We start from the raw sequence: 288,358 nt of genomic DNA, 5'->3' as shown, positions 1-288,358 counted from the left end.
TTAACAGAAGACCATAGGGGAGGGAAAGGGGGAAATAAAAGTTAGAGAGGGAAGGAGGCAAACCATAAGAGACTCTTAAAAACTGAGAATAAACTGAGGGTTGATGAGGGGTGGGGAGGAGGGGAAAGTGGGTGATGGGCATTGAGGAGGGCACCTATTGGGATGAGCACTGGATATTGTATGGAAACCAATTTGACAATAAATTTCATATTAAGAAAAAATACGTTCCTCTGTCACATTAGTTACATTTCAAGTGCTCAGTAGCCATGCACGGCTACCATACTGTCCATATTGCACACATCAGGTAAAACACTGCCATCATACAGAAAGCTCCATTGGAGAGTGTGTCCCTAGATAATGCCAAGTTTTAGAAAATGCCCAAGAGTGTGAGCCTCTGAAGAAAATGAAGACAAAAGGCATTGAGAGAGAAGCAGTAAAGGAACCAGAAAGGCAGGATATTGGATGGGCTTTCCATAAAGGTGTTGAATTCAGCCTTTGTCAGGAGTTCCAATGGAGAAGATATGAGCCAAACACTAAAGTCCTCAGTGAATGCAGAGTGTTAGCAGGTAGATGAACACAAAACCTTTGTATGGAGTTGCAATGTGCTTCCTAATGACAGTATATTCTAAAACCCTTTAGGCCTAGTGTAGTGTCCTTTATTTGTGAAACACACTTGACTGACTCAATCTAGACCCTATCCCAGAGTGATATTCCAGATCCTACTTAAACCTCTCCTGAACGATCCTCCTCGTTCAAAAATCACCTCTTCTGAAACTCCATCAACTTGCTTTGGCCAACTCAACACTGTGGGGTGGAAAAGAAACCTGTTAACCCTATATAGTCAGGTTAACTAGGTAGTTGAAAATAATGTGCCTATAGGCAGAGCTCTAGTTTCATATAAAACATTTAACAGAGATTAGCTATAGAATATAGACAAAAGCAATCCTTCTTAATTGAAGAGCACAGGTAGTTTGTGTATGTCTATTCTGCTTATTAAACACATTTGTTATAATTTAGGACTTACACTGAGGTTTTTTACAATTGAGTCAAGAGGCATATCTATCTCTCTTGGGATAATGTATAGAAATGCATGGGGCGCCTGGGTGGCTCAGCCGACTTCGGCTCAGGTCTTGATCTCGCGGTCCGTGAGTTTGAGCCCCGCGTCGGGCTCTGTGCTGACAGCTCAGAGCCTGGAGCCTGTTCCAGATTCTGTGTCTCCCTCTCTCTGACCCTCTCCCGTTCATGCTCTGTCTCTCTCTGTCTCAAAAATAAATAAATGTTAAAAAAAAAATTAAGAAATGTGGTACAGCTAGTTGGCTATTCATGGCTATATCATACCGAACGATTTCCAGTAGCATCAGAGGTAAATGCCACCACCATGTTCTCTTTCTTCTTACAAGTTGGCAGTTATGGGGGTGCCTGGGTGGCTCAGTCAGTTGGGCATCTGACTCTTGATTTAGGTTCAGATCGTGATCTCACAGTTTGTGGGATCAAGCTCCACATTGGGTTCTGCACTGTGGGGAGGCTGCTTGGCTCTCTCGCCTCTCACTCTGCCTCTCCCCTGCTTGCATGTGTGTTCTCGCTCTCTCTTAAAATAAGTAAACTTAAAAAAAGAAAAAAAGTTGGCAGTTATGAGCTATAAGTCCACAGTAATCCATGCCTACTCACACCAGTTCATGAGTCAGCACTGGTTCCTTAGTCTTCTCATTTCTCTATCCCTCACCCCCATGATTAATGTAACAGTGGGAGAAAAATACTTACTGTTTTGGAAAGGCTATTACACCTTGTTTGGATTAGTAACTATTAGTCTTTCTCTAACTTAATAATTGTAAGTTGAAATAAGTTCAGTCCCCCTTTTCTATCACCAACATTAATCTCTCTTACTTCGTCCATTCATGTTAACACCTGCAATTTTACTCCTACTTGTTTTTAAGAACTAGAAAGAAGCTGGGTCCTGCTTATTTTTCACTAGGCTATACGTTTTTAGTCTCTGTTGATTCTCCTAGGTTGTACAGTTATTTGTGTGTAATAGGCTCTTCCATAGCAATATGCAGCAGAAAATTCCTTTTGACAAGCCATAGCAAGCTTAATTGAGTCATGACGTATGCCATCAAATAGCTTCCAGGGAGGCAAAAAGCCCTTTTTCTAAGGTAGCATATGACTTCACCGAGTTTCAACATGACTATATGATCTCACATAACTAAGGAAATTACTTTTTTTCATTTGTGAAGTTACAGGAATGTATGGAGTTAACATTTGATTGAGCTAATTAAATTTTAAAGAGCTCTCTGGTCTACCAGGCTTTCTTCCTCCTTAGACTTAGAGAAACCTATTTTTAAAAAATCTTAGCATTAAATTACAGGTCAATTTTTTAAAGTTGGTTTGGTTTTTTGTTTTTACTCTATTGTTTAATCATCCCCTAATGAGAATCTCAAATCAATTCTTGTTAAATTTTCATCTTATTTTAAATGTCACACAGTAAGTAATATTAATAGAAACTATTCTGTTAAGATAGCGTTTCTGATTCTCTCCCATTGACTTTGCAGCCTGAAGCCAATCCAAATTCTGACATTACTTGTAATGTTTTCAGGACAGATGCTGTTAGGGCTTTCAGCACAACTGGTAGGATAGCAGCAGACATTAGTTAACTTGTGAACCTTCATCTGAATATCCTTCAGATACCCATGGGATCTGGGTGATATTATAGCTCCAATGTCAGCCTGAAAAGTAACATCAGTAATGGGTACCATCCTTACTTCCTCCCCACTGCAGCAATAAGGCAAGGAAGGGAGATTGTAAACCACTGGTTTGAACCATATAAATGGGTTGTGCTATCTGTTATATTTGTCCCCAAAGCCAAATTTACCTAGCACATAATATAAGTAGTCCCATTCAATTGCATCAAAGGACTTCTTTGCATCTAATAAAACTGTTGCTATTGGTTCCAATTTTCTCTTTGTATTCCAGGACAGTTGCATTAGCCTATGCAGATCATCTGATGCTTATCTTCTAGGTATAAAGCCTTCTTGAATAGGGCCTATTAGATTTGTGATTACTTTATTTAGTCTTGTAGCAAGTGTTCTGGTACCTATTATGTTACACCTACTCACATTGTAGGAAAGGATATTTTTTACAATACTGCTAAGGGGGTAACATGCAATCTTGAATATGAGGCTATATGGATACATATAATAGGATAAAGGACTGTATGCCGCCTTGATTCCAAACCATAGATAATATCCAATGCTTTAAAAATTCAGTATAAACCATTTAAATGCATTACATTTATTCACAGTCTATTTCTGAAACTAGTGGCTATTCAGTGTGCTGAAGGCAGAGAGAAGTTAATGTGTTGGTAAGCAACCTAAATTTTTATAAAGCTATTTTGAAAGTAACTCAATGCCACAGAAAGTAATATCAATTACTCCTTGCTTTTCAATTGACATTGCAGGGCTGCTCCAAATTTCTATTCTTCAGTTCAGCATCTGCAAAGAAAAGGAAGGCACAGAGCACCTCCACGGGAGATTTCTGGGTATGACAATCAGAAGTATTTTAGAACACACCCAGAAAGACTCTAGTTTTCTTCAAAGTACTGATGAACCTTTGATGCTCTGTGACTAAAGAATTGCATACAAGTGAAAAACTAAGTGATGGAGAGTAAGGGAGGGCCAGCTGATAAATTTGGGGGTTCCTATAACCTATGTCTTGTGAGACAGCATAGTGTAGGGAGAAGGGCCTGGGCCTTTGGATCTAGTTTTCACCTTGGCTCCATTCTTTACTTACCAGAATAGTACAAACGGCACTGAGCTAGGGTTTTCTCATTCACATAAGGCAGTTACAATACTCACTCCTCAAGTTGTTTTGAAGATCAAAAAAGATAACATGTATATAGAGAACTTAATAATATTTGATGCTCCACAAATGCCAGCTGCTTCATTATAATTAATGTTAATAATAACATAAGTTATACACACACACACACACACACACACACACACACACACACACCTACCTCTATTTGCATTTTTCAGTAATCACAGGAAGGTCAAATCCAATGGCACACTGAGTATTCAGATTAGGCTTCATGGCAGCATAATAGAAAAATAATGACATTCAACAAAATGCACTGTGAAAATTTACTTTGTGATTAACCTACACAGAATAAATGCACTTTTAAATCTATAATAACTGAAGACAGGGTTTCAAACTGAAAAAAAAACAAAACAAGCACAAACTTAAATAAATAAATAAGTTTTCCATTATCATTAATTTTCTGTATTAATCCAGTATATTTCATTGAGTCCAAGAGATCTGGTTTTTCATTCCCAGCTATAGGAAACTTGTTATATATGCTTGCAAATTAAAAAAAAACAAAAACAAAAACAAAGAAACATACAAAAAAAAAAACCAGTTAGTGAGCAGTCTGTAGTTTAAATGCATAGAATATAGTAAACAAATTCAAAAAGATTCAGCTTCAGCAGAATTTTCTATTTCTATAGTCAGTTTATTTTTTAAGTTAATTTCCAAATAGATATTCTCTTTTGAAGTATGCTGCAGAATTTTTCTTAATAGTTGGAAAAGTACATTTGGACTCTAAGTGAAGTAATTTCTAGAGAAAACACATGATCCAAACCTGAAGCTAAAACCCTAAGTTCATATACAGAAATGTATACAAGATTCCCAGATATATGTAAACAGAAAGAGTCACTCAGTAAATGGCATTGGGCTCTGGTAATAGTATAATCCACTCTCATTAGGCATCTCCCTCTTGTGCATTAATATGTGACATCATACTCTCATATAACATTTCATAGCAGAGTGAAATAAAAAGCCCCTCCAGATTGCAACCGTAAGATAATCAGATTCTGTAGTGCTCATTATGACTGCAATTATGTAACAAAACTCTCCAAATATAGTTCAGTTATTGTAGTTATTAATCATTCTGGTTTTGTTTCAAGTACTTGCTTTATAGCCTGCTGGATAGACTCCATTATTCTACAACCTGAATGTCGAAAGTCAAACTTGCGCATGTGAATCTGCTGTTCTAACAGCCTTTCAACATAATTTACCCTTTCAATTTGTATTTGTGAATACAAAAAAAAGTGGAGAAATAAAGCTGGTGTCAATAGAGTCACTGACCTTTGCAGTAAACAGAAGATAGTCCTTAGCAGAAAACAACGTGGCAAATAAGAAACCTATTTTCTAGAACTAGAAATAGTGCTGCTTAAGAAGTTAGTCTCAGAATTCTAATCAGTTCTTACAGAAAAAGGATAGGGGGTGGGACTTCTAAAGAATGTGTATATTTGATAAGGAGAAAAATTATGAAAGGGCCAGGAATGTGCATTTTTAAAGGTTCAAAGCACCAACATCATGGATAGAATGTATTCCTAAACACATTATGCATAAAACCATGTATTCTGACTAATTTAACTACAAAATGCCAACTAAAAGACAGGAGATGTATTATACAGAACAAACACCATCTGCAACACCTTAAACCAGTGCTATAGATGTATTTTCAGGAAAAAAATACACCTGGAAAATTCTCAAGCCTAAATTCTGAGATGCCAAGTATTAACTAAATAGGATTCCAAACAGACCCAGGGAAAATGACTCCATAATTATTTAAATGTTAAAACAGAAAGAGCTCAGGAAAACAAATAAAATAACACATTGACATGGTTTACAAAATGCAAGTCACCAATTTCACGTAGTCCATGATTTTTTCAATTTGGCCACATACATTGGGCCCCAGGCTTTGCCCTTATCTGGTATCACCAAGAGTCCACATTCCTGGCCAGTGGGAGCAAATGTGAAGTCTTGGGAGCAAGTCCTTGCCATTTCCTTAATGTCCATGGGCATGATGTTACTGTAGGAGTTTAAAATTTCACTGATGACATCTTGATTTTCTGCCTTGGAAAGTGTGCATGTAGAGTACACAAGTAACCCTCCAGGGCGTAAGGCCTTAATTGCAGACCTGTGTGTCATCAGGAAAATGGAGAAGTTTGGTTAGATTCATTAAAAGAAACAGATGAAGTCACAGGTCAAGGAAGCTTATATACTTGAAACTACCCTTACTCTGATTCAGGCTGCAAGAACTTTGGATATTTTCTAGCCTTACAACTATTTCTTTCTAATGTATCCCTGGATGACTTGAGAAAAATGATAATCAGGTTAATCAACATGGGAAAAAACAGCCAGTGTGTTTGACAGGTTCCTTGCTTTGTTTTTTCTTTTTCTTTTTTTTTTTTTAAGAATAGGAAGATGGGTGGGGCACCTGGGTGGCTCAGTGGGTTAAGCATCTGACTTCAGCTCAGGTCATGATCTCATGGTTTGTAAGTTTGAACCCCATATCGGGCTCTGTGAAGACAGCTCAGAGCTGTTAATGTAATGGGTTTGTCTTTGAATATACTGAGTGGTACTAATAGGTAGGTGGGAAGAAAACATCTGAACTTCAGGAAAGGAGTTAAGGTTCAGTGATAGCTGAAGTCATAGTAGTAAATAGGATTTCCCAGGAAAAGAGAAGAAAATAAGTGGCCTGGGGTGCCTAAGTAGCTCAGTTAAGCATCTGACTCTTGATGTTGGCTCAGGCCATGATCTCACGGTTCAGGAGTTCGAGCCCCATATCAGGCTCTACACTGATGGTGTGGAGCCTGCTTGGGATTTTCTCTCTCTCCCTATCTGCCCCTCCCTGGCTTTCTCTCTCTCTCTCTCTCTCTCTCTCTCTCTCTCTCTCTCTCTCACAAAATAAACAGACTTAAAAAAAAAAGAAAGAAAATAAGTAAACTAAAGACAGACACTAAGAGAATACCTACATTTAAAGGGAGGCAAAACTTAGAAAGGAAATAAAGGCAGCTTCACCAAATGAATATGTAGCTTTGAGAAAAGATGGAAAGGAAGGTGGTTTTTGTTTGTTTTTTATTTCTTTTAGGGGAAGACTTAAACATAATTGTAAATGCAGATCCAGGAGAACAGTCCCAGGACTTCACACTGCAAATGAAAAAGTTATTAGCTTCAGAAAAGAGGGGTTACAGCTCTTCATCTGAAACAATGTGGGAGCATGAACAGGGAACTAGGATGTTGGAAGGTAAACAAAAGTTCATGACACAAAGCCTTGATAATAAGAGGGGAGTGGGAGGTAAGGTAATCTCCTGAGAGAAAACTAGAAAGTCTTAGTTCTGCTGCTGTGGTGATAACCTCTGAGCAATTACTACTCAAGATTTTTTTTTTTTTTTTTAAGAAATCCATGTTCTAGAATCTGTACCAGATTTAAGTGTACAGACAGCCCCATGTCTCACATCTGTATTTAAAAAACTAGAGCACAGGCCAATAAATGAGGTTACCCACATGATCAAAACTAGTTCAAATTCTATTCCCTATTTTCAATTATTAGAGGATTGAAGAATTCTAATTCAAAACAAAGAAACTGATGACAAGGTTTTCTTTCCTCAAACCTCCTAGACACACTTAAACAGTAAGGTAAAAATATATATACATATGTATATTTTTAAGTACAGACTCAAAACAATAAAATAAATAGGACAGAATTACTAACAAAAGATTTCAACACATTTCTGAAAGATGATATGCAGACAGGGGAGTGGCAGCAGTTCACCAGAGTGGAGAGAGCCTCTCATGGTGAGGACAGCAGCCACAGAGGGCATAATTTGACCTGTTGAACTACAGAAGAGTTTGGGACCAGGAAATACCAGAGGTAATGTGATGGGAGTAAAAAGTGAAAACAAAGATACTGATTCAAAGCATATGTAAGAAACCATGGAGGGACACGTGGGTGGCTCAGTTGGTTAAACATCTGACACTTGATCTTTGCTTGGGTCATGATTCTCTCTCTCTGTCTCTGCTCCGCGCCAGCGCACGTGCACTCTCTCTCCCTCTCTCAAAATGAATAAGTAAACTTAAAAAATTACATCACCATTAAAAAGAAAAAAAGAGAAAGAAACCATACTCCCATACTTAGCAAGTCTGGAAGCCAAGAAAAAGTTGCAAAGTTTTTGTCTAAGGAAGTTGAATAAATTGTTTCGGGAGACCTAAGACAGTCACTGTAAGTGTTTGTCCCCGAAACCAAAGACCTCTACATTCTACCTTGAGGAGAACCTCCAGGGTAACTGCCAGCTTCTCATAAAGTGACATCACGAGGCAAAAAATTCCACCCCTATAATAAACTTCCTAGTACTTTATTGTCCCATTAAATAAAAAAGTACAACCTGCCAGATAATTTCAGTTGAAAAATGCTTAAGCAATGTGTAAGAGCAAGAACAAAATAAACAAACGAACAACAACAACAAAATGGCCTAGGAAAAAACAGAAAATTCAGAAAACGAGACATAATAAGACCTAATAAATGCAGAAAGATCAGTAAAGATACAGTACCCACAGAACAGTAACACAATGCCATGGAACAGGACCAAGGCAAAGGCTCACAGGTATTAAATATATGTTCATCATGATAAAGAATATTTTGTAGAAGTGTTTGGAAGTTAAGGTTGAAGAAATCTTCTAAAAAAGTAGAACAGATTGACTGAAAATGAGACAAGTAAGGTCAAGCAGATCCAAATTGCAATTAACAGGAATACCAGAAAGGTAATACAGAGAACTGGTAGTGAGGGACATTAAATCAATGAAATAATAAGAGTAATTTCCAGAGATAAAAGGAGTGTTCATCAGTAGGCTAGAAAGAACTCATCAGTAGGCTAGAATTATTATTTATTGAGCGTCTATTATGTTGTGCTTTGTTCTAGAAGTTAGGTATATATTAAAATAGAACAACAACAACTGCAACAACAATACCCTTTGCTTTCATGAAGCTGACATTCTAGCTGGGGGAGATAGAATATTAAAAAAATAATATCAATAGTAAGTCTGTCATGAGCTAAACTGTGTCCCCCCCAAAATTCATTTGAAGTCCTAACCCCCAGTACCTCAGAATCTTACTATATTTGGAGATTGGGTCTTTGAAGAGGTAATTAATTTAAAATGAGATCTTTAGGGTGGGCCCTACTCCAATATAACTGGTGTCCTTATAAGAAGAGGAAATTTGGACACAGAGTTACAGAGAGAAGACCACGTGAAGACGCAAGGAAAAGACAGATAATCTACGAGCCAACCAGAAAGGATTCAGAAGAAACCAACCCTGGGGACCCTGATCTCAGACTTCTATCCTCCAGAACCATGAGAAAATAAACTTCTGTTGTTTAAGCCACACAGTCTGTGGTACTTTATAGTAGTCCTAGAAAACTAATACAAAGTATATACTCACCAAAAAACAACTTGTGAGTGTGTGTGTAAACAAATACATATATACACACACACATACATATAAACCATAAACCTAAACCATATATATGTATGTATATGTGTATATGTATATATATACACACACACATTTTCTCTCTATATGTATGTGTATGTACATATATATGTATATATTTATATACACACACAACATATACAGTAAAACCTTGATTGCAAGTAACTTGTTCTGCGAGTTTTCCATGAGACAAGCAAACATTTCTAATAAATTTTAACTTGATAAATGAGCAATGTTTTGCAATACAAGTAGTACAGGATGCTGAATGTCACATGATCACAACTGAGCCAACGGTTCTCGAAATTCGCTTTGACATACAAGTGTTTTGGATTACAAGCATGTTTCCAGAAAGAATTATGCCTATAAACCAAGGTTTTACTGTATATGGGTGTATGTGTGTTTGTGAATTTTTTCCTCACCAGACAATCCTCTAAGTCTCTCAAAACAGTGACTGCATGTCTAACAACTTAACTCAGTTCTGACACTATTCACCTGGAGTTAGCATCAGATCCCACAGGTTAAGGGCTAAGCCCTACAAGGGTGTCCTTCAGATGACAACCGGAAATCCAGGCCACTTCTGCCTAACCTGCCATATGTTAAATGTTCCCACAACCCCTGTCCAACAATTTGGTGGAATGGCTCACAGAACTCAGGAAAGGAGTTTACTTACTAGATTACTGTTTTATTATAAAAAGATACAATTCAGGAACAGCCAGATGACAGAGTTGCAGAGATGGAAGAGTATGAGTTTTAAAAGGGGTGCAGATTTACTGTGGGCTTTCCAGGCATGCCACCCTCCCAGCACCTCTTCCTCACCAACCTGGAAGCCCTCCAAATCCCTTCAGTGTTTTTTATGGAGACTTCATTAAGGAGGTGTAATTGATTGAAACATTAGCCACTGGTGATTTTACCCAATCTCTCTGGCAGGGGAGGCAGATGGGAGGGAAGCTGAAAGTTCCAACCCTCTAAACACAAGGGTGGTTCCCAGAAAGTCATTAGAAACTTTCCAAAAGCCACCTCATTAACATAAACCAAGGTGTGGTTGACAAAAGTTTATCAATAACAAAAGTTCCTTTCATCTTTACAAAATGCAAACATTGTAACAATAGATGTTCCTATCCCTCTACCATTGAGGAACTTTCAAAAGTTTTAGGAGCTCTGGCCAGGATCCAGGAACAAAGACCAAATATATTTTCACAATATCACAGTTTGCCTATTTTTTTTTTAATTTTTTTTTTTCAATGTTTATTTATTTTTGGGACAGAGAGAGACAGAGCATGAATGGGGGAGGGGCAGAGAGAGAGGGAGACACAGAATCGGAAACAGGCTCCAGGCTCTGAGCCATCAGCCCAGAGCCTGACGCGGGGCTCGAACTCACGGGCCGCGAGATCGTGACCTGGCTGAAGTCGGACGCTTAACCGACTGCGCCACCCAGGCGCCCCTGCCTATTTTTTTTTAACGTTTATTTTTGAAGGGGAGAGAGACAGAGCATGAGTGGGGGAGGGGCAGAGAGAGAGGGAGACACAGAATCCGAAGCGGGCTCCAGGCTCCAGGCTGTCAGCACAGAGTCTGATGCGGGCCTCAAACTCACCAACTGTGAAATCATGACCTGAGCCGAAGTCAGACGCTCAACCGACTGAGCCACCCAGGAGCCCCTATTTTTTTTTTTTTTTAATCTAGCAATAGGTTCTATATAGAAAATTCAAACAGGATAAGAGGGGTAGAAGAGTTTGGATGGAGGAGATGATTGCAATTTTAAATGGGGTAGTTGGAACAGGATGACATTCAGGAAGTGACATTTGAACAAAGATCTGAGGAGGTAAGGAAGTGGCCATGCAAATATCTGAGGGAAGAGCATTCCACACAAAAGGAATAGCCAGTGCAAAGACCCTATAGCATACTTGAGGAACGAGGAAAGAGGGGCTAGAGTGGCTAAAGCAAGGTGGGCAAGGGGGTGGCAGGACGAGATGAGATCAGAAAGCCAAGAGGGGAGGGGTGCAGAAGGTCTTATATTACTGTAAAAGCTTCAGTCTTATAATGAACAAAAAAAAAAATCCATACTTAGATGCATTAATGTTAAACTTTAGAATTTCAAGAACAAAAGATGCTAAATGCCTCCAGAAAGAAAAATGGGTCACCAATAAGGGTTCATGAAACTGACTGGCATCAATGGTGTCACTCACCCCAAATCCTGGAAAAAAGGCAATTTAAAGTGGATGCTACTTACTGCCAAACTGTCAAATAAATATAGAGGAGAAATACAGAAACTTTTCAGATATCTGATGACTCAAAAATTTTACCTCTAGCAAAATGAGGAGCTCAATCAAGAAAGGGGAGAAATGGGGCGCCTGGGTGGCTCAGTCGGTTGAGCGTCCGACTTCAGCCAGGTCACGATCTCACGGTCTGTGAGTTCGAGCCCCGCGTCAGGCTCTGGGCTGATGGCTCAGAGCCTGGAGCCTGTTTCTGATTCTGTGTCTCCCTCTCTCTCTGCCCCTCCCCCGTTCATGCTCTGTCTCTCTGTCCCAAAAATAAAATAAACGTTGAAAAAAAAAAATTAAAAAAAAGAAAGGGGAGAAATGGGCGCCCCTGGGTGGCTCAGTCGGTTGAGCGTCCGACTTCGGCTCAGGTCATGATCTCACGGTTCGTGAGTTCGAGCCCCATGTCAGGCTCTGTGCTGACAGCCTGGAGCCTGGAGCCCACCTCATATACTGTGTCTCCCTCTCTCTCTGTCCCTCTCCTACTCTCACTCTGTCTCTCTCTCAAAATAAACAAACATTAAAAAAAATATTTTAAAAAAAAAAGGGGGAGAATGTACTGAAAATAGTAAATGTAACACAGAAAAGCAGTGAGGGGAGTGAAGCCCAGAATGATGACTACTCAGGAGCCCTAGAGGTAACTACTCCAGGCTAGAATGACAGGGAGATCATTAGAGGGAAGTGAGAAGGGATGAAGAGATGAAATGACTGAAAACTAAGAAAACCATGAAGATCTGGTATATGCAACTAGACTGGGGCTGGGGGGAGGGAGGAAAAGAAGAGAGAGAGAGATTTTCCCATCAAACTGGACTGTAGGAAAATTTTCCTTTCAGTGGCACTTGATCATTACACTGAAGCAATAGAAAAGAAAATTTAATTCCAAAGTATCTGTCCATTCTGCAATGAACAATATTTACAGAATTAACATACACTGATTATGGGTCTTCAATGTTCAGAATCATTGCATAGACTGATCTTAGTAATGCTTCAGAACAGATTTTTACGTCCCTGAAAGAATACTGTCCAACCCAAACATAAAGCTACAGACATTGGGAAGAAGGGAGGGAGAAATGGAAGGCAGAATGGGAGTACAAATATTCTTGTAACACAAAGAGAGAAACCAGGAGATAGTGGCCTGATTATTGCAAAAAAGAATAAAGCTTGAAGTATGCCAGAGACACATTCCAATACTAACAGAACAAGAAGTATAAGTATAAGCATGCAGTATACTAAGTTTCTGGGCTGAACGAAGAAGAAATGAGAACAGGGTAAGAACTCAGGGTGTAGAGTGTGGTGTGAAGAGGTAAGGGTGGCGTAAGTGAGACAAACCTGAGCAAGAAGTCAGTAGTCAACGTCCAAGGCTGTTAGGTTAAGAAATGACAGCTAAACGTACGAGTCAGAGGTTTGGGAGTTATGTACAGAATAAGAACAGAAATAATTAGAAGTGTTGCCTATGAGGAATAAGACTAGGGAAAGAGGGAGGAGGGGTAGGAGTAAATTTCCTTTAAGTAAAAGCTCATCTTTATTTTCAATTTTTACCCATATGTGTATTTCTATGATAATACAAATTAAAGGAGCTATGACAGTAGGATAAATGTCAAAAATGTTCCTACAGATGTCAGTTATTTTTTTTTTTCTTTTTTTACTCTTAAGGAATTAACTCTCTAGAAAACTTATTCCCTGAGGTTCTAGATGACTAAAATTTTATGGTATTCAGAATTTCTAGGCTCTTCATGCATTCGTTTACGGATTAAAAAATATTTCGGGAATTTCTTACCACTGAAAGCCTATTTAACCTTCAGTGTTTGTTGGCAGTGTCTAAAAAATTTCTTATATTTACCTTTTAACTGTTCACTGTGCCCTAAATATCCGCCCCCCCCCCCGCCCACCACACACACAAAAGGCTCCTATCTAGACACCAGACATGTGAACCATTGTGTTCACATTTGTGTAGAGCCTGTAGTAGGAAGAATAATGGCCACATGGCAAAGTTGTCCATATCCTAATCCTCAGAACCTTTAAACATCTCACGTTAAGTGGCAAAAGGGTATTTGCGGATGTGATTAAATGAAGGAACTAGAGATGGGAAGATTATTTTGGATTATCTGAGTATGCCCAATGTAATCCCCCAAATCCTTAGAAATCAAAAAGAAGGCAGGAGAGTCAGAGGAAGAGTTGATAACCATAGCTAAGGCAGGAGTGACAGGATTGCTGGCCAAAGACCATAAACCAAGGAATGTGAGCTGCTTCTGGAAACTGTAAAGGTAAGGAAGCAATCCTCCACCTTAGTCTGTTTAGGCTACTGTAACAAAAATAACAGACTGGGTGGCTTAAACAATAAACATTTATTCCTCACAGTTCTGACGGTAGGAAGTCCAAGATCAAGGTACCAGCAGGTTCGGTGTCTGGTGAGGACCTGCTTTCTGGTTCACTGATGGCCCTTGTGTCCTCACATGGCAGAAGGGCTGAGGGAACTCTCTGGGGTCTCTTTTATAAGGACACAAAACCCATTCATGAGGGCTCCACCCATATAACCTAATCACCTCCCAAAGCCCCACCACCTAAAACCATCACCTTTAGGATTAGGATTTTAACATCAATTTTGGGAGGACACAAATGTTCAGTCTATAGTACTCACCTAGAGCACCCAGAAGGAATTGCAGCTTTGCCAGCACCTTCATTGTGAACTTAGAACCCTCAGAAGTGTAAGATAATAAACTTGTGTTACTTTAAGCCACTAACTTTGTTGTAATTTGTTATAGCAATAAAAAATTAATACACACCTAGTGACAGGTTTTTTTTTTTTTTAATTTTTCTTTTACAGTAACCTACTAAGGTATTAGCAGACTTTTCTAAAACTGCATAAATTACAACTACACTCATTTTGGATCATTTTCTGATTATAGCAATGGGTATAAGATTTTCTTTAAAAAACTGAGTTTACTGTGTAAGGGATATATACACAGTTTGAATGGAGATCTTTTAAACCCCCACTAAAAGGACTTTGTTCCTAGTTCCACAATTAGCAAAGCCAATGCCTAATCAAGTAAGTATGATTCTTTCTTATTACAATTATACAAAAGTACACAGAAGCCTCATCATCTACAAACAATATGTTCCTGGCCTAATGGAAATTTAATTAATTTCTACAATGTTGGCAATGTTGGCTAATTCTTCTGTTTTTTTTTTCCCAACATTCATAACTTATGTTTCTAAAATTAGGTTGGTATAAGTTAACTGGTCACATTAATTTCTACAGAAGGAAATTGTATGTGGCAACACAAAGGCCTTTTTACAAATTGGGTTAATCTCAACACCACAGGGCAAACTGTCAGGGATTTCTGTAAAATGGTTGTTGCTATTTTGCTGCTGCTGATGGTTGTTTGTATACCATTTTTGTCCTTTTGCTTGTAGTAGTTATAGATTTCAAGAATACCATGATTTTGTATTAAAAGATCAAGGAAGGGGTGCCTGGGTGGCTCAATTGGTTAATCATCTGACTTTGGCTCAGGTCACGATCTCATGACTGGTGAGTCCGCACCCCGTGCCGGTCTCTGTGCTGACAGCTCAGAGCCTGGAGCCTGCTTCGGATTCTGTGTCTCCTTCTCTCTCTGACCCACCCTTGCTCATGCTCTGTCTCTCTCTCTTTCAAAAATAAATAAACATTAAAAAAAAAAAAATCAAGGAAAATAGATAATGTGAAAAAACTCACTCCCAAGGTTCAGACAGCTGGGAATTACTGTAAAGTATAAAGATATCTTTATAATGAGCATTTATCAAAACATATAATAGTTTCTTCAGTTTGACACATAAATGGCAACAGGTACTTAATTTTAGTTAAGGCTACAGTATATAACAAATGCATAATCAGATTAGTTCAATGGTTTAAAAACCAATACTTCTAGCATTGGCATCTTGATAAATTAATTTAGTATGTGTTTCACAACATACTAAGTGAAAATTAACACACTTCTAAAATATAAGTACTTAAATATGCACTACTTTGTCTACTATAGTTGTGTCTAGGATAAACCATCTGCTTCTATAATAATTCACACTTTGAAACAGTCCATAAGAACCAAGTAATTATTACTTCATCCCAATCATAAAAAGACTATATATTATTTTTTAGACAGTATGGTGGGAGAAGGGTGTGATGCTTCAAGACAGAAATGATTACAATCAGAATGGAAGAAAGATACTGCTTAGTAGATCTTAACAAGCCCAGTAAGAAATTTAAAATTCCAGAGAGAGGGAAAACACATTTAGAAGTCAGAGAGACTTGAATAATACAAGTAAAGTGGCAAAGCTGTGGTCATGACCATATAAATACGTAAGTCAGGACTAGAGAAGAAAAATAAGACATGTTGGTTCTGGGGTCTGGTAGAAGGCAAAAAGGTTCTCTATGATTGTGTAAATTTCTGTCCATGAAAAGTTCTTTTTCTTTTTTTGGTTTTTAATAATAGGAAAGAAAACTAAGTTAACTAGGCAACATCCATTTTGGCATAATGGTATCCTCTGCTAACCTTTTCCAGATGAGCTGTGGCCCTGTGGTTTCTCAATGACTGTAAATTTCACAGCTTAACAAGAACCTGAGCAATGGGATATTTTTCATCTATGACAGAACACTAACTCTACTGCATCGAATTACTACAAACCAAGTTGTGTTAAGACTGCCATTATTTACCACTGAATTATAACAGATGCTAGAGAGATGGTCAGCAGAGCTAATTATACTTGCCAGCAGAAGGCAGAAAAAGATGTCATGACTGACTATAATAGATGGAGCAGAAGTATTATTTTGATCAGATTATGTAGAAGGCTAACCTAATACCTTAAGGTGAAATAGAAACTAGTAGACATTATCTTGGGTTAGCTATATTACTGAATACACAATGCAGAACTGGGGGAAGTACTTCTAAAGGAAGCAGATATGCCACATAATATAATCCCTCTATCATATCCCTGAAACATATATATTGTCTTCAGAAACCTCCAATCTAAGTGGTTATCACGCTTAATCCTACTTGAAATAAGAAATTAAGATTCTACCTCACAACACTGCTGTAGGAAATAAAGCTGGTATTAATACTATAGCACAGAATAAAGTGGGAAATGCTTTTACCTCAAGCACTCCTAATAGAAAAAGAATGATGGCTTTCTTGCCACAGAACCTATGCTAGATAGCCTGTTGCTTTATGGCAGCTATTGGCTATACTACTGTTTCCAAATCTTTGGTTGTCTTTCAGTATATTATGAAATAAGCTGAAAAGCATTTTGTGCTTGAACCACCTAGTTAATGAAGCAACTAAAAACAAAATAAAAAATATTCTTAAAAAAGCCATGAAATTAAGAATAAAATGTTAAACTAAATTCTCCCATTTACAAACAGAAAACCTTAGCTGATTTTTGGCACTTCACAGAGCATACCCGAACGATACTTCAGGTCTACTATCTCTTACATGCCTTTGTGAAATCCAAACGCTCTGCAACCTACAGTTGTTCTAAGTTTGTGGCAGACTCATTTGGCTTCAAAATCTGACCTAAATTGATGTGAGGCTATTTACGGTCAAGACTTAGCCCATGTGACATAACTATTCCTAGGTTTTGTTGACAACATATTAATGTTTGATGACAGGGTGTGGCCTCAGACCCTACTGGGGGCAGTGGGTGACATACCAAATATCTACTACATTACCTTTTTAAAATCCAAAAAAAATCAGAATTCTGAAACATATCTGGCCTCAATGATTTTACCTAAGGTTTTAGACTTGTATTTTAGATTCAAATGAGTTACAGTGCAAAGTTACATAAATATCTTCTGTACTATATCTACATGATAAATTAGCCACATCATTAACTGATGAAAGCTTAATTTAATTACTTTTAAAAGTAAACCATTAAAATCTTAACTTTAAAAAGCATCAGATAAGTACGTCTGCAGTCTGTATACAAGAGTCCATCAGTGTTTTCCTATTCTAACATCAAGTAAGAAAAAAAATTGGTTTTGTGTTCTCTCAATACACCAAAGATTCCCCCTTCTCCCCAAAAGTGTTTTGATTTGTACATGTGTATTTTTTATTTTATTTTTTGTATTTCTTTTTGTATTTTTTGTATTTTTAAAGAACACTGTGTACAATCAATAATAAAGCCTTTTTATCAGGAGTTTATTTTGTCATTTTGTTCACTGCTTTTCACTGAATCTCTTTATCCTTGAAAGATCTGCTTAAAGAGAAACAGAGAATTAAGCCCCAAGAGCCATGTAAGGTACTGGCTTAGACATAAGATGAGAATGGGGCACCTAGGTGGCTCAGTCAGTTAAGCATCTGACTTCAGTTCAGGTCATGATCTCACAGTTCATGAGTTCAGGCCCCGTGTCAGGCTGTGCTGACAGCTCAGAGCCTGGATCCTGCTTCAGATTCTGTCTCTCTGTCTCTGTCTCTGTCTCTCTCTCTTTCTCTCTCTCTCTGCCCCACCCCTGCTTGTGCTCTGTCTCTCAAAAATAAATAAACATTAAAATATTTTTAAATAAAATAACATTAAAAAAAAAGAAATAAGATGAGAGGACATTGCATTCCCAGCACAAGAAGGGAGATCACCTTTATATTTACAGACTGGTCCACATAGTCTTCCAGCTACCAAGAAGTAAAGTATGTAATGGCTGAGTGGGGGAAAAAAAAATCGTTACCTGACTGTCATACCTTGAAAATAAAATGTATTATTTCCTTAATCAAAGCATAAGTTCAATGACCTTGAAAAACTAAACGCACACACACACACATACACACACATACACACACACACACCCCTAACTAGCATGTCTTGGAACCCTGGCAGCTATCAAAGTTCCAAACTGAAGGTATTTATTTAACTTAACCAAAATTGAAAACATGATGTAGGGTGTTCTGTTGTTCCTAAGGCAAATCTCTGAATCTCAGAGAATGTTATTTGAATACCTCCTAAAACAACCTAACACATTTTTAAAATACAAATTCCATTTTTCTGGTCTATTCTTTTGGTCCTTGATTAGAAATCTGGCATTCTGTTGGGAGGGTCAGTGTTAATTAGATCACTAAATTTAACTGTTTTCTGCATTTAAAAAGACTGAACCAAACTGCAGAAGAAAATAATCAGCGCGGCAATAGTGCCATCTTTTGACCAAAGCAGAAAGTGATTCTCTCCCCCTTTCATTAATTCCTCATGATTTACTATCAGGAGATAAACAACATCTTTGTATGTCTTCCTTGTAACGTGTCTGAAGTGACAGTCACTGACCCTCTTACAACAATTTCTGGTGTAGAAGTAAAGCAATCATCGATGTCTGTACTTTTGAAAAATTAAGAATACAGCTAAACATTACTGTGATTAATATATTTATTCTTCATCTTTCCTCTCTTCCCTTCTACCAACATTAAAGCATCAAGGCAATAGCTACCATCCCTTCAGATGTAAATACAGGGAAGCAATCAAGTGAAATGGACTTAAAGATTCCTTTATTGCCACAATATTCTCAAGCTTCTTCCCTTCCTCTTAGAAACTCTAGTATTAAACATTTTTTTTTTAAACCAGGTAAGACTGTAGTTAATTTTAAAAATTTTAAATGAGCATAGGAGCATCAATCCTGAAATTGGTCCCCTGTAACCATTTAATATTCAATTCATATTTCAGAGATTCTATTTAAGACTACTTTATAAGGTTACTATCAACTTGTACAGAAAAGAAAAACATTTGTATAATTAATACTGTGAGAAACGTATGAATACTACTGGCAGTCTTTGTATCTTACTACTCAAATGACAAACTAAATCCAAAACTGAAAAGGTTAAATGCTTCCAGAGGACACTGCACACACAGCACATGTTCCTCTGTGAAGAAATTTTTACTTTTTTTTTTTTTTTTTTTTAGAATAAAAGAGAATATTCCTGAATCAATGGAAATATGGATTTGGTCCAGGAATCAAATGAGATGTTGATTCCTATGTTAGCCAAGTGAAGGACAAGTGATCAGTCTAATTAGTAATGTTTCCTTATGTTTATTTGGTACTTAATTTAAAGAGCACCTCACACATGGAGTCTTAATAAAACCTTATGAGATGCACAGGGTAAACAGTCTGGCCCAATTTATCAAATGGAGGGTCACAAAGACTCAGTGACTTGCTCAAAGTTACACAGTTAATTAATGCAGCACAAAGACTGTTACCCTAATCTAATACCAGGAAAAGGACTGCAAGCCTTACCACTGCTATATACCCTGAAGCAAATGTTACCACTGCTAAAATAAATATGGAATCTAGGGCAATAAGACAGAGCATGCCACATGCATACATTTTGTCATCTCAACTGTCCCAAATGCTCACCTTCAGTGAGGAATAATCATATACTTCCAGGTACTTTTAACAAAAAGAAACTAAGAATTAATAGGTCTGGCACTATGACCTGCAACTCTTGGCTACCTGTTCCTTTTATAGAATATACAACCTTCACCTACTCAAGTGCTATAGCACAGAATTTATGATGAGGTAAATGAAAGCAATTACTTCATGTTGACACATAATTTGAACCTCTTCGCCACAGTCTGACATCTAAATCATAGTTGTAAAGAATTTTCACAAACTACACTCAACTGTTAGAACCTCTGAGTTAGTCACTCCATTAAATTGCCAAATGATTTGGAATAATTCGTAAGTACTCCAAATTCCAAAGAATCTGGAAATTAATTTAGCCAAATATTATTTACACAGCTTTAAATAAAAATATGTTTTCCTGGGGCACCTGGGTGGCTCAGTTGGTTCAGCATTCGACTCTTGATTTCCGCTTAAGTCATGGTCTAGAGGTTTGTGGGCTCAAGCCCCCCATCAAGCTCTGCATTGGTGGCACAGAGCCTGCTTGGGATTATCTCTCTTTCCCCCTCTGCTCCTCCCCCACTCGCACACATGCACTTTTGCCCCCTTCTCTCGCAAAAATAAACATTAAAAAATAATATTTTCCTCAGAAGTTTATTGATAAAATGATTACAAAACCAGACTAAAAGGTTCATTTTCAGCTTTGATCTTACCATACTATTTGATTCTGTCATTCATCCTCAACCTCAAGAAACATTCCCCAACTTTGGTTTCCTGGACACTTTCTTCACTCCTCCTTCTACAAAAGTCTAAAGTTCCCTTTCAGCCTCCTTATCCACCTTTCCTCTACTTCCTATCCATTAAATATAAGTCTTCCCTAAAATTTTATCCTTGGTTTATTTTTTTTAATTTAATTTAATTTAATTTAATTTAATTTAATTTAATTTAATTTAATTTAATGTTTATTTATTTATTTAAAGAGAGAGAAAGCAGGGGAGGGGCAGAGAGAGAGAGAGGGAAAATGAGAATCCCAAGCAGGCTCCAGGCTGTCAGTGCAGAGCTCAACGACATGGGGCTGGATCCATGTGAGATCATAATCTGAGCTGAAATCAAAAGCTGGATGCTTCACCGACTGAGCCACTCAGGTGTCCCTAAAGATTTTAAAGTAATCTCTCCACCCAACATGGAGCTTGAACCTACAGTCCTCAGATCAAGAGTCGCATGCTCTACCGACTGGGCCAGCCAGGCTCCCTTCTTCCTAAAGTTGGATGTGTTACATGTTATCTCATTCAATCTTCCAATTAAGTTTTGAGACATGAATTCTTATTCTCACTTTGCAGATGAGAAGACCAAGGCTAAGCAACTTGTACAAGGCCACTCAGTAAATACACAAACCAAGATTCAAATCCAGGCAATAGAGCTCTACAGTTCATGCTGTTAACCGAGGTGTTACCCTTGACACCTTCTTTTCCTTCCCACTCCAGAGCCAATCAATCACCAAGTTCTACTAATTTTCCATTGAAATTATCTTGCAAATCTAACCACACATCTCCCTACTATTCAGTTAGTTAAGGCCTTTGTCATCTAATTCTTGACTACTGTAAAATTCTTTCAAATTGGTTTTCTTGTTAAAGGGTATTCTTGTAAATCTTTGTAGCCTCCCAATGTTATTGTTATCTGATCAAGGGATTTCCAACTTGTGACAAACACTTTTAACTGTTCCCTAATACCAGTTCCCACTTTCTTCTGTCGTAATGCAATTTTTAATTAGATACAGTTAAGGCTAGTTTCCTAAATTGCCTTTCACTAAAGGTAGTCATAGGACTAAGTATGACCCAGGAGATGTGAGTAGAAGTAATGTGAGGTATGTTCTTTTGTTCCTTCCTACTAGTTGCAATGCAGATTAAACAGCAAGAGCTGGAATAGCCACCTTGGAGCATGAGACAGAAGAAAGATGAGGCCTGGATCTCTGATGATTATGGACTCTGGCAATCAACTGATTGCTGGAACAACCCTGAGAAGCCTACTCAGGCTTTTACTCACTTAAGTCGCTATTATTTTGAATCTTTCCCTCTGTCTATTTCTTTCTCCATCGGTTAGATTACAAGAAAAAATGATCTTATACCGAATTTGGCACCAAACGTGGACTTGCTTTAGCAGAATCTAAAATGTAGAACTGGCTTAGTAAGAAGGCAATACGGGGCATGTTCAAACAATACTACCGGCTGGAAAGCCAGTGACTATTAATTTTATATGTGAATTTGACTACGCCATTGTGCCTAGGTATCTGGTTAAACATTATTCTGGGTATTTGGGGGTAAAATCAACATTAAATTGGTGGTCTTTGAGTAAAGCAGAATGCACTCCATAATGAGGTCAGACCTCAACCAGTCACAGAAGGCCTGAACAAAAGACTGACACCTCTCTTGAGCAGGTAGGAATTCTACCAGGTGGTAGCATTCAAACTTGAACCACAACATCAACTTTTCTTTAGATCTCCAGTCTGCTGACTCATCCTGCAGAGTTTGAACTTGCCAGCCTCCATAATCATGTGAGCCAATTCCTTAAAAAAAACTCCTTCTCTCTGTATATATACACACATCCTATGTTTCTCTGGAGAACCCAGAATAATACAGCCAGTAACCCTTATTATGCCATAGAAAAACATTTAATAAAATCACTGTTTATCATATCTTGGAAGATAGACCATATGCTAAACAAAGCTTATAGAACTCTAGGGTGACTAGAACAAAATCTCAAAATGTTACTCTAGGTTAATGAAAGAAAGCTCTGAAAAGATCGCAGTAATTTGGAAGGAGTGCTGAAGGAATACAGCTCTCCTAAGGAAGGCTCTCTGCCCATGGGTTATAATCTAAATCAACAAAGAAATTCGATAATTTGGGCCTTGCTAGGGTTGAAAGAGTCGACAGATTCCATGCCCCAAAGTAAAGCAGTGATCAAAAGGTATTCCTGAAGACGCAGCTCTTGCAGAGATAAGACAGTGGCCCCAAGCCTCGCTCTAGCACTTCTGAGCAAATGTTCTTATTCGGACCGTGGGATTTAGTCCAAAAACAAAGATGTTTCTTTCACACCTCATCCAATAAAATGGAACATACTCTGATATACACAACATGAATAAATATCAAAAACATGCTGAGAGAAAAATTCCAGATAATAAAGAATACATGCTGTTTGATTACATTTTATATAGTTTGAGAACAGGCAAAGCTAATCTACAGTAAGAGATGTCAGAACAACATTTGCCTTTGGTGAGTGGAGCAAATGGATTCTGAAGAAGCACCAGGGATCTTTCTGGGCAATGGAAATATTCTATATCTTGATAAGGTTGTGGGTTACACATGCCTGTGTAACTGTCAAAATTCCTTGAACGCACATACAGCCTCGTGTATGCACATGTTAAAGATCCACTGGCTCAACTTGTAGGTGGGGTAGGGGTAGCTCCTCCAGCAATTATGGGTTCTTCCTTCAGCTTCCCTGATTTCTAGACCATGTTCCTGTGCAGTTCCATAATGAAATGCACGTGCTGGTCTGCAGATCACCCATATCATTATAAACAGATGCTTAGAGGTGATAAGAGACCTATGAAGTTTCTGGTGCTAGAAAAACATGGCTACTCTGTCCTTCTGGGTTCTAGTGTGTCTTTGTACTCTCCCCCCGCCCCGCCCCACTTTGTGTGCTGGTTACTAGCCCTGGTTAACTTCAGGTTCCACACCAGAAGTAGAGGCACAATTATACACAACTTCTACAGACTGTTTAACCAGCTTCTATGGATTCAGTAAGGTCTAATTCCTAAAAGATCCCTTACTTCACTTACAGAGATTCTTCTCTGACCAAACCCTAACTAACAGTCAGTCAGGAACACCTTGTTCCCTGTAGAATGAGACAATATTGTGTAAGTAACTATCAAGTCAGTAAAGGAGTTAAAATTCATTCTTTGCCTCATCTTTCTAGGTGTTTAGTAAATTCTAATGCTTACATAATTATTTTCCAGTTTCCTTTCGATCAAACTTTTATTCATCCTTCTAGACCTATTTCAAAGTTCACATAATCTCCGAAACTTCCACTGACTTCCCATGAAATTCCTTCCTCTTCTATTTTCCCCAAGCAAGAAGTTTTCAGCTCCTTGAAAACAGGGTTTATATGATATGCATTGTTGCCTTTTTCATGTATAGCACAACTGGAAAGTATGTCCTCAAAATATATTCATTAAATGAATGAATGAATGAATGAATGCCACCTCAATTAAGAGGTAGGTCAGGCAGAGAACTTTTCAGTGTAAAACAAAAGAAATACGCTTCATTGCAACTAACACTCAAAAATTCTGAATAGGGAACAAACAGCTCAAGCAAACTACAACTCTCATGTTGTAGAACAGATGGAAATGTTAGAGGCCAGAGGCTTTATTTAGAAAAAAAATAATAAAGCTTTTGCCAACAAGTAATTTATAAAAATGAGATATTTATAAAAATGGAAGGTTTTTTCCCTTGCTAACAGGGGTAGATAAACTCCTAAAAAAAGTAAAATAATCTATTAAGGAAGGTTGCTACATAACAATTGTGGTCTCAATTCTGATTGAATGGAATAGTTTGGTAAATTTTAGTAAATGAACTTGACTTTCCATAGGGAAAACCATGGCCACTACTTTAAAACTGAGATATGTGGTATTGTGATCTTGTGATATGTAATATATAATAAGATCTTGTGATCTTGGTCTTCATTCCTTTTTCTGACACAGAGCTCCTAAAACCTTGAAATTTCCTAAGAGTGATTGTAACAAAGGTTTCTTTTGTTACACTAATGAGATGACTTTGGACCTCAGCTAAAGAAGGCTACTGGTTTCCAGGGAAACCAGTCATATGACCAGGGGATTGGAACTTTCAGCCTCACCCTCAAATCCCTAGGGAAGGATGATGAGCTGAAGATTTAACAACTGCCAATGGCCAACAATTTAATCAACAACCATGCCTACATAATAAAGGCTCCATAAAAACCCAGCAGTTTAGGTCAGAGAGCTTCTGGGTTGGTGAACATGTAGAGAAGCTGGGAGAGAACAACATGCGCAGAGAGTGCATGGAAGCTCTTGCTCTTTCCCATATACCTTACATTCTGCATCTCTTCCATCTGGATGTCCATCTGTATCCTTTATCATTTTCTTTAATAGAATTGGTAATAAAATATTACCAGTATCTATCTTCTCTCTTTAGAAGATATCTCTAATATTACCAGTATCTACTAATTCTGTCTTTTTAATAGAATTGGTATTCTCTGAGTTCCATGAGCTACTCTAGCAAACGGAACCAACAAGAGGGTCATGGGAACCTGTGATTTATAGCCCATTGTTTAAAAGCAGGGTGACAAACCTGGACCTGTAAGTGCCATCTGAAATGTGGGTGGGGGCAGCCTTGTGGGACTGAACCTGTGGGATGTGACACCGCAGGTAGAGAGTGTCAGACTGAGTTAAACTGTAGGACACCTAGCTGATATCACAGAGAATTCCTTAGTGGTGTGGGCAAGAACGTTCCCCCCCCCCTGCCCCCGCCCCAACCACCACATTGGAATTAATACCAGAACCCTTTTAGACACCAAAAATACCATTAAGACATACTTAAAAATGAAGGCTATCCCTGATGCTGTCTTTCTGGACACATAAGGGAAATTTAACAGAGAAAGTTAGTGTGGGGGGCAGGCAATTGGATTTAAAAGGAAGAAAATAAATCTAGTCTTAAAAAAAAATTATTACCCTAATTTGATATACTAAATATTTTAATTACTACAAGGTAATTTAACAAATAATAAAACCACAACTTTAGCCAACTGTTAGGAGTTCACAAAGCTTTTATGTTTAAGTTGTTCCTTTTCTGCCCCCCCCCCCACAATCCTAAAAGTTTAATTCCTCTATTTTTTGTATCATTTTTTCCTCTGAATATTTCAGGATATTTCCATTTCATTTATTTTTCCTTATCATCCCATATTTTTTTCCCGTTACATTGTTGGCTTCTAGTACTCCTTTAGAATTTTTCTATTTTTGTTCCTTATTTCTTTCATTTTTCCATGGCCTGTTTCTCATCATTTCCACTCTGTTTGTATCAGTTTACTATTTCTGCTGGCAAATAGCAGTCTAAGAAAGCAAATACCACTATTATGTACTATGACCAAAGAAAACATTAAGGTGAAAAGTTGAAGCTCATGTACAATCTATCAAATAAATGCAGATTCAAAATTAAGTTTCAGGTACTTTAAGCATCTAAAACACAGATATTTCTGGGTTGATAGCTACCTAGTGCTATCATCAGTTTTAAAAGTATTATTTTACAAGCCTTGAGGGTACCCTTCACTATGCTCACAGTAAGTAATCAAATTTCTAGATATCAAACTGCTTATTATCAAAGAAGTTCTGCAAATTCAAGATAGAGAAACATGACCAAGCTTGCTATTTTCAGAGATGCCATACCCAGCAGCTATTCCTTTATCAACCTAAGAAACAAAAATAATGCTGATAATTATCTCCTCTCCACTGGCAGAACTTTTTACCTTGAAGAAGGAATATTTTTTATATAGTATTTTTATATGTGGTAGAGTGGTGTGATAAAAGATGCTAGATACTCCTGAAACAAATTATAAACAAGTTTTAATACATTTCTTATACATTTCTACTTGGAGATCTTTAGTATATTTTCTCAATTGTTAATTACCTCATTAAGATGAACACAGGAGGGTTGGTTAAGTTTGAAAAGCTCTCTGCTGAGACTGACTATAAAGGAAGCCAGTTTTGTGTTAAGTTAGGAAGAGTGACAACAGACCACATTAGGTCTGCCTAACTTTTATGTAGGGTCTTTAATCTACTATCAAATATTGTCTCTTCACTCATACAAAGAAAAAGAACTAATGAAAAGCTTTCAAGAAAACTACCAGAATTGACTAAATTTTGGCCCATGGCAAACATGCTTATAAATGAAGACAGACTGGGGCGCCTGGGTGGCGCAGTCGGTTAAGCGTCCGACTTCAGCCAGGTCACGATCTCGAGGTCCGGGAGTTCAAGCCCCGCGTCGGGCTCTGGGCTGATGGCTCAGAGCCTGGAGCCTGTTTCCGATTCTGTGTCTCCCTCTCTCTCTGCCCCTCCCCCGTTCATGCTCTGTCTCTCTCTGTCCCAAAAATAAATAAACGTTGAAAAAAAAAAAAAAAATGAAGACAGACTGCTTCTTACAGATTTAAGTGGTCTTTTAAAGTTTTTTCAAACTTTTTTTTTTCTTTAGTAAAAAGAAACTTTCTTCAAATGACAACCTACAAGTTTAACCAGATGAAGATATGCCTCTAGTTGGATCTAGTGTAGTATAAGTCATCCCTCTCCCTCCCCTCAAGATGGCTCCTACAACAGTGCTACAGAATCCCTATGTCTTTATAGAGCAAAGCTTAAAAGCCACTATTGTAAATAATTGTTTAGAGGAAAACAACAGGCTGATATAGCATATGTTCTCTGATCACAATAAAAATTAAAAAGTAATAAGATAACCAAAAAATACCCATATGTTTGGAAACTGGAAACAAACTCACAGTAAAAAAAGATCAACAGGGGTGCCTGGGTGGTTCAGTTGGTTGAGCGTCTGCCTTTGGCTCAGGTCATAATTTCACAGGTTCATGGGTTGAAGCCCCATGTCAGGTAGTCAGGCTGTGCACTGACAGCACGGAGCCTGCTTCAGATTCTCTGTCTCCCTCTCTCTGTGTCCCTCCCCACTCACCTGTGTGTTCTCTCTCTCACAAATATTAAAAAAAAAAAAAAAAAAGATGAACAAATTTAAATACTAGATCCTGAAAAGACATAAAACTTGACAAACCTCAGGCAAGACTGATTAACAAAAATAAAAGAGAACATCATTTTAAATCCTGAAGATACTAAGAAGATAATAAGGAGATACTGTATACAATTTTATGTCAATAAGTTTGTTGACTTGGATAAAATGGAAAATTACTAACAACAAACTCTCATAAAACTGATTAAAAAAGAGAGAGAGAAAACTTAAGAGTCCTGTAACCTTTAAAGAAACTAAATCAATGGTCAAAAATTTTCCCACAGAACTCCAGGCCCATCATGGCTTCCACGGCAATTTCTATCAAATATTCAGGGGAAAAAAATACTTGCAACTTGCCATAAACTGTTCCAGAGAATATAAATGAGAACCTACTCTTCAATTCATTTTATGAAGCTACTATAACCTTAATTCTAAACTCTAAGAATATTTCAAAAATGAAAACTTATAGGCCAGTTTCACTTATGAACACACATGGAAAAAATCCTAAGCAAAATATCACACAGAATCCAGAAAAAAAATCACCTATATATATTTCTACATATTACAGAATCATGAGGGTTTTTGTTGAAAATCCAAAAGAATCTATAAATTTTTAGACTTAATAAATTTCTCAATATCGTGAAATAGCAGGAAAATGTCAAAACTGTCTGAATTGGTAGACTTAATGTAATTCCAATCAAAATCCCTACAAGTTTTTCATGAAACTTGAAAAGCTGATTCTAAAATGTATATAAAGATGCAAAGAACTGAAAATGGTCAGGATACTCTTAAAACAGAATGAAATAAACAACAAGGGAATATCTGTGCCTACATATTATGATATTAATGCCATGGTAATTAAGTCAGTGTAGCATTAGCTGTTGGGTCTATAAGTAAAGCAATTGAATAGAACAGAAATCAGACTGATGTTAATGTGGACATTTGATTTACAAAAGAAGTAGCACTACAGACTCCTGGCAAATGGACAGACTTTTCAATAAATGCTGTTGGGACAATTAAGTATCCATGCACAAAGTTAAAAAAAATGAAGAATGGAGAAGGAAAAGACGGAAGAAAAGAAAATAAGATTCCTACCTCCCACTACTAAGCAAAAATCAGCTGAGGTGGATTATAGACCTAAGTGTAAAAGTTAAAAAATAAAGCTTCCAGAAAATAACACAAGGAATTATCTGAGGTATGGAAAAAACTTCTTAAAATAGGGCACACAAAAAAGCATTAATCCTAAAAGAAGACATAGATGTAATAAATTATATACAAAAAGCAATAAACTCTTCTTGTAAAACAAAAATAAAAGAACCAAAACACCAAGAAGAGTGAAGGGTGAGCCGCCATGCCACAATATGGGAGGAGATATTTGTGCCACAAAATTGTGAAGGGACTGATGTTCATCCTTCTTGCAAGTTACACAGGTAGCATGCCAGTTACAGGGATGTAGGTAGAAGACATGAAACTCCTAAATCAGAACTAATGGATGGTTAATTACCTACAAAATAATAGCAGCCAATTCAAACAAAATTTGAATCTGCCCTGTGGTACCACTGGTGCTCAGAACATAAAAGGAACTCAATAAACACTTCTAGAAAGAATATATGGTTAGGGGAGAACTGTCACCATCCTTGCCACATGTTTCTATGAAGAAAGAGGAGATTCTTCCTCCTCCACCTACAAGGCAGGGGTAGGCATTTTGTTGGAGTAAACAATGCAAGACTCTCCACCTACTTACTTGAGCCTCTGCAAACAAGGAGGAGAAGTAGCTAATGTAGTCAATGAATGGTATCCACTGTTATTATTTTTACTAGTGATGGAGCCAAAATGGAAAAATCACTATTCATGGAACATCACAAACTTTCTTGTTCTCTTGGACCTGACTAACCTCTGGCACAAGTCCTACCCTTTCATCTTTTTAATCATGTTTCAATGCACAGGATATAAAGGGGAAGGGGTTTTACTTTTTAAGTGTTTGCTGATTAGTTGAATGAATTCTAAGAGTTAGATGTGGGACTGGAATAAGAGGTTTCATCAGAGGCACCGGGTTGGGGTTTAGGGTGAGCTAATACAAAGGACTGGATTGTCAAATCATATTCTCATGAACCTACCTACTATCAAGATTTATTAATAATTTCAAGTACACAAGTAATCAAAGTGCACAAAAGAAGCAGGGACATCCAAAGTGGCTACCTCAGTCTTGCTTATAGCTCAGAATAGCTCAAACAGAGCTTCTAGCTCAGAATGTTTTCTAGCTCAGATAAGAGATGAGTTCTCTAAGCAAAGTTCACAGGTAAGTTCACACAATGGGGAGATGTCATATTTCTAATATATCTTAAGGAGTTGAAAAACTTGTATGACGTTCTCTAGAAAGCTGTGCCTCACAAATCTACAGATTCTAGGCTGTGTTTACCACAATCCTAATCAGGGATATTCTGCTCAAAAAATGACATAAGTAGGAGTTCTCCTGACAGCAAAATTCATTAGTCTATTCACCAAGGAGGTCAGTTATCAACATGTTTAACTGGGTCACCTGCCTTCTTTCTTTCCATGGGAGTGCCTCCATAGAAATCAAGAGAAATGGATCACAGCCCAGCTGCTAACTCCTTTCCCAGAGAGTTATCAAGCTCTTCCTGGATCACTGAAAAGGCTGATGTTTTAATCTCCACTAGGATTTCTTTTTTAATGTTTATTTGTTTTTGAGAGGGAGAGAGAGAGAGAGAGAGAGAGAGGGAGGGAGGGAGACAGACACAGAACTCAAAGTGGGCTGCAGGCTCTCTGCTGTCAGCACAGAGCCCTACATGGGGCTGAAACCCACGAACCACAGGATCACGACCTAAGCCGGACGCTTTACCAACTGAACCACCCAGGCGCCCCTCCACTAGTATGTTTTGTACCTATACCTATTTCTTGCATTTATGATATCCTATCATAAGAAAGTCTTTGATACTCCTAACTACCTGAATGAATGAATGAATGAATGAGGGATTTAATATGCAGTCATCTCAAAAGTATATTTTCAAAGACTATTTACTAATTAACATGTTCATGGGGCACTTGGGTGGCTCAGTCGGTTGAGCATCTGACTCCTGGTTTTGGCTCAGGTTATGATCGCACAGTTCATGAGATCCAGCCCGGCATCAGGTTCTGTGTTTATGGCATGGAGCCTGCTTGGGATTCTCTCTCTGTCTCTCTCTCTGCCCCTCCTGTGCACACACACATGCTCACTCTCTCAAATTTTTAAAAATAATAATTAACATGATCATAAATTAAATAGACAAAGATACTGAATTCTATTCTGATTTCTATTATAAATACTATATGCAGTCAAAGAAGTTAAGTTGGTGTAAGTTTCAATGGGTGGCTTATTTTCTGCTTTATATTTCTTTGTATTTTTCAAATGTTTTATGAGGCTAAACTACTTCCATGTTAGGAAAGGTTATTAGAATAAACCTCTTCAGTTTAAATATTAATCTGTTGCTTACTTTGTAAAATTTGCTTTGTTACACCCATACTCCATCCTTAACATGACCAAAGTTGGGTGTCCCTCCTCTTGTTCCCTCTGTACTCTATTCTACTACCACATTCTTGCCGCATTTTAAAATAATTGCCCTGAGGACCTTGAGAACAAGGAGCATTTCATATATATTTTAGTATCTGCAATGCCTAGCAAAGTTCTGATATAAAGTACTTAATAAATGTTGGATAAATTAATAAATGCTGATAAAATCTTATTTTCAAGATTGTATTTCTTTTTTTTTTTAATATGAAATTTATCATGTTCCATACAACACCAAGTGCTCATCCCAACAGGTGTCCTCCTCAATGCCCATCACCCACTTTCCCCTCCATCCTACCCCCTCCCCCCCCATCAACCCTCAGTTCATTCTCAGTTTTTAAGAGTCTCTTATGATTTGGCTCCCTCCCTCTCTAACTTGTTTTTTCCCTTCCCCTCCCCCATGGTCTTCTGTTAAGTTTCTCAGGATCCACATAAGAGTGAAAACATATGGTATCTGTCTTTCTCTGTATGACTTATTTCACTTAGCATAACACTCAAGATTGTATTTCATATTGTCAATCTATACTTGAGACATTTTTAGTGTTGAAAATACAATAGCTACAAACTTTGGATGTCTCTTCAACCTTTTACAATTGTATTTAATGTGGAATATTTTGATCTGTACAATCTTAATAAAAAGAAGTGTGTACTTTGTGCAAATTACAGACTTAAAAAAATTTTTTTTAATGTTTATTATTGAAAAAGGAAGAGACAGAGTGTGAGCAGGGGAGGGGCAGAGAGAGAGACACACACAGAATCCAAAGCAGACTCCAGGCTCTGAGCTATCAGCGCAGAACCCGACGCAGGGCGCTCAAACCCATGAACCGTGAGATCATGACCTGAGCCAAAGTCGGACGTTCAACTGACTGAGCCACCCAGGTGCCTCAAACAAATAACAGATTTTTAATCTGAGAATCTCTGACTCCTGCCATCTAACTTGAGAAAAAGAAGAAAAAGGAGGAGGTAGGGGAGTAAGAGAAGTATCAGCAGTAGCAATAGTAGCCGTAGGGGTATTAAGGGTTTGCTTGTGTTTTCTGGATTCCAAACATACGACTAAGCATATCATGATAGTATGCAAAGCTAACTGAATTAGTTGACCTTTAAAAAGAAAATATATACATAGCTGAAACACTGGTGGAAATCTTCCATTGTAATAGACCTGTATGTCCAAAGATTATTTTTCCAACATGAATATATCAACGTTTTAGTCACTGTGTTGATGAATGATGAGGACTCAGGCTTCACAGTCACCAGGTATCCCTTATCTCAGCTCAAGAGCATGACAGAGGAATTGTTGGTGATTTTTATTTTTTTAATGTTTCTTTTAAAACACAATTCTTGCTGTCAGAGTACCACTTTTTAAGGACAGTTATCTGGATGATTTATACAAATTTTCAAAATGTTACTGAATAATCTATGCTTCCTTTTTCAATGAGTTCACAAATTGGATTTTACTTGTCAAGTAGTGAGAAAAGAGAACCAGAAGGGGTCAGTATTTTAAATGTGATTGATTTTCTCTGGGTAAATAGATGACATGATACATTACTGCAATAACATACCAATATTTTTGTTATAAATCATACTCTTCAGTTCGTGCTTTCCCACCTAAAAATCATGTAAACTTCTCTTGCACAAACACCATGGCACTTTCTAGAGACAACATGTATATCATTTTCAGCATATTTTCTCACTCTGTTTATCCTAATACATTTAATAAAAATGAGGCAAGAGAACCTGATTATGTATGTACACAGTTTGTAACAGAAACGACTGCTCTCAGAAATTATTTTGAGAAATGATAATAAAGATATACTTTCAAACGGTATTCAATTAATAAAAATGTCTTATGTTCAATTATTCCTTATATCATTGTCCTACATTCTCATCTTCTGAAAATGGTTTGGGGACAGATATGTAAGAGAGTTGTATACAGTTTTATCTTCCTGTATTGTAAATTAAATAGAAGAGTCTAATTTTTCCATTTCTGTATGGATAAATCAAAGGGTCCTCAATAAGTGTACAATGAAGCCATATGCTTTGGTATCTATCTCCTGTCATCATTGTGCCCTCTAATAAGTTTTTCATGCTAAAAAGAAAAATCAGGATTGATCACTGTTTTCATGATTATATGCATACATTAATCTTTAAAAGAATTTTTAAAAAAAGACTTACATATCTACTAATATTAGTCTTTAAAAAAAGTGTAAATCAAGGAACTTCTATTAAAAAAAGTATCAATTTTAGGGGCACCTGCATTGCTCAGTCGGTTAAGCATCCGACTCTTGGTTTCAGCTCAGATCATGATCTCGTGGTGGTTCGTGAGTTCAAGCCCCGCTTCCCGCTCCACGCTGACAGCGCAGAGCCGTCTTGGGATCTCTCCCTCTTTCTCTGCCCCTCCCCTGCTCACTCTCTCTGTCTCTTTTGAAATAAATAAATAAACTTTAAAAAAGTACCAATTTTAATTTAGGTATCACATTCATAAAAACATGTAAGATTAGTATTTGGCTACAGAGTATTGTGTTTTCAAAAGCTACAACTGTAAACAGTGTGTAGATGGCCTATTTAATATAAATATGAATGATTTCTGATAACGTAAATGAATATACAGCCATAGAGAGCATAAAGTATCTTTGTGTACCATAACCTGTCAGCTGACAAATGCAAATACAAGTCTAGTCTTCAACAAAACAGTACAAAAAGTTTTCCTTATTTGCCTCTCAATTATCCTCTTGTTTTCTCCCTCCTGAGTGCCATCTTCTGCCCACAATATCAGGCCAGGCAATATTTGCTTGCTTGCCTTCTAACTGCTCTTTGCAAATGTAAATAAGGATCTACTATCAATCCTTTATACTTTTGACTAAAATTCACACATCAATATATTTACTCTCTTGCATATGTTTGCATTTGAAACCTTTTATTTCTTATTGTGGAATAAAAGGATTACCTTTTGTTAAAGGGAGGTAAGGCAATAACTAGGTGAAAAAGATTTCGAAAAAAGTAGGGAACTTCTTTATATGTGGTATGGTGATAGAGCTATGAGAAAATTACTATATATGTGTGTACACACCCACACACATATTTCATTTTCTGGAGTCAGGGGCAAGTGATACAAGAAAAATTGTGGCTAGAGTTATCATTTTTTCCTTTATCTTTTTAACTCCCAGACTTGTAGATGTCAGGGAACTAGAACTGCTTTCTGTGCCTAGAGCTTGGGTATCCCACGCCTTCCCCGGTATCATCATTATCATACAGCAAAGGGACCCAAAGTTTCAACTAGTCTAAGTGGCTCTGAAAACTCTCACACAGACCAAGCATCAGGGACAGGAAGTGCAGAGTAGCTGGTCAAGGAAAAGAATACGAGACAGCTGGTATGATGGTGCTCCCCATATGATTACATGAAAATCTACACCTGTAGTGATTGAGAGGTCAGTTTTGCACCTGTTCGATATGCTACTAAAATGATGTAGCGCTAAAGCCACTCCTTTTGGAGACTAAGACAATGGGGGAGGGGAGGGGCCACTAAGGAAGAGCCTTCGTTGTTAAGGCATAAGAAGGTGCCTATGTGAGGTTTATACAAATGCAGGACCTTCATGATGATGACTGTAATGCTATATGATGTTATATATAACATAATGATCTCGCATTAGACTGTGCTGACAGCTTGGAGCCTGGAGCCTGCTTCAGATTCTGTGTGTGTCTCTCTCTCTCTGCCCCTCCCCTGCTCACCCTCTGTCTCTCTCTCTCTCTCTCTCACTCTCAAAAATAAACATTTTTAAAAAGAAAAAAGAAAAAAAAAGGAATAATGTAAACATCCAAAATTAGAAGATTAAATAGCATAGGATAGACTGACGCTATTTAATATTTCACAAAAGTTGAAAAGAACAAAGTAAATCTACAAGAAAAAAAAAACTAAGAAAAATTAAGTACAAAAAAGCAAGTTTCAGATCAATATATACACAACGATAGCAGTTATTTTTTAATGTATTTATCTATGAACATGTAATTGTAAAATGAGCTATAGAACAAGTTTGGAAGAGTGTTCCCCAAACTTAAGCCCAACAGTTAACTCAGTGAAGAAAGCTGGTATTTGGCTGGGTCTACGTCCAAGGGGGCTTTTTGCTTCATTTTCATTATCTGAGTTTGTTTACAATGAAAATGTTTGCATTTAATAGTTGTACAATAAAATATATTTTTTAAATGCTATCAAGAGATCAAGTAAAATTAAAATTGAAAAATATCTATTTATCCATTTAATGGATCTTTAGTATTTTTAACAAGCATAGATTTGGAAGAATAAAGGGAACAGAAAATAGATTACCATGAATTGAGACAAAATGGGAGGAAAAGCAATTGACAGAATATAAAACACAAAAAGCTTAATAATGAACCGGAAGAAAAAGAAGTATAGGGAGGCTTTTTCATGAGAGAAAGAACAATGATATTCTCAGGAAGCCTGGTTGCTTAATCACACCTTAAAAAAAATTAGAGGTCACAATGGTAACAAGCCATCATAACACTTATTGTCTATTACAAGGCATAAGTTATAATAATAGCAAGGCCCAGAGTAGCTGGAATAATTAACCAAGAAGCCAGATCAACATGCCAAAGCTAATAACCCAAGAGGTAGAAGGGGAAAAGTGATATAAAATTCTCAAAATATCTTAGGGTTTAGTAGATGAAAGGCTGACACTGGAATCATATGAACAGTTTAAATGCCAGATGAGTAACATCTACAAGAACCCTCTAATGGGTACTAACCAGAATAGCCATAATGAGCTGATACTTAATCCGGTACAAGAACAAGACTACATATTAGTTGACTGTAATACTTAGATAATGGCATGTATTCATTGTTGTGTATCAATCAGAAGTTGGAAGCAAACCACATTGTCAGCAGTGCATAAAATGTGAATCATTCTTATTCCACATGTAAGAGATAATAGGTGATAATGCATCATTTAACCATATTTTAAATATTTCAGAGAATTTTTGTTCAGCATTAAACAACAGGAATTGCTTGAGAGTGGAGTATAAGTAGAAATCTCTTTTAAAACCAGCACAGTATGTCTCACAGTGTCTCTTTTTAGAGGAAAGCCAAGTATCTCTTGGTGGTCACATGCTTCTAGAAAACTCTTAAAGGGCAGATAAGTGCTAACAATAAACTACAACTTCCTAGGAGGCTGACTCATCCAGAACAATGTGTCCATTACCAACAAAATACAACCTGGTCCAAAGCTACTATTATGGGGGTGCTGTTCAGGTCCTGAAGAAAGAATAGGGTGCCGAACCCTAGATCTGAGACAGTCCAGATATGCAAACAATTTTAAATGACAATACACAGCAATACCAAATTTCATTGAGTGGATAGGAGTAGTGAGTCCTTAGAGCAGGAGAGCTGAAAGGAAAAAGGTTAAGAATTTTCTGGATACAGCCTTTGGAGGAATAATTACCAACACCTACACAGGAAACCCTCCATTTGGGGACTTCTCTGTGTCATGATTTGTCATGCCTATTTAAATTACATTAGAAGCCGGGATAAACTTTTGTATTAATAGCCCTCACCTCAAGAGTTCTATCTGCAGAACAGGCAAATTGCTCCTTTGGCTTATCCTCCAGGCTGCCTTCTGAGAATCAGAAGAGAACAACCAATTTCGATCATTTGAACACGGAGCATCAACTAACACCTAGAGAAAAAAAGGATATATGATGCAAATACGTAGTACATGGAGAAGCTATGTAAAATGTGATTTAAAAAATAGCTAATAAATAAAGTCATGTCTTTTAAAGCCAAAAATATATCATGCTAAATTCTTCATGACCTTTCTTCAGTAATACTTTACACTTCCAGTGTTTGTTTTTCTGGGGGGGGGGGGGGGGAGGGTAACAGGAGAACTAAAAGTCTACTAACGTATAATCACATTTCATACTCGACAACTACAGCAAAAATTTTTACAGAAGTTACTCATTTTAAACAGACATAACTATATTTCTGAATTCTCAGCATTTACTCTTAAGAACTAATATTTCAATTTTGGTTTATTGAAATGTTCTCTTTTTCTTCAACTGTCATACGCTGATATGAAATATTACCAAATTAAAGCAATACAGTGCACATGTTTGTACACTGACCCAAATAACATCTGATCTTTTCCTGAGTATCTTTGAGGCACTTGGAAATGAAAAACATTCAATAATCCCCAATCCCAATGTTACCGCTTCCTTTGAACCATGCTGACCATCAAATAAAAACTGCTTCCTTGTTCACTTTATCAAAATTTCCCAGAGTACTGAGAAATTGTATCAGGCTATGTCTGGAAGCAGATGGAAAACAACAACAACAAAGCAGCATAACAGCGGTATCATTGGGAGTCCATCAGTTTGTCACAATGTAATAACAGTACCTTGTCAAACATTTCAGGCTGGGCATCTCCCATTTCTCTGCCATCCAATTCAGACACTTTAATTACATTTACCAAAGGCTGTGGGATGAATGATTCTAACGTCTGCCTCAGCCACCTCAATCTCAGACTATCATGTTCATTACAGTGAAGATAACCTAAATATAAAGGATTAAAAAGTTTTAAACTGAATGCAATGGAACTGTTAAATTTCCACTTTTGACCAAATAAATTTCAGAAAGAAATTCATCATAATCATGCAGAAATAGGGCGCAGAGATAAATATTATGATTATGTTTAAAAAATAGCAATACACACACACACACAAATTTATAATAGTCATGCCTTACACAGCCCATCAGCTCTGACCACACACTCATTCAAATTTAATTATGGATTCCTAAAGATATGCTATGCAACCAATACCTCAAACACAGTTCTCCCCTAAAGCTCTAAAGAGCAAATGATATATTTGGTGTATGATCTTTCTTTTCCTTTTTTTTTTTTTTTTTGTTTACTTTTGAGAGAGAGAGAGAGACAGACAGAGGAGTGAGTGGGGGAGGAGCAGAGAGAGGGAGACACAGAATCTGAAGCAGGTTCCAGGCTCCGAGCCATCAGCACCAAGCCCAAGATGGGGCTCGAATCCATCAACTCTGAGATGATGACCTGAGCCAAAGTTGGACGCTTAACCAACCGAGCCACCCAGGCACCCCAGTTTTCCTTTCTTTCCTTCCTTCCTTCTCCCCTTTCCTTTCCTTCTTTTCCTTTCCTCCTTCTCTTCCCTTCCCTTCCCTTTCCACCTCTCCTCCCCTCCTGTCCCTTCCCCTTTTCTTTCTTCTTTCTCCTTCCAGGAAAGAACATATTAAGTAAAAGAAAGTATATGGTATATGGGAAAAGACACATAAAGTGCTGTTGGCTCTATGGGAAATCATGGGCTCAAGTTATGAGCTGTAAGACTCTGGGGAAGTTTCTTAGCTTTCTTTAAGAGTCTCAGTTCCCTTTTGTGTCAAATGGATATTATACCTAGTGAAGGGATTCAGAACATGCATCTCTAAAACATGCCACTTTGCCCTGTTGATTATTTTGAGTTAAAGGCACCTGAATAACAGCAGATGCACAAAGGGCATTTCTGTCTTCCTTTTTCTTCCTGAAAGCCGGAGATGAACTCTCACATGACAGACACTCTCCCTATACCAGAAGGAAAGAAATATTCTGATCATCAAGAGATGAGGAGTTAGGGCCCAGAGAAATCTGCACAAATAGACCTTGTTAAAAATTCTTCCTGTCTTCTCCCCCACATGGGTTACTTTTCCACAACTGGCACTTTATGTTCAACCTAGTAATATAAGCACTTAGACTTGGGCACTTTTTTGGATCTTTGTTTTCTTGTGGCAACTCCCATATACATGTAAAATTCTAGTAAACAAAATTTATATGCTTTACTTCTACTAACCTGTTTTATGTCAGTCTGAGCAAAATGTTATCTCCTCTACACTGGCTGCCTTAAAAACCTGTTCAGTTTAAAACGTGATACTTTAGGGGCGCCTGGGTGGCGCAGTCGGTTAAGCGTCCGACTCCAGCCAGGTCACGATCTCGCGGTCTGTGAGTTCGAGCCCCGCGTCGGGCTCTGGGCTGATGGCTCAGAGCCTGGAACCTGTTTCCGATTCTGTGTCTCCCTCTCTCTCTGCCCCTCCCCCGTTCATGCTCTGTCTCTCTCTGTCCCAAAAAATAAATAAATGTTGAAAAAAAAATTTAAAACGTGATACTTTAGTAATATTTCTAGCATAGGACTGCAAAAGTAGTAGTAACAAATGTTTATGATTATTAACAATTCTTGAGTCCTTATCATGTGCTAGGCCTTGCTCTAAAAACTTTACATGTCAGGGGGTGGGCCTGGGTGTCTCAGTTAGTCAAGCATCCAACTCTTGATTACAACTCAGGTCATCTCAAGGTTTGTGGGATCAAACCCCACGTCTGGCTTCACGCTGACAGCATGGAGCCTGCTTGGGATTCTCTCTCTCTCTCTCTCTCTCTCTCTCTCTCTGCTCTGCCCCGGCTCACATGCTCTTTCCCCCTAAATAAATAAACATTAAAAAAAAAAATCAAAAACAAAAACTTTACATGTAGGGTCACATTTAATCCTCACAAACCTGAGGTAGGTACTTTTTTTAAAACTAAAAAAAAAATGTTTTTTTTAATTTTATTTTTGAGGAGGAGGAGAGAGAGAGAGAAAGCAAGCATGAGCAGGGGAGGGACAGAGATAGAGACACAGAATCCGAAGCAGGCTCCAGGCTCTAAGCTGTCAGCACAAAGCCTGACACAGGACTTGAACTCATGAACCATGAGATCATGACCTGGGCCAAAGTCTGATGCCCAAGGACTGAGCCATCCAGGCTCCCCCTGGTACTTTTATTGTTATTTATATTTTACTAATGAGGAAACTTAGACCATGAGAGGTTAAGTAATTTGCCTAAGTTCAGAACCAGAAATCCACCAGACAGTTCCAGAGCCCTACCTATCGTTAAGCACCTCTTAAGCATCATGCTATATACTGCTTCTCACTATAGAAGGCACCTATAAATGGTTTATTCCCTAGTGAAATAGTGATTTGTCTTTCCTTTATTTAAATATATATGTACATATCTTTTTAATGTTTATTTATTTTTGAGAGAGAGAGCACATGCACACAAGTGGGGCAGAGGCAGGCAGAGAGAGAGGCACAGAGAGAGAGAGACAGAGAGAGACACAGAACCTGAAGGCCTCAGGCTCTGAGCTGTCAGCACAGAGTCCAACATGGGGCTCGAAGTCATGAACCATGAAACCATGACCTAAGCTAAGTTGGAGGCTTAACCAACTGAGCGACCCCAGGCACCCCTAAGTACACATTTTCTTAAAATTAATTTAATCATTTAAAAATTTTATTTATTTAAATTCAAGTTAGTTAACATAGAGTGTAGTATTAGTTTCAGGAGCATTATTTTCTTCTGCTGTGTCTGTTAAGTTCCCCATGAGCGAAATCATACATTTGTCTTTCTCTGACTTACTTCACTTAGCATAACACACTCTAGTTCCATGCATGTTATTGAAAATGGCAGTATCTCATTTTTTTTCAATCACTGAGTACTATTCCATTGTGTATATATACATCTTCTTTACCCATTCATCAGTTGATGGGACACTTGGGCTCTTTCTGTAATTTGGCTATTGTTGATAGCACTGCTATAAACACTGGGGTGCATGTGGCCCTTCAAATTATCCTCTGGATAAATACCAAGTAGTGCAATTGCTGGGTCGTAGGGTAGTTCTATTTTTAATTTTTTGAGAAACCTCCATGCTGTTTTCAAGTGGCTGTACCAGTTTGAATTCCCATCAACAGTACAAAAGGTTTCCCCTTTCTCCACATCTTCACCAAAAGCTATTTTACATGTTTGTATATATTTATATATATCATACAAGTTATATGATATATATAAATATATAATCTATAAATACAAGCATATGTTTTAAAGTTTATTTATTTACAACGAGCGAGAAATGTGTAAGTGCAGGGGAGGGGCAGAGAGAGAGGGGGAGAATCCTAAGCAGGCTCCACACCATCAGCACAGAGCCTGACGTGGGGCTCAAACTCATGAACCAAACCATGAGATCACGACCTGAGCTGAAATCAAGAGTCAGAGGCTAAACTGACTGAGCCACTTAGACACCCCTACAGGCATATTTTTAAATGCACAAAAGTACAAAGAACATCAAAAATTACCTCAAACCAATTGTCTTCAGGTAACCATTTAACATTTTGATAATCACACCACATTGCTTTATGTGTATACTCATATAAAACTTATATAAGTGTAATTATATATTATCCTCGAGTTGTTGCATCTCATTTTTCATCTACCCTCTCCACCAGCTGCCCATCAAAAGGAACTTAAATTATTAACCCAATATAAGCCTCGTTTTCCACATATACTATGCCAACACTTTAAAAGAAACACTACCGAGTCAACAGGTAGAAATGTAAGTAATTGTTAAAGGCTGCTAAATAGTACATGAGATGGAGACGCCAGCCTTTATTCATCCATTACCAATCACTGGGCATTCACATCGCTGTCACTAATAAAGCACAGTAAACATCTTTATACAGTTATCCTATTATAATATGATTTTATTATTATGACACAGTTTCAGAGAAATGGATAGGTTAGGGTAGGGGAATTTTTTACTTTTAGTAAATATTACCCGGTCCTTCCAGCAAACTCCCACAAGAAGTGTTATTATCAAAGTGGTGTTGTAGTATAACACGAGATGGGATGTTGTAGTATAATCCTTGATCTATAACACAATTATCTTTTCATTTTCCATTTGGTTTTGCTTTTCTGTCAATGATTATTCTTATTCTTTGTCCTTTTTTTTTTTTTTTTCCTGTTCCACTATTTGTATTTTTTTCTACTAGGTAAGAGATATTTTCATAGTATAGATACTAACTCTCTATCTGCCATGTGATCTGCAAATCTTTCCTAAATTGCATTCTGAATTTATTTGTAGTATCTTAATTCTAAGATAAGTTTCACAATTTTTTAATAGTCAATCATACCACTTTTATAATTCCTAGGTTTTTTGGTCTTATTCAAGGCAGTCTATTCAGACTAGATTTTCAGGTCTGACTCAGCTCAACATTCATGCAGGCCATGTCTGGCCTCACCCCACAGGAATCACAGCTTGCCAAGAGGGGAGGGTGAGACACTCCTCTTTCATGGAAGACCTTGGGCAATCCTCACAGTTGGTAATTTAGGTGCAAGATGATAAGAATCACACTGGGCAGGTGTAGGAGCTGTCCTGGCTTAAAAGCTTCATGTCCCATAGGAGACAAGATCTCCTCTAACAACTCTATAGGCACAGCTTCCAGGATCCCCATGAGGGACATACCAAGTTACAAGAATCCGTGTACTCAGGAAGGCCCAGTCAGGGCATCCCCATGAGATCTCTGGGGCTTATTCTTTCTCCAAGTGCACATGGATTTTACCCTTCAGGATCTTTTTTATCATGAGCAATGTTGCCTGGAAACATAGTGACAATATGTCCGGTTACCAGGGAAACAAAGCTGGAGTACTAAATGAAGGTGAAATTCTAATGTAGAGGGGAAATATTTTTGTAAACCCTTTGCTCAAATATATATCTGTATAAATATATATGCATTTACAAATCTATATATATCTACACCTATGTTATTGTTTTTTGATTGCCACTCCAGGATTAAAAACTTTTAATGATTTCCCATCATCCATTAAAGTTCAAACTAGTGATTTATTTCAAGGTCTGTGATAATAAGCTCTCACGACAACCTCTCAATTTTGCAACCTCCTGCTATTTTATCAACATACTCTGTGCTCCACCAAATTTGACTGACTTGTCCACTTCTCATACATACTTCAAACCTCTCTTACAGTACTTACCATAATTTGTCTTAGGATAGAGGTTTGTGTGTGTTTTGCTTACCTTTCCTACTACCAGTGTGCCGTGACTTCTATATGGAAAGTGCTCAGGAGATGGCATCAATTTTGTCAGGAGCAGAAAAGAGTAGAAAATTACCTTAAAGGGGTGCCTGGGTGGCTCGGTCAGTTAGGCATCTGACTTTGGCTCAGGTCATGATCTCACGATTTGTGAGTTCGAGACCCGCATCAGGCTATGTGCTGACAGCTCAGAGCCTGGAGCCTGCTTTGGATTCTGTGTCTCCCTCTCTCTCTGCCCTTCCCCCTCTCACTGTTCTCTCTTCCTGTCTTATAAAAATAATAAACATTAAAAAAAATTTTTTTTAAAGAAAGTCACCTTATTTGCATTTGCATGGGTAGTATACTCTTTTTTAATTTAGTTTATGTGTTTCAAATGAAAGAAGAGAGATCACAACCAACACAACAGAAATACCAACAATGATAAGAGAATATTATGAGCAATTATATGCCAACAAATTGGGAAATCTGGAAAAAATAGACAAATTCCTAGAAATATATAAACTACCAAAACTGAAACAGGAATAGAAAATTTGAACAGACCCATAACCAGTAAAGAAATTGAATCAGTAATCAAAAATCCCCCAACAAACAAGAGTCCAGGGCCAGGTGGCTTCCCATGGGAATTCTACCACTCATTTAACAGGTATTAAAGTTAATACCTATTCTTTTGAAGTTGTTCCCAAAAATAGAAATGGAAGGAAAACTTCCAAACTCATTCTATGAAGCCAGCATTACCTTGATTCCAAAACCAGACAGAGATCCCACTAAAAAGGAGAATTACAGGACAATTTCCCTGAAAAACATGGATGCAAAAATTCTCAACAAGATACTAGCAAACTGGATCCAACAATACGTTAAAAGAATTATTCACTATGGTCAGTAGGATTTATTCCTGGGATTCAGGACTGGTTCAATATCTGTAAATCAATCAATGTGATACATCACATTAATAAAAGAAAGGATAAGAACCACATAACACTCTCAATAGATTCTGAAAAAGCATTTGACAAAATACAGCATACTTTCTTGATAAAAAACCCTCAAAGTAGGGATAGAGGGATCATACCTCAAGATCATAAAGGCCATATATGAAAGACCCACCACTAATATCCTCAATGGGAAAAAACTGACAGCTTTCCTCCCAACATGACAAGGATGTCCACTCTCACCACTGTTATTCAACACAGTTTGGCAATCAGTCAACAGAAAGAAATAAAAGGCATCCAAATCACAAGGAGGAAGTCAAACTTTCACTCTTTGCAGATGACATGATACTTTGTGTGGAAAACCCAAAAGACTCCACCAAAAATGCTAGAACTGATACATGAATTGAACAAAGTTGCAGGATATAAAATCAATGTACAGAAATTGATTTTATTTCTATACACCAATAATGAAGCAGCAGAAAGAGAAATTAAGGAATCGATCCCATTTACAATTGCACCAAAAAACATAAAATACCTAGGAATAAACCTAACCAAAGAGGTGAAAAATCTATACACTGAAAACTATAGAGAGTTTATGAAAGAAACTGAAGACACAAAGAAGTGAAAAAAACATTCCATGCTCATGGATTGGAAGAACAGATATTGTTAAAATGTCAATATTACCCAAAACAATCTACACATTCAATGCAATCCCTATCAAAATAATACCAGCATTTTTCACAAAGCTAGAACAAACAATCCTAAAATTTGTATGGAATCAGAAAAGACCCCGAATAAGCTGGAACATCACAATCCCGGATTTCAAGCTGTATTACAAAGCTGTAATCAAGACAGTATGGTACTGGCATAAGAACAGACACATAGATCAATGGAACAGAACAGAGAACCCAGAAATGGATCCACAAACATATGGCCAACTAACCTGTGACAAAGAAGTAAAGAATAGGGGCGCCTGGGTGGCGCAGTCGGTTAAGCGTCCGACTTCAGCCAGGTCACGATCTCGCGGTCCGGGAGTTCGAGCCCCGCTAGGGCTCTGGGCTGATGGCTCAGAGCCTGGAGCCTGTTTCCGATTCTGTGTCTCCCTCTCTCTCTGCCCCTCCCCCATTCATGCTCTGTCTCTCTCTGTCCCAAAAATAAATAAACGTTGAAAAAAAAAATTAAAAAAAAAAAAAAGAAAGAAGTAAAGAATATTGAATGGAAAAACACAATCTCTTCAGCAAGTGGTGCTGGGAAAAATGGACAGCAACATGCAGAGGAATGAACCTGAACCACGTTCTTACATCATACACAAAAATAAACTCCAAACAGATGAAAGACCTAAACATATGACAGGAAGCCATCAAAATCCTAGAGGAGAAAACAGGCAACAACCTCTTTGACCTCAGCCACAGCAACTTCTTAGTAGACAAGTCTCCAGAGGCAAGGGAAACAAAAGCAAAAATGAACTACTGAGACCTCATTAAGATAAAAAGCCTCTGCACAGTGAAGGATACAATCAGCAAAACTAGAAGGCAACTGACCATAAGAGGCTCTTAAATACAGAGAACAAACTGAGGGTTGCTGGAAGGGTGTTGGGTGGGGAAAGGGCTAAAGGGGTAAAGCACATTAAGGAGAACACTTGTTGGCATGTGCACTAGATGTTGTATGTAAGTGATGAATCACTAAATTCTATTCTTGAAATTATTATATGTTAATGTAATATAATATAAAGGGCTAAAGGGGTAAGGCACATTAAGGAGAACACTTGTTGGGATGAGCACTAGATGCTATATGTAAGTGATGAATCACTAAATTCTATTCTTGAAATTATTATATGTTAACTAACATAGATTTAAATTTTTAAAAATTAGTTTACGTGTTTATTTTGGGAGGCATTAAAGGATTTGCTAAGGCAGCTTACGGACAGGCTAAAAGCTCTTGTCTAAAAGCTTGAAATCACTAGAAAACAACCTAAGACAAAAGTTTGTTACGGAGGGGATGCAATCCCAAGGAAGTCAGAGTGAGAGAAAAAAGGAAGTAAATCATGCAAAAGGAGAGCACAAATGTAAAAGGGTTTGTAATCAAGCTGGCTACAGCACTGGTCAGTCTCTCAGGATATGTCCACAGTCTGAAAATACTGAGCCTTGGAAGAAACTATGGGGTTTAACAATATAGGGAGGAAGAACAATGAATCTGCTGGCATCTTCCTGCTTCCTGCCTCTCATTGGTTAAAATCCCTCTCAATAGCTGCTAACTCCCACACACTTCAGGTCTGTGCTACCTGGCCCTAGCCAGAGAGTCCCAAGGCCAGTTACAGCAACCACTTAAGTGTGGTGATTTCTGCTGGTCAGCTGGCCGCTATCTGGAGGCTCCTCAGTTTGTGGCAGTAGTAACATCAGCAGCAGATACCCGCAGGAATAGCATGAATCTTTTCTAGGGTTTCTCCAGTCTGGAAACAATTCAGGTGTCTCCAGCCCTGACGTGAGGAATGACAGTAAAGGTGAAGCCAAACATATCTGTGGTGGAGCATAAAATGGGGCCAAGGCAGCTCCCCAAAGTCACACCTTGTCCCCATCAGATACTAAGAGACTCAAAGGAGAAAAACATGTCTCTAATTATTTTTCATTCCACTTCTCCCTTTTTCTGGTTTAAATGTTTTACATTCCATTTCCATTATTTTATTAGTAAACCTAAAGATTTTAACATGCATATGTAAAAAAAAAATCTACATTAAGTCAACCTTTACCATTTTTCCTAAAAGATATAAGAATCTTTTAATTCTCCTTCTCAAACTAGATGCTATTATTACTGTGTATTTGGGTTTTATTTGGGCTTACCTTTTTTAACAGCACAAATTATTATCATTGTCTTCTACAGTCAATGGCAGATTCTTCCCATATATTTCCCATCGTCTTTGTTCTTCATTTTTTCTTGTATGTTTTATCATTCATCTACAATGGCTTTCCTTCTTCCTGAAGCACATCCTTCAGAATCATCGGTAACAAACTTATACTGTCTCTCTCTTTGTCTAAAAACCATGTGCATTTCACTTTTGCTCTTCAAAGATATTTTGGTGAATGTATTTCTGGATTTACAGTCATCTTTTCTTAGGACATTGAAAATAGCATTCCTCTGAATGCTAGTTTCCATTGTTACTCTCAAAGGTCAATCCTCAGGTTGTTATCTTTTGAAGGTAAAATGTCCACTTGACTGCTATTAAGATCTTCTCTTTATTTTCAGTGTTCTACAACTTGACTATAATGGTCTACACTGGCTTAGTTGTGCTTACACAAATTCAGAGAGTTCTGCTCTCATCATCAAAGTTGAAGACAGATGGTTTTCCTTTCAGTCCCTTGGAGAGGACAATTTCTTCCTAGTTTACCTTACATGGAGGGTATACCATTTTGGAATCTCAGCTTTATGTAAGTTAACCTCCTAGCAGATGCTCTCTTGGGGAGGCTCAGTCTTCTATTCTTACATTTTCAGGAAGTAATGAAAAGCAACATGCAAATTTTTCAGGTTAAGCAAATGCTCTCAAGTGAAAAGCTAGCTTCAATGCTTAGCTGATCTCCTAGGTTCCCATTATCTCTTAGATTTTGGTCACTGAGTATTTAGAGATCATTGACTGTGTTTTTCTTTAATATTATATCTTACATTTCTTAGTTGTTTTCAGTGGGAGGCTTGGTTAGGAGATCTAGTTTGTCATTCTGCAAGAACCGAAGTCTTAGTTACTTCTATATCCTTCACATCTCCACACCTTCACATCCAATGCCTTTCACGTGTAGTATGTGCTCACTAAATGTAGCTAACTTGATTTGAAACATGACATTATAATAAAGAATGAATTGCTAAAACTGAAAATCAGGTCAGTTTTTCATTAAATTATAGCTTTTGTCAAGATTCTCAATATAGCATTTTAAAATACCTCTTAGTTCAAATATAGTTTTATGTTGTATTACTGTTTGGTGTAGATGTAGATTTTATTTTAAAAATCTTAGATTGGTTAAACTTTTTTAAAATATGTAATATATGACATCACAACCCAAGTCTCATGTATATATATATATACATATATATAATACTATATATTATATATATGTACATATGTGTATATATATGTATATGTATATAATGTGTGTGTATATATAATATATATATTATATATATAATACTAAGACTTCCTACATTGAAGCAGAATTAACTTCAAGCTTAAATTGTCAAAAATAAACCAACTCTTGGTAATTTTTCATCTAAGCAGGAAAGGAAGTGAATTTAACAAATACTTGCAAAAGTCATTGAAGTTTTACATCTATAGGTAGCCTTCGTCCATGGAAAGAAACTGAAGCTGATAGTTTCATTTATTAATTTATTTTGGTGCAACTGACTTGAAAAGAAAAAAAACAATTCTGCCTATTTTCATTTCTGTTCATTATTCCTTAGAGCCATAAGCCCTAATTATGATTGTCTGAGGAATTAGATTTTCCTCTCAACACAAATATTGAAATAATAATATTGTCCATGTATTACAAGTGCTATGAAAGCTAATGATAAGGTTCTCCCAGATATCTGAAAGCAATGTTACAAATTCACAAAAGAACAAAAGAACAAAATGGTAACAACATATTTGTTAAAATATGGTTGACGACAGATTAAAATACACTTGAGAATACACCCACATCAAGATCCTGGTTTACCAAGTACCTGTTACGGAATGGGCGTGGTGCTAGCAGCTGCACACACAAGTGAGAACTTGCACTATTGTCAAGAAGCTGTCTAATGGAGGATGCTGGTAACATCAGGAGACCTCAAAACAGAGTCAAGTGCACATTCGTGAAAACCTGAGTTCAGAGCACAGCTCTGCCACTTACCTACGACAATTTAGGTTAACTTCTCTTTGTCTTGGTTTCATCTTTAAAATGGGGATAATAGTGCCCAACTAATGTGGCTGCAGGGTTAAATTAAGATCATGCACACCAGAGATAGTCACACTGTGTTCCTCAGAGCCCTAGGATTTCATAAATGTATTTATACAGAAATTTTGATTTATGCAATGTGATTAACACAGTCCTTGGCACATACTAGGTATTCCAAAATGTTTTTATTACTAACAAAATAAATAAAAAGTGCACCTAATGCAGGGAGTTCTGGAAGGCTTTCTAAGAAAGTTGATTCCTGAGTGAAAATCTGATGAAAAAGCAAGCAGGGCAAGAGGTAGAGAAAAGTGATATCTGTAGGGTGTGTAAAAGGCCTGGAGGCCTAAAAGGAAGCAGGAAGCAGAATAAAAGCAATTCAGTAAAGAAAGGAGTCTTTCTCATCTTTTCTACCACCAAAGGCTAACTTAGATGGCAAAGGTATTACTGACAGCAAAGAGAATTCCATGGAAGGATAGAGCCCTCAGCCAGAAAGTTGATGAAGCCACTCTACCAAGCTAGGTCATTCTTAGTATGTTAATGCCTTCTTATTTAGAGTAGAATTCTTTGCTCTTTTTCTACCAAGACCAGGACATAACAAAGGCTGTATTGACAAAAACAAAAACAACAACAAAAAAAACAATGGCACAATCCATCACTGTGCTAACACGTGGGTGCAGCTGGACCAAAAGAGAAGTACACTAATTTCCTTAATCATCCTAAAATATGAGCTTTTTAATCATTCAAAGCTGTGAGCCTCTTGGCCCAGAGTAAAGGCCAGTGCTGATCTAAAGAAATTCATTGTATAAATGCACATTTAGTTGCAGCCATCATTATAGGTTTTGCTTTTAAAAGCTTATTTTAGCATTGCTTCTGCATTCCAAATTCAAGCACTGTAGCTAACCTAATTTGGGCTTTGAGCATCAGCATGAAGACATCTGTACTTCTTACTAAACCATTATCATTAGTCCTACTTAGATGAAAAGCTACTTTACTTGGAACACTGCCTGTAGTTCATTGCCCTTGATGTAAGAACAGGAAGATTCTTCTCCACTTCAAACTCCTAGAATATCAGTTTGTATTCAGATTCCTAATCAAATCACCTTCCCTATCATAAGTATGTAAAATATTTATAGCCTACCTACTAATAAGGATAATTTAGGATTAAAATGCTCTCTTCAAAACAGTACCCAAATTCAACATTTCTCTTCCATTTTTTTACAATACTAAAAATTCTATATTCAAAACTGATGTAACAGCCAAAATAAGAATACTGTCAAAAGAACACAAAAAGAGTGAAAATAAAAATATTCCTTATAACACATGATTCCATAAACCTTCAGGTCATTATTATATTTATTATAAAAATAATAAAATAACCTTACAAAATGATCTCTTTGGTTGTGATTTCTTACATTAAAAAATATAGCAAGCTTCAATAATGGAGGTTTAGCCACAATTCGAAAACACACAGCATGTTTTCTCCTAAATACATATTCGTACCAATGACTAATACAACTGGATTCACAATTCTCATAAAAGTTTTTGAAATCTATTTCAACAGGGAGTGCCCTCAAAGGAAGATATAAATTAAAAAAAAAAAAATAAGGAAGATATAAATTAGTCTTCAAACTGGGATATGTATGCCCTAGGGATATATAACAACTTTCTAAGGGATAAGGAAGCTTGGATAGTTTTAAAGGAAATCGATTTTCAGGGGCGCTTGGGAGGCTCGGTCTGTTAAGCAGTTAAGCGTCTGACTCTTGATTTCAACTCAGGTCATGATCTCACAATTGTGAGGTTGAACCCTGCCTCAGGCTCTGTGCTGACAGTGTGTGGAGCCCGCTTAACATTCTCTCTCCCTTTCTCTGCCCACCCACCCCCCAACTAGTGCACTCACTCTCTCTCTCAAAATAAAAAAATAAACATAGAAGAAGAAGAAGGAGGAGGAGGAGGAGGAGGAGGAGGAGGAGGAGGAGGAGAACAGGGAAGAGGGAAGAAGGAAAAAGGAAGAAGGAAGAAGAAGAAGAATCAATTTCAGATCATCAACTTCCTAAAGCAGAACACCAGGGCATCTCTTTTCACAACGACCCTTCACCAACCTCATAACTGAGGAGCATGCTTCCCACCCATCCAGAATCTTATTACTGCAAATTGTGCCAGGGTGTAAAAACTTCCAAAGCACCAAAGGCAGTTAAACACATGGGTACCCTGGCTGAGAAAGTAAATGAGTTAAACAACTAGGCGATGTAGCCTTTTGTAATTGAGATGGTTTGTAATCCTTTGCCTTCAACAATATCAAAAGCAGACCAAAGAGTGCTCGCCTAACAGATCATTAAAATAATGCTTGATTAAAAATATCTGTGTGATCTGGGGTCATAACTCAAGCATTTAAAGAGCTTAGTGAAATTACTGTAACACAATTTCCACCATTTCCATCATCTTATCTCTATGAACAAAGGCATTTACATTTATAAAAATAAAAACATCAAACAAAAACCAGACGTAACTGTTGCTAAACCCTGTCTTCTCAAGCTGTAAGTAATATTTATCCAGGGAAATCTGAAATAATTTTTTGAAACAGTCTCATCATCTAATTAAGAAAAGAATTTTTGATGAATGTTGACTCATTACTTTTAATATTTATAAAAATGTACATTTAAATACATTTCATCATTTTTGTACTCATAATAGTAATAAGTTACTTCCAAAGAACTTTTCAAAATCTTTTAGAACTGCATTGTCTAACACCATCCCCGTTTGCCACATGTGACTATAAGCCCTTAGAAGGTGGCAGCTAGTCCAAACTGAAATGTGCTTTAAAATATCCACTTTAGGGGCGTTTGGGTGGCTCAGTCGGTTAAGTAGCCGACTTCGGCTCAGGTCATGATCTCATGGTCCGTGAGTTCGAGCTCCACGTCGGGCTCTGTGCTGACAGCTCGGAGCCTGGAGCCTGTTTCCGATTCTGTGTCTCCCTCTCTCTCTGACCCTCCCCCATTCATGCTCTGTCTCTCTCTGTCTCAAAAATAAATAAACGTTAAAAAAATTTAAAAAAAATATCCACTTTAAAGACATTCTAAGAAAATTAGAATGCAAAATACTTCATTAATAACTTTTATTTTGATTACATGCTGAAATAATATTTTGGATGTACTGGGCTACAATGTACTACTAAAAGTAATCTCAACTGTGTTTTTCTACCTTTTTTACATGAGTACCTAAAAATATAAAATTTTATGTACACTTCATATTATATTTCTACTGGACAGAACTTATAACCAATGATACAAAAAAATGGTTTTAAATGTGTATATTTTTGTTGCTTAAAAGTATGACAAGGTATCAATACAAGATTCTTAAGTATGAAAGTAACAATAAAAAATGTTTGTTATTAGCTTATCAGGATTCATGTATCTGACAGATTTGTGTTTATAAAATGCTGCAGTTGTGTTCAAAATTATCTGCTACTATTTAGCTAGGAAAAAAAAATGCTATTACATTGATTTCCTCAGCTAAAACTTCCATTCTTCTACATACTGTCCTGATTTTCAGGCTTCCAAAGTCTGCAAACTCAATCTTACATTTCTCCCCATGTACTTTAAGTATTTTGTAATACATGGCTATTTCAGAGTTGTCAATTACTGAAAGAAAAGCACACTACCTGGATAAGCGCACTGCAGCAGAGCTATTGATTTGCCTCCAGGAGCTGCACACAGATCCAGAACCTTCTCCCCATCTCTTAACTCCAGAGCCAATACTGGGAGAAGAGAGGCGGCATTCAGGAGATAGTATTTTTTTAGATTTCCAATTTGGTGTCTTTCTGAAGGCATTCTGTCTGGAGTTTTACTAAGGTAACACTTCATTGATTTGGGATAGTAGGGTAAAGATCCTTGAAAGAGTGTGTGATAGCCCTTTAAACGTAAATCTTTTTCCAGTTCAAAAGAATAATTGAATCGGTTAAGAAGGACAGCATATTGCCAGCATGATGGTGTTATTAATATATCCCTAGAAATAGAAAAAGAAAAACAAATAAACATTAGTATTACACACACCAATATAATTTTGTAAGTAATTGAGTGAATGGGGTCTTAGTCTACACTTACCTGTGTTTTTTTTCAGAGTCAGGGTTATTACCATCGACTTTGCCCTTTTGCCTCCGACTATGATATGGCTCAGTCTACTGGTGTTATGACATCCTGCCTTTATTTAAAACTTTGGCATTTTATTCATCATAGGTTTTCTTTCTTTTGCATCAATTGTGCCCATTAAGGAATCATTTATTTTGATTATTGGGTTTTAGGGGCCCCTTAATATCTGCATCAGAAGGAATGCCTCCTATGCCTCAGCCTAATCCCTTCCTGCAGAACATCTTGCCAAAAACATGTCTGTTTTTACATACCTCTGAACACATCAAAATAGATGTCAGTCTATCACTCTGCACAAGGAAGGGTTTTTCATAAAGACAAAATTTAAAACCTGAGACTGCTAATATTGGAAGGAAAAATACTATCATTAAAGAGTGTTTAAAGGAGTGAGTGTTAAAGTCTTCCTCTCATGAAATCAAAGTATGGAAAACTAACTACAGTCAACTCTATCGTAACAGTTAATGAGGCGCTCAATGGCTCAGATGATACAAAACCAAGGATGATTTAAAAATCACTTACGGCTTGATAGTGCCACCCCCCCCCCCACACACACACCTCCACCAGCAGATTTTAGCTTCCTAATTTCTTATTCAGTCCAACATCTAGATCTCTTAACAGTCACAAGCTCACATCAACTGACAGATGATACAGCAGGAAATATTTAATTTATTTACAAACTGACCTTTCTAGCTGAGTTATTTGGGAGCCTCATTAACCATGGTCAATTAAATAAATTCCAGCTGCTACTCACCCTGGAGTTGCCTATGTGAGAAATGGCTGGATTGAAATGTAACACCTGCGACTGGAATTGTGCCATGTGAATTTCAACTGGGGACTAATATGTGAAACTGCTTTCTCCTTCACTGACTGCCTCTTACTATGATGGTGCATCATCATAGGACCCAGTACCTGTTTTAGGAATTCTGGAGGATGACAGCCTCTTTTTTTCTTTTTTTTTTTTTAACATTTTATTTTTTGAGAGAGAGAGTGTGTGTGTGAGTGGGGAGGTGCAACGAGAGGGAGACACAGAATCTGAAGCAGGCACCAGGCTCTGAGCTGTCAGCAGAGCCTGACGCGGGGCTCAAACCCACGAGCCGCGAGATCATGACCTGAGCTGAAGTCGGACACTTAACTGACTGAGCCACTCAGGCGCCCAGCCTCTTTTTTTAAGAACATGCTTTGCAAACTTTAGCATGCGTCCAGTGTCTATAAAAGACTGCTGAGCCCTACCCAAGGACTTTCTGATTCAGTGGGTCGGAGATGCGGCCTGAGAATTTGCATTTCTAGCAAGCTCTCAAGTAAGAATGATGTTGCTAATCTTCGGGGCCATACTTTGGGAACCAATGCATTAAAATGGACCCAAAAGGGAAATCTGTGAACGTCACTGCTGTAACTCTTACTTCAGTACATCCTAATCTTACCCTCCAAACTGGATGAAAATCTACTTACAATTTTGAATCACACAGTAACAGAGAAATAATGGTCAGAAACATAATTCATACAGATTGGAGTGGCTTGGCTGACATGTGTCCATCCCTTTAGCTAACAAAGGTAGGTCACTTTCAATTGGTTAATATCTGACAGAGCAAATCTCTATTCTCTTTTTTTTCTTGAGAATTTCCAAAGTGATTATAGAATGTTTATTCTTTCAGATGAACTTCAGAAATCAGTGTGTCAGTTAATAATTTATAAAATATCTGCAAACATAGATAGAAACTTTGACTGGGATTATATTAAATGTACTAAATTTGGGAAGAATTAACACCCTTATTGCAGTTAGTCTCCACATTGAACTATATGTTTATGCATTTATTCACATTTTCTTTTAGATCACTTAGTATAAAGGTTATTAATCTTGCATATTTCTTTTCAACCTTATTGTACATAAAAGGACAGTTAGTTTAGGAATGCTAGTTATTTTCATATATTACACAATATGTTAAATCTTGAAGGATAAGGAGGAATTAGTTACAGGACAAAATGAGAAAGAAGTTCAAGGGCAAAGGCTATAGCACATGCACAGGCACATTCCCATTTGGGGAATTAAAAGTAGTCTAGGGGCGCCTGGGTGTATCAGCTGGTTGAGTGTCCAACTTCAGCTCAGGTGGAGATCTCACAGTGTGTAAGTTCAAGGCCCGCATCAGGCTCACTGTTGTCAGCGCAGAATCCGCTTCGGATCCTCTGTCCCTCTCTTTCTCTGCTCCTTCCCCGCTCCCACTCTCTCAAAGATGAATAAACATTAAAAAAAAAAAAAGTCTAATGTGGTTTATGGAAGATTATATGGGTCAAGTATAAGATGATAAAGTTTTAAAATTTTATCCTGTATGTGATGGGAAGTTATTGAAGGACTTTGGGAAGACAGCCTCACAGGATTTAAAAACACACACTTACGGCAGGATGAGGCAGGAAATCTTCAGAAATTGTCCTCATTCTTTAACAACTAGATAAAACAAGAACTTGCTTAAACAAATTTTCTTGGGAATGCAAGCTGGTCAGCCACTCTGGAACAGTATGGAGGTTCCTTCTAAAAACAGAACTACCCTACGACCCAGCAATTGCACTACTAGGCATTTATCCAAGGGATACAGGTGTGCTGTTTCGAAGGGACACATGTACCCCAATGTTTATAGCATCACTATCAACAATAGCCAAATTATGGAAAGAGCCCAAACGTCCATTGATGGATGAATGGATAAAGAACACATGGTATATATATGTATCTATGTGTGTGTGTGTGTGTGTATATATACACACACACACACACATAGATACATACATACACATATACATGTGTATATGTATATATACATACATACATACATAGTAGAGTATTATTCAGCAGTCAAAAAGAATGAAATCTTGCCATTTGCAACTACATGGATGGAACTGAAGGGTATTATGCTAAGTGAAATTAGAGCAAGACAAAAATCATATGACTTTACTCATATGAGGACTTTAAGAGACAAAACAGATGAACATAATGGAAGGGAAACAAAAATAACATAAAAGCAGGGAGGGGGACAAAACAGAAGAGACTCATAAACATGGAGGACAAACTGAGGGTTACTGTAGGGGTTGTGGGAGGGGCTAAATGGGTAAGGGGCACTAAGGAATCTACTCCTGAAATCATGTATGCTGATTTGGATGCAAATTTTAAAAAAATAAAAAATAAAACAAGTTTAAAAATAAATAAATATTCTGATTCCTCCTAACATATACCCTGCCCTACTGAACTACTTGAAGTTCCTGGAACATGTTGTCTTTAGCCTTTACTGGTCTCAGTATAAACTGCTCCCTCTGCCTAGAATGACCCTTCCTCTGACCTACAATGACCCACCTGTAGCCTGGTTGACTCCCCTACTCTCTACTGAGGGGGGTGGTTTAGGATTTCTCTCCCCAGGGAAGCCTTTCTACCCACAACCCAACTAACCTGCTCCACCTCACCCTGATACTAATAACAAAAATACTGATTATATACTTACAATATGCATTTTGCATGCTTACCCCATGTAACTATCACTACCATGAAGAGGAGCTGATACCCATTTTTGAACTTACGTAACTAAAACTTTCAGAAATTCGGCAACTTACCCAAAGCTACATCACTACTAACCAGAAGTACCTGGTTCAAAAATCTGGCTGACATAGTGTGAGATCTGGTATTGTAGCATTAGTGGCATACCACAGGGAGAGACAGAGAATTTGCACCTAACCCTCACTTAGTGTCAGCGCCCTGGCCTGCCATCACTTCCAACACTGGGGAACAGCCTGACGCACACTGCCCTGAGGACCCGACATGTGACCACTCGATGAACGGGCTACTCAGGCTGGTGCTTCCTAGCCCTGAGAAAACAAAACTGCCTATTAATGTTGATCTCAGCTCCCCCTGCACTCAGCTACCAGTGGCGTTCCTCCCTCCAGCATGGGCATGTGCGTGTGCACACATACACATACGCGCGTGCACACACACACACACACACACACACACACACACACACAATTCTTCAGTGCTTCTGATGGCAGGATGATGCCCCTGAGGCTGGCATGCCAATGGCTACTCAAGTCCAAAGCTCTGACTGGATGGGCAAGTAACCTGTCAGACAGTGGAGATTATAGTGTACAGACAGTGTACATTAGAGGACTCAAAAAGACATTCTCCACTCTCAAGATTCATGAGGAGTCTGAAGCTGTTCCACTTACTGGTCTTCAATGACAGAAATTCAAGTACATCAGCAGCCAGATGAACTGGGACCCACAAGATGAGTGACCTGCAAATGTTTTGCTAGTACCTCCAACTGACACCATTTTGAAAAAAACTATGTACCCTCTGGCACATTTTAAGTTGACATCAAAATCTTCACCATATGTTTAAGAATGTAATTTCCAGCATACTATAAAAATTGACATTTTAAAATATAAATTATACCACTTTTTAAAATGTATCCAATGGAACCTAAATACCAAAGTGATTTTGAAACCCATCATTGTCCATTTAAAAATTCATGGAGTGACTCTTCTTAAACAGGTGAAAATTTTACAGCTCCTTTTTCTATTTACATTCTATTTCCCCATATCACTTTATCCTAATACATTTTCGTGCTTGAAATCTTTTATTGCCTTATTGTACTTCTCTGCTACACACACACACACACAAAGTGTATATATACTATATTTGTTTTCCTTGCGGCCTAAATCTCTGTTAAAATGATAACTTGTTAGAGCTGTCATTACAAAATTGATGAAAATAACCTATTACTGATTTGATAATAATTAAACATAAAAAGAAAAGGTGAGGGGTGCCTGGGTGGCTCAGTCGGTTAAGCATCCTACTCTGGATCTCGATTCAGATCATAGTCTCACGGTTTATGAGCCCTGCATAGGGCTCTGGCACTGACAGCATGGGGCCTGCTTGGAATTCTCTCTTCCTCTTTCTCTGACACTACCCCACTCATGCTCTCTCTAAATAAATAAACTTAAAAAAAAATTTTAAAGAAAGGAAAAGTGATAGGAAATGGATCTCAATGAAATGAGTTTCAACTGCCCCCATACATCCAGAAATGAATATTACCTAGTGCTATACTGAGTCAGGGTTCAAATCAATTTTATTCCTATTTTGTTTTCACAAAGGTTGATAAAAAAACTTCACTTACATAAATGGGTGGGAATTTAATGTTTTCCTATAGCAGTATCTCCCCTTTTGACTTGTATTTCTTCCTGAGTAATTTTCCCAAATTATTTAATGACCTATCTTCAAAAATACTTTAAATGATCTGTTAATTGACAACTCAATTGGAGCTCCTTACTTTTGTTAAAAGCAAACCTTGGAAACCACATGACCTGTCAAAGATTTGTTAGTCATTAGTCATTTACTTTCTAAACCCTTACAATGACATTCCAACAGCCTCTGGCATGTGGAGGTGTTGACACCCTGGAAAAATGCAATGTGCAAAAGTCAGGATGGTTAAAGTGTGTCTTTTTTTTGTAAAGTGGGAGAAAGACAGTAACAGAAAGGCAGGTTTTGAAAAGAGAGTAAATACTCTCTTAGGCACATAAGGAAACTGGTTTTCTGAAAGAGCATACATGAAAACTGAGAATGTACAAGTTGATTGCTGTAACTTGCCTGTGCCCAAATATCCCTTGAAAAATTATATAATGTATTATTTTATAATTATTTGATTTATACATTATTTGATATTATTTTCATTCAATTTTTTTTGTGAGTTCTTCTTACTGTTCTATTCTCCACTCTACCTTCCTACCTAATGATGAGGATGAAAAATCATTTTATCTAGGTATTGCTAAGCAAAATTAGTATAACCCTGTCAATTACAAAATCAATTAAATTTTTATGGTTAAAAAAATTAAAATCCCTTTTATGGGGAGGCTGGGTGGCTCAGTCAGTTAAGCACCAGATTCTTGATTTCAGCTCAGGCCATGATCTCACGGTTCCTAAGATGAGCCCCATTCAGGCTCTGACAGTGCAGAGCCTGCTTGGGATTCTCTCTCCTACTCTCTGCCCCTCAACCCCCCCCCCCCCCACATGCACGTATGCTCTCTCTCAAAATAAAGAAATATTTTTAAACATTAAAAAAAAACCCTTTTGTTTTATTACTATTGGTATCCACTAGAAGATGGTCAATCATTTTAAAAGTCTGGTTTAGAAATGAATGAATTCATGGATTCATTTAAGAGCACCTAAGTATGCTTGAGACTTTTATTTTTATTCTTCAGAGATTCTAATGATGAACTGACCACCTACTGTTTCTTGCCATTGTTTCCTTAGTATCTCTCATAGAAGGGTAATCTATGTCCATATTTGTTATCTACCTCAGATAGGAAGTCCTGAGTGAAGGTTTGTGTTTCTGGTAAAGACCAGCAAAAGGATGAAAATGCTGCATATCTACTCCCTTGTATCAGGAGACGTGTGCACATACTCCCAGGGCTGGGACTCCAGACCCTTCACAGCAGCACATGCGGTAGAGGAAAAGGCATGGATTTTAAAATCACAGGCCTGAATTGGCCATTAAAATTGGTACTTTCTAACTTCCGAATTTTAAAGGGGCTAAAAGTTATTACTTCACAGGAATTTGCACAAATTAAAGTTGGATATTTGTGTAAAGCCATAATAAGGAACAAAATAAGAAATACAGACACTAGTTCATTTCTGTTTTCCCCAACCATCCCACTCTATTCCCTTCACAGATTCTGGTAATGGAATCTGGTTATATAATATCTTTTCCCCCATATGTGAATTATGTGAACTCTGGATTAATGAGAAGAGTGTCTAAATAAAAAAACGTATATATTTTACAGACATGCCAGATTTAACTGAGGCTCTTTTGTTTTGCTTTCTACAAAGCACACACAAAATTTCCAAAGTTCATGCAAAGATTTCCAAGTAATCCTCTCCTCATATATATTTGAAGGCAGAATGAATATACATATATATTTCATTCATTCATCTGTATTATATATATATATATACACATATACACACACACACACACATATATATATATATATATATATATATATATATATATATATAAAATCCGTCTTTGCATCCCAATACTTAGCACAATGCCTGGTTTACTAAACACTAAATTGTGAGTAAGTAGATGAATTGCTCAAGTCTCAAGGTATTGGTTCTTCAAGACCCTCCCTTGTTGGGAGAAAACTTAATAAATTATGACAATACAATCTTGAAAGAATTATAATAGCTCTATCAACAAAATGCAATGCAAACACAAAGGCAGAACTAATTTTGTCAAGGGTATATGAGACAGCCTGATGGAGGACTGGGTAATAACAGTAATAGTAATAAAAATAATGCTATCACGTATTGAGGGTTTACAGTTTGTCAAACAATATTCTAAGCACTGTGTATGTATATGAAATCATTTTATCTTCCCAAATAATTATTCGAGATAGATCCTATTTTACACATTAGGATAGTGAGGCAGGGATGTTAAGTAACTTACCTAGGTCATATGCTACAAGATGCAGAGGTAGGATTGAAACTCATACTTTAACCACTGTACAGAGGGAAAAAGGAGAGTGTCATTCCTTGCAGAGGGCATAGCATATCCGATCCCAAAGGGATGAAGGAGCCTGTCTACCAGGAGAATGTATTTAGTACAAACAGAATGCTGCAGACAGCAGGGGAGCAGAGGAGGCGTGTACTCCAGGGGTGGCCCAATGGCACACGATGGCAATGAGAAGCAGCACCACACAGAGGGTAAAACTAACTCCCAAGGCTCTTTCAAACGTGAGCTGTGTAGTACTGGGCAAGTTAAGTAACCTCTATCTGTCTCGGCTTTCCTATCTGTAAAATGTCAATAGTAATAACTACCTCAGAAGGCTGTACAGAGGATTATGTTAGTATTTGAAAAGTGATTAAAATATTGCCTGGAGTATCATGCCATAAAGCAGCTGCTACAACAAGCCAACAGATAAATACTAAAGGTAGGAGACTATGGAAAGAAGCTAATGTAATATGCCAAGTAAGAAATGATGAAGGCCTAACTCAACAGTAATAGAGGGGATAAAAATGAAATCCAAATTAAGAAATTTCTCAGGAAGAAGCAAAAGCTGGGCATTTAAATTTTGATGGAGGCAGGGTAGTGGTGTATGGGAGTACATAGTTTGGGAGCCCCCAAGACCGATTAAAGTCAGTCCAGGTAAGAGACACGTGGTGTAGAGTGCAGGAAAGATCAACGCGTGAAGGTTTCGGTTGTCCTTTCCAGGGGAATCACGGACGAGGACAACTTTTCCCTGCAACAACATGTGTCAATATGTTGTACTGCCAAGTAGGAAGGCTCACCCGAGCCTTGGAGTCTAGATTTTACTGGGGTTCAGTCACACAAACATGATCAATTGGCTAATCGTTAGTCTCCAGCTCCTCTGGAGATCGCAGGTCAGAGGGCAAGCTGATACCATGGCCCACAGCCGCCACCATAAATCACAGTTAGACTTTCCAGTGTGGCCTAGTCCCCTGGGTAAGCAAAGACACTCTCAGGTGGGACATTCCATGGGCTTACAGATAACCTCCAAGGAGCTGAGGGCAAATGCCAAACTTATTTTTGATTCAGGTTCATTCTTTACCTTGAAGGTGTGGAGGAGAAGAAACATATTAATGGTGACACCTTCAGTTGAGATAAGATATGCAAGTAGCAAATGACAACACAGATTTAGAAGGGAAAAATAACACGCTTTTGAGATTGCCTAGTATGAAACTAAGTGAAGTCGCCAGAATATACTACGGAACAAAGTTTGTGGAGGACCCCAAAGCTTGAGATGGCAGCATACTGAGGGAAGTTTAAAGTCCTACCATGAATGGCCTTACCTGAAGGGTAACATGTAGGCAACAAACAGAGCAAAACTTGAACACACTGTAAACAACTTTAAAGGATTCTCAAAGGATGACTTGTTTAAAAAAAAAAAAAAAAGCTATTACAAAACAATAAAATTTAAATAAATATTAAATCTTCCCCACTATCTAAATCTGTTAGATAAGAAAGGAAACAAAAAATGTTGAGTAAATTTCTAGGCAGAGGACAAAAATGCACTCACCTTTCCCTGGAAGTAAACAGACTCTGCAAGCATGATACCATGTCTTCCGAATAAAAGTTAAAGAAACCAAAAATATTTGTTTTTATTTCCCCATGCCATCTTCCATGCTCAGACCATTTTCTAAACTCAGCCTTTATTTTGCCCATGGCAAATTTAGCACATTTATGCAAAACTTAAATTACCATGAAAACCCAATAAAAAGACAGATGAAGCAGAAGGCACAGCTAATTAGATGGATTTGAGGTTCGTTGCTCATTTTGTTTAGGGTCAAACAATAATTTATAAATCTGTCTGAGCACATTAAATAGAAAAATAACTCATTACAGGGTAGGAGTAGCCAGACTACTATAGTCTGAAAACAATATACCTTTCAAAATCTTTATTTTTTTTTAAATCATCCATATATGCCTAATTACACCCCAGGTGTGCAAATAGGGATTAGCAGTGGGAGTTCTTGAACCAGAAAGACTGGACACAAATCCCTGCTCTGGTTTTATCAGGTGGGAAATGGGAAACCTCAGAGCTTTGTTCTAAGGATCACACAGAGTCAATATCATCTGGTACATAATAAACATACAGTAGGTGTGTGGTTATTTGGATATAGTACGTTAAGTAACTTTGCACACCAAAAACATAATGAATTTATTGCACTTCACTCTCGTTCTTTCCTCTTTCTCTGTGCTAGAAGACACCCATTTAAAATCTACTTTTGAAATAAAAACCACAATTATCAACGACTTTTTCGTATTATAGCATTTACAAGTTTCTAAAACAGCGTAATCTGTCCTAAAATGGTCTCAGAACAGCCTCAGACTTTACCATCAGTCACTGTGTAATCTGTTTTAAAAAAACGCTTAAAGCTATCGTTTGTAAATGAGAAATTGTTATTGAGTTGATCCAACAAGAGATTAAGACAACAATGCAACCAAATTCCATTGTTTACAGCCACAGAACTTTTTCTTTTCCCTGAGCAAAACGTATTGGGCTTTTGCCCCTGGCTTCAGAACTAGCGGATCTTCTTTCAGGCTAAACTGCCTGGTTCTTTTTGCAGAGGTAACTCCTGTGAAGTCCCAAGGCCTGGCTTGTCCTCAGCCCTTTGCTGGCACCCTCAGGCTCTGTTAAATACGACAAGGTACTCCTGCCCATTTCTATCAGGATATTTACGGAATTAGTAATTTATAAACTATGAACACCAGACTGCAAGCAAATTAGACACAGGGACTGTCCTGAGCTTTGTACACCACAGAGCACGGGATATACTATATAAGAACTCAATGTAAAGAAGCCATGGAGTAACACTCTGACCAAAGGTAAAACTCACTAAACACACAAATCAAACTTCTATCCATGAAATGTTTGTTTTCCGTAATACATTTAAAGAATCTGTGTGTGTGTGTGTGTGTGTATGGGTGTGCACTTGTGTTCAAAACATAGCCAGACATGGACACAGGGAAGACATAGGATTATCAAATAAAGTCACTCTAGCTAAGACAGAGCAGTGCTAGCTGTAAATAGGGTTTTTCTTCTGAATTCAGAAACCAGACAAAAGTTTTCAGATTTTTCTGCTACAGTAGAATTAATTTTGTCAAACTGGTGGGCATTCCTGTTTCAAAGATCAAAACAGTTGCTCAAGCAAGGGCATAACAATTTTTTTCTTACTATCACTACAAAGTTTTCTTTCTCCCCTTTCCATTTTCCTATGATTCCATCTATCTCTTCCTAGTTCCTCCCTTCTCTAGCCCCTGTAGGAAAAGGGAAGCCAGGTTTAGATTCTTTCACCCCTTCTCCTCACAGCACCCCCCCCCCCACAAAAGGGTTTATTTGTGTTCTATCATAGGCATCATGAGATATATTACACTAACCTTATTGTATTCCAGGCATCTCCAAGTTCTTTGGAATACTGTTTTTCAAAATGATCCAATACAACTTTGCAAATTTGTTTTGCAAGCTTCCTCTCTGATTTTGTTTTCAGCTATAACAAGAAAACGTTGCTGACACAATCTAATATTACAAATTTATTCAACTTCAAATAAACAGTTATTTTCTTAAGAACATGTTTTAAAATAATTACTAGTTCTTGCAAGGGAGCAGTACCTCAAATGCAACAAAACTGCATTATGACATTCTATTTATGAAAAAAGAGGGTGTCTTCAAAAAATTATTGGTCAAATGGAAAACAAAGGTTAACGAATTAGTGGCATTAACAGAAGCTGTGTTAAAGGAACAAAATTAACTTAAATAAGCCAATCTAGGTGTTAACATTAGGGGAAATTGGGTGAAAAGCATATCGAAGTCTGTATTATCTTTGCAACTTTTGTAAAAGTGTTCTAAAATAAAAGAGCTTATTTCAGGGGGGAAAAAAAAAAGTCACTCGATTCCTGTGGAAACTTCCTTGCAATTGGATTTCACTTACTCATCCAAACTTAATCGAGGGCTTGATACGTAACATCGTTCTAAGCTCCCAGGACAGAACAGTGATAGTCTCAGTCCTTTGAGGAGCTTGCATTGTGTTCAAAGCTGAGGGGTGTAGGTCATAAAGTTTGAAGACTGGATTGCAGACAAGTTACTTGGGGTGCAGGGGAGTCTTGGGAGAAAACGACTGAGAACGCTCACGAGAAGGCATCAGAGCATTCAGCATCATTCTAGGGCTTTGGACAGTGAAGCCAGAGAAACCAACAGCTCGCGAAGTTCCCCCATCCCGACCCCCACCTTCGCCCAGGCGCCCAGCTGGGTCCCAGCCCTCACCCGGGTCAACATTATCCCGCTGGGAGATGCCAAACAAGAGGTCTAACCATCCAGCATCCAAAACCTCCAGGAAACCAAAAGCACAGCCTCACGCGCGAGCTTCAGCCACATTCGCTTCCAACCCTCACTTTTCCGGTTCAACTTCCCGCGAGATACTGCTTTGCCTGCGTTACAGAAATCTCGCCAAAAAGATCCCGCGAGAGGCACGCGCGAAGTTCCTTCCTCGGGAGGCAGGTAGAGGCCTTACTTACTCCCAGGGGCGTGACTAGATCCTGGGGCGGAGCCTTGAGAGGCAAGAGCTTCAAGTTGAACCTTTCACGTTAAACGGATTGCTGTGTGCTTGCCGCTCAGTTAAAAAAAAAAAAAAAAAGACGAAAGAAAGAAAAGGAAAAGGTGTCTTTGTTACTATTAGGATTTGTATAATGATCATTGTTGAAAAATGTCCTCAGGAGCTAAGCTAGTTACTGGATTCATCTACCAAGTTTGATGACCCTCTCACTTAGCTCAGATACTCAGAACTCCGGGTAAAAGGGATGGATATGATGAAGAAATTAAGGCACCTATTTCCTAGAGATGGTCAATTGGGATAATCTCTTTTAACAGGGAGGGTTAAATGATTAACTGAAATACGGTAAAGCATTTAGCACAAAGAGGAGGAAAAAGTAAATGCCCAAATGTTAGCTGCTGCTATGTATTCTCTTCACTCTCATGATCTTCGAGAGTATTATCATCACGTTCTGATACCAAAAGCCTCAAGACCAAGATGACCCTACACACTAGCCTCCCACCCACTTTTTACTAGGAGCAGTGCTACTGGTTCTGAGGTTTACACCCAGTTTATTTGCTCTTTTAGTGTTACTATTCAGTTGCTCCCTTGTAACAGCAATCAACAATTCATCAGGAAATCAGGGCTTCATATGGTCCCTGGTATCTAATGAGCATCATCATTTTGAGACCTTTGATGCTCAAAATGTCAGTATAGGCATATATCACAAGTATAAATCCTAGAACAGTGTAAAATGAAAATGTTCATCACCTCTAATGTAATTAGAAGCTTAATATATTTACTTATTTACACAAACCCCCTTTTTAAATCTAATAATGCATATGAATTCATATTCTAAAAATACATTTAGATTTGGTGCAAAAGAAAATTATAGTATTAAGGAGCCAAGTGACTAAATGCGGTTTGTTGTGTAGGGAAAAGTCATTAGTCTACCTTTCAGCCTCTATATTTGAGATTTTATATTTTTTCTGTGCTCATTACAGAATCCTGCATTTAATGAATTAATGTGGTAGTATATTTGCAAAATAGACATTGTCAAGACTTTTAAGGAGGTAGTAGAAATCATACTTTATTTCTATTAGGGAAAGGGGATGTGTAATGCTTAGAAAGAGGTCATATTGGTTCTATTATATTGTTTTTTACTTTTTTAGCATGCTTCTATTTTCTGATATTAAGTTAATGATTACTGAAGAAAATGTAAAAACAAAAGCCTATGAGAATGAAAAATGGGCATGATGCCACTAGAGATCATCACTATTGTTATATTGGTGTATTCCTCTAATTTTATGCATTAAAAAAATTTTTTTTAACGTTTTTTATTTTTGAGACAGAGAGAGACAGAGCATGAGCAGGGGAGGGGCAGAGAGAGAGGGAGACACAGAATCCAAAGCAGGCTCCAGGCTCTGAGCTGTCAGCAGAGCCCAACACGGGGCTGGAACTCACAAACCGCGAGATCATGACATGAGCCAAAGTCGGATGCTTAACCGACTGAGCCACCCAGGCGCCCCTGCATTTTCAAGGTTTATCAAACAATATGTATAATGTATCCTCTGTTTTTATAAGCATTTTCTTATGTTAAAATTCTTCATATACATCATTTCTAAAAGTTGCACAGTATTCCAAGGTATGGAGGTTACTACACTAGCTACCCCCTTACTACGGATCAACAGTTTTGTTCATGTTTCTTTGCATGTCTGATAGCCTTATAAATTTTTTTTATTATGTCCTTAATTTGAGGTTTTCAAATCTCATTAGTTATTATATTTCTTTTGTAAATATCACCTCATGTCCACTTACCTATAGATGCCTGAGTGTTATTTTTATTTATATTAGAGTGTTAACCATATCACATTTTCAAGTACTTTTCCATTTTTTCTTACAATCCTTTGACTTTAAATGTGGAAATACTTTAAAGTTTTATGCAATTGATTTTGTAATTGATTCCATTGCTTTTTGGCTTGGAAATTTCTTCTCACAGAGGCAAGCTATTATTTGTTTCTTCCTCTCTTTTTTTTCTTTCTTTGCAGTTTGACATTTAATATTTAACCCATTACTCTATCTAGAATCAACATTAATGTATCATGAGAATGTTAGTGGACTTCCCCTATCTCACACCAAATAGCTACTGAAGAATAAACAAAGCTCCACACTGAATTTTAAAAATAGAAACTGTTAGCAGACTTGTTTTAAATCACTGCAGATATAACAAATTGAGCTAACACAAATACCAGCAATTATATATTTTATTATTATTACTAAAGAATAAAGCAACTTAATAAGGACCTACACTGGGTAGGAAAGGAATTTTTACATATCTAAGCAATTTTATCACAAAGCCATTTGATATAAGAAGTGTTTCAGTGGGCATCTGGGTGGTCCAGTTGATTGAGCGGCTGATTTCGGCTCAGGTCATGATCTCACAGCTCCTGACTTTGAGCCCCACTCGAGCTCAGAGCCTGGAGCCTGCTTTGGATTATGTGTCTCACTCTCTCTGCCCTCCCTGCTCAGGCTCTGTCTCTCTCTCAAAAACAAATAAAGATTTTTAAAAAGTGTTTCAGAATAGGTATACTTTATAGGCTTCTGTATGTTTTACGAATTTTCATATTTACATAAAACATTTCTCAAAACCCTCATGTTTGTAGAGAGGTTTGTGTGTCAAAAAGGTAAAGACAGGGGTGCCTGGGTGGCGCAGTCGGTTAAGCGTCCGACTTCAGCCAGGTCACGATCTCGCGGTCCGTGAGTTCGAGCCCCGCGTCGGGCTCTGGGCTGATGGCTCAGAGCCTGGAGCCTGTTTCCGATTCTGTGTCTCCCTCTCTCTCTGCCCCTTCCCCGTTCATGCTCTGTCTCTCTCTGTCCCAAAAATAAATAAATGTTGAAAAAAAATTAAAAAAAAAAAAAAAAAGGTAAAGACAGGCTTTGCAGTAAAACAATCTAATACCAAAAGACCATTAGCTCCTTACAATGAATGGCAGAAAAACAAAACAGAGAAATTCACAATCAAAGCAAGAGAACAAAGCATAGTTAGAGGCAATCTTGAAATTTCACCTCAGGAGAGTAGCTAATTAGCAGAGACTCTCATTTTATTATTTTGGTCCCCAAAGTGGTATGTACAAACAATCCACTGGGACTGGGAAGTAAATATAACTTGTATTTTTATTTAACTTTATAAAAACTTAAAAAAAATTAGGGAGAGGTACATGTACAAAGTACAGCCAAACATGTATATAACTGTTAGGAGCTGAAACTTATCCCTTCAAAATTCATATGTTGAAGCCCTAAGCCCCAGTACCTCAGAATGTGACTATTTAGAAATACTGTTTCCAGAGGTGAGTAAGTTAAAAGAGGCCTTTAGGGTGGGTCCTAATATAATCTGACTGGTATCTTTATAAAAGAGGAAATTTAAACAGGCTGAGATGCTAAGAATAAACACACACAGTATAGAGACCATGTAAAGAAACAGGGAAAAGGAGGCCATCTATAAGCCAAGGAGTTAAGTTTCAGAAGAAACCAATCCTGCCAACAAGGTTCCAGACTGATCTTGGACTTTCAGACTTCAGAACTGTGAGAAAATTAATTTCTGTTGTTTGATCCACCAAGCCTTTGATACATGTTATGGCAGATCTACCAAATACAATAACTTAAATATTTACTGGAAAAGAGGTGTCATAAAAATATGGAGACCACTTACTCATTTACCTAGATCATAAATTGTTTCCTCATCAGCAAACAGAAAGAATTTACAACTCAGGCTCTAAACAAGCAAATAATTATATTCCTATTTTTCCTTCAGTTATAAACAGCTTTCCTTCATGAAAGGAAATTCATTTCTGGGCCACCTGGGTGGTTTACATGGTTGAGTGACCAACTCTTGATTTTGGATCGGGTCCTAATCTCACGGTGGTTCTGAGATCAAGTCTCTCATCCTCTAGCTCTGAGCTGACAGCAAGGAGCCTGCTTGGGATTCTCTCTCCCTCTCTCTGCCTCTCCCTCGTGTGCACATGCACTCTCTCTCTCAAAAATAAACATTTAAAAAATTAAGTAAAAATAAAGGCAATTCATTTCTGATTTCCTATCTCCCCTCTCCCTCTGCAAAAGGCTTCCATTAGTGCGTCCACAAAGCCAATGCATTATTGTTATTTTGATAATTTATAATCATACTTTAAAGTAAGTCTTGAAATATCTGAATCTGTTTTTTGGATCAGATGGAATATTTTCTTGATAAATAGTATTAGCAGAATCTCACTTGCAAAGTCTACTCCACATAGAGAAAACTTAAGTATTTAAAGCCAAGGATAATAAAGTTTATAAGTGACAGCTTTATTTATATAAGCAGTTTCATTTTTGATAAGCTTTTGACACCTAGAAGTATTAGATTAGTGCAGAACAGGAGAAATTGAATAATATGAAAGACACAGCACATAGAACTAAGTATCAAATAAAATAAAATATTGTCCTAGTAAAAGAATACTTAGTAAGAGATCAGCTGCAAATATAATGGCACATTCTATAATGTTTCTGGGCTATTCAAAATAAATTTTATATATTAAGTCTTTCATTTGACACTTAAAAGACCATTTAATTTTAAGCTTGCAGAAAACATGGCACTTAATTTTTACAAAATTGTAAGTTTGATTCTCCCATGATAAAAGTAAGCAAAATTTTAAAAATTAGTCTGAAAAATTGAGGAAAGCACACAACCAATAACTCTAAAAAAATTCATTATTAATGTTTTGGAACATTTTTTTCTAGTACTGCTATCATAGTGTCATAGTTAGAATCACTTATGATATTGGCTATATGTTATGTATGCCTTTTGCATAAAGAATTATGCAATAAGTAATTATTTTTGAAATAAGTAAAAATATTATCTTTGGATCAGTAGCAGCTTTAACAAAATACAGACATTGGATCATCTAGAATCATAAAGTGATATGATGTTATTTTTAACTGCCTTTAAAATGACAATATTCTTTTCTACAAACATAAAAACTTGTGTGCAGAAAAAAGGTTCCATATAAATATCATTATTTTAATTTATTGACTTAAAATTTCTTCCAAAAGTCATATTCGAAAAATCCTTTTCTATTTTATTACCAAAAAGAAATCATTTAAATTTATCAAATGAAAAGCAAAGCAGGATACTGATATAAATTATTTTTATTGTGTGAAAATGTCATAATTCATGATGATTATGAACAAAAATACAGCATATAACAAAATAGGCATTTACTTGTTAAAAGCAACCTGGATTTACAAAACTTCTTTTAAAATATTTTTAGAATGCTTTAAGAATACAAATTATTTTTTTGAGAGAGAGATATAAAACATTTATTTCACTTTATCATATATTTAATTTCAAAATCATTTTTATTCATTCCTAATAAATGAACTCAATAATTACTGTACACTACAGTAATCACTGGTAGGAAACAAAAAAATTTAACCTTTATTTATTCTCAAACTAGATGAAAATTTAAAAGATGGCAAAAGTAAAAGTTCAGTTTTTTTAAAAAAATGACTAAATGTAAATGTTACAAAAAGGAGCCAAAAAGATGTACAAACAAGTTTTTCTCTAAAATCCAATTCAAAATTTACATTCTGCCTTCTTGTGTTGCTTTTCCTTACATCTCAGCCATTTATCAAATTTAGGTTGTTATAAAATATGACTAAAATGTGATGCTCCAAAGTTAAACTTTTAAAGTAAATAACCATATTAAACTGCCTTAGACTTACTTAATCTTGTTATTGTTAGATACTAGTATATGTCTGTTGCCAGTACAAGTTACCCAACTTACCAATTTTAACAAGGTGATAAGGATTCATATTGTATTTTCATATTGCATTTTCACCTTGATATAAACGTACACTTTCAATTAAATGCAACATTATGAATCTATTACTCAAAATAGATTTCTATTTCTATTTCTATTTCTAAAAGTTTGTCTAAATGCCAGACAAGTAGAGAATTCTACAGATGCCATTCTTTACTGCAAGAAAAGTGCTATTATTTTAAATTGGGAAATTATTTTGGAATTATTTAGTAATTTTAAGCCAACATTTTTATTCCTATTGATTAGTTCCCAAGCATTTCCTGGTTATAAAACACAAGTCTCTGTGCTTACAGTGGCTTTTTCAGTCTTTCTGCCTTTATTTCCAAGGCACAAAACAATTAGAATAACCTAAAAGAGTCATTGAAGCTTCTGATAGAATGAGGGGGTGACAAGGAGCATCCTGATCTGAAAAGGTCTATCTTATAAAAGAGGTGTTCATTAGAAATTTTAATAATATCTCACATAACATTTTTATTCATTTAAAAAGCATATAGGTCAAAAAAGTATTTCAAGTCTCCTTGATTTATTGTGATCATCACCAAAAAAAAAAAAAAAAAAAAAAAGCAAATGACAAAAAAATTGAACTCTCCTTGGGTAGTGTTTTCAAATAATATAATTTGGTAGAGTAAAGATCTAAGAAGCTATTTTTAAAAGGCATTACTTTAAAATTAGGTAAAATTAGAATGTACACTTCAAGAACAATACTATTATGAAATATACCTTAAACCATATAAATATGTCCTGTTTGTGTAGTTCATGTTTGTCAAGTAAATCAACTCCATTTCCAGACACAATTTAAACAAAGCATCTATAGAAAAGTGCACAGGCGATATCATAATAATTAAAATTCTTGTAAGTTTTAGAAAAATATAAAAAGTTAAAAACTTAGGTTATAAATTCCCAAGAGTTCCCCTTCCATGCACATGTATCTTACAAAAAATGTTTAGGATACAATAATAAAGACTATTAAACATATGGTAAAGAAAGTGTGCAGAGTCCATTGGCTCTTTTTCTGAAGAGGTTTTCCTTCAGGAATATGCCCATGAGCAGGACTGTAAAAACCAGAGTCAACAGTAACTCCTGCTAACTTGATTCAAATGCTCATGCCATCTATTGGTCATTTTCCTTCCTTTTTTTTAAACCATGAATAACATGGATAATTGTCATATCAGCCAGGTCTTTGGCTATTTATCTCACTGAAATCACTATGGTTATCTTGCCCCAGTCATCAATGCTTAGGGTTTTTCTTCTTTGAGAAGGAAGGTCTTCTAGTTGATCTTGCAGATCTTTAAAAAGCTCATCACATGACTCGGTTATGAAACCACATCATGAGCATCACTGTTAGGCCTCTGTCGCGCAGACAGGGGAGGCAGTGGCTTCCCATAGAAATCTAAGAAAAGAAGGGATACCAAAAATATAAAACAAATGTGGTAAATCAAAATTTTTGATACAATTCATTATTTACCAACCAACACTTTAAAAGAGTAGAGCACTCTGACTTGGCAGGAGAAACAACAGGTGAGGAGAATAGAAAAAAAAAAAAAAGTCAAAATTCCAGAAAACTTGAATAGATTCAAAACACAACCAGTAGGATAAATTCCTAACTCTAGATCATAAATTAATTTCCACTTGATTTAATAAAAAGCTATACCTAATATATATATATACATATATATATATATATAATTGTTATTTCCAATCACACATTCATTTGCATTAGAACAAACAAATAAAAAATATTCAAAATCGATGGAAACTGTTGCCAAGGCCCTGGTAAGTCAGTATGTGTATAATCCATGTTCTCATCCAATGGCTATTACTTCTAGGTATTTTGGGAAAAGAGTTAATTATCTTAGTTTTCTGGTAAGTCATAATCTTTTACAATGATGATTTACTATTAGTGATTTAAGACATATCTGATACAAAGAAAGTCTCATTTTATATTTCTTAACAAGTTCCTGTCCCTTAATTATTATAAACTGGCTTAAATTTAAGAGAATATGTACACCTTCAGGAGCATCTGGGTGGCTCAGTTGGTTGAGCATCTGACTTCAGCTCAGGTCATGATCTCAGGGTTCATGAATTCAAGCCCTGAATCGGGCTCTGTGCTGACAGCTCAGAGCCTGGAGCCTGTTCTGGATTCTGTGTCTCCCTCTCTCTCTCTCTGCCCCTCCCCACTCACACTCTGTCTCTCTCTTTCCCTCTCTCTCAAAAATAAATAAAACATTTTTAAAAATTTAAGAATATGTAAACCTTCAGGAACTAATTCTTTCCTAGCCTATTACCTTAAAATTATTATAGAAGCAAAGATTTTTAGGATCATTTGAAATAAATATATTAAAAATGTATTACAGGTCTGTTTCCAGTTTCACATATGTGGAGAGTTTGGCTAACTAGCCCCTCATGCAAACAAGCACATGCCCTAGATAAGAGCCTGCAAGGTCACAAGTAAATGTAAGTGCCTGATATGACTTCCCCAATCCCTTTGTGACCAACAGTCTCCCTCACCTTCCAGGGCCTTCCATGAGGTAAGACTACTATGGTGGAGCTTCTACACTCTTTTGTTTTGAATTCACGAAACTGGCCTTAGCATGTGCCCCAGTTCCTACAGGTCTCTCTGCTTGTACCCTGCCTTGATCTCCCCCTGTGGAACCCTCAAGGTATGCCATATACTTCCTCCAGAACCTTTGAATAATAAATTTCTCCCACTTTGATTTCTCTTGTGGTCTTTTTGAACCAAGGTTTACCATCTAGCACCCAGGGGTCCTACTTAACAAATGTCAATTTAACAAAGTCATAACAGCATTTAAGGAGATTGGAAGTCACCACTGCATGCTACAAGAAGTAAAAAAAAGCTGAACAGACTAAAAAAAAAAAAACCAACAATTTGTCTCAGATCCTTAAGGGGGGGTAAGTCATAAGACAAACCACTGCCCCAATACCAAAGACAAACTGACAAATATAGGGAGTCTCAGTTTACCAGAGCAGACATTCATGAATAGAATCTGTGGAGGAAACCAGTGCCCGGTAAGAAAACCCAAACTGTAGTGCTGAATTGCTGGAGGCTTAGTACACAAAAGTCTGAGAATAAAAGACTCCAGGGGGACTAAGTCATAAGAGGATCCCCACAATACTGTGAGATTTATCTCTAGGAACTTGAACAAATTCCCACAATAAATACGGGAGAAAAGTCCCCTCCTGCTTCTGGCAAGAGAGAGGAAAAGAAACCATTTAGAAATACCCCATGGCACTCTGTTCTGGGGCACAAGACCTGCTGTCAGGAGAAACTAGTTAACCAGAACCTAACCTAGTGGGGTATTATCAAACCCTAACTGATCTCAGGAAGGAAATCACCAATTCCAGCTGGCTCTATCCATTCTGTGCATTCCTTTTCAGCAGAAAAAAAAAAACTGAGAAACTTTTGTGAAGTTCATAGTCCAGAGGCACAGGCTCACTAAAAGACTAAGATCTAATCATAGACATATAGAACACTTTTCCTTCCACCACACATCACCACCATATTAATAAATGCCGATTTGTAACAGTTCTTTTCACCTGGGACATCATGTCAGGCTATCAAAATAATAATAATAATAATAATAATAATAATAATAATAATAATAATAAAATAATACAAGGCATTCAAAAAGGCAAAACACCCAGAATTTGAAGAGCTAGATCAAACATCAGCAAAAGACACGGCAGGAATGTTGGAATTATCAGGCCAGGAATTTAAAACAACTATGATTAATAGACTAAGGGCTTTCATGGATAAGTAGCATGTGGGAACAGATGGCAATGTAAGCAGACAGATAGAAATCCTAAAAAAGAACCAAAAAAACCCCCCACTGTTACAGAAATGAAGGATGCTTGTGATAGGCTTATTAGGTAGACTGGATGCAACTGAGGCAAGAACCTCTGAGCTTGAGGATAAATCAGTAAAATCCTCAAAAACTGAAAAGCAAAGAGAAAAAAGACTAGAAAAACAAAACAAAACAAGAGAACATCCAAGAACTGTGGGACAAGTACAAAAGGCATACCTTATTTATAATGGGAATATCAGAAGAAGAAAGAAAAAAGAACAGAAGCAATATTTGAAGCAACAATGACTAAGCCTTTTCCCAAATTAATGTCAGACATCAGAGCACAGATCCAGGAATCCAGAGAACACTGAGCAGGATATATACCAAATGAACCACATATAAGCACATCATTTTCAAATTACAGAAAATAAAAGAAAATTAAAAATCCTGAAAGAAGCCAGAAAAAAAAAAAAAACAACACCTTTCCAACAAAGGATCCAAGATAAGAATTACATCCAACTTTTCCTAAAACACCGTGCAAGCAAGAAGAAAGTAAAGTGAAATATTTAAAATATTTAGAGGAAAAAAAAACACACCCACCTAGAATTCTGTACCCTGCAAAACTGCCCTTAAAAAGTAAAGGAAAAATAAAGACTTTCTCAAACAAAAATTGAGGGAATTTATTGCGAGTAGACTTGCCTTGCAAGAAATGCAAAAATTAGTTCCTTAGAAAGAAGGAAAATAACATAGGTCAGAAACTCAGATCTACATAAAGAAAAAGCATTGAAGAAATAAGTAAAAGTAAAATGAAAACACATTTCTCTTATTCTTAAATGATCTATAAAAGTTTGTTCAATGTATTTATGTATATAAACATATTTATCTTATGAATGTATGTATACATACATATATACACTTATGCATGCTTATATATATAAGTCAAATGAATGACATCAAGACACAAAGAACAGGAGAAAGGAATTAAGATTATTTGATTACTGTAGGTACTTCAAGTACCCATTAAATCATATAGTATTATTTGAAAGTGGACTTGGATTGGTTGTAAATGTAAATGCAAACTCTAGAGAAGCCAGTAAAAACAGTAAAAAAAAAAAAAAAAAAAAAAAAAAAAAAAAATTAGTATACCTGATGTGCTAAGAAAGGAGAGAAAATGGAATCACATAAAATGCTCAATTAAAACCAAAATATGCAGGGACGCCTGGGCAGCTCAGTCGGTTAAGCATCCTACTCTTGATTTTGGCTCAGATCATGATCTCATGGTTAATGAGACTGAGCCCTGTGTCAGGGCTATCAACGCAGTGTCTGCTTGGGATTCTCCCTTTCTCTCTGCCTGTCCCCACTTGTGCACATGGACTCTCTCTCTCAAAATAAACATTTCAAATAACTAAATAAATGAATAAAACCACAAAAGGCTGAAAAAGAGTGAAAGACAAAAATAGGAACAAAGAATGAGGGCAACACATAGAAAACAGTAATGGATATAATAGATACTAATCCAACTATACCAATAATCACTTTGAATGCTGGATGGTCCCAATTCACCAATTAAAAGGCAGACAGTCAGAGAGAATCAAAAAGTACGATCCAACTATAGGCTATCTACAAGAAAACCACTTTAAATATAAAAATGTGTCAGCAGAGGGGCGCCTGGGTGGCGCAGTCGGTTAAGCGTCCGACTTCAGCCAGGTCACGATCTCGCGGTCCGGGAGTTCGAGCCCCGCGTCAGGCTCTGGGCTGATGGCTCAGAGCCTGGAGCCTGCTTCCGATTCTGTGTCTCCCTCTCTCTCTGCCCCTCGCCCGTTCATGCTCTGTCTCTCTCTGTCCCAAAAATAAATAAACGTTGAAAAAAAAATTAAAAAAAAAATTAAAATGTTAAAAAAAAAATGTGTCAGCAGAAAATGGCTTTTCAAGCAACTACAAATTCAAAACAACTAGTAAGCTGCAAGGATACCCTAATAAATCTTAATGTAATAGTATAACATAATGAATTAAGAAAGGTATGGATTTGAAAGCTGGACACACCTAAGTTCAAATCCTAATATTGTTACTTGGTAGCTATGTGACATTGGGGTATAGGTTCCCTGTGCAAAAAATGGGGATATCACTGCCCATCTTACAAGGCTTTTAGGAGAATGAAAATGAGATAATGGTACCTGAAGTGCTTAGCAACATGCCAGGAACACAGAGCATACCATTAATATTATTGCTATATCATTGTTATTATTAAAATTAAAACAATTATTTTTTATAAATTTCAAGTATGACTTTTCTTATTTCTTATTTTCAAAATTAATGAGAATTTTAATATGTTAACAGAACTCACAATTAAACCAGAGTGAATATAGTTTCTAATATGGTATATTTAAGTTTATTAAACAACCAAAACTCCAGGGGTTCCTGGGTGGCTCAGTCTGTTGAACATCCGACTTCGGCTCCGGTCATGATCTTACAATTCATGAATTCGAGCTCCATATTGGGCTCACTGCTGTCAGCCTGTCAGTGCAGAGTTCACTTCAGCTCCTATGTCCCCCCTCTCTATCCCTCCCCCACTCATGCTCTCTCAAAAAATAAACATTAAAAAAAAAGTACCCTCCTACAAAGAAAAATCACATACACATGGCAAGAAATATCTTTTTCTCTCCCAAGAAATTATTTTATTTTTACAATTTATTTTGTATTATTTCTTTGCCAGGAAATAAAATCATTCATACAAAGTAGGTTTCTTATTGCCTTAAATGTAGGGACTATATGTTGATGTTAGTGCCCAACTGATAGGACCAACTTAATTGCTAACACACATTTTTATAAAGAGCTTCAAACTTTTTAAACATGAAATTGAAGAGTAGTAAAACTACATATAAAATTTTATCTTCATTCACATTTTAAGATATGAAATATTCTTTAGTGCATTTGGTATTTTTAGCTAACAGAATCCTTGATATATTTCCCATAATGTATGATACATGTTAATGAAGTATGGATTGAGAGTGTTTACATAGTAAATACACATTCTCTAAGTTTCTTTTCTCAATGCATGTCTTAACTATTACACTGAGCAAGCATTATAGACATTAGAAAAGTAAAATGAAATTGCTATCAAGGTAAATGTCTATTATCAAAGAACAAGTAAGAATTTGCCTTAAAAATTCCCAATATAACTATAAAAAATTGTTTTCCAACCGAGTAAGTTTTAAGTGCTAGGCCAATAGTAGTTACCTTTTAATTACTACTCTAGTTCATCATGTATCTGTTGTTTACTTGCCATTAACCAAGTGCAAAGAAATGTGTACCAAGCTAGAGAAAAGAAGAGAATGCAATTTTAAAATTTGCAGCTATCAGCATCTCAGATGAAGATCTTATGATAAACCTTAAAAAATTATTTTTATTACAATTTTTAATTATACCTGTTTTCTTCCCTATTAATGAAAGCAGTTGATTGTACTTTTTTTTTTTTTTTAACCCAGGTTATGTATACTTAGATTTAAAATTTATGGGAAAGGGGCACCTGGGTGGCTCAGTTGGTTGAGTGTCTGACTTCAGCTCAGGTCATGATCTCACAGTTCATGGATTAGAGCCAAAGCCCCGTGTCGGGCTCTGTGCTGACAGCTCAGAGCCTGGAGCCTGCTTCAGATTCTGAGTCTCCCTTTCTCTCTCTCTCTCTGCCCCTCCCCCGCTTATGCATGTGCGCTCACTCGCTCTCTCTGTCAAAAATAAATAAAGATTAAAAAAAATTTCTAACTTATGGGAAAAAAACAATAAAAATATTTTAAAACTTGTGAAGTTACAGTGTTTTCTTCTCTGCTCTGGGAAGCTACATTTATTGATACATACTGAAAATTAACTAAATTATTGGAATATGGTGGTCTTAAACTTAGCTGATTTATTACAATTCTTTCCCATGAGTTCTAATTTTAAAACAAACACAGGAAAGTGAGGATGAACAACACAAAATAACCTTCTCAACCCATTTTTGACCTTTTTCCACTTGCCCTTAACTAGCTTCCCCCTGCATGCTACCATTACTTCTTTTCTCCTCATTCTATAAAATTTCTCTCAGAAACAAGAAACTATCATTCCTTCCTGCATTCATTCAGTAAATGATTACAAAGCATCTATTACAGGCAAAGATTTCATACTGTGTGATAACAACTGAAAAAAAAAAAAATCCATCTGCAAACCCTCCACCCACCAGGGTCCCTTCTTTTCTCCTGAGTTCTTGAATCTTTCTGGTACTGATTGGCCAAAAGACATTTACAAATAAATAAGCCTACAGACACCTCCAAACCATATCTCCTTCCTCAGGTATTTTCAGTCTTAGAGACAGCACCAACCTTCCAGCCCCTTGAATAAATAATCCTCTATTCCTCTCTCCCTCGGCCCATACATCCACTCATCAAATATTAATTACTATAATTAAGATATTTCCAGGGTGCCTGTTGCTCAGTCAGTCAGGCATCAGAATTCGGCTTAGGTCATGATCTCACTGCTTGTGGATTTGAGCCCCGTGTTGGGCTCTGTGCTGACAGCTCACAGTTTGGAGCTTGCTTCAGATTCTTTCTCTGTCTCTCTGTTTCTCTCTCTCTCAAATAAATAATCATTAAAAAAAAAAAAGATTTTTTTCTGCGTACATTTTTTACTCTTCATTCCAATTTCTATACCTCACTTCTCACTGTGACTGTTACAACAGCCTCCTAGATGGGATCTTGACCTCAAGTGTGGCCACCATCAAGTCTGTACTTTCCATTGTGACAGAAAATTATTTTCCTAAACAATACACCTAGTAACACTACTTCCCTGTTCAAAAATGTATAGTGTCTCTTGGAAAATTATAGCAAGTCCAGACATCTTAACATATGTGTAAGGGACTTCACAATCTGACCCAAAGCCGTAATTCCAGTTACAAAACTCTTTGAATAAAAGTATTTTATGCAGTTTGATATAATTTCAAGTTACATGATAATGCTTTTCTAAACTTCTGATTTTTCTTTTCCGCTGGTAAATGGGTCTCCATAGTAAACCAAGTTCTAGATTAGGTAAACAGAGCTATCAAAAAGGGAACTGGGTATTTTTTTTATTTTTTTTTTTAATGTTTCTTTATTTTTGAGACGGAGAGAGACAGAGCATGAGCGGGAGAGGGGCAGAGAGAGAGGGAGACGCAGAATCCGAGGCAGGCTCCAGGCTCTGAGCCATCAGCACAGAGTCCGACGCGGGGTTCGAACTCGTCAACCTCGAGATGGTGACCCGAGCCGAAGTCAGATGCTCAACCGACTGAGCCACCCAGGTGCCCCGGGAACTGGATATTCTTGATGGAGAACTTTAATGAGCTACGTTATATATAATTACACTTTCGCATTCTAGAAACATTTTATTGAAACAGCCTGACCTGATGGTCTGAAATCAGAACTTCTGCCTGTTGTACAAAGTAGTTCTCTATACCCAGCTTCCCTTTCTCTTTCCAAATGTGGATTTCTAATGCCATATATTGGCTGAACTACACCTTATGTTAATTTCATCCAAAGAAAACTGTTTTCTAGAGTCAATAAGTCTTTCATAACTTTCTATTTAGCTGAACTTCATTTGGTTTACTGATTTAGTCTCTGATTTTACAAACTGTGTTGATTTTTACTTCATTCCAATATTCAGCGGCTGAGTCAACTTATTAGAAGCAGACAAAAAACAATTATGAAGCATTATCACTGAGTACACTGAGCATATACAGGACAATGCTGTTTTTAATACTAAGGATAATTGTAATTTCTCATATTTAACTTAAATTGCTTTAAAACTGTCCCCATTCCATAACAATTTACATAATTATGTAATGGATAAACATAAACTATGGTTATTTTTACCTCTGTATTCCAGAGTAAACAAATTATATAGAGCCAAAAGTCACTAAAGAATAAAAAAATTAAATAAAATAAAAAGAGTAAAGTATAATGAAAAAGGATGGTTGTGGATTTGAAAGCCTTCCAAAAATAAAAGTTTGTCAAGGTAAAGAAAAGTGGATTTAATATGTATATTTTAAAACTGATCCTTTTGCATTACCATTATGACGTGTTTCACCAAGAGGCTCAAGTTTTGGAAGTCTAGTGACTTTGGGGGTTCCCCAGCCAACTAAAGAAAAAGAAAAACATTTTAAAACACTGTTAAACAATGTCTCTTTAGGCCTGTTGAGAGGTTCCCTCCCTTGACAGGAATGTATATATTTGATGCCAGGTCATATATGTATGTTGAATGACACAGTACTGAATAACCACAAAGGCATTTGAAATAGTTTTTATGGAAAAATGTAATTATAGGCTGGTAACATCTCTTTTAAGTTTTTACTTTAGTTAAAAATATAAGCATCTTCACCACCATCAAAAATTACCTTAGGCTACTATTCTAGCTTCTAGCCAAGGCTAAAAGAAATTTCTTCTAATAAGTGAAATACTAGAAATGAGTCTTGAAATAATTCTCAAAGGAAAATATTACCACCTAAAGCCTTCTAACAGGGCTAAAAGGACACCACAAATATATACATTCAGATATTTATTGAGCACGTATAGTATGTGAGGTACTATGCCTAGTGCTGAAAAATTACAATTATTGTACAGTTAGTATGTCTTAGTGTTTTACATGCAATATTCCTTTTAATTCTCATAACAACTTAGAAGGTCAGTATGTAAGTCGGAAATATATTGGAAAAATTCACACATCTTGGTTTTAAATGTTAACTTTCAGGATGAAAGATTCAACTATTTAAAAACTTACATTAGCCATCCATTCATTAAACTTAAATTCCTTTCAGAAATCGGGACAATGATACTTCAAATAGGACCTGAATTCATTCTAGAAAGTGCTGGTGTAAAGTGTCCTTATTAATTTTACTTTTTTTTTTTTTTTTTTTTTTTACTTTTAGGAAACATTTTTTTCTGATTAAAAAAGCAATGATAAATTTTGAACAAAAGAGAGAAAAGAGCTTTTCATAAATTCACACAAAAATAAATATACTGAATAAAACTACAAAATTTCTTTATTTTTCTTTACCGTTTAAAGCAGTAAATCTAAATTCAGTACCAATATCAATTTACTCACCAGGAGGAGGAGGAGGCGGGGGTGGTGTTGGACTCTTAGGAGCAGAGTCATCTGTATTAACAGGTTCTACACGGTGACTCCTTTTTATTCTTAGTTTCTTAGTTTTCTTTTTGCTGTTATCTATAAGAATATAAACATTGAACTATATGTCTTTGAGAAAATGTAAACTTCTACAATAAAAAAGAATGGAACTAGACTACTGATATTATCATTACCATAAAAACAGATCTTCAAACTTTGGAAATTGTTACCAGTAATGAAATGTGAATCTGCTTTCACTAAGCATAAAATTTTAAATGATTCCTTATTGAATTAATACTTAATGAATATGACACAAATGGAAAAAAGCCTGTATTTTAAGTTTTATGAGAGATTATTCAGCATACAAAAAAAGTCCGCATTTCCAAAAGTAACTTGTATTTTTTCCAAATGTCATATCAAGTAAATATAATTGTCTAATTCCAGGCGTTCTCATGAAACTCAGAATGGCCCAGGGAAAGGGGAGAGATGTTGATTTGTCTCAATAGAATATATAGAATGATTCTAGGTATAAATAATCCAAAAGTAATCCTTGGAATGTGAAAAAATACCCTAATCAAACTTAAACACATTACTCATTAAAATAACCCCCAGACAAGGTATGCCCAATATAAATAAATATATGTAACCAAAATCACATTATTGGACATTGCAGAATCGGTGTTCTTTCTAAAAAATAACTATAGATTCTCACTTAAGCACATATAAACAATTTAAGGACATCTATGCCATTAACATGTAAATTTTAACAGTGTAAACTGTATGGCCATGTAGTTAAATAACCAAACATCAAAGTTACTAAAGTATTTTAAGTGACAATCCCAAACTGCTTAATTTATATGTATGTAATACATTTTATAAATTGGGAATTATCTATTATGTGAGAAATAGCCAACATTATGAAATCTACAAAGCAATGTGAAATATAAACATTTTTAGAAACACATACTTTTTCTAAATAGTGTCATTTGAGACATCTTACTCCACAGAGAAACAAAGACATCGTTTTACAATTAAATCGTAAGCTTTACAGATGAGAAAAAGGGAAGAGAAAGTCCAGAACCATATGGTATTTCAGGATGGGCAGTGGCTCAGGGTCATGAAACAGCACAGGATAATGGGCAGATGATCTGTCCCAGCTACAGACAAGACATATGATCTTAACAAGCTCCTCAACCTCTCCAAGTCCCTGATTTCCTATTCAAAATAATGGGAATAATATACCCTAAACTTATTTACATTAAATAATATAATCCTGCATTAAATAATCTAAGTATCTGAAGCCAGGTTCTAAAGCACAAAAATGTTACTTATTACTATTATAGTTATATGTTTGACTATCTTAGATCTTCTTCCTACACCGTACTTTCAAATAATCTGCCAAATATTTTTCTCTCTAACAATGTGTAACTGTTCAAAGTTCTTTCAACATATTGGGAGGCCACTTTAAATCTACTTTCTGTTTAACTCTGTTAACAGAGCTACAAGGGTATGAATATGGCTGCCCTAACTTCCCAACTTACAAAAGGTATAACCTTCAAGTCTAATTTTTTAAATCTGAACCTCAGGGATTGAGATCTTATTTTTATAATGTTTCTGATACCATACAAAAATTCTTCTTTAAGATTTATTTCCTTATTTATTTATTTAGAGGGAGGGAAGGAGAGAGAGAATCCCAAGCAGGCTCCATGCTGTTCGAACCATGAGATCATACCTGAGCTGAAATTACAGTCGGACACCTAACCCATTGAGCCACCGAGGCACCCCAAGTATGTACAAAAATTCTAATATACAATAGAACCATACTGCTAGCCAGAAATTGCAAGGATGTATGATTATTGGTTCATATGTCAGGCCCTGTGCTAGAAGAACTGTAGGGTTATTTTTGTTATAAGTACTAAAAGCCCTGTGGGAAAAATATGATGCTTATCCCCACCTTAGAGATGAGGAAACCAAGACTGAAGAACAATACACTGTAACACAACAAATATCTCGATTCTATCCCAAGATGTCTGATTCCAAACACAGGCTGTCTACGAAACCAAAGACATGAACTTCCCGTTAAATCACAAAACCACTTAGAGAAAACAAAGCAATTATGAACTGAAGATTTTGTATGATATTAAAATAATGGGAAAATGGCTACTGGCTTTAAATACGTTCATGGGGCATCTGGGTGGCTTAGTCAGTTAAATGTCCGATTCTTGATTTCGGCTCAGGTCATGGTCTCACGGTTTTGCCTTTTAGCCCTGCATCGGACTCTGCGCTGACCGCACAGAGCCTGTTTGGAATTCTCTCTTCCTCTCTCTCTATCCCTCCCCCCTTCACCCACTCATGCTTTTTCTCTATCAAAGTAAATAAAATAAAAACTTTGTTCAACTGAGTAGGTCTGCATTCTATGGAAATAACAAGTCAATAAAAGAAGTGACACTGATTGCAGTATTATGAAGCTTAAAATAAAACCCAAATAAAACTCCCTAAAAGAGCCTTAAAGGTTAAATATATTTCAAGGATTCCTGGGACTATGTGCTATATTCCAAATTTATGAAACAAAATTGAAAACAGAATTTTCTGCTGAAATTCATTTCAATTGCAAAGGATCACATTTTAAGGTATCATGAATAAAAATGTAAGTTAGCAAGTTAAGGAGAAACTAAAAACCATGAGAAAACCATGATAAATAATGCATTTGGAGACAAAAAATATTATAGTACATTTTTTATGAAAATAATCATGACAAATGATAGATGTATCATTAAATTCTGTGTATGTGTGTGTGTGTGTGTGTGTGTGTGTGTATACACATATATATATACATATTTTTTTAAATATATTTATCACCTAGATTTGTCACCTGATTCTGATGATCGCTGGTCTGTATCATCTTCATTCTCCAACTGCTGTGTTAATGCCTCTTTATAATTTTCAACTATTCCAAGCTCATTGTTTTTTTGGCTATTGTCACTGATCTGGCTCTGTGTCTCTATTTGCTCATTCTCCGTTTTATGTTTCAGGGGGCAGCCATCACTGTCTTTCTCCATACTGTGTCTCTTTTTGTCTTTTTCAAGTTTTCTTTCATTCTAACAAAAATGAAATATATCATTTTTAATATAAAAGTTGTGTATCTAAGACAGTTTTAAGGGAGAAATCAAATAATCCAAACGCATTCTGTAACTTCAGGGCACTGTGATATTTTTATTAAAAAAAGCATTCGTTGAATGTATCATTAAAGCATTCTAATTGGTAAACATGCAGAAAACGCATATAGTATAAAGAAAGAAAAAAAATAATATCTGTAATTCCACAATCAAGAGATGATCTCTACTTGGTGCATGATCACTAAGAGGTGTTTTCTTCTCCTACCCCACATATGTACAGGTACACCACCCACAAACATACATGTGATTGAATGTCTCTCTATATATGCATATTTATTTTATGCATTTGTTTTTTTTTTTTTAATTTTTTTTTTTTTTTAACGTTTATTTATTTTTGAGACACAGAGAGACAGAGCATGAACAGGGGAGAGGCAGAGAGAGAGGGAGACACAGAATCTGAAACAGGCTCCAGGCTCCGAGCCATCATCAGCCCAGAGCCTGACGCGGGGCTCAAACTCCCGGACCGCGAGATCGTGACCTGGCTGAAGTCGGACGCTTAACCGACTGCACCACCCAGGCGCCCCATGCATTTGTTTTTTAAACAAAAAATAATTTAAGTTTTTACTTAAGAATGTATATTTCTTTCCTTGTCAACAAATATATGAAGTGCTTAGACTAGTATCTGAGGCATAATAAAGTGTTAGTTATATGTGTTAGCTATTACTACTTTCATCAATTACATTATCATTTTCAAGGTTATAATGTAATTTACCAACTCCTAATCAGTAGACAAATTATTTTTCAATTTTTCATTATAACAAATACAGTTATGGAATTCGTTTTTTAGAATAAATTCCTAACAGTGGAACTATTGGATCAACAGGTAACTAAACACTTCCCTTCAGAAAAGCAACAGTGAATTTACACTCCAGGCGAAAGGTTAAGAGAGTGACATTTCCCCATATCTTTTTCAATCCCTGTATACCATTATCTATCTTTTACATGTCCACCAAACTAATAAATACATATTTTTACCTTAGTGTTAGTTTCATTTTTTTTTATTGCTAGTGAAAATGAACTATCAACTACACTTATTGTCATTTTTATTTTTACTTTTATCCATGGTAACCCAAAACCTTTTTTTTTTCCTCCTAGATTCTCATTATTTTCATAGGAATTGCTAAGGGTTGGTTTGTTTGTCTTACGTGTCTCAGATATTTTTCATTAGAGTTTGTTTAGAGTTTTTTGCTTTTAGCTTTGTAGAACAGATCTTTTAAAACAAATATAATAAGACCTATCTGTTTTTTACTTTATGATTTGTGGCTTAATTGTCCTGCTTTAAAAGTTTTCCTTCTCCAAGTATATGCAAATATTTAACTATATTATGTGCTAGTACTTCTTTTTTTTAAACATTTACTTATTTTTGAGACAGAGAGAGACAGAGCATGAACGGGGGAGGGTCAGAGAGAGAGGGAGACACAGAATCAGAACCAGGCTCCAGGCTCTGAGCTGTCAGCACAGAGCCCGACGCGGGGCTTGAACTCACGAACCGCGAGATCATGACCTGAGCCGAAGTCGGACGTTTAACCGACTGAGCCACACACGCGCCCCTGTGCTAGTACTTTTAAGGCTACTTTACACATTTTACACATTTAAGTCTTCTGGAGTTCAATCTGATATTTGCTATTCATTAATTTTACTTTTTTCCAAATGATTGTTCAGTTATTCCATCTCCCTTTTCTCTCAAATATAAAATGTCACCTTTACCTCACCCTAAATGCTCATGTATAATTAGGTTTGTTACTATTTGTACCATTGACAAGTCTCTTCTGGAACGAATACTTCACCATTTTTTTTTTTTTTTAATCTATAGTAAATTCAAAGGAATGCAAGGTGATTCTCTAAAATGCAAACATTTTAAAAGACAAGTTTAACGGAAGGAAAAAAATACTTGCTCAGTAAAAAGAAGACTTCAGGTCATTTGTTTTCATTTACTTCATTTCTTTACTGATTATTTTCTTAAAATTAGCACAGTTTAAAAGCATAGTAACTTTCCACATGCCACTAATTAGTTCAGGGACTTTCAATATAAGGTATGCTACGCTGCACACCGTATTGTTCACATCTTTATATTGTGAAAAATACACTGGTGATAGAAGCACTAAGGCCTTCTAAGTAATTTACAACCGTGGTGCTATAAAATAATTGGTCATTATCCACAAGGTGAACTTTATTACAAATATAGAGTAAATTAATGCTTCAAAGTGCAAAGTCAAACTTGGTTTCCTTGTCTACCAATATTTTTTTTTTTATTTTTTTTTTCAACGTTTATTTATTTTTGGGACAGAGAGAGACAGAGCATGAATGGGGAAGGGGCAGAGAGAGAGGGAGACACAGAATCGGAAACAGGCTCCAGGCTCTGAGCCATCAGCCCAGAGCCTGACGCGGGGCTCGAACTCCGGGACCGCGAGATCGTGACCTGGCTGAAGTCAGACGCTTAACCGACTGCGCCACCCAGGCGCCCCTGTCTACCAATATTTTTTAAAGAACATACAACAAAACTTGGAAAACATGGTATTTAATAGGATAGAGATAAATCAATACGTCAAGTTATTAAGACAGCTTTAATGTACTTAGAAAAGCATATACTGAAGGTAAATGTGGCGGGGTTAATAAAAAGATTAAATACAATTAACCTTCTACAAGCAACCCAAGACAAAATATCTCCTATTACCAATTATTCTGCAAAATAAAGCAATACCAAAACTATCCAATCATCTTCTTACCTGTGGAGCTGCCTCCCTCCTCAGCAGCAGCCCCAAGGAAGAAACAATCATCCACCTTTCCAGATGAGGACCTGTGTGGAAGGAGGCAGTGACAGGGGAAGAGGAATGGAGAACATACAGGTGGGACCAGCGAGCCAGCTGCCACATTAAGCTCTGAGTGAATGGAGAGCAGATTTAGAAAGCTCTGCCTCAAAGGAGGCAGGCTGTGGATGGTGACTGAAGCAGGGCCAGCGCAAACTCTGGACACCCAGTGGAGAAATGAAAACGAAGATAGAGACATACAGACACACATACACAGCTCCTTCTTCATGATTAAAATCTACAAGTTAATTTTGGTAAAATTTCTGACAATCAAAATTAAAATAAATGATACTCATATATAGGAGAACTTATAGTTTCCAACATTCTTAAGTATTCTGGGAAAGTAATTAAAAAATCATTCACATACTCTAAAATACATCACAGGCATCCAAATACTACTTTAAAGAGATAGTAACAGCAATACAGGGACAAAGTGTAAAAAAAGAGTAAATACAGCACTATCCTATGAAATAAACGACAAAAAAAAAAAAAGATTTAGCAGGACAGTAATTATGGCAGTTGCCACATTCAATCTTCGTTTTCATTCTCGGTTAATTCAGGAGTCATCTCTCCTTTTTTATATCAGATCAAAAAGTAAACTTTACGAGGAAAAAAAAGCAGTAAGCCTTTAATCCATCTCTCCCATTTAATTTCTTTTAGGAATAATCTCTGGTGAAACACTTCTCCCCACCTCCTTTCTCAACGTCTAACTTTATAACTTAAGATAGAAAAAATCACATTTGCCACCATCCGTACCTCAAGGATGACAGATGCGATTGGCTGGAAAGGATTAACAATAATTGGTTCGGAGTCCAACTCAGCCAGGCTGCTGGTTCCATTGAGTTCCGCCTGCTCTCGTTCTCTTTGTTCTCTATTGTTTGAGGGAAAAGTTTTGGAATTCCTTATGAGAAAACGCTGAACCATGTGTAAGAACATTTGTAATCGGCTTAACGCTATTAAATTTAGTAAGTTAAACATCTGGACATGGCTTTCAATTACTAGATTTTCAGAAATCCTTACTTCTGGTAATAGGCCCCTAGCCACGTGTAATAATTGGAACTTTTTATTTGAAGTATAGTTGACCCACAATATTACATTAGCTTCAGGTGTACAACATAGTGATGTGACAAGCCTATACATTATGCTATGCTCACAAGGGCAGCCACTGTCACCCTACAACACTATTATAATATTCTCTATGCTGTACCTTTCATCTCCATCAGTTATTCATTCCATAACTGGAAGCCTGTACCTCCCACTCCCCTTTACCCATTTTGCCTGTCCACCCCCCACCCCCCTCCTTCCCTTGGCAACCACCAGTTTGTTCTCTGTGCTTCTGGGTCTGTTTCACTTTGTTTTTCATTTGCTTTTTAGATTCCACATATAAATGAAAACATGGTATCTGTCTTTCACTTATTTCACTTAGCGGAATACCCTCTAGGTCCATCCATGTTGTTGCAAATGTAAGATCTTGTTCTTTTTTATGGCTGAGTAATATTCCACTGTTAATCATTTGAATTTAAAAAAAAAAAAAAGGAAATGCTGATAAAAATAACATTCCCTATGACTGACTCCTTAATGTCAGTGGTAGTTGACATTAGCTAATTAATTTTCTACGTGCCAAAGGTTTATATTCACAGATTTGTTAATTACTCTCCCAAACAAATGCTGTCCTCTATATTGATGTTAACAAATAAGTCCTCTTGTTAACAGCCTTCTTCAGGGCTGTGTCAAACTGTATATCACATATGGACTAGATAACAACTGTTGCTGCAAAGAAGTAAAGAAACTATAAAACTAAGTTGCTCTATATCACTCAGATTAAGTATTTCCACATGAGTTACTACTGAAACATACACTATCTCTGTGATTCATAGTTAATATTGCCCCATACATGAAGAATAATAAGTTACTTTTTAAAATGAGTAGCTGGATGTTCACCATAAGTGTGGTCACCATCTGTCAGCATACAACTCTATTATAATACCTTATATGTTCCCTTTGCTGTACCTTTCATCCCTGACACTTACTCATTCTGGTAGCTGGAAGCCTGTACTTCCCACTCTCCTTCACTCATTTTGCTCCACCCCCAACCCCCTCCTCTTTGGCAACCACCAAGCTCTGTTTTTAATTATAAATTAATATACTAGGGTCCCTCTGTAGAGGACTTCCTTGGCAGAAATTTGCCCCCCCCCCCGCCATTTTTTAATGAGTTGTCAAGACTAAAAATCCTGGCCAGTTATATAAGAACTGTGTTGTGTCTGTTTTACCAAGTTGATGCCAATCCCTGGGGCTTCTTGATGTCCAACTAGCTAGTTTTTCCCTGGTAACATAGATATGTCTTTCCAAGTCTCTATAAAACAACAAAGTCACTGAATATTTTAACAAATGTTTCCATACAATTCTGGCTCCTCTACTGTACTACTGCATGTATTACGAGCAGGGACCAGATCTGATTCATCTCTGTATTCTCAGTTTCTTATGCTGAATTCAAGACAGAGATATTACTCAATAAATTTGTTGGAGTGAAAAAAATAAACAAGTAGCTGAAGACAGAAGAATAAGTATTGTAGATCTACAACTACACTGTAAGTATGGTAATATGAATGCTCATCACTACGACATTTATTATTCTCTATTATGGAAATATATATCCTTTCATTCTAAACCTAGGAAGCCAAGAGTTAGAGATTTGCAATTTATTACCTATGTGACTTTGGACTTATATGTAGATCTTTAAGCCTCAGGTTTCCCATAAATGTTTATAAAAATATGTACTTCATAAGGTTGTGCAAAGTACTCTGTATGTGAAAGTACTCTGTAAATGAATATACCTAAAGGATGGTAATGTTATTCATTTATTAGTAAGCAATTTCAGGTTTCTGGCACTGACATACTATTTTCAGATATCAACAACAGCATGTTTTACTATTTTTCAAAAATATCTGAACCTTTAATTAAATAAAAAGTTTTTTTGTTTTTGTTTTTGTTTTTTTAATAACTCTCCTCTAAATGCCACTTTCAATTCCAAAGTCTCTCTGCTCAACAGGAGAGGCCTCAAACCAGTAGTGGCGTGGCTAGGAAAAAAGGAGGAAAGGAGAATGGGTTTCACAAAAGCCACAACATGTCCTAACATCATCTAGAATATCTTTATGGAAAAGGTAAAAACTTGAAAAAAGTGACTAACATTAGACAACTTCTTTCCAACTAAATTTTTTTCGTTGTTTGTTTTCTTAGTGGAAGAAAAACAAAAGAGTCTTCAGAAAACCGTGGTCATGTATTTTATTTTTATAAATACATAAAAGGTATACTTCCATGAATGATTGGTTGTACCAAGCTTTATATCACTAAAATATGATACACTAGGAGAAAAAACCCAAAGACTCTCACATTTACCAAAATAAAACCTCACACTGGTATCAAGAGAGACCTAGATGAATGATCTGCTCATATTCTTGAGTACTTGGAGATGGAGAGTATGTCTCTAGAAATATTTCTTTCCTTTAGGTCCTATCTCCGAATTAAATGACAGATACCAGTAATCAGAGGGTTTCTTCAACAGTGTAAGGAAGCATCTCACAAAGGCATCACCAAGACCACTTAGTGAGTTCTTGCCTATCAGACCACAGCTATGTTAAAGTACATGGAAAGCCAATATTATTTAGGTATATGGAAGATAACTTTATATATTACAGGAACTCACTGAAAAATCTTCATTTTCCCCGTCCTCTACCATATAACAATCCAGTGAAGAAAGAAAGAAGAATCATGGGATTAAGTACTAAACTCAACTTCTAATCAAATCTGAGTACTTTCTTCCAGCATTAAGATTATTATAAATGATTTCGTGGTAAAAGTTATATAATCACTTTTTTTTAATTCAGAGTTTGCTAAATTCCATTTAAGAGTTTGCTCTCAAGCAACGTATTTTAAAAATAATTTTAAAAACATCTTTTAAAATACCGAGACACTGCAACTTTTTTTTTAATTTACATCCAGTTAGTTAGCATATAATGCAACAATGATTTCAGAAGTAGATTCCTTAATCCCCCTTACCCATTTAGCCCAATCCCCTCCCACAACCCCTCCAGTAACCCTCTGTTTGTTTTCCATATGTAAGAGTCTCTGGTTTGTCCTCCTCCCTGTTTTTATATTATTTTTGCTTCCCGTCCCTTATGTTCATCTGTTTTGTATCTTAAAGTCCTCATATGAGTGAAGTCATATTTGTCTTTCTCTAATTTCGCTTAGCATAATACCCTCCAGTTCCATCCATGTAGTTGCAAATGGCAAGATTTCATTCTTTTTGATTGCTGAGTAATACTCCATCGTATATATATACACACACCACATCTTTTTTATCCATTCATCCATCAATGGACATTGGGGCTTCTTCCATACTTTGGCCATTGTCAATAGTGTTGCTATAAACATTGGGGTACATGTGCCCCTTCGAAACAGCACACCTGTATCCCTTGGATAAATGCCTACTAGTGCAATTGCTGGGTCGTAGGGTAGTTCTATTTTTAATTTTTGAGGAACCTCCATACTGTTTTCCAGAGTGGCTGCACCAGTTTGCATTCCCACCAGCAGCAAGACACTGCAATTTAATCTACTTTCTGACAAAACTAGTGATGAAGATCAGATTTTACTTTAGTTGATAGATCTACTGGCAGCTTACCTTCTATCTTTGCTTAGACTAAAGAAGGCTTGCTTGCTTGCTTGCTTTCTTCCTTTCTTTCTTTTTCATTTTTTTAATGTTTACTCATTTTTGAGAGAGAGAGAGAGAGAGAGAGAGAGAGAGAGACAGAGAGAGACAGAGCACGGGCAGGGGAGGTGCAGAGAGAAAGGGAGACACAGAATCTGATGCTGGCTCCAGGCTCCGAGCTGTCAGCACAGAGCCCGACATGGGGCTTGAACTCACAAACCAATAGATCATGACCTGAGCCAAAGTCAGACGCTTAACCGACTGAGCCACTCAGGTGCCCCAGGAAGGCTTTCTTAATCTATTGACATATTGAGCCCAATAATTCTTTGTTATCAGAGATGGTCCTGTGTATCACAAGATATTTAGCAGCATCCCTGGCCTCTACCCGTTAGATCCCAGTAGCAAGCACTCTACCTACTCCCAGCCGTGACAAGTAAAAATGTCTCCAGACATTGCTAAATGTCCTCTGAGAAACAAAATCACCCCAAGAATTGAGAACCGCTACACTAATGGTACCCATAAGAAATAAGAGAGAAAAATCTTCAAATTCTGGGAATTAATAAATACCTACGGAATAAATTTAATTACTATAACACCACTAAGAAAATTAGTACCCTCTCACTCAAACTTGTGTAGAGAAAGATCCACAGAAATAAAATATTTACCTAGTGTCTTCCTTCATATAGCAAGGGGAAACTGAATAGACAAAACTATAAAATTATTCATAAAACTGTGGGGTTCTGGACTTTTCAAATGCACCGTGGTACAAAATTAATCTACTTACCTTTCTTCTCGTAATTTTCGCACTCGTTCAGCCCTCTCTCGTTTCTCTTGTTCTTCAAGAGCACGCTGTTCTGTTGTGTCTCTTTGGATGCGTTCATTTAAAGCATCAAAGTCTCTTGCAATGATATGTAGGAGCCAGTAAAGGCCTTTTTTAATGGACTTGTCAATTTTCTTTCCGTAGCCCAAGACTGCTGAACAAGGTTCCTGAGAAACCGAAATTTATTTGACTTAAAGATTAAAACTAAGAGTTCTCCACAAAAATGTTTATAAACTATTAAGTGTAATTACTGGCAAATCAAAACTAATCCATTAATTAGTTATATGAAGCATCTGTTTATTTAACTTATAAAACACACCTTTGCAATGATTACTAAACATTAGTACATATAATCTGATCTATTTTGTGGATAATATCTGTAAGCTGTGAAAGACATTACAAGAAGTCGACAGTGCCAATTATAATTTTAAACAAACTCATTGCAAGACAAAACTGCACTGCCAGAAGAAAAATACCCCTACTTATTAAAAACAGCAGAAAGGTTTAATTCCTTATACCAGGGAATTTATAGCATTGAACATCTTTTAAGATTGACACCCTAATGGCCATCTTCTGAAGCCAGAAGGAGTGACTAAATCTTCTGTCCACCTTTCTTAAGATTGTAGGATAACTCTCCTGATAAAATCTTCCAAACTCATGATAACCTCTCCTACGCTTACATTTTGTATTTATAGTAGAGCATGCTACAATTTTTTGTTGTTGTTGTTGTTTTAACTTATTTTTGAGGTGGGGGGGAAGAGAGACTATGAGCAAGTGAGGGATGGGCAGAGAGAGGGGGACAGAGGATCTGAAATAGGCTCTGAGCTGATAGCAGAGCCCGATGTGGGCTCAAACTCAACAAACTGTGAGATCACAACCTGAGCTGAAGTCAGACACTTGACTGACTGAGCCACCCAGGCGCCCCTCTACAAAATTTATAGCATGACATGTTTGTGTAACTTAAAGTTCCTATCAGCAATATCTTAAACAAAAAGCAAATCTAAAGTCTTGGAGATCATGAAAGATAGTTTATGGAAGCAACAACCAAACAGAAAAACAAATGTTATAGTATTAAATAATATCAACAGAACAGGGAGAATGTGATTTCCTGGGTTAAAAAAAATTTTTTTAAACACTAATAAATTATTTTGTTAGCTGCCTACCACCTAATTGCCTATCACCTCTATAAAAACATATCTCATAGGGCAAAAAATCACCAAAAACTTACTATTTGACATAGGCACTTGTGCTCATTGACCAATTTTTCCAGAGATAGGCATTCAATCACATCAGCTTCTCCTAAAGCCCCTTCCTTGTCTTGTTTATTTGCCAACCTAGAGAGACATAAATGAAGTAGTTTTATAGCAAATATATAAGCATAAAGTCACTTAGAATTATTTTGATCATGTTCTTCTTAGTCTAAAGATTTAAGCCTACTGATTACAAAACATACTGGTTTTAGAGAGTATTGTAGTATATATGTTATCATTTTCACTTTATTTATTACTGCTAAAATAAGTTTGTAAGATTTGGCCTATATAAAAGGAAATCAAGTAAACAAAAGTGTCAAGAAAATAAGCAATAGGTCAATAGGCCAACAACAAAACAAGCTATAAAGAGAAAAAGAAGTGGACTGCTAGTTTCCACAGCCCTCAGCAATCAGTTCCAGCTTTCACATTAATTATGTCCTTATCTTTTTTTTTTATTTTTTTATTTTAACGTTTATTTATTTTTGAGACAGAGACAGAGTATGAACAGGGGAGGGTCAGAGAGAGAGGGAGACACAGAATCTGAAACAGGCTCCAGGCTCTGAGGTGTCAACACAGAGCCCGACGTGGGGCTCGAACTCACGGACCACGAGATCACGACCTGAGCCGAAGTTGGACGCTCAACCGCCTGAGCCACCCAGGCACCCCATGTCCTTATCTTCTTAAAATACAAACTGTATCATGTTTTCAAACACCCAGACGTTCATTCTGAGCCTGTACTATTGGAGTTCATCTATATTTTCAGTGTGTGAATATGTCCACATAAATGTGCAACCTATTGGAGAGGTGGGGCCACGTTTTAAAAATTTTTTTTTAATGTTTTATTTTTATTTTTGAGAGAGAGAGAGAGAGAGAGAGAGAGAGAGAGAGAGAGAGAGAGACAGCACGAGTGGGGGCGAGGCAGAGAGAATCCAAAGCAGGCTCCAGGCTCTGAGCTGTCAGCACAGAGCCCAGTGAGGGGCATGAATCCATGAACCACGAGATCATGACTTGAGCAGAAGTCGGATGCTCAACCGACTGAGCCACCCAGGCACCCCGGGGCCACTTTTAATTTATTTGGCATAGTATTGGGCATAAAAAACATGACACTCAATCAGGAACATATTGAGGAAAAACAAATGAAAAACTAAAATAAATTATTGAAAAATAGGAATTACTACAAAATAACACCGTTTGCCTATCAGATGGCAGAGGACAAAAGTTTAATAAAACACTGTCATGGTCAGGGTTTGACAGACATTTCAGAGCCAAATATGTTATTTAACAAATATATAGAATAATAAATCTAATGAACCCTTATCACCTATCTTTAAAAATTATCAACATTATGCCATTCTTGCTCATCTACTATCTTTTACTTGCCCTGCCCAGTCAAGTTACTTCACCCAGCAATTTAAAAATTAAAAAAACATTACCATAATACACTATCATGCCTAAAAAAAAATTAACATTCCTTGATATTTTTTATGTTATGTCCAAATTCAGATCCAAACAAGATACACATTACAATGTATTCGTTTAAATCTTTCTGAATCAATATCATCTGCAGTCCCAACACACCCACCCCTGCAACATTACCACCACCGCCTCTTTTCCTCCCATGACATCTATTTGTAAAACAAAACAAGCCCTATTTCTATAGAATTTCCTGTGTTTAGTACAATTCAGCTGATACCCTCCTCATGAAGTCATTTTAACGTGCATTTCCTGTATCTGTAATTAGATACACATCGGTAGATGCGACATCTGTAGTTAGATGTACTGGTTGAAATTATGACAAGCATATTGCATAGATAGTGCTAATATGATACTTAGAAGGAATATTACATCTAGTTATACAAGCTTTAGTGATATTATAATAGATCAGTGGATTCGTCTAGAGTCAGCTTGATTCGTCCAAAATAAAGTTCCCGACTAACCTTTCTTTCATCTAATGATTTTAACAGGCATAATGACCTTTGCTTAATTTCATTATTTTACAAGAGCTTATCAAATCATGATTTTTCTAGTTCTATATTCCTGCTGAATTTACTAGCTATGTTTTGTCTAAAGAATAAACTTTCATCAACTACTCGATAATGCTTAAATACAATTCAGATAAAAGTCAACATAAATGTTTGATCCTTTGCTTCATTTCCATTTCATTCACTCTTTCCTAAGAGTGAATTGGTGCCTTATCAACCTCCAAAGGTAATCAAGTTGCTTTCTTTGGTTTGTGGAGGGATAGATATCATTATGAACTCATGGATTTTAGAGGTGCCTGGCTGGCTCAGTCAGAAGAAGAGCATGTGACTCTTGATCTCAGGGTCCGGAGTTTGAGCCTACACATTGGCGGTAGAGATTACTTAAATATCCTCAAACGCACATGTATATGATAATGTGTTTTAGTTTATTTTAGTCAGTGTTCTTTTTTGAGGCTCAAAGTTACAGATTTTTGGTCACTGGGAGTCCTCTTTGAACTAGCTCCTGTGTTCTTTTGGCACAACTCCAGTAATCTTTGATAGCTTCTTTGCTTTCCCATAAGAAACTATATCCCAGGGGCACCTGGGTGGCTCAGTCAGTTAAGTGGCCAACTTCAGCTCAGGTCATGATCTGACAGTTCATGAGTTCAAGCCCCACGTCAGGCTCTGTGCTGACAGCTCAGAGCCTGGAGCCTGCTTCGGATTCTGTCTCCCTCTCTCTCTGCCCCTCTCCTGCTCATGCTCTCTCTCTCTCTCTCTCTCTCTCTCTCTCTCTCTCTCTCTCTCTCTCAAAAATGAATAAACTTAAAAAAGAAAGAAAGAAAGAAAGAAAGAAAGAAAGAAAGAAAGAAAGAAAGAAAAGAAAGAAAAGAAACAATGTCCCAGACCTGAAATCATCAGTTTCTCTAAGGTGCCCTGATTCCTTTCAGTAAGGAAGGAACTGGTATTTTAAAGACCACAATCTGGGGACTATGGGCATTTACTGCTATTGACTTGCCATTGCTTCTAGAACCTTTCAGTGGATAGAGCTAGGAAAAATTGGTTTAGAAAAAAATTAAATCATGAGCTCATAGTGATTTTTCCATTTTAAATCAAATATTAGTTTTTAGTTAGCTTCATTTGTGGTTCTTTTTTCTTTTTTTTTAAGGAAAGATGTTTTCTTTTTTTTTCAATTTTTTTAACGTTTATTTACTTTTGAGACAGAGAGACAGAGCATGAATGGGGGAGGGTCAGAGAGAGAGGGAGACACAGAATCTGAAACAGGCTCCAGGCTCTGAGCTGTCAGCACAGAGCCTGATGCGGGGCTCGAACTCACGGACCGCAAGATCATGACCTGAGCCCAAGTCAGACGCTTAGCCGACTGAGCCACCCAGGCGCCCCTGTAGTTCTTTTTTCTTATACTTAAAAACTTCAGTTTGTAATCACACCAACATTAACAATTTACCATACAGTATAAAGAGTTTCAACACAATACCAATATTATTACTAAAAATACTTCCAAATGCAGGTTAAGACCTCATTGTGGTTATTTTTGTCTCTAACATATATCCCACAAAAGATGCATGAGTCAAAATACTGGTTTTTAAAATTACTTGGAATAATGCTTCTCTGTGTGGCTATGCCAACATCTAGATATGTAGCCACGTTCATTTGTTTCAGGCTTCTTTTGCTTTTTACATACAGTTTTATTATTTTAAGATTTAATTTTTAAAACGTTTGTATGGTTCCAAATTCAAAACTGTAAAAACAAGGTACAATCAGAACTATTTTCCATCTCTGTCCCTGTCCCTCTCTCTATTCCTTCCATTCTCATCTAGGTAACTATTTTCATTAGTTTTTAGCTCATCCTCCCATTGCTTCTTTTTGAACATATAAACATATATATGGGGGAAATGGTATTTTCAAGTACACAATTTGGAGACTATGGAAATTCACCATTATTGATTCGTGGGGGGGAGGAGTATTTGTGTGTATATCCACCTTTCCTTTTTGCCTCAAAAACTACTACACTATATACACTTTTGTGCACTAGCATGCTTTTTTTAATTGTAAATTCTACAATTACCCTGTAGTATAAAGAAATCTTTTTTATAACTATATTCTTTATTAATGAATAAAACGGTCATTATACAGACGTTCCATTTATTCAGCCTACAGGGAAGGCTGAATACAGAAGTCATTATACAGATGTTCCATTCATTCAGGCCTACATGGAAGGGCTTTTGGGTTGTTTCCAGTGACTTGTTGTCACAAAGAGTGCTGTGAAGAGTAAGTGTGTGATGAGTTATTTCTTATTTTGGAAACATTCCAAGGATATAGCAATTTCCCTCCTCTTACCCTCAAATCATAACAACTCAGGCAGCAAAAAAGGGAGAGTAAGAAAATTCGGTAAGGTGAGAGAAATTTCATTTCTAATCCTTCCTGTAAGTATTTCACTCCAGTGAAAATTAATTTTGAATTGTTATACTGTATATTATAAACAGTATCACATATTGCTGCACACCTTTAGGTTTTCTATGCTGAAACTATTTTAAAGTGAAAATAGCAAGTATAAGTAAAAAGAAGAGTGACGTGGAAGGTTTAAATATGAGCTCTTTTCTGGCTGGTATGGTTCTGAAATTCAATGATTTCATGAGGTAAGCCCTTGGGATTTCCTAAAATAAAGCAGAATTCTATCATCTTAGAGTAAATGGAACAAAAAGTCTTCACCCCAAGCTTGTTTCCATTCCTATTTATTCCAAATTCTGTAATATTTAGCAAGTTTTAATACCTAAAGAAAGCAAAGTAACATCTATTTAAAGACAAACCACCTTTTTCATAATATCTTTTATGCATAATCCAAGATCAAAATTACAGAGCCTGTGCCAAATGCTCTATGTAGGCAGTTTAACAAGGACTTCCTGTTACCGGCTAGCTCCAATGAAAATGATCTTCCTTTAATCTAAAGAATAGGCAGCTAACAGGCAAAACCGGATCCTCCAGGTGTGAAGCAAGCAATTTGTTCTTCTCATTTGATACTAACAGCAAAAGGACAACTCTACGTCTAACTTATTTGACTTCATTATTTGGCTTTCAATTACATTAACTAGATGAAAACCATACAGAAATTAGCCTGTGAACTATAAGACACGGGCTTAAATAATTTGATTGAAACGTTACAGATAATTCAGCTGTTCTCTCAAGGGCAGGACTCCGACACTGCAGGTGGAAAAGCAACAAAAAGAACAAGACAAAGGTAAATAAAACTACTTTTTTGTATTTTTCAATGCAAGACATCCATAGACTGAAATGTGTGACATTTAAAAATAGCTCAACAGATACTTAAAGTTACTGGTTTGCTTAGATTTCGACCAGGTAACTGATCTGTTCATTTATACTGCTATATCTTGAACAAGGTTTGGGTTTAGAGCTTTTTGAAATAAACCACTATAATAAAAATCAACTTTTTCTTTTAATTCCTTTAAAAAATAACTTCTCATTTTGGAAACACTAGAAAATCAGATCCTCTAAAAACAAACTTAAAATGCTTTCTTTTGTAGACTATAAATTAGTCATACTGTGCTTACTTTCAGAATACTTTTACATTTAATTGTGAAAAGACACTTATGTCCACACACATATACACATTGACACACATGTATAATATTCTTAAAGTTAAGATAATTTCCTGTAAGATCTTAATTTCTTCATTGTTTCTGAAAATCTTTCAAATTGGAAGAAATTAGATAATAACTTTGTTGTAAAAGGACTACAGTAAAAATATCAAAGTGCTCAGATTTTCAATGTTTCAGTATATTCTATATTTTAATGTTTAAGTATGTCCTAAGTACTTAAATTATAAAACTTAATGTAAATATATTTGATTTGATGGTTTTAAAACTTAAGTCAGTACTATTTAAATGCAACACATATATAGGTAGTCTGATATGTTCAGAATTAAGTAATCTATAGAAGCTTAACCAAAACCTATTTCATTTTTTGATATTTCTTCAAAGTTATTTTATAATTCCTACCATGTTAGATCTTAATAAATAGCCCATTTTCAATCAAAATAATAATGACTTTTATTAAATGTTTTAAGGGTGGACTTGAAAGTTGGCTATGATATATTTAGAGCACATTATCTCCATGGCTATGTAGTTTTAAACTAAATATAAAAATCTTTTCATGTATGTACAGCTTAATAAGATAAGTGGGAGTTTAAAATTATACCAAAGTCTTAAATATTTAAACAAAAATGGTCTTATTGTTACATTACGCAAGGTAATTTAACAATTTATTTACAACAAATGAGTGGAATAAAAAAGTACTGAAAGACTGCATTATAAAAAATATGAGATAATTTAAACTCTGAGAAAATATATGCAATTTTCAATATTTCTTTTTAGTTTGCTTTCCATATTTAAGCAGCCCAAGAGGTGAATTTTCCATGAACAGATGCTTTCACTTTGAATTAGGAAAATGTTACAAGTTGTCTTCACACATAAAAGCAAAAGAATACTCTATTTCATGTTGGATAAAAACTGGTTACATTTATTAAAATAGTGTATTTAATACAGTAACTGTAGAAAGAAATTTCTTACTAAAAAAAAAATCTATAAATCTGTAAATATCTGTCTCAGGGTGTATGTTTCTTAAAGCATTAGGTAATTTTTATTCATATTTCTGTTTCTGAGAATGTTCCCTGTTTGTAATAGGGCGGAGAAAGTTTTACGTCATACAGTTTACTTTTCTATTTCCCAGAACAAATTGTCAAAGTTGATTACCATATTTATAAATTAGTCTTCTTTCTTTTTGCAAATATCCTGTTTAAGCTCAAGATAAGTCAGTTATTAACAGTACAATTAAAAATTGTATAGCAACACAGTAAGCTAAACATACTGACAGAGGATTCATATTTGGATAGAAATCTTCCAACATTAAGAAAAATACATTTAAGGTACAGAAAGATTATATACAATGGTAGTCTCATCAATTTCATGTAGCCTAAGCAATTACACATTTATGGCTTCATGAACCCTGTCTCTTCCAACTTTCAAATTCTAATATACTTACATGTCTCACTTTACTTAATATTCTAATTTATGAAGCTGTAAAATTAAGAGGTTAAATTGGAAGTAGTTATGTATGTACTTATGAGAAGGTAACTACTAGGAAATACAATTTATATGTAACATGTAAGTGCAACTGAGTATCTCCTACATTAAGTCAATTTTGGGGCAGATTAAGAAGAATTTAAGGAACATTCTGAACTATGTTAACTCTGTAAAGATAATCACCTATGACTTTCAGTCAAGATATACAGATATCTCACCCTCTTGCCACAAACATATGGAAGTACGGGGTGCCTGGGTGGCTCAGTTGATTAAGCTTTCGACTCACGGTTTCAACTCACATGATTTGTGAGATGGAGCCCTACATCAGGCTCACACTGACAGCGCGGAGCCTGCTTGGGACTTCTCTCTCCCTCTCTCAAAATAAAACACATTAAAAAAAACAAAACAAAACAAAACATGTAGACATGTTTGATGTAGTCTTAAGGGAAAAAGCACAAAATTTAAAATTGCATCATTACATTTGAAGTAAGAAAGGGAAATTTCCAGATGCTAGAATTGAAGAGGCAACACACAGCCAAAATGGAAAGCAGGAATTAAAGCTAACTCCATGCAAATACTTTACCTTAGAGGCTGCAGTTTAGAATTTGTGCATAATAGGGGACTAAAACTGAGCTTCCTAAAGTGGTAAACTAGAAAAAAATAGAATATAGTTCATATACAGTTACAGGAAAATCTCTATTGGATTTAATGTCAGGATTACAATGGGAGGTGAGGTATCCACTGAGGCTATAAAAATCAGTAAGAAAAAAATCCAGACCCATATGTATACACCTGGGCTATAGAAAAAGCACTAGAGAAAAATCAAGCCCATATTTATAGTACCTGGGCTAAGAAGACAAACTCCAGAGGGCCCTAGTCATGCCAAAAACAAACAAACAAACAAAAAATGGGTTAAGGATGTATCCATAATGCAGAGCACTCAGGACATCCTTGTATAATATAATCACCTACTACTGACAAAGGTCACAAAATACACCTGCCCACCGCCAGAAGAAACAGACTGTGGCCACAACAAAGGAATTTATTCCTAAGAAACCAGAAAGAATCTAATAATTTAAGGTATCTTTAACATAAATACACTTTAAATGTTCAAAAGAAATATGCTGTCTCTCAAAAAAAATAAAACATTTAAAAAAGGAAAAGAAAGAAAGGCATTGGATCTATAAATGAAGATCAACACAGTATAAACTGTATCGCTGATTTTATATAAACATTATTTACTATAATATGCATGCCATGATACATAGCACTGAAAGGAAGTCTGTTTTTCCTTTAATATCAGTAACATATCTACACCTACAGAATAAAAGATGTGGAATATTTACTTGATTTTTTCTGGAAAAATTATTAGTATTAATGAATAGAAAATACTATCAACATATTTTGAAGGATTCCTTGAAGCATGTTTTATTCAAATATTAAAATGTGAAAAAAAAACAAATATTAAAATGAGGTACACAAGGGAACTAATCTTTCAAGAACAGAAACCCAGGAAAAGACAACCTTAACAAGGGTGAGAGTCAAATGTGTTGGTTTCCAAAATCAGTGACAGTAAAATTTACTTTTCTAAAAGCACTTACAAAGGCATACTGTGTTACAATAGCAATCTGAAATATTCTATTCCTTAAAACATTTTTTCAAACTATGATGCTTGAGAAAAAGGCTTTTGATGGCACTGATCACTTATTGCTAATTAAAACAAACAAACAAACAAACAAAACCATATCTATCCAGCCATAAAAATGTTAGAGGGGGTTGTTTCAGGATTTGTTCTAAACCATGCAACCAAGGAGAAAGTTGGAGACATTGCGGTTCTTGAGAACTGTGAAATTTAAGCATTGCCAAAAACTACCTAGCCATAGATAAGCATTAAACAGGACTTAATTTTCATGAATATAAAAATCAGAATCTGTTTTGTTTTGGTCCCTACCACCCCCATCTCTCATCTGAGCCTCTAATACTCAGTCTTTTCTTTTTCCCATGTTATCAAGGATAAAAGTCAGTTTTTTCAAAAATAAAAGTGCAAAAAACAACATAACCATATAAAGCATAGTATATACATTGTAGCTGTAAGAATTCATAGTAACAGGTTAGAAGAAAACAGAAATCTGTGTACATATATAGAAATGAAGTATTACTTCTTATCTCTCTTATCTCAGCCTATGACTGTGAGCCTAAACAAAATATAACAATACCTATCTCTACCATGGTATCAAGGATAGGATTCAAAGATTCTTGGAGACTTTCTGTCACATAGGTATATGAGATAGAATTAAATCTTTTTCCTCTTCTAAACTGTAAAGTGCTTAATTTGGTCTAATTATACTACAGGTTATAATAAAGCTGCAAACAACATAATTATTTTAGCTCTGATATACTATATTACCTTCTGCAAGAACTTTATTTTAGTCTTTATAGTAATTACACTAATTTATTATAGTACTTATACTAAAAACACTATTTGATATAGATCAACTTCATTTAGAGCATATTTCACTAGGATAACCTATTTCTAGTCACTATAGAAATCAGAAAAAGAACAGATCTGCAATCAGGCAGTCTTGTATCTGAATGAGGTTCTGTCACTTTTTAGTTATGTGGCCTCCGGCAAGTCACTTTACCTTTCAGACACTAAGGAAGTTAGAGGAATAGCTAAGAAAGTTAACATCCAAATAAGGGGAATTTTAAGGAAAGTAATACAAAGAGAAAGGAAAAGATGAAGTTTTTGAAAAATTAGGAACCTCCTTCCCCCCCCCAAAAAAACCCTAAATACATCAATTTCCAGACTGAAAAATCATTCAACTTCCAGCAAATAAATGCAAAAAGATGTATCCCAAGTCATGTTATTGTGAAAATTCAGAACACTGAGATTAAAAAGAAAAGGCCAAGACTTTTATGAAAGGAAGGGGAAAAAAAACGATCCTATTTAAAATACCAGGAATTCTATGGCAGATTTCTTAAGGGCGACAAAGAATGTTAGATAAAAATGCAGCAAGGTTTTCAAAATTCAATGGAATATAATTTCCAAGTAAGAATTATATCTGCAGAAAATCTGTCATTCCAGTATTAAGGATAGAATAAAAATGTTTTCAGAAATATAAGTGATCACCACATTTATGTTTTAAAAGGAAACTATGGTATGCCCCCAAATCAAGGGAATAAACCAAGAATAGAGATGAGGAACTAGGAATCAGGAGGAGATAATACACAAGAAAAGAGAAAAACATCCAAACATAGAAGCTGTGTAGTAAATCAGGTCATACTAGAGGGTTTCGAGAAAGAAGCCTCAGAAGATGGAATAACAACATGAAATAAAAGAAAAATAACTACTATATTTGAATATATTAAGAGGGTATTTTCAGTTCAAGTCAAGAGTTTAGAGTGAAGTAGTAATGCACATGTACAAAATTAAGCAACTAAAAACCTGAGGTAATTAGTATTTTCAAGAGAAATTTAAAAGTTACATGGTTCTTGATCTGAGTAGTGGTGACATGGATGTGTTCACTTTGTGAAAAATCATCAAACTATACATTTTTATTTGGGACACTTTCTGTATATGTGCAAATACTTCAACAAAAAGCTTTCTTAAAGTGAAAATACACATTTCCTAGCCTTATCCACTGAAAAGGCCTAGAAACAATGAAAAAAATTATCTGAGAAAGAAAATATAGCCATACTACCTTTTGTGACTCTGGTATATGTAATATTTGGGTAGTGAGAATAATGTAAACACAGAATACTAACCAAAAATTGTGATATAACTATACTGAGAGGGAAAAATTGAGGGAAGACTGGGGGTATAATGTGGTTAAACCACATCTTTCATAGCAGAGATACAATAGAATATTTAAAACTGAAAAAGCAGAAACACCTATGGAAGCAAATTACCTAGAAACAGAGAGTTTAAAAGTAACATACAGCTCAGGGGCTGGAAACAACTGCCTTTGGGAATGGGAAAATGGAAATGAGGCATGGTGGGGCAGGCAACGGTCGGCTGTATATCTTTACAAGCTTTGAAGTGATTTGACTTCTTAAACTGTCTATGTGTGCTAATTTGAGGAGGAAAAAATCATATTTAAAAAGCCAATTTAAAAAAGACAAAGTTTTGGGGATGCAAGCTGGTGCAGCCACTCTAGAAAACAGTATGGAGGTTCCTCAAAAAACTAAAAACAGAAGTACCCTACAACCCAGCAATTGCGCTACTAGGCATTTATCCAAGGGATACAGATATGCTGTTTCGAAGGGGCACATGCACCCCAATGTTTATAGCAGCGCTATCGACAATAGCTAAACTATGGAAAGAGCCCAAACGTCCATCGATGGATGAATGGATAAAGAAGATGTGGTATATATATATATATATATATATACATATATATATATATATAAAATGTATATATACATCATATATATATATGAGGGCAAAGCATAAGAGACTCATATATATGGAGAACAGAGGGTTTCTGGAGGGTTGTGGGGGGGGGGTGGGCTAAATGGGTAAGGGGAACTAAGGAATCTACTCCTGAAATCATCGTTGCACTATATGCTAACTAATTTGGATGCAAATTAAAAAAAATAAAATTAAAAAATAAAAGAAGGAAATTCTACATTTGCAACAACATGGATGAAACTGGAGGACATTATGCTAAGTGAAATAAGCCAAACAGAGAAAGAGAAATGTTGTATTGTGTCACTTACATGTGGAATCTTAAAAAAAAAAAAAAAATTTGATTTCATTGAAACAGAATAGAAATAGAATGGTGGCTGGGGAAAGACTGAAATGAGCAGAGATAGGTCAGAGTACACACTTTCAATTTAAAGAAAAATAGGTTCTGAGGATATAAAGTACAGCATGGGGACTGTGGTTAATAATATGGTGTATATATTTGAAAGTTGCTCAGAGTACATCATAAGTATTCTAACCACACATGCAAAAAAAGGCTAATTATGTGAAGTGAAGGATGTATTCATTATGTTGAAACTGGTAATCATTCCACAATGTATATGAAGTCATCACACTGAACAGTTTAAAAATATACAATTATATTTTTCAATTATTCCTCAATAAAGTTGAGGGGGAGATTGGAAGAAAAGCAGTGTAAAATAAAGAAATTACCTCAGCCAAAAAAAAAATAAAAAAAGACAAAGTTTACAAGCAACCTGACATCCTAAGCACTAAGGGGAGGGGTTTATTGTCAGCATCAATAAGGTAATACCAGAGACAGCATATAGATAAGGAAGTAATAAATAATGCTAAACCAAACAAAGAACAGTAGGGAGCTATTCAAGACACATCATTAAGCTAACTGACTTTTTAGCATCAACCTCCCTCTACACCAGAAAGAGGGTGAGTCTTTACCAGAAGTATATAGTAAATTATGGGTGGTAATTCTGCTTTCACAAAGTTGCCACATGAGAAAAAGTTTCTACAATCACTTCCCAATGTTTTTGAGTGTTTTTAAATATCTTCACCAGCATGATCATCAGACATTTAATAAAATACTGAATACAAAAGAGCATATAGATGATCCCAGCTTTATGTAATATATATATAATGTATATTATATACATTATATATATACATATATATATACATTATATATATATTATAATGTATATTACATATATATATATATATTCTGGGAAATTTATATTATATATCTCACACTGGAAGAAGCACTAGTCTAGAAGCCAGGAAATCTTGCATTATTTAACCAGTACTACCATTAACAAGCTCTGGGTAAGACATTTAACTTTTCTGATTCTCAACTTTCCCATAAGAAAAATGTGGAAATTGATTAGCTAACTTATAAGGCTTCTTTCTGGAATCCCATTCATTGCCGTGGCACCCCATTTCCTACAGCCTGGGTACTATCCCATGGCTCTTCATCTTCTCAACAGTAGGTCTCATAGTTCAAATACCACCTTAGAGAAGATTTGCTTAATTGATCCATCAAGATCTAAAATTGTCTCATTTATTTGTTTAATTGTATATTGCCCATCTCCCCTCAGAGAGTAAATTATTCCAGAACAGGTACTATTAAATAAATACTACAGTATTTAAAACTTTGCATATAGTAAGCCTCAATAATTATTTGACAGAATGTCAGTCCTTTAAAACCAAAGGAATATTATTAGGACACTGGTTTAACTTTTCGTGCAATGCAGGCCTCATTTCCACATCATCAACTGGGTCATCAATCAAGAATCTTGAACATCTCCAGTGACAACAAGCCTATTAACTCATGAAGCAGTTCATTCTATCTTGGGACAACTCAACTCATTTGAAAAGTCTTCTTTACACTGAATCAAACCTCTCTCCATGTAATTTCCACTCATGTCTCTTGGATTAATGCCAAGTTAAGTCTGGTCCCTCTTATACATACAGACCTACACATTTCAGAAAACAGTTGTAGATACTCCCTACATCTCTGTTGCAGGAAAAGTATTTCCATTCTTTTCAGTGATTCTCCTTGTATTATGTCCCTGAGATTGTCTTCCAATCTCAACCTTCCCGTGATAGTATGGAAATTCCCAATTTTTGAATTCTTATCTCAAAACATCAGAACTTAACACAGTCCTTCTCTCATTTGCTTTGACTAACATAAAGTCAGTGGAACAAATATCTTTCTTAGTCAATCTAGACATGACAATATTATTCATGAAAGCATAATGATTATTCTGATACAAAGCTCATAATCAACTAAAACCTCCAGTTATTTTGATCAGCACTGCTATGAAGATAGGATCTTCCATTTTATAGATATAAAGATGCTTTCTAAACGATTAGTTGCAATATTTTATATCCGTCCTGGTTAAACATAATTTTGTTCCTTTTAGTAGAGTGTTCTATGATATTTTAATCTTTGAATCCCAACTCTGTACTTGAAGATCTCTCCAAATTATGTGTCATCAACATATTTGATAAGTATGCCTCTGTGACAACACCCAAATCACTGATAAAAATATTTGCATAAGCAATATCAAACACTTACATCCCATAGCATAACAGCATAACATTAGCAATACTGGCTGATTTTTCTCTGGCTTATACTGGTATTATGTGTGGTTCAACACACTATTTGTAACTCCCCAACAGCTTCTTATCTGCAAAAATATCATGAAAGGCATTATTAAATGCCCTTCTAAAGTCAAGATGTTCTATGAAAATATTTTATTAACATGGATTGTCTTTTTAAATATATTTTTGTTTTTATCTAAATTCCAGTGAGATAACATACACACACACACACACACACACACACACACACACACACACAACACGTCCATAATTTGGAAGTAAATAATACTGTTATAAACATAGGAGTACATGTATTCCTTTGGATTATTACTTTTGTATCCTTTGGGTAAATATCTAGTAATGCAATTGCTAGATCATAGGGTAGTTCTATTTCTAACTTTTTGAGGAAACTCCATACTGTTTTCCAGAGAATACATCAGTTTGCATTCCCCTTACTCATTTCATTTTATATATATGCATAACAGTGAGTGTATATATAGTACATATACATAAATCAATACATGTACATATAAATTATATATGTATATACATACATGTGTATAGACCTAAACACATATATATGTATATATAAATTATATACGTATATATGTGTGTGCATGTATATGTGTGTGTGTATATATAATGTACACCAAATTTAATCCTGTGGATAACTACCAACACAGGATGTGATGTCAACCCTATCAGCACCCCAAAATAGCATTTTATATATTGTCATTTCTGAAAAAATAGCACTTAATATGAATTGGTAGAAATTTTGTTCTAAGTCTGGATATCTTTGCAAAGGAATGCTAAGAATAAGGAATCAGCATAATCAAACCAAGCATATGTGGATATAATGGATATGTATATATATATACATATATATGTGTATATAATAGATAAAAAAACAATGCTATGTCAAATGTGTTAATCAATCTAGAAGCCTCAGAAATTTTAAAAAAAAATCCAATATTATCTATATTGCTTCCATCTTTCCTATGGAATCTGCCCTGTCACTAAAATGCATATTTAGCAAATGAGTTTAACATCACATAGACCAAATTAATTAGGAACAATATCTTTAGTAATAAGGGCATTTTCAAAGTGCCCTTTTACTCCTAAAAGTTGAAGATATGGTCAAATCTTCCATTTTAAGATATATCCTCTAGATGCACAAAAATCTATTAAATGGCAGAATCATGAGATGAGACTGAACTACTTATTTGGGGGCAACTGTATCTCTATCACTGCTTTCTCAGCTATTTCACCCAACCGAACAGGACTCATAGTAGGCCCACAGGGTATGCAGTAACTTATAAATTATTTTACATTACTTTTCCTATTCAGTTATCTTTATGAGGAAATACTTACTGATTTTTCTAATTTTTCAAACTCTTTTCAGAAAACTAGGAGGATTTTTCCTGGGAGACACACATTAGCTATGTGAAGCCAACCGTTACTGAGAGAAAATGCCAAACTTTTCTTTGTTCAACACAATCATTTTTGCTTCTTAAAAGGAAACGGAAGATGAAAGACCGACTTCAAGAACTAAAGCAACGAACAAAAGAAATCGAACTCTCCAGAGACAGGCATGTGTTGACTACAGAAGCAGAAGAACAAGGGGTGTTTTTGCAGCAAGCTGTTATTTATGAAAGAGAGCCGGTAGCTGAGAGACACTTACATGAGATCCAAAAACTACAGGAGAGTATTAACAATTTGACAGATGATGTTCAAAAATTTGGGCAGCAACAGAGAAGTCTGGTGGCTTCAATGAGAAGGTTTAGTCTACTTAAGAGAGAGTCTAGCATTACAAAGGAGATAAAAATACAAGCAGAACACATTAACAGAGGTTTGGATGATTTAGTAAAAGAAGTTATGAAGTCAGAGGCTGAAAATGGTCCATCAGCAGTGGTGACAAGGATACTTAAATCTCAGCATGCTGCGATGTTCCGCCAATTTCAGCAAACAATGTTTACATACAATGACACATTAGCAGCAAAGCAGGAGAAGTGCAAGACATTTATTTTCCGTCAGCTTGAAGTTGCTGGAAAAGAAGTGCCTGAAGAAGAAGTAAATGATATGCTTTATCAAGGCAAATGGGAAGTTTTTAATGAAAGCTTACTTACAGAAATCACTATCACTAAAGCACAACTCTCAGAGATAGAACAAAGACACAAGGAACTTGTTAATTTGGAGAACCAAATAAAAGATTTAAGGGACCTTTTCATTCAGATATCTCTTTTAGTAGAGGAGCAAGGAGAAAGCATCAACAATATCGAAATGATAGTGAATGGTACAAAAGAATATGTTAACACTACTAAAGAGAAATTTGGACTCGCTGTAAAATACAAAAAAAGAAATCCTTGTAAGGTATTGTGTTGTTGGTGTTGCCCGTGCTGTGGCTCAAAATAAAGAAGCTATTTTAGACATTTTTTCCAGTTGTAGAATGAAGGATGTCCTATATTTCAGCATCTTTCTTCATTTTACAGATCCATTCACATACCTTTCATCATTATTAAGTCATAATTTTCCTCTTCAGCCCTTATCTGCTAGACCAACAGAAACTTCTTCAGTCAGGGACAAAGCAAGTCATTTATTAAACCAAAAACAGTATAGCTAGTTAACTTTAAACTCACAAGTTAACTACTAAAAATGAGATCAATGATCTTATGTTTCCGTTCAGGTACCAAGCTCTATTATGTATTTTGTAACTTTTAATGCCTTAACAAGATGAATGTAAGTGACAACTGCTTAACCAATCCTTCTGGCTCATTTGAGAGCATTTCAGTGGTAAATTAAGTGCATGAAACAAGACCTCAAAAAGTGCTATATTAAAATCAAACCAGAAGCTGTGTCAATCTTTTATGCTCAGATGGGTAAGTTAACTCGGTGGTCAACAAATCATGGAAAAATCCAACTATGTACTGAATGAAGAGTCTGGTTGGTAACTGAGGGCTGAATCTAACTTAAGGCCTAAGAAAGTAAGGCACTGTTTTCCTGAACTTGGGTCCATTCAGGACATTGTAGTACAGATCAGGAAGGTTGGCAAAGAAAGTAAAAAATAAAGGCAACTGCATTCTCAAAAGATTCTCTATCACTTTACGGTGAAGCTGAACACTGCACAATGGGCTAGGGATATAGTCTAAACACACAGGAATAAAGTTTTGGAATTCACATTTTAATGGAGAAAGCAGGTAAAAAACAAATACAAATATTAGATACTGTTAAGCTCTTGGCAGAAACTTAAGGTATTGAGAAACTGACTTTTGGAATGGCTTCTTTTCCTTGGGTGGTCAGTGAAGGCCTCTCTGAAAGGGAACATTAAATGAATATCTAAATGATGAGGACAAGGAACAGTATATCCCAGGCATAGTACAAAGAACCTGAGTGAGATATCACTTACTCTGTTTAAAGAAAAATGAGCAGTACATCTGTATCATAGTAAGAAAGGAGTAATGAGGTAAGAGATAAAGTTAAGAAAGGTCAGCAGGGGCTAGATGAAAGGCTTTGTTGGCCATGTAAGTCCGAAGTTTACAGCAAGTATAATTAATGTAAAGCCCTTAGACTGTCTCTAGCCTGAAAATGACATTATGTAATTTATCTGAGAAAAATCATCTTGTCTGCTGTATGTGGATTAGAATGGATTTGAGGCAGATGAGTGGAGGACAAGGATGCAGGTATAGAAAACCACCAGAAGGGTAATGCAGCAATCCCAGTAAGAGATGGTGGAAGCCTGGACTAGGATGGGAATGGAGGTGGGGGTGGGGGTAGCATTACTAACACTCAAGGTTAATACAGTGTGTTATGTCTCAGCATTGTTCTAATAATTTTACAGTTTTGCCCACAAAAACACTAGGTACGGTGAGGTTAAGTAACCTGTCCCAGGTCACAGAAACTGTGAGAATCAGAATTTGAACCCAGGCTGTCTGATTCCAAAACAAATTCTTAACTACTAGGTACTATATAAGTGGCGATGAAAAAAAAATTAGACTAACTTGTGATAGATTTCAAAGCTAGAATCTACAGGAGACTGATTGGATGATCTCATGACCCTGGGATCATGACCTGAACCAAAATCAAGAGTCACAGGCTCAACCTACTGGGCCACCTAAGTGCCCCAGAGGTGGGTGATTTTAGAATGAAGTTACCTAAAAAGTTTGTAGGTCCAAAAAAATCAAATACCCAGAGAAGAGCCTGAGGTATTCCAAAATTTCCACCTAAAGTGGAAGAGTTAATAAAGGAGATTGAGAAGAAACTATTAATGAAGTATAAGGAAAACCAAAAAAGTGTGCTACAATGCAGAGTGTTAAAAGGACAAAGTTTAGGAAGAAGTCAACCTGAAGTAAAATAAGAACAGCAAACTGACAATGGGTTTGGCAAAGTGAAGACAAATCGTTGACTCGAACATGAGCCATTTCAAGGATTTGTAGGGATAGAAGCACAAGAGAAGTACGTTGAAGAAAGAATGCGATATGAAGTATAGCAGCCACTACGAAGTATACTTTCCAGCTATGTGAATAGAGGACTGTGAAAAGGAATGAACTGCTTGAGAAGAATGCAGGGTCAAAGGATTCCATAACACTTAAAGTTAAGAAGTCCAAGAGCACATCCTGCTAATGGGAACGATCCACACTGGCAAACTCTTGATATAAGAAATGGAAGGGATTATATGAAAAAGTAGAAAGGATTGGGATCTATAGTACAAATGGAGAAGGTGGCCTTGGATAGGAGCAGAAGCACTTTTTCCATATTATAGTCTCGAGAAAAGGCAATATTTAGGAATAAAAGCAGATAGTTGGACAAATTTGGTGGTCCTAAATGAAAGAATTCTTACATAAGTTTCTACTTCCTTAAAGAACTAGGAGGCAAAATTATTAGTTGAAAGCACAGTGGAGTTGATGGATAACAGGAATATACATATACGTAACCTCCTAACACTATAAAATAAATTTTAAATTATAAAATACAAAGAAATTGAAGAGCTTTCTGCTGTGTCAATTATCAAGTATTACCAGAGAAAAAGATGTTTCATCTATGTCAGCTCCTAATGTTTAAAGAACTTTATAAAAAAGATAAATTTAAATCCAATGACAAACTCTCCACCTAATCAGGTGGTGATAAATTTCTTCTGCCCCTTCTGAAGTTGCACTATATCCTTTTATCTATGACATTACTGATACTGGTTTATAATTGTTCCCAAATTGTTTATCATGGAAACTGAGAACATTAAGTATTATTTAATATTCACTAGCATAATTATGTCCAAAAGCGCTTGTAAAACTGTAGAGTTCTATTAGTATTTATATCTGCACATAGTGCTTTTACAGCAAGACTTAACACAGAAAGATTCATGGCAAAGCAATATATCGCATATAATTTTCACTGTTATATTTTAAAACTAATTAGAATCACGCTGGGAGGACTGGATGGTTCAGTCAGTGGTGCAGTGAAGCGTGACTCTTGATCTTGGGGTTGTGAGTTCACGCCCTATGTTGGGTGTAGAGAAGGGCGCCTTGGGTAGCTCAGTTGGGTAAGCATCCGACTCTTGATTTCAGCTCAGGTCATGATCTCACGGTTTGTGAGATCAAGCCCTGTGTCGGGCTCTGTCTGCACTGACAGCACGGAGCCTGTTTGGGAATCTGTCTCTCTCTCCTCTGCCTCTCTCCCCAGCTCATATGTACGTGCGTGTGCTCTCTCAAAAAGTAAATAAATAAACAAAATAAAGTAAAATCTTAAAAAAAAAAAAAATCACCTAACCTAAGCAAAAAAACCCAGAATACTTAATTGGTTGCTTAACATATTTTAGATGTTATCCACACACTTAGTAGGCACTAAAAGTATTTTTTTCCCTTAAAATGATTACCTTAAAGGGAAAAACTTACTAAGCATTAGAGGGACAATATTAGAAAATCTACTGGTAAAATTACTATAAGCACCTGGGCTCATGTTCTCACCTACTAAACTATGTCATTTTCTGTAATCAAAAGCTTCATGTAGCCTGAATTCATATAATGAGACATTTTAAAAGCTCTCCTAATTCATCTCCATCCAGACACAGCATATCATCAACAATAACTGTTCATATCCATCATCAATCACACTTGCAAAGCCACTAGTAAAGCACTGCACTAGCTGCTTTAAATACATGATCTGAAATTCTCATGACAACACACTTACTAAAATCCTTATTTACAAGTGTAGACATGGAAACTCAGAGCAAATAACCTCCCCTAGGCCTGTCTAACTTCAGAGTCAGAGGTTACAACTTGCAGCTGTAAAATAAATAAGTCATGGGAAGGAAAAGTACAGCAAGGGAATACAGTTGATGATGTAGTAAGTGTATGGGGACAGGCGGTAACTACACTTAACCACGGTGAGCATTTTGTAACGTATACACAATTGCTGAAGCACTATGTTGTACACCTGGAACTAGTATTACATGTCAACTATGTTTCAACTAAAAAAGAAATTGGAGGTTATGTTGATTCCAGTGCTATTCATACTACTGCAAAAGTTACTCACTTTTTTCTATTGGAAAGGTCTTCATCTGTTCAGAGTATCTAATTTTAGTTTTTTAAAAATTAAGTTATAAATTGTTAAAGCAAGAGTATACAGGGGTACATGAGGGTAGATAATATATTTCATACCTTAATCAGAGTACAGGTTAATCTCTATTGTACCTAGGGGAGTAAAAGGAACACTTTCTAAGTAAATAAACAGGTTAACATGATTACAGGGCAAAAAGTTTGAATAGCATCTATTTTTAATCTCTTCAGTCACTTTTACTTTTCTACTGAAACGGTTCACATGATTATATACAGCTGAATACAAAAAACAGAATTACAATATTTTACATCTACTTTTAATACAAGAGGTATTTAACCACTAAGTCCAAAGAAGTAAAGTGACTTGCCAGACTCATAAACAAATGCACACCAGCTCTTAGAATTCAGGTTCCAGACTCTCCATCTTCTCTCTAAACCCATGGTTTGTCAATTTTTCACCATTATTTCAGAGATTTTCATCAAAATATTATGCTTATTAAGTAGTAAAGCTATAGAACTGTAAAACATAACTTCTGAGCTAATAAAGCACAGAAGCCTAATGATGTTCTATGATTCTGACCCTTCAAGAGAACTCTCAAGGCTGTGACATAAAGTGACATTTGGCTGAGGCTTCATTTGCAGTGACACATGCTATCAGGCTGGTGTGCAACAGCATGTCAGGCAGAGCCAGAGACTGTCTAGGACCTTCTACTGTGCTGATCTAACTTTGCTCCCATAGCATGAAAGAATTCTGGCTCCACCAATTTGCAGTTTTGTGATTATAGACAATACTCTAATTTTTCAGGTTTATTTCCTTCTGCTGAATGGCTGAATTTTCTCAGAGGTCTGATATTGTTGTCTGTTTGTTCATCATTCCAGGGTGGGAAGAGAAAGTTATCTAGATGTTGAAGTTAGTTCTGAGAGGCTTTGTGGGTCCTAAATCAGCTAGTTTAGGCTCAGTCAAGGGAAGAACAGAAGATGAGATGAGATGCTGTCATTAAATTTTGCTCCTGATCGGTCCAGATGTTTGTGGACTGGAAGGAAGCAGCTAAGTGCAACAAGGGGCACTAGAGCCTGCCTGCTAATTCAAGTAACCTTGCCCTGCCTCTCCACAACCCACCAGAGCTCCTAGCACTGAGCTTAGCAGGGTTCTTCCCACTTACTACCTAGTGGACTCTTCAATGTCACACCTATTACATGCTAGGGTTGTATCAGTTAAGCACAATTTCTTATCTGCATGGGGCAGTGAAGGCTACCTGAAGGACTTTAAGCAGAGGAACTGTAAAATGATCAAATGTGTATGCTAAAAAGAGCTCTCACATTCTTTATATACTCCTGCATTGTTTCACTTGTTACAGCATGTACCAGTTTTATAAAACATCAATTTTTTTGGTAAAACACCAAATTTTGTAAAGTTGAAAAACATCAAAAGAAAAAGAAAAAAAAAAAAAGAAAAAGGTTCCTGCTAGCAATGCAGAGGAGAGCTTGGAGGATGGGATAGACAACAGAGAGACTGGTCAAGACCAGTAAGTAACACAGGGGAGGAATGTAGAGGGGATGAAAGGAAGTACATCAAGGCAAATAGAGAGGGAAGTGGAGACTCAAGCCATGTTAATACAGTAATATCAACAAGAGGAATTACTTGTAGGTCAGAGAGAAAAAGGTAAACAGGAGAATTTCCAAACACAGGTTTGGGGTAGATATTTAAGAGGGGTTTAGAAACATATAAAAGATGATGAAATACAGGGGCTTCTGGCTGGCTTAGTCAGAAGAGCATGTGACTCTTGATCTTGGGGTCATGAGAGCTTACTTAAAAATAAATAAATAAATGTATATACATATATGTGTATATATATATATACTTTTTTTAAAAAATAAAAATTAAGGGGAGTCTGGGTGGCCCAGTCAGTTGAGCATCAGACTCTTGATTTTGGCTCAGGTTATAATTTCACAGTTCATGAAATCGAGCCCCACATTGGGCTCCACACTAATAACACAGAGCCTGCTTGGAATTCTCTCTCTCCCTCTCTCTGCCCCTTCCCTGCTCATGTGTTCTCTCTCCCGCAAAGTAAATAAAACTTAAAAAAAAATACATAAAAATGTAAAAAGGTGAGGTACAAATTTTTATATATTATATGCAACTGTATATATTATGAATTTTGCAAAACTATGCATAGGAAATTCATCAGAATGTTAGCAGTGGTTGGCTCTGCATGGTCAATCAGCTTTTTTTTTTTAAGTTTATTTATTTATTTTGAGAGCGGGGGCTAGGGGCGGGGGGACGCAGAGAGAGGGAGAGACAGAATCCCAAGCTCTGTCAGCACAGAATCCAATGTGGGGCTTGAACTCACAAAACCTGAGATCATGACCTGAGCCGAGATCAAGAATCGATGCTTAACCAACTGAGCCACCCATGCACCCCTTGATCAACGTTTTTTAACTCACTCTTCTCTACATGTTCTAAATTTATTAACAATGTGCACTTTTTGAATGTTTTGTATACTTTTTAAGCACACTCATTTCAAAAAGCAGTTTACCTTTATTAATAAGAACCCTTTGGTTGTAAAATTCCCCAGATGAAAATTGGGCAAATGGCAAATCATTTTATATTTCACAAGCATATTATAGTATCCATAATGAATTCTCATGTCTTTGTGAGATCTCACTGACCACAAAATTATCATAGTGAAGCAATCCCCTAGTTGGAGGTTTTCTGGGTTTTTTCACCTCTATTCTGATAATCTATTAGGTGAGGGAGGTGAAAGAATTGGAAGCAGGCCTCCTGCTGTTATTTGATTCTTCAGTGATAACTGCAGTCGCTTATGAACTGCATGCTCCCATCTCGGGGCTTTTCCACATACATCTGCCTGACTGCCTCTCTCTCCTCAAGTGTCATCTCCTCAGTAAGACCCACTATGATTATCCTGATTACAAGAGCAACATACCCCTGCCATACCACCACCATAGGATAAGAGATCTTTACTTTTTTTTCAATATACTTATCACCGCATGTCTGATATAACTTATTACATTTACTGTGCGTCTCCAGCCCTAGAATGTAAGCTTCTGAGGCCAACATGGATTATATTGTTTTGTTCCCAGCGGTATTCCCATCACCAGAACAATGACTAGCACATAGTGGATGCTCAGTAAATATTTGCTTCATTAACACATGCACGAATTAATAAATGAATAAATTCAGTAAATGACTATTAGGTTAAAAACTACACACACAATTATGTTACACATGAGCATCAGTCTTCTCATTCATTAATACTTTTTACTTTAGAAGACACTGGTTCTTTGCTTAAACGTGTAGAGACTAATTAAGCCTATGTGGTTCAACAAAATTCATTCTTCATATATATGTCTATTAAACTTTCCTTCAGATACAATAAAGGTAAGAATTTATTACACAAATCACTTTTCTAATTGGTTAAATGTATAAAAATTAAGCCATAAAACCTGTACCAATAAATAATGCCATAAAGTCTTACTTCGTGTAATCAGAGCTTCCAAACTGCCTCATTTAAAAATGTTCATTTACTACTGAGAACCAGTAACAAACTCTGCTGATAATTTCTCACTTAACCATGTGGTAAGCAGGTTGTTTTTGTTTTTTTTTTTTTTTTAATCCTCAGTAATGAAACAAGCATGAGGAAAAAGGACAAGAAGGCAAGGGCACACATTCAGCTCGCTCTGATTTTAAGAGCAACTTAAAGAACTTTCACTTTATACTATGTCTTATAGGTACAGCACCATCTGGTGTTTACTATGCAGAAAGGCTATGAGGGCAGGTGGTGTAAAAGTCCTTTGTCACTTTGTAAAGAGTGTTAGGCAGCTGGACGAAGTGATACAAGCATATGACTAAGTTGATAACACAGATCACATATTCAATTTGGAAATATAGAAATAAAAATTTGGCAATCAGTGTGGCATTAGAAGAATAAACTTTTTAAGTAACTTCCAGACAAGAATACTCTTTAAGAAAAACAGGACAAAGGCAAAACATAAATAAGTTATTAAAAGAGGGCAAAAAATTTTCTGAAAACCATTCTAGAATCTTACTAATAGTTCATTTCAAAATGCAAAATTTTATAAAAAGTAAATTATCAAACAAAGCAAAGAGTTTATATTTGAATACCCAGAAGATTGAAGTATAACTCTTCTTTATAATATAGCCTCAACCCTTAATCCCTACAGAGAACATTACAATAAGGTCTCACTATATAAACAATCCTGTTAACTGCATACATTTTACTATACTAGGACATGATGATTTTAGCTTATTCAGCTTATTTTAGCTTATTTTGGAACTTAGGTAAATTTTTTTATTGGCTAATGCCACTGCTCCTGTGTTTACAATGACACCAACATTACTTACACCAGTATAGGCTTCCCCGATATCCTAGGATGTCTTAGCACTTCTGACATTGTCTCTTTTGTCTCTTCCATTCTCTCTTCATCACTGGAATCCACAACAAATATTACCCCATAGGACTCAGCATAGTAATTCTTCCAGATACCCCGAATTCTTTTTCCACCTCCCAAGTCAAAGATGGTGACTTCAAATTTTCCTTGTCTGAGGTCAATTTTGGAAAATCCAACAGTAGGAGCTACATCTTCAGGATACTCTGTTTCAAATGACACAAAAGAGACAACCTTAGACTTTAAATTAATAACATTAACTACACAAATTAAAGGACATAAAAAGTATTTTTCATAATTTAGTCTTAATTGGAATGTTTATTATTTGCTTACACACTAAGCTTTACATCTAAGCATACTGGTAGATATGGGGAAGGGTAGATACTATAAAATATCCAACCAGAATTTATGCTCCATGCAGATAAAAATTTCTGTATTTTGCTTATTTGTTTTGTATTGAGCCCAGCTCCTAGAATAATGTCTACCATATAACAGGTACTTAATAAATATCTGTAGAATGAATAAATAAATAAATGAACTCTTGCCTTTAAGGCTATTGACTCTCCAAGTTACAAACAATAAAAATTTCAACCCTTCAACACTACAGCCATCCCCAGGGTCCATTACAACTTCTGTGAAGCTATAAAGAAAAACTGAATATTTAGAGAATAGTTGAGAAGAACCAAAGAATGGGAGAAGCTATGAAGAGTAGGACCACTCTTTTCAAACTACTGAATTAAAGCTATAATTGAAATAAAAAAACTTTTCAGGACAGCTTACAAACATAGAGCAGATTTCATTGTTTCTAAGGAACATGTTTCATATGTTTTCATAAATTTAAAATTGAATTTTTTTGGACTTCTGTATATGACAATACAAAGAAGGCATAGGATGCATGATTATAACTGCTAAGGGGGTGGTAATAATGACAATATTAAAAAGATAACTAAGGTTCAAGAAAGACTTCACCTAGGAGCTCAGACTTAGGCCTTAAAGCTAGGTAGTATGTAGACAGGCAAAAGAGTGAGCTAAGTAGCACAAATAGCAAAGGAAAGAAAGTACAAACTGAACTTTGGCGCAAACCCTTAAGATTGGGAATGCAGACTTAAGAGAGTTCTGAAGACAGAGAAATGGAAGCTGAAGGTATTTCAGCAGACCAATTATATAATTAATGTGACTAAAGTAGTGCTTTTTTAAGGTACATCTTTGCAAAATCTCTAGAGCCGACTAGAAATGAGAGTGACGGCCACTTTTCAGAGAGATATGAAAATGAGAAGAATGGAAAGAGAGAACTCATGAAACATTAATAGAACCTGGTAACTCAATGGTTATGAAGAAGAGTTCAAACTTCATGTTTGTCTCTTTCACTCTCTCTTCACCACCAGAATCCACAACAAACATTACTCCATTGGACTTTGTTTACAATGGCCACAATCTACACTAGGCTTTTTATATTAAAATCAATCAAAATTAAATTAAAATTTCAGTTTCTCAATAGAACTATCTAGATCTAAAGTGCTCAGAGCCACACAAGGCTAGTGGCCCACACTACACTAGACAGAGCCAATACAGAACATTTCTATCATTGCAGAAAGCTCTGTTGAATAACACTAGTGTTATTATTCCCACATTCAACAGAATATTTGCTATTACAAGGATAAATTTGAAAGGCATTTGCTGCTAGGCTTAGGTGTGACTGGGCAACAGACTTGCCACATACTACTCCCTTTCAGCAACTACTTTAGTGCAGTTTAAACAACTCCCTAGAGGCACCTGGGTGGCTCAGTTGGTTAAGCCACTGACTTTGGCTCAGGTCATGATCTCACGGCTCATGGGTTCGAGACCCACATCAGGCTCTGTGCTGACAGCTCAGAGCCTGGATCCTGCTTTGGATTCTGTGTCTCCCTCTTGCTCTGCCCCTCCCCTGCTTGTGCACGCTCTCTGTCTCTCTCTCTCAAAAATAAACATTAAAAAAAATTTAAACAACTCCCTAGAAAGTTAGCAGAGACATTACAAGTCACACTTTTCTAAGATCTTTATCTAGGAGAAAAAGAAAAGTTTAGAAGCAATATAAGCAGCGTGATATTCCTAAAACAGGATTACCCTAGACATCTAAAACAAATGGATCTAATCCAGGCCAGAATTGGTTTCCATAGTTAAAACAGGCAGCCATCTTTGAATACGAGTTTAGAGGTGCCCCCAGGAAATTATCAGTGCAAATAAATCAACTATGCTGGAGTAGGGATGAGGGAACTAATACGTATAGACACCTACTCAGTACCAGGACTTCGTTAGGCATTAGGATGTAAAGATGAATAAGATAGGGTTGCTGTCCTCAAAGAACATACAGTACAATATCAACAGATATGTATTAATGGAATTAACACAAGAACCTATATTTCTATGAAAAAAGTCTAGAGAGGATACTATAAGGATGTTATAGATTACATGTGTCCATGCCCCCCCTTTCCCCCACCACCTTGCAAAACTCCTATGTTAAAACCCTAATCCCCAGTGTGTTAGGGAGGTGGAGGCGGAGTCTTTGAGAAGTAATTAGGTTTCAGTGAGGTCATGAGGGTGTAGTCCCCATGATGGGATTACTACCGTTATAAAAAGAGACACAAGAAAGTTTGTCTTGTGTCTCTCTGCACCACATAAGAACACAGAAAGAAGATAATTGTCTGTAAATCAGGAAGAGGACTCCCTCATCAAGAACCCAACCATGCTGGCACCCCGACCTCACACTTCCAACCTCCAGAATTGTGAGAAATAACTGTTGTTTAAACCACCCAGCCTATGGTTTGGTATAGCAGCCCAGACTAAGACTGAGGGCATTCAAGAGGAAAAGGGTAAAGAGGGGGGAGGGGAAAGTTATGGTACACAAAGGCTTCAGAAAGGCCGTGAAATAAAAATGAAGTCTTAAAAACCACAAAATTATAATAAAGAAGGGAGAAGAACATTCTAGGCAGGAGAGCAACATAAGCACAGATAAAATGATGGTAACATTCTCAGGAAACCAATTCAAATTAGGTAATTTTTTTAAGGTTATATGGTAGGCAGAGCCAGGACTCAAATCCAGGTCAGAACTTTAAAAGTCTTCCCTCCCTGATTTGTCTATCCTTTCCTCTGGTTCCTACTCACAGTTCTGTGTTTCAAGACTCAGGACTAGGGGTGCCTGGGTGGCTCAGTCGGTTAAGCGTCCAACTTCAGCTCAGGTCATGATCTCACGGTCCGTGAGTTCGAGCCCCGTGTTGGGCTCTGGGCTGATGATGGCCCAGAGCCTGGAGCCTGCTTCCGATTCTGTGTCTCCCTCTCTCTCTGACCCTCCCCCGTTCATGCTCTGTCTCTCTCTGTCTCAAAAATAAATAAATGTTAAAAAAAAAAAATTAAAAAAAAAAAAGACTCAGGACTAAATGTTCTGGATACAACTTCCCTATAAATCCTTTCTGATAATTCCTTCCTACTTTCAGTATCACCTGCACTATCATAATATTCTGTCTTCTTGCTAGTCCTCACAATAGCCTATACCTTCCCAGTAGCTGGGACCAATCGTTGTATCCTTAATACTTAGCACAAAGTATATAGTGGCTCAACATTACAGACTGCCATGACAGCTGAAGCTACTGTTCTTACATCCATCCTTCCTTTTGTCATGCCACATATTTATCCATCCATTCATGCTAGTAGCCATTTATCATGTGTCTATTATAGATCAGGGATCATATAAGAACCAGGGGTACAAAGACAAATGGTCCCCAACCCTGAGGATTTCGTAAAGTATATGCGCTAAGACAATCTCTGCAAAGTCCAAGATAAAGTGAAATATATCATCAATAACTTATTTATTGAGCAGCTATTGTATGCTAAGCACTGTGCAAGGTCCTAGATACACAATAATAAGATCCATCTTCTGACCTTACAGAGCTCTTACATAGAGGAGAAAAGGGGAAACATAAACAAACAACTATAATACAATGAAGATATCTTAATATCCAACAATGCTAGGGACCAATTCACACAAAGAAGAATTTTGCTACCCAAAAAACAACTGTTCCTTAGAAATTATTAGGAAATAGCACTGAACAGTCAGAGAATCCTAGTTTTTTAGCTGAGCACACACCTATTTAGGATAAAAACTTAAATCCCTAGCCTCTGTGGCAGCTAGGAATGGCTATTAGAACATATTCTAGATAGTGAGCTAGTGGTGTAGCATTAAACATTTAACCTCTCTTGCAGGACTTTGATATGTAGTGTTTGTCATTTTCCATGGTGTGAATACTCCCACTATGGCCAATTTCAAACTACCAGTGTGAGGTACCTGAACACATGGTTGGGAAGGGATATACCTAACTGGATCTCGATAGCTGATATAAGCCAATAAGAGCAAGTAAGAGCCAGCTCCAAAATACCACTGAAGTGATGTGGCAGCTTCTAGTCCATGCCCCTAAAGGAAAAGAAAATGGCCTCCTTTCCACTTTACCTCTTCCCTCAGCTGAAATGCACAGTACTAGTGAGCCATCTTGGACCAGGTAGGCAAGGGAAAAAAAAAAAAAAGAGGAGAAGGAACATAACACCATGGGGGTGTTATGCCAGCCCTACACTACTTTTGCATGCACTATTATGAGAAATAAAATTCTATTTTGTTAAGCCATTGTTATTTTAGGTCTCTTGTTAGGACAACTGAACCTATATCCAATGAATACAATCACTTTGACAGCCATAAAAAAAGAGAAGTTGATTGAAAGAAGCAAAGGTCAAGGTATGGAAAGTATTCCTTGATTAGGAAGCTATAACATTCTAGATGAAAGACACTGAGGATGTGGATTTAGACACTACAGTTAGAAGAGAAGCAGATATATCCCAACAGAAATGTGTGTGTGTGGGGGGGGGGGGGGGGGGGGGGGGGGGGGGGGGGGGGGGGGAAGGGAAGAAAAGAAACAGAAATGAGGCAGAAATAAGCTGAAGAGTGGAAGCCATGTCAGATATGTTGTAAGAAGACCACCTACTACACCTATGGCATGGCTGAACTGAGACACCAAAATGAGTAAAACTGCCCTTTGGGAATTTATGGTCTGGAGAGGTGAAGAGATACAGGAACAAAGGGGGTAATTAAGTAGTGATACAAGCAGGTATAGGTAAGTATAGTCCAAAGCAGAGGAAGTAGCCAAGTCTACTGATGGTGATGGGAATGGGTAAAGGTAGCAGGAGGTTGGAAAAGACTTCATGAAGGAGACTATATAACAAAAAAAACATCTTTAGAGACATTTAGATATTCTGCTTTAAAAGCAGATATTCCCTGTACTAAGACAAGTGGGAAGAGCATAAACAAATACAAAAGCATGAAAAGGTTCCACTGGAAAATTTCATGTAGCTCTATATAACTGGAATCTTTAAAAAAAGAAAAAAGGTAAGAAATCAGCCACTGGAGTAGGCTGAGGAGTAAACAAATATGAGATAAAGAACAAAAACAGAACCAGAGGGGAGTTCAAAGTGGAAAGCACCTTTGACTTTTTGTTCATGATGTAACACCCTGAGTATTTCTTTCTAAACTCAGAAAGAGAAACTGATGGATATATGGAGGTGAAAATCAGAAGAGAAAGATCCTAATGGAAAGAGGATGTTCTAAGTACACACAACAAATTAGATAGTCTGATTCTTAGATTCTACTCCCTTGAATGTAAGGCTTTGAAGAAATGGAAGAAGTGAAGATGTTTAGATGGGCAGTCATGGCCTGCAGGCCAAATCTGGCTCACTATTTTTATATGGCCCTCAAGCTAAGAATGTGTTTCACATTTTAAAATAACTGCAAAAAAAATCAAAAGGATAGTATTTCATAACACATCAGATTTCAGTGTCCATAAACAAAGTTGCATTGGAAGGTGGCCATGCTCATTTGTTTACATGTTGCCTATGGTTGCTTTTGCATTATTATGTCAGGGTTGTATAGTTGGGAAAGAGACTGCGTGATCCTCAGTCTCAAATATTTACTATCTGGCTCTTTAACAGAAGAAGTTTGCCAGCCCCTGGTTAAGATGATGACAGTCAGTGCTCTGCAAGGATATAAGCTAGGAGATAGCACGAGGGGTACCATAAGAATCCACAGATAATAATACACAATTTATATCTAATATTACATGCTAGAATATGGGGTGGCAAAACATTTTCCTTCAAAAGCAAGTGTTGGAAGGTGTTAATTTTCTTTCATAAACCTCCATAAATAAAAGCCCCTGACTATTTGGTATGCGTATCTTGTTGCAACATTCTTTTTCAGCAAAAAATATATGTTAAGTTTCTTCTCAATTCATACTCATGCTTGGCTGATGCTACATCTTCTGGGTACACAACAAACTCACTAGCACAGTTGCTTCTATGTTGTAGTAAACAGCATTAAATTAAGACTAAGTAAATACATCCAATGAGATGTAATATAAGTGACATAAAACTCTTTAGTAAAAAAGAGGCCCTACTTTTAACACAACGATAAAAATTACATATCATATTGAAAAACAATCAAGACGCGCAAGGAAAGACATGCTGGCTAACTGTATTTATACCTCCATTTGATTTAGGTGCAGGCTTGGGACTAAATTCCGGCCAAGAGAATGCAAGTGGAAGATAGGTATCCTTAAAGATGGGCATGTCCTTTTTTTTACTTTTTCCCTCCTGTGCTGAGAAGACAGATATAATGCCTTTTATCTGATCAAAGACCTCAAGGATCCTCTGCACCTCTGCATTTATTCACATCTGAAACATGTTAATAGGCTGGTACTAGTAAGCTAGAATCTATTCCCCATATTAGCCACAAGTCTACTAAGAAGATAGAGATGGAGTGTATACTATCTGTACCAAATGATTATGTAACAAAACAATTTACATAAATAAATAATTCAGAGTAATTTAATAAGAAACATTTTCAACTTACCTCCTTGGATTCCCTTTGCCGTTGCCGTTTTACCAGCATTATCAAGTCCCACCATCACAAGAGTCACCTTTCTTAAAATAATAAAAATTTAAAAATCACTTTTGAGTTAATCCAATATCAGGGGAAAATAAAAGCAAATTCATTCACTCAAGCAACATATAAGGAACATCTACTACGTATAGGACAATCTGCTGGACCCCAGGCAGTTCAGTAATGAATGAAACAGATTCAAAAAACAAAATTCTTGAGAAATATCCTTGAAGTGTCATCCTTTTGTTCTATAAGCAAAAAAGGAAAAAAATAAAAGAAAGTTGTACAAGAGAGAGTACAAAAGGTAGAGAAGAAATAAGAGAAAGAAGGAAAAGGATTCTAACACATGAGCTATTTATCATGGCTAAAGATTCACACACACCAACGGTGTGTTCAGCTCTGTTTTCAGATATGCAGCACCTTTCCAAGTATAATTCTTAAATACAGTATAATAGCATGATTATTAACTTAAGTGCTAACATATTTTGGAAGAGTGTTCCTAAAATTATAAAGCTTAAAATACTTTTGATGACATAGCTAAACTTCAGAGAATCAGAAAAAAAAAAAAGTCTAGTTCAATTTACAATTGAAGAAACATAAACCCAGACTTGTTAAGACGACAAGTTGCTTAGAGTCAAAACCAGAACCTAAGTCACTTAATTCCTAGAGACTTCTTAAACCTGGCATAGGTATAAAGGAACAAACCTATTATAAGGGTCCTATTATCTTGGCAATTCAGTCTACCACTAAAGCTCATTTCTGTTTCAGGCTGAACCACTGCACAATACAAGAGGGAAGACCATTCATTAACACCATGGATTTGGGAATATAGAGAGAACGTCGCAGCATAACACAGCTGTTGTGTTAAAACCACAGGGCCACATTCCTATGCGATACAGTCAGGGTTTCTGCCAACTCATCTTCACTGAGGATCATCTCAAGAAGAGTTTAAAAAAACAGAGCTTAGATGTTAGAAGGGGTGTTCTTTCATCCCCCTAGCCCTGACTCTCTTGGATATGTTGTGTTGAGTTTTTTTGTTTGTTTGTTTGTTTTTAATTCCAGATGTCTTCAAAGGATTCATATAACAAAAAGAAAGGACAGAGTTGAGGTGTGAGGCAGACAAGTTAGGGGTTGCACACTGAGGAAGAACACACTCGGTCTTGCAAAAACCAAACTGGTCGCTTATTAAACCAATTAAATAGTTACTGACCACCTTCTGGATGCTAGACACCAGTGTTCTAGGTACTTGAGATATACCTTTTTATTCAAATGACTACAACAAAAAAAAGCAAACAAAAACAGACACAGAAACTCTTCCCTTACTAAATTTACACGTTAGTGAAAAGAAACAATAATAATAAATGTAAGAAATAAGTACATTATAAGCTATGCAGTATGTTAGAAGGTGATTAGTTACTATAAAAAAAGGAATATAGAGTAAAGCAGGCTAAAGGGAGGCAGGAATGGAGACGGGAGCCAGGTTGCAGTTTTACATTAGGGTGATCAGGGCAGGGTGATTTACTTCTTGAGAAGGTAAAATCCAAGCAAGGCCTTGAAGGAGGGAGTTAGTCATGCAAATATATCTAGGGCAAGAGAGAACATCCAGGGCAAAGGCATTAACATGGGGGTATGCAGGAATGTTCTAGCATCAGCATGCAAGTCAATGTGGTAAAACCCAGAGAGAATGGAGCAGGGAAGGACAGGGAGCAAGGAAGGACACCAGAGGCCAGATCATGTGGGGCCTTGTAGTTGAGGGCTTTGGTTTTTGTGAATGAAGTTAATTTACTCTCCATATTAATTTCCTTTGTTATCGAAGAGCCTTAGTCTCCTAAATGTTTCAACCATCTCTACCCACCATGGGAAATGAATGGAAGTAGATCTAAGCTTGAGTAAGTGCAAGAATACAGTAAGCCACAATTAGCAGCATCCCCTTACCCCAACCTTGTCAGCCAGTGGTGGGGTCAATGGGAATGTCAGAGAGAACCATGACAGATTACGAATTTAAGGAGCTGTCCAGACTTCAAGATGTATTACAAAGCTGTAATCATCAAGATAGTATGGTACTGGCACAAATTTAAGGAGCTGAGGCTGTATGTGAGGTCCAGATATCTCTGTGCATACAGAAATTTTGCCTGCATTATCAACTTTGAAAAATATGAATTTAATTCTTAAGGAAGCTGTGTGTGACTTTTAAGAATATAAATTTATTATTTTGTTTGAAGAATTCATAACTACTAAACATCAAATAAAATTTAAACACAAAATAATTCCCTAAACAAAATACAATAAATGATTATCCAAAAGAGATGGATGGATAATGTCACATTTATATAACATTTTAGGTAACTCAAGTTACTAGATATACAATGAATTAGATTAAAATGATATTAAAACAAATTCAATTGTCCTCTGAAAAATGTATGATGCATTTCAAGATCCCCCATGCTTCAAACCTGACCATAAACCAAAACAATTACCATGAGGGAACAAATGCCCACATTATGCTTATGTGCATCATTTATTCTATAAATATTAATTATACACCTGTACAGAGCAGCACAGAAACATCCACAATCCCTAGCCCTCCTATACCTTACAACAAGAAACAGGTTGCTGTCCTTCCTTCTGTATTACACAGGTTGCATCTTAACGTTTTCTCTCCATTCTTGTCTGTCAGCCTAAAAAAAACCTTCCAAGTAATTGCTATTACACATTTTGAAACACTGCTCTTAAAGCTAGCTACCAAAGATATTTGCTTTTTACTTTAAAAGCTTTCCTTTCTAGGGGCACCTGGGTGGCTCAGTCGGTTAAGTGTCTGACTCTTGGTTTCAGCTCAGGTCATGATCTCACGGCTGGTGAGTTCAAGCCCTACATTGGGATCCGTGCTAAGAGTGTGGGGCCTGCTTGGGATTCTCTCTCTCTCTCTCTCTCTCTCTCTCTCTCTCTCTCTCTCCCCCTTCCTGCTTGTGCTCTCTAAATAAATAATTAAATAAGTAAACTTAAAAAAATGCTTTCCTTTCTTACTAAAATATTAGGTTCAAACAAAAAAAGTCCTTCAAACATACAAATCACTTTGGAAAATTATAATTATGCTGAGACTGGCACAAAATAAGCCTCTCTAGATTTCTTTTTTACTTTGACTACTGTTGAAAGTAATTAATTTTTTAGATCATTATGCTATATACTTGAAAACATGACTTTAATTAAATACTTGAGGTCATTAAAGTCTTAATGAATAAACATAACATTAGCAGTACAAATAAAAATCAGCATGAATTACTGCAATCTCTGATAACAAAACACTGAATTTATACTTTCAGAATAGAATGGATTTAAAAGGTTAACATTCACCTAACACTCAAAATCCTATGCAACGTTTTAAAACATGAAGATGTACAATCTAACACATGTTAAAATGTACATGTCACTACACCTGCTTAAAGTATGGTAAATTATCACTGGGAACAGTTGGCTGTGGTACAAAAATGGAAGAGATTCTATGTCTTTTAATCTTATGATTACTGATCAAGTACATTAATCCTTCAACTGAAAAAAAAAACAGTATACAGTGTTCTTAGGGTCATAGCATCTGGAAAAGTTGACACTAGCAAAAAAACAATCATTTAGTCATTTGATCAGACAGTAATTCAATAAAAGTACATTAGGCATTAGGCATTACAGACACAAAAATGCCTGAGACATGGTTTTCTATCTCAGTGTACTCATCTAATGAGAGTGACTAAAACATAAACAAATATTAGCACATTGTGACACTATGACAGTTGAATATGCACATCTATATATGCAAGATGTTTAAGTAATACAGGGCAAGATGATTTTAGCCTAGAGATACAGATACAGAAGATCAGGGAAGCTTTTTACACAAGGCAATGCCTCAGCTAAATTGTTAAGGTGGAGAAGTTTGCCAAGCAAGGGAAAGGTGCAAACAGAAGGAGGGAGAATGAAGAGATTCCAGACTGAGAACACTGCCTGGGAAGATACCATACCAAGGAGGGGAGAACTGGCAGGATGTCGAGTTGCTAAACCCAGGGGTTAAGAGCACACCTCAGTAGAGCCGTATTAAACAAAAGGAGACCATGCTTGCTAGAGGCTCATCATACATAATCACGACTCACTACAACTACACATTGAGTGTAAAGGAAACCTGATATACTTCTGCTTTAGGAACTATTATCAACAAATAGTTAACAATGTGACCTTCCCAGAAGTTATCACTTCATTCTTATTGCAGTTTATCCCTGAGTCTTTAATTATATATCAAACTAGAAAGGCTGGGATGGGAAGGACTATGTTTTTACCAGGAACAAATAACAGGGATTATGTGCAATCTGATATATTTGCACACAGTTGGTATTAGAGAGACCTGTATTCAAGTCCCAGATTTGCCACTTCCAAGCTATATGACCTGGGCCATGTTATTTAACTTCTTAGAATTTTATCAGTAAAATGAGATTATAACAACTATCCCATAGGGATGTGGTAAAATAAAATATGACAATGCAAGTGAAGTGTTCAATGTCTGTGGCACAAAATAAGTGCTCAATCAATAGCTATTCTTACTATACCACAAAATTTAAGCTAGGGAGTCCATGAGATGAGACCACAAAAACAGGCAGGAACCAGATTACAGAAGAGAATGAACAGGTTTCAGTTTTATACACGTCGACAGCAGTGCTCGCTCATCTCGCACTGAAGTCTGAAGCTGTAGAAAGATCTGTCTTGGGTTTATGAGACATACCTGGTAATTAAAACTATGAGAAGAGATGAAAGATCCCAGGGAGAGTGCAGGACAGAGAAGAGCCAGGGGAACATGGCACCCCAAGAACCTTTGAAAAAACTCTTAAAACTGCAGTCAGAAAGAAATGAGACCAAAGAAATGGCTGCACCGGGAATAGTTTCCAGAGGGGTGAAGAGACAATCAATATCAAATACTGCAAAGTTTTGTAAAATAGAAGTATCTTTTATATAATTGCCCCAAATTAAGTCACTCAGAAGAAAATGCTCTCATCTTTTCCCAAATCCTGCAATAACCAATGCTTTGAATTTACACAGTATGTCTCAACAGTTCAAAGCTATTTTATCCTATCGTTTACATCATACTGTCCCTGCAGGCAGAGCAGGTACAAGTTACTCAAGGCTATAGCGCTAATAAGAAGTTAGTCAACAGAAGTTTCCATGGGAAGTTTAAATACAATGGTTTGTAAAAATAGTAATAATTATTTTAAAGGAACCTTGAACCATTTGTTTAGCCTGTAATTTATTCACATCATATATATGCACACAGGGGCGCCTGGGTGGCTCAGTCGGTTAAGCATCCAACTCCAGCTTGGGTCATGATCTCACGGTTCCTGGGTTCGAGCCCCATGTCAGTCTCTGTGCTAACAGCTCAGAGTCTGGAGCCTGCTTCTCCCTAGCTCTCTGTCCCTCCCTGGCTTGCACTCTGTCTCTCTCTTTCTCGAAAAATATTTTAGAAAATATTTATATACATGCACAGAGATAAACATGTGGCTCGTTTTCATCAAGGAACCTTGCAAGTATCACCTCAGACTTAGGTCTGTCACAATCATAACCTAGTTTATGGACCTAACAGAAGGTAGATTACCTAGTAACAGGGATACTAAGGTCATGAATTGCATGCGGCTAATAAAACCTAATCATGATGTCGATGGAATCTAACTATAGCATTTTTCTGCTTAAAATCCTTAAACAGACTCAAGTCCCAACTCTGCAGACTCCTCTTCTGACACTCTCCTCCAGTAGGCCTACTAGTCCTGCTATTCCCCTAGTCCTTTCTGTCCTTCCTGACCGTCCATGCTACCACAGCAAACAGACCTTAACTTTCTCATGCAACTTCTCACATAGTCTCCTCTACTGGAACTTGTCAATCAGCTCGGGAGCCCCAGGATCAAACGTGCTGGGCACACATTAAGCATCTTTACGGAATGACACAGCATAATATATTTTCTGACTCCCCCATTTGCCTGAGTAAACATTATGTAAAACGAAAATATATAATTTTCAGTTGATAAAGTATTACAATGGATTTAATTTATATTAATCTTCACATAAAAGTAACCGTTCAATCTTAGAGAACGTAATCACAATTATCTATCTTCTTACACCAAACTGACCGAAGTTTTCTAAAGAAGTTTACATGCCCAAGTTTTCAAGGAAATAATTAATGGTGAGAAAGATTTTTAAAACTGAAGTAAATTCTGAGTAAAAAAAAAAAAAAAAAGGAGGGATTAAGAGTCAAAAGCTTGTTTTATATATTTAATCTCAGAGTCTGTATGTAACAGATAAATAATTTGATATGTCAGAAATATAAGCAACATAATACTGGGCTTTTGAACTCAGATTCAGAAAATATTTGAATTATTTATCTTCTCTGAGTGATTTTATTGCGATCACTTGAACATCTACAATTCTAAACTTCCTGATCTATCAACTAAGGAGACAATACCTCAAATGAGATAATTACATAGAAACTATTTCTAACTTCAAAAATATTTTGCAAGTTAAAATAAAATATTTCACTAAAACACTAAAAAAAACTGACACATCAAATTGATATTACTGAAAATATTTGGAACCACATAAAGCAAGTTCCAAAGTTAAAAAGTAATGTAGACACATGTAGGAGAAGACACGTGGGAACATTATTTTATGATAAATGTACAAGAGAAAGAAAAAACCTACCACAAAAAAAATTGATACAATAAAAAATATTTACCAAAAAAAAAAAAAATTATGGCGTGATTTTATTGTACAAGTGCATTATTTGCTGACATTTTAATTCAAACTGTGGAGTTCAGGATAATATTACATCAAAATCACTACCTAAATTTATGGAGCATTAATAAATAGCAAGAGGACCAAACTTGAGATCATATGCTAACTCTGAAATCTTAAGTCAAATTCTTAGTGTCAATTTATTCATTCCTAAAATATAAAGAGGTAGAATACAAATGTCTCTAAGTCCTTTTTATCCTAAAATTCTAAACTTCGTACTGAGGATAAACAAGAAGCCATAGGGGTTTAAAAAGAAATGTGAAACATTCCAGTTCTGTGTACAGCACATGAGATAATCCTTGCTAATCTGTATGTACAGCTTAATTAACAAATTAAAAACTCAGCAATTTCTATAAATGGCCTAGGATTTATAGTTATATTTTTTTAAACCAAAAAACATGGCTATGTACGCCTTACCAAACACCACAGTGATGTACAGAAAGCATTAATCTGCAGTGCTTACTGTAACATCTGAGTCTCTTCCTTTAGACTTGGCCAAATGAATGACAATTTACTAATAAATTTGCGGTAAAGCTTAGATAGGCTGAATTGTAACAACAAAAAACACAGGTAGACAAGAAACTAATTCCAGCTAGTGGTTACCTCTGGGGATGGATTGGTAGGAGATGAATGGGATGTAGGGAGCTTCAAAGATTTGTTATCTATTTTTCTTTAGAAAAAAAGCAGAAATGTGCTAACCAAAAGTTAATACTTGTAAAATCTGGGTGATAGGCACATGAGTACCTAGTATATTTTTCTTTTTGTTTACATTAATAGTAAAAATACCTTTAATTTATTTTTTAATGTTTATTTATTTTGAGAGAGTGTGCACATGTGCACATGCAGGGGGAGAAGGGGCAGAGGCCAGGCAGAGGAGCGGGGAGGGGCGGGGGGAGTAGCATAGAGAATCCCAAGCAGGCTCTATGCTGTCAGCACAGAGCCTGTGTCGAAGGGCTCAATCCCACAAACGGGAAGATCCTGACCTGAGCCGAAAACAAGAGCCAGATGTTCAATCGAATGAGCCATCCAGGTGCCCCTACCTATTTTTTAATTATAATATTATGTAACTCTTGTTGCCAAATTTTTTTCATTTAAATTGATATTAATTTTCTGCTTCTGTTAGGTGAGCCACTTCTGAATTCATGCCCATGGGAAGCTTGGGAAGCACAAATTTCTTCAAGATCCAGGCAAAATTATACTGCTTCCAAAATCCTGCTTTCTATTCTTGCTAAAAATCTTGGAAATCGTCTTTCAATTCTTGCATATTCTATCATATTTTATATGCACTAATGCACTAATACCAAGATGCTACTTGGTATAAATAATAGGCATTCAAAATATGTAAATGATAATATGTAAGGGTAAGGACCTGTTTACAAGGTCCAGAATATACTGACCACCATGGCTTGGGGTCTGTGTCCAGGACAAAGCCTGTTCCCTATACACAAAATAAATTTCAGTAGAGTTTTAAATGTTAAAAATAAAAATATGAACATATTAGAAAAAAGGTGTAGGTGAATATAATCTTGGATACATATAATGGAATATAATCTAATTATTACACTGACAGAGTGGTGCATTTAAATAAAATTTTTTTTTAATTTTTTTAACATTTATTATTGAGAGAGAGACACAGAGCATGAGCAGGGAAGGGGCAGAGAGAGGGGGAGACACAGAATCCGAACGAAGCAGGCTCCAGGCTCTGAGCTGTCAGCACAGAGCCTGATGCAGGGCTTGAACTCACAAACTGTGAGATCATGACCTGAGCTGAAGTCGGACACTTAACTGACTGAGCCACCCAGGCGCCCAATAAAAAAAATGTTTTTAATGGTTATGCTTCAAATGCCACCAAAAATTTACAAATATAACAAATCAAAAAAATATATCTGCAATATATACTACAGAGAAATGGTTACTACTGCATACATTTAAAATCTCTTTTAGAAAATTCAGTAAGAAAATGCACTTGCCTCGATAGAAAAATAGAGAAGGAAATCGTTGGGAAATTCCCAAAACAAGAAATACAAAAGTCCAAGGGAAAAAACAATTTTACTAGGAACTCAGAAAATAGAAACTAAAAGCAGATAGCATTTCCCCCTATAACTTGGAAAAAACAAGTGATGACTCTCACTTTTTGAGGGGAAAAAGGCACTTTTATATACTTCTGGTAGGAGTAACAAGTAACAAGGCTCCTTAAAGCCTTGCTGAAGAGCAATTTGGCAACAGATATCAAATACATTAAACTTTTTCATACCATTTGATCTCAAATTCCATTTCTAAAAATATTTATATAAGGATGTCCACCCAAGCACTGCTCACAATAGTAAAATATTTTAAATATCCTAAATACCTAATAACAGGAATGATTAAACATTCTTTGGTGAATGTATAGAACACACTATTCTGCTTAAAAAGATGAGAAACGTGTAATGTTGCAAAAAGACGTTAATTATGATTAGAGCAAAAATAAATAAAAAGCTGTGAAACAGCAACTCTATTATCTATTGTTTAAAAATTCACACATATGGAAACTATCAACAAAACAAAAAGGCAAAGAATGAGAGAATATATTTGCAAATCATACATCCAATAAAGGATTAATATCCAAATGTATAAAACTTAGGAGAATATACAGAACACAACTCAAAAAAAGAAAAAAAAAAAAGCAACCTGATTAAAAAACAGGCAGAGGACGTGAACAAATATCTTTCCAAAGAAAACTACAGCAGACAACAGGCACATAGTGATGCTTAACATCACTAATCATGAGGGAAATGTAAATCAAAATTATAATAAGATATTACCTCATACTGGTCAGACTGGCTATTATCAAAAAGACGAAAAATAACAAGTGTTGGTGGAGATGTGGTGAAAAGGGAAATCTCATACACTATTAGTGGAAATGTAAATTGGTGCAACCACACCCATTATGGAAAACATATAGTACGGAAGCTCCTCAAAAAATTAAAAATAGAACTACCATATGATCCAGCAATTCCACTTCTGGGTATCTATCCAAAAAAACAAAAATACCAATTTGAAGAGATATATGCACCCCCATGTTCACTGCAGCATTATTTACAATACACAAGATACGTAACCAACCCAAGTGTCCATTGATGGACAGATTTAGAAGAGGAACTATATAGATATGCAATGGAATGTTACTTGGTCAAGAAAAAGAATGAAATACTGTCATTTACAACAACAAGGATCGACCTAGAGGGTATCACGCTAGGTGAAACAAATCAGACAAAGACAACTATCATATGATTTCATTTATATGTGGAGTCTAAAAAACAAATAAACACACAAACAAAACAGAGACAGAGACAAGAAACAAACTTGGTTACCAGAGTGGGGAGAGATGGTGTGCAGGTGAAATAGGTGAAGGGGATTAAGAGATACAAACTTCCAGTTATAAAATAAATAATTCATGGGGATGTTATATACAGCATCAGGAATACAGTCAATAATACTATAATAACTTTGTATAATGTCAAATCATAATTACACTTACCATGGGGATCATTTGATACTGTATAAAAATATTGAGTAACTATGATATACACCTAAAGCTAATAAGATATTGTATGTCAATTACACTTCAATAAAAAGAAACTTTACAGATATGTAAGAGATTCTACACCAAAATGGGAATCTTTGGGTATGAGATTGAGGGTAACTAATATCTGCCACTTTTTTGCTTAGCCATCCATGCCATCAAGCCATCCTAGAGGACCAGTGAGAAGAGCTGAATAAACATTTCATTACAAAACATGGATAAGTAGAGACAAATACAAGGTGCAAAGCAAACACAATGAAAGGGTAAAGAATCTAGCTGGAATGCAAAGACAGTTTCCTGAAAGAATTGCCCAACTGACAAGTGAGGAATGATTAGGAACAGCCAAAAAAAAGAAGGGCATTTGGTGAGGTATGGAGGGCTAGAGAACTTAAGTACCCCAAAACTGGCACAACAGGAGGAAAAAGGAAAAAGACCACTGGCAACAGTGTAGAGAATCAACCAGAAGGGAACAGTGGAAAGACTGTCAAAGACATCTGGGGGAGAAATAATGGAAAGTTTAGCTACAACAGAGCAGTGGGTATGGAAAGGCTAAAAGAGTGTAAGACATGTAAGTGGTATTAAACAGGTAGAAACCAAAGGACTTGATGATTTGAGAGAACAAAGCACAAAGAGGTATCTAGAATCACTCTTGGCTAGATTTGGGTAAAAGGAAAGCAGAAGCAATTCAGCATAGAAATGAGAGAGGACATAAAGTTCAATTTTGGATACGCAGGGATTGAGGATTCTTGTGGAACAGGATAAATAAGTCTTCAAGCAGTAGAGGAGTCTTTGCTGGAAATATGAACTTGAGGTCAATGTTTAAGTAGCCGCTGAAGTCTCTGTGTGGTGAAATTGCCCAGGAAAGGAGAATATACGGAAAAAAGAGAGAGCTGAACACAGAATCCTGGGGAAGACTTGAGAGTGAGATGAAGAAAGGCTAAATGCCAAAAAGAGACAGAAAAGACAACAGATAGAAAGGTAAAAATTTTTTAATTCAGAAAAAATAAAATCAGAGAATTTCAAGAAGAGAATGGTCTTACGTGTCAAATGATGCCAAGAGATTGAAAAGAATCCATTGGATTTAATAACCAGGCAGCATCTGGTGTAGCAGGAACAACTTCTGGGCAGAAGTCTCCTAATGTAGGAAGTTAAGGAATGCATGAGAGGAAAGGAGTTAAAGTGTCAGAGACAGGAATCCATAGCCAACTCTTCCATCTGGAGTGAAGGGAAAGAGCAAACATAGCTGCAGGGACAGAGGGTTGTTTATCATGGTGGGCACAGAATAATGGCTTCCCCACAACGTCCACATCCTAATCGATGGAACCTGTGAATATGTCACCCTGCATGGCAAACCGATTTTGCAGACACAATTAAGTGAAGGATCTCTTATGGAAGCTTATTTTGGGATGGCCCAATTCAATACAAGAGTCCTTATAAAAGGGACTCTTAAATGTCCTGGTAAAAGATCAGACAAAAGAGATGTTATGCAACTGGCTTTGAAGATGGAGGAAGGGGGCCACAAACCAAGGACAGCAGGCAACCTCTTCCCAACACCCCCCCCCCCCTTCCCACCCCTCTGGAAAAGGCAAAGAAAAACAGATCCTCTCATAGAGCCTCCAGAAGGCATTCAACCCTGCTGACCCATTTTAGACTTCTGACCTCAGAAGTCTAATGCAGGATAATAAATTTGTGTTTTAAGTCACTAAGTTAATAGTAATTTGTTACAGCAGCAATAGGAAACATTTGGTTTGGGTTGGTTTTTTTTAGGTAAGAGAGGCTTGTGCATGTTTGGCACACTAAAGAAAACAGATCAATGCTATGAAGACAAAAGGGAGACTTTGTATTTTTGACAATAAAATGTAACAAAAAATTTTGGGGTAAAAGTTTAGGTTTATTCTTGTATCCCAAAAGTCTTCTCTGTGATCTCTGACAAAATGCTGAATAACTGAAGCTCACTAGAAAATGGGAAATCACAAGAAAATCAAAACTTTGTTATAATTTACTCTTGGTCTAATTCCAAAGTCAACATTATTTATAAGGAGTAACAAATTTAAGGTTTCTTTATAGGGTAAGCCTAAAAAAGTGTCATTTTCAAGGACTCTTTCCTAGCACGGTACCTGGCACATGGTATTTTCTCAACAAATGAATGAATATCAAGTAGCAGGTGCTAAATATTAATACGTCTAGCATTCCAAAATGAAAGGTTAAGAAGTGGACTTTTTCAACTAAAGGCTTAACTAGATGTTACATGTAAATTGAAGCTACACTACAGTTAGGAAGACACTTTCCATCAGCTATTCTCACTTAATACAACACTCTTAAGGCACAGAGATTATCACCCCCATTTAATCGATGACAAAGGAGGGGCCAAAGTGGTTAACTCATGTAATTCTTAAGCAGTGGAGCCAGATTTCAAACCTAAGTCCTTAAAACAGTCAGTGAGTGTGTGTGTGTGTGTGTGTGTGTGTGTGTGTGTTGGAAAATAATGTGTGGATGTTATGAAAACTGTATCCCATGCTTCTCTGTTTAAAAAAAAAAAAATCCCATTACAAAAGTCAGGAAAAACACAAAACGGGTAGTTTCCAACTCCATACGCAAAAGACACAACTTCTTAAGAAATTCGAACCCGTTTAAATAATAAGAGTACGCATTCTGAGAAATCTGAAATGTAACTAGGCAAAAAAGCTACGCCTGCTCTCTCCCTCGGAGACGATTCAAACTGGGACCAAAACCATCCCCCGCGGCCTGGGAGCGACTCTTCCCGGAGGAAAGGTGGCGCCCCAACAGGCCCCTCAGGGGGCAACTGTCCAAATCCCCTAGGACGGCACCGGCCAGCCGGGTGCAGCTTACCTGACGGGCTCCCGCCACCGCTTGAACCAGCTGCAGCAATTGGCCATCAGACTGAACATCCCAGGCCGCTCCTCCCAACGCCTCCCATCCGAGCCCCGAGCGAGAAAGGGCCCCTAGTTGCCCCGGGCCGAGTCCCGGCGGCCGCAGCCGTTCCGAGGCACGTCGAAGGCGGAGAAGTCTGGAAGGGGGTCGAGGTGGTCAGTCCCAGCGCCAAGTCCCGGTAACCGCGCCGGCCGGCGAGCGAACAACGGCCTCCTCGCCCAGGCACAGCGCGGCCAAAGGCGCAGACACCCAGACCCGAGTAGTGTTAGCGGAGCCCCGCCAGTGAAAACCCCGCGTCGACGCGCTGACGTTTCTCCCAGGCGCGGAAGGCCCTCCCCAAGCACCGCCTTTCGCTCCTCCAATCAGCATTCGTCGGCCCGTGGTGCGGGCCGCTGAGTGGCTGAGTGTCGGGCTCCCCTTCCCCCGGGACGGCGGGGGGCGGGGAGGTGGCGCTCGTAACTAGGCAACCGGAGCGTCCACAGATGAGTTGAAAAATCCCCGACAGATCCTGGGCAAGTCCTCTCTGTATACCCACACAAAGTGTGTTGCCAGCCGAGGGTGTTGTTCCTCGTGTGTCTCTAACCCCAACTGAGATACAGAGAGCTTACTTAGGTCTTGTGCGTGTTTTGTTTTGTTTTGTTTTGTTTTGTTTTGTCAAGCAGGACTGGGATCCTTTGGGACTCCGGTAGACTCTGACTGCACAACTGCAGAAACAATGCCCTGCGACAGTTATTATAAGTTAAGGACGAGGGGAAAACTCATTTGTTAACTATCCAATAATTCAGATGACAGTGACGTTTTAATCTCTATAATGTTTATTGCTGTTTGTTACAGAAAATGTAAAATGATATTGTGGGGGGTTATGATTTCAAAAGAAATAGTATGTTCATTGTAGGAAATGTGAAAAACACTGAAAAAAACATAAGATCAGAAAACAAGATCTCACATTCACCACCCAAAGATAACCAATATTAACATTTCAATATACTTTCTAGGATTTTTAGAAAGTATTCGGTTGCTAGCTCTTTGGTTTCTGCACGATGGAGATGATGATATGCTGTTTTTGTACTATGTCTTATTTTATTTACAAAGATATGTAATGTCTGCATTTGTTTTCATACTTTTTTGAAAAAGAAATGACAAGGGGCGCCTGGGTGGCTCAGTCGGTTAAGCGTCCAACTTCGGCTCATGTCATGATCTCGCGGTCCATGAGTTCGAGTCCCCTGTCGGGCTCTGTGCTGACAGCTCAGAGCCTGGAGCCTGTTTCAGATTCTGTGTCTCCCTCTCTCTCTGACCCTCCCCCGTTCATGCTCTGTCTCTCTCTGTCTCAAAAATAAATAAACGTTTAAAAAATTGAAAAAGAAATGACAAGTACATTCCTGTAGAGAAAAAAATGCATGCATGGTCTGTAGGAACCTGTGTGTCTATTCCGTTTCTACTTAAATAAATTTTTTCAAATCTTGGTAAGAGGAGAGAGGGCCCTGTAATGTCCAGCGTATCCAGGGGAAAAATAATGGTTTGGGACTACAATAGATTTAGCTTTAAACTTGTTCTCTGTTCTTCACTCATTCATGTAACCCTAATTCAAACTCATATACATCTCTTACAGCTTGCTATCTCTGAACCCAAGCACCCCATCTGCCAATGTCAATGAAAATACCTACACTGTGGGGATGCTAAGATGATGAAATGAGAGAAATAAAGCTTAAGTGCAGTTTCTAACAAATAACAGCAGATTTTGAAGTTGGTGTTGCTTGCCTAATAAACATTTATGGCACATGACCTCCCACCTCTTTCTCCAAATTGGTAGGACCTTGTTTAGTATTTTTATTGTCCTAACTTGATAACTTCAGTTTTGTTTCCAGTCACTGCAGGCTGCATGACCTCTACTGGTTTTCCTAAGTGAACCTGCCCTTCATGCCAGATGCTTCCTCTGCCTGGACTGTCCTATCCAGAAACAATAATACTTCTATTCTACAGTGCTAATGGGAAAGTTAGATTATACTTTCATGAATTTTCTTTTCTCACTGTTATCTGTTTCCTTTCATTTTCTAATATCTGAAGGTATCTACCTTATCTTGTCCAAGGTTAACCACTTTCCTGCAACTTTGACAAACATCACTTCTCAACTTTTCTGAAATCCTGTTCCTTTGATTATTTTTTTTTTAACATTTCATTTATTACTTTTGAGACACAGTGAGAGACAGAGCATGAGTGAGGGAGGGGCAGGGGTGGGGGAGACAGAATCCAAAGCAGGCTCCAAGCTCTGAGCTGTCAGCACAGAGCCTGACATGGGGCTCAAACTCACGAGCTATGAGATCATGACCTGAGCCAAAGTCCAACGCTTAACCAACTGAGCCACCCAGGTGCCCCTGATTATTTATTCTTGATCCAACATGTGAAATACATCCCTCCCCATTTTATTTTCCTAGACCTTTGGCTATAATTTCCAGGTGGAGAAGGGGTAAGAAGGCAGGGCAGGAAAGATCCACAATTTCCCTTTAGCTATGAGCCAGGTTAGTTCTCTTCTGATGACTCTACTTTCACAGCCTAACTTTTTAAACTGGTAGTTTACCACTAAAAGCCTAAAGCACTATTTTTTTTTTCTGTTCCCTCTTTTTATCAATGTACTGTGATTGGGCTTCTGCTTCATCAAACTATGCAAAACACATTTTTAAATGTAACCTCTATCTTCCTAATTACCAAGTCAGTTCTCATTTTCTTTTTTATTACTTAATACATTTAATACAGTTAACTCTTTTAAAACTCTTTCCTCCTTTGGCTTTTCAAAATTACATACTATTCTGGTTCTCTTCTGATCTCACTGGTCACTCTTCCTTCAGCTTCCAATATGTATTCTCCAGGATCTGACCCTATCCTTCTACTTTCCTTTTTTCCTTTTTTAATTTTTTAACATTTATTTATCTTTGAGAGACAGAGAGTGAGTGGGGGAGGAGCAGAGAGAGGGAGACACAGAATCTGAAGCAGGCTCCAGGCTCTGAACTGTCAGCACAGAGCCCAATGTGGGGCTCAAACTCACAAACAGTGAGATCATGACCTGAGCCAAAGTCTGACGCTCAACCAACTGAGCCACCCAGGCGTTCCCTTCTACTTTCCTTTTCAAAAACATGTTCTCTTAAGGGTGCCTGGGTAGCTTAGTCGGTTAAGTGTCCAACTCTTGATCTCAGCTTAGGTCATGATCTCATGGTTCCTGAGATCTAGCCCCACATCCGGCTCTATGCTGACAGTGAGAAGCCTGCTTGGGATTCTCTCTCTCTGCCCCTCCCCTGTTCTTTCTCTCTCTCTCTCTCTCTCTCTCTCTCTCTCCCTCTTTCTCTCTCTCAGTAAACAAGTAAAAAATAAAGAAAAACATGTTCTCTTGAAGAATCCATTTACTTACTTCTGTACCTGAAGGGACTTACCATGCAGGTGTTTCTTCAGCATTTCTGGAACTGTACTCAACACTCTTCCCCTCCCCCCCCCCAAATATACTCAACCTCAGCTCTACTTCTTGTCTTCCCTGAGAATGATACATTACCAAATATTTCTGGTGTCACATATAGATGGTCAGTTAGTCAACTAAATTGAGTACTCATTTTTCAATACCGTAAGTGGTTTAGTAGACATACGCACTGCATACTATTTCCAGTTTTCTTTTCCTTTTCCTTTTACAAGCATATACGATAGTTATTCCTACCCTTTAGAAGTCATGCAACTTGCTTTGTCCAGTGAAATGTGAGCGAAATGGTAATTGTGGAAGACTATGTTGTTAACTTTGAAGTATTATGAAACCCAAACAGCGTGGAATGCTGAGCCAACACATGGAAGATGTCTGTCTAGAAAGTCCTGCAGTGAACTTTCCATAAGCAAGAAGTAAACACTTAATCACTTACCTTAAGCCACTGTATTTTCATGACTATTTCACCATAGTGTACTCTAGTGTATTCTTAATAAGGAAAACCATCTTGCTGTCATGATTCTAGCTAAGACTCTTATTTCTTCTCCCAGAGATTATTTAGCAGCCTAAATGTTACTTGATTTCTTTTTCCAGCTTTATTGAGGGATAATTGACAAAATTGTAACATATTTGAAGTGTACAATAGGATGATTTAATATATGTATACATGGTAAAATGATTCCTACAGTTAACACATCCATCACCTTACATTGTTAACTTTTTTTTTTTGAGAACACATTTAAGAACTACTCTCATAGCAAATTTTAGTATATAATATAGTATAATTAACTACAGTCACCATGTTGCACATTGAATTCTCAGAACATATTCATCTTATAATTGAAAGTTTATATACCCTTTATCAGTGTTCCTCCATTTCCTTACTCCTCAGCTCCTTTATTTCTATGAATTTTCTCTTTTTTAATTTTTTTTTTTAAAGATTCTACATATAAGTGATTCAGTACAGTAGTTGTCTTTCTCTGTCTGGCTTATTTCACTTAGCATAATTTCCCAAAAGCCATGTATAAATGTGACATATCTATTATCTATCTATCTCTATCTCTATGTCATATGTTTTCTTTATCCATTCATCCATTGATTAAACTTAGGTTGTGGTTTCCAAATCCTGGCTATTCTGAGAAATGCTGTAATGAATATGGGAGTACAGTATCTCATGATAGTGATTTCAGGGGTGCCTGGTTGGCTGAGTTGCTTGAGGGTCCAAATCTTGATTTCAGGGTGGGTTGGAGCCCAGGAGTGGGGAGCCCAGGATGGGGCGTGGGGCTCAGCGCTGGTGGTGAGGAGCCTACTTGGGATTCTCCCTCTCTCCTAGGCCACTCTTGGCGCTTGCGCTCCCTCTCTCTCTCTCAAAATAAATAAATAAATAAATACACTTTAAAATATCCTTACATTAACATTATGAAAACCCATTATTATCCCCTTTTACAGATGATACAACTGGGGCTTATAGAGGTTAAGCAATTTGCTTTAAGTTACAGAACTAGTGATAGAAGTATCGAGATTTGAATCAGGCGTTTTAGCTCCAGATGCCCCCTTAAACATTACATAACATTTCAAATGCGTTATGTCTAAGCACAACAAATAGGGGTTATATTGCAAAAAACAAAAAACAAAAAACAAAAAACAAAAAACAAAAAACAAAACGAGCTGTCTGAAGGTGATGGAATTGATATATTTCTCATTTCCTTCTCAAAACATATTTTTGCTATAGTTTTTTTTTTACACCATAAATGCAAAAACAAAATAAAAATGTAGATGATCAAAACTATCCCATTTGTTTCCATTCTCTCTCTTCTCTGTCGCCTTCCTGGAGTTACTCGCTTCTAGGCTTGACGAATGTCTTCATCCCCAACATCAGAGTGTCTCGGCATGATTTTTCCATCTTAGCTCGGATACCCTGTCCTCTGAGTCCTCAATGTTCCCCGGCCCCTGAGCCTCTCACCCTAGCTCGCTAGAGGTTTCCACTGCGTTTAAATTCCCTTCTCGGGCAAGTTCACATTGCGGAGACTGGGAACGAAATGCAGGAGCTCGGGAGCGGGCGAGGAAGGTGTCTCCACCGTGTTTACTAGGCCTCCAACACTCTCCCGGAGCCCTGCCCCCCAGCGTCGAAAAGCTTCCTGGAAAAGTCCTCGTTATCACTTCCCCTCTCGGGCGGGGGGCTGGGAGCGGGCGGTCCCCCCGCCCCCGGCTCCCGCTGTTCCACCGGAGCGCTCGCTCGCAGGCGCCGCCGCGCCGCAGTCCTCGGAGAGCGGCGCCCCGGCTCGCAGGTCCCCGCCGCGCCGCGCCACGGTCCGGGTCCCCGCCCGCGCCTCCGCCCGCTCCGCGATGAGGGTCCTGGGTGGGCGCTGTGGGGCGCTGCTGGCGTGCCTCGTGCTAGTGCTCCCCGTCTCCGAGGCAAACTGTGAGTAAGCAATAGCGTCCTGTCTTCTCTCCCCAGCAGCGCCCTCTGAACCGGGAGCCCTGTCGATAGGATTTTCTCGTCTGGGGCTGCAGCCTGCTAGAAAGTTTCCAGTAAGTCCCGACAATCTCCGGGCTGATGGAGGCAGCCGGGGATCTAGCGGGCAGTGTAATGGTGGGGCAGGGGCGATATTGCCCTGCTCTGGGAGTCAAGCGCTGCCTACAGGACAGATTCAAGAACCCGGGTGACACTAAATATCAGTGAAGGAATTACAACACCTACCCACTGGCCCTCAACAGCTGAAGTTCCCAGTCAGAAGACAGGGATGAGCACCTTCCAGTATAACAATAGGGGGGAAAGGGCAACCTACTATATTTTATACCCGTTGTACAAGTGGCTGTCCCCAGGCAGCACCCCTTGTTGCAATTTACCTCCCTTTTGCAATTTCTGGACTTTGAGCTTGGTTTGCTTATCTCAACATTGACAAAACAATTGTTTTAGGATCACTGCTGGTTTGCATGGCAGTAGGCAGATGTCATTTTCTAACCTTGAAATCAAAAGGACTGTTAAATGTTGTGTTTCTCGGATCATTTTGTACTATTTTTGACACTGTCACTGATCTGAGGTCATGGCATGAATTCTTTGTGCTTTATTTTTGTATTTCCAGTTCTTTATGTTCCCACGGGTGGATTCAAGGCAGGATATTGAGTTTTCTCTGTAAAGTATATAAGGAATATTGAGGCATTTAGTACATTTTGATTGCCTGTTAATTTGTTTTCTAAAGTTTAAGCATGCTCCCTGATTAAAAATGCTTACTTGTGCTACATTTTATTCTCAGGAAATGGCATGGGAGAGATAAACTTTGAATTGCAAAAACGTTTAGGCTGCTTCAAGCTCCTGTGGAAACTTTTCAAGGATGGTAATTTTAGGAGAATTCAGTAGGAATTTACTAACATTCCACTAGTTTGTATCAGTTACTGATCAGGATGAATGAGGTATTTTAAAATTCTAGTTTACAGGTTAAAACATCATCTGTTGATTTTATATTAAAGAGCTACAATAGCAGCATTTCTATTCAAACCACTGTCATTAAGCCTATATGTCGACCACATGTATGAATTTATGATTTATATGGTTCATTAGAACAATCAAATATTTGCCTGGTAACCAGAAAGAGGCAAAACTATCTTCCAACATTCACTCCTTGTCATCACAAACCCTTTCTTTCTGTAGAGATTGTTACATTTTCATTGAATCTAGACAGAGTTAAAAATGATGTGAATGTCTGTATGTATTACACACAGGTAATCAAACCATATATATGAAGAGATGCACTTGTTATATACAATCCCTGATAGAATAGAGAAATTAATTGTACGAATACATCACATAAAGAATAGTTGGCCCTATATTGCCTTTATTTTTAATAAATATGAGTAGTTTCATTGGATTAAAAATCATCTCTGGTTAACTGATGAGGAAACCAAGATACAGCTGGAATGTTTTTGCTCCCTAAGATTTTAAACTTGAGATAGAATTAGAACTCTAAATATTTGATTTATAATTCATTGGTTAGTCCATAGAGATATAGTTGCTATTTCAAGAAAAAGGTTTACAAATCACGGTTTTAGTTTTGAGAGTTGTTAGAAATTGTCCAGTTCAACATCTTCCTTTCAACAAGAATTGGTCAGAGATGTTAACTGAATTTGCAGACATTTGTATATACGAAAGATTTTTTTTTTTTTATAATTTTTTTTTCAATGTTTATTTTTGGGACAGAGAGAGACAGAGCATGAACGGGGGAGGGGCAGAGAGAGAGGGAGACACAGAATCAGAAACAGGCTCCAGGCTCTGAGCCATCAGCCCAGAGCCTGACGCGGGGCTCGAACTCACGGACCGCGAGATCGTAACCTGGCTGAAGTCGGACGCTTAACCGACTGCGCCACCCAGGCGCCCCTATACGAAAGATTTTTAATATCTCTTATATTTAGAATAAATATGAGAGAGACGGAAAAGGAGAGACATTTAAAATATTTACTGTCTACATATTTCATCATTTGCCACTGAGAATTGTGGTGAAGAGAAATAGGAGAAAAGAGATCTTCTCTGACTAGTTTGGCCCTATCCAGAGTTCCTCTTGTAGGTGGATATAGTGAGTGTACTCTTAACATTACTGACTCATATTTTTCTTCTCTTTTTTCACTCTCTTCTCTCCCTAACTATTCCATTCACTGTTTACCTGTATTCTCTTATATTCCCTTTATTTCAGAGTTCAAAATGTTGCACTGATGGAGAAACTTTTTTAAGGTTGGGATGAGTTAGAGACAATTTCTGCTACAACAACCACAATACCCTTTGCCACATTCTCTTATCATCAATTCTATGCCAGGTTACATAAGTACTGCTTCATAATAGACCTTTTCTGTCCACCACGTTCAATATCCTCTTCACACCTAAATGATCTATATTTAAATTTTCGACATATTATGAGAAAAAAATGAGAAGCTTGATAACACAGATATCCATATTCTTTAGGTACAAGCAACAGTAATGAACTCTTGCTAACTAATGCAGAAAGAAAGAAAGAAAGAAAGAAAGAAAGAAAGAAAGAAAGAAAAGAAAACGAAAGAGAAAGAATGGAAGAACAAAAAAGGAATGAAAGAAAGAGAAAGAAAGAAAGAAAGAAAGAAAGAAAGAAAGAAAGGAAGAAAGAGCAAGCTGAGTGAATTTATTGGAAGACTACTGAATGGCATGGTGAATAACTCGGCCTACAGAAGCCAGGAACTTGGGCATTTCTGTGATCTATACAGTGGGAACTCATGCACTCACTGTTAGGAGCTGCCATCAGATGACTGGGTTCTAACTGCCTTCTAGTCCTGGGTGTCCCCGCTTATGATGAAAATTCCTAGGAGAGAGAGCTTGATTGTTTTGGAGAGTCCTGTGACTGACAGGTCACTAGAATCAGGTGAAGTGCCCCGACAGCTCCAGCGAAGGGATGCGTCCTGCAAAGGAAGCAGAAACAAGAGAAGTCTACACATTCTAATTGGTTGTACAACATTCACATATGCCTTTCTTTCCATAAACGCCATTTGGAAATATTTCAAGTATAATGCAGATATTTTTCATATAATGCAAATAACTAAGGTACAGCAGAAAGGACCTCCTTCTTAGAAGATTCCAGTCACCACATCCAAAGAGGAAGGCTCAAGGCTACCATTTCCTAGTTTAGGGGATCATTGAATGATGTGCCTGCCTCCTCTCATGTCAATGTGCTATGCCTTGTGGATAAAATGATACATTGTAGTGTACCAATACTATAATAATAATAACAACAACAATAATAATATAACAATAATAATCAAAAGACAGCGAGGGAATACAAGTACTGAATTTAGGGTGAACTGTCTTTCTTTCTTTTGAGCTGGACCTGGTATTTATGACCTCCTCCTTCACTGCCCAATTCGACTTGTCTCTTGCTTTCAGGTAGTTCCCTTATGTTTGATTTTTTTGTCTGCTCTCTGAGATGAACCACACCCTTATTCAGGAAGAATCTGAGCCTTGTTCTAGCTGTGGTCGGTTGTATCCGTCTCTTTGACAATTTCTATTGTGCATAATAGTCATCTTGAGGGAGCAGCACTCCTTCTAGCCTTGATTTATATGTGGCAACATCACTATTTTGCCTCGATTATTGTCATACCAGCACAATCTTTTTAATTTTTTTTTTCAACAGGAATAAGGAACTTGAAATGGCTACATAACAGTCTCAGCTTCTAATTCAGTGGAAATATATTAAGTCCCATGGTGAATGCATTTCTTCTTGGTTTACCAATTTTGAGATGAACAAGGGAAGAAAGCAAAAACACTGGGAATGGGTCATTGAATTAATTTCTTAGGCTGCTGTAACAAAGTACCACAAACTGGGTGGCTTAAACAACAGAATTTATTGTCTCACAGTTCTGGAAACTAGAGGTCTGAGATTAAGGTGTCAGCAGGATTGAGTCCTTCTGGGAGCTGTGAGGGAGAATCTGTTTCGTGCCTCTCTCCTAGCTTCTGGTAGCCTCAGACATCTCTTGGTTTATCACTGGCATTTTCCCTATGTCTTCACATCATTTTTCCTCTGCATGAGTGGTTCCATTGCAAATTCCCCCTTTTGATAAAACATCAATCATATTGGATTAGAGTTGACTCTTATGACCTTGTCTTAACTTGATCATCTGCAAAACTGCTTTTTCCAAATAAGGTCATATTTGTAAGTAGTGGAGGATTAGGTCATTACCATCTTTATAGGGGGCACCTTTCAATCCATGACAGTCAGTAAGCATCATATCATGACAACTACTTCTTCCCTTTCTACCTATATTCCTGACCTGTGTATTTTAGCTTTAGGGGGAAAAAGCACTAAATTTTATGATGTCTAGTACACAACATGTACCACATTTTTTTAAGTAAACTCTATGCCCAATGTGGGTCTCAAACTCACAACCCCAAGATCAAGAGTCATTGACTCTACCGACTGAGCCAGCGAGGGGCCCCCAAAACATACCACACCTTTTAACCACATTTTGGAAGATAGTGTTGTGTCTGAAAAGGCAGTAACAGAACCTTCAATAATTGGTCAGTCCATCATGCTATAAGGCTAGCTCCTTTCAGGTATTAGGGTACACAGTAGGACCCATGAACACCATAATCAACATCCTATTGACGTATTTCCTTAACCGTGGAGTTAATTCTTTAGTTAGAGGTAAAGTTGTGTGGTTAGCATAAAGCATTAAGTAAGCCTAACAACAGTGATACCAATAGAGAAACTAAATCTAAATACAGAATAAATATCTCTATGTCTGGGAACAGTGTGCTGCTCCTGCATGATAAAAGAGCCCTAATTAATCAACCATTCACCAGGTATCTGATTGGATTTTGCAATGCATCTAATCTCTAACAGCAGAAGGAATGGTAATTTTGCCGGCAAATGTGGTGTCTTTTAGTAGTAAGAGCCTAGTAGATCTGAGGGAGGAAAAATCTGTATAGTTGAGTCAATACGTAGTCTCCATCCTTGCCACCTGGTATGTGTATCGAACAACAGTAGACCCAATGACACAACAAGTGATAACCCGAGATAGCCTTAGCACCAAAGGTACCCACGGACTTGTATGTTTGGCCTTCATGGCATTTTAAAGATCAGGAAATTTTATCTAAAAAGTTTGTGTTATGACTTCTCTTGAAAAATAACTAAAGGGGGAGCAGCCACCTGGGTGGCTCAGGTCATGATACTGCGGTTCATGGGTTCAAGCCCCACATCCCGCTCTGTGCTGACAGCTCAGGGTCTGGAGCCTGCTTCAAACTCTGTGTCTCCCTCTCTCTTTGCCCCTTCCTGCTTGTGCTCTGTCTCTCTCTGTCAAAAATAAACATAAAAAAAAATTAAAAAAAAAAAGGAAAGCAAATAAAGGAAGATCTGGCCATACTGGACACACATTCAAAGCTGCCTTCTTAAGGTAGAATATACTCTATCCAGTTAACCACAATTCTAAGCATCCCCCGTCATCTCTCATTAAATTCTCTTCTCTTATTTATGGTATCTATCTGAAACTTGTAGATTTCTGAGTTTGTGACCCTTGTACTAGATTGCCTTGGAAAGGAACACAACTGACAATCCTTAAGTGGATCATTCTATCCCCTCTTATTAAGAACTTCTCTGGTGTGGTGCTATGTTGTGAGTATTCAACTGGAAAAGAAATATTCTCAGCTCTGGGCAATTCTTTCCAAACTTCCTTGTCTCTAGACCTGATATCTAGCTCTTTTTAGGTCTCTGAACAATTAAGCAGACCATTTACAACCATTCAGGAAGCAGAATAGATCCTGATCTCATTCCAAGCAAAGTGGACAAGAGAAATACTGCTTATATGTCTGCCCATTGTGAGGTTTTTGCTTCTCCAAAAATTCTATTTCTCCTCAGGATTCTATTTCAGCTGCAGGGAGGCTGTAGTTTGTTTATTTGTTCATTGTAAGCTGTATCTTCATAGCAGATCTACCTCTTGCTCATATTGGTACATTACAAAGAAGTATCTGTAAACTAGAGATTTCATCTTCTGTAGGTTGATTTGCATCTTCAGTAGGTTGGTCATGGGCCTTCCCTCCTAAGGCTGTAAAGGGAGCTTACAGGAGGACTTCTTCAAGTTAGAAAAGTGAGCAACCTGCTCAGGCCACATAGTTTTGCCTTTAGTTCCATCTTGTTCATACCATTTGAACATGTCACAGTTGAACTGCCGTCATAACTAAATTTCTGGCTAGACAGAAAAGGTAGCAGCCAGTTCATGATGAGCTATTTAAATCACATGGTCACCAGGTATCCTGTGGTCAGATTTGCAGATTTCACTGAGGTCCAAAAGGATGCCAGGGACAGTTTGTCAAGGGTAGACTAGTTACTTGCAGAAAGAAATGTGACTTGCTCTCTAATCAGAAGGACCTCTACGGAAATTCTTCTTTTGGGATTTGCTATGGTACCCAGTATAGGACCAAAGTACCCTGCCATCCTATGGACAATTTGACACAATTGGATCTGATGGGTCACTGGCTAGTCTGACTGACAGACTGCTTGAATTGAACTTTGAAATAGGTAGAGAGCATTTTCTTATTCTGGTTCCCATCTACATCTGGCACCTTTTGGATTCACAGGGTAAACAGATCAGAATAGAACACCTAAAAATGGAATATGCCTCAAAAATGAGAGGTCCACAAATATGTATTCTTCCACCTTAGTGTTGGACACCTAGGTTTATAAAAGGTTGTCTCTCACTTGGGCAGTAATATTCTAGCATGACCAAACTGTTGCTGAAAATAGTTCAATGCTCTCAGGGGAATGGATCAGTTTGGAGTTTGAGTTTTATTGGACCTATAGTTAGGTAGTTTTAGGACACAATTCCCATAATCAAGTGACCCCCATAAGCTTCAGTTCTAATGAGAAACCTTAGATTTTAGATGCTTTGCTTCCCTAAAGGCCAATACCTAATAATCACTAAAGGTTTTGGGGATCTTTTCCCTTAGTGCAGTTACCCAATAAAGTTAACTTGCTTTGGAGAGAACAAGGAGAAAAGTTCACAGTATACAGGAGGGTTCTTCAAGGGCATCTCTCCTCTCCTCCATTCGAGAAGTTCTGGATCCATCAACTGACTCAAGATTGGTGATTCAGGAGACGTGGCAATTTCTTTGTATTGTGACTGAAGTACAGCCTCTGTTTGCTAACCCATTGAGTTTTTGGATAAAAAAAAACCCAGTGAAGAACTTTGTGGGTTGTCTTCCCATCTCATTCGAGGAGGATCTTCACCTGTTAATTCTTTCTCCAACATTCAATCACTACAACACCTTGACTTTGATTCGTGTGAATATGGGCTGCCACCTAAGCTCAGCCACCCACCCCCCCAGGTTCTTCCCATTCCACCTGAGATCTGGGAGCCCATTTCTATTGCAACCTCTCCCACCAGCATTTCTGATCAGGGAGAACAGCCAGTAAAATCCCTTTTAGAAGGCCCAGTGGTTTCCTTAATAATTATTTCTGTGATAATCTTGAAAATGCCTTCTTTTATTTCATACTGGGAGGTGGGATGGGTAAGTGAGGAAGTGAATAGGTAGGAACAATGTGACAGATTCAAGCCAGAATGTCTGTCTCCTAGTCTTTGTGAATTCTTGCTTTAATACTATACCAAGGAATGTCTGGATTTTGAGTCATTTTAGGGTGTGCCGAGGTTTTGTCTAGGATGGCATTAGCCAACCAAGCCACTGTTAGAACTGAAACTGGTGGCCCTAGCTAGCACATGGGATGGAATCGGCAATATTAATACATTCAGGCTAATGGAAAATTACACATGCCTTTTGTATTGGTTTTCTATTGTTGTATAACAAATTACCGCACACTTGGCATCTTGAAACAGCACAATTTATTATCTTGTAGTCCAGGCTCAAGTCCAGGGACCTGCTCAGGGTCTCATAAAGCTAAAATCAAGGGGTCCACCAGGGCTGAGATCTCATTTGAAGCGTCCTCTTCCAAGTGCACTGATCTCTCCAATGAGAGGAAGGAGAAGGGAGAGCAGTGGAGGAGGTGGACTTGTGCGCGGAAGTGACAAAACTCACTTCTGCTTATAGTTCTGTTAGTTCCAACCCAAAGAAGCACATGGAATATTTGGTCAGCATTGTTTCTGTTACAAATATCTTTCCTCTAAGGTTAAGATTACTATTTCTTCCTCTAAGAGAAACACAAATACTTACTGCTTATTTTACCTTTGGTAATATACTTACAAAGTGTGAGGTTGTAATAACTACTTGTTAAATAGGGAGGGCATAATTAACTGTGCCCAATAGACCTACGCTGGGGACATACTCTGATGACAGTGAGTTGGCGGTTAATGTAGCAAGGTGAAAAAAAAATAGGGTAATAGGTGATACTGAAATTATTTCTCTTGTGAGAACTGTTACTATTTTAGATTGAAAAGTGGCTTTAGGTTTAGAAAGTGAAGTCCTGAACACATGATCTGTAGCTTTGCTGTTCTAGAATAGTTCATGAACCAGTAGTGGGAGCATTACCTGTGAGCTTATTAGAAATGAAGCCTCTCTGGCCCCACCCCAGACCTACCAATTCAGAATATGCATTTTAAGAAGATTCCAGGTGACTCCTATGCACGTTTAAAATTTGAATCATGTTTGGTCTATAAGGAGATAGCAGAAAAGAGTGATCAATGGTTTTGCATAAGAAGTGAGCAGAAATTTACAGGGGTGGCAGTAGGGGGATAGCAGTAGGAGGCAACCAGGGATACAGAAGGGGAGAGGATGTCAGAGAAGGGAGAAAAGAAGCGAGCACAAGGCAAGAGAATGCAGCTTGTGAAAAGGTCTCCAGGAAGAAATTATTAGATGTGAGATGGTCAGAGGACCTTTAGGAACTGGCTTTTTTTTTTTTTTTTTTTGAGACTCAACTTTAAATTGCAAAAATTGCTTTAATGTAAACCATAGCCCTTCGCACCTTCCCCCTGCCACCTACCCCCAGTGTTTCTTCAGAAGAGGTTATTTCCACATTTAAGTTGGTTAAGAACGAAGAGAAGAGTTCCATAAGATGCAACGGAGTTGAACAGTTTACTGAAAGCTAACACACTGAGTGAGTAGTGACTCATAAGAACCTCAGCTACAAAAGAATGCAGAAGTCTTAAGAGACGTTTTATCAGGTATGTGATTGGGGTTTTGGTCACCAGTCAGTGAATCAAAAAGCGCAAGATGGAGGCACGTGGGTGGCTTAGTTGGTTAAGCAGCCAACCCTTGGTTTCAGCTCAGGTCATGAGCTCGTAGTTGGTGAGTTCAAGCCCTGCATCAGGATCTGCTCTGTGAGTGGGGAGCCTACTTGCGATTCTCCCTCTCTCCCTCTTTTTCTCTGGCCTTCCCCCGCTTGTTCTTGCTCTCTCTCTCTCTCTCTCTCAAAACAGATAGACTTAAAAAAAAAAAGGTCAAGATGGTATGTGACATTAGCAACACTCAAGCTATTTTTAAATTGTTAAGCTTTGATTGAGGGTAAATGTTTTGTTAACACTAAAAGAAAAAACTCACCTTGGTGATGCAAAAACAGACAGTAGTCCTGACTCTTTTTTCTATTAAGTGAAGCAAATCCTTTTTACCTAAATATTCCTATTTTATTGTACATATATTTGGGAAATACATAAGTAAATAATTATAATAATATTAATTAATTAATTAATAATATTAATAATTCATTAATTTTAGACAAGAAAATACTGTGCCCCCAAAGTTTGGAAAAAAATGGATAACATTTTAATAGTGAGTGTCTTTAGAGAGTAGAGGCATGATGCTTTTTTTTTTTCTTTTCAAATTTTTATGTGAATTCTAGGTAGTTAACATACAGTGCAACATTGGTTTCAGGAGCAGAATTCAGTGATTCATCATTTACATACAATACACAGTGGGAGTTATGATGCTTTTTATTCCTTGTTTACCTTTTTGTTTTTAATAACTATAATAAATTGTGTTATTACTCTAGTATAGGAAACAACCTCATATAAGAGTTTTGTTTATATTATATTGTTCTAACTATAGAAATTGAATCCTCCAGGCTTGAGGGGAAGTGAAGTAAGGATATTTATCTAAATAGATTCTGAGTGTTTCTACAGTAAGTAAAGTAATATAAACTGGTTCTAGGCCATTAGTAGAATTCTTCTTAGTCCTCTTGTTCATTTTTTTTGGAATGGACTTTGAAAAGACACATTCAAGAAAAATGGCTTTGTGGTGCCTGGGTGGCTCAGTCGGTTGAGCGTCCGACTTCAGCTCGGGTCATGATGTCACAGTCTGAGTTCGAGCCCTGCGTCGGGCTGTGTGCTGACAGCTCAGAGCCCGGGGCCTGTTTCAGATTCTGTGTCTCCCTCTCTCTCTGAACCTCCCCCGTTCATGCTCTGTCTCTCTCTGTCTCAAAAATAAATAAACGTTAAAAAAAAAGAAAAGAAAAATGGCTTTTAAATCTTCATAAAAATGGGGAAATTATAACTTCATGTGTTTGTGTGATGGTTTCCATATTTCAAAATGGTGTCTTTGGCATTTTCTCATTGAGTTTTACAGCTGTTCTGTGATTCACCTTCCCATCTTTAGGAAAATGTTACCTTTACTCCCCCTCTACAGAAAGTTATTACCCCCTCTTTCTTTTCCTGCTCTCATTTGAACTTCTTGAGGAAGTAGTTTATTCTAGCAGTTTCTATTTCCTTTCTTCCTTCTGGTATACCTCCCGCTGGTATTGGTGATGGGGAATTTTAATGGTGATCCTATTGTTAAACCAACTACATTTCACCTCTCATCGCAAATCATGGTAATTATTATTAATAAATTCTTTACAACATTTGACACTATTGAAATTATCTTTTTGAAATTGATCTTCTTTTATGTCTATAAACATTATCTTCAACTTTTCTTTCTCTCCTGGGACACTTGGGTAGATCAGTCGATTGAGCATCTGCTCTTGATCTCAGCTCAGGTCTTGATCACAGGGTCATGAGTTTAAGCCCTGCTTTGGGATCCGTGCAGGGTGTGAAGCCTGCTTAAAAAAAATTTATTCTTTCTTTCTCTATATATGTGTGTTACTAATTCTACTTCTGTTGTTTTGTTGATCTCTGTTTTTCCTTAAATATTAAAGTTTCCTTGGCTTCCACTTGACCTTCTAGCCTCATTGAATATCTTTTTCCAGCTTAAACTACCAGCTATATTCTACCAACTCCCTAACATTTTTAAACCATTCAAGTAATCCATGATTAATATAATCTAATTTGGGAATACAGATATTCACTGCAATATTGCACTAACAAAAAAATAAAATCCATCTGTAGTTCACTAGCCCGAGACCAAAGTATTGTTTTGCTTTATATTCTTCTAAGCAACCTTGTCTGCATATACACATTCTTAGAAATTAAAATACATAAATGCAAGAATGGAATTGTGCTCTAAGACTATTTTTTTTCTTTTATTATTATTATTTTTTTAATGTTTATTTTTGGGAGGGGGTGGGTAGGGGCAGAGAGAGAGGGAGACACAGAATCCGAAGCCAGCTCCAGGCTCTCAGCTGTCAGCACAGAGCCCAACGCAGGGCTAGAACCCACAAACCATGAGATTGTGACCTGAGCCTAAGTCAGATACTTAACTGACTGTGCTACCCAGGTACCCCTTTTTAAATTTATTTTTTATTTTATTTTATTTTTTTCTAATATTATTTTGAACTTGATGTTTCACCTAAATATATGATGATGCACCAAAACCCATAAAATATCTAGGAATAAACCTAACCAAAGAGGTGAGAAATCTATATACTGAAAACTGTAGAAAGCTTCTGAATGAAATTGAAGAAGACACAAAAAAGTGGAAAAACATTCCATTCCCATGGATTGAAAGAACAAATATTGTTACAATGTCAATACTACCCAAAGCAATCTACACATTCAATCCAATCCCTATAAAAATAACACCAGCATTCTTCACAGAGCTAGAACAAACAATTCTCAAATTTGTATGGAATCAGAGAAGACCTTGAGTAGCCAAAGCCATGTTGAAACAGCAAAGCAAAGCAAAGCAGGAGGCATTACAATTCTGGACTGCAAGCTGCATTACAAAGCTGTAATTATCAAGACAGTATGGTACTGGCACAAAATCAGACACATAGATCAGTGGAACAGAATAGAGAACCCAGAAATGGACCCACAACTGTATGGTAACTCATCTTCAACAAAGCAGGAAAGAATATGCAATGGAAAAAAAGAGTCTCTTCAAAAAAATGGTGTTGGGAAAATTGGACAGTGACATGCAGAAGAATGAAAATGAACCACTTTCCTACACCATACACAAAAATAAATTCAAAATGGATGAAAGACCTAAATATGAGACAGGAAGACATCAAAATCCTAGAGGAGAAAATAGGCAAAAACCTCTTTGACCTGGGCCACAGCAACTTCTTGACATTTCTCCAGAGGCAAGGGAAACAAAAGCAAAAATGAACTATTGGGATCTCTTCAAGATGCAAAGCTTCTGCACAATGAAGGAAACAATGAGCAAAACTAAAAGGCAACCGATGGAATAGGAGAAGATATTTGCAAATGACATATCAGATAAAGGGTTAGTATCCAAAATCTATAAAGAACTTATCAAACTCAACACCCAGAAAACAAATAATCCATTGAAGAAATGGGCAAAAAACAAAGAAGACATCCAGATGGCCAACAGACACGTGAAGAGATGCTCAACATCACTCATCATCAATGAAATACAAATCAAAACCACAATGAGATATGACCTCACACCTGTCAGAATGGCTAAAATGATCAACCCAGGCAACAACAGATGCTGGCGAGTATTTGCACCTTTTTCACTGCTGGCGGGAATGCAAACTGGTGCAACCATTCTGAAAAACAGTATCGAGGTTCTTCAAAAAATTAATAAATAGAAATACCCTATGACCCACAAATTGTACTAGTAGATATTTATCCAAAGGATATAGGTATGCTGTTTTGAAAGGGCATATGCACCCCAATATTTATAGCAGCACTATCGACAACTATGGAAAGAGCCCAAATGTCCATCGACTGATGAATGGATAAAGAAGATGTGGTATATATATACAATGGAATATTACTTGGCCATCAAAAAGAATGAAATTTTCTGTTTCCGATTCTGTGTCTCCCTCTCTCTCTGCCCCTCCCCCATTCATGCTCTGTCTCTCTCTGTCCCAAAAATAAATAAAACGTTGAAAAAAAAAATTAAAAAAAAAAAAAAAAAAAAGGGGCGCCTGGGTGGCGCAGTCGGTTAAGCGTCCGACTTCAGCCAGGTCACGATCTCGCGGTCCATGAGTTCGAGCCCCGCGTCAGGCTCTGGGCTGATGGCTCGGAGCCTGGAGCCTGTTTCCGATTCTGTGTCTCCCTCTCTCTCTGCCCCTCCCCCGTTCATGCTCTGTCTCTCTCTGTCCCAAAAATAAATAAAACGTTGAAAAAAAAAATTAAAAAAAAAAAAAAAAAAGAATGAAATTTTCTCATTTGCAGCAATGTGGATGGAACTAGTGTGTATTATGCTAAACAAAATTAGTCAGAGAAAGACAAGTATCATATGACTTCACTCATATGAGGACTTTAAGATACAAAACAGATGAACATAAGGGAAGGGAATCAAAAATAATATAAAAACAGGGAGGGGGACCAACCATAAGAGACTCTTAAATACAGAGAGGAAACTGAGGGTTGCTGGAGGGATTTGGGGTAGGGTGATGGGCTAAATGGGCAAAGGGCATTAAGGAGGACACTTGTTGAGATGAGCACTGGGTGTTGTGTATAAGTGATGAATCACTAAATTCTATTCCTGAAACCATTATTATACTATATGCTAACTAACTTGGATGTAAATTTTTAAAAATTAATTAATTAAAAAAATAAAATTAAGATATGATGGCTTTCATATCCATAAATTCTGTCACACTTTAAAATAGATTTATAATTTTCTTTCATATATGTTCATCATAATATATTTAACCAAAAATGTATCTTTGGAGATTTACATTATTTCCAGTGTTTTACTTGTATCAATAATACTGTGATGAACATATTCATAAGTGTTTCTTTACATTTGTCCATATTCATTTCCTCAGATTAATTTCCTAGAAATAGAGTGGTTAGCTGAATGTCTAAAGGCTTTGGGTATATATTGTTAGATTTCTCCCTGGAAATTTGGTTTTAAAAGTAGATTTTAAGAGTCCCTAATTCCTCTCATCTTTACCAACATTAGACATGAACTTCTTCTTAAATTTTTGTCGGTGCAATAGGAATAAAAATGGGGGTGACTTTCTTGGGGTGGGAGAGAAAAGTAGTCCATTCTGTTTTTCAGTTTATCCATTAACTTTTTTATTTCAAAATCGTATTTTAATTCTCTCCTCCCTTTTCATAGCAGCCTACTTTTGTTTTATGGATGCCAGATCCTCTCAATTTATTTTAGGATATTTAGTATACATTTTTAAGTTATCTTTTGTGTCTTTAATACCATCTTTATATGAACATTAGTATTTCTCATCAGCTCCAAAAATTTTTCTACCTGTACTTACATGATAATTTCCTCTCTCCATAGCCTCTGTTTTCTTTCTAGAACTCTTCCAGAATTGATCCTTCATGACTTTGACTCTCATGTTTTTATATCTTTAAAATTTTGCTCTATATTCCAGGAGATTTCTTTAACTTTTTCTTTCAAACCTTCTATACTGGCAATCATATTGTAAGTTTCTTGAAGTATTTTTTTCTTTGATTTTCCTTTCATCCTTTTATGGATTCATTATCTTCTTAAGTCACTATGACGATATTCATTAGACTTTTAAAAAGTTTTTTTAAAGTTCTCTTCTCTGAATTGCCTGTTTTTTCTCATATTTGTTTTCTTTTTCATGCTATTGGTAGCTGTTAATTTTTTTCCTCCATATTTCTGAGGATTCTTGGTTGTCTCTTCATATTTAAGCAACAGTACTGGGTAGGCTTTAGGTGACTCCGTTGTGTGGCTTCCTGCTGGTCTTTTTTTTTTCTTCCTTTCTTTTTTTTTTTTTTAAAGGGAGAGTTAGCAGGTAGCTCTACATACACTCATTACATGATTCATTTATACAATTAATGTTTATTGAGCCTACTCTAAGTGTACTGCTTCATGTATTTTGTGATGTACTGGGAAACCAGTGCTGTGTCATTGCTGGACTTTCAAATTAATCTTCTGCTTCTAGTTGCCTTTCTCCCACTCTCCCACTAAATGCTGTATGACAGTCTTTCTGAGCTTTTATTTCCCAAAGGCAAGAGCATTCTTACTTCTGTTATATCTCTATGGGTGTATTTTGGGTCAAGGCTTCGTCTCCCTTATTTATTAATAGGTTTTCCTCAGCTGTCCAGCTTCTGGAGAATTTGTTAAAGTTCTTATCTGCCAAAGACCCTTCCCATTGTCTCAACTGTTGTTGGTTTTTCCTTTTTAAAATTCTCCTGCAGTCATTTTAATGCTGTCTTGGATAGAGAGCAGATAAATGCTCTTTAACATCACTAACCATAAACACCACTTTCCATGTCTTTAAAGAGCATCTAGAAATAGTCACCAACCTTCTTGCCTTATATGTTAGTCTGCTTGGACCACTCTGACAAAAATATCATAGACTACATGGTTTAAACAAGAGAAAATATTTTCTCACAGTTCTGGAGGCTGGAAAATCCAAGATGAAAGTTTTGGCCACTTTAGTTTCTAGTGAGGACTCTCTTCCTGGCTTGCAGACCTTGTTTTCTCACTGTGTTCTCATGTGGCCTTTCCTCAGGGCCCATATGCTTGCAGGGAGAGAGAAGGGGGGGGGCCGGATGGGGTGTGCAAGCTTGCTAATGTTTCCTCTTATCAGGACACTAATCGTATGGTATTAGGGCCCCACCCTCATTACCTCATTTAACGTTAATTATTTCCTTAGAGGCCCCTTTTCCAAATACAGCTGCACTGGGGATTTCTACTTGAACATATGAATTCAGGGCGTAGGGGATGGGAGGTGGACATAAACATTCAGACCATAATGCCAAACATTCAGTCCATAATGCCTTGTCAAGTGGAACACAATTGCTTAATTTATTATTTTTGTTATTATGGAATGAGAGAGGTAGTTTTTTTAAATTTTGTGGCTAACTTTTTTAAGTGAGCCTGAGTTTCTGTATGTTAAGTGTACCATTCCTTATTACTTGTTTTACTATCCTTGTTCCCACTCCTTATCCCAATCGCTTTCTCCCTTTTTTAAAAGAAATTATGTTATTCCATTGTTATTTAGACTGTATCTTACAGCGTTTTAGAAAGTCAACAAGGGGCTAGCAAAAAAGTAAAAATTGAATTCTAAGCATTCATTCAATACTATACCAATATTCCAAATAATCTCATTTTCACATCAGCACTTAAAGAAAGATATATCCTAGGAGTCAAAGGAGAAGCATCTAGAGTCTTTCTAAGTCTTGTTTCATATCTGGGAGATATTGCAGGAAGTAGGATAGTGCAGAATTAGGCCAACTCTTTCATTGTTGCCTTTAAAAACGTCCAGGAACAGTTTGCCTGTTGCTTTTCCAAACATAAACACAGACACAGGCCAGTGAACTAATAATATTAATTGATGCTATCCTAACAAATAGGTCAAATAGAACAAAAACACGACTTTTCCTGGGCTGTAACCTCTTGGTACATGACGTCAAAATCAGATGGTGTTTTGGTGTCCTAGTGTGTAGGAGATAAAAAAGACAAGGAGAGCTGACTGCGTGAAATATCTTGTGCACGTCATAAAAGAGGCCTCCTGCTGTAGCCTCAGGAAGTATAGCCTGCAGTGTGGTAGTCGAGAGAAGAAAAGAGAGGACTATAGAAAATTCTTCTCCACGCCTTGCCAAAATCTGAACTCTGAGTCCCTTCAAATGAAGTACCGTAATTTATCACTCACCAAGAGCAAACAAGTCAAATGAAAGAAATGATTAACGTAGTGTTTTGTTCTGTTTTGTTTTCTGGGTAATAAACTGTCTTTTGGGTAGAAGTATTTGTTGTTTTGGAAGGAATAAGTGAAATGTACCACTTTCTCTGTCTATGGCTACAATCAAAGGTTTTAACCTTGGGTAAACAATAGCAGAGTGTTTGATTTGTTCTCCCCCATCCCCACCCCCCCTAGAATAGGGACTGTAAATTAAAGTCATAATTAAATCCTGGAGTAAGGAAAGGTCCATGTCACTCCAGTTGTGGCTAAACAGTTCAGGCACTGTTTCCCTCCTCATCCAGAATGGGGGTCGATGATCGCATTTTTTTTAAATGCCATCAATGGCTTTTCAACTTCTAAATGAAAGCCGACCTTCATCTCTTCTAATCCAGATGTTTCCAGGACTCAGCTTTATATGTACAACAGGTAACTCACAGATTATTTCCTCTTTTTGTTTCCCAGATTTAAATTCTTATCCAGATCTATTCCTTATACTCTTTTAAAGTATTTCTTACTAGCCTATTTATTGCTTAGTCGTCTTGAAGAATGGATAATTCACCTTTAGAGAATACTTTTTTCTAACATGTTTCTAACCTTTAATGTAAAAATATGAGAAGAATCAGTTGCTCAGCGGCATAGTCCTCATTGTAAACAAAAGTAAGAACTTTAGAGAAAAGTAAGTGTAATAGCTGTCTTCAAAAAATTGACTTAAAAAAAGATTGAAGTGTACCATGCATACAGACATAGCATATCTTCCTGAAAGCTAGCCCAAGCTTCTCTGAAAATTGGTAATAATTATACAGGCTGACAAATGCCTAATTAAAAATCTATCTTTGTGGGGGGTGCCTGGGTGGCTCAGTCAGTTGAGCGTCCGACTCTTGATCTCAGCTCAGGTCGTGATTTCATGGTCATGAGTTTGAGCCTTACATTGGGCTTTGTGATGGGTATGAAGCCTGCCTTAAAAAAAAAAAAATCTATCTTTTGGTTTTTCATAGTCCCTGCAACCTTCATATTTTAAAATATCCTTTCTCAATTAGAAATATTCTGTGGGAGAAATCTTTATGGAAAAAAAATGAAACATTTTACATTTGATTATCATGTGATTATTTTAAATACAATTGGTAATATCTGGGCATATGTTTTCCCATCATTATTAACTAACAGTTTTTCTATATTACATGCAGTTCTATGTTTCTCAGGCTTTGACTAATGAAAACATGCCATTTCAACAGTTGGCACATATGAGGCACAGTTATATCTCAGAGTATTGTCTAGTTGTTCTATTTGTACATTGAAAGCAATTTTCCCCTGCTTCATCCCAGACTGAAGCAGAAACAAGGATTCGAACACTCTGCCAACCCAAATTCTACCAGAGATTCTCAGACACATTTTCTAGGGTAGTTTTTCATTCTTGGGATGCCAGATAAGTAGATCCTGGGGAAAAGAGAGACAGAAAGCAGAACTAAAAAAAGATGAGCTTTTGGAAGGAGGGATGTGAGAACCAGCTTTGCGAAGGACAAGAGAACAGAATGGAGAAGATTCAGAGGATGGACTTTCCTAAAGCATGAACCTTCTTCATCTCCCTTGTCTGAAACCTCACTCACATCTGACTGATCAGTTTTGGGCAAATTGCGGATCTGTGGTCCTCACCCCCTGAACAGATGGTAGCAAGTTTGAAAACTTAAGTGGGAAAAGGGCCTGAGGAAAGTACCTCCCTGTGACCGTGGTGGAACTGAATTGAACACTGGGAAATTCTCCTGTGAGCAGAGGCAATGCTAATACTTATTATTAATAATGCTTAATTATTAATAAGGATAATGCTTATCCTTATTACAGGTGCTTTGATGAAGTACCAATAACAATAAATTACTTTTTTGGAGATAAGACAATCAAATTTTGTGCTCAAAAAACAAAAATTTGCCCCCACAGAAAGAGGAACATTTGAAGGCTGTTAAGCAATGTCAAGAAAGAATTCCAGTTAATGTTTGAACAATGGTTATGTTATTGACGTAGTTGTTGAACCTGCTATGGACACTGTTTGAAGAAGGGAGGACTCAGATAAGTTAAAAATGTGAATAGTTCCATCATTCTTCTAACTTGAAAGACTCTTAACTGAACCTAATAACCTGAAATTTTGAATCTGAATGTAACACATTTCAAGCAGCAAAGTTGAGTTTTAACAAAGGCTTACTTGAAATACTTCTTGACCCAAAAAAGTGAAACAAATGACTAGCCACAGTGTAGTAATGCAAAAGGAGAACATGTTTTGGAGGCAGGCTTGGCTCTGTGATCAGCTGTGTGAACTTGGTGAGATGAACTCAGCTTCCCTGAGTTGTAGTTTGTTCATGTATAAAATGGGACAATTACTCTCTACTTAGAACAGTTGTGATTAGTATTGAAGGAGATCATTTAAAAACAGCATACATATGCTTATATACCATGACTATTCTGATAAATAATGGAACTTTTTAATAATGGAGCAGTCCAGCAGGGTGGATGCTTTTAGGTGGATAGACGGAGGCATCTGGTTAAAGCACTTCTAACGCACATATTTTTCTCATCCTACAGTTCTGTAGTTTTTAATTCGGATCTGTAATGTCATGTTTATATTTTTTTGAGAAGGAATAGTAGACTTCTTTGAAAGCACACTTGTTAAATGGATGGGTTTATTTTCTAAAGGGCAGTAAATGTCTTATTGAAGATATCAAACTTGTCCATGCCACAGTCACATAATTTCTTTTTTTTTTTTTTTTTTTAGATCAAGTACATTGTGGTCATTTAGTGGCAGAATATACAGAGGAAAGAGCACTTTATTAGAAGGATGGGTATATTTAAATCCCTGTCCCATTAGACCACATCCTAACTCTATGACTTTGGGCTAAATCATGAAGCCTCTCTCAGCTTAAGTTTAAGTAACTCAAGGAAAGTGGGGATGATAATTCTACACTCTAGTTTATTTCATTATTTATGTGAGGATCAAAATGAAATAATATACACATTGAAAATTATTAAGTACTGTTATGCCCAGAATTCGTGATCCCCAAAGACCACTAGGGAGCCGAGTCTGATGCAAAAGCAAAGAGCCTTTATTCGAGCTAGCTCGAGCTCAATCCCCTACCTGCACCGACGCAGCAGTGAGATACCAGGGAAAGAGAGCGAGTTTCAAAAGCACAAAGGTTTTATAGGGGTCTAGGGGCAGCCGATTGGCTGGGGAAGTGGCGTGTTTTGATCAGGAAGCTTGAATGGGTGAGCGGGAGGTCACTCAAAGGGAGGAGGCGTGGTCTAGGTGAAGGACACAGAACAAGATGGAGTCGGCTGGTGTAGGCCCGCCCTTTCATTCCCCCCTTGTCATGTAGCTTACAGACCCAATCATGGGGCCGGCTGCATTTATGGTGACAAGGGGAACAGAGTTTGGAGGTTTACGCAAAGTTCTGGGAAGCAAGTGTCCCTGGGGTGGCTCTGGGAGGTCTGATTAAGTATTGTCTCTGAGCTGGTGTCTATGATCTGCCAGGTGATGTTTTGGGGGGCATATGAGCAATGACATGCAGAGTTAACAGAGTTACCAATATTAGGTGGGTCGAATGTGCTGTAGCTTGAGCTTGAGCGGGTTATGTTGGTCCCGACTGATGGCCCATCGCGTGACGAAGTCCTTCCGGATCGAGGAGGGGTCCGCTGGCTGGGCGTGGGTGTGATGGACCCAGGTCGTGATGCCGTCTACCTTGAGAGCGGTGGGGGTTGTCAACACCACGATGTAGGGTCCCTTCCAGCGCGGCTCGAGAGTCTCTCGGTGGTGCCTCTTGACGTAGACCCAGTCTCCCGGCCTGTACTGATGAGGTGTCGGGATCGGGCCAGCCTCGTAGATGGCACGGAGACGCGGCCAAATGTCCTCGTGCGCCCTCTGGAGCCCGCTCAAGGAAAGAAAAAGTTCTTGATCTTTAAACTCAGCAATAAGTTCAGCTCGAAGGCTGGGAATAACAGGGGGTGGCCTGCCAAACATGATCTCGTAGGGAGTAAAACCCAGAGTGTAAGGAGTGTTTCTAACCCGATAAAGGGCGTACGGTAGGAGAGTTACCCAGTCCCCTCCAGTCTCCATGGTTAATTTGGTAAGGGTCTCTTTTAGGGTTCTATTCATTCTTTCTACCTGTCCTGAGCTCTGGGGCCTATAAGCACAATGTAATTTCCAGTTTGCCCCCACCGCCTTGGCTACTGCCTGTGTTACCTGCGAGATAAAAGCTGGTCCATTGTCTGATCCTACCAGGGCAGGAAAACCATACCTGGGTAAGATGTCTTCTAGTAGCTTCTTAGCCACCGTCTGAGCCGTTTCATGCTTGGTTGGGTATGCCTCCACCCAGCCAGAGAAGGTGTCTGTAAATACTAAAAGATATTTAAAACCATACTTTCCTGGTTTGACTTCAGTGAAGTCGACTTCCCATTGGGCTCCCGGTCTGGTGCCTCTGAGCCTGGTTCCTTTTTTATTTGATGTGGCCCTCGCGTTGGTGAGTTGGCAGGTCTTGCAGGCAGATACAATTTGCTCTATTTTGGTGTCCTGTTGGTGAATCTTAATTCTGGCATGTCGGATTAAGTCTTTTAATTTTCGGGCCCCCATGTGAGTAGACCGATGCATGTGCTCTAATATTGAGACTCCGAGCTGGTCTGGCAACACGAGCTCCTTGTTAGGTGTATACCACCATCCCTTTATCTCCTGGGCCATGGGGAGTTTCTTGATCCGCTGTAATTCCTCCTGGGAGTACTTGGGCTGGTCTGGTAAAACTGGGTCTCCCGGGTCTGGTAGTTGTATGGTCATGGTGGGGACTGGAGTAAGGGCTACTGCCTTGGCTGCCTGGTCAGCCTTTCGATTACCTCTAGTTACTGGGTTATCAGCTTTTTGGTGCCCTTGGCAGTGGATAATGGCTAGCTTGGCAGGAAGCCATAAGGCTGTAAGCAGGTTAAGTATCTCCTGCTTATTTTTTATAGTCCGTCCTTCTGCCGTCAGTAACCCCCTCTCCTGATAAATTGCCCCATGAATATGAGCTGTGGCAAATGCATAATGGCTGTCTGTGTAGATGTTGAGCCGTTTTTCAGCTCCCAGCATCAGCGCCTTGGTGAGGGCTATGAGCTCTGCTCGCTGGGCTGACGTTCCGGAGGGTAGAGCCTCCGCCCATACAGTGTCGGTTTCGGTGACCACCGCTGCACCCGCATACCTGTGTCCGTCTCGCACAAAGCTGCTATCAGTGAACCAAGTAGCCTCAGCATCGGGGAGGGGCCGGTTGGTCAGGTCCGTCCGGAATCCATGTACTTGTCCCAGGATTCCCGCACAGTCATGTAATGGAGCACCTAGGTCAGGGTCGGGCAGCAGGGTTGCGGGATTGAGGGCTGCACTGGGGTGGAACCGCACTCATGGAGGGTTGAGTAGGAGGCTCTGGTAATGAGTCATACGTAGGCATGGCGGCCAGCCGGCAGCCACTGGGTCTAGTTTCTTAGACAGGTAAGCCACTGGACGGTTCCAGGGGCCTAAGGCTTGAGTTAGAACTCCTTTTGCTATTCCCTTATGCTCGTCTACAAAGAGGTGGAAGGGCTTCGTAATGTCCGGTAGGCCCAGGGCTGGGGCACTTAGGAGGGCCCTTTTTAACTGATTAAAGGCAGTTTCTTCTTTTTCAGCCCATTTAAATGTTTTCCCCTCTTTGGTAGCTTCATATAGAGGCCTGGCGATCTCAGCAAAACCTGGAACCCAGAGGCGGCAGTAGCCGGCTGATCCTAGGAATTCCCTCACTTCTCTTCGGGAGGTGAGAGTAGGGATCTTTAGGACAGTTTCTTTTCTGGCTTCTGATAACCGCCGCTGTCCACCCTCCAGGATATATCCCAGGTAACTTACCCTCTCCCTGCATATCTGAGCCTTCTTCGCGGATGCCCGGTATCCTAAGGCCCCCAGGGTAGCCAGCAGGTCCTGGGTCCCTCGCTCACAGTCTTTGGCAGTGTCAGCAGCAATCAGGATGTCATCTACATACTGTAGAAGGGTGAGGCCAGGTTGCTCCCTTCTGTACTCACCCAGGTCCTCGTGTAGTGCCTCGTCGAAGATGGTGGGTGAATTTTTGAATCCCTGAGGTAGCCGTGTCCAGGTGAGTTGTCCACTGTAGCCCTCCTCCGGATCATGCCACTCAAAGGCGAACAAGGGTTGGCTCTGGGGTGCCAACGGCAGACTGAAGAAGGCATCCTTTAAATCTAGTACAGTATACCAGACCCTAGAGGGCGCTAAGGAGCTCAAGAGAGTATATGGGTTGGGAACAGTTGGGTGTATGTCCACGACCCTCTTATTTACTTCCCGGAGGTCTTGTACCGGTCGGTAGTCATTTGCGTGGCTTTTTGACCGGCAGTAAGGGGGTGTTCCAGGCAGACTGGCAAGGAACTAGTACCCCTAGGCTTCGTAGTCTCCGGATGTGTGGCTGGATCCCCTTCCGGGCCTCCTGAGACATGGGGTATTGTTTGATCCTTACCGGACTCTCTCCTGGCTTGAGCTCTACCAGGACTGGGGTCCTATGAGCGGCTAGTCCCATCCCCCCTGTCTCTGCCCAAACCGAGGGGAATTCTTGTAGCCATCTGTCTATATTATCCTCTCTCGGGAGCGCCTCCTGGTGGAGGAGGTATTCATCCTCCAGTTTCATGGTCAGGACCTGGATGGGGTGGCCCTTGCCATCGGTGACCTGAGGCCCCCCTTGTCTGAAAGTTATCTGAGCTCCAATCTTGGTCAGTAAGTCCCGTCCTAACAGCGGGTAGGGGCATTCTGGTATTACCATAAAGGAGTGGGATACCCGGCCCGTTCCCAAATCTACTGTTCTTCGGGTAGTCCATGAATACTGGCTCATACCAGTTGCCCCTTGTACCCAGGACTTCTTGCTAGCTAGTTTTCCTTGTGGGGTGCGGAGGACCGAATGTTGTGCTCCGGTGTCGACAAGGAAGTCAATAGGGGTCCCCTCCACTTTAAGAGTTACCCTGGGTTCGGGGAGAGGGTCCGAACCCTGACTCCCCTAATCACTTAGTTCATCCAGCTCTAGGACTTTTACTCGATCAGTCTTGCTTCCCTTCCCGCCGGCCCTTTTCAGACAATCTCGGGCCCAATGCCCTATCTCCTTGCAGTATGCGCACTGATCCTTCTGCAGCCTCTGCTTCCCCCCCTTGGTGGTGCTTTTACCTTTTCTTGCGTCGCCTGCCAGTTGCCGGAGACGGCGGTCTCGTTCCTCGGGGAAGTCAGCAGTGGTAGCTAGCAGTATTCTGGCCAGGTCTCGAGTCTGCTTACTGCTGGCAGCCGCCATGGCGCGAGCCTGCTTGTCCTCAGGAGGCTCCCGGTTATTATATACCTTTTCAGCTACCACCAGTAAGTCCTGCAGACTTTTTTCTCCTAGTCTATCTATTTTCTGTAATTTTCTCCTAATGTCTACGGCTGATTGGTTTACAAAGGCCATGATAACAGCTGCCTTGCTTTCCGGAGCCTCTGGATCCATGGGGGTATAGGTACGGAATGCCTCCATGATCCTTTCTAAAAAGGCAGCCGGAGATTCATCTTTTCCCTGTTGTACATTTCCTACCTTGGCCAAATTGGTTGGCTTTCTAGCAGCCATTCGGAGACCCCCCATTAGAGTCTGGCGGTAGACCCGGAGCCTCTCCTTACCTTCTGCCGTGTTGAAATCCCACTGGGGCCGAGTTAAGGGGAAGGAGGCATCTATCTGAGCCTGGTTGGTGGTGGGATTCCCGTCTGCGCCCGGAACTAGTTTTCGGGCCCCATTGAGGATTCTTTCTCTTTCTTCAGTCGTGAACAGGACCTGCAAAAGCTGCTGGCAATCATCCCACGTGGGCTGATGGGTAAAAAGAACAGAGTCTAATAAATCAATAAGCCCTGCCGGTTTCTCGGAAAACTTAGGATTCTGAGCTTTCCAATTGTAGAGGTCACTAGTGGCGAAAGGCCAATAGTGATGGGGCTGATTCCCCTCCGCGTCTGGGGGTCCGGTGGCTCGCAGGGGCAGAATAGTGGAGTCGGCGGCGGAGGCGGATTGCTCCCTCTGAGCCCTTTGTCTGGTAAAGGGCGGGCTTCCCCCTGGAGCGTTTCCGCCTCCCGCTCTCGGAACAGCGTCTGCCTCCCCCGGAGGGGGAGGATGGTGTTCTTCCGGCATCCTAGAGGGGTTATACGGGGGAGGAAAAATTAATTCTTCTTCAGTACCTCCCTGTAAGACAGGGTAGAGGGGTGCTGAAGGCTGGATAAGACGTTTCCTCTTCTCTGTCTCCTGCAAAACAAGAATGGGTTTTGGCTCTGGGGGGAGCAGGGTTAGGAAGGGCTTAAGCCAAGAGGGTGGGTAGAGGCGTAGTCTGAGTCTGTCCCATAACGTCCGTCCAGTAAGTCCACAGAGCAAAACAGAGAAACACAAAAACAGACAAACAGAGGGCCCCTAGAAAGTCTTCCAACTCCATGGAAGCAAAACTGAAAGCTAGCTTAGACCTTTGAGGGGATTCCACGTCCCTCCAAAACCGATGAGGGGATTCCACGTCCCTCCAAAGACGACGGCCTCACGCCGACCAGCGGGAGCGACCCGCCTCGTCTCAGACCTTTGAGGGGATTCCACGTCCCTCCGAAACAGATGAGGGGATTCCACGTCCCTCCAGAAGGGAGAATCGGAACGTCTTCCGAAACTCCCGGCCCGTGGTCCTCCAGTGTGTCCACTTAGACCACATCGGGCACTACCAGAATTCCAGAAATGAGCTCACACAGAAAAGACAGAACAAACAGACACTAACCGTGGCCAGTCAGGCTCTCCGGGTCGGGGGTCCCTTGGGGTCTTGGGGATCCCGGGCCGAGCCCCCAAATGTTATGCCCAGAATTCGTGATCCCCAAAGACCACTAGGGAGCCGAGTCTGATGCAAAAGCAAAGAGCCTTTATTCGAGCTAGCTCGAGCTCAATCCCCTACCTGCACCGACGCAGCGGTGAGATACCAGGGAAAGAGAGCGAGTTTCAAAAGCACAAAGGTTTTATAGGGGTCTAGGGGCAGCCGATTGGCTGGGGAAGTGGCGTGTTTTGATCAGGAAGCTTGAATGGGTGAGCGGGAGGTCACTCAAAGGGAGGAGGCGTGGTCTAGGTGAAGGACACAGAACAAGATGGAGTCGGCTGGTGTAGGCCCGCCCTTTCAGTACCATGACAATTTAAAGCATTATTGGTTTGAACCTAGATGAAATAAAACATAAACATTCAAATCTAGACAAAATTAGTTATTTATTGTTAGCTTCATTATCCTTTAGGACGGAGGTGTTAATAATTTTCCTTTTTAGTATTCCTCTAATCAATGGAGAAAACGAACCCTCTGTTTTTTTGAGAAGCAGCAAATAGTAATGGATAGTCACAGGTCTGGACATTGGCATCTAAGTCCTAATTTTGCTATTATAACTTAGGGTAACTATCTTGCATGCTCTTTATGTGAGTTTCATCATCTCTGAAATAATGGAGGCTTTTTTGTTTCCTTCTACTTCTATAAACTTACGTAAGCATTCCTTTAAATGTCTACCTTAGTTCTCTCTGGACACTTGAAAGCTTTCCCTTTCACAAATGTGAGTATAGTCTGTGTTATCAACCCTGTTCTGTGTCCTGTAGCAGGGTCCCTTGCAGGGGACCAGATATTCCTAGATACCAATATTAAGATCTAAAGTCCAAAACTTAACATTCCATAAGGAAGAAATACCAAAGAGTGATGTTTATGGTTAGTTTCCTAAGTGCATTTGACCTTGATTTTTTGGTTACTGAATCACTGTATTTATCTTTCAAAGAAGGATGCTCTTGCTTTCCCCAGAAAAACTTACATATTTGCTTTGAAGTTCAAAAGGGACATGTTTTTGCTATATTTATTATAAAGTAGCATCCTTAAGACTATTTCAAATAAATGAAATAATTGGCCATGTCAGACTCTTTCATTGTGGATAGGACTACCATTTATCAGTCAGTAGCACACTTGAGAGGTAATGTGCTCACAGAAACCCATCTGTTAGACACATACAGCCTTGATTTAATCTTGATCTTGATGAACACTGATAAAAATGGTAAAACATAGAGCTAAAAATGTAACCCAGACACTTTATTTATTTAATCATCACATTGAAACATCTGTTTTGGCAAGTAGGAGAAATAGTAACATTACTTCCTTCCCTCTTGAAAGATTTTTGATTAATTAGTTCTTTTGCTTTTTTTCTTCCTTCTATTGTCATCTGTTGTGTGTGCCTTCTTTACCAGGTAATAAGATAAATAAGAGAAAAACAAAATTATGTATTTATATTACTTGCTTATCTTAATGAAAGAACCATTTGTGGTTAAAATCAAGATTGGGGCGCCTGGGTGGCGCAGTCGGTTAAGCGTCCGACTTCAGCCAGGTCACGATCTCGCGGTCCGTGAGTTCGAGCCCCGCGTCAGGCTCTGGGCTGATGGCTCAGAGCCTGGAGCCTGTTTCCGATTCTGTGTCTCCCTCTCTCTCTGCCCCTCCCCCATTCATGCTCTGTCTCTCTCTGTCCCAAAAATAAATAAACGTTGAAAAAAAAAATTTAAAAAAAAATCAAGATTAAAAAATTATTTGTAGATTTTATTTTTGGTTTAAAAAATTTGTACTATAAAACAATGTTCTGTTTACATACTAAAGCAATGACACCAAAGCTTCATACTGCCTTTTTTTTTTCAAATATAATTGCAATTGGTAGTTTGTCTTCTCAAACTCTTTTCTATGAATTTGTCCACGTGATACTTACATATCTACAAGTATGGCTGATATATATATCAGGTTATGCTATAGGTGTGGCATTCCACAATTTTCATTTTTAATTTTTTTAATGTTTATTTTTGAGAGAGAGAGAGCAAGCTGGGGAGGAACAGAGAGAAGGAGACACAGAATCTGAGGCAGGGCACGGGGCTCCAACTCACAAACTGGGAGATCATGACCTGAGCTGAACTTAACCAACTGAGCCACCTAGGCATCCCAGACAATTTTCATTAAAATTTTTTTTTTAATATTTATTTTTGAGGGGCGCCTGGGTGGCTCAGTCGGTTAAGCGGCTGACTTTGGCTCAGGTCATGATCTTGCGTCCGTGAGTTTGAGCCCTGCGTCGGGCTCTGTGCTGACAGCTCAGAGCCTGGAGCCTGTTTCGGATTCTGTGTCTCCCTCTCTCTGACCCTCCCTCATTCATGCTCTGTCTCTCTCTGTCTCAAAAATAAATAAATGTTAAAAAAATATTTATTTTTGAGAGAGAGAGTCAGAAAATGAGCAGGGGAGGGGCAGAGAGAGAGGGAGACACAGAATCCGAAGCAGGCTCCAGGCTCTGAGCTGTCAGCACAGAGCCCAGTGCAGGGCTCGAACTCACAAATGGTGAATTCATGACCTGAGCCGAAGTCGGACACTTAACTGACTGAGCCACCGAATGAGCACACATTCTCATTATTCATTGTCTTAATGCTGTTGTTATTGTTTTAGTTTGCAAAAGTTGTCTATACATTCTATAATGTGTGATTTTTTTCCATTCTATATCATGAAATATTTTCCTCTAGTCTGTCACTTGATGTGGAACTTTGTTTTGTTACTTTTGTTGTTGTTTTTCAGTTGTTTAAAATTTGTTATGTAGTCGATATTACCAAATTTTTTTCTCTTTGCCTTCTGTATTTTGTGCTTTGTACAAGGTCTTCCTTGTTTCAAAGATTCCTATTTTCCTTTGTATGAATAAATCAAGTGTTTTAGCCCATCAGGTATCTTTCAAATAGCTGATTAGACCGTACTCCTGCATTTCTCTATCTTTACAGAGATCATGTGGTTTTCCATTAAAATTGAGAAGGTTTGTTACTCCAGCTTTAAAGATGTGTGGTTGTAACTTTTGATATAGACATTTCAGCATGATGCTTTTTCCAGTATGGTCATAATAAAGTGAACAGTAAATATTGTCTGGTATGTTCGACCTTGTGTGTGAACTTGAATGATTTATGTGGATCATTCTACAAGTGCTATAGTTTGCACACCAAACCTGCTCTTTGAATTGTTAACCAAAGTGCTTATGTACCTGCATTTTTTCTTCTCAGTTCACCTATACTGAGTTTAAATGTTATGCAATTCACAATCAGACAATGATTTTAATTCTCACTGTTTAATAAAATATTTTAAGTGGAGAAATGAAAGACTTACTCCCCCCCCACCCCCAACTTGTTTTTTCCTTCAGTTTTGTCAAAGCAGCATGCTTCACAAGTCCTGATTAGGAAACGCCGTGCAAATTCTATGTTTGAAGAAACCAAAAAGGGTAATCTGGAACGAGAATGTATTGAAGAACTGTGCAATAAGGAAGAAGCCAGGGAGATCTTTGAAAATAACCCGGAAACGGTAAGAATTCATGAAAGCTAATAAGTTAGCATACTAGCCATACAGTGAAAGACTGAACATTTCCAGCTTGAATCCGCGTTCCCTTGTGTTCCTTTACAAAGTTAATTGTGTATATCGCCTTCCACGTGTAACCACTGAAGCATTTCAGTAGGGAGTACCTTCAAAGGAAAGTGGGCTTTGTTAGGGAGACACTGCTGCCATAGCCATGTGCTCTGACCAAACTATGATTTCCTTATACTTCAGAGTCAGCAATAGTTTTGACCTCATGGTTTATAAATACTTTCTCCCAACCAGAATTTGGTGGTATTGGGTAGATGGGGAAGAAGGTGTCTCAAGTGGTGTGTGTGTGTGTGTGTGTGTGTGTGTGACTGCATTATCACTATACTTTATTAAATCTCTCCATTGGCATTTTTTACCAGGCTTTAGAAAACAAGGCCCTCTGATCCAGAGTTTGGTACATAATTGGTACCCAGTGAATACTTACTGAAGAATTCATGACTGTATTATATTCCCTGAGTAGAATCTTTAACAAAGATCCTTGGGATGTTTCCTGAGTCCACCTAATATGATCAGTAATTCCTGGGGTTAGAATATATATATATTTAGTGTCTACATTTTTCCAAGTTAGTCTTGAAGAATTTAATCATAAAGACCACTAAATATCATACAGAAATATGGAGCCCTCGACCTTATCTGTAGTCCCCCAGTTTCCCTGGGGGAGGGTGTTTGCTAATATGCCTGTGGAAAACAGGATTATAAACAGTGCCTCTAAAAGTTAGGATGAGGATGACCGTGAGAATTCAAATCTGATACCTCTCAGGGTTACCTCAGATACTTTTCCTGAGATGAACTATGTAACCAACATGAAATGAGGGAGAAGACATATACAAAGTACTTCCTTCAGCTTGGCAGTGGCTTCTGGGACCATGACACTAGATGAGAGAGGATGAACAGGAACATTTGTCTATATTAGAGAACTTGTCCAAGACAGTAACAGCTTGTGTTCTCCACAGTTCCTCTTTAATCCTTTTACCTCGACATATTCTAACAGGTTCAAAGACATTTTTTTCCCAAAGATATCCAAGGAATCGTTTGTAATATTCTCCAGGATTAAGTCAACACGTTTCTCTCTCAGTTTTGTTGCTTTGTGTGGGTAAGCAATTGACAAGGCAACAAAATTTTATTTCACACAATATAGCAGACGAGTACTCTTGTTGTGTGGTGTGTAAAATATTATATTGTTTATTATAGAAATTTAAATACCATAGTATGTATTTATATACTATATACTATACTGTAATATACTATAATATACACACACACACACACACACACACACACATATATGTGGTATATATAGCATACCTCCCTAGACTTCAACAGTTATTAGCAATCACCCATTCTTGTTTTGCCTGTTCTCTACCCCACCCAGTCTAATTTTTGTTTTGTTTTGCTGGATTACTTAAGGCAAGCCTGCATCCCTGAGTTATCATATTATTACATTGCCCATAAATACTTGAGTACATATGTCTAATACCATAGATATGTCCTGGTAGCTTAGCCTCTGAATAGCAAATGCAGAGTGAGGTAGAAGACCATAGTGGAGAAGATGGAAAGTAGTGGAGAAGGGAACCTCATTTATGTGCTTCCTCTCCTCCACTTTCTGACATTGGCCTCATATATGAAAGCGAAAGATGACAGAGAGAGTAATGAAGAAAAGGGAGAAAGGAAAAAACATTTGTGACTGCTTCTCATTTTCTATCCCACCCCAGCCTCTCCCTGTCCATGCTGTAATAGTCCGCACTCCCAGTATCCACCCTATTGCTCACCTCTTCACTGCCACTAATATCTTCCTTTCCCCTCACATCATTTCTCTTTGAACCCGTTCGTCGTTGCTTGTCCTCTTGGCTTTTGTTCTGTAGAGGAAAACACCACTGTTGGAATCACTTGGTGGGAGATCCCATCCTTATAAACTAGTAGGTAAGTGTTGTGTAGGTTTATATGTGAGAGGAGGCAAGAGTGAAGACTTTGACTCTATACTGGACCAGGTATGTTCCTTACTAGAGTATGTTTTTCTGTTGAAGCACTGGTTTTTTGTGTTACCAATGTTACATATTAGATATATTGTGGCTTAAGATGGCTTTGGAGAACCAGCCTAGAAATGTTACCTGCAGAAATCATTTTTAACATTTTTCTCCATTTGGTAAAGTACATTCCTTAGCCCAAATTACCGATTTACAGACAAGCTTTTGGTACGTAACCAATTTGTAAGTAAGGGATTACATGTACAGAAGATGCTAAAAGATAATGTTCACTTTAATTAATTTCAAATTATGGCACTGTTATTCAGCATTAAATCTGGTGTGTGTCATCAGCATGACATGAAATGTGTCACCTGGGTATCTGATCATTATGGAAAAATTAAAGGAGTTACAAATAGAGGGCATATGTTATATTTAACATCTTCAATAGAGCCTGTTTTCAGATTAGAAGCTTTTGTGACATGATTTAATTGATCAATATTGAGTTAAGCTAAGCATCTTATTGACTTAATGTTATTAGTTACCTACTCTTGCTATATTTTACTATAGCAAAAATGTAACATGGAAATGATACTTATATGTAATATATTTGCATCATTAATACAAAACACATGATAAAATTGAGTTTTAACTGTATAGTGAAATTTAGGCTTGCTAAGATATATTTTTCTCTTTTCTTTCTTCCTAGGATTATTTTTATCCAAAATACTTAGGTAAGTTCAAAGAATCTTAATCATATAATCTTAGAAATGGAAAGGAAGTTCGATTTGATCAAGTCCAATCTTCCATCCATATATTCCATCCAATATAATTTAATTTGCCTTGGGAGTAATATCTCATTTTATATTCAGTTTTGCTGTCCTTTTATTTAAAGACATGTAGAAAAATTTGAAATGGTTCTTTAATTACCATGTGGCATTTTGACTTTTAGCCTTTTTCATTCTCATATCTTTCTTATAAAGGTCTGTGAGCTGTTGATAAATTATATTTATATATCAGGACATTCTTTATAAGCATGTGAATTTTCATGGATTACCTTTTAAAAATTTTTATTTAATGTTTATTTATTTTGAGAGAGAGAGAGACAGAGCGTGAGCAGGGGAGGGGGAGAGAGATAGGGAGACACAGAATCCGGAGCAAGCTCCAGGCTCTGAGCTGTCAGCACAGAGCCCAACGTGGGGCTTGAACTCACGAACCGCAAGATCATGACCTGAGCCAAATTTGGCGCTTCACCAACTGAGCCACCCAGACACCCTGGATTATCTTTTTAAAATTGATACATAATTAACATACATACATATAATGTTGGATTAGTGTCAGGTATACAACATAATATTTAATATGTGTATGTATATATTGCAAAATGATTACCCAGTAAGTCTAGTTAACATCCATCACCACACATAGTAATTTTTTTCTTGTGATTAGAACTTTTAAGATCCACTTTCTTAGCAACTTTCAAATATTATTAACTGTAGTCACCATCCTATACATTATACTCTACGACTTGTTTACTTTGTAACTGGAGCTTATAGATTATCTCTTAATGAAAGGAAAGATCTCTATACTGCCCAGAGCTTATGACAGAAATCATCATAATTTAAATAGTTATAGAAATTATGACTGGTATCTCTCTTTGAAACATCATTTCACTATTCCCTGAAGTATCCCTACCCATGTTTTGCCTTTGGATACCATTCTGGATTCTCAAGGAGGGAGGTGGTATTTCTACACCCAAATAGATTAGATGATTTCAACTCAATAGCCATGAAAGATAACAAGGCTCCAGTTTGCTTTAAGCAAATGTTGAGATATATTAATATTACTTGGGAAAGTTGTCAATATTTCCAAACAATAAAAGTAGACTATAATTTGCAAATCTGCAAAAATACCCTTTTTCTGATGGAATTCTCTGTAGGTCCAACCTACACAGGCATGCTCTCCCTCCTCCTTTAGGCTCAGAATATTCACCATTTGTACCTCTTTCCACCCAGCTCTTATCCAAGCCAATTTGAGGGTTCAAGCACTGCAGAAATGGAAAATCTACCTTGGAGAAAGAATAGTAGAAATGTGATCTTATACGCATTAATAACTATGCAGCTTAGAGTTATTAATATAATGTTGCAAATAACTCTTTCTGTTAAATGCATTTCTCTTGAAGTTAGACGGTTTCATTATAGTTTAGGGCTTTACTTTTTGTTTGCTTTTGTTTTGTTTCTGAAGTTTCAGAGACCATCTTTAGATGGTCTTTAGATTTATACCTTTCCCCTTTTCCTAGGAAAATTTATACTGAAATGATGGTATGTTCTTATATTTTCCCTTCAGGACAATTAGCAAGAGAAGAGCCCAAGACTACTGGGTAGAACACCCTTTTAGAACCACGTGCCCTTTTTCATAATTCCTGAAGTGGTTACTCTTACATGTTTTGTATCTATGGCCGTCTGAATTCTTACTTATGTGGCATATCCTGAGCCAAGGAGACTTAACTGCAATATACTCCATCTCATTTTACCTGTGTTAACAGTTGTAAGACATCAGTTCAGTGGTATCTCTTAGATCTTCATGACATGACCCATTTGAACCCATGTTCTGTGGGCTGCGGGGTGTTTATAATTTCCAATCTAATACGTATCTACTGCAAGATCTTAAAATTACTTTACCTGAAGAAGCCCGAATTTTCTCAGTGGTCAGATGGATAACAGCAATTTACCAATACGTTTCTAGCAAGAAATAACATGAGATGATGTTTTGAAAGTACATAGAGGAATATGTTATGCTAGTCCTTTTTAGTTTTCTTCCCTGACTCCCCCTCTATTCCCATTTTCTTTTTTTCCTTCCCTTTTCTAGATGCTGATAACAAACTTAAACAGTTTCCTTCAAATTTGGAAAGAGGACACTATAAAAACTGTGTAGTAATATTACTCATGTCTATAGATGTGAAAATGCAGCAAGGTTCTCTAAAATCTTTAGCTGCCGTATCTTAAAGAGCAATGGGGTATAGATACACATCCATGAAAAAGTTCTATTCTCTTGTAAAGTTACACATGTAAAGTTACTCACTTTCTAAAACAAAAACTAAGTGTTTATACTGTTAAAATAGAGAAAAATTAGAATATCAAGGCTGCTTCAGCTACTCAATTTTAGGTAGGAATTTACATATTTTATTTAAAAACAAAAGATATTTGGCTATGAAAAATTAAAAGCTTAAAAAATAGTATTAATTCTTGTTTCTTAGGTTTATGTAATGAAGCTGTGTTTCTGCAGATATCAGTACTCTAGAAGCACAGACCTTTGATCACAGAGTATATTTGGATGAAGATAAATAACATTTTAATACAGTATTATGTATTCTGGGGAAGTGCCTTTAATAAAATACTTTGCTTTTTTTCTCCTTTTATGCTTCTCAACTTCCTCTTTTCTGGCTCGACTCAACTTTTTCTTCTCTTTGCTTATCTTATGTGGCAGCTTGGTAGAAAAAACAAGTGCAAACAAAGGAAAAAAAAATGAAAACACAAGATGTGGGCTCTACTCCTAGGTCTAAAAATTTCTACTGTGTCAGGTTAAGCAAGTTATTTAGCTTTTCAGGTTCTGCATTTAAAGGTACACCATAATTATATTTTCTAACTTTGGACCTATTGGGAATAACAAATAAGTATATGTATGCAGATAGGTTTTTTACTGCATGGAACTGTCTTGAAATGCAAAGTATTATTATTTAACCAACTCATAATATAAAAAATATATACTTTTTATTATGTTTTATTTTTTTATTCATATTTTATATTTGGGTCTTTAGTTATGTATATAGGCATATGCAATGAATCCCACTGCTGAAAACAGAAAAGAAATGCTCTACCTAACTTAAACCTTTCTGTCATTTGATTATGTGCATTCTAGAGGCCAATGGCCCTAATTGGAAACAAACAAACAAACAAACAAAAACTTTGTAATCCTGTCTTTGGTAAATCTAACATAATTTTACTAATTATCATAGCTCATTCAGAAAACTTGCAGCAAGATAAGGACACCTAAGAAATTAGACCACTAACACTAACACAGTGGGCAGTGTTTAGATTTAGAGATTCAGAGGCTTAGAAAGTGGTTCAGTTTATCCACATATCCTATGTGCTGCACTGGAAACATAGAATTTGGTCAGAAATTCTCTGGGGCTTCATTATACAAACATAAGTTTTTGAGTTGTGTTCTTTCCTTAGAAAATAGAATAAATAACTCTACCATTTATATGAGCCTTTAAAATATCACCTGATAGAATGGATGATTTTATTAATGGGAGAGAAAATTTTTGGAAAAATGCTAATTCTGAGCCTAAATATAAACGTTAGAAATAAGTTTTAGTTATTTAGTTCTTGCCAAGTTGGTGAACTAGCCCAAACTGCTGACTCCTTCTCTTAAAATCATCTCAGGAGAAACATTGGCATTCCAGGCCCTAATGATAACAACATAAAATGAAAAACAACAAGAAATGTGAGGAATCCATGGGTAAGCTGAAGTCTGGATTTACCTAGTGTGTGTGGGGACTGGGTGGTGACCTCTGAAGCAGCAGTGAAAAAACACACTGGAGAATTTACAAGATGACCTAAACATACAAATCAAGAAAAATTCTTAAATTTTACACTGAATAGCAAAAAATAATAACAAAAATAGACATGGAAATAAGTTAAAAGGAAAACAAAACAAAAGAGAACATTCACAAAAGCAAAATTGCATTTGGTGCAAAGGTTATTAAGTTAGCCTGATCTTTAGCAAGAATAATTAAGGAAAAAGAAAAAGAAGGAAAGAGGAAATGCCAAAATAGAAGGTGTAGGATAAAAAGAAGAAATACTAGAAGTCCAACATTGATTGAATTTATAATGGTAAAATAAAGAGTATCATAAAATAAAATATAATCACAAAATAATACAAACAGCTATACCAAAATATATTTGAAAACTTGATAAAATGGATACATTCCTAGAAAAGTAGGAAACATCTATAATTTTACGTGAAGATATAGATAACTTGGTTATAAATAACTAGTGAAAAAGTAAAACCTCAACCAAAGCCCTCTTCCGGATCTCCTAGATCTAGATGTTTTAGAGATGACTTCTTCCAAATTAAAAAAAAAAAAAAAGTTAAATTTTCTCTTATAAAATTGCCCTAGAAGAGAGAATAAGATTCTATGCTGTGAGCTTATTCAGAAAGGCTGGTATAATCTTGATTCCAAAATCAGGTAAGGGGTGCCTGGGTGGCTCAGTCGATTAAGCGTCTCAGGTCATGATCTTCGGCTCAGGTCAAGATCTCATTGTTGGTGGGTTCAAGCCCCACACTGGACTCTGCTGACAGCTGGGAGCCTGGAGACTGCTTCGGATTCCGTCTCCCTCGCTCTCTGCCCCTCCCCCACTCATGCTCTGTCTCTCTCTTTCAAAATTAAATAAAAATTTTAAAAAGTCAAAATCAGGTAAGAACAACACAAGAAAATAATATGATATCCAATCTATCTGAAATGTATCAAAGAAAGTATATCATAATAAATTAGGTTTATTCCAAAAATTTAAGAGTGGTTTAACATCAGAAAATCTATCAATGTAATTATCCATGTAAATGGTATATTATTACTTCAGTTCATACAGAAAAAGCAGTTGATAAAATTCAGAGCTTAATTATAAAACTGTTTTGCAAACTATAATTTTCAGGGAACTTTCTGAACTTGGTGAAGGTTATACAGAATAACCATATAATTTACAAGTTTTGATACTTTTGTCCAGGACCAGTACTACCCAGTACTAGGACTGTTCTGGAAAAATTGCCATGTATGGTCACTTTAATGATATACACACAACTGGAGAGAAAAAAAAGAAGGAAAGAAAGAAAAAGAGGATGGAAAAAAAGGAAGAAAGAAGGAAGGAAAAAGTCAAAATCTGCAGTAATTATACTTACTGGGTAAAGTTTAGATATAGTCTATGGTTGAGGACAAGAAGAGAAGCACTGGAAGTTATAGCCAATGAAATAAGGAAAGAAAAAGAAATAGGAATTGTATAGCTCATGGTATGCAAAGTATATACCTAGCATTAATTATAACTGATACAATGATATGCCTAGAGATAAAAATGATCCGTAGACAATATATTAGAACACATAGGAGATTTTTAGATAGCTCTAAGACTAGCCTATAAAAATCAATAGTAGTTCTTACACAAATAGTAGTACACTAGAAAATGAAAAGATTGTACCTTTTTCTATAGCTGCAAATTCTGTAAGATCTCTATAGAAAAAAATTTTAAACGTGAATTAAGGATATAGAGGATGAACTGAAATCATGGAAAGACATTTCATGATCTTGAATTGAGTAATGCTAAAGAGAGATCAGTTAACTGCAAATTGATCTATATATTCAAAGCAATCCCATTTAGAATTTCAGATTTTTTAAAGGAATTCAGTAAGTTCACTTTAGCATTTAAAACAGGGAATAAAAGTTCACCTATGTCTATGTCTAAAAGGAGGAAGTACCTCATCAAATATTAATTCAAAGCTATAAAGAAAACCATATAATACTGTCAGAACATGTAGACTAATCAACCTAGAGAGTTCAGAGACCCATGTATATATGCCAACCTAATATCTGATAAAGATGACACCACACATCACTGTGGGTTGTTGAGAAGATGGTGTGGGGGAGAATGGCTAACTCTAACCAGAAATATAAATCTGGGTTCCTAAGTACCACCAAATGTAATGGTGTATTCTAAGTGGAATAAAGACAAAAATGTTAAAGACAAACCATGAAATTAAAGAAATAACACAGTAGAATATCTTTGTAATATCTTTGTAATCAACAGCATGGAAAAACACCTGCAAATTCACAAACCATAAGGCAAAGTATTTGGTAAATTTGATTACAACAAAGTTAGGAACTTCTCTTAAAAGAGACGTAAAAGTTTAAGCGACAGATAACAGAATGAGAGATGATATTTATAAATGTTTAAATTTCTGCAAACCCACATGAACGATAAATAACTGCCAATAGAAAAATGGTTAGTAAGTAATGAAAATTTTCGGAGGAGAAAACTCAAAATTTTTTTATTTCTTTATTAAATTTTTTAACGCTTATTTATTTTTGAGAGAGAGAGAGAGAGAGAAAGAAATAAAATGAGCAGGAAAGGGGAAGAGAGAGACACACACACACACACACACACACAGAATCCAGAGCAGGCTTCAGGCTCTGAGCTGTCAGCATAGAGCCCGACTCGGAGCTCAAACCCACAAACTGTGAGATCATGACCTGAGCCGAAGCTGGAGGCTTAACCAACTGAGCCACCCAGGTGCCCCTCAAAAGTTTTTTAGATGACATAACGGTATGCTGCATCTCACTAGAAATCAGAAAAACAATATGTGATGTCACTTTATTACCTATTCTGGCAAAAATTAGACAGCCAAGATATAGAAATTCTTATGCTCTCTGGTGGGAATGCACCTCTAGAGAGTCACAAAGTACCTGCCTATCTAATGATCTCACAATTCTGGACCCCCCAGGTATCAATTTCTTATGCATATACTAATGAGACATATATGAAGATGTCCATCACAGTGCACCTGTGGAGGTGGGATGTTGGGGGCAACCTGAGTATCTTTTATTGGTAGAGGGGATTATAAAAGTGGTCATTGCTTGCCATGGAATAATGTTTAACAAGCGATAAATTAGAAACAATAACTTCTATGCAGCAGCATGAAGTGCTCATAAACATATAGTGCCCCCTTACCCCCTGACTTTGGATGGCCCCTGGGATTGCTTTGATCAGTAGACTGTGGCAAAGGTGACAAAATGCCTCTTTCATTGGCCTGGCAGTTTCTGCTTTATTCCTCTTGGAAGTTAGCTACCATGAAAGAAGTACCACTTTAGGACCAGCCTGCTCAGAGAAACCCAACCACAGTGAGAAGCCCTGAAACATGACATGTGTATAGAGAGAAATGCCAAGGAGCCTGAGCTGTCAGCCATGTGAGTGAAAAACCATCTGGGAAGTGGATCTTCCGATCCTAGCCACCCTGGCTGACTCTTATGTGCAGCAGGGACAAACAGCCCAACCAAACCCTTTCTAAATATTTGACCTAAAATTTAATCTAAAATGGAGTTGTTATTTAAGCTTCTGATTTTGGGGGTTGTTAGTCAGCAAAAGATAATAAAAATACCACTTTTTTAGTAAGTTGTGATTAGCTGTACAATGAAGTAAGATATATACGTGTATATATACATACATATATATTTATACAATGTTGTCTTGAGGGACTATTAAGAAATGTTATGTTGTTGAGACTAAATGACTCCTAGTTAATTTAAAGTATATAAGTAAGTATTTTATTTTATTTTTTAAGTATATAAGTATTTTATCTGTTATTTCAGCTGTTATTGCTGCCAGATTGCTCTAATTTCCCAGAGTTGTAGTGAGGAATAACATGAATGAAGTAAACCTACTTTGTAACACTGAGGCATTACACAAATATTATTATATTAATCTATATGCAACACTAGGAAAAGTAGAAGTTGCCTACAGTGACCAGAAACACTAAGTTAGTCTATTGATTTAATTATAGATGCTTTTAAATCAGGCTCTGATCTACAGACTTGAGGGTAACTTTAGGTCTCTGCTGCAGAATGAAGAACATAGACTTATTTGCGAATAAATTTTTTTGTTAACCTAAGATCGTTTCACTTCTTGCTTTAAGGTTATTCTCTGAGAAGAAGCTTCCATAAACCTGTCTTTCCTTATTGTCATCTGTACGTATTGTCATCTTGCTTATAGATACTTAATTTTTCAAAAAGGTGGATGGAAACATTTAGGGCTCACGTTTTGAATGCTGAATCCTATAAATCCACAGGAACATAAATATTCTATCACTTTGGATAATTTGTACTTCCACCATGATTTCACATGAGGTAAATGTATCTACTCTAAGATTACATTTGTGTTTCCAGATTGTCTTGGCTCTTTCCGAGCTGGATTGTTCACTGCTGCACGTCAGTCAACCGACGCCTACCCTGATCTAAGGAGCTGTGTCACTGGTAAGCACCGCTGTGGTCCATTTGAGTAACAAAACAAAACAAAATAAAAATCTGCAAGTAAATACACCATGTAAATATAACTGATGTTTAAAATCAACGAATGAGCCCTACGAGACTTGTTAGGCCCAGCAAGGAGATATTTTTGACATCATTTGGAAAAGTGATTTTTCAAATGCATATGCTGCTCTTTTACTCAAAATAAATATTCCACCTAAGGTTTAAATTGAACAGTGTTCCTTGTTTACTAAGCTTTAGGTCATTGACTTCAGAATTTTATTCCCAAACAGTTTTATTTTGGATGTTGTTGCATAATCATGTAGTATGACCAAATGTTACGGTTGATTGATAGGTCAAAGTGGAGCCATGTTTATTCTTCTAACTTTTGGCATCAGTAACATAAATGTGAAAACTGTTTGAATATCAAATTAGCCTTCTCCCCCTAAAGTTCACATAGGGCGTAGTGATAATTCTGGTAGATTATTTGTCTCTCATCACCCATTTTCCCAATTGAGAGTCAAAGAGACAAAGGTGAAATTGCAAGGTGTAAACTGGGATGTTTATCTAGTGAACATTGTACATATAGCATCGGCATTATCTAAATATTCATTTATCTGCATTTTCTCTAATTTTAAGTTGGTTTTAATTACACAGGTAAACCAGTTTGCTGAACAAACATATTTAATTCATACTTTATTTATTTATTTTAAAGTTTATTTTTTGAGAAAGTGTGAGTGGGGGAGTGGCAGAGAGAGAGAGAGAAAGCCCTGGTGGGGGAGGGGCAAAGAGAGACAATCCCAGTCAGGCTCCAAGCTGGTAGTGTGGGGCTGATGTGGGGCTCAAACTCATGTACTGTGAGATCATGACCTGAGCCTAAGTTGGATGCTTAATCGACTGAGCCACCTAGGCACCCCTACTTTATTTATTTATTTATTTATTTATTTATTTATTTATTTAATTAAAAAAATTTTTTTTAACGTTTATTTATTGTTAAGAGACAGAAGTAGAGCATAAGCATGGGAGGGGCAGAGAGAGAGGGAGACACAGAATCCAAAGCAGGCTGCAGGCTCTGAGCTGTCAGTACAGAGCCAGAGGTGGGGCTCGAACTCACATACTGTGAGATCATGACCTGAGCTGAAGTCAGACGCTTAACTGACTGAGCTACCCCAGGCATCCATACTTTATTTATTTTTAATTTACCAAAATATATGAAAATAATTTGATAACTTGCTAATTAGCTTGTTTTCTATCATTGTAACTAATACCTATTTTATTACTACTTTTCAAAAAACTTGATGATTTTATGAGGATGTTTGTTGAAAAATTGGGTAATTAGGTTTTGGTTAGGTTTAAAACTTTTTTTTTTTTTTTTTGCAAGTCACAGAAAATTCCTTAGCTAACTTAAGCAAAGGAAATGTGTTAGAAGGATGGAAGGAACTTGCAGAGTTAACTGGGGAGGCTTGAGAAACAGATGTGGAAGTGTACAGGAACCAAGGGACCATTGCAGTGTCTAGTGGAGGGAGAGAGACCACAAATTAGTAAAGAAGCAAATGGGCATATCATTTAAGATCATGATAAGGTGCTATAACATTTTATGAAGAAAATAGCCTTCCCCTGGGCATCACCAATACTCTGCTACCTGTTGTCCAGTGTCTGGAAGCCACTGTTTTATGTATTTTGAGCAGGAAAATAAATCTAGTCCATGTTACTTCTTCTTAGCCAAATTGGAAGTCCCAAATTCATTTTCTGTTGATACTGAGTAGTTTTATTTGTTCTGCACACCTCACTGAATCATTTTAAGGATCAAATAAAATAATTTATATGAAAAATATCAAATTACAGTTAAGTACTGTCTATATTTGCAAATAAAGAAGTAGTTCCCTTTTGCAAAATAATTATAAAGGTTTGTTTACTGGAATCAGTTTTTTTTCCTCAGAAAGTTATGTGTTTTCTTTCTTTATTTCCTTTTTCTTTCAATGTTTTATTTAAATTTCAGTTAGCCAACATAAAAGCAATATTAGTTTTAGGTGAGCAATATAGTGACTTACTACCTACATACAACACCCTGCGCTCATCACAATCGTAACTCCAATTCCCATCACCCATTCAACCCATCCCCCCACCCATCTCCCTTCTGGCAACCATCAGCCTCTTCTCTTATAGTCAAAAGGCAGCTTCATGGTCTGCCTCTCTTTTTAAAAAAGAATGAAATCTTGCCATTTGCAGAAGCGTGAACGGAGCTGAAGAGTATTATGCTGAGTGAGGTAGGTCAGTCAGAGAAAGACAGATACCATGTGACTCCATTCATATGTGGAGTTTGGAAAACAAGGCAAACAATCATAGAAGAAAAAATAAATATGGACTCACTTTTCTATGAAAAAGTGTTACTTGAAGGAAGGGGTTGTAATATTTTTTGGTATTGATTACAGGCTTCATGCACAGGATTTCTATTCAAGGACATATAATTCTTTTTTTACCATGGCATGTGGTAAAATTAAATAGTTGTCTATCTCCTTCAGCCATTCCAGACCAGTGTAGTCCTCTACCATGCAATGAAGATGGATATATGAGCTGCAAAGATGGCCAAGCTACATTCACTTGCGTTTGTAAATCAGGTTGGCAAGGAGACAAGTGTGAATATGGTACGTATGGTAAACCCGCCTGGCTCGTCCGGATTGACCTCCTGGGAAGTTCTCCAAAGGCTTTATCTCTTTGAAAACAATCTGTTCTTCCCTTCTTAGATATAAATGAATGCAAAGATCCCTCACATGTGAATGGAGGTTGCAGTCAGATATGTGATAATACACCTGGAAGTTACCACTGTTCCTGTAAAAGTGGTTTTGTTATGCTTTCAAATAAGAAGGACTGTAAAGGTAAGTGTGAGAGCAAAGTTCCGCTACAGGAATTTCCCCCAGAAAATGCTTGGAACTCTCTGGTTCTAAGTGCTTCTAATATATATACGTTATTATCCACCTTGAAGCCTTATGATACTAGGGGACTGCCTTTTAGGTTAATGTTTATACTCATATTTTGTTATTTATAGAATTTTTCAGTGTTTTCTTATTGTATTTTATTACTGAGTATTTTATTGTTTTCTTACTGTGTGTATGTGTGTGTGTGTGCCTGTGCACGTTTGAATAAAGAATTTCATCAAATGGTGATAACGTGAAGTCTCAATGCAAATCCTTGCTTACTAGAATCTTTGCAAAACCATTGTTGGTAGTTTTGTCAGACACTATAATATTATGCCCTTTATTCCAATGAGGTAAACATCTATACAAAGTATACACCATCTATACAAAGTAGTGCACCATAATCCAATCCTCCATAACCTCTTCCACTGTAGGTCATAGTTCCTTGTTAGAAATACCTTTTGCGTATCCAGTATAAACCTTTCCTCTTGCACCTTATCTCCTGTTGCAGTTTTGGGAAAGATGAAGAACTTGTTTTCTTTCTCTTTATACATTTAAGATCTCATCTTTGGTCATAACTATTTTTTTCCTTCAGATTAAAAAAAATTCCTGTCAGGTTATTTCAGTAAGTCATTTTACTAGTGTATTTCTTTTGTTTTTCTTTGTCTTCATGTTTCCCTTCAATTTTTACTTTTTCTTTCTGCCTATTGTCCTTTCTATTTGACTCCTTTATCTGCCATAGGTAAATATTCAAATATTTGTGCTAGGTGTGTGGATGACTAAAAATGAAATTTCCCAGCCTGGAGTTAAATTTTGCCTTTAGAAATTGGGAGCAATTTTCCCTTTCCTTCCTTCCTCCCTCCATCCCTCCATTCTTCCTTCCTTCCTTCCTTCCTTCCTTCCTTCCTTCCTTCCTTCTTCCTTCCTCCTTCCTCCTATTCCTCTTCTTTTTGCTGTGAGGTTGAAAATTTAGTAAGTTAAAACATAAAGTATCCTTGTTCAACTTTATTCATATCTGCTTTGGGAAATCCCCAGATTGAATTCATATTCAAGAGATGATCTGTCCCTCATCGTACTATAATGTTTAGTATAATTTACTATATTATTTAAAGTGCAGTTAAATGACTCTAAAGTGAACTGCATTCATTAACAATTATTCCTGAACCATTGTCCCAATTTGTGACTATACACCTTTCTCATCTGCCTATTTGAAGGTCTGTTTGATGTTAGAAATTTAGAATACCAGTATTGTTAGAACACATTATAGAAAGCCATCATAATGCAGGAACCATATGCATTCTATAAGCAAATAATACCCATTTATACTTCTGCATCTTAGTACTTGAATGGTCTGTTCTTCTAAAGAAGTTGTAACTTATATTTTTAATTAAAAGGTATTTAATTCTTATCCATTGAGTTAATACACATGTATACAAATTATTACAAGAAGTTCTCACACATAGAATGTCCCTGATGACCAGAACATGTGTTCTGGTATACTTCATTTACACAGTCTTTTTTTCAAATATTTTTTTCTTATTAATCTGTTTTTTTTAATGTTTGTTTTTTGAGAGAGAGAGAGAGAGAGAGAGAGAGACAGAGAGAGAGACAGAGAGAGACGGAGCATGAGGTGGGAGAGGGATAGAGAGACAAGTAGGCACAGAATCCAAAGCAGGCTCCAAGCACAGTGTCTGATGCGGGGCTCGAACCCCTGGACCGTAAGATCATGACCTGAGCTGAAGTCTGATGCTTAACTGACTGATCCAACCAGGCATCCTGATTTACAGTCTTTATCTGTAAACTAGGTGATAGAAGAATATGTGTATAGCTATTACAATAAGGCCTTTGCCAAGATGTGGATATGCTTGAGATCAAGTTGCCAGTAATTGTCTAAAAATGGAAGAATGAAACTTTTTATCAGACATTAGATGTCAGTGTAGAGTAATAAAATCAACATACTATAACTTGGACTCATATGATTTAAGTAATTCTCTGCAATATGCCTGAAACCAAATAATTTTAGTCATGTTTTTACTATTTTATTTTATTTTTAACGTTTATTTATTTTTGAGAGACAGAGTGTGAGCAGGGGAGGGGTAGAGAGAGAGGTGGACACAGAATGTAAAGCAGGCTCCAGGCTCTGAGCTGTCAGCACAGAGCCCGATGCAGGGTTCGAACTCAGAAACCATGAGATTATGACCTGAGCTGAAGTTGGTCGCTCAATTCACTGAGTCAACCAAGGGGCCCCTACTTTCATTTAAAAATATGGATTTTATAGCTCTTTAAAAAAATGAATATTTCATTTGAGGTACTTGTAGATTCACATACAGTTGCAAGAAATTATAAAAAGAGATCCCATGTACTCTTTGCTGAGTTTCCCTTAATAGTAACATTCTACAAATCTACAGTACAATATCACACCTATGACATTGACATTGATACAGTCATGATACAGAAAAATTCCCTTACCACAGGAATTGATTCAATTATTTCTGTGCATGCTTTTTTTTAGCTAGAGTATTATCTGAAATTTTGGTTATTAGTCTGTGAAAAAATTAAACTCTCAATTTTTTAGAGTAGAAAATATTTTTCCTATTCTGAACTTGTCTGTCTCCAGAGATTACAGATGAGAAAAGTTCACTAAAATAATTACATCTCCATTGAACTATTTCTGTCTCTTGCTTTGTTTTTCTCATAGATGTTTTTATCTAGTGACTAGCTGCAATCAATACTTTATTTCCTACTCTACCATGTAATATAATAAATGTGTCTGAAATTTCTGGATATTAATTTAGCACTAAAGTTTGTATTGGGATTTTATAAATACTTTGAGACCTTACTCAATTCCATTAAAAAAAAATTTTTTTTAACGTTTATTTATTTTTGAGACAGAGAGAGACAGAGCATGAACGGGGGAGGGGCAGAGAGAGAGGGAGACCCAGAATCGGAAACAGGCTCCAGGCTCTGAGCTGTCAGCACAGAGCCCGACGCGGGGCTCCAACTCACGGACCGCGAGATCATGACCTGAGTTGAAGTTGGCCGCCCAACCGACTGAGCCACCCAGGCGCCCCTTCAATTCCATTTTAAATTTGAATCACAATAATAGTATGTAGATTTAGTTAGGGTATATTTCCAAAGGAAAAAGTGACTGATGAGCCACCTCTTTTTTATTTTTTATGATTGTGATACTACAGAGTGAATCTACTTTTAAGAACATACTTCAAAAACATGCATTTCGGGGTATATATTAAGAATATGGTGAATCTTTTCTCCCATTTATTCATGTAATGTAACCCGGTAGATAAGAAAATAACTACAGCTCTCTCCGTTTACATAACTATAAAGAACATAGCAAACATCAAATTCCCTGTATGTGTGTATGAAGAACTCATATTTAGTAAACTAAAACATGGTGACAGATTTAAAATTTTGTTATTCCCAGGCCACTCTCTTTTCTCATTACGTATATTAAACTAGATCCAGGAAACGCAAATCAAGCATTCTTTGCTAGTATTCTCCGGTATGGGAAAAAATATATTTTTTTAATCTATTGGTTTCATTTATAGATGTGGATGAATGCTCAATGAAGCCAGACATTTGTGGCACAGCTGTGTGCAAGAACATTCCAGGAGACTTTGAATGTGAATGTGCTGAAGGCTACAGATATAACCCCACATTAAAGTCTTGTGAAGGTAGAGTTGTGGTGGTATCATTGTTGATGGCGCAGAGGGTGGGTTTGAGTCCTGCTTTCCTATTAGAAGCTCTGGTTCTGTTTGAAATCAGCAATCAGATGTTCTACGATGGCAAGCTCCGTGATGTAGCTTGGTCGGTTTGGGGGTCATTGGCTTCCTTCCAGAATAACAGTACGTAAGACACATGGTCTTTAGGTCTGGGGTTGTGCAGTCTGTTTGCCCTCAAAGCTGTGTATGAATTGGAGATCTCCCGTGGATGATAAAAATACGTTCACATCATTTAAATAATATTCAAAGACGAAAAGCATTTCAACCTGGAAGGAAAAACATAAGCAAATGAAAGATAAGTTGAAAAATCACACAAGTGTTACATGGATGGTTAGAAACCTTCAGGTGTATGCCAAGCTTTTGGATGATTTTCTGTGCGTGTATTATTATGTCATTTATTCTCAAATAGGAAATGACGTAGTTCTGTGATAATTAAATACGTGTAAAAGAAAAATCTCATCATAATTAAATAACTGAGCTCTAGAAATTTGAGCAGTATTGATTAGTACTGTCAGCACCTGCGCATTTGGGAGAGCCCTTTGGACTCATTACTTCATTTGGCTGAAGGCGCACTGCCAGGTGCGCCCCAGAGGCTTAGATATTTGGGGGATTTTTTTTATTATGGATATATGCAAATAAACTCATATCCTCCTTTAAATTTTGTAAAATTTCAAAATAAACTTAATATCATAATTAAAACTAATCAAATCGATAGTGATTTTTCATAGTGGAGATACATATACATATATATACCCATGTATATACATGGGTATATATATGTATACCCTTTTAACCATTTTTAAGGGTACAATTCAGTGGCATTAATTGCTTCCACATGGTTATGGAGCCATCAAGGCTATCTATTTCCAAAACTTTTCATCATCCCAAACAGAACTCTGTAACCATTAAGCAATAAGTTTCCCCTCCTTCCTCTCCTAAACTCTAATCTACCTTCTGTCTCTATCTACTTTTTGGGAGATAACCTTTAATCTAATTCCTCTCTATATTAATTTGCCTAAATCAATAGTAATTCCAGAATAAGTGTTTTTTTTTTGTCAAATATATGTTCTTCTCTTGATATTTTGATGTTTTACCTCCCATACACTCATCAAAAATTATACCCTCCACATACCATCTCTCTTCTCCCACGACTCCAGATAGAAATTACTGTGGTAATATTCAGATTTATTATTAGCCAAATTCATTGTGTATATTGTAGTTTTATTCAAGAATGACAGATTAAAAAAAAAGATGCATGTGTGGTACCTATGTACAATATTCAAAGTACTTTATACGTCATTTTTTTTTTGTAAATCGTTTATTACTTTGGATTTGGCAATAGGTTTTTTTTTTAATGTTTATTTATTTTTGAGAGAGAGAGACAGAGAGAGAGAGAGAGAGAGAGAGAGAGAGAGAGAGAGAGAGAACGCACAAGCAGGGAAGGGCAGAGAGGGAGAGAGGGAGACACAAAATCCAAAGCAGGCTTCAGGCTCTGAGCTGTCAGCCTGAACCGTGAGATAATGACCTGAGCTGAAGTCAGATGCGTAGCTGACTGAGCTACCCAGGCACACTGAATTATATGCCAATTAATTTTAATGCCGAGGGATCACTAATTTTGGAGTTGTATGTTGAGGCATTTTATGGGGGAATTTATATGCCATGAATATATGCGTTTATGTACTTGGGGACTTTCAAAGATTGCAGGGTGCATTCATTAAAAATATCAAGGATCCTACGTAGCTCTGAAGTGTACTTTAGATGAAGTGTATCATTATAACTTTTCAAGAATGATTTTCTCAAAATATGGAGTGAGGACAGGGCCATATCAAAGATTTCACGATATGGGAGATTATAGTACCGTGAGGTGTGTTTTTCTTTTTTAATTGATAAGAAATAAAGATAGAACCTTAAATATATTGCCACCATTAATCACTGCATTATGGAAAGTCAGATGTTCTCGATATTATTTAATACCCGATTACATTAACCTTCAGTTAAAAGGGATCTTTTTCCCCTTCCCCTCTCTTCACTATCTGCTCCTCCTCCCCTTCCTCTCTTCTCCCTTCCTTACCCTTCCCTTTCTTTTCTTCCAAGAAAAGAATGGTGAAGCAGTCTTAATGGAATTTATTTAGTCAGAAATGATAGTTATCCTGAGACTCTTAGTCTTTTTTCCCTCAAATTCAAAAATTGGAAAATTAGTGTAGTCGTTGTATTTTTACTAATTATTTATTGCTGAAAGTTATACATTACATTTGTTGCTTTAGGCGTATAAATAGATAGGCATTACACTTGTAACTCATTTAAATTTCTGCCAAGTGTTGAAATGTGATTTCATGTCACAGAGATTCCTTTCACTAAAGAATCTATTATCACTGATTATCTTACACTAAAATCAGAATACTCCTCTTGGATTGAACATTTAGAAGATATTAAGATTTATGTTCTCTTTTACCCCAGATGTGGATGAATGCTCTGAGAACATGTGTGCTCAACTTTGTGTCAATTACCCTGGAGGTTACTCTTGTTATTGTGATGGGAAAAAAGGATTCAAACTTGCCCAAGATCACAAGAGTTGTGAGGTAACATTTTGCAACGTTAAACTTCCCGTCTCTTTTCTAAAATGAGAGAACTGGGTACTTATTTCCATATAGCTGAGGTAAGTCGGGGAGATACAGATATTCTATAATAATTGCTATAGATCTAGCAGGCTCAGACTCACAGCCTATTTACTAATTTTGGTCATGTAAGCCATAAATATTGGGGATAATTAGTGACTAGGTTTAAAAAAGGCTGCAAGGTCATAGTTCAGAGAGCACTCATCTGTATAGCCTATACATTTACAAAATCCAATGTGTATGTTTATTTAAAAAATTAAGACAAGCTGAGGTTCATACTTTGTGAGGAAAAAAATCTTATGTAGAAACCTTAGCAAAAACATTTTCCTACATATACTTTATCCCACTCTTGACGAGTCTGATCACATTTCGTCATGTTGGTTCTTGCAAGAGGGCTCATAAAATCTCAGGTGGAAATAACTGTCAGGGTAGGATTCAGTGAGGTTTAAGTACATCAAAATTCAGAGAGGTTGATTTTGTTAATCTGTATGTCTCAAACTTGGTTTTGGTTACTTGGATTTAATTCATTATTGATCCAGGAATTGAATGTTGGGGGGTAGCTTTTCCTTCACTGAAATAAATAGGTCAACATCTGAAGCGTTTCTCCCCCTAACGAAGGATCATGTGTTAGTGATTCTTGATCCAACTCCGGCATTTCTTTTCATAAGTGAAGGTAAAATGTTATATGATCATGAAGCAGACAGTAAGAAAAAAAACAAAAAACAAAAAAACAAAAAAACCCACCTCAATAATGATTTAATCATGTATATACACAAACCTCTGTATCTGTTACCAAGACAAAACTGTCTATGTCCAAGAATGAAACATTCAATATATGCTACCTCCTTGGTAAAGACAGGGAAGTTGAGATTATACTATATCTAAGTAGTAACTTTGATTTTATTGAATGGAATTCCATACCATGTGAATGTCTACTTTGTAATTTAATCTTTTATTATTTTAGTATTCATAGTAGTTACACATCACCATCTTCCTTAGAATAGGTTTGTTAAAGTTCTAAGAGGAGATGAGATGTTGTTTCCGTGCCGTGTGCACAGTTCCCCCAGAACATCCCTGTATGTATGCCTGAAAACTTATCCCTAAAAATATTTCCATTCTATTATTTTTTTAATTTTTTTAATGTTTATTTATTTTTGAGAGACCAAGAGAAACAGAGCATGAGCAGAGAGGAGCAGAGAGAGAGGGTGACACAGAATCTGAAGCAGGCTCCAGGCTCTGAGCTGTCAGGAAGGGGGCTGATGCGGGGGTCCAACTCACAAGCTGTGAGATCGTGACCTGAGCTGAAGTTGGACGCTTAACCAACTGAGCCACCCAGGCGCCCCAAAATCTTTCCATTTTAATGTTTGGTGTTACTCTTAGGAAAAAAATACTTGATATTAAATTTAATGACTCTGAATCACTTTTTTTGTAAATTCCTTGGAGACTAACACAATCTATTTGCTTATATTTATCCTATCTAGGTTTTCTAGGCATTCTCTTTGATGCTGTCAGGCTGAGTCCGAGAACCTGGGTTGAGGTGGGGCGGGGTGTCCCCACGGGATCATCCAAGAGGTCCCTTGGCTTTGCAAAGGGTAGAAATCAAATGCAAACCGGAGAAAGTGAAAGCAGAGTTTATTGAATAGCATGAATAACAGAGCATAGCAGACAGAGTGTCTGGGGGACACAGAAAGGAAAAGAGAATGAGTCTCTTCGTTGTTTAGGGTTAGGGGTTTATATTGGAAAGGGTCCAGAATACATGTTCCTTCAGGAATCTAGATAGGGTCCAATCAAAGGCAAGTGGTGGCGGGTAATAGTCGTTATTTTATAATCATAGAAGGTAGGGGGTGTTGATGCCAGCATCAGCTGGGGTTTATCCGAGGCTAATGTCCTGCAACATGTTTGGGATCTGGCTCTTCTTAGATGTTATCAGGTGTTTGGGGGCCCTAGGACAAAATTCAGAAAATGATCAACTTTCTTGTTTCCCCCCTGGAGTGGGAATATGGCTACTTTGGTTTCTATATAGACTCAAAGTGAAATAGAAAACATGAGTAAATAGGGCCTGGCAAGAAAATAGCAGAAATGGAGCCTTTCTAAAATGGATTTCCTTCAACTTCCCTACTTCAGCTTCACTGTCTACATAGTATATTTTTGCTCAGAAAATTTTTTCTTAATAAATGAATGAGTGTATGAGATGCTACTTATTGGTATATTAATTCTTCCATGATTTCTGACTCCAGTTTTTTTTTTTTTTCTTCCAATGTAATTCTTTGAAAGCGTCAGAACTGCAGTTAGTTAAGGGGATACATGTTGTTACTGGAAGGAAAAGGTTGTGTTTTGGGCTGAGATTTGCAAAGGAAATAATAAGGACAAAAATATAAAGCCACACACATTGAACAAGACTTTAAAACATGTGTTCTGGGAGGTTTTACTTATGGACTACATAAGGAAGTAAAAGCTGTTGCTTTATTACCAAGGGTGTTCTTTATTTAATGTATCCCAAAGAATACATTTGACAAGATCACTAGGAACCAGAGAAAGAATGTATAACCTGACACAAACAGCAAGCAATAATCTATGCATTTTTTTATGTGCTTTGTTTCCTTTTCTCCAGGCTGTTCCAGTGTGCCTTCCCTTGAACCTTGACAAAAATTATGAATTACTTTACTTGGCAGAGCAGTTCGTAGGGGTGGTTTTATATTTAAAATTTCGTTTGCCGGAAATCACCAGGTGAGGTACCAATGTCAGTGATAATCTCTAGAGGTAAGCAGGTAAGGACAGAAGAAAAGTGACCAGAAAGGTTTGAAATGTATGAAATTGCACTCCGAATTAGATAATTTAGATATATTATCAATCAGATAATTTAGGGAACCCTAACGTTAATTCACCCCTTCACACATGTAATTTTCATGCTAAAATCATTTGGGTCATTCTAGGCTGAACTTCCCCAATGATCATTGTACCTTAATCCATCCTTCTTTCATTTCTAGTGAATACAAATTTACTAAGAAGTTGGGAAAGTAGATTTAATATATTTGTCAAATTTTCATTCTTCTTTATACATGTTATAAAAGCTAAGTAAAAAGAAAATACTGAAAGTATTGCCTTCAGAATATAGCTGTATTCATAATTACTAAGGAAAATTCATAAGATTGTGTAAGTGGTATTTTAAAGAAATACATCACATGATTTTAGTTGATTGTCTGAGTAGCTTATCTGCTATTCCTGTAGTTAGGTTGTGTCTAGGGAAAGAATAGTTGTTGATGATGTAGAGTCATGATTCTCCTTTAATTATCAAATTTTCTAAGAGTCATATATGATTGAAACTAGAAAAAAGGAAATTAGAATTTTGTTGTAATAATAGAAAGGGAATGTATTTAAGACTGATTACAGAATCCATATTTTAAAATATTTTAATTAGATAAGCATGCATATGTACAATTTAATTCATTAGATACATGAATGATTATTCATTAAATAATTCAACTAAATTCATAGAAATTGTATCCTTAAGGAACATTATTCTAAAATTCACTAATGTAATTGTGCTCCTTCAACACTCTTTTATCTACCAAGACTTGGTTTTCCCCTTTAATATCTCAGAGCAAATAATGTCATCTAGTGACATAGACTGGAGACAACATTTCCTTGCTAAGATAATAATGAGAATGAGAGAGAAAAAGGTTAATTATTGCATACCTTTAGTCACTGTCAGGGGGGTTCATTTCTGACAATTCACAATAGCTTGCGCTGTAACACGGAATAACATAAGCCAAATTATTATTTTTTCCAGTATTTATCTGTCCTTTATTTATATAGTTTAAACTTTTTTATTGAAGTTTAATATATATATGTGTATAGAAATAAACATGTATCTTAAATATACAACTTGATGAACTGTTTATAAACTGCCACCTGGTAACCAACACAAAGAATAACTAGTGCTTTGCTGTGGCTTTTTTCCTTTTTTTTTTTTTTTTTTTTTTGCAAATTCCTTCAGCTCAGTCTCCAATGATCAAATACTTATCCCACCCTAAAGTTAACAAATTCACTCTTCTTTTTCATTCTACAAAACTTCAGAGAAAGAATGAATTGTTCCCCGGGGTATGCTGATGTATTCCAGACAGAAAGAATGTAGAACACAACTCTTTGTGTTACTGGTGTAGCATGATTTTGCAAAGAGAAGGAAATTATCTCCCTAAGAGGATCAACTTCTGGAAGATCCTGAGCATACGCAGATTTGGGTTTTGACAAGATAATACCTGCTTCACATCAGCAAAATGTGATGATTATGAAAGAGAATAGAGGTCCTTATCCTAAGCAAAAGTAAATAAACAAAATAATCTTAGTTCAGTAAATCCTTACTACATTGTTATCTGTCCAACATACTTCCCTCCACATAACCTCTTTAAAATATTTCTTTGGAATTCTAAAGATTAAAACATTTATTTCATCAGCCTTTCTTTGTTCTATTTGAAGTTAAGTCTGTTCCCCATTGCATATAGTGCCTCTATGGGAATTCTTTCTTGCCTTTCTTGCAAATTATCTGAAGTCCTGACTTTTTTTTTTAACTTAAATCACCTTTATTTTAATTTAATTCAAGTGACTAACAGTTATACAACTATTTTTTTCTATTCCCTCTTTGTCTTTTTTCAATCATTTTGATTTGATGGTTTCTTGGAAATGTTAATGCTAATTTTCATTACAGTGTCATAGGGCACTAATCAATACATGTTATTTTTTCTTAAAATTTATTTATTTATTTTGAGAGAGAGAGAGGGAGAGGGAAAGCATGGGAGGGGCAAGGAAAGAGGGGGAGAGAAAGAATCCCAATCAGGCTCTGCACTGTCAGCGTGGAGCCCGATATGGGGCTCAAACTCACAAACTGTGAGATTATGACCTGAACCAAAATCAAGAGTCGGACGCTTAACTGACTGAGCTGCCCAGGGGCCCGGATACATGTTAGTTTTTAACCCAGCATTTCTAAGATATTTCCTCCCCTGTAATAGCTACATATATACTCAGTGTCTTAATAGCAACAGACATTACCCAAACTCAGGTACCCCCAAACATATGACTAGACTATATCTTTTCAGGTCTCCTTCCATGTGCTCTAGTGTAATGATTTATACAATTAAAGCTTTGGAGAATTTTTTTAAATCAAGCTAACAGATCTATCTTAGAGTTTTTTACTTTACTTTTCTTACCACACACAAAGACTTAATTATGTTTGCAGTCATCCAGATGCTGTTTTGTATATCTCTGTGAGTGATTCCTTCCTGACATATATGAAGTCACAGGGAAAACAGGCCTTTTGATGTATAAACCAATCATGAGATGGTAACATCTTTTACTAATCAAGGATACAGCCAAAAAAAAAAAAAAAAAAAAAAAAAAGGAATCTTAACATCAGATTATATAGTGTATAAAAAGCTCCAGGAGAGATACAATATATCTAATATTTTGTACATATGTATGAATTCCAGCATTTACAAGAGTACCTTCAAAACAAATGCCAAAAAAAGATGAAAAAGTACCAAAGCATCTGTTCACTGGAGAAAAAGTCTCCAAGAATATGAAAGAAAATATAATACCTTGATTTTGAGCATACACAGAGCCAGAGATAACACATGAACAGTCTAATTGTGCTCTACTTTTTTACTGATTCCAGGAAAGAAAGAAATACTTGACTCTTTCAACATATTAATGTTTCTAGTATAAGAGAAAAAGAATAATGCATTAAGCATTCCCTATTTCTCTATTAAGGCTCTCTCTTTGCCCATTATATAGATTTTCAGCTGAATTTGATTTCCGGACCTATGATTCAGAAGGTGTTATCCTGTATGCAGAATCTCTTGATCACTCCTGTTGGTTCCTGATTGCTCTTCGTGATGGAAAGATTGAAATTCAGTTTAAGAATGAATATACAACCAAAATCACAACTGGAGGCAAAGTTATTAATAATGGTTTATGGAATACGGTATGTTTTATAGATTTTAGAAAGAATATCTCTACTTTAACACAGTTTAACATCATTAATAATTTATTTCTATGGTGATACCAAATCAAAATGGAGTTGGATTTATTTGATGTTATATGAAGTATACTACATACGCTGCAAATCCTTGAAACAGTCTGAGAAATGATAATGTCACAGAATATATTTAGGATTTTTGTAACATTGTTTTCAGTTATTTGCTTAAACTACTCTATAACTTTTTACCTTTTTTAATGACTTATTGATGTCTCTCCTATAGGTTATTAGCGGGCATAACAGTTTATGCAAAGATACTACTGATCAAGGACAAAAATACTGAATAGCCACCAATATTTTTTAAATGAAAGGGAGATGCAATAGTAACATAGAAATACACATTGAAAGACTAGTACATATAGTAATTAATTCAATTTCAAATATTAGCATATAGATAAGGAACCAATTTGTATAGAGAGTATATACCAGCCAGTACCAATTACAGTGCTCTTTTAGATAATCACTAAAAGTGAGCCTAAAATGGAAGTTTTCGTGAAGGGATTACTTTCATCTATAATGGGGAGAACTCTTTTCTGCAAGAGTCATTGCTGTTTTTAGCAGGTTCTAACTGAGAAATCAGCTTCACCTTAGAACGTGGTACCCAAAAGAGACACTTTATATGCCTGTGGGATCTGGCAAGAGGTCTATATTGAAAAGACATGTGACATCATCACTACATTATTTCATTTCTTTATTTACCCACTCGTGCATTCATATATTAACTAAGCCTTTAGTGAGCACTTCTAAAATGTTAAGTGCCTGGGGCTCCTGGGTGGCTCAGTCGGTTAAGCATCTGACTCTTGATTTTGGTTCAGGTCATTGATCTCACGGTTTGTGAGTTCCAGCCCTGCATCCGGCCCTGTGCTGTCGGTACGGAGTCGGCTTGGGATTCTCTCTCTCTCCCTCCCTGGCCCTCCGCCACTCATGTTCGCATGTGCCGTCTGTCTCTTTCTCTCTCAAAATAAATCAACTTAAAACAAAGAATTGATGAAAATGCTAAGTTCCCGAGTTCAAGGCACTAGAGCTATGGCAAGAGATTTTCCTTGCTCTTGAGCTTACTTGGTACCTCACAATTTAACAGGTGATGCCTTATGAACTAATACAATGTAATGTGAAATCATTACAGTACAGGTAGCAAATAAGGTACAGTTGCGCACAGATATGGTTTACCAAAAATGGGGTTATCTGTCCTTTGATAGCCATAGATTTGGGGCTCTGGACTCTTAAATACACTTTTTTTTTAAGTTTGTTTATTCTATTTTGAGGGAGACAGGGACAGCGGGTAGTCAGGGAGGGGTAGAGAGAGAGGAAGAGAGAATCCCAAGCAGGCTCTACACTGTCAGTGGAGAGCCTGATGTGGGGCTCAAACCCACAAACCGTGAGATCACGACTTGAGCCAAAACAAAGACTTGGATGCTTTGTTGCCCAGGTGCCCGGGTGCTGCCTGGGTGCCCGGGGCTCTTGACTCTTGACCAAACAGTGTCTGCGCATGATCAGATGCAACTGTCAGAGAAATCACTAAAATTTTCTGGCTTCTCCAAATGCTCTCATTAGCATAGCATTGCTGCTACATCTTTCCTACTGCATCTATACGTAGAATACTTGGCTCATACAGCTATTCCTCCACTGTCCTAGAGAATACATTTTTAAGTTTTTAAAAAAATTTTTTTAATGTTTGTTTTTGCGAGAGAGAAAGCGCACGCGCACACACACACAAGTGGGGGAGGGGCAGAGACAGGGAGACCCAGAATCCAAAGCAGGCTCCAGACCCTGAGCTGTCAGTAAAGCCTGATGTGGGGCTCGAATTCACAAACCGTGAGATCATGACCTGAGCCAAAGTTGGGCGCTCAACCGACTGAGGCACCCAGGTGCCCCATTTTTTTAAGTTTATTTATTTATTTTGAGATGGCAAGCTTGAGCAGGGGAGGGGCACAGAAAGAGGAAGACAGAAAGGCAAGCATACCTGCATAGTCAGTGCAGAGCTCGAAGTGGGGCTTGAACTCATGGACCACGAGATCATGACTTGAGCCAAAGTCGGACACTTAACCGACTGAACCACCAAGGCACTCCTGAAGAATACATTTTATTGCCTCGTGTCCCCACATCTCCTATCTAAAAATCACTAAAATCACTTTTTCAGCAAAAGAGAGCAAACAGAATTTTTCTGATCAATTGATACAAATTGAAAATGTCAGCTGTTTGGAGGAGAATTTAGATACATTTTAGGTAATATAGAATATATATAAAGAAGGTAAATATTTACCTGCAAGGCTAACATCTTGAGTTGCAGATAGTGTTTACTAATGAATTATCCATGAATGATATGTTAGAGGCAGGATTCTGGATTGGATAGAAGGCAGCTAGCTATTCAGTTCCATACATTTTGTCTTCTATATTTATGATTCTTATTAAAAATAAACTATTATTTAATGATATGCCCATATTTTAAATAAAACATAAAATTTCCCTTTGTAAATTGAATACAACTTGACATTAAAAATTTAAGAATAATAAGGAAATCAGAGAAAAACTTTAATCTGGTAATAAATTTGATGCTGGCTAGTTTTTAAAAATTCTTAATTTGATATTTTAGGAATTTATGAATTTTCTCCCCCGCCATTTAAATAAGATTTCTTTTCTCCCTTTCATTTAAAAAATATTACTTCATGGTATTTTTACCATTTTACAGTTTTGTTGGTTTGTTAATAACTTGTACAGTTTCAGGCAAATTTATGCAGACACGGAAATTATCTCAAATAAATATTTTAAGTAAATTCTTTAATTGACAAAGTTAAGTTATATTAATCATTAAGCATTAATACTTAAGTTACATGCAAACTGGAGTGTTCACTTAGTACCATTTGCTTCACTAATTTTAAATAATTTTAAAATTTCAAATAAAATACTTTAAACTTTTTTTAATGTTTATTCATATTTGAGAGACAGAGACAGAGTGCAAGCTTGGGGTGGGGGCAGAGAGAGAAGGAGACACAGAATCTGAAGCAGGTTCCAGGCTCCGAGCTGTCAGCACAGAGCCTGATGCGGGGCTCGAACTCACAAACAGTGAGATCATAACCTGAGCCAAAGTCAGATGTTTAACCAACTGAGCCACCCAGGTGCCCCTCAAATAAAATACTTTGAAAATAAGAATTTAAAATGTAGAGCTTAGGATTGTTGTAATTGAGATAAATAGAATGTGGGTAATTGTTAATTAAAATGGTTATAAACCATAGAAATAAATAAGGCTATATTATAAGTCATTACATCTCATATTTAGGTATAATTCCAATATTGGTGGGAAATTTGTACTTTGTGCCATATTTTTATTCATTCAAAAAGGTATTTATTGAGTGCTTTGTGTGCTGTTCCTTCTTCTAGGTAGTGAGGCTACAATAGTGATTAAAACAAAATCACCACTCTTGTGGAGCTTGCACTCTAGTGGTGAGATGTTAACCACGAATGCATGAACAAAATAGCTACGTCAGATAGTGGTTAGTGCTCAGAGGAAAAGGAAAAGCAAGGCCAGGCAAGAATCATGATGGTGAGTGTGCATGTGGAATCAGGAAAGCCATCTCCGATGAAATCACATCTGACCGGAGACTTGAGGGCACAATCATGAGCAATATATGGGGCAAGATGATTCTGTGCCATATGAACAGCAAGTACAGACCATCAGGCAAGCGGATGTGATTGTTGTATTTGAGGAACAGCGCAAAGCTCAGCATAGATGCAGTGGAGTAAGAGAGGGAGGGAGGAATAGAAAATGAGGTTAGAAATGTGGTCTGGAATAACACCAGGTAGGGCCATGGGGACTCTATTGAGAAATTAGATTTTATGCTAAGTAGAAAGACCTAAGATGATTTTGAGAAGTGACATGATTTAATTTGCATGTATGTTAAAAGATAATGGGGCGCCTGGGTGGCGCAGTCGGTTAAGCGTCCGACTTCAGCCAGGTCACGATCTCATGGTCCCTGAGTTCGAGCCCCGCTTCGGGCTCTGGGCTGATGGCTCAGAGCCTGGAGCCTGTTTCCGATTCTGTGTCTCCCTCTCTCTCTGCCCCTCCCCCGTTCATGCTCTGTCTCTCTCTGTCCCAAAAATAAATAAACGTTGAAAAAAAAATTAAAAAAAAAAAAAAAAAAAAGATAATCAATTCTAGGGGCACCTGGGTGAATCAGTTGATTGGGTTTCGACTCTTGATTTCAGCTGAGATCATGATCTTATGGTCTGTGGGATCGAGCCCCATCTTGGGCTCTGCACTGACAGTGTGGAGCCTGCTTGGGATTCTCTGTCTCTCACTCTGTCTCTGCCCCTCTCCCTCTCCCCCGCCCCTCAAAATAAGCAAACACCAAAAAAAAGAAGATAATCCTAATCAGGACATGATGACTTTGTGGAAACTAGATAGTAGAGAGTAAGAATGAGACAGGATATGGGCTTATGAGACCACTGGACCACTGTAGTAACTCAGTGGAGAGAAGATGGCATCTCTGACTAGAGCGTTGATGGTAGGTGGTGAGAAGTGATCAGATTCTGGATATACTTTTGAGTTTCAGCCTTCAATTTAAGGTAGATAAAAAGTTTTGAATATTCAACATAAAGAGGGGTTTAACAGCCATGAGATTGATTATTGTTTATCTGTGGTTCTAAACTGTCTCATCAAGTGCCCATATATTCATAATGCTCCTTTCCTGTCCTATAATGAAATGCATCAATAATGTAAGCTACTTTTGCATATCCCTAGTAGAAACCAATATAATACCCTAATCACTATAAAAAGAAATAAAGGGAAGTAATTTATAAGAAAATAATACATATTTCAGTATATAAGGGCTCAAGTGCAAGTACAGTATTTGTCAAAGCTTGCTCCTATATGTAGAATAATGTGAAAGCTGCAAATGAAGACTCATGCTGGAGTATTGTATTGGCAATTCAAATACTGTAAATGCATAGATACCATCAGTAAAGGTGATCTTCCAAAATAGTGAGAAACTCTTGGTAAAGATCCACGCAAAACAAACATCAATTCATCCTTGGTTTGCAAGACTGTTGATATTCTTGAAAAATTCAGTGAATGCTGAAATGGTACAAAAAATGTTTTGTGTTCATATATGCCAAACTCAGATAAGCATGAGTACACTCTGCATGAATATCCTGCAGGGATATTCAGAAGGTTTGCAGGATATTGGGCATTTTATTATTTTGCATGACGATCCTCCCTATTACAGGTATCCAGCATCTTGCAATGTGAGCATGCATCCTACTCATTGCAACAGCTAAGTACCCTCCCCACCCCCAAATTTTCCAAATGCCCTGGAGTGGGAGAGTAGAGCCCCCATTTAAAAGTATTTGCATGACTAAGCGGAAAAAGGTCTGAGAACTGAGCTCTGGGGCTTATTATAGAGGTTGAAAAGAAAAGGAGGAGCCCCCAAAAGAGACAGAGATGGAGTGGTAAGACTTCCAGAAGCAAGCTAGGCTGAGGTTCTAGAGGCTAACTTAAATTTCTCCAGAAGGGGAAGGTGTGATGCTAAGTGAAATAAGCCATACAGAGAAAGACAGATGCCATATGGTTTCACTTTTATGTGGATCCTGAGAAACTTAACAGGAACCCATCGGGGAGGGGAAGGAAAAAAAAAGAGGTTAGAGTGGAAGAGAGCCAAAGCATAAGAGACTCTTAAAAACTGAGAACAAACTGAGGGCTGATGGGGGGTGGGAGGGAGGGGAGGGTGGGTGATGGGTATTGAGGAGGGCACCTTTTGGGATGAGCATCGGGTTTTGTATGGAAACCAATTTGACAATAAACTTCATATATTGAACAAAAAACGTTTCTCCAGAAGGGAATAGTCATTTGAGTAAAATGATACTGATTGGCTGCATTGAGGACAGAGCATTGACCAACTTTAAATCTGTAAATGTTACCAAAGTTATTTTACAATAGAGCATAATTTTTCTCTTCCTATAGTGGTGCTTTAACATGCCTACCTTTTCACTTCCATTACTGATGAGTAAAAGAAGAGTTTTCATTTTGAATGCTAGAGTTTTGCTTGAGGAGATTGGTTCTTCAAGTCGTCTTTTTGGGAGGATTTTTTATTGTTGTTTGCCATCACTTTCAATCTTTTTTAAAAAAACAAACCACTTTCAAAATTGGAAAAACCCAATTTAATTTTATGTGTTGTGTTTCCTTATGACCTCAATTACTTTTGAATTTTGAAATAAAATATAATTTGTATGTAATGAACGGAACACTAGAGATACTGATTTCTCATAATTTATATTAAAAATTTATTTCCCTTATTGATTCCATATGTATACTTCCAGACAATTGCAAAATAAGAACACTTAAAAGTTTCCTAAGATTTTGTATAATTACACACTGGGGTTGAAAGATGTATTATAATTGAATGTTTAAATTTAAAAGAATAATATTGATTTTTTTACCTTAAAATATTCATTTACTTTTCAGACAAGAATTATCACTTTAAAACACATTTTTACCACCTTTATAGTAATTAGACATTTCAAATGGGTTTATGACAAATTAATTATTACATTAAAATGATTATTTTGAAAAATTATTTACTGGAATAATACCACGATTTTTTCAATCTTAGTGTTTCAAATGACATGCAGTGATGTTTGGTTGTTTGATAATTTCTGTATTTTTAATTGTAGGTCTCTGTGGAAGAATTAGAATACAGTATTAGTGTAAAAATAGCTAAAGAAGCTGTAATGAATATAAATAAACCCAGAAGCCTTTTTAAGCCTGCAAATGGATTTCTAGAAACTAAAGTTTATTTTGCAGGATTACCTCGGAAAGGGGAGAATGTACTCATTAAACCGGTAATGATCCAAGCTTCTATCATTTATCATGGATGAATTCCTCTTGTCTGTAATAGATTTGAAGATGTGTTTTTCTTATAGTCAAAGAAGTTATTTTGTTGAACACACCAACTGTGACAACTTGAATTGAACAAGGAAAAATCACATAGTGATCCTTGAAATTGTATTAAGGAAATAAGAAAATGAATGTCGTGTTTTTGAGCCCATTTAAATCCCCAGTGTTACCCATGGAGAAGTAGGCCTTTTCAGTTCTCAAGCATCAATTCAATGTTAACATAACTGTCCATATTCAGCTATTGCAGATACAAGTACATTTATTTGAGTCCAAAAATACAATATTTTATGGAAGCCAAAGAATTTTCTTAGGTCTATTTTAGGACTTAAAATTTGGGAGATAGAATAGCGTGTAGGATAGAACTTCTAAAAATCTTAAAAAAAAAATCTTTGCTGGGAGTACAACTTCAGCCTGTCATAAATTGAAGTTATAAATTAAAGATGATTTTCTGCATATGATGTTTGTCTAATAACCATGGAATAGGTTTTATGAAGGAGACTAATCACTGTCCTTGAAGAGCTTTAAAAATTTCATTTGAAGTCACGGGCCTGCCAATTACACTTGCTGATTTACCTTAAATATTTACTATTTTATATCCATCTTTTACTCATGGCAATTCAGTTACCATAACTTTTGAAAGATTTCTGCTATATGGTATAAAACCTGAATTGGTTAAGCCATGTCAGAGTGAATATATCTGTTCCTTTGAAATTGAGAAATCAAGACATTTTATAAGTAAAATAAATTATTCAAAACCTATTGGTAAAATGGCTACTGTGTGTCTCGAGTCTGGATGCTTTTTTGACTGAAGAAAGCAAACGCTTTTGTTCCGAAGACAGTCGGGGTCTGATGGCAAGACAAACCTATATTATAAATGCAACTAAAGAAAGCAGCTTGCAGCCCAGGGCCACAGCTAGTAGCGCACATGGAACTTGAGAGCAGAAAAACCATCTCTGGCTGGGAAAGGCCAGTAGGACTTGAGGTGTTAAAAATCATTAGGATCCCAGTGGGGCTCTGTGATGGCATAAACTGAAAAAGACTGTCCATCTGAAGGATACCTTAAAAAATTAGATAAAATTCGAAACATTTAAAATGTTTAAAAATGTCGTCAAAGAAAGGGTTTTCCCTCTAAATGAAAACTGCATCTGTATTCAGTTAAACCACTCTGAGTCTGACTTGTTTAAGTTGCACTCCTTGACCTATATTTCAATTGGTTAGATTAACCCTCGTCTAGATGGATGTATACGAGGCTGGAATTTGATGAATCAAGGAGCTTCGGGAGTAAAGGAAATTATTCAAGAAAAACAAAATAAGCATTGTCTTGTCACTGTGGAGAAGGGTTCCTACTATCCTGGTTCTGGAGTTGCCCTATTTAGCATAGATTATAGTAAGTGATTTCTCATTTTACTTCTCTTTTCTCATTAATGACTCAATTTATTCATTGACAAACTTCAGTAATTCCTTCAGTAAACATTATGGAGTACTTACTATGTGCCAGGAATGGTGTTAGGCTAATTCATATTGTTATATATTTTTTAAATTAACGTTTTGAAGTATATTAGGGGGAAAAAGTAGTTGAATATGCTTATGTTATTATTTAAAGATTATTGGCACATAACCCGATCAATTTCAAGTAAATTCGATTAACCTATTTTAAGGTTCACCCATTTCTCAGTTGTATTGAGTCTATTGATTAATGCATCAAAAGGATTTGTCTTCATTTCTGGCATTTTCATGTAACTGTTTCTTAAAATGTCCACCCCTCTGTTGAAATTGTCCATCTGTACACATTTTCTACCTGAGCCTTCAACTTATTATTCATAATTATTTTCAATTCCCTGTCTGATAGGTCCAATATCTGAGTCATAGCTAAGACTGGTCATGTTGACTGCTTTGTCTCTTGACGATATGTTGTTTTTCTTTGTTTCCTTCTGAATTGGATAATTTTTGGTTTAAAGATGAGCAACTTATGTAGAATAGTAGAGACAGATAAATAATATTTTTGTCTGGAAATGAGCATATTTCTGCTTTTGCTAGGCCCTTAATAAGGTGGTTGAATCAGTCTCATCAAGAGTTGAGCTGCTTAAGCTTTCTTGTTTCCACGAGTATTCTTCAAATTCCTTTATTGTTACCTAGTGCTTATGGTAGGGAATGGTTTCTAGAGATTTTTCTTAATAGCTGATCCATCGTTAGTTTTAGGTATTCTGTTTAGGGTATGCCTCAAGAAAGTGTCTCTCCATGGTCTTGCTTCACCCCAGAAGAATGCTCTTGTTACTTGACATTTGGTAGCAAGGCAATGGGGTCTGGAGAGCATTCTCTAATGTTCTGGTACAGATTCAATTTTTGGCAGATATTGTATCCTTTGACTTTTCTTTTCCCCCCTCCCAACCACCAGCGGGGGAGATATCTAATGGTCAAGACTCAAGATGTTTTTCTGCTTCTTTTCCATGGTAGGTGCTCTTTGGTTGTTTGTTTTGTTTTTTTCCAGTTTCCTTTCCCCAACCTGAAGATGTAATGGGTCTTTGTATGTGTCCTAATGATGACAAAGTTTGTTGCCTTTCTCCCAAAGCTGTAAGACTTTTGTTGCCTAAAGGAGACAGAGAAGGATCTGGGTGGGACTTTGTATACTCCCTTCAGGTTACTGCTCCTTTCTTCTAGGCCTGCACCAGGAGGGAAGCTTTCTCTAATTTCTTTCTCTGCCCCATTTTTCTCTTGAGTACCCATTTAAGGTCTATGAAGAAGAGCCTATAAATGGGTGTGGATTCCTCATGTGCCTGAAGTTCCCAGGGTTTCTGTATTCTCATATGAGCCCCCATTTGGAATTATCAGTTTGTTAATATTTTTATTTAAATTCTTCTCATCAAATTGTATAGCATCTGGTGTCTGCTCTGCGTAAGAGAGGAAACTCTTCCTGTCTTTCCATGGAAGCACTTATCTTTCTTCAGATTTCTACTTTGTTAGTTGCTCTGCAACCACAGCTCCCTGACAGTTCAAGAAAAATTGTGTTTAAGTATATAATTGGTCTTTTGTTGTTGTGGTTGTAAGGGCAGGAGCAGTGCTATTTCCAGTTTTGTCTACAGTCTTAAGCAGAACAGGAGCTCTTGCCAGACTGATCCAGGTTTTTGTGTGTACAAATAATATATCTGTAATATCCTAGGACATACATCTTTGTACTTCTATATGATTAATTCTGTAGGAGAGAATCTTAGATTCTGTCCGTCAAAGATTATGCAAATGTATAGTTCCTGTTGCTCAGTTACATGCTTTTCCAAAAATGTTTTATGAATTTACACTCCTACCAACAGAATAAGAGAGTTTGTGCTTGAGATTTGTTTCCAATCTGAGAGTTGAAAAATTACAACTTGTAGTTTTACGTATGGTTATCCCAGTGTCTACTGAAGTTGAATATCTCTCCAGATGCTAATTAGCTATTTTTATATCTTAACTATCTTATTAGGTTCTTTGTCTTTTTCTGTTTAGGAGTCCGTTATTTGAGTGACTAAATTTTGCGTCACAAATTTAATGTTATTCTGATATCTCTGCTTTAGGAAAAAATTATATATATATATTTTTTTAATGTTTATTTTCAAGAGAGAGAGCAGGGGAGGGGCAGAGAGAGAGGGAGACACAGAATCCGAAGCAGGCTCAAGGCTCTGAAGCTGTCAGCGCAGAGCCTGACACGGGGCTCAAACCCACAAGCTGTGAGATCATGACCTGAGCTGAAGTCGGATGCTTAACTGACTGGACCACCCAGGCGCCCCAAGAAAAAAATTATATGTGAAATGTGTTTATTTGCAGTCTACGAAGTATTGCTACAGCTTTAAGGATGAATCTTACGCTGGTACTTTTTGTATTCCTAACATAAGTTAATGCAATGTCTTCAACATTAGTTCTGTATATGATTTTTTAAAATGTTTTAACTAAAGTTGATGACTGAATGCAGGAAAAAACTAGGCCCACAATAATTTGCTTGAAGGAAAAACTCCCTGAAGAGAAAATGAGGGGTGGCTGGGTGGCTCACTCAGTTAAGCCTCCTACTTCCACTCAGGTCATGATCTCACGGTTTATGAGTTCAAGCCCTGCATCAGGCTCTGTACTGACAACTCAGAGCCTGGAGCCTGCTTCAGATTCCGTGTCTCCCCCTCTATGCCTCTACCCTACTTGTGCTCTGTCTCTGTCTGTCAAAAATAAATAAACATTAAAAAAAAGAAAATGAAAATAGTTATATTGTGTCTGAAAAAAATCACTTTCATAAGTAATTAGCTATTTCATGGATAACTTGAAAGTGATCAACTTTTTAAAAAATTTTATATCCAAATTAGTTAGCATATAGTGCAATAATGTTTCAGGAGTAGATTCCAGTGATTCATCCCCTCCACATAATACCCAGTGCTCATCCCACCAAGTGTCTTCCTTAATGTCCCTTGTCCATTTAGCCCATCCCCCACCCCAAACCCCTCCAGCAACACTCAATTTGTTCTCTATATTTAAGAGTATCTTATGGTTTGCCCCCATCCCTGTTTTTATATTTTTTTACTTCCCTTCTCTTATGTTCATCTGTTTCATATCTTAAATTCCACATGAGTGAAGTCAAATGATGTCTTTCTCTGACTAATTTTACTTAGCATAATATACTCTAATTCTATCCACGTTGTTGCAAATGGCAAAATTTCATTCTCTTGATTGCCAAGTAATATTCCATTGTGTGTGTGTATATGTATATATATATTTATATATGTATATATATGTGTATGTATATATATATTTATACACACACACACACACACACACACACACACACACACACACACACTACCTCTTCTTTACCCATTCATCAGTTGATGGACATTTGGGCTCTTTCCATACTTTGGCTATTATCAATAGCACTGCTATAAACATTGGGGTGCATGTTTCCCTTCAAAACAGCACACATGTATCCTTTGGATAAATACCTAGTAGTGCAATTGCTGGGTCGCAAGGTAGTTCTATTTTTAATTTTTTGAGGAACCTCCATGCTGCTTTCTAGAGTGGTTGCACCAGTTTGCATTCATACCAGTAGTGGGATTTCTCCGCATCCTCACCAACATCTGTCATTGCCTGAGTTGTTCATTTTAGTCATTCTGACTCGTATGAGGTCATATCTCATTGTGGTTTTGATTTGTATTTCCCTGATGATAAGTGATGTTGAGGATCTTTTCATGTGTCTGTTAGCCATCTGGATGTCTTCTTTGGAAGAGTGTCTATTTGTGTCTTTTGTCCATTTCTTCACTGGATTATTTGTTTTTTGGGTGTTGAGTTTGATATGTTCTTTGTAGATTTTGGATAGTAACCCTTTATCTGATATGTCATTTGCAAATATCTTCTCCCATTCTGTTGGTTGCCTTTTAGTTTTGTTGATTGTTTCCTTCACTGCGCAGAAGCTTTATATCTTGAAGAGGTCCCAGTAGTTCGTTTTTGCTTTTGTTTCCCTTGCCTCCAGAGACGTGTTGAGTAAGAAGTTGCTGTGATGTCAAAGAGGTTTTTGACTGCTTTCTCCTCTAGGATTTTGATGGCTTCCTGTCTTACGTTTAGGTGTTTCATCCATTTTGAGTTTATTTTTGTGAATGATGTAAGAAAGTGACCAGGTTCAATCTTCTGCATGTTGCTGTCCATGTCCAGTTTTCTCAACACCATTTGCTGAAGAGACTGTCTTTATTTCATTGGATATTCTTTCCTACTTTTTCAAAGATTAATTAGTCATACATTTGTGGATCCATTTCTGGGTTTTCTATTCTTTTCTATTGATTTAAGTGTTTGGTTTTGTGCCAGTACCATACTGCCCAAAAGTGACCAACTTTTAAATTAATATTTAAAGTTACATTATAATTTCTGTACATTTGCATGTTTATTTTAGTTTTAGTTTGTTAATATCTTATTGTAAATTTACTTATTTCAAAATGATTATATTTTATATATATATATATATTTTTTTTTTTCTCTTGAGTGGAAATTAAGGATTAGGAGGAAAAAATGTAATAGCATTAGATGTGGCTAAGTGGAAGATCATCTTGTCAGGGGGCCATTATTTTCTCCATTGACATTTACCTTTTCAAAATCTACAAGCAGTATTTGGGCTATTGCTATATATTACTTCTTATTAAATAAGGAAGACTTTATTCAAATTGTGGATTAATATTTTTAGGAATTACAGTGTTTTGGAAACATATCAATTCAACACATGTTTGTTGAGTGACTGCTGTGGAGAACAACATGGTGTTAGAGACATGTAGAGCCTGTACTCTAGTGGGATAGACAATTAACCTAGTAATGAATAAAAAGGATGTTAACTAACTATTATGACAAGAGAATCACAGGAGAAGAGTTCCTGTTAGAATTTCAGAGTCCAGAATTGATTTCAGAGTATTTCTCTGCTATCAAATATCTAACTCCCCTTTGTATAAATCCTTATTTTTCCTTCCCTCTGCTTTGAACTGACCCCCCCCCCCAACTTTAAGGATGAGGAATGGTGGGGTGGTGGGGCTATACCTAAGTGTTCCCTCAGAAATATTATAATAAATTCAGTGAACTTCCTTCTAAATGTGTGCTTTCAAATATGACCACCTTGAGATTTGACCACTGGTGATTATACAGGCGCAAGGAATATCTGTAAAATAGCAAACAGGGAAAATTCATAATAATCTGAAATACCACATCTAGAATTTTATTCTAGAAAGACCAGAAGAATGGGGCTTTATTTATTTGTTTTTTGCCTGCATTTAAAAAAAAAATGGCTTTTGTTTTTCTGTGTTTTTTTTTTTTTTTTTTTTTTGCCTAAGTTATATAGATCATTGAGAAAGGAGAACTAAAATCTTTAGTATTACACGAAAATGGCGTTGAGTATGAATAGGATTGGAATAATTCCTTCTGGTGTACTTTAGGAATACACTGATCCTGCTTCTGTTTTATTGTTTAAACAGATAATATATCCAACGCTGAGGGCTGGCAAGTAAACGTGTCCTTGAATATTCGTCCATCCGCGGGCACTGGTGTTATGTTCGCCTTGGTTTCTGGTTACACCGTGCCCTTTGCCTTGTCTTTGGTAGACTCCGCCTCTGAAAAGCTTCAGGTAACTTTACTAAACCTTAGTGATTCTTGTTTTTCTGTTTTGTTTTGTTATCTGTAAAGTGGATATATTAGCAGTATTTACCTCAAAGTGCTATTTTGAAGATTAAATGAGATAACATATGCAAAGTATTTGGCACACAGTCTCTAGTACATCAGTAAAGACTCCATAAATGTCCATTATTATTACTTTCTTACTGGCTTATTTCCAAGGTCTGATCTAAGAAGTAGGAGAAATTAAAAAGCCTGTTACTGCATCTACAGCCAAGATTAGGTAGACTCACACACAGGCTGCCTCGAGGTTTCCCAGAGTTCATAGAGATCCACCTTTATTTAGAGTTCTGGAAGTTATCATGGGAGTCTGTGCTAACAACATAAAAGTGAGTCTGATTAAAATTCACTCGCAGATATTCTGTGCCTAATTATAATGTTTTGTGCTCTCTGGCACTCTTAATCTTTTCTCCCATGAGTAAATTAGAAAGAACTAGAGAAAAGTAAAACCAGTCCACCTGGCTTCTTGCTGGCAACTCTGATTTCAAATTAGGAGGAAGAACAGGAAAAAACCTCTTGGATAAAAGCAAACATTACCGTTATCAGAAGATCTGTATTATTCAGCCTTCTATTAGAGGCTAATAGCTCTGATCATGTGTCATTGACAGTGGATTCCAACAAGTTATAACAAGAAGCTTGTGTTTATGCCCAGGTTAGTTTGGATGTTCTCTGTAGCTTTTGGAAAGAGACATGTAATTGAATCATGTCTGTAATAATACAAAGATGTGCTGTTTGCAGACTAATGATGATTGCAGAGAGTTGCTAGTGGTTAAGCATAAGCAACCTAAGAGATCCTGCCAAGTTTTTATCTCCAGTCTACCACTAGGAGCTTACTACGTTTTAGATTTCAACTTGATTTCAACTTTTTGTTTGCCTTTTTTTTTTTTTTTTTTTTTTTAATGAAATGGAAATCCTATCTTCAGCACTACATCCATGCAGTAGAGGACATTAAGGCATGCCATGTCTTTGATGTTTATTTGGTCTTTTCTGTGTTTGACTCCATGGCTGCTGCTGCTGCTTCTCCCCCCACCGCCCTCCTCCTGCTCCCCCTCCTTCTCCTCCTTCTCCTTCTTCATTTCCATGTCAGACTGCCTTCTCAAGATCTGTGTGCAGCGTTTCATAACATTATTTCACATACTATTGATCATTCTGGAACAGTTTGTCAGCTGGCCATTTTAAGACTCATATTAGTGAGTTCAAGGATATAGACATGTATAACGGTAACAGATTTCCTCAGACAGCCTGTATTTGTGAAGTAGAGACTTAACATAGGTATCCTGGATTCTTTTTTTTTTTTTTAATTTTTTTTTCAACGTTTATTTATTTTTGGGACAGAGAGAGACAGAGCATGAACGGGGGAGGGGCAGAGAGAGAGGGAGACACAGAATCGGAAACAGGCTCCAGGCTCTGAGCCATCAGCCCAGAGCCTGACGCGGGGCTCGAACTCACGGACCGCGAGATCGTGACCTGGCTGAAGTCGGACGCTTAACCGACTGTGCCACCCAGGCGCCCCTAGGTATCTTGGATTCTTAAGTAAATATTTCAGACTATCTTTCTACCGTCTCATAACATCCATGTTCCTAGTCCCCATTTTATTTTCTTTTTACATTTCTTCCACATACACATATGTTATATGCATAGATCACTGTCAACAAGTTGAGTGAATTGTGTATCAGCACTTTGAAAAGTTAACAAAATGAAAACATTCTGTGTTTTGAATATCATCTGGTGAATACTCTAACTTAGTTCTGGTGAACCCTGGCTTTTCCCTCTCAGGAGTTCTTCGCTCACTTTGTCCCAAGTCTTACAGGATTGCTTGTGTGGCACACAAAACCCTTTCAGTCTTGCTGGCATGTGCTTACTAAAGCACTTTACATTTTCCAAGTCTTTTCCCCAACAAAGGGTTATTCAGCTCCTTCCTCTTTCACATGTAAGTGTTGAAGTTAGGAAGGCTCACAAACAGAAAAATATTGCTTAAGACATGAGTTTAGGCAAACAACTCTCTTGGCTTACTGAATTTTTAGAAGCCACTATACATTTTAGCTGACCCTGAAATTCGTAAAGCTAATGTATATTTTAAAGTTATGATTATTATAACAAAATTTTTAAATTTGAATTGGGAGGCTCTATCATACTTATTTTTTCCTCATTGTAAGTCAGTTTTTGAACTTAAAAACCCCAAAGTCACTCTTAAGTGGCATTACCATTAATACTTGCTTATATTTTGTCCTTGCTCTGTTTTTCAGGATATCCTGGTATCTGTCAAAAATATGGTAGTATCTCGGGTAGAGGCCATAAGTCTGTGTTCCAATGAACAATTCCATCTGGAAGTAAGGGTCAACAGAACCAGTCTGGAACTGTTGACTCCACTTAAAAAAGATATCATCTACTCCGAAGACCTTCAAAGTCAACTTGCCATTTTGGACATAGCAATGAAAGAAAGAGTGTCCACTTACCTGGGTGGCCTTCCAGGTATCTTCTTACTTTTTTTTTTTCAAAGTTATCTTTAAAACATCTTTCAAAGTATGTTTTTAATCAAATTGATACTATTTTAAAATTTTCATTTTAATAAAAGGGCATTAGAAGGGAAGACAAAATTACGGTATCCATTAGTCTTTTCCTGGGGATTTATATTCACATTTTATTGGTACATTTTGTTTATTGATTGTTTTTAATAGTGAACTAAAACTAACCAAGTTTTGCTGACTATCCTAGTCAGAACATATTTATTATTGGGGCGCCTGGGTAGCTCAGTTGGTTGAGCGTCCAACTTCAGCTCAGGTCATGACCTCGCGGTCCATGAGTTCAAGCCCTGCGTCAGGCTCTGTGCTGACAGCTCGGAGCCTGAGCCTGCTTCGGATTCTGTGTTCCCCTCTCTCTCTGCCCCTCCTCCACTCATCCTCTGTCTCTCTCTGTCTTAGAAATAAATAAACATTAAAAAATTTTTAAAAAACATATTTATTATTTCAGTTCATTCTCAAATAGTCTTGTGAGTTTCACATTTATTCTTTAATTCATCCATCATTTGTTTACCTTATATTTATTAAGAACCTACATCCCAGGTACCAGGGACATAGTAATAAAAAAAAAAGATATGATCCCTGTTTCTAAGCCTTTTACAATCTAGTGGTAGAGGCAGTCATTAAGTAACCAGTTAGGAAAATATGAGGATAGTTAAAATAGTGATAACTCCTTTGAAGGAATAGTAGGTATTGCTCTTAGAGCCTGAAAATGGGGACTTGGTCTGGTTGTGGGGGCCAGGAATGAGCTCTCTACAGAAAAGGCTAAGATGTAAATATGATAAATTGAAGGATTAAACTTAACCAAGTAATGGGGTAGGAATTGGAATTAATATGCAAGTGAAATGGTCTATATGTGGGCAGAATGGGGGATTGACACGCTTGAGGAATATATAGAAGATGGGTGTGGTGCGAGCATATTGAGCAAGGGGATGGTAGTACAAGATGAGGCTGTGAACTGGGTGAGGATTTGTAGACCTGGTCTGGGGTCCTGAGTCTTCTTGTAAGAGCCATGGGAGTCTTTAAAAATTTGTAGGCAAGCAAATGGTATGTCAATATACCATGCGTGATGGATGGAGATGGACAGGTGGAAGGCAAAAGTGGATGAGATGAGCTGGGGGCTAATGAAGTAGTAACAAACAGAAGCAACAAGCATCAATCAGTACCTAGTGAACAGTCTGGGCATGTTCAGACTGCTTCAAATGGATCCACTTGTTTAATTTTAATTTTAAATAGACCAGTGAGGTAGGTGCTATTATTATCCCCATATTACAGATGAGAAAGCTGCCGGACTAGGATGATGGCAGTGAAGATGGCACATTGGAGATGTATGTGGAAAACAAAATTAATAGGATTTGGGGCACCTGGGTTTCTCAGTTGGTTGAGCAACTCTTGATTTCAGCTCAGGTCATGATCTCACTGTTCGTGAGATCAAGTCCTGCATCAGGCTCTGTGTTGACAGTGCGGAGCCTGCTTGGGACTTTCTCTCTCCCTCTCTCTCTGCCCCCCCATGCTTCCCCCCTCAAAACAAATAAATAAACATTAAAAATTTTAATAGGGTAGAAAGGCAGGTGTAGGGATCCCCTTCTTAGGTATCTGGCATGTCCAGTTTCGTGGGCGGAGATTCCATTTACCGTAAGATGGGGAAAACTGGAGGAAGAGCACATTCATTTTTAACTTAATATTGGAAAATATGAAATTGGCATCGATCTTTCATTTTAAGTGGCAAAAATAATTGAGGGAGAGAGTTTTTGAGGAATATTTTCTGATACCATTTTCAGGTTATTCTCCTAGGAAAATTCTGAGTTTGATGTCTGGACTTCTAGTAATCTTCATTATATTACTTTAACTGCTCAGGGCCTTCATTTTTGTATATGGAAATTTTATCTGGGTTTTTGAGGAATAGAAGTAAAGATTCTATAAAAGTGATAGATTATGGGGCGCCTGGGTGGCTCAGTCGGTTAAGCATCTGACTTCAGCTCAGGTCATGATCTCACAGCTTGTGAGTTCCAGCCCCGCATCAGGCTCTTTGCTGACGGCTCGGAGCCTGGAGCCTGCTTTGGTTTCTGTGTCTCCCTCTCTCTCTCTGCCCTTCCCCTGCTCACAGTCTCTCTCTCTCTCTCTCTCTCTCTCTCTCTCTCTCTCTCTCAAAAAATAAACGTTAAAAAAATAAACATAAAAAAATTTTATTAAAGTGATAGATTAGACAGAAAATCTATCATTGTTAATTATTACAAAGTTACTTAAGTTACTGTGGATAATTATTAGGAAGTATCATTATTGTTCAAATAAATGAATTCTGTATCAAAATCTACCTCCTTATTTACAAATTAGTTGAACGCAATTTTTGTAAATCAGACAACAAAAGAGTTCAAAAGAGGTAAAACTGTCAAATTTTAGTGGTTCCAGGACTTTTTCACCAACACTTTAGATTGACTTCAGGTAAGATGTGTTTAGAAAAAGAGTGAGGAAAATTGAGGAGAACTGTGACAATTGAGATATTAGGAGTAGAAACAATGGGATAGGTAAATTACCAGTTAACATGCAAAATAGGCATATTGAATTGAATGTTATGAATTAAAAATCAGGGAAAATTGACGATTCTGAGGATTTTTATAATAGTGGCATAATCTTTGATGCTCTGCCAGACTTGAAAGGGTTTCATAAAAAATGCTGTGAGCCCCTAGAAAAGTATGGACTTTATTCACTGTATTGGCAAACTAGAGGTAGAAAATTTGAACTGAATATTTTTTGCATAAGGCACTAAGGAAGAAGAATAAAGGGTGAAAAATGTGCATTGGGAACTAAATTGATGGAGAGAAGATGCCAAAAAAGAAGCAAGTATAGAGATGGATGTTGTTACGATGAATCATAGCTCTTAGGAATTCAAGGGTGTAACTCAAGTATTAAGTCTGATGAAGAAAGTGAAAGTGTAGAAAGGCCCAAAGACCCTAAACTAGTCACTGAAGCATTATTAAAATTATTTTTTAAAACACCAAACAGCACATAAAAGTGAATTCCCTATCATGAGTTGCCATTTTATGCTCAGCAAGAAGCTATTTTTTTGGGAAGATACAGAAATCTGCTTTTATTCTAGCAATAATAAAAGAGATATATTTATCATGACATTTTAAAAAGATTTCCAAGTAGCTATAGTTTGATTTGAAAAATCATTTGAAAAACTGATTTAAAAATGCTTATAAACTATTGTACAAATTTAAAGAGAAAATAATAAGGGTGCCTGGGCGGTTCAGTCAGTTAAGTGTCCCGACTCTTGATTTCGGCTCAGGTCATGATTCCAGGGTCATGGGATCGAGCCCCACATCTGGCTCCACACTGAGCATGGAGCCTGCTTGAGATGTTCTCTCTGTCTCTCTCTGTCTCTCTCTTTCTCTCTCTCTCTGTCTCTCCTGCTCTCATGCTCTCTCTCTCTCAAAAAAATTTTTTCAAAAGAGAAAATAATAAAGTAGAACATCGCAAGTAAGAATATGCTCTTTTCTACTCTTTTTCAAGTGTGTTTACTTATCTTAGGTTTTGATGAGACTGATTGTGTTTATGAAATCAGAGGAACTCATGATATGCTGAATCCAGTGCCAGGCACAATACTTTATATACATGAGTCACTTAATATAAATTTATTGGATAGAATAACATTACTAACATTTGCCTTATGATTAGAATTAGGTTGGAAATGGGAAGTCTGAATAGTTCCTCTAGTTGTAAGCAAATAAGATGCCAAAAGTCTTGGGCTAATATTTTAATGTTCTGTTCTTACAGATATTCCGTTCAGCGCCACGCCAGTGAATGCTTTTTATAATGGCTGTATGGAAATGAACATTAATGGTGTTCAGTTGGATCTGGATGAAGCCATTTCTAAGCATAATGATATTAGAGCTCACTCATGTCCATCAGTTTTGAAAAAAACAAAGAATTCTTAAGGCATCTTTCCTGTGCTGATGATATTTTTTTCCTGTGTGTAATTATACTTACGTTTCAATAATAGCTGAAGGGTTTTTACCTGCAGTGTGCAGGCCTTGATTATTTTATGGTACTTCGACTTTCCTGGAATTTCAAAAAAGGTTGTTTTTCAAGAGAGCAAGACCCTTTTGTGATACAAACCACATTAAAAAATTCTTACCTCTATTGCTGCCTAGAAATTAAATAATGAAATACACAAACATTTCTAATTTGAATTTGTTTTGCTACAAATGACATTTCTTCATGTTTATGTTTGCAAAAGTAAAATTTGGGGCGCCTGGGTGGCGCAGTCGGTTAAGCGTCGGACTTCAGCCAGGTCATGATCTCACGGTCTGTGAGTTCGAGCCCCGCATCGGGCTCTGGGCTGATGGCTCAGAGCTTGGAGCCTGTTTCTGATTCTGTGTCTCCCTCTCTCTTGCCCCTCCCCCGTTCATGCTCTGTCTCTCTCTGAACCAAAAATAAATAAACGTTGAAAAAAAAATTTTTTTTTTAAAGTAAAATTTGATTTTATCACCATGAGTTGGTGCTTAAATATCTGTGTTTTTTTGGAAGGCAGGGAAGTAAACTCAAACAAAAGTGCATGTACTAAATACTTGTGATCATAGCAGATACTATTTTATTTATTTTCATTATTTCCTAATGAAGGCAGAAGGAGAGACAGTGGCCTAAGTATGAATTGAGTGGAAGGCTTTAAAGCTTTATTCCCAGCAGCTCCTCAGGCGGACCAGTTTTGGCTTCATTTTTCTTTCTCTTAGCTTCACATTTTAACCGGTGGCTCTCGTGAGTTACAAAACAAGTGGGACACCTGTTCACGAGAGCTCATGGTTCTTGCTGGTTAGTAATTGGAGTTCACGAGGATGAGATACTAGATTGTGCTGGAATGGGCGTGGAAACCCGGGACGGGTACACTCCTTAAATTTGGCTGTGTGGGGGCGCACAAGCTCTAGATTAGAAAAGGCAGAACCTAAGTGGAAAGGATGAATGAGAGAATGAATGAGGTGGACGTTCATAGTTATTCTTGAATCAAACTTCAATTACCAGGGTCACTTGCCAGCATGTGATTGTTGAAGGGCAATGAACTCTGAAAAGTAAAACAGATGTAATGAAAGGATAACCACACGGGGACATAGTTAAGATTGTGTCTTTGGAATGAGGAGGTAAGGATGCCAAGTCCTTGTTGGTAATGCATTTCCAGTGGCAGTTTTATCACTCCCAAACCTACCAGTCACATTAGGTAGGTACCAAAGGTTTCATTGATAGTTTTGGAAACAATTTTTTTTTCTACCGTAGATATTTTATAGCATGTAAAACATAATCGACTGGGGTATTTTCTAAAAATTATGTGAATCATATCTATATTCTATCAACTCTTTGAACAGAAGGTATAATTATGTAATATACATGTGAGTCTTCATACAGTACAGTAGTTCTTCAGTTGAAAGGTGTAAAGCTCAAATATTTGATCAGTAGTTATGGGTAAGGTGTATGCTGGAGCTCAGAAAGGGAAGAAAAGCAAAGGTAATATGTGTTGAGTGTTTGATTCATACCAGAAATTGTGCTAGCTCATCTTACTGGCTGTAATCTTTCTCCCAATTACTACGGTGTACTATGGGTGATAAATTCAGGCAACAGCTATGGACAATTATGTTGGTGTAAAAAAGCAAAGAAGTACAAAAACTGAAAGCATATGGAAAGGGAAAAAAGGAAAGGAAGGAAGGGAAATGAATTCTCTTTACAGAGGAGTTTTCACATTCTTGCTTAATTATGCCCAGATACGAGGACAGCTATAGGGATCAATTCCACATTTTCCATCAGAAACAGAAAACTTCCAACATGCAGTGACCTTCACAGAGGCTCCATCTTTCTTTGCGATGCATGTACATGTGGCTTGGGGCGGGGGGTGTTTCTTACAAACAAGATTCATCCGACAATGATTTTACACATGGGTTAGTTGTTATACCAGACTTCAGGGCTTCCCAGAGAACTTACATTTGAAAATTGGATCTTCTCCTATAGAAGGGGACAAATCGTTTTTCTTACTAAAGTTTCAAATGGTGGGATCTAAAATCTTATTCTGTTAGTAGTCTCCAGACAGAAAAACCACTGGATACATCTGATCTTTTTTCAAGTTAACCTTCAGGGGGTTGGGTCAATATTTAAATGACATAGGAAGAATCTAATATCATTATCTGGAGTTGCCAAATAATAAATAAATGTAAAATAATAATAAATTACTTTATACAGATATAAATAATAAATATAAAATGTAATTAAACAGAGCTATATTGAACATGGGTTGAGGCTGGAGCCTTCAGGGAGGAATACCTTACTGAGCCAACTCAGCATGGACAAGGCAGCCACAGAGATTAACAGCTGGCTGTTCTGGAAAATAGGTACAGTCCTAGCCTGCTTTGTACGTGTGGCTAGCAGGTTACCAGGAGGCGATCCAAACTAGGTCGTCTGAATCAAGAGTCCATGTCCAAATTCAAAAATCTATATTGCTCTTTTATCCTTGCCAGTTATCCCACCACTCAGTAAATGTTAATTGTTGGTGTGAACAAATTCTGTATTCAGTTCTATATATAACTTGCTATGTCTTTGAGTCTCAGCTGATAATATTAATTTGATAGTTTTGAAGACAAATTAATATTACTTAATTAAATTAAGGAAATCCTGACAATGACTCTGAAAATGTATATAATTAGAACTCTGGGCTATATATTGTCCTAGGAAAACAACGGAGAAAATGTTCTAGTCCTCCCATAAAAATATTCACAGTCTAGGAGATAGTAGAGAAATGGTACAAATAATTCAAATATGAGCCTGAGTTTGGTAAGAGGTGCAACAGGGGAATAAACCATATGCAGGGGGTTTTGGTGAGGGAGAAATTGATTACAAATGCAAGCCTAGTGAGTTGCTATTTATATTAGGCCTAATAAGATACATATGAATTTCTTGGGGCACCTGGGTGGCTCAGTCAGTTAAGCATCTGACTCTTGGTTTTGGTTCAGATCTTGACCTCACAGTCATGAGACTGAGTCCGCATTGGGCTCTGCCCTGAGCATGAAGCCTGGTTGGGATTCTCTCTGCCCCTCCCTTCTCTCTCTGCCCTTCCCCTGCTCATTCTCTCTCTTTCTCTCTCTCTCTCTCTCTCTCACACACACACACACACACACACACACACTCAAAATAAACATTAAGTATATATATTCATATACATATATACACATATATATGAACATATGAATTTCCATTAGTTTCTCTGCTTCCAAGTCCTCTTTCCCATAGTGTTTTGGTAATCTCTCACACAGAGATCTTATTTCAGCATAATTCTCAAAATCTCCCTTATTTCCCTATTGATTATTGCATGAAGTACAGATGATTAATCCTAGCTGTCAAGAGCTTTTATCATTAAACTAGTGAATCTCAACCCAAGATGCTTATTCGATTCACTGGCCCCATTGCAGACAACTGAATCAGAAGATTCCCGTGGATAACCAGAGTCACAAGGCACGGATCCAGCCTCTGGGTTCTTCCCTCTGTCTCCTTCCCATGTGCATGTGAGCTCACGGGGGCACACAGAAAAACAGACATAAAGCAAAAAATCAGTGAAAAGTGGAGATAGGAGAAAGAGAGGGACAGGTATGAGAGTGTGTGTGAACAAAACCAGGAGGAGAGGAAAGGACAAAGAGAAAATGAGAGAAGATGAGAAAGATATGAAAACAGGTTCAGTGAAAGATTTGGTAAGATACAAAATGAAGAAAAGGAAAGAGAAAAAGCAAAGGACACAGACAGATACTGGTGAAGAGAATATGATATAGAGAAAAAAATATAAAAAGAAATCAAATATCTACTTTCCTCTAGACACTTAGATAGGAGTACGTGATATTAGTAGTGACAAACTGAGATCCACATAGAAAAGGGATTAGAGAGAGACTGAGATAATGAAATAGAGATAATAATTTATAAGAAGAAATTTAGGGGCACCCAGCTGGCTCATTCGGTTAAGCGTCTGACTTCGGCTCAGGTCATGATCTCCCGGTCTGGGAGTTCCAGCCCCACATCAGGCTCTCTGCTGACAGCTCAGAGCCTGGAGCCTGCTTCAGATTTAGTGACTTCCTCTCTCTCTGCCCCTCCCCAGCTCACAATCTGTTTCTCTCTCCCTCTCTCTCAAAAATAAACATTAAAAAAGAAAAGACATTTAAAAGGAAAAAGTGAAAGAAGAAAGGTAGAAAGAGACAAACAGAAAAGACTAGATGAGCATAGAAAGAAAAAAAGAAGTAGGGAGGAGATGAGCCAAGCATAGGCAGACAGACAGAAGGAACAAATATAAATGGAAAGAAGGAGGGAAAGAGTGCCAGAAGAAAAACAAGAAAGGGACAGATGTAGAAATAAAGAGAATATGTCCGGGAAGAGAACGCAGGAACAAGAAGAACATAGTGATAATTAAGAGAGGAAAAAGTAAGAAATGAGAGAGAGAAAAAGAAAGAAAGAGAACCAGAAATACAGAGGAAGGCAAGAAGTAGAGGGGACGCATTCAGTTTACCCAAGGTGAGGGTGGCAACTGTAAGACTTGGGGCTGGAGATGATGTTCCATGCTGGGAGGCGGAGCTCTCGGCCAAGTATCTGCTAAATAGGGTACACCCCAGAGTGTCCCCAAAATCATCACCACGGAATCCTCTATGGGAATTCATAGGCATGCTCTTGTACCATTCTGCCAGGAATGGATGGAAAGGCTTGCCACTAGCATCGCTGGCATGTTTCTTGCCTTATTTCTGACCTCTTTGAAATTAGGGGCACGGTCAGTTTACACCAAAAGGAATTGTCAGGAATTACATCTGGGGAAATGCAGAGGAGAGAGGGCACTCTTAAACATGGTGTGAGATCGATGCTACAATTGGAACAGTGAGAACTTACATTTTATTTTTTCTTTAAGTTTTTATTTATTCTGAGAGAGAGAGAGGGAGAGAGAGAGAACGGGGGAGGGGCAGAGAGAGGGGGAGAGAGAGAATCCCAAGCAGGCTCTGCACTGTCAGTGTGAAGCCTGATGCGGGGCTCAAACTCACAAACCGTGAGATTATGACCTGAGCTGAAACCAAGACTCGGGCGTTTAACCTACTGAGCCACCCAGGCACCCCAAAAACTTTTAAACCCACTGTCATATGAGAATCCAAGCATCATAGCCTGTGGCTGCTGGCCTATTAATAGTGGTCTAGTTATATAAATGTGCAACCCCTAGGAGTGAAGGAAAGAAAATCCAGTCGTATTTGCAAATGACAATTTTATGAAAACTACTGAGTTACAGAGAGTGTCATATCATATTCCACGAAGGAAGAAGCTTGCTTGAATTGCACCCTCAGGTAGAATCAATCGTTAAGGTAATGTAGCCATCTCCTTACACCTCTTTGGAACAGCTTCTCTCGATTTTTAACATTCCTTTGTCTTTGTTATAGACCCCAAAACATGTAGAACAATTAGTTTTGGAAACTAATTGTCTGGAAATTTAAGTAATGTGTTTTTATTTTCCTTGCAAGCACCACATTTTTCCAGAATCTCCCCAAAGCGTGAAACTTGCTGTTGAACATGTTGCTCTTGGAAGGCTTTGGCAGATGCATATGAAACTAAAAATAGTAGCTTTCAAAGAAAATTTTTCTCTTATGCCAGGCCATTTTGAGCTGAATCCTCACACTCTGTGGTATCTGTACTTTCCCGTCTGTTGTTTAAAATACTCTAGAAATGCCTGAAAAGACTAGGGATATATAGAATTTTTTTTTTTTTTTTTTTTTTTTTTTTTGAGATAGAGAGAGCCTGCAAGCAGGGGATGGACAGAGAGAGAGAGATGGTGAGGAAGAATCAATCTTAAGCAGACTCCAAGCCCAGTGCATAGCCTGAGGCGGAGCTCAATCTCATGATGTGAGATCATGACCTGAGCTGAAATCAAGAGTCAGATGCTTAACAGAGCCACCCAGGCGCCCCAAGGGATCTGTAACTTTTAAATAGTAATTGTTATTTCACTCTTAGCTCAATCTAGCTTCACAAGAGCTCTGTGCATAGAGCATGGCATCTAATCATGAATCTCCCTTCAAGATCACAAAGATGTCTGCCTCGCTCCTGCCTTTCTTTCCTTCCATCTTTATTCCTTCCTTTCTAGTAAGGAAGATTAAGCCTTACAGGCCCTGATTGCTTGAAAACTATTGGTATAATAACATCAAGTCTTCTGGTGATCAGATTGTTTACCCCCGAGAATTATCTGTGGGGTTTCTGAAGGCCATGAACTGCACACGATTGTAGGAAAACTTCTGAAAGTTTTGTTGTGGAACACATACAATATGCTACACTTGTTCTACACTTGTAGGTACTTGGGCTACATGAGTGAAAACCTTGCATCTATGTACAAATATAGTCATGGGAAAAAAAGAAACTAGAGGTCCAACCCAGAAAGCAAAAGTATCTTCTGTGACTCTTTGCATATCATGGCTTAATTTAAATCAGGTTTTACTTTGTATTTCAGATTTCAGTTTACTTTTTTACTGCTCATGTTTATTTAAAAAAAAAGCGGGAGGGGGCACCTGGATGGCTCAGTTGGCTAAGCATCTGACTTCGGCTCAGGTTATCATCTCACAGCTTGTGAGTTCAAGTCCCATGTCAGGCTCTGTGCAGATAGCTCAGAGCCTAGAGCCTGCTTTGGATTCTGTGTCTCCTTCTCTCTCTGCCTCTCCCCTGCTCCTACTCTCTCTCTCTCAAAAATAAATAATAAAACATTGAAAAAAACTTATTTAAGTCTGGAATTCAGATAGAAACCTAATCAGTAGGACGAGATGATATCATTGAGAAGTGATCCTTCAGGCTCTGTGTGAACACCTTCACTGATGCAGGGCTCACTATTTGAGAAAACTCCTTTTCTCTTTGCTCAGTGCATTAGTTTGGAAGCTTCAAGAAGGAGATACCAAGAAGGTATTAGGCAGATGTTATGAACTGAATTGCATGTCCACAAAATTTGTATGTTAAAACCTTAAACCCCAGTGTGGCTGTATTTAGACATAGGGCATTTGAGGAAGTAATTAAGGTTAAGTGAGGTTGTAAGAGTGGGGTCCTAATTCAATACAACTGCTATCCTTATAAGGAAAATCATATGAGGACATAGCGAGAAGAAGGCAGCCATCTGCAAGGCAAAGAAGAGAGAGGCCCTAGGAGAAACAAACCTGCTGATACCTTGGTTTTTGGACTTCCAGCCTCCAGAACCATGAGAAAACAAGTTTCTGTTGTTGAAGTCACCTGATGTGTAGTATTTTATTTTGGCAGTCCTAGCAAATACAGCAGGCAATAGATTTATTGGGAGAATCACCTATGAAGGGAAAAGTGGGAGACAGCAGGAATGGGTAGGGAGAATCTTCAGGTAGCCAGGTATGTCTGATACCCATACAAAGAGAGAAGGAAATAGATTGATAGGAAGAGTCTAATATCTCAGTGTAGTTCTGAGACAGTTTCATCTAGGCTGATGAGGACTTCTTGAAAATATTGTCCATCAGAAGAGTTTTGCACAAGGCAGGAGTGGCCTGGCGTAAATGCTGTAACTGTGGTTAGTTATTGGCTGGGAAACATTCCAGATGGATCCAGGGAGGGAACAACTGCAGCTGTCAGTCAGCTGTGTTCCAACAGCAGGTTCTCAAAGGTGGTCTAAGCAGCATGCTTCCCTATCTGCCACCGTCAGCTCTCTGAGAAAGCTCTCCTTATATTAAAAGAAAATCAGAGTGTCCACACTTAACACTAAATGCTCCTCTATTACTGATACAAACGAATTAGGATTCTATTGGTTGCAAGTAGCAGGAATTCAGTTGGAACTAGCTTACACAAAAATACTTTTTAGAAAGGTATTTAGTTGACTTTCAGAATTTAAGGGTAAAAACTGTTCCTGAGGGTTGGATTGCTGTAATAAACGAGGAAAGTTTCCTCACATTGTTTCTCATGGCTGTTTCTCTCTGAACAACTATAGTTTGCCATAAGAATACATACTGGTTTCCTCAACTATTGAATTGGAACATCATGGAATATGGCTGCCAACTGTTTCTGAATTTGCATATTCAGGTCACATACAGCTCAGAGGTAATATTTTTTTCATCTCCAGTTCCAGAATTCCAAAGGGAATATTTGAGTGGCCCAGCCTGGGTCAAGTGTTCATTCTGAACCACCAACAATGGTAGGAAAGCAACAATGGTGGGCTTACATTAGACCAGTGGTCCTCAAGCTTGATTGCACAGCGAAATCACCTGCAGACCTTTAAAAATATTGACCACTTACCTCCATCCCCTTCGCCTCACCCCCAGACTCCAAACTCCAGCCCAGGATTCTAACTTAATCAGTTTGGTGTGCCATTTGGTCATGGAGAGTTTTAAAACTCTGCAGGTGATTTTAAGGCACATCACAGGAACATGCATCACCCATGAAGCTAGATGGGTGGGAGGGGGGTGGGAGTGAGAACTGCAAAGAAGCAGTCCTGGCAACCACCTGTAGATTCCCACCATGAAATAAAACTTTCCATTGTTTCTAAGGAACCTTCTTACTTAACCTATTCAATAAAAGCTATATTTCTACACCCCATTTTTAAAACATGTCTTATTTTGCCACGTTTTTGGTTAAAGATTTTATTAGAAACACATGCCCAAAAAATCCTTCATGTACCATAGGAAAAGTAACTTACTCTAGCAGGTAATATATATACCTTATAAAAATAATATTTGTTTAAAAAACCCTCTAACTTGAAATATACTTTTCATACAGAAAGAAAAGCCTGAAAACGTATATGCTTCTAAAACAAACCAAACTTTTGGCATAAAACTTACGCTAGCAGATAACTCCTTTTTGTAAATTACTTTCTTCCATTGTGGAGGAGATACCACTTTGGCAGTGGGATCTACTGAGGCCAACTCTTTTCCAGGTTTCATGTTCTGCCTGTTCTGGCTCTTCAGAAATGTTTTAAAGCAACCCTGGTTGGAATACAATACTAAATTTTTTCTTGAATTTATCTTTATATTGCTTTGGAGAGTCTTGGTAAAACCTGTTTAAATGATTGGTTCTCTTGTAAATTACCATGCTTTCTGATGTTATCGTTCTATTTGGTCAGATACCAAACTTTATTCCCTCAAAATGTATTTAAATATTGTTTCCACTTTCTCACCAATGCTTCATATTGATAATCTTTTTTACGTTTTGTTAATCTGATGAGAAAAAAGTGGCAGCTTGTTGTTTTTATTTGCCTTTTACTAATAACGAATGGGGCTGAGAAACTTTGCACACATTTATTGGAATTTTATGTTGACTCGGTTGGGGAGAAGAGGCTTGCTTGTTCTTTATGTATTTTGCGATTCAATCGTTTGTCTTTCTTATTGAAGTCTAGGGGCTCTTTATATATCATAGATATTAAATATCATCTATTATTTATCGTATAAACCATCTATCATCTATTATTTATCACTGAATGTTCCATTTGATTGGCTCAGTATATTTCTTTGGTTTTTACTGTTTTCACTACTACTAAAATAGTGGTAATTTTTCTTCTCTGTACACTATGCTTCATTTGTTTTAATTACTAATTATATTGGCTAAGACTTTCAGAATATTGCTGATTGTTAACAGTTGTTCTTATATTGCTCTTGATTTTAATGGGATTATTTTTGCTATTTCACCGTTAAGTTAAAATTTGCTGTTGAGATCTAAAAATATTACTTACTCATCAATTTATTTATAAATTACTTAACAGTAATACTTTATATTTTTCTAGGTTTTTTCCAGATTGCTTATTGAAGCTTATCATGTATGTCATTAGTGTCCACTGGGATTATTTTTTTTCTCCTTTAATATACTGTAGTTAGTTATATCAACAGATTTCCTAACATTGAACTATCCTTGTATTTGTCAAATAAAGGGTTTTTATTTATAGTATATTCTGACACTTTTATATACTCATAAGTGGGGTAAGTCTAGATAATTTTTCTTGGTTCTGTCTTTGTCCAATTTTTCTATTCAGATTATGCATGATTGAATGGGATTGCTGGTGATGCTGAATAAAATAGCACAAACTGTTTGGCTTATATAACAAAATTCATTGTCCCATGGTTCTGGAGGCTTAATGTGAACTCAGGATATCAGCAAGTTTGGCTCTTTCTAAGGACTGGGAAGGGAAGATATGTTCCTCCATCTTTCTTTGTCTCACAGATGGCCATCTCCTGCCATGCCTTCACATCATCTTCCTCCTTATATAATTGTTTCTAAATGTCCCCTTCTTAGAAGGATAGCAGCCATATTAAATTAGGACACATATTAACAATTAAAATTTTTTTTTATTTTATTCATTTTGAGAGACAGAGAGAGACAGAATGTGAGTAGGGGAGGGGCAGAGGGAGAGGAAGACACAGAATCCAAAGCAGGCTCCAGGCTCTGAGTTGTCAGCACAGAGCCTGATGTGGGGCCTGAACTCATGAACCGTGAGATCATGACCTGAGCCAAAGTCATGACCTGAGCCAAAGTCTGACACTCAACCAAATGAACCACCCAGGTGCTCCTTTAATGACATCATTTTGACTTGATACTTAGGGTCTGTAAAGACCCTGTCCCCAAATAAGGTCACATTCTGAGAAACTAGGGTTTAGGGCTTCCACATATAAATTTTGGGCAAGCACAATTCAATACACAGCGGAAGGTTTCCTGTAGTTAGGAATTAGGTAAAACTTTTGGGATAGAAGGAAAAAATACACGGTAAATCAACACATTCAGACAGTAGAGGCATGTCTATGGGTTTTGGGAAGTTACAATATTCCAGTTTTTGATTTGAAACATCTTTTGACTCAAGAATATCTGATCTCAGGAATTATCCTATGAAATACAAGCTGAATTTTAGAATAGAAGTATATGTGTGTCTGAGGCAGGTAGAGAGAAGGTGGGGGAGGTGTTGAATTTGTCTATACTTAACTAGCATTTCTAATAGGTCTATTATAGAAGCCCCTGTTTTACTGTTTAGCAACACTTCATATTCTTATCCTGCTTTCTCCACACTTCTTCTCCCTATACACACTAACAGTAATAATCAAAACTTGCTAAAGGGCATAAGATGCCTCTCCTGAGGAAAGGAAAACATTGCCTATTGCCAGAATCCAGAGCTCTACTAGACTCAATGAGTGAGGGCTGTGAAAAGATGAGACCTAGGCCAAGAGAGAACACCCAGCTCCAGTAGCGTAGCAAGTAGAGGTAGCGGGGAAATAGGCAAGTGATTCTGAGGGGGTAAGGGGATGCCTGATTGGTAGCAATTTAACAACAAATTTGCAAAATTCTTGAATATTCAAGAATCATCTCTCACAAGTCTGTCTGAGCTATACCACTCTTAATAGTTCCTCAAAATGTGTTTCCAGTGCAGTCATCCAAAACCAACACATCGTTTACTGTACTAGTTTCCTGAGGCTGCTGTAACAAATTACTACAGACTTGGTGGCTGAAAATAACAGAAATTTCTTCTCTCACAGTTCTGGAGGCCAGAGTTCAAAATCTGCAAAGGTCATGCTTCCTCTGGGGGCTCTAGAAGAGAATCCATTCTTTACCTCTTCTAATTACTGGTGGCTGTCAGCATTCTTTGGCTTTCTTGGCTTGTGACCACATTACTCCATTTCTGTCTCTTTCTTAACATTGCTTTCCCTTCTGTGTGTCTTTTCGCTGTGCGTCTGTCTCTTTCAATGGCCTTTGCCATTAAATTTAGGGCCCATCTGAGGTGCCTGGGTGGCTTAGTCAGTTAAGTGTCCAACTCTTGGTTTTGGCTCCAGTCATGATCTTAGTCTTGAGATTGAGCCCAGTGTCAGGCTCTGTGCTGGTTGTGGACCCTGCTTAAGATTCTCTCTCTCTCTCTCTCTCTCTCTCTCTCTCTCTCTCTCTTTCTCTCTCTCTCTCTCTCCCTCTGCCCCTCTTCCCTCCTTCCTTCCCTCCCTCATTCTCTCTCTTAAAAAAAATTAGGGTCCACCTAGATAATCCAAATGATTTCTCATCTCAAGATGTTTAACTTAATCACGTGCAAAAAAAATCTCTTTTTCCAAGTAAAGTAACATCTGTAGTTTACAGGATTAAGATGTAAGCATGTATTTTTGGAGTGTGGGGGGACACCATCCAGCCCATTACATTTACTATAGTCTAAAATTCATATTAGAGGGGTGCCTGGGTGGCTCAGTCGGTTAAGCGTCCGACTTCGGCTCAGGTCATGATCTCGCAGCCAGTGAGTTGGGGTCCCGCGTCGGGCTCTGTGCTGACAGCTCAGAGCCTGGAGTCTGCTTCAGATTCTGTGTCTCCCTCTCTCTCTGCTCCTCCCCCACTCACATTCTGTCTCTCTCTGTCTCTCAAAGATGAATACATGTTAAAAAAAATTTATAAAACTCAGATTGATGTTAAAATTTAAGAGAACAGAGAAAACGAGAGGAATATTTTTTTAATATTTACTTTTTGAGTGACACAGAGAGAGAGAGTGGGGGAAGGGTGGAGAGAGTGGGAGACCCAGGATCTGAAGCACACTCCAGGCTCTTAGCTGTCAGCACAGAGCCAGACATAGGGCTCAATCTCATGAATTATGAGATCATGACCTGAGCTGAAATCAAGAGTCAAACACTTAACTGACTGAGCCACCCATGTGCCCTGAAAGTGAGAGGAATATTATGTTATTATTATGGACACGAAATCTGGAGCCAGACTAGTTTAAATACCAGTTCCATCACTACCTAGCTGTTAGCACTGTTACTTATTGTCTCTGTGCCTCTATTTCCTCATCTGTAACGTGAGATAATAATGCCTGGTTTATTGGGTTGGTTTGAAGATTAAATTGCCCATAGTAATATATGTGTTTGTTATTAGTATTTTTATTATTGTTATTATTAAGTAGAGGGAGGTTGGCTGGATTCCCAAGATTCATTAAAACGGTGGCCTTTATTAAAGATTGAAAATCTTCTACTGTGCAAGACCAGAAATTTGCCATTTAGAAGTCCACAACTAGGTTTGAAAGGAGTAGACTAAAGATCCAACTTCATTCAAATGTACATTCCAATTTTGTCTCAGGTCTGTCTTGAAAATGGTAACAGGCTGCTTTGTTTTCCTGGTTCCTCTTTTGAATTGGAGAGGAGAATGTATACCTTCTACTTGATCAAAATGGCTTAAGTTTGTCCCTTCCTCCAACAGTTCCAGATTTAGGAAAAATCAAACTTTGAAAACCTTGAAAGATGTATTAATGCTATATGCTTTCACCATCACAATTTGAATCAGCGTCACTAGAACATTCATTCAGATTCATTATGGTGCAAGAACAGAAATGCTAGTCCACTAAGCACTCATGTTAATGTTTATTTAATAAAATAGATAGATTCTGACACCCTGGTAAATTATGTGAGGGGGAAGGTAAGAAATATAAAATATAATTAACTCACATAAGTCATTTTGATGCCTTTCCTCTGCAAGTATTAAAATGTCTTTGTTGCTTCCTCTAGGAATTACTTAAAACACTGACATATTATGCTTCTTCTATAGAATTTTCAGATAGCCAATTATGTGGTTTAGAAAGTTAAAAAAAAGAAAAACTCTAGAATTCCATTTTCAAATTGACCCTCATTTGTAGACCATAGATTCATTCAAATAAAAATTATCTTCCACGATCTGGTCAATTATATAGGCAATTACTATTTAATGCTTTGTTCTATTTTCTGACTTTAATTTTAAATCCAATTCAATTGAACTTTTAGTTTATTTTGTTTTTTTTAATTGTTAAGATCCCTTTTATTTAATTATTTTTTAAAATTATTTATTTATTTATTATTATTTTTTTTAATGCACTCCAGCGGGTTTTATTAAGGAAAACTTCTGCACGGTTTACTTTTCACCGGTGTGTTCTCGCATGCTTCTAACGATATCAGAATCACCTGGATCATGACGGCCGCCGTGCAACACTATGCAGTAGTTTCCACACGCTGCACCCTGTTCAATAGTATTGCCACTGTAGTGATGGACGCCAGTTTTGGCCAACATGGCACAGTATCCCATCTCGGATTTCCTCAAGGCCAGGCAGTTGTTGAGGAGGATGACTAGTTTTGCTTGCCATGTGTGATCATTTCCAGTCTGCTTATACCCCAGTGCGTACGTTCCACTTTTCACAGTGAGTTGGAGCCTAGAGTTGACTCACTCCAGTGGCTTTTTCATCGTCTTTGTGGCCACCCTCTTCCTGCCTTAGGCGCGGGATGGTCCCAAGCAAGAGCAGTTGCCAAGATGGATGGGAGTGAGAAAGGATAAGATCTCTTTTGTTAAAAATAAATATAAGACCCTTCTGGGGGTGGGCAGAATGGGAAATGCTAAATAATTCAAATAATTGGTATGAAAAATGTCAGTTGTAATGAACAAAACTGTGTTTCTGAAAGTAGCTTTTTATCTGTGTTATTATTACTCACGTTTAATTTGCCTGGCCAGAAACTAGAAAGCGTCAGGCTGTTAGATCCAAAAAAGTGGTCTCGTGACCATGGTGAGGTAAAGTCAGGAAAATAACGTATATTTCGAAGTTATTCTTAGGATTCTCTATTACTCTACATTTATGCGACTACTCAGTAATAACGTACGTTGAAAAAATATTTAGCTCCATTAATTGCATAATAAAATGTACTGTTTATAAAGTGTATCTAAGGGCTGAGAAAAGCAGCTCAATATTTATTATGAGTTATCCAAATTTAACACTATGATCAGATGACTTTCATTTTTGCTCTTAATAACTTAAATTTTATTTTTTTTATTTTTATTTTTTTAAGTTTATTTATGTATTTTGAGAGAAAGAGAGAGAGAGTGAGCAAGCAGGGGAGGGGCAGAGAGAGAGGGAAAGAGAGACTCCCAAGCAGGCTGTGCACTGTCAGCACGGAGCCCGACGTGGGGCTCTATCTCGCGAGTTATGACATCCTGACCTGAGCTGAAATCAAGAGTCAAACGCTTAACTGACTGAGCCACCCAGGCACCCCATTAATTACTCAGGTGCTAAAGAAGCCTTTTGCATGAAGTTTCTCTCCATTTATGCTTTCAGTTAAGTTCGTAAGTAAAACCGAAGGCAACTAGAGACAAAATGACAAGTTACCACACGTCCCCAGGTGCTTTCTCTGACTCCCACCTTTTCCCCCACCTGCAAAAGTCTCCAGTGAAAAGACTAAGACTAAATCCTCATTGTAGACAAAAGTGATGAGTCTGCTTAAGCTTATTTTAAAAACAGGCTACTTCCTTGGTCACTAATTGCTTTGTTTTATGTGTAAGTTCCCTGCAGAGTTTCCAAGGTCCTTCATAATCTTTTCTCCTCCTATCACAGTACTTCCCCAGCCATTATCTCTACCTCATTAGGTCAGTTACTCTGTGGCTTTTCACAGGTACTACTAATCTAGCACTTAATCCCCTTGTCTTCATCCACTAACAGAGCCCTCCCTACTTTTTCAAATTAATCCATCCATTTTCCCTTGTAGCACCTGATCCCACTTATACACTTTCATATACACTGATTATTTACAATGTGCCCTCCCAGGGACTGCAATTTTTATGAAAGTTGGGCATTATCTCTACGCTAGTGCCTGGCATTTGTTAAGTAACACATATTTGTTAAATACTTTTGTTTATAAGTATTTGCTTTACTTCCTCTCCAACTTGCAACAAATTTGCAAATATTCTCATATGGGGAAAATACCTGTTATTCTTTTTGAATCCACAGATGCTTCTGGACAATCTGTCTGCCTCCTAAAATACCAGTGACTTCATGGATACTTCGAAAATCGAGGCTCATTAAAATCATGAGGCACTAGTGAAGGTCAAAGGAAGAACAAGCAAGAGGGTGGGAAAGAATGAGGCACATGAGTTTCCGTAAGCGCTTTTTTAGCACACAGAGAGGAAGTATGTTATGCTTCACCTACTATCTCATCTAAAAGAGAATATCACAATAATGAAGTTTTTTGGAGCTGAATGTTTATGGCAGAACATTTGCAGGATATAAAGGAAAACATTGAAGGCTTCTGTGTTTCTGTTGTCTCTAAAAGGAGGCAAGAACAAGCCATTTCTATGCAAGTCCACAACCAGATGATTTAGGGCAAAAGGCATTGCACTCTAAAGAGAGATTATCGTGTAGGGAAGATATTGACATGCAAAGATGCATCCTATTTTCCTCCTCATTCTTGGAATTTCACGTCCCAGGCAAAACAGATGACTCATATTACTGTAGAACAGCCCACACCCACAAATCTTGCCAGAACTGTCTCGAAGGAAATCCTCAACTTTCATATCAACCTGGTCATGTCATTATTTTTCAAATACTCTTACAAAAGGAGTGTTTCATCATGACTTTGACATCCTTGGGAATAATTCAAATGAACTCTACTCCATCACAAAGGGAAAAATCTCCCATTATTTACATTTAACAGACCTGTTTTTCCCCCTCCTGATTTAAAAGCCCAATATCTGACTACATTTTTTTTCCTTTTGTACATATAATATTTTTGCCTACAATACTGCTTTTTCTCTCTGTCTGCCTTTGAAGGTAGACTCATATTTCAGTCTTAACTTTGTTTCAGGTCAGTAAAGTCAAACCAGAACTGTAACGTATTTGGCAGAACATGTCATGGTCTTTGAGCAAAACCTATATCTCTCCCTTCCTATTGTTTTGCACTAACCTTGACTGGGTGCTTTTCAGGCTCTCGCTTTTGCTCACCAGTTTTTTTTTGTTTGTTTTGTTTTGTTTTTTGTTTTTTGTTTTTTTAATTGAAGTAAAACTCACATAACATAAAATTAGCCATTTTAAAGTCATTTGGTGGCGTCGAGTGCATTTACAATGTACTCACTAATTCTTTTACTTCTCTCGAGTTGACCATATTTAACAAACTTTTGTTATCTCTTCATGACTGAGCTCAACCCTGTGCCTTCAGCTCTCACCAGTGTCTAAATCCTCTGAGAAGGCAGAAGCCTCACAGACTTCCTAGCTTTTCACCTCTTGTACCCCTTCTTTTCTCAGCGGTGCCTCTGGCTTATTGCCTCCACTTTGTTGGTACCCTGTGCCCCCAAATACCCTCTTTCCTTTGCATTTTTTTTAAATGTTTATTTATTTGAGAGAGACAGGGAGAGAGGGAGAGAGAGAGATGAGCGGGAGAGCATGTGTGCAAGCAGGGAAAGGGCCAAGAGAGAAGGAGACAGAGGATCTGAAGCGGGCTCCATGCTGACAGCACAGAGCCCCCCGCGGGGCTCCAACTCACACCGGTGAGATCATGACCTGAGGTGAAATCAGGCACTTAACCAACTGAGCCACCCAGGCTCCCTTTCCTTGCATTCTTAATCAATTCTTTCTTCTTCCTACCTGTTTCCCTGGTCCATGATTTCTCCACTCTGTGAAAGGCTTTAGTCCATTCTTATCTCTTGACTACCGCCTGCTTTTCTAAACTTCTCAAGAGAGCCATCGTATTCTTTTGCTCATTTTAAAAAGTCATCTGTTTACAACTTAACCCATGCCCCAGATTCCACTAAAACTGTTTTTGTAAAAGTCACCTCTCATTTACCAAACTGAAGATCTTAATTATAATTTTCAAAGACCTTTTAACCACATTTGACCCTGTTGACCAGGGCCTACTATTTGATCTGAAACACTGTTGGTCTTTGGTTTTTGTGCTATGTCTCTTTCAGGATTCTTTTTCCATCCCCTCTGGGAAAATAAAGAAAGAAAACATTGGGTGCGGGGCCAACTCTAGGAAAGCCATCCTTTAAATTGAATTTTTTAAAACTTCATATTTGGCTTTCTATTCACTTTATACACTTCCATGGTTGACTTCACAATCTCTCACTCCATCTCCTGTCTTCTGTTTTAGTTGTTCTGCAAACTGAAAAAACAGCTCCAACAGCAAATGAGAATGAACTTTTGTCTTGTGAAGGTTTGGAAGCATAACATGAAATTGTTCACCCTAAGCACAAAACTACTTCGAAGGTCTGAGTTTTATCTTAATTCAGGTGGATTTTATATTCCACTTGATATTATATTTATTGTTCTTTAATTTATAAAACTTGTTACTAAAATGTCAGGTGAGGTAGTCTGTCCTTGGGCATGATTATTGTGTTTGCTTAAACCTCATACCATGTACTGTGGGTCCCCCTCCAACTCTCTGGGGATTTGGTGACTCTGTGTGGCAGCGAGAGGCATTTAAGCTTTCCTCAGTCACTTCTGACTTTGAGTGCCTGCTGTTTCTGATGTAGTTCATTTTATATACTATTTCACTATCCTTCTAGTACCATCCATCCCTGTCAGAACACCATCACCCCAAGTGTAGAAGATAAACTTCTTTCTCCGCAGTTTTCCAAATACAGCTGACACAATGAATTCAAAGGTGCAGCACTCAGTAGAGTTTTGATGTACCTGATGACAGTTATTTAAAAAGTAACTTCAGGGGCGCCTGGGTGGCGCAGTCGGTTAGGCATCCGACTTCAGCCAGGTCACGATCTCGCGGTCCGTGAGTTTGAGCCCCGCGTCGGGCTCTGGGCTGATGGCTCGGAGCCTGGAGCCTGTTTCCGATTCTGTCTCCCTCTCTCTCTGCCCCTCCCCTGTTCATGCTCTGTCTCTCTCTGTCCCAAAAATAAATAAACGTTGAAAAAAAAAATTAAAAAAAAAAAAAAGTAACTTCAAAGCGACATTAGCCATTCTTGTTCATCCGTATTCGCAGTTACCCATCAAGCGATACCTTTCCATTTGCCTCGGCCTGTCCTCTAAGGATGTTCTGCATCGACACATTCTGAGAATCATTTTCTTAACGTTTTCCTGGAAACTGAATTCTTTCAGCAAGAGCTACGTGCCATGAGCTTAGTTTTAAAATTTGTTTTCCCATTGCCAATGCTTGAGATCACTTGTCCTAGGAGGACACCCTGTAGTCTCCTATGACTTAGTGTAAACTCACTGTGCTGCTAAGTATATAGACCCTTTTTGTGCATATTCCGTTTTGAGAGGTCAAACTCTTTGGAAAGGACTTCCAAAGATGTATCTCTGGCCTGACTTCTATTGAGCTTTTGTTCTGTATCTTTAGAACATCCCCCACACATCCCTGGCATTTCAAAATTAACAGAGCCCCAAATTGCACTTTTTATTAATTCCTGCAAGTCTGTTTTTCCTGTTGTGTTCTTTATCTTAAATGAAAGGATCATCATTCACTTGGGCGCTTTCTCTGCGAACCTTTCATCTGTGACCTCATGCTTCTTTCTTTGCTCGCTTCCTTCGTATGTATTCATTCGGTTACCACATCTTGTCAGTTCTACCACTGAAATATTTTTGGGATTTGTTATCTCTTCTCACTTACCACTTACAGTACTTCTGCCCTCTGCTCACTTCCTCTCCCACTTGGGTGATTGCATTTCTCCTTGCCTGGGTTTCCATTGTCATTCTCTATATTGAATTTCTTCTATGCATTCCACAGTTCAGTTAACTCTCGATGCACTTATTTTCTGAACAATTCATTTACTGAACAGCTACTGTATGGCAAGCATTGTGATAAATGCTAAGGATAGGAAAAAAAAAAGCAGCAAATGAGTTTCTGCCCTCAGAGTTTCATTTTAAGTTTCCGCAGTTTTGGTTATACTGTTTTCTCTGAATTAAAAAAATATATATTTAATTAATAAAAATATATACATTCAATTAATAAAACATGTATATTTAATAGATTTTATTCTAGTGTAGTTAGCACACGGTTGTAGTCATACAGGCGTACAATTTAGGGATTTAGGGATTCAACAATTCCATATATTTCTCAGGGCTCATCAAGATAAGTGTATCCTTTAATCTCCTTCCCCTATTTCACCCACTCCCCTCCCCCCCCCCACCTCCCCTCTGGTAACCTTCTCTTTGTTCTTTATAGTTAAGCGTGTGTTTCCTGGTTTCTCTCTTCCTCTCTCTTTTCCCTTTGTTCATTTGTTTTGTTAAATTCTTTTTTTTTTTTTTTTTAATTTTTTTTTTTTCAATGTTTATTTATTTTGGGACAGAGAGAGACAGAGCATGAACGGGGGAGGGGCAGAGAGAGAGGGAGACACAGAATCGGAAGCAGGCTCCAGGCTCTGAGCCATCAGCCCAGAGCCCGACGCGGGGCTCGAACTCACGGACCGCGAGATCGTGACCTGGCTGAAGTCGGACGCTTAACCGACTGTGCCACCCAGGCGCCCCCGTTTTGTTAAATTCTACGTATGAATGAAATCATATGGTATTTGTCTTTCTCTGACTGACCTATTTAACCTAGCATAATACTCTCTAGCTCCATCCACGTTGTTACAAATGGCAAGATTTCATTCTTTTTTATGGCTGAGTAATATTCCATCGTATACATATATCTCCTTTATCCATTCCTCAGTCAATGGACACTTAGATTACTTCCATAATTTGGCTATTGTAAATAAGGCTGCAATAAACATAGGGGAAATTAGGATTCTTGTATTCTTGGGGTAAACATCCAGCAGTGCAAATGCTGTATCATAGAGTAGGTAGTTCTATTTTTAGTTTTTTGAGGAACCTCTTTACTGTTTTCCACAGTGGATGCACCAGATTTCATTTCTACCAACAGTGCACAGGGTTCCTATTTCTCCACATCCTCGCCAATACTTGTTGTTTCTTGTGGTTTTTGATTTTAGCTATTCTGACAGGTGTGAAGCAACATGGCATGTGGTTTTGATTTGCATTTCCCTGATGGTGAGTGATGTTGAGCATCTTTTCAGGTGTCTGTTGGCCATCTGGATGTCTTCTTTGCAAAATGTCTATTTAGATCCTCTGCCCATTTGTCAATCAGATTGTTTTCCTTTTGGTGTTTACTTGTATAAGTTCTTTATATATGTTGAATATTAACTCCTTAATGGATATTTTATTTGGAAATATCTTCTCCTTTTCAGTGCATTGCCTTTTTGTTTTCTTGATGGTTTCTTTTGCTGTGCAAATGCTTTTTGTTTTGATGTAGTCTCAATAGTTTATTTGCTTTGTTTTCCTTGCTTTAGGAGAAATATCCAAAAATAATGTTGCTACAGCCAATGTCAGAAAAAATTTTGCCTGTTTTCTCTTCTAGGATTTTTATGGTTTCAGACCTCACATTTTGGTCTTTTATCCATTTTGAGTTTATGCTTGTATATGGTGTCAGAAAATGGTTCAGTTTCATTCTTTTGCATGTAACTGCCCAGTTTTCCCAGTACCATTTATTTAAGAGACTGTCTTTTCCCAATCATTCACTCTTGTTTCCCTTGTCATAGATTAAATGGCTGCATAAGCATGGGTTTATTTCTGGGCTCTCTATTCTATTCCATTGATCCATGTGTCTATTTTTGTACCATACTGTTTTGCTTACTACAGCTTTGTAGTATATGCTCAACTCTGGAATTGTTATAAGCCCTGCTTTGTTTTTCTTTCTTAAGATTTCTTTGGCTATTTGGGGTCTTTTGTGGTTCCATATAAATTTTAGTATTATTTCTTTTAGTTCTGCAAAAAATGGTGTTGATATTTGGATGGAGATTGCATTGGATCTGTAGATTGCTTTGGGTTTTATGGACATTTTAACAATATTAATTCTTCTGATCCAGGAGCATGACATATCTTTCCATTTGTTTGTGTCCTCTTGAATTTCTTCAATATTTAAAAATTTTCAGAACATGGATATTTTTCCTCCTTGGTTAAGTTTGCTCCTAGTTATTTTATTCTTTTTGGCATGCACCTCTTTTCTTAAAAGAGAGGAAACATCTTAAAGTGGTGAAGGTTGGCAGTCATTTGTACACTATATATCTCTACCGATCCTACTAAGTATTATTACCTCAATGTAATCTGGGTCAATCAGATCCACCTTCATTCTACACTTGAATGAGACTGAGAAGTAATTAATCTGGTTTATCATTATGAAGAGTTTTGTAGTCTCCAAAGCTAGAGAGTGATCCTTTCTTTTTCTATTGAAGTTCATTGAAATAAATAAACTTCTTTTATATAAAACTACTATAAAATTCATTAGCAGGTTGTGGAGAGTCACTATATTAAGTGGAAGAAAATTATAGAGACCAAAAAGTTAGGTTGAAAGTTACGGTCGTGTACAGTAAAGCAGAGATGGATGCATGCAGAGACAAAGATAAAATAGGCATGAATAGTTCATGAGGCTCTGGAGGCCCAGAGGGAAAGTTGGATGGATCTAGTTCTGGTTCTTCAATAAGGTTTGGATGCTTATACTGCCATCTGTTTGTGTGAGATAGCTTTTGTCTTAGGTCGGGTGTCCCAGTCTAAGGGGGCATTAAGCAAGGTCTCTGTGAAATGCCTTTAGTGTTAGGTCACTTTCTTCAATGTAATAAGACATTAAGCAAGGGATTCATATGCAAGTCATTTATTAAAAAAGCACTCCCAGATAAACTGATAAGGGAGTGAGGGAAGCAAGAGAGGGAAAGTAAGCAGCAAGGGTGCTATTTCAAGCAAGGGTGGTGACAGCCTTATTCAGTAGGGGAATTTGGAATGTAAGATACAATGCACTGTTTGTCTTAACTCAAGGCAAAGTTGCTGGGCTTCCATATTCCCTCACCAATCAGTTGTTGGCTTATAGCCATCTTGGGAGACAATGGTGATTGTAAACTCTCGAGGGCTTCCTGCCCTCTGCTTATGCTGCCTCAGATGCTCCACTAGCTCAAGGCCCTCCTTGAAAGAAAATGACTTGAGTGGCCTCCAGAACTATGAGATAATAAATCTATTGTTTCAAGCCACCAAGTTGTGGTAATTTGTTACAATGGCCATAGGAAAGTAATACAGATTTCATTAAAGAATCAGCAGACAAAAGGGTACTCTATCAAATGTTATACAACTTTTAAAAATAGTTAGTCTCCATTTGTATAACCAATCCCATCACTGTCTTTGGATTGCTCTTTGAGTAGCACTATACATTTCTATCCATGTAACAGATGCCCGTTCTTTGTAAAAGCTATCTTAAATGAGTATCTGTAACTTGCAGTCAAAAGAAAGTTGACTAAGATTGCCTCCATTTTTTTTTCTTTAAAACAATAGACATGTAGCTATGAAGGTGACCAGTACTCCTTCCTTGATGTTACCTCATGGCCAGACCTTCTAGATGCCCTTCATCTTCTTCTTGGGGTGAAGATTCTGGAGACTTTAGATTTGTAGCCCTGCCATTGGCAGCTGCCCCCGACACTCCTGTTGAATCAAGGCCACCATGACTAAATTAAATTTTTCTGGGATTGGCAGGCAATTAAATAACTTGTGGACTGTCTCAGCTGTGGTCTCACTTTCCTTAATTATTAAGTCCTTTAAAAATGTCAAGATTCCATTAGGTATTTTACATGTTTTTGTTATGTCTATTTACCGGGTTTGTTTTGTTTTCGTGATAGACACTCATATAGCCAAAATAACAGTTTATCTAATCTTTGGGTTAGATAAGCTCCCTCTCTACTCAATACTTTCTTTTCCTTCTTCATTAGGATATTTACTTACTAGGTCATTTTTTTTTAAACTCATATTCTGATTTTATATCTGTTGATAATTTTATATCTTCTAAATTTAATAAGCAATTTGTGGTTGGTGTTCAATGGAGAAAGTAAAATAGGAAAACAAATTAGGATTTCATCTCACAAAGTTGTTTGGTGTGTTTAAATTTATGGTCTGAGGCAATATATTTGAAAACACTTGGCATTTCTTAATATATAAAGGAAATAGAGTTTGAATAATCACATTTTCTTGCTTTATACTACTGATTAAAGGTAAAAATTTCATCCGCTCATTTAATACTTTCCAAAGTGAGAGAAATCATTAACAGATTTGCATTTCTCTGTAGTTTTTGATAAATTTAAATTTTAATTATTTTTTGTTTCTGAAAAAAAATTCAGACACTTTATAAGTACTTCTGTATTTAAATCCAGAATTACTCCCTTACCAACTTATGTTTTTGATTTCCATGTTCTAATCTCAGAAGAAAAATATTAACTTGTAATATAAATCTGGTAAGATAATCTTGTTATTATACCCATTCCTCAGTATTAGATATGACATTGAAAATTAAGTAGCAGAGAGTTAAAATAAAAATTGGATTTTGTGCTGTTGAAAAGGGGTATAAATGATCTAATTGAGAAAAGCATGATATTGGGCTGTATGTTTAACATTTCCAATTTAAGTAGCTTTGAAACACCCCTTGTATGCACTTAAACTTGTCCATTCATGTACCCAGGTTTTTTCAGTTAGATAAAAATGGCACTAGGGTTATAAATCATCATTTTACCCATAACTTGTGATTTTGGAAATATATAAATGACATGACTTTGAAAAGTTGATAGACATTTTATATAAAATACCCAGAATATTAAACAGTTCTGAAATAGGAATTGTTACTTGCTCCCTGTGTTTTTATCAGTTATGTTGATGTGGTTCTGACTTCAAACCCAGTCTATCCAAGCCTGCTAGAGAACAAGTTCTTTGGCTTAGATCTGTGGCATGAGGTTACTGCAGCTAACTCTTTCTAGGCTCTTTAGATAAAATGGAGGTGATCAGAATGAACCAAAACAAATAGCCCATTTTCTCTCTTTTGGGGTCTTTTCACAGTAATCCAAATAAGCTGCTATGTGCTTGAGTTACCACACGATGGTGCTAAGTGAATGCTCTATAATGAGAGCAAGCCCTAAAAAGACTCCTTTTCAAACTGTATAATGGAACAACTGAAATTATCCACTTAAAACATAAATGTGGCCTAATTCAGTTCTGCAATTCCACAGAACGTTCTTCATAATGAAAATATTGTCAATTTATGCTCTTTTTATTGAAGTTTTCTCTCCCCCACCATAGACTGACAGAATTAGTAGTAAACCCTGGAAGCATGTAGATGTGAAAGATGTTGTCTTGAGTTTATTTCTAGTGAAAAGAATTATCAGGCATTTATAGTCAGAAGGAAAATAATAGCATTAGCTCTTTAGCAACGTATAACTCTTATAAACCTTGTTATTTCATTTCTATAAAGTGTTTTCTTCCTTTTGCATTATTAATTCTCAGGACACCTCTCAGAGGTGAGTAGTAAATTAAATAATTACTACCATTAAGATGGAAAGTCATGTGCCTAGATATTAAAATTTCAAGATGGGGGAAAAAGTGAAATTATCTTTTACAAGGGGACAATTTTGTGGTCAACGTTAGTGCTCCTATCAAACAAACTGAAATAAAACCAATGGGGAGAAGCACATATATTTTAAAAAGAAAAGTGAGGCAACAGAAGGTAAGATGAATTTGGTTCTTAATACTTGAATTTAACCTCATATTCTATCTTGTACTCATAAAGTGTAGGACTAAAAAAAGAAAAAGTCATTCTTATCATTCATACATTTTTCAGGTGACACACTTTTTTCCATTATTGTTTTTCAAGCACCTTATTAGTTTGAGTTTTTAAAAATGCCTTAGTCAGTTCAACCTGCAGCAGATAATCTGACTTTTAGTGGATTCATTAGGAAGACAGTCCCACTAGCCTATCCGGGTTGCCCTTTGATTAATAGAAATTCCAAACTCCTATATAATCTCTGTACAGTATCTTGCTCTCCTCCATTATTTTTGCTTATCTGAAACACACCTGAACAGAGTTCCATATCTTGGCTTATTCATTATTTGACCCTACCTGACACTGTATGTTTCCTTAGTCTCCTTGGATAAAAGAAATCAATCACTGATATGAATTCTCTAATTTTTTCCTTAATCTTCCCCAGTGGAAAACCAAGCACAGAACCCTTAGTTGTCTTTCTGATGCTTCTGAGAATGGGTAGCTACTGACCTGTTCCCCTTTACTAATTTACTTGGATGTATAAGCTATACTATATGCACAATCACATAGGTTGTATTAAAAGACAATATTCCTTGGCTCTTCTGATTTCAGTTTTGGAGAGGTCTGTTCTCTGTTTAGCTTGCTGCCTTAAATTACTTTTGTGGGCAGAACACCAAAGCTGTAGAGGCAGGGCTCATGTAATAAACTGCTCCTCTCCTCTGCCCCCTTCCTCTCCTCACTCCGCCCTTTCTCCCTCTCCCTTTCCTTTCCTGCTGTCTCGTCGCTTCTTCTTAAATTTGGAATTTTAGGTTCTCAAGCACAGGTGAGAATGACAAGAAATAGGTTGGGGGTGGGGAGCGGGAAACTTGTAATTGTTAAATTACAACCCAAGGGACACAGTGATAAACATCAACTTGAAGTTCTTTCGGACTAGGTTGCATGGCTATTACAGGCATATGCAAACTGTAATATGTATATGTAAGTTGTGACCCACTTACATATTGATCTTGGAAGTCTTAACTTCTTAAGTGCTGCTCAATCTGACTATCATGAAGTTTCTCTGTCCTCAGCATGAAAGATTGCCTCTATTAAAAATAATATCGATATTTTCACCTCCATCGCTTTAAATATGGAGCCAAAATAAGCTTTTGTGAACTGTTGCTTTATCCTGTCATCCTCATCTACTTGGCCATGATAATTACACTACTGTAACCAGCTTGAATTTTCTTTGGTTGTAATTCTAAAATGATCCATGTTACTGTGATGAATATGTGTTTTTATGGAGCTGGCTTCATTTCCTCATCCTCAGGATTGGGTGATCGTGTTTCCTCTCTGGATGAATTAGAGTAGTATATTTGAGATTATATTTCATTAGTTTTATTGCTGCTTGTTAAAGTTTTATTATCCTCTCTGTTTTATATTTCAGGCTGGCAACACTTGCCAGCAGTGCTAAGTGACTTGATATATATGAATCATAACTTTGTGACCTAAGAATATGCTGTCTGCAAATATAATGGTGCTTCAGAAGCGATACTTTATAATGCTATTAAACACATGCATTCGCAGAATAGCTATCTAAAATTAAGGAACTTTATTTCAAATTTTCTTTCATCCCAGGCCAAGTATTCAGCACGTTTCCTAAATGGTACATAATAAGCTTTAAGTAAGAATTCATTCATTCTGATGATTTTCATTTATTTCATGTAATCGTTATCTGCTATGTAATCGTAATTCATTAGTGTCTTTAAAGTTCTCTAGCACTTAGGTCAACTCTGAAACTACTTGGTGCTACTTAGGTTGATGTCTCTTTACTCAGCTGAATAAACAGTTGAGTAGGTATAATGGATAGTTACACATCGCATAATTGAAGTAGGGCTAGACAGGTTGAGGGTTGAGTAGGAAGTACGTATCCTACCATTATAGAAACCTTATTCCTCTGGACTCACTCTACTGTGGTTTCTTGTTCTGTAAATGGAGATTAAGCGTAAAGGTAGCACTCCTTGATACATTTGTAATAATTGTTATTATAAAGAACAATTATTTTAGAGGACATGATTCAAATAAGTCACTTAAAATTAGACTCCTTAAGAGCAAATTTTCTTAAACTTTTTTTTCAGGAAAAGGTAGTATTTTAGTTTTCTAGTAAAGAGAATATTACCTGCGATCACCATCCATAATTTAGTCTCTCGAAGGAGAACGATTCTTTATGGATATTTATGGAGCTCCCACTCTATGGCAAAGGATACTTTGAATTATATTTAACACATTGTTATTTTTGGGTCATGATACTTTATGTCATTGAAACTAGTAATTGGTACAAAAATCTTTAGTTAACTAGATGTTCACTACCCCTAACATAAAATTCTTGGGACATTTTAGAAAAGAAAAAGAGAGCATTATGTATTTTTACAGGGTTTTTTCTTTCTTGGTAGTACTCTTAACACTTAAAAAATTTAAAAAAATTTTTGATTGATCATGTTATCAAACTCTTTACTCATTAAAAGCAAAATAGGATAAAAATACAATCTGTGTGAGAGAAACAGGCAACACGGAAATGCCAACGCACCAGGTCTTAGAGCAGACAGAAATCCCATGCTTGCCTTCCGGTGAGTGGCCATGTGGTGAGGGCCAGTGAGCACCCTTTCACTGCACTGTGTCCCAGCATTTCATCTCACGTGCCGGGAAGCACTGAAGACATTTGGCATCTCCAAGGTTGGAGGACTCTTGAGGTCTCTGTGGTTTGACTGAATGATGGAGATTTCTATTCAGTTTCTCACTGATTCCCAAAGTCCAAGGGATCCTAAAAGAGAGATCCAGAGATCTTCTGAGAATTCAAATTTTCTTCTGAAGAGCCTAGAGTTTGAGAACAAAATAAAGCATAATAACAGTAAATTATTTTGAAACTGAGCATCCACACTTGATGGGAACAGCAGATGCTAATGTGTCCATGCTTACTCCTTCCCACTTAAGCCCTGGATTTTCTCCTTGCCTCTGACCTCCAAGGAAAATTGTTTCAGTTCCTATGTTACTGTGATTCTGTTTTGGGTCAATGAATTAAAAAAAAAAGATAAAAAGGGAGGATGGAATATTTACTTTGGGAAGAGAAAAAAAGAATAGTGTTAGAGGGGCACCTGGGTGGTTCAGTTGGTTGAGCGTCCAGCTTCAGCTCAGGTCATGATCTCATGGTTCATGAGTTCAAGCTCCACATTGGGTTCTTGCTGTCAGCGTAGAACTTTCTTCAGATTCTCTGTCCATCTCCCCTCCCCTCCCCCCACTTGTGCTCGCTCAAAAATAAAGAAAACAAAAAAAAATAGTCGTAGAAGGAAAGTGGGAGGAAGGAAAGGCGAAGACCTTCAGGGGATGGTGGTGGGGCTGAGGAGAACACTTGCGGGCCTTAAGAGCATCAGAGAGGAAGATTTTTAGGAGCTGTTGCTAATCCATGTGGGGACAGTTTAGAGTTGCAGAGACGGGAAGAATGAACATTAGAGATGATGTGTGGTTTTTAAAGTGTATTTCCAACTTGTCACCATTTTTTAAGTGACGTCTTTAAATGATTTGAATGTCTTTTAATTCCTTGTAGTTACTCTATTGTGTTTCTTTGACCAAAAGTCTGAGCTGAGCCTGGATCACCGGAGCCTGGCTGTTACCTGAGTTATTGTCTATTTCTAGAAGGCATCATTGCCAAATGTAGGAAACGTTTGTGGTCATTTTGCCCATCTCTTGGTGGGGAGCTTGCACCATTCCATCTTTCTCGGGAGTGCAAGGATGGAAGTATGATCATGCTTCACATTCGTATTCTAGGCCCCTTTACTAGACACGTTGTTTTCTCATCTCCTTGGAGTAAAGTTCAGGATAATGAATTAGAAGATGCTTAGAAGAATTAGGACAACTTTCGATGAGTGTAGGAAAGTGAGCCTATAAGAGAAGTCATAGAAGGAGCCTGACTCAATGTCCCTGAGTGGAACTTCATTCCTCAGAGAGGCTGAATGTTTAGGAGTTCTAGGGATCCCACTGAAACCGTCACTGAAAATATTCACTGCTCGGTGTTTCATGTTGAAAGAAGAGATGCTGTGATCCAAATAATGAAAAGTTTTAGTTATTATGCTTCTCCCAGTAGGAGGAATGGTAGCAGTGATCTCTTGTCATGTTGGTCAAGTTTTAATACCACTTTTCATTTCCTTCTGGTTGTCCCAGAAATGACTGAATTCAACACATACAAACCCAAATTCAAGCTTTTCTCTTGTGAGAGTTCCCTTCAGACTTACCTTGATTTCGTTCTGTTGTTCTTCAAGATTTGGAACTTAGAAATAATCTTTTCTTTCAGTCTTCACCCTCGTCCAATCTTTCATGACCAGCAATTTCTTCCTTTACAATATTCCTCAGACCTTGATTATTGCCAGTGATATGATTGTACTCAAGTTGTTCTTCCAAATGGGGAAGCTTGGCCCCTTCCTCTCTCTCCGTTCTTTTATGAACAAAAGTCAGCCTCTGGCCTTAGAGTACTGTCCACTCCTTCCTCTAATGCTCAGGTCTGTCTCCCTTTCCCATATGTGATAGTAATCATTGCATCACTCATGGGAACCATTGTGTGCCTTATTAAAATGCATTATTTCATGTGTATCTGTCCTATATGTTTAATGAGTTTATAAGCTATAAAAGTTACTGTACTTTGTTTCTTTCCTCAATTATTGTGTCTTATCCTCAAGTATCTCTTTGAATGTGTATTAAAGTGCCAGCTTCATAAGTTCTCTTTACCTGTTGAATTTAATCAAAGAAGCATTTAGTTGCATCATGCAAGGTAAGAGATGCTGTTGGCAGTGCAATGAGCAAAAGGAAGGGACCACAGCCGTATTTCTCAAAATATCCTGTCCTTGAAGCAGAGGAGAGTGGTGAGTGTTTAGGCGGCTGAAGAGTAGGCTAAGCAGTTGTAATCAAATATGTTGGCTACATCCCATTTAATCCTAAACATTCTGGGGGATTTTCTTATTCTAACTCCATGATATTATTTGTTTTAATATAAAAACAATTTTTTTTAAATCATGAACAATTTCTCTTTTGACTCTGTGCCTCCTAAATCTTGTGATGAAGTCACTGAATGGTCCAGGAAAATTTGCCTGATAAATGGCTTTTCTCATTCTTTCAAAGATATCTTAGTTTGAGATACTAGAAACTTGTTGATAAGCCCAGCATCATGTAGAAGGTGAATAGCAAATTCAGGTAGGGCTGACTAAAAACCAGTGAGGAATTCTCCTTACAGAGGTTTGTATGTATTTTCACTTACTGAAATTGTGAACAGTAAGAGATTTAAAATTGAAAACCTTCAGTGTTTGGGTCACAATAATTTGTGTTTTATTTATCGATTATGTGTTCAAATTCAATGACCATTTTAGCATGTATCTCTAAAATATGAGGTCAGTTAACATAAGTTTTCTATGATAGTTTAGTTTTACTTCTAAAGAGATCTATTGAACTCAATATTTGAATGCAATGTTCCTTAATTGTTTTTAAAATAAAAAAAAACTTCTATTACAAGGTTAGGAAGGAAGTGGTATTAGAATATTAACACGAAAACTGATTTGTACAAATAACACACACATATAATATGGTCAAATACTTTAATGTCATGTATTTAAAATATTTACTATTTTCGGGGCGCCTGGGTGGCGCAGTCGGTTAAGCGTCCGACTTCAGCCAGGTCACGATCTCACGGTCCATGAGTTCGAGCCCCGCGTCAGGCTCTGGGCTGATGGCTCGGAGCCTGGAGCCTGTTTCCGATTCTGTCTCCCTCTCTCTCTGCCCCTCCCCCGTTCATGCTCTGTCTCTCTCTGTCCCAAGAATAAATAAACGTTGAAAAAAAAAAATTAAAAAAAAATATTTACTATTTTCAATTAATTATGCACAGTATCATTAATATTATAATACATTTATTATGTAAAATTATATTCATAAGAAAATAAACAAAATTGTACAATTATATAAATCATTACATAAATATAATATGCAGATTAATTATTATCAATATTATGTTTACAATCTCATTTATTCTTTTTTCTTTCCTTAGAGACAGCACACGAGCAGAGAGAGAGAATCTGGAACAGGCTCCACACTCAGTGCATAGCCTGACGTGGGGGTCCATCTCACAAACTGCGAGATCATGACCCCAGCTGAAATCAAGAGTTGGTCGCCTAACGGGCTGAGCCACCCAGGCACCCCTCATTCATTCCTTATTTGCAGATATGGTTGCAATTATTTTATGGCACAATTGCAAACAAAATGAAACATTACTGAAAAGCTAAATGAATTAAAATGAATCCAACAACACGCACCATTAAAAACATCTCTAGCATTACCCACTTGGAAATTGCATATTAATGATCCGTGTTATCTTAAAATGTATTGAAATAATGTAAATGTGGTGCTCATATTTATTGTAGACTAGCCTCTGGCATTCTGGTAGTCTTTGAAAATTTTCTTTATGCTCTTGACAAGTTAATTACCCTGATGTCTTCCCTCAAGTTTTATTGAGTATACTCTTCTTGTCAAACATTTTTAATACTTCCTTCTACATTTCAGGTTATGTGAAAAATATATTAGCTTTTCAGATTTTCCAGCTGTCAAAATTATGTTCAAATACGTCTAATTGTAAGTAGTTCCAGCTTTCCAGAGCTGCACAAGGTTATTCACATCTTTTTAGACGGAGAGACTGATCCTGAGAAGGTGTAGGTGAGTTCCATAATTTCCGTTGTTAAAGAGTAGACAAAGGTAGATTTTGCTGCCGTGTGGAAGCCACTAAGCCTGCTCTTCACACCAGGTACTTTCGGTTCAGAGCTGAGTCAAGTTTAATTCATTGGGGCTCCTAGTTTTCTCAGGAGTATTTGCTACCAGCGATCAATGCCTACAGCTATACACAACAACACTGGTGACATTTCAGTCATAATGGATGTGGTTTTGAGGGGAAGTATGGCCTTATGCCAAGTACCTTTATAATCCGACTAGGTAGATAAGGGCCTACTCCATTTACAATTCCAAACGGGTCTCATTTTATTTGAAACTTGTTTCCTTTGCATAAGGATTTGTAACAGCTATGATATTTTTCTCCCCCTAAGTTGTCTTAAATCTAAAGTCTGAAATATTTTGAGAACAGTTTTCCGATATTCTTTGTATGCATTAGTTCTTAGATCTTTCTCAAATGTACCTCTTTGAGGCCCAGCAAAAACTTGTGCGGTATAAATGTTTTCTGAAGGTTTACATTGCTTTTCTAAAAGCAAACTATATAAATATGTATCTTACTTACAAATATGCACTAAAATATGTGTCTTTAAAATACCTTAAAAATGGAAATAAAACAGTTAAAACAATTCATCCTCGGTCAGCCAATCAATAATACTCATTGAGTTCCTGTCTGAGCTAGAACCGCGGAGAGGCCTCAATTGATTTAGGACATGCCCCCTGCTCTAGTTGATCAAATGTTACAAGAAAACTCCAGGATGTTTGCAGGACATTTGTCTTTTAAGCTCATTAGATTAGCAAACAAAAAGCCCAATTAAGGGAGAAAAGCCCCTCTCTTTTTAATCATTATTTTATTTAAAAAATTGTTGCAGTGACCAAGTACCTGGAATGTTGCAGACTTATGGTGGTATTTTTCAGTAAGGATCTTTCAATGGATAAAAATACTAAAGCTGAGAGAATGAGAAGTTAGAAGGGCTGAAGATCTTTGTGTTGCCCCCAAACTTCTTCCCACACTAGGCTGTTTCTAACTTCAGCTGGCTGTAAGTATAAAGTTTGTAACTATATATTGTAAAACTGATACCATAAAAGTTTTATTTATTTTATGATAAATAGTGTAGTCTGCTTTCCTTTACAAACTCAGTGACCTCATAGTTTACCGTTGCTTCCTCATGTAAGTCAGTGGTTCTCAGCCTTGGCTGCATATTAGAATCACCGGGGGAGCTGTTAAAACACATCGATTCCCCAGCCATCCTGGATGTTCTTTCTTAATTGGATTAAGGCGGAGCCCTGGCATCTGTATATAATAAAAGCTCGCGAGGTGATTTAATATACAATTAAGGTTGAGAACTACTGATGGGAGAGGGAGAAGGGGTTTTATTTGAATTATCTGAAACAAACCCATCACCGGGCATATTAATATATCCTGTGTGTATAGTGACCCGATGTATGTTTTGAAAAAGCTCTCCCACTAATGCTAATCTTGCAATAGACCCAGTGTGAAAATAAGTCCCTTTGTGTGCTTGGTTTTGCTGTCCATTTGCAATTCTGGAAAAATAATGTTGGCAGGGGTTTGTTTATTAAGCCACACAAAAATCAGTCAATGTCTATCTATCAATTATTTCTGTACTTCATGGCATATTAACACCCTAGTTTGATTTGTTATAATATTTACAGCTGAGGTTGGGAAATTTGGGGCTAGGAACACAGGACATATAGGTTTTGATGGAGGGAATGGGACAACTTAGCAGGTTTCAAACAGTGTTAGAGCCCTGTCACCCAGTAGAGCAGTTACCGGAAAGAAGTCAGCTTCATAATTGTCCTTAGAGCAAATCCTATGTCTGTTTTTCATAAGTATCCTAAAATTTTATTTAGAAAGCTATTTCTGTTGGGTCACTAAATACACTGAGAACTTTGTCACTGCTATAGCCAAACTCAGTGACTTTGGATCATTCAACTTTCTTATTGTTTCTATCTCCATCTTATTCATTTGAACTTTTCTCGGGGTGATTTGCAATAATGAAGAGATTTGGAGAAGAAAAGTTACATCTTTTTCATCTTGGATTCAGTACTTGTGGACAGATGAGAATATGTATGGTTCATTTTGAGGGTCAACTTGACTGGGCCACAGTACCCAGGTGTTTCTATGAAGGTGTTTTTTGGTTATTAACATTTAAATTGGTGGACTTTGAGTAAAGAAGAGCACCATCCATAATGCAGGTGGGTCTCATCCAATCAGTTGAAAGCCTCGGTAGCACACACACACACACACACACACATCCTGTTCTGTTTTTCTGGAGAATCCTGACTAAAACAGGCCATATTTCGGAGTTGGAAATCATGGGGGTTACTGTGGGCTTACCTGTCCCAACTCCTGATCACTGGACCAGCAACATGAGCATTCCACTGGAACCTGTTAGAAATGCAAAGTCTTGAGCCTCATCCCTACTGATTCAGAAACTCTGTGGTGTGGCTGGCAATCTCTATAAGTCCTCCCAATATTTCTAATGCACACTGAAGATTAAGAACAACTGTCATAGGCCACAGGGAACCTTGGTAACTAGCATCATCCACTTCCAACCTCACTCTCACTGTATTTTTTACAGATGTTCCATCTAGGTAAGGAGGAACACAGATCAGTCGTTCTTAAACTTGGGTGCAAATTGAAATACCGTAGGATTCATTTAAAAATTCGAATGCCTAGGCTATAGTCTATACCAGTTGTGAGTAGTTCTAAACATTGCCTGAATGATGCCAATGTGTAGCCAGGTTTGAAACCAGAGGCATAAAGAAGCTTCATTTTCTTCTGGGAATAGACAGAACATTGTTATAGTGTCATACAATCAAAATGTCTTCTGAGTAACTGTAAATCATAAAATATAACAATATAACTAGCATATATTTTCTAGAGTTTTACATATATGTTAACCCATTCAATCCTCCAAACAACCTTATAATTATCCTCCTTTTGCATATTGAAGCAACGGAAGTGCAGAGAGGTTAAGTAATTTGGCAAGAGTCACAGAAAGTGACAGAATAGGAGCTTGAACCCAGGCCCTTGGTTCCAGGGCTTTTTGCTCTTTATTATTAATCAATACTACCTTGCAAATATCAGTCGATGTCACTGAACACGCCTTTGCTGCCACCAGCTCACCACTTGAGGAATGCTGGCATTTTCCATCTTTGCTAATTTGCTCCCAGGGATCTAGGCAGGCATTACAGTGCTGACCAAAGTCCAAAACATGTTACCATTCCTTGAGCACTTGAACAAAAATAGACTCCTGGAAAATATCTCGAACTAGAAAAAAAATCTGAATGACATGAAAGGTTTTTTTTGTGTGGTTAGGCAAGAGGAAGGAAAAATGAGCAGTTTCTGGTCGGTGACAAGGAAGGAACTGTCCTCTCTTTATGTTATTAGCCTGACATTGGCCTGGCCTCTTCATAATGGAGCTGTATAGTATCATCAAGGATATATTTGCGTAGAGAAAAACACACCCACAATTTCACAAAGGTTTTCAATCAATTGTTGCATGCTCTCATTCGTGACCAGTGTTGTGTGTGATGCAAAGAAAAATACTGCATCCGCGTTATGCGCCTGTTAAATGCTGGAACTTTCTAAATATAACATCCATTGAATCTATTTAATGTTCACCATGTTAATTAAATTTGGAACTTTTTCTGTTTTATTTATCATTTTACACATAATTAAATTTGGGGTCTGGCCATGGCCATTGGTTACACAATCATTTACAGATGTCTCTACAACAGGTTTGTAATTCAACTTGCCAGTATCAGGGTCTGATTTTTTGCGAAGGAAGTAAAAAAAAAAGAAAAGAAAAAGGAAAAAAAAAAAGAAAAAGAAATCAAAGGAATAGTTGAAGAAAAGCTACAGTGACTTCTTTGTGGACTTCAAACACCAATCTGATGGATTTTGTGTGTTAACACCATCTTTGTGTTACTTGAAAATTTTAATACAGCAGCGATTGTTCGATTCCACAATATGGATTTGTCTTAAACATAATTGCGGGCTATCTGTGTTGCTGGGTGGTAAAAATGTGCTGAGTAACTAACTCCCTTTCTGTGAAAGGCAAACTCACACAGACATGAAGCTTGGTGTATATTCTATCTAGCGCTTTAGTCTCCTGCTCAGAGAGAATAACTTTTTCTCAGTTTAGAGAGGCACTTGGCACTTATTTATGCTATGGGCAAAAAATTTAGATTTTGAAACATTCCTTATGTACCTTAGAACCCTTGGTTATATGTTTTTGTTTTGTTTTTATTATATTAAAGTAAGAGAGCATCTGAAGAAATTTATAAGTTAAACTTCGAAAATGGGTCATTTCTTCAAAGACCATTAAGCAGGTGTAGAAATCTATTCTTGGCAGTCACATCACAAGAATTCCTATGGAAAGTCTATACAGCAATTGGCCTATTTTCTGTAATTGTAAAATTATTGGTTGCAGAATAAAGAAGAGTACTAGTGATCTTTTCCTTAATGAAGCCTACTATTATTTGTTGACTAGTAAAAATCTTTAAGTTATTGCTATTATTGTGAATTCAGTGGAAGAGTTCCTTTAAAAGCATGAAATATAAAAACAATATAAAAAGTGTAAAATTTCCCCTCAAATAATAAGAATCCAAGGAGTTACAATTTATAAGTAAAGTCACTCTTACAATTAGCTTAGCCTCGATTGTTTTGTTAAGCCTAACACATATTCTCTGAAATAGGAGTAAATCATACCTGATAAGAGACCACCTACTTACTTTCAATCAGCTGTTACTATGTGAAAAATTCCATAAATGAATTTTACACATTAATACATTAATAAAATAACTCTTGGGGCGCCTGGGTGGCTCAGTCAGTTAAGCGACCGACTTCAGCTCAGGTCATGATCTCACAGTCCATGAGTTCGAGCCCCGCGTCGGGCTCTGTGCTGATAGCTCAGAGCCTGGAGCCTGCTTCAGATTCTGTGTCTCCCTTTCTCTCTGACCGTCCCTTGTTCATGCTCTGTCTCTCTCTGTCTCAAAAATAAAACATGAAAAAAAATTAAAAAAAATAACTCTTTCATATCCAGTTGTGTTTGTGTATAAGAGGTTTTCATCTGTGGTGATTTAGCCATGAATATCTTTCTATAAGAAGTTAAGAGCATAGTTAAGATAGAGTTGTACATGACTTACCACTATGTGTGAATTGAGGCTGTCTCTCAGCCCTTTTACATTCATTTGCCTTGACTATTATTTAGTAGAAACTGATACAAAAAAAAAAAATGATGGTCCTGCAATGGTATTATAAACCTTCTTATCGGTTAAGATAGATATTTAGGTCTTAGGAAAGGGAAGATATATGTATATCACGAGGAACTTCTTCCAGTTGCTAAAAATAAAGGTTTTATTGAGACATCCATTCTCATATTTATGTCACCTTTACTTACTCCTTGACAGGAAAAAAAGAAGAGGTGATTGCTGATTTAGTCAAACGAAGTAATGTATATAAAAGGACACTGTAAACAACAATGCGATTTTAACATTTGAGGTATATTTGAGTTTCCAAGGGAAAAATGCCCCCACAAATATTGCTGACAAAGCAAGTAATCCATTTAAAGGGACTAGAATATTAATATAATCTTTCAGCAATGGTTTGAGGCAGTAGACAACTTTGAAAGGAGATGATGAATTTCCTAAAGAAAATCTCAGAAAATATATTATTTATACAGGTTCATCATATTTCTCTTGTCTCTTCCTTGTCTTTTTCCCTTATGTATTAACATTTTGTATGGCACTGTCCAAGTTAGTTAGTCCTCTGAATGCATTAGCTACTAATGATTAATAAAAGTTAAAAAAATTCAAATATAGTTTGAATTAAACTGCATTGTCTTTGTAACAATGGAGTTTTTAGTATCCTAGAACAGACAACACAGCTGCATAGGCTTTAAAAATATAAATAAAGGGCAAATATTGAACACAAAGGAGATTAGTGAACTGGTTCAGAGCATGAACTCTGGAGCCACCTAAGCAGCTCTTCTACTCACTAACTTGCGACATTTGGCAATTGACTTCTGGGTGCCTCAGTTTCCTCCCCTGTAAAATGGGACTAGTCATGTACTGACCTCACAGAGTGGTTGTGAAGATTGTATGTTAACACATGTACAATGTGCACGCCTTAGCTCGATTAAAAACATGAATTAGAAAAGCACTTGAAATTGAAGACCTGTGTAAAAGGCTAGAGAGTTAGGATGCGATCTGGGAAAAAAAGGTAGAAGGGAAATCATGGGGATTTTCTTTTGCAGGCATGTGCCAGTTTCTTTCTATTCACTGTGGAAAGGTCCGAGGAGGAGGGAGGGGTCCTGGGAAGATTGAAAGTAGACACGGGAGGCTGCCGAGGAGAACCGGTGGAGAGGGTGGACGAAGAGAGTTAGGCAGTGAAAACCAGGGAGATCACTGTGGATTCAAGTGAACGTTTGAGAAACAGGTGTTCGTTTGCATCAGGAATGTTAGGGAAAACCATTTAGGAGTGTCAAATGAGTCATACTGCAAAGAAGGGAGGGGGTTCGCTGCGGCTTTGGTAGTGAGAGGAAGTTTTGTGTCAAGAATTTTGGGTGATAGAATTTATTTCTAATGGATTATATTATTTAAGTTATATTATATAATTCTGTAAGTATAGTAGAATAATATAAATAATAGAATTTATCGTGTATACGTATGTCTGTATATATGGACAGACGTATATGGACAGACGTATGTCTGTATATATATATAACCTTCAATAGGTTAGGGTTAATTTACTTGGAAGTCGCTTTTTGAGAACTCTCGTTTCTTAGACTTCAGAGGTGAAAAAAACCCCAAATAGATGAAGTCAAGGCATGAGGTGACTATAGGGAAACTCATGCTCCTGGTGCAGCTCTGGCTAGACAATAGTTTCACGACCTCTATCCATATTCTTGTTGGTGGCAGTGAGTGAAGATACCTGAAAGCAAGTTATGATACCTGATAAGTGTGGCATAATCTGATAAATTTTAAAAAATATAATTTTTAAGTATTTTCAAAATAATTCCCTCTCCAGCTTTCCTGGGGCAATATACTAACTGAATCAAAATATATTTTATATCAAATGCCAGTTAATATTAAGCCTGGTGAGGCCACGTAACTGTCAAAAATGAACAAAGTGATAAATTTCAGGCTACTTTTGAAAGCTGATGCCGAGATCCAACTGTATTCCTGGATTTCCCATTTTATTGATGTAGTGTGCTAGTTTCAGAATTTTGGAGGCAAATGTGAATGAAATATAACATGTTTTCTTCTCTTAGATGAATAAGTTTTACATGTTTCATACATCCTAATTAAAAGTTTTTATTTTGTCTCAGTAAATTGATATTAGAAGTTATAAACATGAACCTGTAAACATTTGGTTTCCTTTGGTTCCAAAATTAATTTTTTTTTTTTTTTTTTAAGGAATATCTGTCTTCTCTGTTAGATGGTAATGCTTTTCCTCTCTGTGTATCTAGCACGGGTCTCTTCCCATTACCTAATTGATGTCAGTTTCATTTAATCCTTCCTAGTTCCTCCCTTTTTACTGGAGGTTCAGTACTTAAGTCTTTTCTTTATGAAAAGTTCTCATGTCTCCTTTGAGCATTTTTTGTCCTACAATTGTAGAGGAATTCTCTCATTTATAGACCTGTTAATGTTCTGCTGCTAATAATTTTCCCCTACAGTGAATTCAGGAGTTTCTGAAGGAATCTTCATTGAGCGTTATGAGGTTGGACTTCTTAACCATGAGGAGTAAACTGTCCTTTTTACTGTGTAGAACTTCTTTTTTAAAAATTATTTTTAACGTTTATTTATTATATTATTGAGAGAGAGAGAGAGAGAGAGAGAGCGAGCATGAGCCGGGGAGGGGCAGAAAAAGAGGGAGACACAGAATCTGAAGCAGGCTCCAGGCTCTGAGCTTTCAGCACAGAGCCCGTGGGGCTCGAACTCACAAACAAGAAGATCATGACCGGAGCCAAAGTCAGACGCTTAACTGACTGAGCCACCCAGGTGCCCCTACCGTGTAGAACTTCTTACCCGCTACTTAAATCTAGTTCTGTTTTATAGATGATCATAATTTAATCTCTACCATATTTTTATTTATTTTTTTCTTAATGTTCATTTATGTTTGAGAGAGAGAGAGAGACAGGCAGAGTGTGAGCAAGGGAGGGGCTGAGAGGGAGACACAGAACCTGAAGCTGTCAGCAGAACCTGAGCTGTCAGCACAGAGCCCAACCCAGGGCTCGAACTCACAAACCGTGAGATCATGACCTGAGCCAAAGTCTGATGCTTAACCAACTGAGCCACCCAAGAGCCCGTCTACTATGTTTTAAAACTAAAGGCATCAAATGATTAACATTGTGATTTTAACCCAAAAAGAAAAAAAGTTCAATGGTCATATTTTCTCCAATATGTATCTTTAGCCTCAGATTAAAAGATGATGTATAGAAAAGACTCACTCTTGGTAATACACATGCAAACAAGGAGTTTGGGCATCAAAAGTCGCTTCCAAGACCTTAACCTTAAGGTCTGATAAGTAATTGTCCTTATTTATATATCCATACATATCTATCTCTATCATACATATGATGAATTCTATTGTGTCCATTATATTGCATATATATTATAATATATATTTCCTTCTTTCCTTCTTTAAAATATTTCTTTAGGGTAACTTAATCTAGAGTACGTACTTGGTAGGATAATAAAACTTCTAGGGACACCTGGGTAGCTCAGTCGTTTGAGCACCGGACTGCTGATTTCTGCATAGGTCATGATCCTACAGTCATGGGATCAAATCCCACAATGGGCTCTGCATTGAGTGTGGAGCCTGCTTAAGATTCTCTCTGTCTCTCCCTCTGTCCCTCTCTCCTGCTTGTGCTCTCTCTCTCTCTGAAAATAATTATTTTCTGGGCAATATTTATTACTGAGTCAAAGAATATACAAAGGTAAGGCCCTGCAAGCTTACACTCTCATGAGAAATTAAAGTTTAATTTCCTTTCATCCTCTCCATGCCAGCCATGCTCCTTCTTGCTTTTCCTCAGCCAAATGTACTCCTGACTCAGGGACTTGGCACTTGCTGCTGCTTCTTCTGAAATGCTGTGTCTTCAGATATCATAGACTTACTCCCTTTGTGTTTCCAGGTTCCCATCAAAATTCACCTTCACCGTGAGCCACCCCAATCAATGTGTGCAATCTCAACCTCTCATCTCCTCATTTCATATCCTCCCTTCCTACTTTATCTTTTTCTTCTCGCCACTAATTCTGATCTAACACATCATGTATATTATTTGTTCACTTTCTATCTTCCACAGCATAATTCAAGGCCCATTGGGGCAAGGCAATTTTTTCACTATCATATCCTCAGTGCCTAGCAGAGTGTGGACACATCTAAGTGCTCTATATATGTTTGTTAATTTAATGATTGAAAACAAACAAAAAATGGTTCCATGATGTTTGAACATATACCCGAGCTTTTCCTTTTTCAAATGTAGTCTATGCTTAATGTAAATCTCTTCTTCTGTGTTTAAGTCCAAACAAGAATTTTTGGGAAGCATAGAATTAGTTTAAAAACTCTATGGTACTTGAAATCATCATTGTCGATAGAGGGTCAACGTACTAAAGTTGTACATGCTTTTTGTGTAAGACCCTTGGATAAGTAAATTATATTTTTTGTCACATGGCTTTCTTTATTTTTATTCTGAAGAATAAATAAGTAAATCAGCAGGAAAAATATTTAGATAGGTGGTATGCAATGACGCCTTGGGGAAATGTATTTGATGACTTACAATAAACTACGTTCCAAGCAAATTATAATTGCTGCCCAGGAGAGAAAAGCAAAAACCAAGAAATTGTGTCTGCCTTTATTTGATGGGAATTGTGTGCACATAATGCACTTGACAAAAAAAAAGGACAAAGGAGAGGTAAAACTATTCATAGCAAAATATTTATAATTTCACCATTGGGTATGAGTCAAATGAGTCTGCCTCAAATGGAGGGAAGTCATAAAATTTTTCAAAAGCAGTCCCTGGAAAAAGTAACGAGTTGACCTATTTTTTAAAAAAGCCTGTTCTTTGTGCCTGGCACCTTGCTAAGGACTTTGCACACATTAAAATGCTAAATCCTCAAACAACACTGTGAATTGGTGTTCTCCACTTTTGCAAATGAGAAAATTGAATCTTAGAGAGGTAGGTACCTTTCTTAGTTAATACACAGCTGCTAAATGATAGCACAGAGTTTCTGCCCTCAGTCGCCCTCTTAACTACCAAACATATTGTATATGGAGGCCATAACTTGGATACAATCTTAATAGCAGGTGCAGTAAAACCTTTCTGTCTGTTTAAACTCACGTCCATGGGGCTAGACATCTTTAGGGTATCCCTTAGGATTAAATTACCAAACTGACAGCAATAATGAATGTATTTCATATTAACTTTTTAACACTGAGTTTTCCATAGCCAAAAGAAGAAGATAATACCAAATCGTGGCAAATGTATGGTCCTGAATTTACATCAATTCTTTATCTAAATCCTGAAGTCAAAGTTTTGGCTAGATATAATATTTGAAAGAGTTAGCCTTATAAGAGCAGACAATTGAAAAAGAGAAAGGAAGTCAGGAGAGAGAGCTAATTAACCTTGCTGATTCATAGATGGAGAATGCCCCCTGTCTGTCCCCTTAATAGTGAAATGTGCAACCTATAGATAGAAACAAAGGGAGCCATAGAGCAGTAAAGCAAATGCGAAGCTAACAACAACTACAAGTAAGCAACAACAATGAAGATTTGGAGTGTGGTCCAAGTGTAGCACACATCTGAAATTGTTGGAGACGGAGATGATGGAGATTGGAGATTTGTGAGTGTGCAGGCAGAAGGAAAAGTCTTGGAAAAAACAGCCATTTGGTTGTTTGCCCTCCTTTTTTATTGTGATCGTTCCTTTAAAATTTTTTTAAATTTATTTTTTATTTTTTAGAGAGAGAGAAATATTATCAGTCTCTGTTTTTCCAGATTGTTTTTTACTTCTATTCTTATTGTCAACTCCCTGACCAACGACTACCTATCAGATGTTTTCAAGGAAATTTGATTATGGTTACCAGTTTACCAGTTCTGCTGACTTGGAGGCTTTTAAACAAACGATTTCTTTCTTAAATTCTGGAGAATCTAATATATATGTATGTATATATATTATAAACCAATAAATTTTTCTACTTTTTTCTCCTTTCTTTGTTTAAGTTTCCCTTGCTACTCTTAAAACTATACCCACTTTTCCCTAGCTGTGAAATTCTTCCTATGTTGTTGTGTTACATTAGTCATAATCCATTGTGGATTTTATATTCTGTGATAGTAACTTAATCTGTTATAGCATACGCAGGTTCAATTTGTTTACTTCAGTGACCTACTATGCTAGAATAGTTAAAAAAAGAAAAAGTCCAGCTCCCTCATGTGTCTTTTAAGCCAAATTCCCTCTGTCCAGATGGTTCCTGCTACCAAGCCAGGAAAATGTAGAGTCTCTCTATTTCCTGCTGATTTGTTTATAGTGGCCCTTGATTGCTATTAACAATCCCCAGCTGTACCAGCTACCTAGCCCTGTCTCCCTTCCACTGAGGCTACCCTCATTAACCCTTTGGGGTCAGTTCCTACTTCTCTGCTGTCTGATCCTTCCTCACTCCTTGCAGAAGAAACAAAACTTCGGTTTTGAGAACCTAGAAAACTGTACAGACAAAAATAATTAAATCCATCTATCAAGGGGTAAATGGCAATGCTGACACCTGAGTGACTCTAGAAAGGGCCTTTTTGACTTTTCATTTTTCTTAATTTCGTACTCATGCAACCGTTCATTCTCACTTTTAAGAGAAATAATGAATTCAGAAGGTTCTAAAAGTACAGAAGAGGGGCGCCTGGGTGGCTCAGTCGATTAAGCGTCAGACCTTGGCTCAGGTCAATATCTTGCAGTTCATGGGTTCAAGCCCCTCGTCGGGCTCTGTGCTGACAGCTCAGATCCTGGAGCCCGCTTCGGATTATATGTCTCCCTTTCTCTTTATCCCTGCTCATTCTCTCTCTCTCTCTCTCAAAAATAGATAAACATTAATGTTTTTAAACATAAAAATATAAAAGTACAAAAGATTCATGGATGCACACATATCTATCCGTTTCAGATTGGGGTTTTTTGGGGGGAGATATTGTAGGTAGAGCTTTGTCAAATCTGTAAGATGTTTCACTACTCAAAGCCCACTCTTGACTACCAGTTCCCACTCTTTCCTTGTATGTGCTATTTTAGGTGACTGAGACATAAATAAAAATATCACAGCGTTAACAAATTTCCATTCTGCTCAGAAACGGATATTTCTGTAGCCTTTGTTTGAAGTAGATGGGATGCTCTGTAAAGGAAGCAAAAAAAGGAATGGAGTGAGGAACAACTCAGCTTTCATCATTTTAGCACCTCAGTCGAGCTCAAAGCAGACGTGGCTCCATGAACTAAAGTGAAGTGTCTTTTGCCTTCGTTCTTTTATCTCCTCTTTTAATGTTCTTCGGCCTCTTTCTGCCCTAAATATCAAGCTACAGATTCCTTTTCAGATTTTTTTAAAGTGCCTTTTTGTCTTTTACTAGGGTGCTTGATAATAAGACTTCGTATCCACACCACATGTTCCGACTTCCAGGCCTTGTAACATACACTTTACGTGCATTTGCTCTTTTATTTCTCACAAAGGCTCCTGAGATAGAGTTGTAAATCATTCTCTTTTTTTTTTAAGTTTACTTATTTATTTGGAGGGAGAGAGAGAGAAAGAATATGAGTGGGAGAGGGGCAGAGGGAGAGGGGGAGAGAGAATCCCAAGCAGGCTCTGTGCTTGTCAGCATGGAGCCCAGTGCGGAGCTTGATCTCACGAGTGATAAGATCGTGACCTGAGCGGAAACCAAGAGTCCGATGCTTAACCAGCTGAGCCACCCAGACGTCCCAAATCATTCTCCTTTATAGAGGGAGATACTGAGACTTAAGAGAGGTTGCATACAACCACCATCTGGGTGGTTCTTTCCTAAGAACTCATTGAACAAATGCAATATCCAAGTATTTTTCTCCAAACAAAAGTCCTGAAGCTAAAGTGACTGAGGAAGAAGGATCTGGAACTGTTGCTTTTGGGTAAACAATCTGAGAACAGGGACCAGAGGGGCTGGCTATTAGAGGGTAGCAGCAAGGCCTTCTGGGAGCAGCAATGGACAGATGCTAGATTACATTGATCCAATAATCTCACTTCTTTTCCCTTCTGAGGGCAGAAGAACAGATTGCTTCTGTTTTCCTCACTGGATGGTAGGAAGAAATCCCCACATAATAGGTATAAAGAATATACATTTTTAACATGAAAAGACTTCAAAGCTCTCTGGTAAACTGAAAATGCCATAAGTAACACTTATTAGTCACAAGTCTCATAATCTAGCCTACTAACTTTTTTAGTCTGTGGACAATTTTTCTGGTATTTTGTAACCCAATTCTTGAGAGGGTTGCTTTTTAACTATACTAAAATTCAGCAACCTTAGTAGATTGTATATTGGGTCATAAATCATCTGGGGATTAATTTTGCCACTGGGCTCCCACTCTTTTTGAGCTTTTGATCCTTTAGCTAATCTTAATGGCTCCTTTGTTTTAAAAAAAAAACACAAAACATTATCAGATAGTGTGTATTTAGGGCTTTGACCAATGAATTCAGAATGCCTTGTACTGTCTCCCTAGGAGGGATGTTTTGTTTGCAGGAGCACAGGTTTGCTGAACGAGTTCCCCTGGTACAAATACACTCTCTGAGACAGCACATTACAGTGCGCTTTAAGTGAACAGATACATTCCAAAATTAAATGAGGACTTGGGGAATTGCCCACATTTAACCAAATAACCAGCTGTGCAAATGTTAAAATGCAATTGATCTACGGCAGTATTTGGGAATCACGGAGGGTCGTTTAGTTCAATACTCAGATGGTTACCCAGCAGGGCTGGAGACTTCGCAGGGCCAGCCGTGACTGATATTAGTCATTACTGGAGATGATCAAAAAGGCTGACTGAGCCTCTTTTAATCCAGCTACCGTCCCATGTGTGCATCCCACCCGCCTCAATTCCCTGGTCCTGTAAATTTCTTTTTAAAAATTTGGCTAGGGAGAAGTGTTTTTGGTACATTTTTTTCCCTTGTTGATTTCTTGCTCCTACATAGAAATGACAAAATTAGACCTACAGATATATGTATGTGTATCAAAAAACAAATAAGAATCTTAGTCAGAAATGTTCTGGTTATCTCTTTCTTTCTTGTTTCTTGGGAGTCCACCCCTCATGCTTTCATCAAAATTTGCTTTGATGATTTTGGGTCCCTGAAGTCCATATTCACTTTGTTTTTCCTTTTATATAGATAAAAACCTCTTACACAAACCCTGGTCTTCACACTGTTGTATTTCCTTTGTTTTTCTAGTGTGTTGGATCTTTATTTTTTCTCTCAGCTCTGTTTTAATGAGTTATTTCTGGTCACTGAAATAATAGTCCTGGTGTATATATATTGTTTTCTTGCCAGTACATAAAATAATCCATTGATTTATTTAGGAAAGGTATGCATTCCACATAAAATTTTAAGAGCATATTTTCAGGTTATTTAGAATTGAGTTGGTGTAAAATATTATTGAATTAGTAGTTGAATCTTTTACTCTTTAGATAAAGCCTCTTATAACAAAAAGCAAAGTATTTCCTTCGGGCTTCATATAGCATTTTGAGTTTTTAAAGTGTTTTGGAACAATAATTTGGAAGATGCTTACAAAATGTAATTTTATTTAAATAAAAATAAAGTATTTACTATTTGAAAGAATAGCTTAGGGTTGAAATTTCACATTTTCTGATGAGATGCAAGCCAAAAAAAGAGTCCGTTAGAATTATTTTTTTACTTAAATAAATAGCAATTACAATAGAAAATGTAGAAAAATCACACCTCAGGAGAGCTTAGGGATTTATGGAAGGCAGGGTTAGAGTGTAAAAGGGTTGAAGAACCAAAAAATAGAAGGAAAATGAAACCACCAAATAGACAAAAGCTTTTTTTCCCCTCTGTATTTGCTTCAGTGGAATAAAACACTGGTCCAAGAGGCAGAAAAACTGGTTTTAGTGCTCTCTATCCCCTAACGAGTCACAGGATTCACTTTCCCATGTTAAAAAACAAAACTCAAGTACATTTTAAGGATCTTGTTGGTTTTATTCAATGGTTCATGAATTGGACAGCATCCCATGTAGCAGATAGAAAGGAGCTGCTCTGAAGCGCTGTACAAAATGAAAGTCATTTATAGGCAGAAGGAGGCAGGAAAAGAAAGTTTCTAGCAAAGAGTCAAATGTTTTAAAGTCATCTTCCTATGGGAGTTGGAAGAGGTCTATTGAGGGGATTACCTCACTATGCTGATCAAGTAATTCTAAATTGACTGCTTAAAGGTTACATTCCTGGGAGAGGCTGGAAGTACAATTATGTTAGGTATTAAGTACTGTTTTGCCTACATGAGGCTTAGCGCAAGTGACTCCATTTTGGTCCTGTTGTCTTTTTTAAAAAAAAAAAACCCATCACTAAGTCATTTATTTGCAGGTGATTTCTTGTGGTCCCTTTCTGATCTAAGGCTCTATGAATTCTAGAACTATTGACTTAGAGATTGTTTTACAAACCATGAGTATGAACCAACCAAATGACAGATATCAATGTTATCAGACGTAGGAGTGACCCTCCAGATTTTCAATCACCATATTCTGAGCTTCTGAGCCAAAAACTGAATCTCATCTGAAGTTCCTGAATGGTTGCATATGAATAATGAAATTCTAATGCATCTTGAATTCTGCATTTCAGTGGCAAACTTTTTAAGTTTAGCTTTATCTTCTCTCATGGTCTTAGAATTTCAAAAGATAGTCTCTTTTGTAGATGATTTGTGTGGAGAACAAGGACTAACTGGTACTTCCATTGCACTCTGTATATTTTGAAGTTAGACTTCTCTTTGTATCTCTCACCACTTAGAAGTACAAGGAGTTATCAGGACGCATATTTAGAATAAGTTTCATTATCTAGGTTTAAACACCAATGTTTCTTCATGGGAGGATTGTTTAACTTAAATTTGCAAAGTTACTGGAATGCTTAGTATCTAGGGTCAAATTGCAGGCTTTCTTTTGTCTCCTTTCATGCGGGGAGGAACCTTTTTTTAAATTTTTATACTGAAATTATTCTCTTTTACATTATCTAACATGGATCACAATGCTTTTAGAATACCTGTAAATGTTTGATGAGTCTGATGGAATTAACATGTCCTCTGATAACAGTGGTGGGTAGATGAAGAATAATTCTACTCACCATCCAAGCTACATTTATTCTGTCATTTTGAGAAAAGTTGGGTCAACTTTTCTATGAACTTGCTTTTGAATTTGCAGTCTAATACTCTGCCAGATCCTAGGCAAGTGCCTTCAAATAGTTTAATTTATGTTGTTAACCTCACGTAAAACTGATACTGTTTAAACACGATATTCTTTTCAGAAACAAAGATTTTGACCCTGGGCTTCTTCTCAGCTCTTTTCTGATAAATTCAGTTTCTGTTTGCCACCTAAGACTAAGTAGTTCAATTAGTTATTTGAATAGACGATCCTCACAAAACCAATTCAACCTCTCCAAACCAAAACTCAACAAACGTGTACACAAAAGTTCTGGGTTAGGGTTAAAATAAGATCAAAGGAAAAGGAGAACAAGGGAGGACAGTGATTGGAGATGCAGAAAGAAGTTGCCAGAAAAGGGACGAAGGAAGTCACCAAAGAGGTCTGGTGTGAGGTCACCATGCAAGCAAGGTAGAAAAGAAGTTGTGTCATAAAACATTGCAAGACCAGGTATACAGAAGATGGAATATAATGGTTAGACTAGTAAAGTGTATTCATGCCTTCAAATTATTGGGAGAAAGTGAGGGCTAAAATCAGAAATATAAGACTAAAACATGGAAAAATACTTCATTTCACTGATAACTGGCATATATGAGGACACAATGCCCTTAACAGAAATTGAGTGATAATAGCCTTGTTGCTACTAAAACCAATTATAAGTAGCAAAATACATTTACCTTTTTATGACTGAATATAATTAGATTTGCATTATAAATAGGGTAGTATATATTATGGAAAATATGCAAAATGTGTGCAAATTGCATCAGGGCTTATTGAGAAGGCAAAATTATGGGAGAAATAATGATTAACCGTGCTAAACTAAAAGTTCCTGTATATCTAATTACTACCCACTTTAGCCACTGATATGATCCAAACTGTAGTCTAAGAATTTATTTTACATGTTTGGCTGTAATTTGATGTTTTTAAAACTTTTTGGCTGGGTAGCATTTGTGTTGACCTTATTTCTGATTAGCTACTTTCGTTGATGGGAAGCCAGTGATGATTGGAATTGGTTTGTGGTGTAAACGGGGGAGAATTTTCATTATATACTTGGTATTTGCCAACCTTTTATTTTAAAACGAAAGCTCCACTTTTAACCTAGGCACAGCCCTAGGAAAATGAGAATTTAGTGCAATGAACTAGGCCACTTATTTATTTGCAATTAGTATTCTTCTCTCAATAATACAATTTTCACAGTCAACTGCTTGGCTAAATTAATTCCTTTTGTTCCTCCAAAGTGTATTCCCTTTAAACATGTTCCCAATGGTTAGGAAAGCTGCAAGTGAGAAATGTGATCTGTGATGTCAATGATAAGGCTTTGTTTTATTGTATTACTCTGTTATTCACATAAAAATAAATACATTATTCCCAGCAGCGGTACTGTTGTATTAGTCAGATTCTTTAATACTGCAGGAAAGAGGCACACGGGAATTACCTTTGGCAAAGGGAGCTTGTTAAGCTTACATAGAAATATTGGGTTGAAAGTTCTTCTAAGAGAGTACTGCCCTCTTTGGAAAACCGAAAGCATAACAGTATTACCAAGGATCTAATAGGAATATGAGACATCTTTTCATTTAACATTTCTAGTTCTAAAAATGAAGATTTGATTGGCTTGTTTTATCATCTTTCCGTAGGGGGCAAGATGCTCGGGTAGAGTTTCAGGCTAAAGCTTTTCAGACATGTTTGGCCTCCCTTTTGACCTGCTCCAATGTGGTTGTCTTTGACTACTGCACTGATTATTGCTGCAATCAGTTGTGACCAAAAGACTGGGATTGATTTCACTCAAAATATATTTGGAAGTGTCTTATGCAAGAAAGAACCAGTTCTGGCCACTTTTCTTGGGAGGCTTCTGTGGATTTGGCAGTCATCTGATGTCACATGGATCTCCCTCCAGCATGTCCAGTAAAAACACCATTCTGTTAAATAAACATTATCTCTCTTATTTAAATTAGTTAACTTAATTAAATTGGTTGTTTTCTTATTTAAATTAGTTGGAAAATGTGGCAGGAATGGAAGGATTCAGAAAAAAAAAATTGTTCTATGTTAAAGTGCTAAAATCTAAATGTCTTATCAAGAGACTAGTTTCCAGTTTCGTACCTTCTTTCCTTGAAATCACACACGTTAAATTTGAGTGTATTACGTATATGAAGGAGTTAGTTGGTAGGCATTGTTTCATAAAAGTTAAAATTTCAGGGCTTGTTATAACTATGATCTGTAGATTTAGCTGTGAAATGCCTGAAGTACGGAAACCAGGACTTGTCAGAGACTTGTGAATTTCGAATGCTAGCTCCTGGGTTGTGAGTCTGCAGAAACCTTGCCCAAGTTTAGAGCTCAGCTTTATTGCTATAAATAAAAACATTGCCTATTCTTTTTTTTTTTTAATGAGGTATTCATAGAGAACAGAACAAATATAAACTGCTGGCTTTCCTCCCAACAGGTTTTGCTTTTTTAATGGGATACCTTATGAGGCAGTTAGCAGGGAACAACTGATACACTACATTTTTGGGTGAGGTTGGCAGTAAAACAGTAAGTGGAAGGGAAGAGGCTCCTTAGATAATTCAGCAGGCTCATAAAACTGAATTTTAAAAGGAGCTGTTGAATTCAGTTGTCACATCTTAAAAGAGCTTTGGTGTGCTCTGGGAGGAAGTTTCTAGTAGGTTTAAAAGGGGATTTTGACACACAAGCCACAAAAGATGTGGGGCTTAACATTTCCACTGACCCTGTCACACCAATTAAAAACAGAGGACTGGGGAGAGATAGCTTGGCAACTTGAAATCAGGCAGGAACAGAGGTTAATTATTGAACTTCTCTGGCCGTCTGCACACATGTTTAAAGGTTGAGAGAAACATTAGGCTGTATTATTTTGATGACTCCAGGAGAAATACACCCATGTTGTTTACAGGATGTGTAATAAAGCTAACTCATATGGCATGCTTACTGTATGTGTCATATTATGTGGTAGGGCTTTTCTCTTTAACTTACAACCCTAAACACCTTTGTGTTGGGTCTTATTATCATCATCTCTATATATCAGTGAGAAAATGGGCCCAGAGAGGTTAACTGATTTACTTAAGGCCCCACAGATAGTAAGAAGCCCATCTGGAATTGGGGCTAAAGCTGATTGATTTGAAGGCCAGAGTGTCTTTAGGCACTTGGAGGAGTTTATTTACTATTGTTCTAGGACCAATGAGAAGCCTCCTCATGAAGTGAATATGGAGAACTGCTCATTAATTAAAAGAATATTAAAGAACTTCTGGGGCGCCTGGGTGGCGCAGTCGGTTAAGCGTCCGACTTCAGCCAGGTCACGATCTCGCGGTCCGTGAGTTCGAGCCCGGCGTCGGGCTCTGGGCTGATGGCTCAGAGCCTGGAGCCTGTTTCCGATTCTGTGTCTCCCTCTCTCTCTGCCCCTCCCCCGTTCATGCTCTGTCTCTCTCTGTCCCAAAAATAAATAAAAACGTTGGAAAAAAAAAATAAAGAACTTGTAAATAAAAAATGAATGCCTCATTTATTTGTTCAACAATACCTGCCTTGACACATTGCTGTGATATTCTGTGTGTGGCAGAATAAAGTAGGAATAAATAGGTCACAGTATCTGTCCTAATAGGGAAGAGAGATGGATATTTTAATGAAAATCACAGTATTATATAAGAAGAGCTAGAATATGGGAGCTTCAGATAAAAGGGCGAGTTCACCCTGATGTTATTCATTTAAATGTGTTCTTTGGAATTTTTTATTGAGGCAAATGTTATACACAGTGAAAGGTATAGACTTCACATGTACCCTTTATTGAATTTTGATAAAGGCATATACCTGTGTAATCAACACCCCAAACCAGACATAGGCCATTTTCATCATCCTAGAAAGTCCTCTCATGCCCCATTTCACTCATTTTCCAACCCATAGTAACATTGTTTTAGCTTAAACTTCATACAAATGAAATCAGTTGGTATGTTCTTGTTTTTGTTGTTGTTGTTGTTGTTGTTGTTTTGGGGGTTTTGGGGGGGGGGTTTGGCTTCTTGCTCTCAGCATAGCGTTTTGAAGATTTATGCATGTTGTTGATTGTATCCATGATTTCTCCTTTTCTATTGCAGAGTACTGTTCCATTATATCAATATACCACTGAACAATTTTGTTTCTCCTCTTCTGTACCAATTTTCTACTTGTGTATGGCAAATAACCTCAAACTCTAGTTCCTTCACTAAAGCAGTGGTCTCAAGATATTTTTGGTTGTACCAGCTATTTATTTTTTATTATTTATTTATTTCTCATATATATATAGATCATTATTATTAACCCATATCTCAACATGCAATACAGATTTAGGGTGAGATTTTCCATTACTGGAAGTATATATGTGTTCATATTTCTAGTTTTTTTTCTTGATAATTTTTATATTTTTGTTGATATCTTTTCCGATCTGATTGCGTTCTCACTGATTTTATTTTGTAATGTGGCCAGTGAGGCTCTCAGACTAGGATTACAGTCATGTAATTGTGGCCTCTTGCCCACTTCATGTAGGCTTAATTTAGTGGAAACTAGATAATACGATTTGCAAATTCACTTGCTGGTCTACAAATTCACTTTCTGGTGCAATATAAATGTGAACCAAAACATGCATCAATAAGATGAAAGCAAATGCTCTTCCATCTCATTTTTCGTAACTGTGGATGTCGCACTCTTTTCTCAGGACAGCTGAATACTGTAGATGACATGAGCATCTGACATATATATCACCTTAGTGAGGGGACTAGTGTCAGTCTGTACATTAAAATCTTGTAAAGCTTAATTACGTATCTCCTTTTCTCTTTTATTTATTTAAAAAAAAGGTTATTTATTTATTTTGAGAGAGTGTGTATACGTGAGTGAGCAGAGGAGGGGGAGAGAGAAAGGGGGAGAGAGAATCCCAAGCAGGCTCCGCACCGTGAGCACAGAGAGCCCGCCAGGGCCCCAAACTCACGAACCACTAGATCATGCATGACCTGAACTGACATCCAGAGCTGGATGCTCACCTGACAGAGCCGCCCAGGTGCGCAGTCTTTTTTTCTCTTTTAAATATAAAAAGTGAATATAATGAGAAATGCTAACATTGTCTACACTCAGTACAGTGGTTTGGTTTATTACCTTCCGGGGTGTGTGCACGCCACTTTGGAGACCCCTGATTTAGAGCATAGGTTCGCAGAAAAATTGTGGACCAGCTTTCAGTCAGAACACTCATTTTTAAATCAGATCACACTCACAGACTGGAGAATACTATACCAGTCACTCTGTATCTTTGCACTTATTCACAAGATAAAGTATTTCAACTGTATAAGCTCTAAAGACCTCCCTGGCTCTAACATTGCCTGAATTCCCTACGTCTTTGTGTCTTTTTTACCCTCTCGGGAGACTCATCTCTTCTTAATATAATCTCCTTCTTATTATTACAGCGATGTTCCCCTCACTGCCTTTAAAACAATATTGTGGGTTAAGTCAGTCTCTAGCACACCTTCCCCCCCCTCCCCCATAGTTCAGCTGTCATGTTTCAAAAAGACTCCTAGCAGATGTTTTGCCAAGAGTAGTATGGTATGTAGGTGGCTAAGATGGGCAAACCCGGGCCACCCACGTGGTTAGATAGTGAGGCAAATGTTCAAAAGTCAAGGATGAAAAAAAAGAAGGTAAATTCCTGCAGCATATATTTCTGTCCCAAAAGAGTAGGCAATAACCGTATGGCCCTTGGAAGCTGGTGTGACAGCAGGAAGTTTTATTTCATTGTTTCATTGACCAGGACTCAGTTATTTTTCTGTTGATGAGTAGTTATTTTTCAGAATATTCACCTTTATGAGAAAGTTCAGCATAGTGCAAAAGATCATTATAATAGCTGACAAGTTGGAGTACTTTGAATTTTGCTCTTCTTACCATTGAATATTGGAATTATTAACTTTAGGAAAACAAGGGTAGTCATTTAATTCATTTAAGAACTATTTAAAAGGCAGAAATAGAAGAATGAAGTAAGATTTGGGAAAAAAGCTGGGTTGGATTTTGGTCAGAGTTAAGTGTCAGGCTGTAGCATTGGGGTTTAATCCTGTAGGCGATGGGGAACCATTGATATTTTTTGAATGGGTTAGGGCGTGATTGTAAACCATGTGTTAGGGGAGAACACATGATTGCTGACCATGCATAGGATGAAATGGAGGAGTTAAAAACATAAGCAAGATACCTGGAGGAGATCAGGCTCCAATGAAGGGAGTGTGTGGAATGAAAAGATTGAAATAGATCTAAAGGGGAAAAAATACTCACATTCCTGACTGACTAAATATAAGGACGAATGGGAAAGCATCAAAGATGACACTGAGATAGTCTAAAAATTACTTTCTCTGAAATGAAGGCATTTAAATGCAGTCATTATAAATATACATATTTACATCATACATCCATAGGATATAAATGTATATGTGTATTTTTATCACTTAAATTCGACCAATGCTAAATTTTCTGAAGGAGAATTATTATTCTTCAGGAAAAGAACCATGAGGAGTATACTAATGAAAAACATGAAGGTTTGCTCTCACCGTCTTCTTTCTACCCCCTCTGGCAGTGCTGTAATGAGTAGCTATTAGTATTTTACTTGTCACCAGCTACTCATGCAAAATACATTAATAATGTTGAAAATGGTCATTAGGAAAGTTAATTATTTTTAAAGTGTTAACTGATTATTGTATAAGTATTATGTATTCACTAATTATTATTCCTTTCCATTAATTATATATAATTACTTAATTCCGTAAAGCAGATGATTCTTGTTTTGCCATGCTGTTCACTTCTGTTAATCTGGTTTACCAGATAATCCTTTGTACTAATGCAAAAATATGCACTTGAGTGTTTAGGGTAATTTGATAAACATTCCTTTGTTAATCCTAATGACTTCTTGGTATCAAAAGGAAAACCTCTTTTTTGCTAGCTTGTGTCTTATAGTCACCATCAAGTTGGCAGTTGAATACTATCTGAATAAACAAAGATAGTGAAACCATATATAGTGCTGGATAATCCATGGGAATTAGCCCATTTCCCCAAAAGGGAAGGAAAATAAATCATACCTAAGATACGGAATTAAATTATTCGGCTTATCTTATAAATACAGAAACCTGAAAGAACACAGTTTTAATGTGAACAGGAAGTAAATGAATATAGACAAACATAAATATAAATCATGTAGACATAGGAGTCTTCTTTATGTCCGCATTTATGTCTACATGCATAAATTCAAATTTATTTGCAGATCGATCCAATTTTGGGACACAGTTCAGTATGATTTGTGGCACCTTGTAGATAGAAACAAATGTTGCATGAAACAATTCAATATTGTGCTTCTTAGTAAGGTGCTATTGTTTCTATTTTCAGCATATCTGTCTTTGGTAGTTCCCCCCGAATATTAAAATGATGGGTTTGAGTGTCAGCAAATTCTGTTACTCACAATAGTATGTTTATTTTTCTTATACTCTAATCCCCATTAGAGACATTCGTTGCAATTTCAATCCTATTTGCAAGTATCTCTTTTCTCTCAAAATATGACCACCAACATTTTATGTAATGGAAGCTTAGAAGAAAATGGTTAAGAAAGCAGACTAGTGAATAATTCACCATGAAATAAAGTGGTTTAGCCTTCTATTTTCTGCCATTGTAGTATGTTAGAACATATTTCAAAAATCATTTCATACCCAACTGATAGAATACTTAAGGGATAGATATAAGTATACACATACAGGGATTTCATATAGATGAGTGGTTGAATTTCAGCTTAGACCAAATGGGCATAGGAAATCATTTGTTAGTCAGGAACATTTCAATGGCAGAAAATGTGAATTAAAAACTCACTGCTCTCATTTGTCAGGGTCAATAAATCTGAATATTACTAATTATCATAGAAGAAATCATTTTGCTTAGGATAGAAGAATGGCATTCATTTTAAGAAGATGAGCTGTTCTATTCCAGGTAAAAAGAAAGTGAAATAGTTTGCTATTTCTTAGCAAAATCGTAAACTACACAGAATAAACAATGGAAACCAAATTGAGGGATAAAACCAGTTGATGTGGTAGAAAGTACATTAGATAAAATGATATTTACTTGGAAGTGATTTTCCAACCGCAATGTAATCTACTATTCTAATTTACTATTGTCATGCGAGTTCTAATTCCATTTTGGCGAACTAAGTAGCCAGGGACATTCAGGCAAGTGATTCATCTTCCCTTGACCTAAATTCTCTTCACTCGAAAGTAATATAATTGGATTAGATAATCTCCAAGGTCTCTTCAAATTTCAAAATGCTATTTTATTAGAGTTCAAATAAACATGCAGGGTTTAGATGTGTTAAAAACTATGTAATTGATTACATAAATTAAGAACTCTAGATCCAAATGCATTTAAAAATGATCTCTAAGTGTTAACATTTTTTCAGCTCTGTACTTTTGTAAATTTAGGTTCAGCATTTCATGCAGGTGGATTTGAAAAAAAATTGTAAATATGTGTAAATGATTTGTCATCTACATTTTTAAAGGTTAGATTTTTTAATTTTAGGGATTATAAGAAATGAGAGAAGTTTCTAAAGGGGTAGTGAAGAGTTACTTCTCAATTTTATAATATTATTTTTTCTTTATTGCTATATAGTAGAATATATTTCAATGTAAAATATAAGCTGATTTAGCAGTCATGACTAGATTTCATTGAGTTGGTATGTATGATTTCACTAAACTCATCACAGAGAAATCTCTGATAAATATACAGAATTTTACCTTTTTCTCCTTTACATAGTTTGAGAAAAATGGGTGTTTATTATTTTCTCTGTGGAGTTAGCTTGTGATTCAATATATTGGAATTCTCCATTGAAGTTCTCTATCTTTAATAAATAACTAATTAAGAGAATTTTTCCGAGGAAACACAGGAGCTCAAATTTGAGTCACATTCATTCAATTAAAAGCAAGTAAACTTTTGTTTTGTTCCATGCAGTATTTTCCTTCTACCTGTTCTTTTCTAGCTAACACTAACTTGAAAGATAGGGTAGAATCTTTAAAACTAACGGTTTTTATTATAACAATTTGTTATCATTTGTATTTTTACCAACCCCTTTTAAAGCCCAGCAAGTGATTCATAGATACCTTCCTTTAAGAGCAATTTGGCTAGTCTCTGGATAGTATCAGCATTTGGCTTTTCTTCAGTTAAATTTACCAAACAAAAGAGAAGAGAGAAAAATGTCTTATCCATATCATGGATGCATTTTTAGGGGAGAGAGGTGATATAAAGATAAGATTTGCATTCAGAGATTCAGAATTAATGGAAATCTTAGGAAATATCACATATTACGTATTCTCTTGTGACCATACTGTAACTTCTTTTGTAGAAAATAGTACTATTTTCATATTCTAGGTGTTAGAATGGAAACTTAGACTTGCCGATAAGGTGCAAAGTCAATTCATATTTCTGGAGAGAAGCTAAGTGCAAAGTTTATGAGAAAATAGTTCTCCTTTCCTTTGACTTCATTGTAGCAAAACTCAAAGTTTCTAAGGCATATGATCATGGTAGAATTACCAGAGGGTGGCAGAATTAGTTCTATAAATGTGCTGTGGTACTCTGAATATAAGTGATAAACATGACCCATATCTCTAATCAGAAATGCAAGTTCATTTGGGCATCTGCTAAGACACCTCAGTTTAGAGCAGTCAAAACTAATCCACTTAACTGAAAGCTAATAATTGAGCAATGCAAAATCATGTGTGATTTGTAGATAATTTCGGTGGAAAAACCTTTTTTGTCTTCAAAAAAATGTCTTTTTCAGAATTCTAAACTATGCAATGGATAATGAGATTTTATTTGTATAAATTTACAATTAACTCCGTATTTGTTATACTTACCTGCAAAGCCACCATTCAGAACAATATTCAAGTAATCTATACTATGTGTAAATAGTATAAGCACCCTAATTAAAGACAGAGTTGTCAGGATGAAAAAGCAAACCCATTTATACGTTGTCTATAAGAAACTCACTATAAATATAAAAACATAGCTATGTTAAAAGTTACATGATGGAAAAAGATGAACAAGGTAAATGTTAATTACAAGGATGTGGGTGTGAATATATTAGTATCAGGATGAGTAAACCTCAGAACCAAGACTATTTGCGGAGATTCAGAAAGCTATTGCATGATGATTAAGGGGCCACTTCAGCAAGGAAACATATGAATTCCAAATATGTATGCTGCTAATGACAGAGCTTCAAATTATGAAACCCCAAACTGGCAGAAATAAAAGGATGAATAGACAAACCTATAATTACAGTTGAAGATTTTAACATTCAGCTTCTTCTGTGTCCTCACAGAGACTTTGTGTGTATGTGCTTGCTCCTCTTCCACTTCTTATTAAGGACACCTTCCTATAAGGATACTGGATTAGGGTCCCACCCTTATGACCACACTTAATTACTTCCTTTAAAGGCCCTATCTCCAAATACAGTCCCACTGGGAGGGAGACGGGTTAGGGCTTCAATATATAAATTTGAAAGGAACACAGTTCAGTTATTATCATTCTGTCCTCTCACCTCCCAAATTCATGTCTTTCTCCCATGTGAAATCCATCCCATCCCAACAGCCCTCCCCAAATCTTAACCCATTCCACCATCCATCCCAAAGTCTCATCTAAATTTCATCTCAACTGGGTATGGGTGAGACTTGAGGTATGGTTTTCCTGACTCATAATTCCTCTCCAGTTGAGAACCTATGAAACTAGACAAGTTATGCACTTCTAAAATACAATGGTGGGACAACATAGGATAGACATATTCCATATTCTCCCCTATTCCAGAAGGGAGAAGTTGGAAATACAAAAGGGATGACAGCTCCCAAGCATGTAAAAATCCCACTAGATCTTAAAGCTCGAGAATAATCCTCTTTGGCTCAATGTTCTGCCCTCTGGGCCCATTGGGTGATGGTATCATTCCCTGGTCCTGAGGTGACAGCCCACCCCTTCACCTGTGGATGCTCTTATCCCTGAAGCACTGGACAGCAGCATCCTGGCCCACAGAAATCCAGGAGGTGGCCCCACCCTCTGCAACCACTGAGCAAACAGCCTTGCCCCCTGGGTCTGGGATGGGAGTGGCATTCCTGGTGGTCTCTGAATTGCCTTCATAGCCATTCTTTCCTTTTCTTAAAGGATAATGCAAGGTCAAAGCTGGAGAGTTCTATCATTCCGTCCTATAGAAGCCAACAGCTTTCCTTCATTCTGTCCCATTTTGTCTTTAGTCCAGCTGGTAGCACTTCTGTCACATTTTTAGATATTTTTCATAGGAGCACCCTGCTTCATAATACCAACATCTGTATTAGTCTGCTCCAATTGCCATAACAAAATACCACAAAGTGGTTTAGGCAACCGAAACTTATTTTCTCACAGTTCTGGAGGCTAGAAGTCCAAGATCAAGCAAGGTGCCAGCAGGTCAATTTCTCATGAAGCCTTTCTTTCTGTCTTACAGAAGGCCACCTTCTCATTATGTCTACACATAGCCTTTCCTTTCTATGTCAGTGGAGAGAGAGAGAGTGAATGAGTGAGCTCTGGTGTCTCTCCTTGTCTTATAAGCACCACCTGTATGACCTGATTTAACCTTAATTATTTTCTTAAAGGTCTTACCTACAAATACAGTCATACTAGGAGTTAGAGCTTACAATTATGGATTTTGGTGGGGGAGGGGGTATAATGGTCCAGTCCATAACAATAACAAATCCACAATACTTAGTGGCTTAAAAACAAAACAACATTGATTTTGTTGACAAATTTTCCATTGGGCAAGGCTCAGCAGCTAAGCTCGCCTCTGCTCCATTCAGTGTCAACAGGGGCAGCCAGAAGCCTGGTGGTTGGAGTCATTTACTCCTATGTGTAACTAGCAAACGCATGTGGTTGTCCTGGATTAAATTTAGGAGCTGTCAGTTGAACACCTACAGGTTCCATGTAGTGGTCAGTTTCCGTAGCTGAGTGTCCCAAGAGACTGGAAAAGAGCTAAGCAGAAGCCACACCATCACTGATAACCCGGCCTCAAAGTCACACAGCATCACTTGAAGTATATTTTATTCATAAAGTCCCACTCAGTTTCAAGTGGAAGAAAGATAGACTCTACTTCCTGATGGGGGAATGACAAGGATCTGAAAATATTCTGTGGAACAAAAAATATTGCTGTGGCCATTTTTTTGAAAATACATTCTGCCTCAGGATATATGGTTAACAAGCTTTGAGGGGTATCCGTTGGAACCTTCTCTTTGGTTTACCACTAATCACGTCTTCTCCTGTAGTTTAGGAAGTAATCAGTCATAATATATAGGTTTTTTTTTTTTTTTTTACTTCAGAATCACCAAAAGACAAGGGCAGAAGCTAATGGGAGTTTATTCATGGGTCAGCAATTTGCAGATTTATTGGATGCTATTTATATTTAATCTAATATACCTACTTATAAAAAAAGGCAAGAATTTTGTCACAGACTTTTAAAACTTGTTTTCAACTGCAAAGTGGTTGGATATAAAAAACAGGAAGAAAACAGAGCACTATGATAAACTTCTTTGGAAAATACTTTGAAAGCAAATGAAAGCCCATAAATGATTCTATAGCTAAGTGGTACAGGTGGAAGTAAACATGTGATCCATTTTCTCAAGCTAATGTGTTAATATCACTTAACTGCTTGAAGTTACTATCTCAAGCATTTGTTAGGATTTAATAATACATCTAATAAAATAATAAATTCAATGAAAATATTTTATTTTTACTCGTTTTTGATTTATTTGGCTTGATAACTTTAACGGTAACTTTTAATAACTATAAACTTGTTAACTTTTAATAACTGTAAACCTCCCCACTTTTGCATAGTTTACTAGCTACACATCATGTTACAATGGACTTTTGTTCTAGAGCTTTGTTAGAGAACACTGTAAAGGAAATCAGAAATCCACTCTGAATGTTTCCTATTGTCTTTTTCCTTTTTTCACCAGCCACTCCTTTCCTTACTGCTTCTCTTAGTCTCACCTTTTCCTCAGTTTTTAACAGTGGAGGTGACAAAACATAGGAAGGCAATCCTAAAGTTCAGGTGCTCTTGAGGACTTCCAAGAAAGAAGCCAGTTAGTTAGCTTGTGCTGGTTGTGGAGACATGATTGTTGGCATGTTGTGCCCTCACAGGAACTGGCTGGTTTGTCTTCACTTTGGTGCCAGGCAAAAATGAGAAGCAAAGTTGTGTTGAACCACGTAATAATTCTGATGGGCATTACATTTTAAGTTTGTCCAGAAAGAAGATGTATTTGTGAATTGCAGAACACTGTATCTTTTGAGTAAGAAGTAAAAACCTAAAATGAGTTGAAATAGTTTCATGTGCAATGTTGGAGTTGCCCAGCATTATTTTTCAAACGTGTTCTTATTTTTGTAGTGACATGCAATTATTTGGACAATTTTAGTTCTGGCTGCTATAACAAATTATCATTGAATGGGTGGATTAAATAACATCTGTTTATTTCTCATAGTTCTGGAGGCTCAGAAATCCAAGATCAAGGTGCTTGAAGACCCAGTAGAGTCTGATGAGAAACTACTTCCTGGTGTAGACAGCTGTCTTCTTGCTTATCTTCACAGGGCAGAGAGCAGAGAGAAGCAAGCTCTCTGGTGATTCCTCTAAGGACACTTATCCCATTCATGAAGGCACAGCCCTTATGATGTCATCTGATCCTAATTACCTTCCAAAGTCCTGGTATCCTAATACCATTAGGGGTGTAGAGTTTCCATATATGGGGGGTTAGGGGAATAGGGTTTCCATATATGAATTTTGAGAGGAAACCAACATTTAGTTCATAACCAGTAAGGTCTTGTATGGAGACATGAAAAGGAAAATTAAAATACAAAGAAACAATTACATCTACATTTAAAGAAAGCGAAGTATCATTTTTAGAATAGGTAAAATGTGTTAACTCCATGATTGAAATAGAACAATTAGATGTCAGTGTATGAGATACTTATTCAGAATCTATGGAAACCTATCATCTATGTCTCAGTAGATGTTTCCTATATTACTTCCCATGATAGAATGTCATGCACACTAAATACTGGAATACTTTAAGGAGGACACTGTTGTATGTCACCTGGATTTAAGAGAATGATTTGTTCAGCGTTGAATTTTTCTGACTAAAAAGATGAATAAACAGATAGATAAATAACAACCAAGCTTATGAAGACAGGCTCTTGTTTTAATTTGGCACAGTTCTACCCTTAGAAAATTAGTCAACCAAGGCATACAGATCAAGTCCTATTTATTTTATTGCAGTTAAGTCATGAGTGGACATTTTCCACACCATCCCTTAAGAAATAAACAATAAGGTAAGTTACTTGTTACACTATTTATTTTTCCAACATGAAACTAATTAGTGAGCTCATTCTTTTAACAGCTGTCCCTGTTGTTCAGGATTTTCTTAGGAAGATCAGGGCCACTGGATGGAAAGTAGATCTTAAAAATCTAATAGTAATAATAAAAAACCCACAGAGCATGTCTGAGGAGTTAAGTAAAAACAATAAATAAGTCATTTTACAAGAGTTCAGTGATCTTGAACTTCCTATTCCACTTATCCACATTAAGGTTGTATTGGTTAGTGTCAGGGGGAAATCTTACCCTAAAATGGAAAAATATTAGCAATGAGTCAACCTCAAAGGGTTCACAATGAGTTTGAATAAGTATTCTGAGTTCAAAGTCTATTGGGATCTTAACTGAATGTCTACAATCTATAGAACAGACCAAAAATTTAGAGAGAACTGGCATTTTTCCAGTATTGTCTCAGCATCTTCTTGTTCCTATCAGAATGGTAATTTCTAAATTCCCATAACCTTTAAATTTAATACATTTTCCATTTATCCTTGGTGGGTGTTCCTGTCACAGACTTAGTAAAGTTGAAGGTAAATTGATATATGCAGAAGATATACAGTGGTAGGAAAAACATGCAAATCTATTACCAAAGAGGTAAAACTCAGAGTTTTAAAACCTGTGATTCAAAGTGAATATGAGAAAAAAAATGGGAAGAAAAAACATTAAGAATTGCCAAAACCATACAAAAATACATGGCAATAGGTAAAAACAGTGTTCAGTTAGCAGGTACTATATACTAAATGTCATTTGACTAGGTCTTTATAAAAATAATTCAATTATTTGTCAATCATATCTCAGTAAAGCTGGAAAAAAATTCCAAGCTAATAATTCCTTGGTTTGCACTACAAGACATAATTCATCCGTTATCTGTTCCTCATTCTATTATAAAATTTTATACAATATATCCCAAGTAATTTTTTAAAAAATGTTTATTTATTTATTTTAAGAGAGAGAAAGGGAGAGAGGGAGAGAGAAAGAGACAGGGAGTGCACATGAGCAGGGGAGGACCAGAGAGAGAGAGGGAGATAGACAATCCCAAGCAGGCTCCATGCTGTCAGCACAGAGCCCATTGTGGGGCTTGAACTCACAAATGCAAGATCATGAACTGAGCTGAAATTAAGAGTCAGATGCTTAACTGACTGAGCCACCTAGGCGCCCCATCCCAAGTAATTTTTTAAAGTGATATCTGGGTTGGGACTTTTAAAGATCAATATTTCTATTACTAGTCTTTTAGACTGCCCTCATCTTACACAAATCATACCTTAAGATAGGCTCTTTTCCATCCAGAGCAATTCTCTTTTACTTAATTTTACCGATTGCAACCATAACAACCCAAAATTCTAAGCTAGTGTGTTCAGAATTGACCAAATTAGGAGGAGATGGAAGACAGAACTGGCTTTCCTGTAATCCTACAATGAATTATCTTTGGATAGTCCACTAACATTTTTTTTTTTTGCATCCTTTAATAAAATTTGATTCAGGTAAGGATTATTAATGGCTGACAAAATCACTAGAGGAAAGATTGCTATAGACCTTCATAGGATGCCAAAATATCATCACAAAGATTATTTACAGTCACAAAAAGAAAAAGATGGAACTTTACAAAGGAGAGATCAGGCTGTTATCCTCTTGAACCAGAGTTTAATGTGAACATCACTAATAATAATGCAGACATTGTGTGCTTCTTATTGTGATACATTAGGATTTACATAACATTACCTATAAAGTATTATGTTTCATCACATCCCAACACAATGTTTGGTTCTTAAATGGCTTCCTGTTTGAACGAGACATTTTTTGGACCATTGGGAGAATTTCAAAATGGAGTAAGTATTAACTGATATAAAGAATTATTAAGTTTCAAACTTAGGAGGAGGGGCCAAGATGGCAGAGTAGCATGGGAGTTCTTTGCCTCTCTTGTCCCTGAGATGCAGCTAGATCAGCGTCAAGAATTTTTAAGTTTCTTAAGTGTGATAATAGTATTCTCTTATGTGGGAAAATATTACTTTCAGAGATTATGATGATAATGTGCTGACCTATTTAGGGATGAAATGTCAAGATGTCTGAATTTAAATAATTACAAACAAAAATAGATTAAGTAAATATGGCAACTCCAATTGTTTTTAAAAAATTTTTTTAACATTTATTTATTTTTGAGAGCTAGAGACAGAGCACAAGTGGGGGAGGGGCAGAGAGAGAGGGAGACACAGAATCTGAAGCAGGCTCCAGGCTCAGGGCTGCCAGCACAGAGCCTGACGCAGGGCTTGAACTCACGGACCATGCGATCATGACCTGGACCAAAGTTGGATGCTTAAGCGACCGAGCCACCCAGGTGCCCCATGGCAACTCCAACTGTTAATCGTGATAATGGGTATAGTTTTCAAGGTTCTCCACAGAAATAGAATCGATAGGGTGTGTGTGGGTGTGTGTGTGCGCGTGTGTGTGTGTAGTTATTTTAAAATTTTAAATTATGTATATATTCTTTATATATATATATATATAATTGTTTATACACACACACACACACACACATAATTGTTAATATATATAGTTGTTTGAAGGAATTGGCTGACATGATTATGAAAGCTGGCAAGTCCAAAATCTGTAGGATGGGTCAGCAGGCTGAAAACCAGAGAAAAGCCACTGTTGCAGTTGACGAGTGAAGACTGCTGGCAGAATTTTGTCCTGCTCAGAGTGAGACAGTCTTTTGTTTTATTTAGTCCTTCAGCTAATGAGATGAGGCTCATCCACATTATAAAGGGCAATATACTTTATTCAAAATCCACCAATTTAAATGTCAATCTCATCCAAAACACCTTCACAGAAACATCCAGAATAACACTGGCTAAATATCTGGGTACTGTAGCCCAGACACGTAGACACATAAAATTAATCATCTAATGGGTATATGGAGATTATTATATAACTTTTTACTTTTTTGGAAGATTAAAAATCTTTAAAATAAAAACTTTAAAAATATTTAAAAAATGGTCTTGTGGGTATTTATTTCCTATGGAATGGTAGAAAACTGAAAACATTTGCTTCACAAGGCCTTGTAGAGCCTTATAGGGAGAAGAGAAAAAGAAAAAAGTGAAGACTTGTATATAAGTCTTCCCACTTACATATAAAGTTGGAAAAACAGATGTGAGAGGCATAGTGGTTTAGTTTTTCTGGTGCATTTTATGCTGCATCTGTGAAGGAAATGAAAAAAATA

At 37.2% G+C, this 288,358-nt stretch overlaps 4 protein-coding genes and 1 pseudogene across 8 annotated transcripts; 2 read left to right on the top strand and 3 right to left on the bottom strand.

Moving 5' to 3' along the window:
* Positions 1-4,122: 4,122 nt before the first annotated feature.
* Positions 4,123-65,230, bottom strand: NSUN3 (NOP2/Sun RNA methyltransferase 3). Its single transcript, XM_043593913.1, has 6 exons — positions 65,001-65,230; positions 64,118-64,227; positions 52,700-53,043; positions 37,699-37,853; positions 36,860-36,981; positions 4,123-5,977 (listed from the first exon to the last, which is right to left on the bottom strand). Exons 1-6 carry the CDS (start codon positions 65,010-65,012, stop codon positions 5,707-5,709), a joined length of 1,014 nt encoding a protein of 337 aa, XP_043449848.1. The 5' UTR covers positions 65,013-65,230; the 3' UTR covers positions 4,123-5,706.
* A 5,195-nt stretch (positions 65,231-70,425) lies between these two features.
* Positions 70,426-140,410, bottom strand: ARL13B (ADP ribosylation factor like GTPase 13B). Of its 5 annotated transcripts, none has more exons than XM_043593907.1 (10): positions 140,071-140,410; positions 126,813-126,883; positions 119,847-120,096; positions 94,779-94,884; positions 93,515-93,717; positions 88,782-88,896; positions 84,915-85,140; positions 82,022-82,141; positions 80,990-81,058; positions 70,426-72,507 (listed from the first exon to the last, which is right to left on the bottom strand). In XM_043593907.1, the coding sequence occupies exons 1-10, from the start codon at positions 140,127-140,129 to the stop codon at positions 72,431-72,433; spliced, it is 1,296 nt and encodes a 431-aa protein (XP_043449842.1). In that variant the 5' UTR covers positions 140,130-140,410; the 3' UTR covers positions 70,426-72,430. The 5 variants fall into 5 exon arrangements, with proteins under 5 accessions (XP_043449842.1, XP_043449841.1, XP_043449844.1 ...); XM_043593906.1 differs by having other exon boundaries at positions 80,990-81,059; positions 82,026-82,141; positions 140,071-140,388; XM_043593909.1 differs by lacking the exon at positions 80,990-81,058 and having other exon boundaries at positions 70,426-72,508; positions 82,026-82,141; positions 140,071-140,388.
* Positions 98,959-111,349, top strand: STX19 (syntaxin 19). The gene is made up of 2 exons (XM_043593912.1): positions 98,959-100,014; positions 110,320-111,349. Exon 2 carries the CDS (start codon positions 110,445-110,447, stop codon positions 111,327-111,329), a length of 885 nt encoding a protein of 294 aa, XP_043449847.1. The 5' UTR covers positions 98,959-100,014; positions 110,320-110,444; the 3' UTR covers positions 111,330-111,349.
* Positions 140,411-145,703: 5,293 nt separating the features above from the next.
* On the top strand, positions 145,704-222,497 carry PROS1 (protein S). The gene is made up of 15 exons (XM_043593905.1): positions 145,704-145,991; positions 175,208-175,365; positions 178,096-178,120; positions 186,376-186,462; positions 188,979-189,101; positions 189,201-189,332; positions 192,938-193,063; positions 195,569-195,690; positions 198,338-198,453; positions 201,514-201,703; positions 208,424-208,591; positions 209,865-210,033; positions 215,603-215,751; positions 218,045-218,270; positions 222,095-222,497. Exons 1-15 carry the CDS (start codon positions 145,916-145,918, stop codon positions 222,253-222,255), a joined length of 2,028 nt encoding a protein of 675 aa, XP_043449840.1. The 5' UTR covers positions 145,704-145,915; the 3' UTR covers positions 222,256-222,497.
* A 13,682-nt stretch (positions 222,498-236,179) lies between these two features.
* Positions 236,180-236,506, bottom strand: LOC122490954 (annotated as a pseudogene).
* Positions 236,507-288,358: the final 51,852 nt, after the last annotated feature.

The sequence above is a fragment of the Prionailurus bengalensis genome, chromosome C2, assembly GCF_016509475.1.
Source record: "Prionailurus bengalensis isolate Pbe53 chromosome C2, Fcat_Pben_1.1_paternal_pri, whole genome shotgun sequence".
Taxonomy (NCBI): Eukaryota; Metazoa; Chordata; class Mammalia; order Carnivora; family Felidae; genus Prionailurus; species Prionailurus bengalensis.
Note: the sequence above shows the minus strand (reverse complement) of the source record. Positions and strands in the feature narration are given on the sequence as shown.

What these genes read in the sequence shown, in the direction of transcription:
- PROS1 (XM_043593905.1), top strand. Translation starts at nt 145,916, where the DNA reads ATGAGGGTCCTGGGTGGGCGCTGTGGGGCGCTGCTGGCGTGCCTCGTG. An exon ending in CGTTTGCCGGAAATCACCAG is followed by an intron (nt 198,454 to 201,513) that starts GTGAGGTACCAA and finishes CCCATTATATAG; the next exon opens with ATTTTCAGCTGAATTTGATT. An exon ending in ATAATGGTTTATGGAATACG is followed by an intron (nt 201,704 to 208,423) that starts GTATGTTTTATA and finishes TTTTAATTGTAG; the next exon opens with GTCTCTGTGGAAGAATTAGA.
- STX19 (XM_043593912.1), top strand. Translation starts at nt 110,445, where the DNA reads ATGAAAGACCGACTTCAAGAACTAAAGCAACGAACAAAAGAAATCGAA.
- ARL13B (XM_043593907.1), bottom strand. Translation starts at nt 140,129, where the DNA reads ATGTTCAGTCTGATGGCCAATTGCTGCAGCTGGTTCAAGCGGTGGCGG. An exon ending in GGCAAAGGGAATCCAAGGAG is followed by an intron (nt 120,097 to 126,812) that starts GTAAGTTGAAAA and finishes CATTTGAAACAG; the next exon opens with AGTATCCTGAAGATGTAGCT. An exon ending in CGAAAATTACGAGAAGAAAG is followed by an intron (nt 88,897 to 93,514) that starts GTAAGTAGATTA and finishes CTCAAACAATAG; the next exon opens with AGAACAAAGAGAACGAGAGC.
- NSUN3 (XM_043593913.1), bottom strand. An exon ending in GCTGCAGTGCGCTTATCCAG is followed by an intron (nt 37,854 to 52,699) that starts GTAGTGTGCTTT and finishes CTTTATATTTAG; the next exon opens with GTTATCTTCACTGTAATGAA. An exon ending in CTGCAGATAGAACTCTTGAG is followed by an intron (nt 5,978 to 36,859) that starts GTGAGGGCTATT and finishes GATGACACACAG; the next exon opens with GTCTGCAATTAAGGCCTTAC.